Source organism: Lissotriton helveticus, chromosome 2_1 (assembly GCF_964261635.1).
Source record: "Lissotriton helveticus chromosome 2_1, aLisHel1.1, whole genome shotgun sequence".
Taxonomy (NCBI): Eukaryota; Metazoa; Chordata; class Amphibia; order Caudata; family Salamandridae; genus Lissotriton; species Lissotriton helveticus.
In genome coordinates, this window is record NC_136059.1 from 58555949 (window position 1) to 58844306 (window position 288358).

General features: G+C 44.9%; 1 protein-coding gene across 1 annotated transcript; it reads left to right on the top strand.

The window, feature by feature from the left end:
• Positions 1-8285: 8285 nt before the first annotated feature.
• LOC144817706 (uncharacterized) lies at positions 8286-229485 on the top strand. The gene is made up of 7 exons (XM_078674467.1): positions 8286-8390; positions 30565-30805; positions 106490-106812; positions 129778-135206; positions 162514-162730; positions 195737-195897; positions 225585-229485. The coding sequence occupies exons 1-6, from the start codon at positions 8301-8303 to the stop codon at positions 195866-195868; spliced, it is 6432 nt and encodes a 2143-aa protein (XP_078530593.1). The 5' UTR covers positions 8286-8300; the 3' UTR covers positions 195869-195897; positions 225585-229485.
• Positions 229486-288358: the final 58873 nt, after the last annotated feature.

The following is a 288358-nucleotide window of genomic DNA, read 5'->3' on the forward strand; positions in this document are numbered from 1 at the left end:
AGCGCGAAAGAGGCATGCCCGCAATGCGCATCCGCTGCGCGGAGTTAAGGGCCTCTAAATTTATATTGTCTCAGCCGAGAGAACTGCACCACTAGTCAGCCGACCAGCGTGCCTGGCTCCCCCCAAGATGGCCGCTCCCAAAACGCTCAAACTACACGTCCCACAATCCCATGCGGCACCTAATCGGCCGTGAGGACGGGTAACAGCGAGTAAGTCTCCTGCGCGGCACAACCACCCTGAGCAGTGGGGCAGAAAAATAGGACTGCGCAAGGCTGAGGAAAGCAAAGAGCAAGATGTTACCCGGCATCCGCCTAAGGTAACGAAAATGGAAAGTAGAGAGGGTAAGTACACAGTTAAAAGTCTAACAGTGCAAACAGTGCAATTTTAAAATTAAGCGCTAGCAGTCAGCGCAAAACACAATCAGTTTTAAAAATGAGGCCAGTAAGCAGCAGTGTAGGTACCTACTCGCCCGCACCCAGCATCCGCCTCAGGCTTAGCGGGGGAGGGTCAAAAGGTCACTTTCTGTGATGTTCCGTGGCGCAGAAGCCTGCGTGATATTTATCAGGCAGCACTAAGCCACTTTTTTGGGCGTACTGCTGCCTGATAAATATCAGTCCCTTTAACTCAGTGTTCTGCGTGAAAGGGGCGTGCAATGGGTGTTGCTTGGGGCGTTCTACTGCAACATCCAAGGCCTTTCGACAATACCCCAGATTTACAAGAAATCGTAAATCTGAGGCAGTGCCAAAAGCTTACGCTTCCCTAGGGAGGCGTAAGGGAGGCGCAACGGGGAGAAATTTCTTTATTTCTCCTCATTGTTCCTTTTTCTAAGTGTGCGGCATTCTGCTGCACACATAGAAAGAGGAAAAGCCTCTTGTGATTATTTTTGTACAGAGAGGTTTCCCTTCCTGTACAAAAATGATCATCCCCGCAACGCAGGCACCCTTGCACCATTGTGCAAAGTTGCCTGCGTTGGCACACGGCAGCCCACTGTGCGCCGGCGCAGGGAAAAAGGACAGGAATGCGCCGTATCTTATAGAAATGGCGATTTCCTGCCCTTTTCTTGGGAAGCACCGCTTACAGCGGATATATCGCATCGCGCTGACAGTGCATCACTGCTGTTACATCGTGCACGACATCACATCGCATGCCATCAGGACGCATGCAAGTACATCGCATTTCCTTGTACATCTTTAACCATTACATCGGAATTTCGCTTATTGAAACACTAACAGATACGAGCAGAATAGATACCGGCATACTTTATGTTTATTTAAGAAGACACTTTGGTGCTCTTCTTAAATAAAGCGGCTTGTTAAATAAAGCGGCTTGTTAAATAAAGCGGCTTGTTTATTTAAGAAGAGACATTTCTTTACCGGGCATATTTCTTTGTTGAAGACACTTTTGCGAGCAGAATCGCATTTTCTTTATTGAAACTATAACAGATATGAAAATGCATATGCAAGCGGAATTGTGCGTGTCTTTATTAAAGTAAATTGATTTGGAAAACAAAGAAATGCAACGCAATTGAGGTCATTTATTTCAAGATACTAACATCTGATTCAAGCCGGCTCGTACAATACGTCAATAAATAAAAAAAGATATGTGGTCTGACGGATAGCTTGTTCAGAAAATGGCAATTAAGTTTTTCAGTACATTGAACATACATTGCAATATTAAAGCAGCGCATATGCAATGTATGTTCAATGTACTGAAAAACTTAATTGCCATTTTCTGAACACAATTCAGCTCGTACATCATTTTAGGAACACAATTCTGGTCGTATATCATTTTGGTACGAGTGGAGGCTCGAACCTTGTCTGCCAGCACCAAAGTCTGGCAACCTATCCGTCAGACCACATATTGGCATACTGCAGCTGAATGTAATTACATTAATTAAACTGCTAAAGGGAAGTCTTAACTATATTAAAAATTATGTTCTTCTATTATGTTTTTTTTATTAAAAGTTTGCCACTGTGGAGAAAAAACAAAAAAAAACACTTAACATCAATTAACTTTGAAATGTGGTTTCAAAGGAATGGCAACCGTTGAAAGCATTAGGGAGATTCGATTATGTTTGGTGATATAATATGTGATACCAGGATTTTTCAAGCTACCTTAGGGAGTTGAGACACGAGGATGTTGCCTACATTCACGTCTTATGTGGTAACCTCGCCATCCAGAGCTGTTTCCCAGAACCAGAGATCATACAGTTTCTGGTTATCTTTCTCTTCTTGTCATTCTCAGACCCTTTGTGTAGCCCTTAAATGATTGCTGATGTTTCCAGTTGCACCAAATGTTACACCCTTCATAGTGTACCCCATCTTCACCTCCTCCTACCTTGCCCTGTCTTCCACCATTTCCCTCTTCCATGCCCTGTCCCTTTTGGCAAAGTTTTACATGTGCTCATTTTTTTCCCTGTTTAGGCAACGGAGTCTGATCACTTTACAGTATAGATATATATATAACCCAAAACTAATAGGTACGTGTATTATAGGTGCTCATAATTGTGGCAAAATGTGGAGCTCAGAATAAGGCCATGATCGTGAGCCAATCAATATTCACTGCATTTTTGTAAAATGCCTAAGTATTCAATATCTCACAAAAAAGAGTCGCGCCTGTGTTCCATTTTGATGCTGACATTGAAGTTGTTGTTCCTCTGTCCCTAACGAACCCCAAATTAGCTGGCAAACTTATTTGATATGAGGGGATGTAGCACACCTTGACCCAAACCGCAGCTTTAAAAAATGAGCAGGAATGTGCGTGATAAATACACTTCCCATCAAATTTTGTTTTAAAAAACAAGTATATTAAAAAAAATAAGTATAAAATCTTGGTATGAGTGGAGGATTGCAGGCGCGAACCATGTCTGTCAGCACCAAAGTCAGTCTATGTTTCAGTTAGACCACATGTTGTTGCAGTGACTGACGTTGATGTTTTGCTTATTGAAATAAACATACTTCCAAATATGCGCCGCTTTGCTTGTTTGTGTTTATGCTTCCCGTTTTTAATGTGCTCGCTTTATGCTGCTTTGTTTTTTGTAAGTAAGTTTATGTCACTGTGCGCATATTGCTTAAATAAACATTCTTCTTTAAAATAACCATTGTTCTTTATATGTTCTTGATAGCCTCATATGCCCTTTATGCAGCTTTGTTCACACCTTGACCCAAACCGCAGCTTCAAAAAATAAGCAGGAATGTGCGTGATAACAAAAAAGAGTCGCGCCTGTGTTCCATTTTGATGCTGACATTGAAGTTGTTGTTCCTCTGTCCCTAACGAACCCCAAATTAGCTGGCAAACTTAATTTACCGCATTACTTCTTCATGTCGACTGCTTCTATAGATAGAGTTCAAATGTTCTTTTTTGAGTAAACACAAAGAAATCTACCCCAAACTCCTCCGCGTTCTGTCCCATAGTCTCCTATACAATTGGCAGGCAGGTCAGGCTTGAAGAATTGCAGTTCAGCTGTCGGAATTGAAGACAGGGGGATTGCAGCATAATTTAATGTCAGGGAAGTTACAGCGAGACCAGGGTATTTGAAGCCGGTTTCATTTGCCATGAGAGAATTTACAGGTTACATTACAGAGAGTGTTATCGCTATTGTAATTTTAGAAGTACTTTTCAGAGCCTCGTTTTCCATCAACATTTGTCCAAACATTTCAAAGTAGATTCTGAGATCGCGTTGTCATGTCGCGCGATGTTATGTCGCCGATGTGACACGCGATCCTGTTCCACGGCCGCATTTGCGGCGCAACGTCGTGCGATGACAAAATCGCCGATGTAAGGGCCATTGCGATGTATTGTCCGCGATGCGAACGCCCGCGAGGACGTTGCACGCGACGGATCGTCATACAACCCCTTTTCTTTTGCCGTAGGGGAGTGCGCTTCTAGACGGTAAAACCTCATACATTACATACCTCAGTACATTGTTTCAAATTTTTCAAAGAAAAAAGTGCAAAATTGTGCTGCATTTTGACTAGTTTCTAGGTTGCCTGCAAGGAAATCCACAAACCCAAGGCAAAGCGTTAAGCTCAGATTGCACTGTGTATGAAAACAGGTAAAAGTCATAGAGATACAAGAAGACCTTTCACAGTATGACCTCATTATTACACGGCTATTTCATGTCAATGCGCAAGGCAACAAGGATCACAGGCTAGGCATGTTAGTAATCTGTAGTAACTCATGACATACACCAGCAGCATATTGCTTTTTAGAAGAACAGCAATCCGTATCATGAGGAGCAGAGGCAGAGGACATGGCTCTCCTTGCCAAAGGTAGACTAGGCCCGCAAGAACATCAACAGGAGAAGCAGGCTGTTGCGTGGAGACCGCACCAGGGGATGTTCGACCATACAGGAGTGAGCGATGTTCTGTGAACAGGAGAACATTGGAATCAAATTCCTTGGAAAGCAGACAAGAGACCAGGAGAACTCTGACATGGCTCAACTCCACAGACGGATGTGGTGGCCCTTGAGAGCCAGCCTATCTTGCTGCCTGAGATCTAGGGGACCATTTGGGATCTCCCACATTCAAACTCACAAGAAAACTCAAGATGACATGGCTTAATTGTACAAGGAGTGCATCAGACATACTATATTTGACATGTTTGGCATGTTCAAAGAGCCACATGAAAAGTGGACCCTACCCCCAACACTCAAGAGGATGTAATTATGACTTTTAATGTTTAAAATCTGGCTACAATAGTGATCGATGAGGCACCTATAAACATTTTCCATCGAAAGGTTTGATACCAAGATTCCGGCACAGGTAATTGCAAAAAAGTTGAAGCCACCGATGCAGGGGTTCTGTCTCCCTTATCAGGCTCACTTGATACCTGGTATGGCCACATCCTATAATACCTGTACACCCTTGACTCCGGTGCTTCTATTAGAGACCAGATTGCAGGTGGTTTGCTGTTTCTTGATGCAGAAAAGGCCCTTGAGGTGCTCCTTGGAGATGCTTTGTAACTGGGTTTCGAACACTATGTGCCTCAGCTCTTGCTCTCGTGAATTCCCAATCGGTCACTTCGGTGAGTATCAATTAACTGCTCCTTGACCTTATCACAATATATTTGGAAACTAGGCAGGGGTGTCCACTCCCCCCACTCTTCCTCACCATCGTGCTGGACTCACTCGGCCGTGCTCTGCGTGAATTCCGTAGTCATTGGACCTGGAGCTCCCATGTGGCTGACAAGCTCTGTTCAGTGTCTGAGATAACTATGAGACAGATATGGATAAGCTTGACGCTCATTAGGGTTTTTTTTAATTGAAGCCCACAACAGAGTTAATGCTGCTCACTTGGTCAGGCACACAATTAGTTCCTTGGAACGCACTGACTCACCCTCATCATATAGCTGTATGGCTCTTGCAGGTTTACAAATACAGCGCTATATTCCATCCATGACCGTTCATTCACAATGGCACCTCCAAGTCCTTGAGATCCATGTCACACGTGGAATCCCCCAGGGTTCCATCCTGTATCTTCAACTCCTACAAGGATCCCCTTGCCTCACTGGTACAGCAAACACAAGGAGAGGATGGACGGAGTGCTGAACCTTTCCAGACACTCACCCCCAGTCACAGATCTGGGTTGAATCCATCATCATTCAGGTGGCAAAGTGAGCTAATAAATGTAAATAAGGCGAATGACTTAAAAACACCAAAGCATAGCAAAACATGATGTTCTAGTGGCATTACCTCCTTGTAAATATGCCTGAGGCCTTTTCCAGCTATGTGCACAATGTCTAGATTAGCATCACAGTATCCAGGACGGATCACTGAAAGAATATCGACTACCAAAATATCGACTACCCAAAATATCGAGGAAAAAATATCTACAGCAAAAATATCGAGTTTGTATGTACAAACAGGTAAGTACAAAAATATCGAGTACAAAATATCGTTTACAAAAATATAGTTGTAAAAAATATCGTATTTACTAAAAACAGTGTTAAATTAAATTAATATTAATAATTAATTACTAAAATATACCTAAAATTACTTAAATTAACTTATAATAATTAAATAATTAATGAAAGTTAAATAAATATTTTTTTATTTCATATTTATTAAACATATATATATAGTAATAAAATATAATAAAATAATACCCAAAAACTGAAAACTGACCCTGAACCCTAAAAATACCCCTTTACCCAAAAACTGAAAACTGACTCTGAACCCTAAAAATACCCCTTTACCCAAAAACTGAAAACTGACCCTGAACCCTAAAAATACCCCTTTACCCAAAAACTGAAAACTGACCCTGAACCCTAAAAATACCCCTTTACCCAAAAACTGAAAACTGACCCTGAACCCTAAAAATACCCCTTTACCCAAAAACTGAAAACTGACCCTGAACCCCAAAAATACCCCTTTACCCAAAAACCCAAAACTGACCCTGAACCCTAAAAATACCCCTTTACCCAAAAACCCAAAACTGACCCTGAACCCTAAAAATAAAAACAATTTATTTTACTATCTATAGTATATACTTACATATTTTCACTTTCTATATTATTTACAGTCGATATTACTGCACTTACCTTAAAAACGATATTTTGGCTGTCGATATTCTGTCCAGTCGATATTTTGTCCAAACGATATTTTTTCCTCGATATTCTGTCCAAACGATATTTTGGAGTCGATATTATGTCTGTGCACCATCCAGGACTGGACCAAAACACTGCATCGTGATGTAGTGACAGTACTCTTCTGCTCCTTATACCCAGATATGCCTCCGATCAATCATCTACAGAATACTTACATTTGACTCAGTGCAGCTTCTGCTGCATTTTGTGTAACCTTTCTCTATACAAATACCACCTACATACAAGCTCGCAACATACCATTCACCTCTAGATCTTCTAGTTCATAGTTGAGAGGCACCTGCTCTCCAGAAGGGTGTGACAAGCAGTCCTAGCTAGCAGGATGGGTAGATGTCCATGGCCAATGCACATGGTGGACTCCGCCGATCTTACCTGATACAAAATGGTCGAAAGGAGGAGCTTAGAGATTTACACCTGCCGGCGCCACACACCTGGCAGTCAGTCCTACCAAACCACTCTCCTGTAGGGTGAAGAAAGAAGAAGTCCTACTGTGATCTGGGTTACAATGTTTGGGAAATGTTCTCTGTTACACATTGATCCCTAGCTTTATCCCTCCCTTGAGAAGATCAGGGATCTGGAGTCCTGGACCATGCTCACTCATCTGTTTATGTTCCTGATTCGGCTGCTCCATGTCTGCATTGTACAACGGGAACACAAACTACTCATGCTTGAACTCTCTAGACATGCGCCAACTGATGGCTTGATGTTATCACCTGCCTCGGAGAGTAGAGAGTCGGGAGATGAAGGGAGACGAGTGCCCCAGTTACTTACCGGTAATCTACACCATTCCAAGCCCTTGTCTGCCTTGCCACAGAAACTACTTTAGTCTTCCTACAGAAACTCCCAAGTTAGAAGTTAGCACACTAGCCTCCCATCCCTCCAATATGGTCGACTCCTTCTCCCTCATACATTCCATAAAAAAAGAAGCCCAGTCAAAGCCCCTCCTGTTTCCAAAAGCCACCAATCAAAAAATGAAGCCAGTCACAACAGGGCACGGAGGGATGGAAAACTATACTGTGGAGAGGAAGACCTGGGCTCGGAGTAATGAAGAGTGCAGTAAGTAATGTCAGGAAGACGATCACTGATGAGCAAAGATGGTCCTGCTGGCATCACACAACACACGTCTCAATGAACATTTCACATACATTACTTCACTTTCACTTACTTCCATCACCTCCACTGTAGCCTAGTCAAGATATGTAAGACAGAATTTTTGTTGACTCTCTGGGGAATCCGTCATCAATCGTGCTGGCTGAATGTGCTTGGAATGTTTCCAGATAACAAGAGCCATGATACCCCTAGCAGTGACCCTGCATTCTCCTATCTCTGTGATTGCCTCATCCTCCTCAAGCAATCACTTTGTTTGTCCATCATCGCTTGTTGTCCAGTGAAATGCCATGTTCATTTTCTTTTTTTTGTCCTGGTTGTAAATGCAGCTTTGATGCTTGAAATGTTTAAATATATATAATTAGAGATTCGTTCCACTTTTCAACTCATTATTCTTGTAGCACCTTAACTGCTACCCTGTTATCCCCTCATGTTTTTGCCTGTCATTTCACTTCCTTCTCAAATCCATTGCCTCTCCCGCCATCTCTGAGTCTTTCCTTCTGTTTGTTGTCTTGTTCCTGCAGGCACCTCACATCTTTAGGACTCCCTTGATCCTTGGAGCATTGCAGGCGTGAAATCGCTCTTCCACCATGGGGAACTACTGCGTGACTGTGACTAATGAGACTCCCTACACCTTCAGCTTCGGCTTTGGCTATTGGTTCAGGGAATGGGCTATTCAGGTGAGTTTGGCCCCTAATGGACTAACACGTTTTCCTGTAGGCACAGAATGGGTAAACCCTTTGATGCGTCAGACCCCATATCCCTGGCATATGATAGCGCTTTCTAAAATACACAGGACATAACATATCCTAGAGGCTCACAGTTGTGGCCTTGGCAGAAATCCTCATCCATTAGCATGATAGGGCTTATGCGTTCACTCTCTGCTCCTTCCTACAAATGTCTTTTCCTGCAGACTTCATCTCCTCTTACTTTTCTGAAGGACTGGAATGGCTGTGCAAATTTTCTTTTTAGCCATGGAGTAATTTGGATATCCCAAGTCTGTATCTCTTGTCTTAAATAAAAGTTGGTCCCTTTAATTTACAAAACAAGGTTCTTTCTCTCAAAGTCTATGTAGTTTTTTGTGCATGACTTAGCATTACAAGATTGCTTACCATCCTTGCACTTTTTTTTATTTTACAGAGTTTTACATAGCGCGAACTTGACCCGAATCGGGTATCAGAGCACTTTATATAGCACCAGTTGCGTTACATGAGGACACATTTATTTTTGTTAGGCATGGGGAGATTAAGTGATTTGCCCAGATTCACAGGATGTTCAGGGTCATTGCCGAGACTCAAACCCAGATCTCCAGTATCAAGGTCCACCGCCCTAGCCGTTAGGCCAACTCCTCTCCCCAGAACCTTACTCTTATCTCCTCTTACTTTTTTGAACGAATGGAGTACTTTGGAGGTCCCAAGTCTGTATCTCTGTGTAGTTTGTAGACATTGAACACTAATGTCAGGTTTTAATATACTCTACATGCGCCACGTTGTAAGTACCCCGCACCATGGCGCTGGCTTTGCGCCGCCGCTGCGTCACAAAAGTGACGCAATGGCGGCGTTAAATAGGTGCAGGGGGCTTGTAAATCTGCCCCAGAATCCTTGTTTTGTGGGGAAAGGCAGACAAAATGTTGAATAATCCATCCAAACCGGCTGGACCCAGGCCATGTCGGTGATTAATGAGGCTAAAGGGCAATGGCCTTCAGACTCAGATGTTCCCTCCTCTTATCCTACCGATGTCTTCATCAATCCCCCAGCTAATGACAAAGAAGCTCGGCTGAGGTTGTCGCTGCTTCCTGATGGCCAATGCTTTTCAAGGCAATATTGATATCATGGTAAGCAGTGTGGCGTGATTCATTTATGAAACCTTGGAGTGTCAACCACATAAGGAAGCCACCTTCATTGACTGAGACTTCCCTTCAAAGGGTAAAGTCTCACTCCTGAAGTTTAGTGCAAAGTAAAATGTCAAATACAGAGCTAATAAATAACATACAATAAATCACATTTGTATTCTGTACTAATATTTTCATGAAGTATAGAACTTTTATTGGATTTAAGGTCAATAGTGTAGTGAAAACAGTTGTGGTGCAATTAATCAACCAATCCATGATCTCAGAGGCACTGACTTCCTCTAGTAGAAGGGACTCCTCTGCCAGGCTCATATTATAAAAGGGACACGTGTGCATTCAGTGGCTTGTGCGGTTTAGGTAGCCAAGTCTGATTTGCACGTTTTATAACGTTCAACTGCCCTCCAGCCATGACTTTATGCCTATGTGTCACAACACCATCTTAACAAATAGTGCCGTTCTGAGCAGGACCCGGGGAGTGGGTCGTTTATTGCAAGCGGCTAAAAGCTTAGGGGAAGGGACGAATGCTTGTAATGTGTCGAATCGCTGGCAAACACCTGGGGGAGCCTTCAAACCCACTATTCTTTTTCCCAGCATGTCACTTACCAGATTACCCATCAATGCAATACCCTATGTGCAATGAGCATGCCCAGACCTGGGTCACCTGCTCACTATGCCATAGGACTCCGGCTACACCTGACTGAAGAGACACAAACAGTCTGAAGCCGGTCTTGAGCTCCTTGGGTTTCCCTCTGAGGGAACCTGACCCGGCTGTTCCAACTGCACCGTTCCTATTAAAGCAGAATCAAGACTGATTTCATGTGGCTGATTACTGTTCGTGGGGGTCGGTGGGCAAAAGAAAGATGGAGTTCAATGCGGCCCTGAGTAATTACCAGTGGCTGCGATGAATCCACCCATCAACATTAGTGCGACGCCCAATGTGAGAATCGTGGGACTGGTGCTTACTGGGCACAGGACTCAAACAACAACAGCCTATAGAGACACACAGCAGCATCAACACAGTCATTGCTCAGCACGGGGGCACAGTGGCAACAACACAGTCATTGCTCAGCACGGGGGCATAGTGGCAACAACACAGTAATTGCTCAGCACAGGGGGACAGTGGCAACAACACAGTCATTTTTCAGCACAGGGGGCGCAGCGGCAATTACACAGTCATTGTTCAGCACGGACCGCACAGCGGCATCAACACAGTCCTTGCTCAGCATGGGGGCACAACGGCATCAACACAGTCATTGCTCAGCACGGGAGCACAGCGGCATCAACACAGTCATTGCTCAGCACTGGGGCACAGCGGCATCAACACGGTCATTGCTCAGCACGGGGGCACAGTGGCATCAACACAGTCATTGTTTGGCTCGGGGGCACAGCGGCATCAACACAGGCATTGCTCAGCACAGGGGCATAGCAGCATCAACACAGTCAGTGCTCAGCACGGGGCACAGCAGTATCAATACAGTAATTGCTCAGCACGTGGGCACAGTGGCATCAACACAGTCATTGCTTAGCACATGGGCACAGTGGCATCAACACAGTCATTGCTCAGCATGTGGGCAAAGTGGCATTAACATAGTCATTGCTCAGCACGGGGGCACAGCAGCATCAACACAGTCATTGCTCAGCAAAGGGGCACAGCTGCATCAACACAGTCATTGCTCAGCAAAGGGGCACAGCTGCATCAACACAGACATTGCCCAGCATGGACGGCACATCGGCATCAACACAGTCCTTGCTCAGCATGGGGGCACAGCGCCATCAACTCAGTCATTGCTCAGTACGGGGGCACAGCGGCATCAACATAGTCATTGCTCAGCACGGGGGCACTGCAGCATCAACACAGTCCTTGCTCAGTAAGGGGGCACAGCGGCATCAACACAGACATTGCTCAGCAAGTGGGCACAGCGGCATCAACACAGTCGTTGCACAGCATGGGGGCACAGCAGTATCAACACAGTCATTGCTCAGCACGGAGACACAGCGGCATCAACACAGTCAATGCTCAGCACTGGGGCACAGCAGCATTGATCTGTTCATGGGAAAGCGTCTTATCCACATTGGAGCAGCCTGGAAGTAGATATTTGTTGGATGTCCCTGTAGTACTTACCTGGGAATGGGGAACCCGCGAATATATACAAGCTTATAAAGCTAATATACCACTAAATCCTAGAGAACCTACGGAATTCCATCTTACATCCTATAATCTCACCTTATAGCCCCACAACAATCTGGCTCGGACTAATCTACTCTCTCTCGTGTCGGAGAGCAGCTCCAGCATATAACGCCCTATCCTGAGTGATCTCTAATGTTCCCACTTGTAGTCCCACGACAATCCGGCAAGGACTACTCTACCCCCTCGCTCCTCGGGGAGCAGCTCCAATATACATAACGCTCTATCTTGACCGATCTCACTGTCCTATTAATACCTCCTGCTCTTTATTGGGAATTTCCTAAGTACCTAACATCTACTGGGAGTATCTATCTTGCATATGAATTATTATCCCTTATGTAATGGATAGGAGATCCGATCCTCTCACACAAGAACTGCCAAAACACCACATTTAAGAATTATTGCCTAATATAATTCACACTCTCCCTGTCATCAGTTACCTTCTCAGAAGGGAACGTCCCATCCTTCTGTTCGTCAGCATCTGGCTAAAAAGAAAGGTTAACTCTATCATGGAAACAATACTCAGATGTATTTATTAAGAACTGGGGTCCCTTTATTAGAATAAACATGAACATTGCATTAGAAAGTCATACTAACACCTAGCAATCTAAACATAGCCTGAAAAGTAAAGGAAAGAGTTAATAGATTTGCGCACTATAATAGCAGGACAGACGTCACCTTATAATTACGTAGTCCGGTTCGGGCAGTCGTCTGGGTCCCTCTCTCATCTGTGCCTCGGCTCATCTCAAGCTCTGCTCTGCACCCACGGATACACGTCTGCACCGCTATGCTCAATCAATCAATCAATCAATCAGGTCATTTGTAGAGCGCACTACTCACCCGTAGGGTCTCAAGGCGCTGGGAGGGGGGGGGTGCCGCTACTGCTCGAACAGCCAGGTCTTGAGCTTCTTCCTGAAGGAGAGGTGGTCTTGGGTCAGGCGCAGATTGGTCGGAAGTGAGTTCCAGGTCTTGGCGGCCAGGTAGGAGAAGGATCTTCCTCCTGTTGTCGCTCTTCGGATGCGGGGGACGGCGGCGAGGGCGTGGTTGGTTGATCTGAGGAGGCGCTTGGGAGTGTAGAAGTTGATCCGGTTGTTGAGGTAGCTCGGGCCTTGGTCGTGTAGGGCTTTGTGCGCGTGGGTGAGGAGCCGGAAGGTGATTCTCTTGTTGACCGGGAGCCAGTGCAGATCTCTCAGGTGTCCGGAGATGTGGCTGCGTCGGGGGATGTCGAGGATGAGTCTCGCCGAGGCGTTCTGGATCCGCTGGAGTCTCTTCTGGAGTTTGGCAGTGGTTCCGGCGTAGAGGGAGTTTGGCAGTGGTTCCGGCGTAGAGGGCGTTCACCTCCGTCACCCCTCCAAAGCACTGGAACACCTTCTCTGGTTTTTGTCTCTGCCACTCAGCTCCACACCTTCCAATCTGCACTGACTTCTTCTCTCCCACGAACTGTCTTCACTTCCATGCTTCAATCCAATAATATAGTTTCCCCTGCTCTGAGAACCATCCGTTCAACTAACTTCTTCACTCTGACTGTTCCAATTCTGGCAACAAACTAACTCCAACTGACTTCAGTCTCTCCAAAGGATTATCTGCTCTTTCTCTCCAAGGATCATCTGCATCTGCTCTCCCAAGGATCATCTGTCTTCTCCAAGAGTCATCTGTCTGCTGCAACAACAACAACTACAACTGCAACAACTGCAACAACTGACTTCTCTCCCTCTGCATTTCGATAATATAGAGAGCCCTTTGTTCGTGGAAATTTCCAGACAGTAACCTGCCGCCCACCAGACTTCTGCACCAGGCCCCGGGCTCCCGACGCTCCCACAGTGGCCAGCTGTTGTTGCGTCTTAAACCCGAGCTCTATTTACATTCCTCCGATAAGGGCCAGCTCTGACCACAGTCACTACCACTCAGAAAATAGAACAAAATATCCGGTCACTACACTCCCTGGCGGTGTACATGACACAAGCTCAGAAATTAATGAATGGTGGCCACAGAGGATGAAGAGTGACTTCATCAAACAGCAGTATTGTACCTACCGGCACTAAGAAGACTGAGCGTGGCCAGGCTGATTACCCCCGGGCCTGGATTACATGGTCCCCGTTCTCCCACAGGTTTAGCAGGGGGAGAACGGGATGAGCACAGATGCTGACGGGATGAGTTCTTCATTGTCAGGCCCGGGGCATCTGTAATTCTTTGATATTGCACGGGTCCTTGGTCTCAGGTCATTATATGATCCATCTCTGCTTCTCATCTTGGAGCTTTGTTACCAATGAAAGTCAGGTTCTCAGCATCTCAGCAAATGAGTCAGTCCACCTTTTACCTCATGTTGCAGCAACAGCAGGTCTGAGCCTCATTCCTGGATGTGCCACTTGCTCAGTTCTTCTACTTTGCTGAGAGAACCAAACTTTTTGAAGTCAAAGGGTGAACTTACCTGGCTCACATGGTTAGCCAGCTGTAGAGCAGTGGCAGCTGGTGGCAAGCCAACAGACCACTCAGATTTCAAGTTACACCAACAGTTAGGTGGGCTCGAACCAATGCCAAGAAAATCTTGCAGGTGCAGTTGAGTCCTATGGACCCAGGATTCCAGAATATGCACATTCTCTCCAGCACCCATGACTTCAATGGGTTTGTGTATCTGACCCGTTCCTTCAGGCACCTCAGGGCTGCTCGGGGTCAGTTGTAGGTGAGTGCTGGGCAGCACAACTCCTTTGGGGATCTGTTCATCTTTAATGGGTTTCTTCTCCCAGGCGAGAGGCTAATATTCTGGGACTGGCTTGATTCAGGAACGAGAACACTAAGATATATGTGCTGTTTGGGTGTGAATTCAGCAGCAGACACACTGTACCTGTCTTACAATGTTCTATGCAGAGATGTGGGATTCAGAAAAGAGCAGAGCAGAGTGTAGGAAAGTGGAGTATGATGCAGTGAGGCTGGCTGGTCTTCGCTATGTCATACCCTCACAATATCTCCAAAATAGGTCCTTTGGATTCACCCTAATACATTTTTAGTTCAGTCCTGGTAGAGTGGCACAGAGGAGTCAGGCTTTACTAGAGGAACATTTGTTAAGCATTTCAGAGTATAAATATGCACGATAAGTAATTGGCACGGCTCAAAAGAAATCTGACACCGATTTATACAAATACAGCAGCATTTTATATAAATGTCAACACCAAAACAAAGACAATCAGATGATTATTACAGGAGTTATGGATTTTAGACAAAAAAAAAATCAGTGCAATTCAATACTTTAGAATTTTAACACTGCAATAAATGGTAAAAAGCACCAGTGACAATTGGCCACTTGCACGTCAAGTTGCACGGAACCCACTGAGTGGTACTGTGATGCAGGTCCCAGGACCAGTGCAGAACAGTCAGTTGAATTTTACCTGGCTCTTAGGGGCCGGGTGCAGAGTTACTCAGGCAGTCTTTGGTGCTGAAGAATGAGCCGTGAGGGAGCTAGTTTTACCGCTCAAACAGTGCTGGTGAGGAAACGGATGCAAAAAGTCAACAATGGGACCCACTGAAGTGGTTGGTTGAAGGTGCTGCAGTGTTCCCCCACATTGCAGCATGGAGTGAAGGTAGTGGTAGCTGGACTGGCCACCGACTAGCCTTGGCAGTGGTAAGATTAGTATGAAGATATTTTGATCTCCAGAGGTCCGTGAGAAAAAGGTAGCCACAAGGAAACTTGCTGGAGGTCAGGGCTAAGTTTCTCACAATTAACTTGACTAATTTTGGGCGATCCCTCATGGCTAGCGAGTGCTTTTACCTGTGGGCTGCAGGGGACTAGTACCACTAGCCCATGCGAGTCTGGAATCGCCTTTGGCTCTCAAAAGGGACCCTCTGTCTGGGGAATCTGTCTTTGGTCCAGGAAGAGTCGCTAGTGAAGCAGTTGCAGGGGGGGTTGCCATAGGGGCAGAGTATTGCACCTTTGTTTTGTGCAGGTTCTGGAATCTCGTCCTTTGCTGCAAGTCAAATGAGATATGTAGTTCTAGTGCCAGGGGTCTAATCAAAACCTAGATTTAGGGGTGTTAGAGGTTTAGGTGCAATTAACCAATGGGCTACTAGCCTCAGCGGTTAATCACCCGTAAGGTGACCACATCCAGGGATGAGTGCCACCTTTGCTATCCGGAAACCTCTATTCTGCCACTTTTAAAAATGGCAGACATTTTCTTTGGCTCTACAGTCCAGGTAGCCAACCCACAGGGGAGTGGGAAGCCTACTAGGGGTGTATACCTCCTGATGACCTACATTCTTCCCACCTGCCTGGGGTATGGGTACGGCTGTGTCCTTCTCTGGGAGTCAACCTGGATGCATATCAGAGGGGGTGAAAGCTTTGAAGCTCACCACCTTGACGTGCCACTTCATTAGCCATCCAATCATGGAGGGAGGTGTTGCCTTTTCCCCCTCCAGGCCTTTGTTTCTGACTCCTGGGTGTGTTCACGATTTTTAGCAGAGGGTTAGATTCCTGTCTTGGCGGCAGCAGCTGCAAGCTGTCAGCCAGGACAGATGATCCATTTGGGCAACCAGGTGGGCAACCTGTTAGGTAGCCACCTGGGCAAATGTCACATCAAATCTGACATTGGAATCATGTTAGGTTGGAGGAGAGAAGTTGTTAGATACCAAGCATGACATATTTCAGTGGGATCACAATGGAGATGGCATCCTCAGGGGTGCCAGGTACCAGCCCATGTTGTCTAAAAGCTCCCTGATCATTTATGGTAACCCTTTATGGAAAGAGGCTACTATAGGGTCATATGAGGGTCATATAAGCTTGCACTTATATTTCCACACCTTTAGTATAATGTAGCCGGCTTCTTGGGCTAAGGAGGTCTACCTTAGGGGTGAATGGCATATATTAAAAATATTGCTTTGATCTTGCCACACATGGTTAGGGCAAAGTCGAGTTTGAGCAGTTTACTCACTAACTCACTCACTAACAACACCGCTAGGTGGTAGGTGTTTGGGGCTAACCTTGCACCCATGTACAGAAATATAGTAGAACACTTGTATTTTTCACGCTCAATTATTGCTAGATTATTTTATGCCTAGTGAATGTGCGGACATTTCCATTTAAGGGAACACTACTACCTATATATTTACTCGCTCAAGCAGTCTGCAGTCTACCTGGGTCACTCAGGGTGGTGCAATCAGGGCTTCAGCCTCTGGTGACTCCCACGTCCTTGCTACCACTTACCAGGGACATACAAGTGGGTTAAAGGTATGCCAGTTGGGATTACCAATTCACATGTATTCGTTTTAAAGAGAGAGCACTGGTACAGGGGCCTGGTTAGCAGGTACAAGTGCACATTTAGAGTACCATCAGGACTGGGGCAAAAAGTATGGGGGTGACCATACAAAAAAAGGGCACTTTCTACACAGAGGCCATGCAGGGAACAGGAGACAACTAACCTATATCTGTGCCCATGGACCATTCTACAAACCTTGGCCAACCTTCATACAGGTGGAGCGCAGTAAAGGAGTGCACCATTCATCGTGAACTCGGCTTGCGGGTAATAAGAGGTGTCAATGCACGGCCCTGGAGACAATAGTCAACCATTTAAGAGGCATACCACTTTAAATGGACCACTTCAGCTCAAGGTTTGCTGGGTAGCAACAGCAAACTCTATTTGATGAACTGTCAAGGGACTATTGACACAGGCCACATGTGCATTACGAAACAGCAGGCATGTCTGAATGATGAAATGAGGAGAACAGCACAGAACACTGTGTCAGTCCCTTTCAACACTCCGAAAGGAGTAACTCTTATCAGGTCAGTTTGGACAGAGCACAGTAGATGGGATCTAAAACATGTGAGAGGCCATAATTGAATGGAAGATGCACATTCCAATTGTGACGCATGGAAACACATTTTTGCATTTTTTCATTGCGCTGGGAATTTATAAAATAATTTTGTCAAAGTATTGAACAGACAAATTACTGACCTCACTATATCCTAGTATATCTTATGTCTGAAAAGGATAAACATAAGCAGCTGAGTGATCTTGCAGTGGCATCTGATGCCGGAGAGGTGGAGAGGTGTGGTGCAGCAGCCAGCTGACTTCGGAGCACAGGGTTCTGGTTCGATCCCCGGCTCCGACTGCGATTCGCAGTTGCAGATTCGCAAAATGGGATGTTTGTAATAATTTGCAAAATATTAGCAATTTCTCAAATGTCTCTAAAAAAATCGCAGAGTATTTAGCGATTTCTTAAATTGCGAAATTCGCAATTTAAGAAATCGCAAAAGCGGGAATCTGCAAAGCAGGTGCAGGTTGATGACATCACAACCAGGAAGAGGGAGTGATCACCTGCACCTGCTTGCCTGAGCCACCCCCAGTGGCAGTTAGGAGAGTGTTTGGAGGCTGCACTGAACAGTTAGCTCTGCAATGGAGTCCCAGAGGCCACAGGAGGGCATGGAAACTGAAAAAAGGAAAAGAAAGCATAAGTTTTCTGAAAAGGAGCAGGAGGTTTTAATTGAGGTGATGGTTTGCAGCCATGAACTGCTTTATGGGAAGAAAGCATTGAAGGTTCCAGAGTCCAGGAAGGGGAAGATCCGGCTTGAAATTCAACAGAAGGTGAATGCTGTTGGAGTCACCAGACGTACCATAGAGGAATTAAGAAAAAGATGGTACGATTTGCGCCAGAGATCTAAAGAGAGGGGGGCTGCCAGGTTGAAGGAGGCACAGAAGACTGGTGGTAGTACTTCCACTGCTGAGCAACCAACACCACAGGCGGAACTCGTGGAGGCCACTCTCCTGCCTGAAAGTGTTAGTGGAGTGGCTGATATTGACAGCTCCGACCCTACTTCCAGTGCTCAAGGTACGATGCATGGCAAAAAGATAAAATCAGCTAGGTGTTGCATGCACATAGTGTAGATAGAGGGACATTGGGTTAAGAAGTCTGCATCCAGGTACACTCCTTTAGATACACATACAAATGCATTACGGGAGTTGTAGTCTTATGAAGGATACTTTGTATTTGATAGCAATGACACACATGCTTACATTGTGGTTTTGATTGTAGGCAAAATGAGAGTGGTTGGATTGATAGCACTTCAAAATAGAAAACGTTATTTGTTCCCAGATGCAGAACAAAACACAAACTCATATGTCCCACTCTACATCCACAGAACAATCAAGAGCACCAGGGGACATCGCTGAGGGAGAGGACTCCCGAATCCATGTTGAATCTGAAAATGTAGGGGAAAGCAGTGAGGAACGTGGCTCCACACCAATAGTGCTTAGGAAGCGTCGACATGTACCCCCTCTGCCTCATTTGGAGGATGACATGGACTTTCATAGTGATGCAAGAGACAGTAGCCAAGACACTGTGGAACCTGGTGAGAGCCTGGGCCAACAGCAACTGCAGGCAAGAACACGCACATATGGAGCACAAAGGTCCTTATTCAGGAGTAGTAGTGTTAATCTAGAGACACCCACTGTATTCGCAGGACTGGAGCAGGACATGCTTGAGGTGCAGCGCCTGCAACATAAGGCACTGCGGTCAATAAATAGGCAGCTGACCAAATTAAACAGAAATCAGCAAAACATGGGTGAGGGCATGATGGCGATGGTAGGTGCAATAGACAAATTATGCACTACACTGGAGTGCTCAGAGACTGCATGAAACAGGGCTGCACAACGTGCACATGTTATGTTATCTTAACTTATACTGCGCTCAGCTGCCCCAGCAAAGGGGCGTCCCGGTGCAATGCAAGGCACCCAAAACTCAACACTGTTAAAAAGCTGGAGAAATGGGTCAAAGAAAGGATCAAGTAAAAAGAACTAGACAAATAGAATAATCTTGATAGCCCGTCTAAACACCAAGAGATCTTCAAGGGACCGAATCTGAGGGGGGAGAGCATTCCAGAGCTTCGCTGCTAACACCCGGAAAGAGCGACCGCCGACTCTGCTCAGTCTGAAACGCGGAACCGCTGCCAGGTGTTGGCCCAGAGATCTAAGGGTTCGTGAGGGTACATATGGCCTCACCAAATTCTCCAATATTTGGGGAGATGAGCCCTTGAGGATTTTAAACGCAAGGCATAACACCTTGAATTTGATCCTCTGGTTCACCGGAAGCCAGTGGAGAGAGCGCAACGCATTAGAGACCGAACAGTACCTTGGCAAACCAATCACCACTCTGGCTGCAGCGTTTTGAACTCGCTGCAGCCTGGTGAGTTCCGACTGATTAATCCCCACCAAAAGCGAGCTAGCATAATCCAGCCGGGACAGCACTGACGCTTGGACCACTAGCTGCCTAGTGGGGGCGTCTAAAAATGTCATAATAGGTATTAAACCTCTCATGATACCGTAACAGGTAGCCGCCACCTTCCTAGTATGGCAAATTTAACTGAGAGTCGGATACAGCCAAACCCCAAGATTTTTTATCTCCATGCTGGAGAAGGGGTCACACCCAGTTCAGGAGGCCACCACTTGTCCCCCCATAACTCCGCCTGCTTGCCGACCACCATGACCTCGGTCTTTTTAGCGTTTAACTGGAGACAGTTGGACGTCATCCAGTTGGCCACTGCCAGAAGTCCGTCACGGAACCTGGGATCCTCCATATCAGGGTCTCCACTCAACGAGACCGCCAGTTGCGTGTCGTCTGCGTATGAGACCATCGTCAGGCCCCATTCCTTGACGACCGCTGCCAGCGGCCTCACGTAGAGGTTGAATAGAGTGGGGCTTAGCGAAGAACCCTGCGGGACACCCAGTTCCAATGGATAAGATTTAGACTGGCAGGGCGGAATCGCGACATTGAAGGACCGATCGGCAAGAAATGAACGAAACCAACATAGGGCAGAACCCACGACACCTATTTCTTCCAGGCGCTGGAGCAAAATCCTGTGCGAGATCGTGTCGAACGCGGCACTTAGATCTAATAATAATAGTGCCGCCGTCCGACCCTCATCAAGCACAGAGCGCAGATGTTCCACCATGGCAAGTAGGGCCGTCTCCGTGCTGTGGCCCGCACGGAACCCGTTCTGGGTAGGGTCAAGGATGTTGGCCCTAGTAAGATGGTCAGAAAGAATTCCGTTCACATGGGCCTCAGTTATTTTCGCAGCCCAAGGTAGGAGGGAAACAGGGCGGTAGTTCTCAGGTTTAAGGGGGTCTAAGGTCGTCTTCTTCAGGATCGGTGTGACTAAGGCCTGTTTCCACCTAGTCGGAACTACACCTGAAGATAGAGACAGGTTGATCAAAGAAAGCACAGGGGCATGGCATAACTGGGACATACTCCTGAGCTGAACCGGTTTCATCGGATCTGCGGGAGAACCCGATTTGATTTTAATGCTCAAGGAGTTGAAGGTCTCAGTCGATAAAGAGGGCAGAGTAGTGAGAAACTCACCTCCATCCAGACTACAACTGACCGGCTCCAAGATGTCAGTGCCCTTCGGTAAAGTTCGATAGATGGCTTGAACTTTCTCGAGGAAAAAAGAAGCCAAGTCCTCGCAGTGAGAATCCGAACAGATTTCCTCCACCGTTGCTCGTTTGGCCATCAGGTCCTTTAGCACCTTGAAGATGAGTTTCGATGGATTAGAACTGTTCTGGAATTCTTGGGCATAAAAGGTAGCACGTGTCCTGCACACTGCCCTATGGTATATTTTAGTTTTGGCGAGGTAGCATGCCTTTTTCCTCGGATCATACGATTTTCGCCACTCCCTCTCAGCCTGTCTACAGGCTTTTTTAAGACGCGCTAGAGAACTGTCATACCAGGGGCTGGGCTCTTTTGTGCGACACCTAGACCAAACCATGGGGATCAGTGAGTCAAGAGCATGGGTAATCCACTCACAGAAGCGATCATAACCTCGCTCCACCTCTGTTAAGGGACCCAATGGAGTCTCTTCCAGAAGGTGGTAGAGATCCTCCAATCTCAGTTTGTTCCAGTGTCGCCTAAGCACAGTTCTTTCCTGCGGTTTAAAAGGAGACTCATGAATGGGACAAAGCATCTTCACCAACATATGGTCTGTTCAGGCGATCTGAATTGGGCATAGAGCTTTAACCCCCTCTAAGTTGGTAAAAAAAGGGTCAAGGATATGCCCTCCCGTATGAGTGGACGAAGTGACCAATTGGTTAAGTTGCAGGGCCTCTAAGTCGGCCAAGATGCTACTAATAGAAGGGACAGTCGAACAGTCAAAATGGAGATTTAGATCCCCGATAATATTAAAGTTAGAGCATCCTAATGCCATAGTGCTAATTAAATCAGGGAGAGCAGCCCTGAAAGCAGAGTCACAGCCCGGAGGACGATAGATCAAGATACCAGACAAGGTGAAGTGATTACTAATCGAAGCTTTAAAAAGAGCGCTCTCACAGCCCGGTATTTTTAAAACTTTCCATTCACACGGATAGCACGACTTGATGGCCAGCGCAATCCCTCCCCCTCTAGTAGCACGTTTCAACGTGTAGATGGAATAATCCGGGGGAAAGGCCACATTCAGGATAGAAGTGTCCGTATCCTGCAGCCAAGTTTCTGTCAAAAAGAACAGATCAGGGGACTTGTCCTTGATAAGCTCATATATCTCCTGATGATGTTTAACCAATGATCTCACATTTAGGTTCCAAATAGTGAGTTCCCGCAATCCTATCGAGCTCTTGTGAGAACGAAGCGTCTCCGCCGCTCGGATAGGGACAGGAGAATCCAAGGACCAGTCACCACACGTGCAGCGGTACGGACCACATAAAGGGCCAACAGGGGTATGATCACAATTAGTAACCCGACTCCTAATGGCCAGCAGTTCCTCTCTTCGATATATAAAAGTAGGCAACATGATCCGAGGGAATAAACCTAAGGGTTCTGCCACGCCCCGCGCCTCCTTAGCGCTGACGGGCGCAGACGGGCAGGACTCTGGCATGACTCAGGCGCAGGGAAGGCGCGCCCGCTGTGCGTCACCGCTGCGCTCAGAGTAGTGCGCATTAAGTAGGCGTATCACGCTTCGCCAGAGCACTAGACCGCTCGAAGATGGCCCCCAAGATTGACCCCTTCGCTCCCTTCACTCCCAAGATGGCGAGCGAGATTAAAGCTCCCCAGAACCGGACCCGCTCAAACGGCGGTGATTTACACCAATATTATTGTGCAAGTAAATGGGCGGGGGGCGCGTGAGCACACAGTTAAAACCAGGGAGAATGAAACTAAAATTAATCAAGATAAGAAAACGGGAGATTAAAAAGCAGGACGCTCGTGCAACAGTGCTGGTAAATGCTGGTAAACTACCTTGTCAGGGCAGAACCCTCAACAGCAGACGCCTTAAGGCGTATCATGCTTCGCCAGAGCGCTAGACCGCTCTAAGATGGCCCCCAAGATTGACCCCTTCGCTCCCTCTGCTCCCAAGATGGCGAGCGAGATTAAAGCTCCACAGAACCGGACCCGCTCAAACGGCGGTGATTTACACCAATATTATTGTGCAAGTAAATGGGCGGGGGGGGGCGTGAGCACACAGTTAAAACCAGGGAGAATGAAACTAAAATTAATCAAGATAAGAAAACTGGAGATTAAAAAGCATTAAAAACATGTACATATGCATAGCTACACGAAGGCTGTTACCACCTCTGCACAGTAACATCAAACTTCACAAGGCACAGCATCACCACCATGCAGATGGAAATGAGTTCCTGCAGTCAAAATATAGCTTGAGGCCTAGCGCAAGTCACAAATGCTATGGAACTAATGCAAACAGCCAACTCTGGTGCCAGCACCCTAATGGTGTCGGGAGAAAGTGAGGAGCAGTAACACTCCTACTCCTACATCGCAAGCCACTCAACGCAGAAGTGGCAGACATGGTGCTGCTAGTACCCATGGAATGGAGAGCACACAATCAGAACACCGCCCTGCACCTAATCGCCACCATAGGAAGTGCGGTACTTCAGTACACTACTTTTTCAACTGTTGATGCAACAAAACAATTATTTGTAAATTACTTTACTGAACAGTGCCATGACTGCGTTGTAATATGTTATGGGTTGTAAAGCAAATAAGGTGTGTGAAGTGTGAATAAACACAGCACCTGTGACACATATATTTTGTGAGACTACATTATTTTGTTACCTAAAAGTAATTTTGTGTGATCTCAGACCGTCTCTGTTGCCAGCCGCTGCTCCTACTCCTGCTGCTGCCCTGCCAGGGGGAGGTGTGCAATCATCATCTGATGTGTGTGAGTTGGTCACTTCAATTTCAGTGCATTTCCTCATTGTCATGTTGTGTAGCATTGCGCAGCTTGTTACAACCTTACAACATGTTTCAGGACTATACTGCAATGACCCTCTACTTTTATGTATGCACCTGAAATGGCTTTTTAAAAATGTCAAATGTGCGTTCTATGATGCTGCACGTTGACCGGTGTGCCCTGTTGTATCTTCTCTCACTTGCATTTGATGGATTTAAATATGGCGTTAAGATGAAGTTGCGCACTGCGTAGGCACTGTCACCTGCTTGGAAGGAAAGTAAGAGTAAGTGTATGTTCCACTAACAAATTACTAATGTATGGAATCAATCAATCAATCAAGAACATTTATAGAGCGCGCTACTCACCCACGAGGGTCTCAAGGTGCTGGGAGGGGGGTCGCTACTGCTCGAAGAGCCAGATCTTGTGGTGCTTCCTGAAGGAGAGATGGTTCTGGGTCAATCGTAGGTGGGTGGGGAGGGTGTTCCATGTCTTGACTGCCAGGTAGGTGAAGGATCTTCCTCCGGTGGTGGTTCTGCGGATTCGTGGAACGTTGGCGAGGGCGTGGCTGGCGGATCGGAGCTGGCGGGTAGGTGTTTAGAACGTGAGGCGGTTGTTGAGGTATTCGGGAACCGTGTCGTAGAGAGCCTTGTGTGCGTGGGTGAGGAGCCGGAACGTGATCCTCTTGCTGACGGGTAGGCAGTGCAGGTCTCTCAGGTGGGCGGAGATGTGGCTGTGTCGGGGGATGTCCAGGATGAGTCGTGCGGATGCGTTCTGTATGCGTTGAAGTCGTTTCTATAGTTTGGCCGTGGTCCCAGCGTAGAGGGTGTTCCCGTAGTCAAGTCGGCTGGTGAGGAGGGCCTGGGTGACCGTCTTTCTGGTTTCAGTGGGGATCCAATGGAAGATCTTTCGGAGCATTCGGAGGGTGTTGAAGCAGGAAGAGGTAACGGCATTGACTTGCCTGGTCATCATGAGGGAGGAGTCGAGGATAAATCCCAGGTTGCGTGTATGGTCCGTGGGCTTGGGGGGGGTGCTCAGAGCTGGGGGCCACCAGGAGTCGTCCCAGGCGGAGATGGATGGGCCGAGGATGAGGACTTCCATCTTGTCTGAGTTCAGTTTCAGACGGCTGAGTTTCATCAATTCTGCGACGTCTTTCATGCCTTCCTGAAAGCTGTCTTTGGCGGTGGCGGGGTCGTTGGTTAGGGAGAGGATCAGTTGGGTGTCGTCGGCGTAGGAGATGATGTTGAGGTTGTGCTTGCGTGCGATGGCTGCGAGGGGGCTCATGTAGACATTGAAGAGGGTGGGGCTGAGTGAGGAGCCTTGGTGTACGCCGCAGATGATCTTGGTGGCTGCTGCGTGAAAGGGCAGGAGACGGAATCTTTGGGTTCTGTCAGAGAGGAAGGAGGTGATCCATTCCAGTGCCTTTCCTTGGATTCCGGCGTGGTGGAGGCGGGTTGTCAGGGTGCGGTGGCAGACCGCATCGAAAGCAACCGATAGGTCGAGGAGGATGAGAGCGGCAGTTTTCCCGTTGTCCAGCAGGGTCCTGATGTCGTCGGTGGCTGCGATGAGGGCAGTCTCGGTGCTGTGGTTCGCTCGGAATCCGGACTGCGATGCGTCGAGGGAGCCGTTCGTCTCGAGGAAAGTGGTCAGCTGCTTGTTGACGGTTTTCTCGATGACTTTTGCGGGGAAGGGGAGGAGCGAGATGGGGCAGAGGTTCTTGAAGTCTGTGGGGTCTGCGGTGAGTTTCTTCAGGAGAGCGCTGATCTCTGCGTGCTTCCAGCTCTCCGGGAAGGTGGCGGATGCAAAGGAGTTGTTAATGATGTCCCGGAGTTGGGGTGCGATGATGGAGTCCACTTTGTTGAAGATGTGGTATGGGCAGGGGTCGGCTGGGGTGCCTGAGTGGATGGTGTTCATCGTGTGGGTGGTATCTTCCCTGCTGATGGGGGTCCAGGTGCAGAAGGTGGTGGTGGGGGGCGCTGGTTTGGTGGTAGGGTCTGTGGTCTGAGCGCCGAAGCTGTTGTGTATATCGGCGATCTTGCGGTGGAAGAACGTGGCGAGGGAGTTGCAGAGGTCTTGTGATGGCGTGATGTCGTTGTTGCTGGTGTTGGGGTTGGAGAGCTCGTTCACGATGCTGAAGAGTTACTTTCTGTTGTGGGCGTTGTTGTCCAGCCGTTCTCTGAAAGATGATATTTTGGTGGTGCGGATTAGCTGGTGGTGTTTGCAGATGGCGTACTTGAGGGATGTCATATTTTCCGCTGATTGGTCGTGGCGCGAGGTTTTCTCGAGGGCATGGCAGGATTTCTTGCAGTCTTTGAGATGGTTGGTGAACCATGGGGCTTTCTTGCTGTCCGGGTTGCTGGGGGGGTTCTTCAGTGGAGCAAGGGCATCGGCGCAGTCAGTGATCCACTGTGTGAGGTTGCGGGCTGCTTCGTTGGGGTCCGAAGTGATGGTGGGTGGGTTTTGTCTCAGGGAGGTGGTGAGCTGGTCACTGGTGATCTTGCTCCCGCATCTTCGGGGAGCTTGTTGCGGGCGGTAGGGGGTCGTTGTTTTCCTGAAGTTGAAATGGACGCAGCTGTGTTCGGTCCAGTGTAGTTCGGTGGCGTGGTTGAAGGAGATGTGGTTGCTGGAGGATAATATGGGGTCGAGCGTGTGGCCGGCGCGGTGGGTGGGGGTGTTGACCAGTTGTTTGAGTCCGAGGTTGGCGAGGTTGTCTAGCACGGAGGTGGTGTTGTTGTCCTTGTTGTTCTCCAGGTGGAAGTTGAGGTCTCCTAGGAGGATGTAGTCGGAGGAGGCGAGGGCGAGCGGGCTGATGAAGTCTGCGATGGCTTCGCTGAAGTGTGTGCGTATTCCCGGGGGTCTGTAGATGAGGGTACCTCAGAGGGTGTTCTTGGGGTCGGTGTGTATCTGGAAGTGAAGGTGTTCGGCGGCGGTGAGGGAGTCTTCGGTGTTGGTCGTGATGCAGACGGTGTTTCTGTGGACAATGGCGATGCCACCTCCGGCTTGGTTGATGCGGCCCCTCCGGATGATCTTTTAACCATCCGGGATGGCAATGGCGATGTCGGGGGCTGAGGAGCCGTTGATCCAGGTTTCCGTGAGGAAGGCGACGTCCTGCGCTGTGGTGTCTAGGAGGTCACAGTGTTCGACGGCGTGTTTGTGGACGGAGCGGGCGTTGAGCAGGATGCACTCGAGGTGGTTATTGTTGGCGCCGGTTCTGGCGGGCGCGGTGCGGGACCGAGGGCAGGTGACCTTGCATTCGCAGCAGGTGAATGCTCCTTGGGTGCGTTTCGGGGTGGCACGATAGCAGGCGGGTTGTCGGCCGGTGTTGAGTGCACCATCGGCGCCCCCGCTGTGCTCACACGCGGTCTCCGCTATAAATGGCGAAGTGGGAGGGAGGAGCAGCTGGGAGGCGCGAGCGGGGCGGCGAATGGGGAGCGGGATCAGGTACCGAGGAAAAGGGGGTGGGGCCGCAGGGGAGCAGTGGGAAAGGCAGTCACGGGGGGCACAGAGCGGGAAAAAAACAATCACGGGGGACCCAGAGCGGGAAAAACAGTCACGGGGGACCCAGAGCGGGACAGCAACATGGGGAGAGCGGCGAGGGGGCAAGCCTCGGGAGCAGAGCTCAGACAAGAAAAACAGAACAGAGCCAGCAATGGCAGAGGCAGAAGGCGGGCACCGAGCTGGGAGACGCTCAGTAGATCAGGGCAGCAGGAGTGGCGGCAGAACTCTCTGCAGCAGCGAGCACACGGGGGCCGTTCGGTGAGTGGAGCGACCGGGCCTGAGACAGGGTCAAGGGGCGGATGGATGGATGTGGATGTGTGATATGTATCCCTCTCCAAATTGTCCAGCACTCAGACATCCATGTATTCCACTATGTCGGAAAATGAAGGAGTCATGTGTGCTGCCTGGGTATTTGGCCACAATATCATTGATTATGTATTTGGCAATGCACACTATCTGGATGTTCAGGGAATGGTAGTTTTTCCAATTTCTGAAGACATATTCTGTAGCTGTTGGTGGTGTGATGGCAATATGGGTCCCATCAATGCAGCCAATCACATGGGGCAAACGTGCAATTTGGTAAAAATCAAGTTTAGTTTCTTGTAATGCCTGTTGGGTGCTTGGAAAGTAAATGTGATGTCCTAGCCTGTTCAGCATTGCATCCAAAAAGGCATTAAAAAGCGTGAAAAGCACTCTGGGACACCCCACCAACCTCTGCTATGATTCCTTGAAAAGACCCTGAGGCCAGAAGGTGCAGTGAGCACAATACCTGCACATGGGTCGGAATTGCTTGTGTCCTGCCTGTTGGGTGCTCCAAAATAGGTTTCAGCTCATCTATGATGTCCAAGATGCTGTGTGGGTACAGCCTGTACTTATCATAGACGTCCTCTTCAGTTTGCTGGAACAGCGTGATGCGCAGCCTGAATATTTGCTCCTGTCTCTGTCCCCTCTGTGCAAGGGCACGGATACGCAGCCTCCTGGCTATCAGGTATAGTCCTGCCATTTTGGATGTTTCTGTTGCATTGTGGGTTACTTTTTATAACTTTAACCTGGTTACCACCTGCATGCCCTTGGTGGTAATTGCGATTTCTTAATTTGCGATTTTCACGATTTCGCAATTTGCTAATTTTTCATACATGTCATTCGCGATTTTTTAATTTGCGATTTCTGGTTTGCGATTTTCGCAAATTTAAAACATGGCAAAATAAGAAATCGCAATTAAATTTGCAGAAATTATGTTCTTGCAACGTAAGGAATCGCAATTTTTGCGAATCCTTATTTTGCGATGCAATTTCTTTCATACATACTTTTGACTATTTGTTAGTCGCAAACGCTGTTTGTTTGCGATTTGCAGAGTTTGAGACTAAAAAATTGGTTGATACATCTGCCCCTTAGAGTCTGAGGATTTCCTAATTTGGCCGCCGTCCCAGTGCAGACAAACCTTGACACCTGTGGTGGTGGATGACCATCAACACCACCTCATGGAAGCTGCTGCCACGAGCTCTCTCCTTGCGAGGTCTGGACTCCACCAAGCTCAGACAGAAATGCTGGCGAATGTTCTCGAATATTTTCTTCATCAGATGATAGAGACTCTCCTCGAGAGGTGTGTGCGGGCAGGAGACTTGTCCTTGGAGCAGATAGCACCATTGTGCTCTTCATATAAAATTTCTGATCAGCTCAAGTTTTCATCAAATCTGGCCACTGCATCAGGCCTCCTGACAGATGCACACTTGTTTTCATTGTTGGTCTGCAGCTAATGACTTGACTGCTCTGGAGGGTAAGGGTTCACCCAAAATAGAACTCCTTTTAACAGGAAAGTCTACAGTCCTGTTTCCACTTCCCTGCCAGTCCCACTGCATTGCTCTCTCTTCTTCCCCATCCCTGCAGCAAAGTCTGTAGGTCAGGTGCTGTGCATCTGTTTGTGAATTTATAAACACCTCATCAAAGCAAAAATGATCATTTGTTTTCATCCCTTATTGATCCTGGATCTACTTGCCCACTGGAATACTATCATTTCCCCTCATAGATTATCAGAGTTGTGGCACTTCTGATCTGCTCTGAGTGTCATGGTGTAGCATTGTATATTCCTGTCAGTTATTGGGGACAGCCAGAGAGAGGAATGGTGCACAGAGCTGTCATAAATGACGTGGACTTCATAAGATGCTCTTCTGAAGTTATCAAGTGGGTGTCTTTTTCATATTCCCTTGTGTGGTTTCCCTGAGCAATCTGAAAATGAGTGTAACAGAGCCCTTCATATATCTATCCTATGTCTGAAGGCGCACACCACCCAGAAGTCACCCAGACCCTCCGCCTGCTTAAAGCCACTCCATGAAGATCAGGCAGGAAGGGTTCCCCCGTTGACACTGCGATGTACAACGGGTGAGGGATCACTGCCAGTCTGCTGCTGCCACAATCCCTCTCAACCTCTGGTGTCATGTTATGTTTTCCACCTTTTTATAAGTCTCACTTACACCCGCTCAGATGGAATCAAGACTGAGCAGCCAATGGTGGGGCCGCGGAGCCCCTAATGTATCTCAAGCCAGGGTTTAAAGGTATTACAGAAGAGCAGATGGCTCACTGTGCCCCAAAGGGAAGATGGTTCTAGGAGGCTGTTGCTTGGTATCCCAAAGCTTGGTAACCTTAATGGATACAGTGGTAGTGGGTCAGTAGCAATAAGGTCTGAGAAAAAGAGTCCAAAAGCCGGGTATAAAGGACTTCACTTAGGATAGCTCAGTAACCTGCAGGACACTGAACACAAACATGGGTCAATTCATGGATGACTAGATGCATGAGTGCATGGATGAATGAGCGATTGTATGGATGGATAGATGAGTGACTGCAGGGATGAGTGAGTGCATGGATGCTAAGTGAGTGATTGATGGATGGGTAGATGAGTGACTGCAGGGATGAGTGAGTGCATGGATGCTGAGTGAGTGATTGTATGGATGGATAGATGTGTGACTGCATAGGTAAACGTGTTCGGGCACTCTCAGTTCTAAGCCACACCTACTGGAATTGTCTATATTTGTTGTGAGTGGAAGGAAATAATTAGTTTGCTCCTAAGTCAGGTGTATCTGTTGCCTGCCAGTTCTATATATTTTAGTCTCAGTAATCCTTTTTGTCAGCAGGATGTCCCTCAGTGTTGTCAGACTCATCTTTTCTTTTCTCCATTAGGGTGAACATATCCTTGGACCAGGTGAGAGCGCATCAAAGAAACAGCAAGGATTACCTAGTCATATATATGTTAAATATGGATCCCACAATGGGGCTACTTGCTATCAGGCTCCAGACTTAAACACCATATACGACGGGTTGAAAATCCAGACATTCACCATCCGGGTCATCAACTGGGATCAGTCGCAGATACAGCTGTTGTCTAATCATGAAACGAAATTTCCAGTCTGTCCGAACTATGGTGAGATTATTGCGTCAGTGGTTGGGCACACACATTTGAAATGGAATTCAGTGTTAACAAGATCTTCATATTATCCAGAATCTGTGTGTTTGATTAAAGTGCAAACCATTGTTGAGGTCAGGGTCACAGGGTGGCCCACACCCATGCCTGGTCCTTCATCATGTGTTTCATAAAACATGTCTCTGTAGCAGGGATTTGCTGCTGGTGTCTGACACATCCATGAAGCCCCCAATTCATCCTTCTCCTCTTCATGCACAGAGGACACCCTTGCTCCACTCAGCCCATGACCGCTGGGAGTTGTACCCAACTCTTCAAACTCTCAGGTAGTGTTCATCTGCGCTGGGAGACCCTCTGGAGCTGGTAGCTTCAGGTGCCCTCGGGTGACTCTTTGAGATTTCTTCATGGCTGCACCCTCCACTCCCCACCCCTACCATGGGCAGTCGCTGGTGGCCACAAGGAGCCTTGGACACGTGAAGAGGCAAAGAGGTCACCCCACAAACCTCACTCATTGAACAAGATTTGGCAGGCAGCATATATACTGTTACAAGTGGGTCAAAACTCTAAAATTTTGAGGGATCCTTAGATAGGGACTCCCTTCTAGAATAATTCAGCACACCTTGAATGCAAACCCAAGGTAGCCTCCCATCATCTCTACGCATAGGTGTGTCCAGCAGAGCCTTCATTGCATAGCCCTGGCGTCCCTTATCTGCCCCACCCATCACCATGGGCACCGTGATGGTATTGGTGATTGTAAGAAGCTGCGTAATGAGTTGAGTGGGTGGGTTCAACCTCACCACCTCATGATATAACCACTACCCTAGCGAGGGAGAACCTCAAACTTCACTGAATTACCATGAGCCCAGACCCCTTGTAGCCATGGCACAGAGCAGACAGGCTTAACTTACAGGCAATGTGTAAAGTACTTAGGTTGTACGACATTACCAGGCGCGGTTTTACCTTGTACGCCTTTACCACACATATTCAACCACGCATACCATTACAACTCTTGTACATCCTTTAACACTAAAGCACACCACGCACACTTTCACCACACGCACCCTTTCTGTATCTTGTTATAGAATGTAAAGTAAACTTACTTACCTGTATGTAGCATTCTCTTTTCCGATCATCTGCGCTGCTTCAAAGTGCCCTAGTCTCTGTAAAAAGAGACGTTCAAGCCCCTACTTCCTCATATTTTTATTAAAAGTTAAAAAGGACTATAGAAGTGAGACAGAAGAAGGAAGAGTCAAGACATTTCTGCTCCTGGAGTTTATTTAAACTGCAAGTGTAATTACATTTTTTCCTGATGACACTTTTTTATTTGTCATTACTGCATATTATATCTTTTCATATATGATGTGCACTGGGGAACATGAGACTGTAAAATGAGACCGTTTTTTACACATATTTTGCAAATCAAAAAAGGACAAGAAAATATCAGAACAATACATACAAAAAGGGGGTCTGAGGGAATATTAACGACCAAAGTGCTACAGCCCTCTATTTCACTCCTACCAACAACAAGGTAGCATTTGGTCACTATCTCCAGAGAGATCAAATTAAATAAATAACCTCCCACAGACAGCCCAGAAGGACGTCTGGAGTACCGACGGGCAGATCGGGGCTCCTTGCAACCTGCGCTGATGCCGGGTGAGGTGGGGCGCTACTCTCCTAAATAATAGGAGAGCTTAAGGTGATATTGTTTACACTTTTTATAGTATTCTTACTACAAGCAGTAGAATCAATAGGTCCTGATGAAGCAGTAGGTGACCCCTGGGCCCAAGGTAAGACCACAACAACTGTTAAGGTAGGTATTTGTTAATTCTACCTTTTTCCACTGTTTTTAATGTTGGGAAAGGAAGGTCCCGATTAAACTATTTTCCTTCCTCTACCCTATTTTAATGTCACCATCACCGTTTAGAATTAATTTGTTTAATTTAATATTTTTGCACTGCTTGTGAGCAACCCCTGATACCTACTCAGTGACAAAGCCAATCGTTTGGATATAAAAGCACACTTGTGCGTGATCGCACACTGGGCCACTTCCAGTGTGCATTACGATGTCTGTCCCAAATGATGAAGGGCGGTACAGGTCGGTTGCCTGATGGGAACACTATCAGTGGTCTGAAAGTGCCCAGTGAACGAATCTTGTAGGTAACCCATTCACACCTTTATTTATTTAATTTGATCTCTCTGGAGATAGTGACCAAATGCTACCTTGTTGTTGGTACAAGAAAATATCAGGACATTTTTGCAAATTTCAGCCAGATTAACCTAAAATCACACCAAAACATACCCAAAGTAAGCCAAGCACTATATGGACAAAACAAACACGTGCCCTGAGCCCTAAAACACAGGAACCTTAGCCCACATCAAGTCTAACCCTTAAAAACCTTCCACACAAGGTGAAAAACAGCCACTTGCTGATCAATTGAGTGATAAAGTCTTGCGTTCTTAAGTCTTGCATTGTAGCAGTCTTTTTGTATTAAAAAATTGTGGTAAATGTAATCCAAATAAAAAACTTCGGAGTAAAGGCTGTTTCCCAAATATTTATGCAATACTCAAACACAACAAAAATCCTAAACTGAATTTAAAATAAGAGTCCATTTTAATAAATAAAATGAATTTGGGGACATGGGACCAACACAGCAACAATTTTATAAGTAGAACAGGAGTTATGAATTTTTAAATTTTAAGGTTCAAAATGGCGCCAAAAAGCATAAAGTGCAAAATACTGTCATCTGGTTGTGCTTAACTGAGATATGGGTACATTTTAAGGCCGACCACGGTGGAGCGCAGATCAGTGTCAGGGACCAAGTACATTCCAGTGGAAAGTTTTACCTTCAGGCTCAGGCTCTCAAATTGAAGTCAAAACTCTTCAGCAGTGCAAGGCAGCAGGCTATGGGCAAAGAATTCTCCTCTTCTGTCAGAGTGATCTCTCCTCAGCATTTACTAATTGTGTATGGTCCAATGTATCTGGGGTTAAACACGCTGTGCTTTTTAAATTGTATATTCATAGTAGTTAACCATACTGTGTCCCCCTTTTTTTACAACGGCCAAGGTCATCTGTGTTTATCCGCAGGGGCCTTGTACTTGCTTTTTGTGGTCTTCAGGTACTCTTGTGTTCTCACCAGGGTTTTCTGAATATGGGCCACCCTCTTTGTGACTTCTGGTAACTTGGAGCTTTCTGTTGGATGGATAAAGGGAAGAAATTGTGGATGGTGTTCACAGGTACAGTAAAACAGGGAGGTATTCGTGTAACTATGTGTGGCGTTGTTATAGGCAATTTCAGCTAGAAAAAGATAAACCACCCACTCCTCCTTGCTGTTATCAACATAGCAACACAAATACTGCTAAAGCGTCTGGTTGAGACGCTCTGTCTGCCCATCCGTTTGTGGGTGGAAACTTGTAGACAAGGCTGTATTTATATGTAGAGATGAACACCACACTCTCCAGAACTGGACCACAAACTGAGAATCCCTGTCTGATAGAATGGTACTTGGTAAACCATGCAAGTAAACTGCATGTCTCATTAGTAAATGAGATAACTGGCCCACTGAAGGAACCTTCTTATATGCCACAAAGTGTTCCTCTTCGTTAAATATTTGACTGCTACCAGAATCACAGTACATCCTTTATCCGTCGATAGACTAACAACAAATTCTTATGAGAAGTTCTCCCAAGGCCTATTCGGAGTAGGGAGAGGCTGCAATAAACCCTGTCGGAGTAGGTGGTCAGACTTAATTTTTGCACATATTTCACATGTTATTATCCAGTCTTTAATATCCACCTGGAGAGACAGCCACCAGAAGTGTCTGATTATGCGATCCACAGTTTTTCCTACCGCATGTCCTGTACTAGGTGATTCATGACACCAACAAAATATTTGTTTCCTCAGTTTCTCTGTAGGTACTAAAAGACGGTTTCTGTTCAGTGGGAAACCATTCTTTATATGCCATTCTGTATGGCTCTTCAGCCAGGTTCTCCATGACAAAGTGTTAACTCCCCTGAGTACTTTCCTGAAGAACGTATCGGGTTGTATAACACACAGGACCTCTGCGGGGTCAATGATTGATCCTTCCAGGGTAATGTCCGTGTCTGTAGAAGACGAATGCCTAGTGAGGGCATCTGCTTTTCTATTTTCAGAGCTAGGCCCGTATGTGATAATGAAATGGTATTCTGAGAAGAACAACATATATCAAAGTTGATGAGTGGTTAAGTGCCTAGCAGCTGTCATGAATTGTAGGTTCCAGTGGTCGGTATATAATGTAACCTCATGCTTGGCTCCCATTAGAAAGTGTCTCCACTCCATGAAGGCATACTTGATGGCTAATAGTTCAGTTTCCGCTATGTTCTAATATCTTTCTGCTTCATTCTGTTTTATCGAGATGTAGGCCACTGGAAGGAGTTGGCCTGTGGATGAGTGTCTTTGAGATAACACGGCTCCCAGCGCAACGTCAGAGGCATCAGCCTCCACATCGTATGGTTTCTATGGATCAGGGTGCACCAGGATAGGGGCTGTTACAAAGGCTGTTTTCAGTGCAAGGAATGCGTTGTGGGCCTCTTTACTCCACTCAAACTTCTGTGCTTTTCGTAGCAGTTGTGTAATGGGTGCGACCAGTTTGGACAACTGATTGATGAATCGACAATAGAAGTTTGCGAAACTGATGACGCACTGAACATCCTGAATGTTATGGTAAGGGGGCAAGTCCTTCACATCTGTGATCTTTCTTTCGGCCATTTCCTGTCCAGGGGGAGTGAACATGACCCCCAGGAATTCCACTGTACAAACATGGAATTGGCATTTGCTTAGTTTGCAGAACAAGTGCTGTTTCTACAGGATCTGTAGTACGGACTCCACATGTTGAATGTGTGCATTCTCATTTTCTGAATATATAAGAATATCATCGATATACACTACAACGTATTGTTCCAGAATCTCACGTAGGACTTTTTTCAAGAAGTATTGGAATGTTGCTGGTGTGTTCCATAACCGGAACGGCATCACTAGATAGTCAAACAATCCATAACGGGGCCTAAATGCCATTTTCCACTCATCGCCACTCCTTATGCGAACCATATAATAGGCGCACTTGAGGTCCTACGTGGTATATATCTCAGCCTTTTTTTCTTGTTCTAGTAATACAGGGATAAGCTGTAAGGGGTATTGGTTCTACACCGTGATAGCGTTCAACGCTCTGAAGTCAATACAGAATCTGAGCTCATCGTTAGCCTTTGGAATAAAAAAAAGCGGAGAAGCCGCAGGAGATTTAGAAGGACAGAGAAATCCTAGCTCCTAGAATTTGTCCAGATATGCTCTCAGGTGGATATTCTCGGGCTCCATAAAGGCGTAAACTCTCCCACTAGGTACTACTGCCCCAGGAACTAGGTCAATTTGACAGTCGTACTGTCTATGGGGTGATAGTTCTTCCACCTGGACAACACTAAACACGTCTACATTTTCCTGTTAGACTGTGGGTAAATAGATGTCTTTTTCAGCTGCGGTGGGTATACACATCCCGAAGGTCAGTACCTTAGCAGGTCCGTCAAGTACATCTAGGTAATGCTCCAAACAGTAGGGAGAATACATGTGGACTGTACTGGTCATCAAAATTGATTTCAGTACTGTGTTTACGTAAATTTGGCAAACCAAGTATGATCCCATATTGCAGAGCTTGTATGATGGTAAACATTATATGCTCTCAATGGGAAGCCCTGTATTGCACCTCTATCTCTTCCGAGTTATAGCCTATAGGTCCTGTGTCTAATTTCCTACCGTCTACAGCTTAGGCCTCTTCTGGCTTATCCTTTGGCACTAGGCATATGCCTATATGTTTTGCTTATCCTATATCCATGAACATGCCCGTGGCTCCTGATTTTTTCATGGCTGAGGCTTGTGTCCCCTCTGATTGTACGAGCATCAGTAAGTCAATAAACAAATGTTCCTGTGTAGATGGGTCGCTGTTGCATAAGGAAGGGAGATATGCTTGATTCCAAGAAACACCTTCTTTATTCCTTGAATCAGCTAGTTTTCCTGAGCCATGTTCATGGCAGCAGTTACCATTCGACTGCTACGAAACTGGTTAGTCTAGGGTTTCACTGGGCGTTCCTTGACAAAATGAATTTTCTTGCCATAATATAAGCAAAGCCCTTGTTTATGCTGCTCGCATAGTTCCAATAACCATTGGTTCAGATCCTGGAGCGCTGTGTAACTCGGCGGTTCTCTGACGTTCCAAAAAACGCATACTTCTCTCCCTCCTTTTGTGAACTCCTTTTCACTCATTGAGTCTATGATCTAGATGCAGTACAAGGCTCATCAAATCTTCACAGGTAGCTGGTTTTGGGTCGATCTGAGCGATAACATCCTTAAGCTCTTTCCACATCCCTTGATGGAAGAGGGCCACTTGTTTAGCCTTGTGACACTTTGTTTCCGCCACTAATCTCCTAAATGTGTTCAGATATACCAACAGGACCCTATTACCCTCCCTCAGCTCTAATAAATCCCTAACAACTGTACAGGATTCCACTTGTATATCAAATACCTTCAAGAATTCAGTTCTAAATGCCTCCCAATCATGTAGGAGGGGATCGTCACTATTAACCAAAGGCACTGCCCATTGTGCAACATCTCCGGCTAGATACGAGACAAGAAAGACTACTCTGGCCTGGTTAGTGGGGAAGGACTTTTGCTTACATGAAAAGTGGAACATGACCTGCGTTAAGAACACTTGTACTTTACCTGATTCCCAATGCAACCGCTCTAGGGTGGCTTAGGGAATGGAAACTGGCATTTCCACTACTATATTGGTAGGTAATGCAACCAGGACACCTATGTTAAACGGGTTTCTTTGCATACCTGGCTTTTAAATCTGCCGCTTCCTGGCGTGATGTAGCTGACTCAGCCTGTAGATTGGCAAGGACAGTTAGAACATCTTCAAGAGTAGCCATTCCTACACAACCCGACCGGGAGGACGATCATTTGTGGGTCGGAAATTCTGTCAGAGTGATCTGTTCTCAGGATCGGTTTGTTGCTAAGAGTGGTCCACCTCTTGATATACCCAAGCCTTAATAGGCATAATGGCAAAGGTCAGTGGATAGATCAAACAAGAGTAGGAAAGGATGGGAACAACAGGGAGGGAGACCTGAAACGACAAGGGCAATAATAAACAACTCCTTAGTCATCTCTAAATCATGCATCCATAAACAGACAATGGGTTGGTTGTGTGACCTCTTATACCTGTAACAAAAAAAGAAGTACACCTGTAGATTGAGAGGCTTCAGTAAAGAGAGTGACCTCGATGTGGGAATACCAATTTCTTTGTTATGGTTGCAATGTGGGAAACATAGAAGAAACCATTCATAGGACATACAACACACTCTACTAAAGAAACATGCTTGAGGGAATACACAATCTCAGGCATATACTTGAGTATCTCTTGATATTAACCTACCCTTTCTAGACTCCACTAGGCTTCACAGGGATAGAGCGTGGTCCTATACCACTCCTTATTATCCCTGTTAAATAGAACCAGAAGAACAAACAGTACATAACTCTTTACTCCTGAATCACGTGCAAGTATATAATACAGTTTCTGGAGTTCCAATCCCCTTGAATGGTTAAACCACCATTACATCCAAAAGAAAACAAGATGTATAACAAGTATTGTGAAGATTAGGGGAGAAACCCCAGCTTCCATATAGTTGATGATGACTCATTGTACCACTACTCAAGGCGTTATTGGGGTCACTAGAAAGGAATCATATACAAGGCGTGACAAGAGCAATGTCAATGCCGATTGGATTGCTGGCTGAGCACAATGTTAAACTGAGCCTGGCTGGTAAAATAGAACCAAAGCGAGCCTCCCTCCATAAGAGCGAAACGCTTACCAATGGAGGACAAGAAGATATCCAGTCACAAGGGAAAACAATATGGGTAGAGTGAGTCGGTGCATCGCACCCTTACCAGACCTCTCCGGAACTCAGGACGCCCACTCCTTTAGGGGTGGTGCTCACAGCATCACCCATAACCCAAAGCCTCATTGGAACAGTAGTTTTTGGTTTACCTCCTGGATCATGAGCACTTTGTTATGAACAGTGGGACAAAATACAGTACATGTATTAGGCACTTGGCCACATCAGCACGCTCAAAGCATTGCACACATCACATTTTTATTGAATAGCCATTGGAAGAGGTCTCAGTGATGCTATTGGCTTTAGGCAGGAAAGCTGTGAGTGGTAGAAATTCTAATTTTAAGGCTCAGAGAAAGTTATTCGCAATCACATTTGCTGCTGCAAATAATAATGTCAGGGGAAACCTGAATCTTTTGCGCAGCCACCATGCACCTTCATCAGATTGGTTTTGCAGGTTGTTCCTAATCATCATCTGTTCTCATAGCAGAAGTTGGCAAAAAGTTTCTAAGTCCCAGGTTTCATGGTTTCTTAGGAGAACTACACTTTGGAAACAGCCAAGGTCCAAGACCTTGGGAAGAGCATTTGGGGATCAAGACACCAGAAGAGGGTAGAAGCAGTATTCAGGGATTTCCAGTTGCAACAGATCAGTTGTGAATGGAGAAAAAGGTCTCTTGCATCTTGTTGTGTCCCTGTGGTCCAAACAGGAGGCCAGCCGCAGGACTCCTGGAGTCGACTCCTGGGTACAAGAGGGAGAGCAGATTGAGTCTTCAATGCTCGTCTCAAGTCACAGACAGCAGGTCGGTCCTGTCCTATTCTGTTCTTCTACAGTTCAAGGAGTTCAACCGCCCTACCTTGAGGGTGAGTCATACGTCTTAAAAAGGGAAGTTTTGGCTTTGCAAAAGGTATATTTTGTCTAGTTAAAATAACAGCTTTTGACTGCCTTAAAGGCTGCAATCGCAATCTTTAAACACGTTTAAAAGGGCTACTTTAGGGCATGACACAAAGATTGCTGTAGGCCCAATCGTAGCATTTCATTTACAAGCCCTGCGTACCCATAGTACCATATGCTATGGACTTTCAAGTAAATTAAATGTACCAATAAGTTGTAAGCCAATTTCAACGTGTTTAAAAGAGAGCATACATGTACTTTACATATTGCCCTCTAAAGGATTTCCCCCTGCTTGACGAGGGACTACTAAACACTCTAATGTTGAGAGTATCATCTGGCTCTCCGACTAATTCAGCCCCGCCGTGCCATTTTATGTTAGTCTCTGATGTAATCCAGCCAGTGATCCTGAATGTGTGAAACGCCCCCATCACTGCAGGAAAGGTGCCGCTGTCATGGAAATGTGCCCAAGTCAGAGCTTTATTGAAGAAACCCAGTTTGGATCTTTCCATCATGGCCAACTATCGTCCGATCTCCCTCCTTCCATGGTTGGGCAATCTGCTTCAGAAGCATATCAATACCATCCTGGTTCACCATCTGGAGTCTAACAATCTACTCCATGACTCTCAAGCAGGTTTCCGCCCGAAGCTCGGGACGCAAGCAGCCCTCTTGGCTGTGACAGAGAGCGCTCGGAGGTATCTGGATCAAGGCGGCACTGCAGCAGTCATTTTGCTGGATCTCAGTGCCGCCTTTGACACGGTAAACCACAACATCCTGCTCTCCCGTCTAAAAAATCTTGGAGTGAGAGGACTGGCTTTCACCTGGCTGCAATCCTTTCTGGAAGACCGGTTCTATCAGGTCTCGGAGGGTGCTACTCAATCCAAACCTTGACCCCTTAGCTGCGGGGTCCCTCAGGGATCCTCCCTAAGTCCCACCCTTTTTAATATTGATATGGCGCCTTTGGCTGGGATAGTGCGCCCCTTCTGCATTGAAATTGTCACCTATGCAGATGATACCCAACTGGTGGTTGCCTTCAACCACCCTGAGGGAGCATCTAGCACCCTGGGCAGCTGCCTAGGAGCAGTAGCCGACTGGATGGCGCTCTCCCACCTAAAACTAAATGGGGACAAGACAGAACTGAAGTTCCTGGGTAAGTCCCCATCACCCAGAGCAGCTATAGACTGTCCGACATGATTGGGCACCATGCCGGAACCTAAAGATCAGATTAAGAGTCTCGGAGTGTGGCTGGATAGCACTCTCTGCTTCAAACATCAAGCTATCAAGCTCTCCGCCACCTGTTTCGGCCTGATGAGGCTGTTGAGAAAAATTCTGCCCCTTCTCCCTTTTCAGGCCTGTAGGATTATGGTGCAGGCTCTGATCTTGTCCCGTCTAGACTACGGGAACGCCCTGTACCTGGGTGCTCCGATGACCACCATCAAAAAGCTACAGGTGACCCAGAACTGCGCGGCACGCTTACTTTTGAAGCTGCCTCGGAGACACTCAGGGTCAGCTGCTTTGAAAAATCTCCATTGGCTGCCTATCCAGGCCAGGATTCGATTTAAGGCGATGTGAATAGCCCACAAAGCTGTGTGGCACGCTGGCCCGGCTATGATTTGTTCTTTCGTGACCCCCTACTACCCTCCCAGAAATCTGCATTCTAGCACATCTTTTCTTGCAGTCTAACGGAAAATGCAAAAGAGCTAGATGGGGAGGTCAGTCCTTCTCCTGGAATGCTGCCTCCTTTGGGAACTCCTTGCCTCTCACCATGCGCAGCGAATCTGATCTACAAAAGTTTTGCAAACTTTTGAAACTTTTCTTTTCCACTAATTTGCACAGCCTGATCGCTGTCCTTGCCCTCCCCTCCTAAGCGCTACGAGGCCTCAGGGTAGAAGTGCGCTTTATAAAACAGAATTTCATTTCATTCATTTAATTTCCTTTCTTGTAGCAACAATTTGGTGTCTTCTGTCAGTGTCCTGGGTCACATGACGGTAAGTAGCTTAGCTGTAGGTCTTTGTGTATTCCTCCCAGGCAGTGAGACAAAAAAGGGACTAATTGTTGGCAGCATGGGTGTTTCTTTATAAAACCAGATGTGGGGTAGCTTAGCAAATTCCGCACTTTAAATGATGTCTCCATGTATAAATGGTGGGCCCTTTGAACATCGTTATTACACTCCTGTACCTGTGGAAGTCTTCAGAAGGATTGCCTTTAACCTCAGAGGACTGACCAGCTGCTACCAAGGGCTGCCTTGCTGCTTGTAGAAAATGTAAGGCATATCCTTGAACCCAGGGCTATCGAAGTGACTCCAGGGGCTCGTTGACTGTCCCCCTGTGTGAACCACAGGGACTTAACAAGCCTGCACCTGACCTCTGATGGAGTGTGTCCTAGCTTGCCAAGGGATAACCACCAGGTCCTGGATCCTTGGAAGGGATGTTAGAGGTGCTGACCCTGCCTCACCTTAAAACTTGGGACTGCGGAAAAATGTAACAAAAATTGACAGAAGAACCGACAGACTGGGACATACCTGCCAGATGATCCGGCGAAGGTGCATCAGCCGTCGGCCTAATTTTGTGTTAGCTTCAGTTCTGTTCTTCGGCACTGCAGCAAATACTGTTCAGCAAGACCTTCAAGCAACTGTATCGGCCTCTTTGAGCTCTCTTTAGCTACAGCTTGCAGCGTCGTCCCGTGGAGGTTTTTGACTTCCAAAGAGATGTGTAAAACCGACAGTAAAAATCTTTATTGAGCTCGACGGCAACAGGCTCCCAATCAACAATGACAACCTCTTCGGTCAGAAATCCAGCTTCTCCAAATCTGAGCTTTGTCCCTCCATTGTCGAAGGCTTCACAGAGACTTCATACAGCACCCCCTGGTGACATCCTCTTATGCAGCCTACTGCCCTGCCCCGCTGGACTCTACCTTCATCTTGACCTTTCTTCAAGAAGTTAATTGAAGCTGAGACTAGGCCCAAACCACTCCTTGTATCCAACCTGTGTTACATTATGGTCTGCCTTAACTGTTTAACCATATTGTAGTAATGGGCTTATTTCCTTATCCATGGGCCTGACATACAGAGTGTTCATTTGAGTAGCACTGTGGTGATGGAACCTGGTGTTCTCAGATTATTGATGAGTTAGTTCAGTTGTACCTTGCGCTGCCTTCTGGGTGGTGGGACCTTTTGTACTTGGAATAAACTTATGACTTCCTCTACTCTGGGTCTTCCTTTTATTCATGCAACTTTACACTGGCGACCAGCCAAGGAGACTAACCCCAGTGCACCTACATGGATTTGAACATTTAACTACGTTTTAGAAGAAGAAGTGTACGGTCCCAACATCTATCTCTATCAAGGAACAGGATCTCGCCAGGAGAGGCACTTCCATCAAAGCCGTTCCCAAGTGCCACATGAGTTAATATTTAAACCCCACTAACTTCATTCTAGTTGTGGATTGGGAGCATTCGGCGTGCTTTCTCAACCTGTGTCATTCTTGTTTGGGTTGGGAAGTTTTGGTTAAAGCTCATCCTCATACTCTAAAAGGGAATCCCTGTCTTTTTGTGCTTTGGGAGAATTCGCCGCACGTCTCACCCTTGAGCCTTTCGGGTTGGGAGGTTTCAGTGCAGTCTCACTCACATCTTAGAGTGCTAAGTTTTGCTTCTCCTTGTTTTCCACGTTGAGGATTGTTACTTTGTCGAACTGCTACCGGTCTGAGCTAGGTTCTGTGTGACCTTTTTGTATATTGGTGCATTGCTAACTTTAGGTGAAAACTGACTTTTAATTTTCCTGGGAACTTTGACGCGCTCAATGAGTCATCCCTCTTTCAAGGATCAACAACACGAGGGGCCAGCGGCTTCTTGTGTTATTCAAATAGTATCAGATCAAAGCTTCCCTCGCACCAAGGGACTGACAGTGCCTGCCTTTGTTTCCTCTGCATCGCACGCACCAAGAATAACACAGAGTTTGGTTGTCTTTGTTGTCTTTTAACTCACCCCAACGTTGCTGATATTCTCTTCCTAAGGAATTTCTAGCTTCCCGGAGCGCGGTTAACTTTGCACGTTGCTCCTTTTTAGATGTAGCCTGATCCAGTGCATGCGCTTTCTGGCGAGACTTTTAGTAAGGGCATCAGAAAATGCTACCAATGTGGCCTAGAGCTTGCGGTTACGCATGAGGGCTCAGGCTTACGAGCAGAGGCGCCATCTGGCTTTCCTCTCTCGTCATGGGTCATCAGCTTTCAAGATACAATAGCTTTCTTTCATATTCCTGAAGTCTAAAGCTTCCTTGTCATTTGCGTTACTAAGCAATCCTGGGCGGAGCCAACTGTTAAATTAAATGAATCAGGTTATTTGTATTTACAAGCAGCTCTTGAGAAACGCGGCAAAACTTTCAAACAACTCAGTTTCTCAGGAGATGCTTGTAATCAGCTTTCAAGATAGGAGAGCTTTCTTTCACATTCCTGAAATCGATAGCTTCCTTTTCATTTGCCTATATCTCCCTAACTCTCTTCTAACCCTCTACCTCTACTCTACCTCACTTCTACCCCTCTACCTCTACTCTACCTCTCTCCTATCCCTCTTCATATTTTCTACCCCTCTACCTCTCTTCTACTATTCTACCCCACTACCTCTCTTCTTCTCTTCTACCCCTCTACCTCTCTTCTTCTCTTCTACCCCTCTACACTTCTACCCCTCTACTACCCCTCTACCCCTATTCTACCCCTCTACCCCTCTATCCCCTATTACCCCTCTTCCACTCTTCTACCCCTCTACTACTCCTCTACCCCTCTTCTACCCTTACACACCTCTATACCCCTACCCCGCAACACCTTTTCTTCTCCTCTACCCTACTACCCCTCTACTACCCCTCTACCCCTCTATTACCCCTCTACTTCTCTACTACCCCTCTACGTCTCTTATACCCCTCTACCTCTCTTCTACCCCCCTACCTCTACTTTACCTCTCTTCTATCCCTCTACCTCTCTTCTACTCTTTAACCCTTCTACCTCTCTTCTACCCCTCTTACCCTCTTCTACCCCTCTACCCCTCTTCTATCCCTCTACCCCTCTTCTACCCCTCTTCTACCCTCTACCCTTATTCTACCCCTGTACCCCTCTTCTACCCCTCTACCTCTCTTCTACCCCTCTTACCCTCTTCTACCCCTCTATCCCTCTTCTATCCCTCTACCCCTCTTCTACCCCTCTTCTACCCTCTACCCTTCTTCTACCCCTGTACTCCTCTACTACCCCTCTACCCCACTTATAACCCTCTACCCCTCTCATACCCCTCTTCTAACTCTCTACCCCTCTACTACCCCTCTTCTACCCCTCTACACCACTATTACCCCTCTACTCCTCTTCTACCACTCTATCCCTCTACATCTCTACCTCTCTTCTACCCCGCTACCCTACTCCGCCTCTACCCATCTACTACCCCTCTATTACCCCTCTACCCCTCTTCCACCCTTCTGCCCCTCTACTCCTCTTCTACCTCTCTACCCCTCTTCTACCACTCTACTATCTCTCTACCCCTGTACCCCTCTACTACCACCACTACTACCCCCTGCCCTTCTACTACCCCTCTACCCATCTACTACCCCTCTAACCCTCGTTTACCCCTCTACCCCTCTTCTACCCTTCTACACCACTACCTCTCTTCTATCCCTCTTTACCCTTCTACAAATCTACCCCTCTTCTACACCTCTAACCCTCTTCTACCCCTCTACCCTTTTTCTACCACTCTACCCCTCTGTTATCCCACTACCCCTCTACAACTCTTCTACCCCTCTACCCCTCTTCTACTCCTCTACTACACTTCTTCCTCTCTTCTACCCCTTTCTACCCCCTTCTACCCCTCTTCTACTTTAGTGTAGTTCCTATATTCCCAAAAGGCTCTGTGCATTGGAATAATATATCCTATAGATTAGACATAGGACTGAGGTCGACTAGGTCGCTATCGAATAGAAACTTTCTCGTATTCACTAGAAGGGATTCGTTTCTGACAACCGCATAAACATGACAGCTGTGTTTCCCAACACTAAGAAATGTATCTCTAGAGTCGCGGAAACAATAGATAAGTATTTCACTCATTCACTCGTGCATGCTTAGTTTCTACAGAGGTGCAGAGAAATAGAGAGACAAGCGTTTTCAAGAAAAGGTTTTAATGACCAGTCTTCTTTCTCTTGCAAGTAAAGTGAACTGCTACAATCGTAATGCAGACTGCAAAGTATAACACGTACAGCGAGAACAATATTATAAAATAATACTGTAAGACATTGTATGGTTTCTAAAACATACATAAATAACAATGGCTAAAAAGTACTCAACTGGTGCTTATAAAATACGCCTACCCCAATGTACCTAACCTAAGTCTAGTACGCAGGAAGGAGTAAGTGTGGTGTAGCTTAGATTTTATTTTTCTTTGCCAAGAATCTATCCAGCACGATGGTGGCCCAGGACCAAGAATCAGGAATAACCACAAGTTGGGCAGCCCTAAAAACCGCTAACATCTCTTGTCTGAACAATAGTGAGAAGGTCTTATAAAACTGGAGATGGATAAGGTCAGGGCCAGCAGCCTTACCGTTGGAAAGAGATTTATTAGCGGTTTCTACCTCATCCCAGCTGATGGGTGCTGAAAGGACTTCATTCTGTTCCATTGTTACCCGCAAGGTATTTAAGGGGTGAAAGAAGTAATCTAGACCAACTTGGTTTTGAACCATGCTAGGGTCTTCTGAATATTATTTTAGTATAAAAGCTCACAAAGGTATCAAGGACCCCCGCCGGGGTCTCTTGCAAACGGTCTGTAATTCCGACAATTCGGTTGGCCATGGCCCTCTGGTGTAGTATTTTTGCAAGTACCTTGCCTGAGTTTTCCCAGAACTCATACATTAGCATACGAGATTGAACATATTTGGCTGCTAAGTCTTGATACAAAGGTTCTAACAGATTAGACTTTGCTATGGTGACCGCCTTCTGACTATTTGATACATCATGGCCCAGGCGATATTGTTACACAATTCTAAAAAGGGCAAAGATGAGCTAAATCCTGCCTCATATCAGCTGATTGCACTTATTAACACAGACAGTAAGATCTATTCTAGAATTCTTGCTTTTAGACTAGCTCAAGGTATAGTCCCCTGGGTCTCAATCCGGCAGCATGGTTTTATTCCCAGAGGGGACACAACAGATCACATTCGGCGCGTCATTGCCCTTCTTGATTGGGCTCAGGCTACGAGCTCTCCCCTTGGGGTGATCCTGTTGGACGCCGAGAAGGCGTTCGACAGGGTCTCCTGGGCTGGGCCGTTTCTAATTTGTTATATTATTATTGGGCCACCCTCATTCAGCACTTTGGCCTTCCCCTTCTTGGGGATAATGTTGAGATTCCAATCTGTATGTCCCCATCCATTTATGAAATAGCACTTGGGGTTGCTGCTAAGGGGGGTATTAACACGTGTACTGGAACCCAGTTATTTAAAAAAAACAAAATTTAAGATTTTTGGGCCTTATTTCTGTATGGCAGAAAATTCGCTCTCGTCTGGCTATTCCAAAACTTAATTATTATACCCCATTAGATGCCTCTGCCTTGCTTCCTCCAATATTTTATGATGGTTTGATGATGAAATGGAGGTTTTTAGGGCTGAAGGGAATTGGTGATTTAGTCCACTCCGATCATTTGGCCCCTTTCTCTTTTTTGAAAGAGAAATTTCATTTACAATCTAACTATTTTTTAAAATATTTACAGATTAGAAGTTTTTTCGACAAGAACCTCTCCAGGAACCCCAATCTTTATCTTAAGATCAATGTAATTGAACTGATTCGAAAGGAGCCTAGAATTAGCTCTCTGTACCAAAGTCTTTTGTCTGAACTTCCGGATGACCTATATGCTCAGAATGCAAAGTGGGCTGCTAAATTTGGTGTTCCAATACTAGACCTGGAATTTCCGCTTGAAATAGCTAGATCCGTTCTTGTCTCTGGCTCACTCTGCACTCAAAGCTATATGGCCATGTTCAACCTGTATCATACCCCTGCAAAGATAGCGAGTTAGGGACCTCCAGATCAACTAGCGGGGGCTCTTGTCCTAGTTGTAAAATGGGCTCCGCTGATGCCATACATATGCTCTACTCATGTCCTAAATTAAGTCCCTTTTTAAACGAAGTGGAAGTTTTTCTCAATCAATCACTTCTAATACCGGTTAAGATCTCAGCGAAATTAATAATAATTGGATACGAATAGTCAACTGGCTCTCAAAGAACACACCATCTATCAGCGTTTTTGTTCATTGCAATGGCTATGATCAGACTGTGTATCACATCGCAATGGCTAAATCCTGAAACTCCTACCTTCATCCATTGGAAAGCTAGGATGCTTGCATGGTACAAATTAGAGTCATTGGTGCTGTTGTTGAGGGGGAGGAGAAGGCGTTTATTGGCATCCAAGAACTGGGCTCCTCTTGCAGATTGTATCTCTCAGTAACTGTGTCATTCTATATTTAACTGTGTTGTGTACCCATTTGGTTATGTATATACATGTTTCTTCTCTATCAACATGTGCTCCTAAACTATGTACTTTGTTTTATTGTCTCCTGATGCCCTGTTTTTCTTTATGAAAATTTAAATAAATTTAAAAAAAAGAATCTATCCAAGGTTTCTCTAAGTTCTAATCAGCTCCATTCCTTTAGTCTAGAATGAAGGAGGTCTGGTATATCAGTCTCGGGACTCGATTTCCCAACACCCCGCAGGGGGAGCTTGGTAACACTGGAGCTGGATTCTCGCCAGGAGAAATGCAGCCTTTCATTAAGTGCGTCAGCTGCAGGGTCGGCTTCCTTCGGCACTTGCTGTAGCGAGCTGTGTCGGGCAAGTTGATAGTCGAACTGCTCCGAACCATCGTGTCTTGCTAGACCAAGTGAAGGCATATTTATACCTTGAAGGAGTCTAGTTTGACGTAAAGTCGGGTATAATAACCTCTGGAAAGAACCCCGAGGGAATAGTAGTTCTTTGTAAAGTATATGAGTTCTTGGACAAATCAATATTCAAACAAGGGAAGGTCCCTGACTGCTTAAGCCAATTTTCCTAGAAATTGTTGTGTCGTTTTGGTACGGGTGGAAGTAGCCATGCCTGTATTTGGTCTACATGGGCTGTGTCTAAATAAGGGAATGATTTCTATGCATATATTAGGGCAATGTGAATTGTACCTATATAAAGGGATGAATCGGGGAAATTCACTCGGATCCTAAAACACCATACAACACCCACTCCACTTTAATATGTACGATATTACTAAGTTCCAAACACATAAAACATATCTAAAACATGATATGTTAAACCCCCCATCCTAAATACAAAAAAAATGCATTTGAAAAGAACATTTGTACTGTATGCATTTTCAAAACGTTGTCCAAATGAATCATGAAAATACAGTTATGAAATGGCTCTTAATTACAGAAGAAAATGGTTGAGACCATTCCTTGACATAATATATAAATCGTTTGGTTATGGACAAGGACAAGGTCAAATATTGTCCCTTGGAAGTATTAAACTAATTCTTGTTCTCTAGGAATAGTTCTACTTTAAGCAGATTACTTTGTGCCCAAAAAAAAAAAAAGGTTGCATTTTGGAAAAAAATCAAATCATAGAAAAATACAGTTCCTAAGTTAGGAGTTTGTTTTGGAAAGTGAAGGTCGAATTCAGAGTCTTACAGTACACCGTGTGCTAACTTCAAAAGTCTGTGTCATTGTTTGGAGAAAACATCAAATCCTCTAAGCTGGTAAAGAATTTTTCTACTACTGTAGGTGAAAGTTGGACAACCTCGTTAAGCAGATCAATCGCACATAGATGAGAAGCATCTCCGTCAGCGTCAGCCGCATTAGCAATATTTGAAGTAGATGGTACCTGTGTGTCTGTTGCTCCACATATCTCACCGTCTGCAGTTTGCGTCTGTAGGATCTCAATGAATGCCGTCATCAGGATTGGTAGCCGCTCGGGACAAGACAGTGCATGAGCCGTTACCAGTCAAAGCAAAGCATCAACATCCATTGGCAGGACTGATGGGAGTGTCAGACTGATGACTAGCACGCATTCTTCTCTACATACCAGACATTGTAGAACAGGTAAGATGCAATCTTGCCAGATTGGTCGAAATGATAGAAACCAAGTGGTATTTAGATCTGTAAATGTAATGTAAATGTACAGGAATTTATATAGCGCAAATCACCGAGCGGTTTCTAAGCGCTTGCTTAGGGAACCCGTCCTGGTATTCCCCTGTGAGATAACCCCGGCAGGGTATCCGCAAGGTGAAAGCCAGGCATCCCGCCGCGAGGGGCCGTTGTGGAGATTAAGCAAGCTATTGCCCAGAGTCGCAGAGTGTGAACCCATGAATCGAGTAGTGGAGTCCATGGACATTTTAGGACTCAAGACCCCGCCGAGCCGGGAATTGAACCCTGGTCCCGGGCTGACCTCTGCTTCCAGGTCTGCCTCCTCTAACCAGTGAGCCACACTTCTCCACCTCTCTTACACGAGTCAAGCCCAGAATTTGGATCATGAGCTCACAACACTTCTTTGCCAGCAGGGTGTTCTCCAAGGTGATCTCGGTGTCGATGGTGACTTGACTTGCCATATCAGAGCAGAATGAGTAAAAATAGTATTCCTGCTATGAGACCCAAAACGAGAGGCAAGCCGCCAAACACAGAGTGCACGACGTTTGGAAATATGCCTAGGACTGCTTCAAAGGGTGCTAACAGTCCAGAAAAAATTGTCTTAAATACATGTACAATACCACTCGTATCAGACATGTTTAAGATATGGCCTAACATTTCTGGGAAATGTATTGGGCCGTTTGTATATAAAAGCGCATGTATCTCTGCAGAAGTCCTTTCAACTTGCAGATCATACGTCTCTTTGGCCGAGGTCAGTGGCACAGTTTTTTGTAAAAGAGTGGCTTTCAGTCTGCTTAAAGTATAAATTCAAAGAGAAGAGAAGTTCAGTGAAGGACATAATGGCCACTCCCCATCTGTATTCGTTTTAGGAAACAATACTTGCATACAGCAAGTGACCCTGGCTGGCTGACACAGTTACAAGATAGGGGGTTCTTGGCAACATGCCACAACAGCTGTGATCATTCAACATAATGTAACTCCCATTTGAAAGCTGCCTAAGAATTGGATCTATCACTGCAGCTGGAGAACCTTGCAGGTGGCAGGATAAGTTGTTCGAGGAACCATCGCAGGCCCCATGTAAGTTAATATCCTAAAATAAGAGTGAACCACTTAGTGTGTTTTCACAAATCGTACCACTAAGAAACACTACTTTTCCCCCACTCCAATATTTGTGTGTATACAGTAAATCCCAGGATGTCTTGATGTATTCTCTACCCAACCTTTCATATACGCCCGCTGGTATATGTTTTAAACAATACTGAAAATGGAAAATCATCACAGGCAGAGTGATTGTACCATGTATTATCCATTCTGTCGCTGGCTTCTCAGAAACAGTTAATGGTAATCTTTCCAGTTTTTCAATGCTCAGCACTGTATAGCCTGCCCCTCTCTGTGCCAAAGTGATTTGTTTATCTGTAAGATTAAACTCAGAAAACAATGATGTGGTGTTGATTAGATGCCATGGCACATATCCAGAATGAAGTTTTTGCAACGTCCAGCCCAAAAGCACTATAGAACGCAATTGTGACTGACCATGCTGTAACATGACCAAGTCCTGCTCCATTATGTCTATGGCAGAGGATACTATGCTGTCCAAAAAATATATTCTGGATGAGAGAGTCGTTAACCCATTGCAAACTACATAGAGAGATTTCTCTAAATTAATATGATCAATTTCTCGTATCTGTTCTGCAGCCTCTGCTTGCGTTGTTTTCCATGCTTCATTATACGTGGGATAAATACCAGCATATATAAAACGTTTATGACGCGGTTTAGCAGGTCCTTGTAAGAAGTCCCTTAAATCAACGACATCTTTAAGTAAAGATAAGTATTGTTTTACTTCCTTTAGTGTAGATTTTTGTAGCAACTCAAGGCACCGTTTTCCTACACTGTATGATGTTACTATACTTGGATGTTGTCTCTGGACATATCTTGGATCTGGCCTAGTGTATGTGAACCCTTGTGTCTTATTCAGGAATCTATCTTGACATTTTTTTGTGCCTGTGGGCCTGATTAACCATTTTTTCCAATCAGGATCTGTTCTGTTGTTAAGTAAAATATTTTTACGTCGACCACCCCCTCTGAAGTGTTACTGCTTTCAGGTGTAGGTACTGACTGTTTGTTAAATCTTTTATCTTAGCTAATCCAAGACAAGATGTCAGTTGAACAGTGTCATTCAAAAACATTATTTGTTCTGGGATAATGCAGGCTCTAAATAAAGCTTCTAAGCCCTGCACCGGCCAGTCTTTTGTGCTCCAGACAGTTTTTGTCTCAATGGTGTCTTTCCAAAAGTCAAAACCTAATGTATACAGCTGAGCATAAAAGGCCTCACAATAAATTTTCTTTTTATTGGTCAACATACTTTTCATTCTTCTCCTATTAATATTTTTTAAATTAAAATGATTCTGGATTTGAAACATTAAAACCTGAATAGTATGGAAATTTGTCTTAAAATGTTTTAGAGCTACCTTTTGGTGGCGTTGGACAATGTTCCTATTGGTTATAAGTAAAAACATTTCTACGGTTTGCAGATCTATGCAAGAAATGATGACCATAGTGATTATAACAGTACATTTGTTCATAATCTGATGAACCTTCCAAGTATTCATGATTTGCAAATTTTTCAGACATTTCTAAGTCTGACATCATAATATTAACAGTCTCAAAGTCCCAATATTCATAAAATGTGCTGGGTGAAACAAAATCACTCAAGGAAACCTTGAATTGGTGTAGAATCTTCAACAGCTCAGTCGGACCAAGAATGTCATATTCAGTTCTGTCCCAAGCTATATCACCTGGTATAGGAATGGCTGTGATGTTTACTGCTGACAAATCTCTTTGTTGACGATGGGATGATTTATGCGGCTTGAGTATTAAGTTGATGTTCTTTCTTACAGTGTCCTTTGTACTATATTTCCAACTGATCAGCATTCCCAAGGTAAATACCATAGTCAACCATAGTAGAATAAAAAGTACACCTAAGACAATCCATACTTCAACCCATGGTGAAACCAGATATGTCTTTTCCAGTTGTTGAAAGAGATCTGTTATTTGTTTTTTGAAAGTTTTTATACCTGGTGGCATTTTAGGTTCACTCGGATCCTTGGAAAACGTATCAAAGTTAATGAAGTAGCCAGAGATTGCTTCCGGATTCGAAGAAATTGCTGGAATCACTTGATCACTTGCCATATTAGTATACTCGGATGCTATATCATTTTAGACAGGTGTTTCTTGATGAACTGTTATTTGGGTCTCAAGAGGCACAAGTACCATGACTTTGTTACATAATCCTTTGTTCTGTGCTGCAGAGTCTTCAAATGTTATCAGTCTCTCAGTCTGAACCTCTTGGATTGTAGCCAGATTCGGATGCCTGCTACATCTTTGGAGTCCGCTCTGCCTACTACTTATGATCAGCCACATGATGTGATTTTACCAGGTCGATGGATACGAACCTGTTCTCCTTTCTTCTAGCAAGGGGCTGTTCTTGATCCGTGGATTGCTAAAACAGGTACTGGCTGTCTGTATAAAGGCCCAAATTCCTTCTTGTCATTGATCTTTTCTCTGACTAGTTCTCCAATCTTTGGAATCCAGGCAGGCCTTGCTGGGACGGGTGGTTTTTCTTCAGTGGTTGTTGGCTTCAGGAATACGTTGCTATTTCTTTTTCTTGTTTCATTTAAGTCCTGCAAAACAGCCAAACGGTCTTTGATATAAAAAGGTTTTTGTTCTATTACTTAAGTGTGACGATCAAGGTCCTGGACAATCATTCTAGTTCCGAAAAGGATTTCATATGGAGTGATTCTCCCTAGAGAACTTCTTGGCAGAGTGTGAAGACTACATTAGATGTTTGACCCACCCGTCACCCGAGCCTGGTACCCTAGCTGTTTTAGATTGCTTTGTGTCCCGTTTTTTTTTATCCACAACCGAATTTCCCTCAGGATGGAATGGACTAGAATACCGCAATGCAACGCCCATGTTGGCCTTTGCCTCTTTGTAAGCTCGAGAGCTAAACACAGGACCCTGGCCAGAATGTAGCGTGCCGACAGCATATGTGCCGATAAAGACTTGCAAATCGTTCGGGCGTCAGCCGAGCGCTGTGGCCACATCCAAATGAATCTCGAGCATGAATCCACTGCGACCATAATATATTTATAGTTACCATCACTATGTAAAGGACCGCAGTGATCCAGGTAAACGCAAGCTAATGTTTTATCTGAAATTAACAGGGGCGTCTGCGCCAGGCGTTTCACTGTAGAGACTTTCATCTTTTGGCAGATTTCACATTCCAAAACATAGTTTCTGGTCTGTTTCCTCATATGCGGCAACCAGTATCGCTGCTTTAATAATGATACTGTAGCAGAAACACCTGCTTTTGCAGAGGCGAGCCCTTCATGTGCTGCTAAGATTAGTCCTACTCTATGTTCCATGTTTGAAATTACTCTATCCCCCACTTCAGGGATTCAAGCAGACTGAACATCATTTGCATCAGTTATATACGAGTATTTGAGGGGAAAGCCTTTTGGTAATGTTTTACCACTGTCTTTGTTTGAAGCATTGACAGCTTGCATTATTTCGGTGTCTATTTTCGTTTTTGAACGAGTGATTGCAGCTACGGAAGCCGTTTGCATAGCTGCCTTCGCGGCTTCATCAGCCAATGAATTCCCTGCAACGTGCACGCCATCATGTTGATGACACAGTGTATGGAACACGTGAGCTTTTTGTAGTTCTTGTCGTAACTGAACTACTTGTTCCCATAGCAACTTATGGTTGATTGTGCCACCTTTCGCAACTTTGAAACCGTTTTCAATCCAGTTCTGCAAGTATTCATTATAAGATTGAACGCAATAATAGGAATCGTACACTGCAAGTGTGGTGAATTCGCGATCCGTATCATTGAGCACTATCTTGAATGCCTGTAGTTCAGCTCCCTGAGCTGTACTATTTCCTAGAGATTGAGTTTGACTGACCATTGGTCGGAATTTGCCATCTCGCCAGCGACCTTTAACGATCGCGCACGAAGCACTATAATCTTGTTTACCCCCAATTGTGGGTTGTGCAGATCCGTCAGTATAAATTATACATCCATACTGTTTAAGAGGCAGAATTTCAGTTGGCAGAGGACATTCTTGTTCGTATTGTAGAAATTCTTGTGTTTTCAAATACGGGTCAAAAAAGTAGTCAACATCTGTTGCAGCAAGAGAATTAACCCATTGTTTAATCTTGGATGTAAAGCCTTTGCATTTGGAATGCTCGCTTTTGTCACTGCTTCTAAAGCAGGTACAGGATTAACAACCATTATGCGTTTTCCCTGTGCGAGGGCTCTCTCTTTTGCTACTGCAGTTTGAACCGCTGTCAGAATTTTTTCTGTAGAAGTGAATTTCATTTCTGCTTGTGTGTACAAGTGTGATGTATAAGCAATTGGTACTTTTTCCCCTTCATTAAAAGTTAAGTACGTGAATCCACATCTTCCTGAAATGATTTGGATTACTAAGTTGCGTATATTTAAGCGTGTTTGTAAATGTGTGGTTACTAACATGTCTGTTTGCACTGAACGCAACATTTCTGTGTGTTTTTGAGTCCAGTTTATTCGTTTGAAATCTGGTAAATTTGAATTATTTGTAGAGAGGTCTAACCCTTTCTGCGTAATTTAGAATGTGATTTCTTCTGAAATTTAGGAAACCTAGAATTGACTGTTTTTCAGCTTTTTTGGAGGTTGGAGCAACGCACATTTCTATAGAAAGTTTGCTGCCAGGCTTTTGCCTTCACTTGATAATTCATATCCTAGAAACAGGACTTTGAGGTGGGCAATTCGTGATTTTTTAAAATTGAATTTGTACCCCTCAGAGGCGAAGCCCAATATTATGGTGTTCACCCTGTTCAAGTGCCTATCCAAGTCATCGTCTGTTAGATAGATGTCATCGAAATATGATAATGCTTCATCATCATACGTTTGTAGTAACTCTGGCTGAAAATAACCCTGGACTATTCTTGAATCTCTGGGGGAGACAACAGAATTGTTGCTGTGTCCCCATACTTGAGAATGCGGTCAAATACCTGCTTTCCGGTGCAATATTTTGACAGAAGAAACCATTAGAAATATCTAATGTAGGTTTATATTTTTTACGCACAATGTTATTTATTAGTGCTGCACGGTGTACATATTGTACTGCAAAAGTTTTGCAATAGGAGTTTAAATGTCTGTAATCCAAAAACTAGACAATATGCATTGTCTGCTTTGGATACTTGAAACAAAGGATTGTTCATTGACGAGGTGCATGTTTCAATGACCCCTTCATATTCAAGTTGATCTAAGATCTCCCTGACTTGTTTCTCAGCTTCTTGCTTAACAGGATACTGCCTTTGTGCAGTTGGTTGAGTTTTTAACTGGATTTTATATTGAGGAGAATCCTCATCCCATCCCACAGGATTTTCATATAATGCAGGTGCCTGGGCGCCTGCCCATTTTCTGACATATGTGTATTTTTTATGAATTGGAATATGGTTGGAGAAGGCTGGCATAAAGATGTCTTCGCCATGAGGGCACTCCCTGACAAATTCAGGTGGCCAGTCTTGTTCAGCTAGAAGAACGTCATAACCCATAGAGAGCTTCTCCCAAAAGAGTGCTCTTATTTTCCTAGTTATATACCTCTGCATCCGGAGCGTTACTTCATATAATTTGTGTGGCAGACTAACCCTGGTATCAGCAGTTTTAACTTGGATGTACTCATTCGAGTCCACTGTCTCCAGATGATCCTGCAGTATCTTGCGAGCTACGGTGACTTCTGCTGCGCTGTCCAACATTGCCTGGGCCCACTCCCCGTTCTTGAGTTGTGTCCTCAAGATCCTCGGCATGTCTGATTTTTAACCCTGCTACCTTCTTTTTGGTGACTTGGGTTTTCCTATTTTTGGGAACGTGCTGATCGTCTTTGGACTTCACCCGTTCTTCCTTGTCTTCTGATCGTCCTCTTCGTTCCGATTTCTGTGATGAAGTCTGAAAGGTAGGAGAGGAACGTGTATCAGTATCTTGATATCTATCAGGTTTTCTCAAATTATCCCAATTCCTGAGGTTATACCTCCTATCAGAGGGCTCCTTTTGAGGATTCCTACCTCAGGATTGCGAATGCTTCTCTTTAGAAGTTTATTTAGTGCTCTCCCACTTCTTTTTAGGAACAGTGAGAGTGTTTTTAATAAAGATCTTTTCAGGACTTTCAGTCAGCTGGGGTTTCACTGGTTTACCACCCAAACTGTCTCTACCTAGTTCTTTATAGTTTTTTTCTAATATTCTGGCTAGTTCTTGAGGTTGCTCAGTTATATCAAATGCTCTTAACTTTTGGCAGATCGCCACAGATGCTGCTTCACCTTTAATATTAGCTAATAATATTGTTGAGACCTGTTTGAAATCTTTCAATAATTTCATACCTAGATTTAAAGCAGGTTCTGCCCCGTATTCTATTTGAATCTGTTTCAGGAAGTCTGGTATTACCGACATAGACGGAACACCATGTGTTTTTGTGTAAATTGAAGCAAAGACTGTACCCCAAGTGTCGCAGTCCTCCAGGTGTGGCTTGATCCCCATTGGTAAAAAGATTGTTAAAATTCTGTGTTTCTCATGAGGGGTAGTATCAGAAAATACTCCCTCCGTTTGAGTAATTTTTTGAGCTATCCAGAATGGAATTTGTTCCCTTTTTGCTGGTAATTTACCAATGACTGATTGTATAGTCTGTGGTGTAATTTTATTTGTGTTCCCCTGGTAAGGGGTGTGTTGTGGAATCCTTATAGGAGGTTGGACTTTTAGAGTCTGCATGACATATTGAACCAATTGTCTATGTATTTTGAATAGTTGTTTTAGTTGAACTGATAGTTCCGCACCTGTCATGTCTTCAATGTCAGGATGTGGTGTATAGCTGGCTAAAACCGGCCACGTTGCTCCTGGTCTACCTAGTGGACCGAGCCTGGTAGGGTGTTAGTGGAATTTTAATATCTTCGAAAGGAACGTATTCCGTTGGATGTTCCCCTACTTTGTAGAAGTGAAACATGTGTTACTGAATTTGCTTCAGGGAAGATAATCTGACGATATTTGTGTGCCTAAATAACAACAATTTCTCTACCACCTCTTGATGATATGCCATTTGTTATAAGTTTTATATTGATGGCTTTCCTTAAATTTCCTGGGATGATTATAGCATCCGGGTCATCTTGTACGGTACGGTATTATTGCCTGTAGCTCCTCCATTCTCGGTGCTGTTGCCGTTATTCAACATTGTTTAATGAAAGTTGCAGAGCAAGTTTCAAGGAAAAAAATATAAGCTGCACAATATTTTGGAACACTGTACCCTTCAACATTGAACAAACAAAAAACTAACACATAGGATTTTCGTCCTACTTAGTTATGGTGGATATTTTATCCTTTGACCCACTCCAGATGTCTATTGAAGTATTTTACGGGAAAAAGGGGTCTCTGAGAAAAGCACGACTGAGTTACTTTAGTTTCTAGCATTAATTTAGTGCCTTACCAAACGTTGGGCGCCATGTAGTGTGGTTCCTATATTCCCAATAGGCTCTGTGCACTGGAATAATATATGCTATAGATTAGACGTAGGACTGAGGTCGACTAGGTCTCTATCGAATATATTAAACTTAATAGTGAATGCCAGCTAGCTCCGAGGTCACTAGAAACTTTCTCAAATTCACAAGGGGTTAGTTTCTGCCAATCGCATAAATGTTACAACTTTGTTCCCAAGAATAAGAAATGTATCTCTAGAGTCGCAGAAACAATAGATAAGTATTTCACTCAGTCACTCGTGCATGCTTCGTTTCTACAGAGGTGCAGAGAAATAGAGAGACGGGCGTTTTCAATAAAAGGTTTTATTGAACAGTCTTCTTTCTCATGCAAGTAAAGTGAACTGCTACAATCATAATGCAGACTGCAAAGTATAATGCGAATGGCCAGAACAATATTATAAAATAATAATGTAAGAGAATTGTATGGTTTATAAACCATATATAAATACATACATAAATAACAAAGGCTAAAAAGTACTCAAATGGTGCTTCTAAAATACGCCTACTTCAATGCACCTAACCTAAGTCTAGTACGCGGGAAGGAGTAAGTGTGGTGTAGCATAGGTTTAGTTTTCCTGGGCCAAGGATCTATCCAAGGATTCTCTAGGTTCTAATCAGCTCCATACCTTTAGTTTAGAATGAAGAAGGTCTGGTATTCCTTTTAAAAAAAAAAAATGTTATGTCCTCATCTCACCTTTAAGCACATTGCAGAGTTTTACAGCCGTTGTTATGGACCTGGGCGCCCTCCAGCTAACTGCACTTGCTTAGGTCGCCTACCAACTCATTGCACTGGAGTTAAGGTGTAATCATAGGACCGGGTACCTTTCTGCATAGATGTCAAAGCAGTCTTAAATCTTGGCCCATATTGGTAAGGGGTTGCCAGAGGCTAGTTAAGGTGTTGGAAGGGTCAACAAAGTCAAGGCGCTCCATCGCAAATGCTGATTTAAGCCAGTCTTCCGTTCTTGGGGGGCTTGGGTATTTCCGTTTCATACATATTTCTCTGCGCGCCAGCAGAATAAGGCAGAGCAATAATCCTCTATTGGTCGCTCCGAGGTCCATTGTTGAGGAGCCATCGTTAGCAAAAAAAAACTAAAGACTCATTAACCATGATGTTCATATCAAAAATCCTGCACAAATAGCCCCCAATCCCTTTCCAGAACGGACCAAGTACTGGCACTCAAATTAAATATGAATGTCATTAGCTTTAGGGGTAACTCATTTGTGGCACTTCGGCTCGGGATTGGGGCAAATTTTGCTATTTTAGCTGGGGTATAATAAATACGGTTAGTCACAAAAAGTGGTTCTTCTTTAAACTAGCTGATTTTGTGAATTTATAAAGACGTTTTAAGAAAGGTTCTAAAAAGTTCCCTATAGCAGATTCAGAGAGGGATTGATTCCAAGCAGAAGCCTGTGTAGGAAAATCCTGATCGTCCGCTTCAACCAGCTTTCTGTACCAAATCGAAACTTCTTTCTTCAGCTGTAGAGCCGATGTAAATAGAAAGTCTGTGTCCCAGTCTCCCCTTATGCCCCCGCTATCCGACTCAAACCATGATTTCAGTTGTAGAAACTTAAATTTAAATATTCCAGGGCTTATCCTGGCTCTCAATATTTCCCATGAGTGGATACCTTTCACATCCCCCAAAATGACCAACTAGAGACTCCAGCTCTCTTAATGGGGGTAGCCAGCCCGTCTTTAAGTCCCCGGAGAGTCCCAGACAGGGGCATGGTCAGAATAATAACCTATCCTACACCTCGTCCTTACTTTAAACCAGATTCCTAATGGTATTTTTTAAGGACCTAAAGAGCGCACTCTTTGAAAAATGTTGGTGACCCAAACTTAAAAAGAAACCCCTCTGTGCTACCGCCATTTTTGTTCTTTGCCAGTTCACTAAGCAGTAACCCCCAAGCTGAAGCCACAGGGTTTGTCAAAAGCATCCGGGTAGCTTTAAATTGAAATGCTACCAGATACCAACTGATATCTGGGAATGCTAATCCACCTTTTACTAACCTCAGACTCAGTTTCCTCTATGATAGTCTCACTCCCTTATCCCCCCATACAAAGCTCCCGATCTTACTTTGGATTTTTGAAATGCCCTGTTGGGGAAACATCAGGGGCACAGCATTGAAGATATAGGTCAACTTAGGGAGAATAGTCATTTTTACTAAGTCTACCTTCCCATATATGGTTAAGGGGAGATTCTTCCACCTTGCGAAAAGACGATCTAGTTCTTTAGTGACTTTATTCAGATATAGAAGGGGAATCTTCTTAAGCTCTTTAACTATGGTAATGCAGAGATTTTTAGACCCTGTGCTGATCTGCCCCCTCCACTGCCCAATATTCCAGCACATAACCTCCGTCTTAGGCGAGTTGGCCAGATACCTGGAAATTGAGCCAAATTCCTGCAGGAGGATCTCGACCTGTGGCATTGTTACATCTGAATTACTAGTATAGAGGATGATATCGTTGGCATATAGTGCTATTTTCGATGAATAATACAGCAGAGATTTAAAATGAGGGATTAGTTCATCTAACCTTATAGTCTAGGCCAACGGCTCTATATAGAGGTCAAACAACAGGGGGGATATAGGGCACCCCTGCCTAGTTCCCCTCTGAATTTCAAAACTAGAAGTAAGCGACAGGAAACAACCTTTACAACGCAACTTTTATAACGCACTACCATTACAACGAAACTTTTACAAAGCAACATCCATTACAACGCACACCATTACAACGCAACCATTACAACGCATGACACTACAACGCATACCACTACAACGCATGGCATTACAACGCAGTCATTACAACGTATACCATTACAACGCATACCATCACAACGCATAGTACCCTTACACTATCCAACACTTATCCTACTGTTGCACTCCCTGGAGTTAGAATAGTACATTTTACCCCTACACTATCCAACACTTACCCTACTGTTGCACCCCCTGGATTTAGAATAGTAATTGTTACCCCTACACTATCCAACACTTACCCTACTGTTGCACCCCCTGGAATTAGAATAGTAACTTTTACCCCTATACTATACAACACTTACCCTACTGTTGCACCCACTGGAGTTAGAATAGTAATTTTTACCCCTACACTATCCAACACTTACCCTACTGTTGCACCCCCTGGAGTTAGAATATTAATTTTTACCCCTACACTATTCAACACTTACCCTACTGTTGCACCCCCTGGAGTTAGAATAGTAATTTTTACCTCTACACTATCCAACACTTACCCTAATGTTGCACCCCCCTGGAGTTAGAATAGTAATTTTTACCCCTACACTATCCAATACTTACCATACATGCAATGTAATGGTATGCGTTGTAATGGAATGTGTTGTAAAGGTAGTATGCATTGCACTGGAATGCGTTGTAAAGGTAGTTTTAAAAAATTCGTTGTAATGGCATGCGTTGTAATGGAATGCTTTGTAATGGGTGTTGCGTTGTAAAAAATGCGCTGTAAAGGTATGCGTTGTAAAAGTATGCGTTGTAACGTCATACATCTGTAAGCGACCGATTAATCCGAATTTTTGCTGAAGCTCCCTGGTAGCATTGTCTTAGGGTATGAATAAACACAGGGCCAAAGCCCATAACTTCTAATACCTACCAGAGATAGGTTCAGCAGACTCTGTCGAACGCCTTGGCGGCATCTAAAGCGATTACCACCAAGAGTTCTGATCTTACTGTGGCCAGGAATATAATACCAATGAGTATGAGTAGCTGCGTCTGTTCCTGGATATAACATCCAATAATGAACCCCTTTTGATCAGGATTGACCAAACCAAGGCCCAGTCTAGCCAGTCTCCCTGCTAATATGCCCATAAAGATTTTATAGTCGGCATTTAGCAGGGAGATCCGACGATAGGAGTCTGCTCTCAGGGGGTCTTTTCCAGGTTTGGGTATTAACACAATGGTTGCTTCCCTTCATGAACTAGGGATTTGCCCTGTTTCATTATAGATTGACTCAAATAGAGTCCCCAATACTGGAGTTACCTCAATCGACAGAAGTTTATACACCTCGTTTGGGAGAGCATCCAAACCGGATGCTTATTTGAGTTTGTATCTCCTCCGACAAGGTGAGTCTAGAAGGTCTTTAACAGCCTGTGTTAGGGAAGATAGTGATTTAGTGCTCAGCCATACCCGTATTTGATGTTTTGAAGGGCTCAAGTTCTCCTTGTAGAGATCAGTGAAAAGGGAGAGGAGGCAGTCCTGTATGTCCTCTATATCGGTGGATTTATCTCCACTGTTATTTATTACTAACTCGCTGATGTTGTTTTGTGAGCGGTCAGTTCTAGCTTTCCAATCTCGCAGGGCACAAGCCTTCTCGCCGTACTCATAGTTCTCGAAATTCTTATTTAGCCATTGAGACTTACATTTCTCGTCTAGCTTCCCTCTAAATTCTTGCCTAGCTAGCTCTAGATCCTCCTGTACTTTACCCAACCTTTCAGGTGGCCCTCCTATATATAAAAGAAATTCTGCTTCTAACTTCTTAACTTTCTCCTTGCTAAATTTTAACTCCCGGCCTTCGACGCGATTTTTAGAGCATATAAGGCCATAGAGCCGAGCCCTAAGATTGGCCTTAAAAGCTTCCCAGACGATCTCCATAGTTGTTGAGACAATATTGATATAAAAAAACTTCAAAGAAGATGCCTTGATACCCTGTATGATATCTGGGTCGTTCAACTTTCCCCTATTGAGTATCCATCTAGTTTGAGTGGAATTAATTAGTTTTTTATATGAAAACAAGACAGGGGCGTGGTCAGAAAGATGGCTAGGAAGAATAGAAATGGCAGACGTTTTAACCAGGAGATCCCTACTCACTAACATATAATCTATCCTGAAAAGATGGTGGTATCTTTTACTGTAAAACGTAAACCCAGCTACAGCTCCATCTTGCCCCTCCAAGCATCTACCAGCTCTAAATCATGTACCAGGCAGGTTCTTCATTACACGCCGAATGCGAGGAGCCCCTATATAGTGTCCTTGATTTGACCTATCCTTAAGGGGGTCAAGGAGGACATTGAAGTCCCCTCCCACTATCATTGGAGGGTTCTCCAAAATAAGCTTTGAATAAAGTTTGGATATATATGACGAATCCCCCCTAAGATTTGTGCCTCCTTCACCCCCATCCCGTGGAACACAAGAATCAAGAGGGGGTCAAGTAGGGTGTGGGAGTCCTGCGAGTCCTGGACTTCTAAGGCCTTGAATCTGTTAGACAATACAACCTCTGAGTGGGGTAAGGATTCAAGCGAAGTCAAAGGTGGACTTATGTTAGGTTGTTTAGGCCCCCTCTGCTTGCTCTGCTTGCATTGCTGGAATGGAGTCAAAAGAAGAGGGGGTTCACAGTCGCCATCTGGCGTCTTAGACTTAGATTTAATCTTAGATTTAGATATCCCTCCTTCAACCTCTTTTTGAGTGTTTGTTTCAGCCGCATCAATCAGGCTTGCTGTGGAGGACATGACTCTTTGGTAGGTTTTTAAAGAGGGAGTTATTTTAGGTTTTAAGACAATTCTCTTCTTCCCCCTTCCTTTCCCTCTATTCTTTGGGGGCTCTTTTACTTTTATCTCCACTTCCCCGGTCGTGACGCTATGCTTCCTTTGTTTACCCTTGATGTTGGTCTCCAAAATGGGGGGGGGACTTTTTTGGAGTTACTAGGGGTAGAATAATATCGGAGTTCTGTACTGAATGAGCTGTTCTTCCCGTAAGGGTGTAGAAACATGGTTTGGGAGGAGAGAAAGACACCCTTTTGCTTCCTCAGCCCCCCTTTTCTCTTCAAGATCCCTTACTCCTACTTCCATACAACAGGGTGAAAAAATACCAGGCTCCTAACACTCATATACAGAGAGGCTCGCTCCTCTAGGGCTCCCGCCGATGGAAAAGCCAACAACTGAGACTCCCACTTGCTCAGAAATGGACACACTGACCTTGGGTGTCTGTTGCCTCCTTACCAAGTTTCCCTGCAACTCGTTATTCAGCTCGTTATTCAGCTCCTTGTTCAGCTTCAGGAGCCTTGCCCCTGAAACAGACTTAGCATACGCGGCTCCTGTGCTGCCTGTTCCCGCAGTGAGTCGAAACCAGAAGCAGGCGGTGACCCGGCGTCTCGTGAGCCGCCCACCTCCAATCGGCTCGCTCGAGTGATAGCAGCTCCTTGCCAGCACGGTAACTGTCGCGTCCCCGTCAGCTATCTCCCACAAAGTCTGGCATAGTCCTCCAAATTAGATAAGGGAACGAAACAGTGAATTTCAAGGGGAGACGAACAATCACCATGTTGGGCCTCGGATCGCCATTCTATTGACACAGAGGTGAGGCGTGACCGCGGCCATTTAGCTGGCGGTCGCCATGTTCCTCCAAAATCTCGGAGGTCTGGTATTTCAGTCTCGGGACTCGATTTCCCAACACCCCTCAAGGGGAGCGTGGAAACACTAGAGCTGGATTCTCGCCGAGAAAAATGCAGCCTCTCGATCAGTGCGTCAGCAGGAGGGTCGGCTTCCTTCAGCACTTGCTGTAGTGAGATTTGTCGAACTGCTCTGAACCATCGTGTTTTGCTAGACCAAGTGAAGGTATATTTATTCCTTGAAGGTGTCTAGTCTGACTTGAAGTCGGGCATAATAACGTCAGGAAAGAACAAGGGAATAGTAGTTCTTTTTAAAGTACATAAGTTCTTGGACGAATCAATATTCAAGCAAGGGATGGTCCCTGACTTCTTAAGCCAATTTTCCAAGAAATCATTTTGACGTTTTGGTATTTGGGTAGCATGGCCTATGTCTAAATAAGGGAATGATTTCTATGCCTATATTAGGGCAATGTGAATTGTACCTATATAAGGGCAGGAAGCAGGAAAATTCACTAGGATCCTAAAACGCCATACAACACTACCCCTTCTACCCCTCTACCCCTCCTCTACTCCTCTACTCCTCTTCTATCCCTCTTCTACCCCTTCTACCCCTCTTCTACCCCTCTAACACTCGTCTACTTCTCTACCCCTCTACTACCCTTCTTCGATCCCTCTTCTACCCCTCTACCCCTCTACTACCCTCTACCCTTCTACTACCCCTGTACCCTTCTACTACCCCTCTACCCCTCTTCTACCCCTCTAATACCCCTCTACTACCCTTCTACCCCTCTACTCCTCTTCTACCCCCTTCTCCCCCCTCTACCACCTCCTACTCCTCTTCTACCATCTACCCCACTACTACCCCTCTACCCCTCTTCTACCCCTCTACCTATCTACACCTCTACCCCCTTCTGCCCCACTACTACCCCTCTACCCTACTACCCCTCCACTACCCCTCTTCTACCCCTCATCTACCCCTCTTTCCCTCTACTACCACTGAACCCCTCTATAACCCCTCTACCCCTCTACTACTGCTCTACTAGCCCTCTACCCCTCTGCTACCCCTCTACCCCTCTACTTGCCCTCTACCCCTCTTCTACCCCTCTACCCTACTACCTCTCTGCTAGCCCTCTACGCCTCTTCTACCATCTACCCCTCTACACCTCTTCTACCCCTCTACCCCTCTGCTAGTCATCTACCCCGCTTCTATTCTTTTACCCCTCTAACTCTTTCCCACCCCTCTTCTACCCCTTTACCCCTCTACCACCCCTAAGCCCCTCTACTCGCCTTATACCCCTCTACTACTGCTCTAGTACCCATCTAACCTTCTACTACCCCTCTACCCTTCTACTACCCCTCTTCTACTCCTCTACCCCTCGTCTATCCCTTTACCCCTTTTACCCCTCTACCCCATCCCTCTTCTACCTTTCTACCCCTCTACCTCTCTTCAACCTCTATTCTTCCCCTCTACCCATCTTCTACCCCTTTACCCCTCTAAACATCTACTACCCCTCTACCCCTCTTCTCTATACCTCTTCTACCCCTCTACTACCCCTCTACCCCTCTACTACCTCTTTACCCCTCTTATACCCCACTATCCCTCTTTTACCCCCTTCTAGCCCCCTTCTTCCCTTCTTCTACCCCTCTTCTATCCCTCTTTCCCTCTTCTACCCCTCTACCCCTTTTCTACCCCTCTTCTACCCACTGTAAGTAGCAAAGACACTACCACAGCATCACTCAGCATCACCACAGCATCACTCTGCACCCCCACAGCATCACTCAGCGCCACCACAGCAATACTCAGCACTACCACAGCATCACTCAACACCACCACAGCAATACTCAGCACTACCACAGCATCACTCAACACCACAACAGCATCAGTCAGCACCACCACAGCATCAATCAGCACCACCACAGCATCTCTCAAGGCCAACACAACATCACTCAGAACCACCACAGCATCACTCAGCACCACCACAGCATCAGTGAGTACCACCACAACATCACTCAGCACCACAACCGCATCACTCAACAACATCACACCCTCGCAAGACCTCTGCGACTCACTCGCCTCGTTCTTGCACTGCATGATCGCCGACATACACAACAGCTTTGACGCTCAGACCACGGACCCAACCACCGAACTAACGCCCCCCACCACCACCCTCTGCACCAGGACCCCGGTCAGCACTGAAGACCCCAACCACCTGATGAACATCATCCACTCTGGCTCCCCTACCGACCCTTGCCCACACCACATCTTCAACAAAGCCGACACCATCATCGCACCCCAACTCCGGAACATCATCAACAGCTCCTTTGCATCCGCCACCTTCCCGGAGAGTTGGAAACATGCCGAACTTAGCGCCCTCCTGAAGAAACCCACCGCGGACCCCACGGACCTCAAGAACTTCTGCCCCATCTCACGCCTCCCCTTTCCAGCCAAAGTCATCGAGAAGACCGTCAACAGACAACTCTCCGCCTTCCTCGAGACCAACGGATCCCTCAACCCCTCACAGTCTGGGATCTGAGCAAACCACAGCACCGAGACAGCCCTCATCGCAGCCACCGACGACATCAGGTCCTTGCTCGACAACGGAGAAACTGCTGCCCTCATCCTCCTTCGACACTGTATGCCACCGCACCCTGATACAGCGCCTCAGCAACACTGTAATCCAAGGAGCGGCCCTGGAGTGGATCATCTCGTTCCTCGACGGAAGAACCCAGAGAGTCCGCCTCCCCCCGTTCCGATCCTTGGCCACTGAAGTCATCTGCGGCGTTCCGCAAGGATCCTCACACAGCCCCACCCTCTTCAACGTCCACATGAGCCCTCTTGCAGCCATCGCACGCCAACACAACCTCAACATCATCTCCTACGCCGACGACACCCAGCTGATCCTCTCCCTCACCAACGACCCCGCCACCGCCAAAGCCAACCTCCAGGAAGGAATGCAAGATGTCCCGGAATGGATGAAGCTCAGCCGTCTGAAACTGAACTCAGACAAGACAGAAGTCCTCATCCTCGGACCATCTCCATCCGCCTGAGACGACACCTGGTGGCCCCCTGCCCTGGGGACCGCACCGAAGCCAACGGACCACGCACGCAACCTGGGCTTCATCCTGGACTCTTCCCTCACGATGTCCAAGCAAGTCAACGCCGTCTCGTCATCCTGCTTCAACACCCTGCGCATGCTCCGAAAGATCTTTCGGTGGATCCCCACCGAAACCAGGAAGACGGTCATCCAGGCCCTCGTCACCAGCCGTCTGGACTACGGGAACACCGTCTACGCTGGAACCACAGCCAAACTGCAGAAAAGACTCCAGCGCATTCAGAACGCCTCAGCACGACTCATCCTGGACATCCCTCACCACAGCCACATCTCGGCCCACCAGAAAGACCTGCACTGGCTCCCCGTCAACAAGAGGATCACGTTCAGACTCCTCACCCACGCACACAAGGCTCTCCACGACAAGGGCCTGAAGTACCTCAACAGCTGACTCACATTCTACACACCCACCCGCCAGCTCCGTTCCGCCAGCCTCGCCCTCACCTCTGTCCCACGAATTCGCAAATCCACCATCGGAGGAAGATCCTTCTCCTACCTGCCAGCCAAGACATGGAACTCACTCCCCACTCACCTACGGCTGACCCTGGACCATCTCTCCTTCAGGAAACAACTCAAGACCTGGCTGTTCGAGCAGTAGCGACCCCCCCCCCCTCAGCGACTTGAGACCCTAACGGGTGAGTAGTGCGCTATACAAATTCTATTGATTGATTGATTGACTCAGAGCCACCACAGCATCACTCAGGGCCAGAACAGCATCACTCAGGGCCACCACAGAATCACTCAGGGCCAGCACAGCATCACTCAGGGCATGCACAGCATCACTCAACGCCACCACAGCATCACTCAGCGCCACCACAACATCACTCAGGGCCACAACAGCATCACTGAGCGCCACCACAGCATCACTCAGCAACACCACAGTATCATTCAGCACCACCAAAGCATCACTCACGGCCAACACGCATTCACTCAGTACCACCACACATCACTCAGCACCACCACAGCATCACTCAGGGCCACAACAATATCACTCAGCGCCACCAAAGCATCACTCAGCACCAGCACAGCATCACTCAGCACCAGCACAACATCACTCAACACCACATCAGTATCACTCAGCATTGCCTTTACAATAGTACACCACCACATCATCATCACTCGGCAAAACCTAAGTATCATTCAGCATAACCTCAGCATCGTCTCAGCACCAGTCATCGCCACCAAAGCATCACTCAGCACCACCACAGCATCACTCAGCACCACCACAACATCACTCAACACCACATCAGTATCACTCAGCATTGCCTTTACAATAGTACACCACTACAGCATCATCACTCGGCAAAACCTAAGTATCATTCAGCATAACCTCGACGTCGTCTCAGCACCAGTCATCACCACCACCACCACCACTACCACCTCAACATCACTCAACACCACCTCAGCCTGCTCTCGGAATCTGGCATCTGTTGATTCTCCCCTAGCGTCTGGCCCCTTCTAGTGTTATAATACAGGTACTAGTTCCCAACCTTCAACCTCCAATTGTTTATGCCCCCTCAAAAAAAGAAATGCAACAAACTACCATTGGAATAGGCAAAAACAAGTTGTCGGCATTGCAAGAACAAAAGAAAAATGAGGATTTTTTTTATTGTGCATATATTTTTTTTATATGGTTGTTCTGTTGGACATAATGCCTTCCTGGTCACATATAAGGTAACAAAAATGCTTCTGGTACTTTTTTATTAGAACTTTTCAGCATGCTGCACAGCAGCCACACTTCTCTACAGCACAGCTTAAACACATTGGCAAAGTTAATAGCTCTGACTTAACACTTATAAGGCCCCCAAAGGCAAGACCTATTGGCAATGGGTGTTTATTCTCTGAATGGGATATCACTCCGCTAAGCTATGCATAGCGCGTTGTGTACGTAGCCTTGAGGCCATTTTGGTACAACCGTATCACTGCTGTGTGTCTCCAGCTTTACTGCCAAGTGCGCAGTTGACAGCGTTTAACGGATTTCTTTGCTCCCTCAGCTTGCAATGTGAACAGGTGTCTTCTTGGCTACAATATTACTGTCAAGTACACCTACACTGATGATGAACTAATTTGCAAGTTACTCCTTATTGGTTATTAACTTGGTGGCATTCAACTCGTATTTCTTCCTTCAGTATATACTGAATTTCACATAAGTTATCTTTGGGATTTTGAAATAGGAAAGCAACTTTAAACGTGATATTATATAGTATATTTTGATGCTCACATTTGATTGGGATTTAGCACAATCTAACCTGTTATCTTCACCTCTTCTAACTCTTACAAGAATTTGAACAAGGATTCTATATCTAAACATATACACTACATGGTGTTAACCACTTTGTTACAGGACTTTTGATGTACCTTACTCTTTTGACATATTATTGCTGTTTGCCTTAGAATTGTGTGTATTATCATGCAAATTGTTACAACCCCACCGTTCTTGCTGACATCCCCTGGTGACACGCCTATTAGGTGGCAAAAATGGAAAAAAGTGCTTGAAAGGAATGCTAAGGTGCGTAGGGCCAATCTTAGTGCAGAAAGAGGAACTGCCCGGCTCCTACATTGTCTTGGCTCAGACGGACAAGAGGTATTTGATCACTTACCTGAAATAGATGACCCAAATTTTAATGAGTATGAAATACGCATCCTTACACTAGATAGGCATTACTTACTCAAAGTAACCACTATCTTGGAACGCTATCATTTTGGTCGCAGAACGCAAAATGGTGGTGAATCTGTGGAGAACTATAATACATCTTTAAGGAAGTTAGGATCATCGTGCAAGTTTGGAGCATTATTGGAGGAAAGGATAAGGGACCAGTTCATGTTGGGTTGTAATGTTGAGAAGGTCAGAGATGATACTTGGCAGAAAGATGATCCCTCTTTAGATGAAGTTATCACCATTGCTAAACAAATAGAACATTCATAAAAGTGCGTAGACATCATCAACATGCGCAAAACTAAGGGTAACATTGTTCATTTGGTGAAAGCAACTTCCAAGGAGAAATATGTGAAGAAGGGGTATAGTATTAAAGCTGAAATGAAAGGTTCTAGCAATTTCCATCCCAAGTGTTACAGGTGTGGAAATGTAGGTAATTTTGCTAATGACAAGAAGTGTTCAGTATTCAAATCTACTGGTTTGAATTGTAAAAAGGTCGGACTCTTTACTGCTGTTTGCAGGGCTAAGGAAAACAAAGGGAAGGTTAATGCCATTTCACATGATAGTAATCGCGATAGCGATAGTGATACCTGCTCCTTGTGTGACTGTGGTCAAATTATATCTCAGGTAATGGACAATAATAAGAAAGAGCCCGCAGATGAGGTGTTTGCGGAAGGTAAAGCTGCAGCAAAAGTACTTTTCGAATCAGGAGCTAAAATCGCCATTGTCTCCAAACAGTTTTACATGTACAATTTGAAAGATAGAGTTAAAATGTTGAAAGCTGACATCCAACCCAGTGCCTGCGATGGAAAACCCATAAAGGTAATGGGATATTTTCATGCTTTTATAGAATAGAAAGGAAGGTACCTTTCAGGTATAATTTATATATCACATAAAGGTGATAGCATCCAAACCTGGTTTCACCAGAGAGATTTAGGAGTGATATTAGACCCAAATCATGAACCTCCCATCATTTTAAAATAAAATGTCTGTGTGAGTGAAGCCACCATACAAGATAATAGCGATGATTACCCAACAACTTTAAAGAGGGAATTTACCAGTGTGTTTAGGAACGAGTTGGGTTGTTTGCGTGATAATGTATATAAGATATGACTTGTTTCTGGAGTGGTGTCTGTAGCAGGCAAAGTGCACGGTGTGACCCTTGTGGAGAGGGACAAGATGAAATCACAATTAGATAAACTCAAGGCTGAAGGGATAATTGAGGAGCTGGAAAGGGAGTGGGACCCAACTGTTGGCCCCATTGGTAGCCGCCCACAAGGCTGATGAGAGTCTCTGCTTACACATTGACTTGAGGGAGCTCAATAAACAGGTCATTGGGGATAAATATCCACTTCCCAAAATTTCAGACATGCTTATGCTCTTGCAAGGAGCTAGAGTCTTTTCCAGCATGGATCTAAAATCCACGTATCACCAAATAAATGTGGATGAAGAGTCCAAAGATTAGACCGCCTTCATAATGCCATTTGCGACCTTCAGTTTCATAAGGCTTCTCTCTGGATTGGTGTTGGCTGCCTCAGTATTCCAAAGGGCCTTGGAAAAAGTTTTGAAAGGACAGCTAGGAGTCAAAATCTATCAAGACGACGTCCTGATTTATGGCAGAGATGAGCAGGAACACAACTTAAGAATTAGACAAGTTCCACAGAGGTTTAATCACCATAATCCTACTTTTAGGTTAGATAAGTGTAAGTTTAGGGAACCCTCAATCGATTACTTTGGTCACACCATATCTGGTCAAGGCGTCGAACCCAAGAGTGAATTGGTTGATGCTATTCAAAACCTAGCTTCTCCCCCAAACAAGAAGGAACTCATGAAGTTTCTCAGCATGGCTGAGTACTGCAGCAAATTTGTGAAAGGCTTTGCTGAGAAGTGTGTCAACATACAGAGACTCTTGTGCAAAGGTGTGGATTTTGTCTGGTCTGATAAGTGTGAGTCTGAATTTAAAGGAGTCAAAGAAATACTTAAAAAGACCCCCAGTTCGAGGAGTTTTGACCCCTGCATAAAATCAGTCCTAATCACAGATGCCACCATGCAGGGGGTGGGGCTGTTCTGCAGCAAAAAGATGGTGACTCTGAAAATGTCATTCTATTCCTCTCACGTAGTCTTAGAGGGGCTGAAACATGCTATTCGGAAATAGAAAGGAAGGCTCTTGCAGTACACTGGGCTGTAAAGAAACGTAAAAATATCCTGCGGGTTATGGAGTTTGTTGTATGCTGTTCGAGGGAGATTTATTACGGGGCAAAAAGACAATGGGCTGAGCGCAGAACTCTGAGAGCCTGCAGGGAATGCATGAGGGAGTGATTTAGGGACAATATGGGCACCTTAATTTGGGCCAGGGGGGACCAGGAACGCTTGCTCTAAAAATAGAGAAAACAGATATGTAAGCCATGGAAACTGAGGCTGAAAGTTAAACAGTTTTATTAAAAAGATGCAACCTCAAGAAACTACCATATAAAGGCAGAAAAATCACAAAGTTCTGAATCCAGTGCTCCGCCTTCTCAGATAGCCACATGATTGCATTTACTGAAATTGCATTCACCAAATAGTTGCGAGGGCGAGAGAGTATAAACCTTAAAGACACATTTATAATTTGAGGTACAATACATTAAAAAAGCAAAGCACATTTTATCTGGGAATACTCACATCTGCTATAAGTGAGAAATCCTGCAATTACAATTTGTACTCTTTAAATGCAAAAAGGAAAAAGCAGGGTTAAAAGAGAACATAGCAAATGCAACATTTCATATGGCAGAATATAAAATAGAGCGACACATTTAAAGTGCATGTAGCAAGGGCTCTCAAATAGCCCTTGGGAAAAACTCACTGCCAGTCACTTATGTACAGACGAGGAGTATTTCAAAGATGTCTTTGTGGACATCCCTTTTATATTCTTCAAGGCAGAGAGAAGTCTATGGTAACGTCATCTCATGCCACCCCATGCCACTTCTCCTACCTGCGTCACTTACGGCCAGGTCCGCACTTTTCCCTCCATACATTCAAGTCTAGCCCTTCCTGTAACTGTGGCACGTAAGCTAGGCTAAATGGCAGGCCTCTTAGACTGGGCGTCTGACATAAATTTGCATCAGACAGCAGAAAAATGTGTCATTGTGTAAAGGAATTTTATTTATATGTATATACCAAACTGTACGTCCTGTTGCCACATCCATCACTTCAGCTTGACGAGGCGGTGGTGGGCAGGTTCCCCTTTTCTCATGCACAGACCCAAGATGTGGTCCACTGTATGTCGAAAGAACAGGGGGGATTCTGAACTTTAACGTTCGTGAACTTAGCACATGAGTAGGGTGGGGGCTGGAGTAAGAGGCCTCACAAAGAATGGAGCTGAATAAAATCTTGATCAGACTTGCCTACAGCTTGCTAAATAGAAAAATGGCAGTACTCTGGCCAATCTAACAAATGCCTACATTTTGAACAGAAGGGCCTACACAGGGGTTCATGCTGGCTGAGTGATAACAATGTCTCAGGATAATATGTGGCAAATCGGTCTCTCTCTCGTTTCCCCCTTTTTGTTCATTATTGAACACCATTTGAACCGCATATTTAATTGGCGCCGGGGGGGAGTGGCCATGGTGAGTTATGAAGAAGCGGCTTATCAGTGCTTGAGTTCAGGGCAGTTCCTAAGTCTTCATGTGGTGCCCCTGATAGGTTACACATTGTCTCATAGGGATGTACCAAGTAGGTATGGGCGAAATTTGCGAATTCGCATTCCGCGAATTCGCGCGAAAACGCAATCTGCAAAATCCACTAATTTTTGCGAATTTGCATTTTTTTGTTTTTTGCACGTTCACCACTGCCACTCTCTGGTTAACCACTGTCACCCTCTGGTTCAGCACTGCCACCCTCTGGTTCACCACTGTCACCCTCTGGTTCAGCACTGTCACCCTCTGGTTCACCCTCTGGTTCACCACTGCCATTCTCTGGTTCACCACTGCCACCCTCTGGTTCACCCATGCCACCCTCTGGTTCCCCACTGCCACCCTCTGGTTCACCCCTGCCACCCTCTGGTTCACCCCTGCCACCCTCTGGTTCACCACTGCCACCCTCTGGTTCATCACAGCACCCTCTGGTTCACCCCTGCCACCCTCTGGTTCAGCACTGTCACCCTCTGGTTCACCACTGCCACCCTCTGGTTCACAACTGCCATCCTCTGGTTCATCACATCACCTCTGGTTCACCACTGCCACACTCTGGTCAACCACTGTCACCCTCTTGTTCAGCACTTCCATCCTCTGGTTCACCACTGCCACTCTCTGGTTCACCACTGCCACCCTCTGGTTCACCCATGCCACCCTCTGGTTCACCCCTGCCACCATTTGGTTCATCACTGCCACCCTCTGGTTCGCCCCTGCCACCCTCTGGTTCACCCTGCCACCCTCTGTTTCAGCACTGCCACCCTCTGGTTCAGCACTGTCAACCTCTGATTCACCCCTGCCACCCTCTGGTTCACCCCTGCCACCCTCTGGTTCAGCACTGCCACCCTTTGGTTCAGCATTGTCACCCTCTGGTTTACCCCTGCCAACCTCTGGTTCATCACTGTCACCCTCTGGTTCATCACTGCCACCCTCTGGTTCACCACTGCCACCCTCTACCGAGACCTTTTGTGACGCAGCGGCAGCACAAAAGATGCGCCATGGTGCTGGGTATTAACAACGTGACATATCTCTCTGTGAAATGCGTCACGTTGTAAAGCCCTGCGCCATCAGGAGGCGTTCCGACTCAGCCTCCTAAAAGTGGCTGAGTGAAATCTACAAGATTTCACTCAGTCACTTTTAGGCCAATGCTGCGTCAAAACCCTTCGCCTGCTTGAAGCAGGCGCAAGGCTTGATGCAGCATTGGGGAGATAGGGCACCCCCAGAGCATTGCTGGAGCTGCGTCTCAAGCGCGACGCAGCTCCAGCAATGCGCTGCTTTTACGGCACAGATGCGTGACGCATCTGTGCCGATTTTGCCACATGGTGTGCCGCATTATAAATGCGGCGCACCATGGGTGGCGGAGCTGCGGCGCACAATAACTGGCGCATCCCTGGGGATGCGCCAGTTATTGTAAATCTGCCCTTATACATTTAGCCAACGAGGGAGCACTTACTGATTAGACAGTAGAAAGTACTCCAGTTGAGTAGAGGTATTGCATAAAAAGGTGGCATCTTCGTGGACAAACATGCAGGGCGGGATTCATTCTGCTCCCTGTTAGACTCGTTTTTTTGTGCCCTTCTGCCCTCTGTTATTCCCTTGTTTTTGTACCCTTCTGCCCTCTGTTAGACTATTTGTTTGTGCCCTTCTGCCCTCTGTTAGACTCGTTTTTGTGCCTTTCTGCCCCGTTAGACTCGTTTTTTGTGCCCTTCTGCCCTCTGTTAGACTCGTTTTTCCCTTGTTTTTCTGCCCTTCTGTCCTCTGTTAGACTGCTTTTTGTGCCTTTCTGTCCTCTGCATCACCACATCATCACTCAGCGCTACCCCAGCATCACTCAGCTCCACCACATTATCACTCAGCACCACCACATTAACACTCAGCATCACCAGAGCACCACTCAGCACCACCACAGTATCACTCAGCACCACCACAGCATCACTCAGCACCACCACAGCACCACTGAGCACCACCACAGCATCACTCAGCACCACAACATCATCACTCAGCACCACCACAGCATCACTCAGCACCGCAACTGCACCACTCAGCACCACCACAGCACCACTCAGCACCACCACAGCACCACTCAGTGCCACCACAGCACCACTCAGCGCCACCACAGCATCACTCAACGCCACCAGAGCATCAGTCAGCGCCACCACATTATCACTCAGCACCACCACAGCACCACTCAGCACCACCACAGCATCACTCAGCACTACCACAGCATCACTCAGCACCACCGCAGCACCAATCAGCACCACCACAGCACCACTCAGTGCCACCACAGCATCACTCAGCACCACAACAGCATCACTCAGCACCAACACATTATCACTCAGCACCACCACAGCACCGCTCAGCACCACCACAGCATCACTCAACACCACCACAGTACCACTCAGCACCACCCCAGCATCACTCAGCACCACCACAGCACCACTCAGCACCACCCCAGCATCAATTTGCGCAACCATTCAACAACGACTGGTTCAAATATGTTCTCTCAATGTTTCAAACTTTATTACAAATGTCACAAAAATATGTTAATATTTCACTTCTGTTCTTGGATTTTCGTCACAATAAAATACACTGAACATAATCTTCACAAATGTTATTTACAAACGTTTAAGCTATTGCCATTATAAATTAAAATCACTTTTATTTAAGTATTAATTATTAAACAATTAAAAGCCATTGTAATTTGTAATATCAATACAGATAAGTCACGTAAATACAAAACATGCGAGACCTATTGCATTGCAAATGCTTGTTTGTACTTTGTCATCTACGAGATCTTTGCAATGTTTCAAAAAAGAGAAAGAGAGAGAGATAGAGAGAGAGAGGGAGCGAGAGAGAGAGTGAAAGAAAGAAAGAAAGAACAAAAGAAAGAAAGAAACAAGAAAGAAAAGAGAGAGAGAAAGAAAGAAAGAGAGAGACAGACAGAGAAAGAAAGAGCAAGAAAGTGAAAGTGAAAGGGAGAGTGGGAAAGAGAGGGAGAGAAAGAGAAAGAGAGAGTAAGAGAGAGAGGCGAGAGAAAGAAAGAAAGAAAGAAAGAAAGAAAGAAAGAAAGAAAGAAAGAAAGAAAGAAAGAAAGAAAGAAACAAGGAGAGAGAGAATGAGAGAGAAAGAAAGAGAGACAGCGAAAGAGCAAGAAAGTGAAAGAGAGAGAGAAAGAGAGAGAGAGCCATGGAAAGAGAGAGAGAAAGAGAAAAAGACACACAGAGAGGGAGAGAGAGAGAGAGAGGATGAGAGAGAGAAAGAGAAAGAGAGAGAGAAAGAGGGAGAGTGAGAGAGACAGAAAGAGAGAGAAAGAGAGGATGTGAGAGAGAGAAAGGGAGAGAAAGAGAGGGAGGGAGAAGAGGAGAGAGGGAGAAAGAAAGAGAGAATGAGAGAGGAAGAAAGAAAGAGACAGAGAAAGAGCAAGAAAGTAAAAGAGAGAGAGAAAGAGAGAGAGAGACATGGAAAGAGAGACAGAAAGAGAGAAAGACACACAGAGAGGGAGAGAGAGAGAGGATGAGAGATAGAAAGAGAAAGAGAGAGAGAAAGAAAGAGAGAGAAAGAAAGAGAGTGAAAGAGAGAGCGAGAAAGAGAGGATGTGAGAGAGAGAAAGAAAGAGAGGGAGATAGAGAGAAAGAGAGAGAGAACGACGGAGAAAGAAAGGGATAAGCAGAGAAAGAGGAAGAACTTGAAAGAGAGAGAGAAAGAGATAAATAGAGCAAGAAAGGAGATGAAGAGTGAGATAGATAGAGAGAAAGAGAGAGAAAGAGAGGGAGAGAGAGAACGAGAGAAAGAAAGAGAGGCCGGATCTCTGAGGGCCAGATTCCTGAGTTGCCCCTACAGAACATACAGCTTTTTATTTTTAGCAAAATGCATATGAAAATTGTGCTGTAAAGGTCTCTTTTAGTTTAACCCCTCCTGACAACTCAAAATGGGTGTATTTGCCATCCTCTCCCTTCTTCCTGTTTTTTATATCTGTAAGTGCTTTCTGATGAGGTTTAATTCCTGGGACAGGTGCCTTGTTGCCTACTTGTAACTATTCTATGACCCTGCTTCAAGGGTCAGAACAGGGTCAGAGAATAGTTGCAAGTAGGCAACGAGGCGCCAGGAAGCACTTAGCAGCAGGTGCACAAGTTGAAGTTAATTTCTTTCTAACCCTTTTGTAAAAGGTTACAAAGAAATTAGGTTCAATTTTTGCACCTGCTGCTGTAACCCTTGCTTGGCTGAAAATTCGGCCCCGCTGATTCGCGGATTTTACCGCGATTTCACAAGATTCGCGGATCGCGAAATTGCAAAAAATCCGCAAATTCACCCGCGAAACGGATTTTACGCCCACCCTTAGTACCAAGTCTATCCCCAAGGGAAGCGGGGGTCACTATGCCCCTGGGCTTTGTAGTGACTATCAAGAGGAACCTGTAATGTGCGAGAGTCAGGGATGGTGAGATCTGCTATGTTTAACATTGCTAATTCTTCCCCATCCCCGTGTCCTGTGCGTATTCCTGTGTATACTCCTGAGTCTGCATAATTCATCCCAACTACCTTAGAGCTCAAATTTTTCACACAGTGTAGTGTTAACTGTGTCCCGAAACTTAACAGCAACAACACACAAAAGATAGGCATTATACATTTTAGTACCGCAGACAGCCATGAAGGCATCCAGTCCAAGTTGAACCAATTAGGTAAGACGTCTGCTTCTGCACCTCCCTCCTCATGCATCTGTCTCCCCAGATTGTCCAAGTCCTCAATGGCCTTTGTAAGTGTTCCATTGTCCGGATCATTGGCCAAAATGAAAGTACAGCAGGACCTCCCCACTTTGGCTCATACACCAGCATTCATCGCAGTTAGCTGATCCAGAACATAGCGGTGTTCTAGGACCATGAGTAGCAAACGTTGTAGTTCTTCTTTCACGGCGTTGAATCCATCACGGGTGTTGTTGACAAGCTGCATCAGCTCATATCTTGTGACTTGAAGCCAGTGGGCATTGTCTTTGGTCTGGAACGGGAAATAACACCCCCGAAGAAAAGTTCAGCATCATTGAAAAGGCGAAATTCTTGTGGAATCTCCTCAAATGGGCAATCTGAGAAATAATTCATGACTTCACTTTTTCGAGGTTCGAGCAGGGTGACATCATCTGTCATTGGGTGAGTATGGATGTGGGAAATGTTTGCTGCTTGAGCAACCAGATGCAATTCATGCATCGTCACCATCATGCAAAGTCCATTCCAGTGGGGGGGCAGCTGCACAGCTGCAGGTAGATATGTTCTCCACAGGCCCAATAGATGTCCATGAGGCTGGAGGTGCCGTACTGAAGGTCCGAATTAAAAACTGTGTTGCTGCAATTATTGTTCCGACTCACAGGAACTGTTCCATTACCTAGGAAGTAAAGGAGATAGACTTTAGCTTGTATGCTCTTTTTGGTTTGTATGCTGTACCCTCATTGAAGGTATATCTTCTAGTTTCCTTTGCCCATATCTCAGCACACTCCCTCCCAATATCCTAAATTGTGTGCTCTTGTCCTACAATGGGGCTACCTAAGGAGGCTGCCTTACATATCAAGTCATGTGGGCCATTCCACTTGCTGTTGAAATAAATATTGGCCTTCAGGCGCAGAATTGGCACCCACTGACAAGGACATGTGTCATGGGTATGGTTGACTCGTTGATGTTTGGGTGAGTGGCATTTCGATGGGGGCGTTGGGAAGGTGAAGTACCCTAGTATCTTAAAGTGATATTCCCAAACCTGCATTATGTTGGCAGGCACTTTCATATCACGGTAAACCTCCATTCTCCTTCCAAACTCCACTGGATCAGTGACGACTGTAAATGTAATATACTTGTCATCCCATTCTGTAAAGTTTACATATGCATCATTTATCATTTATTTCTGCTGACTAGAGCTGTATCTGACCATGTATGCAGCAAAGAAACAGATGTAGGAGACATTTGGCGGTGGGCCTTCTTTGGGAAAGATCAATTTATCTGCGCCTACAGCGTGAGGAATGTGTGAACATAGAAAGCAGGACTCATTTGTGACCTTTATTCCAACCTCCCTCATGTCTCTGTACCACATATTGTCTAATAGAGCGTTGTGAACCCCAGCTCTGATTTACCGACCCCCCAGAGACTAATGCCAATTTTGCCACCCAACTAGTCGACATCCTGGCACCCTATATACTAGCCTGTAAAAATGTTCTACTGTTAGGCGATTTGAACCATCACATGGAAATAAACGAAGACCCCTACACCATTGAACTAATGAATAGCATTGAGTCCCTAGACCTAAGACTACTTGAAACTGACCCTACTCATAAAGCGGGTCATACGTTGGATATTGTATGTACCAACTTCCAGGATACACATATTATTGAACTAATTCCTGTTTTATGGTCAGACCATGTAATAATCAAATTCACCATTAAAACAAACGAGTTCCTACAGGTTCTCTCTAAAGGAAAAAAGCTGAGCCGCCCATGGAAAAAGATTAACTTAGAAATGTTTGCTAAAACTTTTGCCCCCCCCCCGAGAGTAACTGAGGACATAGAGCTAGATAGATTGGTCCTAGACTTTGATTCCGCAATCAGTAAGACTCTGGATTCTATAGCTCCTAAACGCCTAATATACTGCCCGAAACGGAAATCGCCCTGGTTCACTGATGAATTGAAAACTATTAAACAACACACCAGGAATGCTGAACGAAAATGGCGCAAATCAAAAAACATTGATGATAAATCACACTTTAAAATGGCCCACAAAGAATATATGAACAAAATTGCCAACGCTAAGAAAACCTACCTTGGGGATAAAATTAAAGCAGCTGGTAATTCACAGAAGGAACTTTATGCAATTGTAAAAGACTTCTCAAACCCTATGGCCTGCCAAAAAGTCATTCAGGAATCCCAGGACTGGGCCGATGAACTAGCTATTTATTTCAAAGACAAAATTGATACAATTCATGAATCATTTCCCACAGAAACAGGCACAACAAGTGAGCCATGTCATGCTGACCCCTCCACCATAAACCCCATACAGCAAAATTTTGCTGACTTTGGAACAATTACTGAGGACGAGGTAGCCAATATATTAAAAAAGGCCAAATCAGGTTCCCCCAAAGACCCAGCGTCCGCCCCGATTTTAGCTAAACTAGCACCTGCCCTGGCTTCCACATTGAGCTCTATATTCAATATATCCCTAACTCGTGCCCTGTTCCCTACCCCCTGGAAAAAAGCCATTGTGAGGCCAATCCTCAAGAAAAATAACGCAGACCCCAAGCAAATGACGAACTATCGCCTCATATCTTTACTACCACTCTTTGGTAAATCAATGGAATCTATCATCAATGCAAAACTGGTAAAATTCCTTGAAAGACACCTCACAGTCAGGATTCAGAGCCTCCCATAGCACTGAGACTACATTGATAGAGGTGGTTGACAATATCCGGTTGGCACTGGACTCCAAACAGTCGGCCATTCTCATCCTGCTAGACCTTTCGGCAGCCTTCGACACCATATCCCACAGAGTCCTATTAAAACGACTGGCTGGGATGGGTGTCGAAGGCCAAGCCTTAGGCTGGATCCAAAGCTATCTCACAGGCCGTAGCTCTAGGGTCAAATCAGGACCTTTCTCTTCAGGAGCTATTGATAACGACAAGGGAGTGCCCCAGGGCTCAATTTTAAGCCCTACCTTATTCAACGTCTACGTATCACCACTGGCCAAAATAATTAGGGACTTCGGCTTCGACACATTGTCGTACGCCGACGATACCCAAATTCTTATAACCCTTGGCTCTGATCCAGCAGAGACTAAAGTGAGATTCAGGAATTGTATGTTAGAAATAAAGAGGTGGATGACCAATAATTTCCTAATGCTCAATGCAGGCAAATCCGAAATAATGTTTTTCGGTGCGGTCAAATCCATCTGGTCCCAAGAGTGGTGGCCTCCGGAACTTGGATCCTGCCCATCCCCAAAAGACACTGTTCGGAACCTGGGCTTCATCTTTGATGACAAACTGTCCATGGTTCCCCATACGAATAAATTAGTACATACCTGCATAGGTCTCATGAGGAACCTAAGGAAAATATTCAAATGGCTGCCCTTGCTCTATCGCAAACCATTGATTCAAGGCTTAATTACCAGCCACCTTGACTATGGCAACACACTCCTTGCTGATGCAAACGAGGGCACACTAAGTAAATTGCAGACGCTCCAAAATACAGCAGCCAGACTGACTCTCGACCAACCCCCACACACCCCTTGTGCCCCTTGCCTGAAGAAACTGCACTGGCTTCCAGTCAGTGAGCGCATAAGGTTCAAGATCTGTTGCCTAGTGCATAAATCATTAAATGGACAAGGCCCGAAATATTTAAAAAACAAACTTCAGGAATACTGCCCGGAAAGAACATTATGATTTTCAAACAAATACCTCCTGAAGATACCAAGAGTCCGTACTGTCAGAAATGGAGACAGGAGTTTCTCGAAGGTGGGCCCCTTGGCATGGAACTCCCTGCCTACGGCTTTAAGATCCAATCAGAATCACAAAATCTTTCGAAAAGAACTCAAAACACTACTATTTAAGGAAACAGAATAACAACTCCTCTCTCTCGCATCTCCCATATCCTCTACCAGCGCTGTGAGACCTAATGGTGAAATGTACGCTTTATAGAAATAAATACATACATTATCCTTTGCTGTCTTACTAGGGCGCTGGAAGTGGAAATCAGGCATAGAGTGCTGGTCGAAGTTGTAAACAACTGTGTTTTGGAGATTACTGACCCAGTCTGAAATGTGCGCAGCCTGTTCTTTCTTACGTTCGGTACGCAATGTATATCTGACTGGTACTTTCTTGTGACCCATTTTATATCCGACACTTCCTTTATTTTGGCGGGAACGGGGTTTCTGGCACAGGGGGATTCAAGTAAGCATGGGCGTAAAATCCGTTCCGTTCGTGGAATTTGGGGATTTTCTGCAATTTTGCAGTCCGCGAATCTCGCGAAATTGCAGAAAAATCTGCAAAATCGTATACAGGACGGATTTTCAAAAACTGAAGTACATGTAGCACTTACAGGGTTACAGCAGGTGCTCAAGTTGAAGCTAATTTCTTTGTAACCATTTACAAAATGGTTACAAAGAAATTAACTTCAACTTGGGCACCTCCTGTAACCCTGTAAATGCTTCCTGAGCGGCGCCTCCAGAGTTGTTGCCTACTTGCAACTATTCTCTAACCCTGCTCTGACCCTTGAAGCAGGGTCAGATAATAGTTATAAGTATGGCACAATGCTCCAGGCTGTCACAAAAATTAAACCACAACAGGAAGCACTTACAGATAAGGAAGCAGGTGCCAGACTTGAAGCTCAAATTCAGTAACACATTAACCAGCCCCCGGTTGAGGCTGGGTAGGTGTGCTTTCTTCCCATAATCTACAGTGGTGAACCAGAGGATGCTGTGATGAACCAGAAGGTGCAGTTGTGAATCAGAGGGTGCTGTGATGAACCAGAGGGTGGCAGTGATGACCCAGAGGGTGTCAGTGGTGAACTAGAGGGTGGCAGTGATGAACCAGAGGGTGGCAGTGGTGAACCTGAGGGTGTCAGTGGTGAACCTGAGGGTGACAGTGGTGATCCAGAGGGTGCTGTGATGAACCTGAGGGTGGCAGTGATGAACCAGAGGGTGGAAGTGATGAACCAGATGGTGGCAGGGTTGAACCAGAGGGTGGCAGGGGTGAACCAGAGGGTGCTGTGATGAACCATAGGGTGGCAAAGGTGAATCAGAGGGTGGCAGTGGTGATCCAGAGGGTGGCAGTGATGAACCAGAGGGTGGCAGTGATGACCCAGAGGGTGGCAGTGGTGAACCAGAGGGTGGCAGTGATGAACCAGAGGGTGGCAGTGATGAACCAGAGGGTGACAGTGGTGAACCAGAGGGTGACAGTGGTGAACCAAAGGGTGCTGTGATAAACCAGATGGTGGCAGGGCTGAACCAGAGGGTATCAGTGGTAAACCAGAGGGTGGCAGTGATGAACCAGAGGGTAGCAATGATGAACTAGAGTGTGGCAGTGATGAACTAGAGGGTGGCAGTGGTGAACCAGAGGGTGACAGTGGTGAACCAAAGGGTGCTGTGATAAACCAGATGGTGGCAGGGGTGAACCAGAGGGTAGCAGTGGTAAACTAGAGGGTGGCAGTGGTGAACCAGAGGGTAGCAATGATGAACTAGAGTGTGGCAGTGATGAACTAGAGGGTGGCAGTGGTGAACCAGAAGGTGGCAGTGGTGAACCAGAGGGTAAAACCAAAGGAAATGATGGACGGAGCGTTGACAATACAAGCACTCACCCCCAGTAAACTGATCTGGGTTTAATCCATCACCATTCTTTAGCCCACTCTGCCTCCCCAGCTCAGACATGGCCATATGCAAATCAGTCTGACCCTGTGCCTCATGGGAACAGTCCAGCCCGAACCACCAAGCCATGCCTTCCCTGGACCGGAAACAAGCCTTCCTGGACCGGTTTCTGGCATTGCAGCAATCTTCAGCCGGGCTAACTTGAATCCAGTGGCAAAGTGAGCAAGGGACTCACGTCTGAGCATACCCTGCCAACTTATGGCGAACAAAGCAAAACCAAAGGAAATGATGGACGGAGCGTTGACAATACAAGCACTCACTCCCAGTTAACTGATCTGTGTTTAATCCATCACCATTCTTTAGCCCACTCAGCCACCCCAGTTCAGACATGGCCATATGCAAATCAGTCTGACCCTGTGCCAGTAAATCTCTTGGGACGTGATCTCATGGCCAAATTAAATATGAGAATATATTTCAGTGAGAATGGCATAATGGCTTTCTCCATTCCTGATACACCACCGACCAGAATGATGGCTGTCAAACAAAAATTCCTCAAGATATACAGTATTTTCCGATCATAGGCCTGAAGAATGCTCTCTTTAGTGTCCCATTGCATGGTGACAGTCAGTTTTTATTTGCATTCTCATTCAGAAATAGACAGTTCACATATCAAAGATTACCTCGAGGCTACTGTGAGTCCCCCAGTGTGTTCAACAGAGTTGTCAAAGATGATTTGTCAAAATTTCCAATGTGACAGCACTCTGCTACAATATGTCAATGATATACTCGTCTGTAGCACCACAGAGCAAGAGTGCCGGCAGGATACAATTGCTCTACTTACAACACTAGCACAGAGAGGTTACAAGGTAGACAAAAAAACTGCAATACTGTTAGGAAGAAGTACCTAGGTCAGATGAGCTCAACATCAGGGAAAAGAGTTACACCAGGAAGAGTAGAGGTAATCAGGAACACTACAGTCTACTTTGTTGATGGTTCCTCTACCATCAATCAAGAGACAGGGATAAGATTCACAGGAGCTGCAGTGTTCAGAGCACAGCAGAATGACTCCTCAGACTCTCTAGACATTGTACAGCAGATAGCTTTACCATCCCATTACACAGCACAAGCAGCAGAGTTAGTAGCACTGACTGCAGCCCTCAAACATGGAGCTGATGATAGAATTACTGTATACTCTGCATATGTTACCACAATAACACATTCCAGAATCTTGAGATAGAAAAGGCATGGATTTCTCAAAACAGATGGCACACCTGTGATGCACACACAGTTACTTGAAGAACTAATAGATTCAGTCACATTGCCAACAGAAGTAGCTGTAGTAAAATGTGCTGCACACACAAATGGCCAAGATTTTGTTTCCAGAGGAAATGCCATGGCAGATTGGGCTGCAAAAGGAGCAGCTAGAGGGCCCGACCTGTACCATCTCTATACTCAGCCAGTTTTCAAATGTCATTTTTGCCATAGTTTCCACAATGTTAGGAGTCAAACATAAGTTGACTTCAGCCTAAAACCCACAAAGCAATGGTATTTGTGTGCGCCTCAGTGGCCTGCTCAAAGCCAAGATAAGTAAGATAAGTGCCACAATTGGGAAGAAATGGCTCCATTACCTTCCCATTGCTCTGTTTACACTCAGAAACACTCCCAGTTCGGATCATCACCACACACCTCACCAGCTTGTCACTGCTGAATACATTTACCTCCTATTTCTATTGGTACTGGCTCGGTGAAAGGGACCCTTGTTATTGCCCCAGAGAAACCCAGTGTGTTTGTGCTCTAATTGGAGATGGGAAGTGCCCCCTCCTTGATACAGGAGAATGTAGCACCTGTGTCAATCAAGAAACTATACGTGTTGTTGGTAATTGTGTCAAGCACAACTGGGTCCTCTCTAATATTTGTGAGACACGACAACTTGGGACACACTAGCGTTGTCTGTGGGCTGTCCTAACTTGAATACCCACCAGCCTGGTACTGATGGATGGTGCCCTGTGAAAACAAATTGATGGGGGGCAGTACTGTAGCTCCCTGTGGTACAAGGGCTTGCGTCTGGGGCACCATTTGGTACACAGGCATTTGTTGCTGAGGTAGCTGTGGTTGTACGTGTTGTGCTGTTACCTGTGTGTTACCTCCCAGTACATTCAAGGCACTTTGTGGAAAATTGGTGACAGCAGTCATTTGACTCACTGGTGTAGCTACCATAACTGCGTCAAGAACCTCTCTTTCCTTCAGTTTTTGCTATACTAATTTAGCAGCTGCGTTTTTAATTTTACGTTTTTAATTGCTAATTGCCTTGTTTGTGACATTAGAGATCCGATGTCTGGGACATCGGGATACTTCCGGCTCAGTTCATTCCATAGCGCTGATCTTATTTTATTGAAAGGATTACCATCTAATTTTGTATTAGTGGTAGAAAGTCTTGCATCAATGTGTGTAAACATATCCTCTGCATCCTACCCAATCATGGAGGTGAGCAGACTTTTCACATCCCCAATAGCCAATGACACACCTGCAGTGTGCTTTTCAAAGGCCTATATCCACTTTCCTGCACCGTCTGTGAGGGGTGGGAGTTCATTTTTCAGATTATCTTTGTCCATTAGGCACCAAGAGACAGAAATGGGGGGGGGTCATTGACACTTTAGGGGCAGCTGGTGTGTTACCCCTGTAGGTCTTGTGTGACCGTACCTGCGTGCATATTTCTGACAGACCCTTAGGCCTTGGCGCATGTACTCGTAGTCCAAATCATCGTCTCCTGTCACCTGCAAGATACATTCTTCAGCAGTGGCCATTTTTTCTTGCTCGAAAGATCCTTCTCGGGGCCAGACATTCATTTGAGGTGTATTAGCTTCTATCCAGCCTGCCCAGTTAACTGAGAATGGATTGATATAGTAGTCAGACCCTTCTCCAAGTATTACTATCTCAGCTGGTGTCACACCGTTGGTCAATGGCGGTCTTGGCCTGTTAAGGGCCTTGCGGTGTAGCGCTCTAGATCTGGTCGTGTGCAGGCGTGCTGTACCTGATACATCATATTCCTGTGGGATGTCCTCAGGTCGCCCATGGTTACCTAACACTGCAAGGCTCCTTATCTCTGTTCTTCTTTGCCTTCTCCACCTGTTTTCTGCGCTTTCAAGCCTGTTTGACAGATCTAAATTGTCTAGGTCTAGCTGTGGCGTTGCTGGCCTTCGTGGTGTAACTACTGGAGGCGATGCCTGGAGTACGAACGTAGGTGGTGGTGTCACCTTGGGGTTATAGTAATGACTGTTGGAGGAGCTTGGGGTACACTTAAGTTGGCTGTAAGAGAAGCTGCTTTGTTGCTCTGTGGTGGAGCTACACTTTGGACTTTCTGGTGTAAGTCTATCCGTGGCTCTTGCTGTGGCATGATGGTTTTGACCCCACCACTATGTGACCCTGCTAGGCTTGCAGCACCCGCTAATTCATTGAGTGCTGGTTGTTGCTTCTCACTAAATTGGGCCAAGCCACCCGTCAGTTCAGTGATTCTATCCTCTACCGTGCTTACTTAAAGTGACAGTCGCTCGATGGTTGCTGTATCACCAGTGGGGCTTCTTGAGTGCTGTTCATGTGACATGTCCCCTGTTTCTCTACCCGTTCTTTGGCATAGGTCGTGTTCTGTCCTCCACCTGCCACTATCTTCCTCAGTGACTACCTCAGAGGAATACTGTTTGCTTTCCCTGTTTTCTTTATTGAACTGTAGCAGGTGTTCTTCCTTTCTCTTGGGACCAGTGTTAAGGGGGTGCACCCATTATAGTGTGTCTGTGTATTGTAATGCTGCTGGCTAGGGGATCGGAATGGGCCATAATGTCTAGTTCTTGTTTTTGTCCCTGAGGTATTGCTATCCTTAGTGAAGGGTGTGGGGGCTGGGTGGTTAGGTCTGGGAAGTTGCATGTGGGAGCTGTGCTGTGAACCGCCAGAGGCCCCATCGCTCTCTTGCTCCTCTTCCTGCTGGTGGGCTGTAGAGTTGGATGCAAGTGTCATTTTTATTGTAAATAGCGCGTCAATCTGATCTGGCATTCCTGATGCTGAGCCCTGCATCACTGGGGTTTGGGAGCTTAGGGATAGCTGGCCCTGTGTACTCTCTGGTCTGCTGTCCCATGAGTCATCTGAGAGGTCTGGGGCAGAGATATCATCATGGCCTATGGCTGCTTGGTCATTTGATAAGGGTCCTAGGTCAGTTTTGATAATCAGTTCTGGATACATGCCACCTACGTCACAGGCTGGTGTGTCACTGTCCTTGAAAACACTCCTCATAGCCAGGGTGTCTTTATGTTTTTTGAGTTTGCTACCAGAGTATATTCCCTCCAGGAATGTCCTAGTGTGATCTAGCATAGCTCTATTGAATGTACCTTCTCTGGGCCAGGGGTGTAGCATATTTTGTGTGAGTTTGTGCAGCTCTTTACAATGTTTCATGATACGCTTTTCCTGAGCTGTGAAGTTTTTTATCAAGTGTTGCAGAGGAGTTGTCATTATTCTTCAGGATCGTGTGTAGGCAGGAGTGAGGCTGTAACTCCACTAGGTGTTATTGTCAGCCTAACCTGCTGCAAGTTTGTTGTGTCAATTCCCAGGGCTGAGATTAGTGTCAAGATGATTGTACAAGTTAGGGGTGAGACCTGAACAGAAGATGGTGTTGTATCTTCAGAAAGGGCAATAACCCAGCCGTTTTCTATGTGTACCATGATATGTAGTCTTGGGTATTGTGTTTGCTGTCTGCTCATCTCCTAGAGCTATCTTTGAGGTGGGCAATTGGTGGCAGTTAATTTGACAGCACTATTCTCCTTTTAACTGGCGGTTTTGCAAATATGCCCACAATAATGGTTAGTGCATTGTGGAAGGTTGTCTTTGTAACCGCTCTAGGAGGGCTGCTGCTGCAGCTGCTCATGCAGTAGCTGGGCGTGATGCTCACAAACCAGGGGTCAGTTGGGGTCGTGGAGTGCCTGCAGAAATACTGACTAAACTTCCCACTGACTGTATTGATTCGGTGGAGGACTCTTCAGTAGTATATGATGTTGATGGGGACACCAGTGGTAGTTGCAATGGTATATCTTGAGGGTCCCCCACAGAGGGGGAGCTCTGTGAATACTGTTGCCCCTCAAGTGTAGGGTGTGAGCTCGGGGTAGCGGGTCTACAGGCTGGCGCTTGGATGCACAGTTGCACAAGATGCAGTATAGATACTCTTACCTCAGTGCCCTGTGTGAGTGGGACTCCCAGTAGGTTCCACGCTTTAGATATCAAGGCACTTTGGTGTTTGTCAAATTTTGTTAGAGTTTGTGTGCTAGGATTATGTACTGCTATTATTCTTTTGTGTAGTATGTGCATAACTACCTCAACTGATTGCTGCTCACTATAGCTCATCTGTATCTCCTAGTGAAGTATATATATATATATATATATATATATATATATATATGCAACAAAATCCTGCTAATCCAGCTCTCGACGCTGCACATAAACCACAGGTACAGACCTCTCAGACGCCAGAAGTTAGTTGAATAGAGTGTTCTTTATTTTCTCCTCTTCACCAGCATGACGCGTTTCGGCTGTATTGCTACAGCCTTGATCACATATCAGCGAAATACCAATGGGAGTGCTTATATACTGTGTTTAAATTACGATTGACATTGATCACATGATTAACTGACATAGAAAAAATATATACCTGTGTGTGTAAATAACACTATTTACAAAAACGTCTTAAAGGGGAGTCAGTCGATAGTACACTAATCTTCATAATGATGATAAATGAACTACATTTGAATTTCCATTTACATATAGCGACTGCAACAATAAAAATCGTTAAAGTGCAAGTACTCATGATCATAACCATAATGGTCAAAAGTATTAGTTCTGATATTGCAGTAAAATCAGTACTACAAAACAGATATGCCCATCAAAACGTCCTTTCTGACAATTATGTCAAATAAAACCAACAATCACGTAAGCTTGATGTCAAACAAAGTGCAAGTGCTTAAAACTGATTATAAAGTGCATTGTGATGGTGCATGAATTGTGTCTTCATCCTAATCAAACAAATTCCACCAATCATCAAAATTGATCGAAATATTAAAAACATATATTAATGTATATACACAGAAATAAACACAAAAGCACACCAACTGATTGCGAAAACCTTACTTAAGCCATAGTGACTAGTAATACCTTTGATCTATTTAAAGATATCTTCATTACTACCCGGTTTTTTAGAGAACCGACAATGGCTATATACAAACGATAATCGTAGAGCTTCACAAATATACAAATTCATATATACAAAATATTACAGGAAAAACTGGACCACTCAAATCAGGGATCAGTAAGTCTATTTCTATCTCTCATGCTCCAAGTGTGGAACTAACATCATCGGAATAACCTGAGTTCAGAAAGACTAAAGTAGGTGCTGGACAATCTATAATGGGAAATTACACAATATGGCTAAGAAAGCTCATATGATCATCCCTAGAGAAAAACCTGAAGATCTTCACCCCTATTCAATCCATTAGGGATTCTGGTATCTAGAAGCAATATATACTTGCTTTCTAGTTGCCTTAAAAGTTTTTCCCGGTGCCCTCCCCGTATGTTCCTGGGCACCGCATCAATAATGAAGTATTTCAGGTGATTCAGATTTTTTCCATGCACCAATTCAAAATGGCGGGCAACCGGATATGCAGCATCCGAGTTAACAATGGCTCTCAGATGTTGCAATATTCGATTGAAAGCTTGTAATTTGGTGCTACCCACGTATTTTAACCCGCAGGAGCATTCTAACACATATACCGCAAAATCTGTGCGGCATGTGTATAATTCCCTTATAGGTGTGGGTGTAGGGTTGAATGCTGAACAAAATTCTGAGGTATTAACCCCGAACTTACATGCCCTGCACGAGAAGCACTTGTGGAAGCCATTTTTATTGGTGACCCTTACTTTGCTGTTAGTTACTTCTGGACTAGTTCTAACCAGAGAGTCCCTCATAGAGGGCGCCCTCCTAAAAACAATGGAAGGTTCAACAGGAAGCATCGGTGCTAGACTAATGTCTGTTTATAGTATGGGCCAGTGTTTCTTTAAAATGCCCCTTATTTTACGTTCTTCTGTATTGTAAGTGGTCGGCTGATGGACCTTTCCTCCCTGACCACTGTGTCCATACCCCCTGTGTCACTATTCTCAGCTAGATTAACAAAGTAATCTTCTCTGTTTTTGCTATTGGCCTTCTCTTTGGCTGCTAAAAGATCTTTGGCTAAGTAACCACGTTTCAAAAATCTTTTGATGGCCTCACTTTGACAGATTTCTAAGTCTATCTCAGACCTGCAAATTCTACGCATCCGTATAAATTCCCCGTAGGGGATACTCTTTATAAGATATATATATGTATATATATTGTCCTTATATGTCAGTACTCAAGAAGGTAGGGCAGTCCAGTACAAGCTCGTCCCCTAATGCGTCTTTAATGACTAAATAAAATGCCTTTTAATCTCTTGTTTATCTGGGCCGTTATAAACACCTTCTGGAGAGGTCACGGAATTGTAGGGCACTATGGTGTTCGCTCAAGCAAGCAACGAGGACCTTGCTTCGCAAAGGGTTGCAGGGCCAAGAGGTGGTCACTACAGTGGGTATCTCTAATCCTGGTGTTAGCATAAAAACCTGCACATGTATGGTGTGTGCAGTCTTATATGTTCTGTAACCATGTATTCTATTCATTTGTTGGAAAAACGCTGTTTAAAAGAAAAACATTTTCTGCCGACCTGAGTAACACCCAGTTATTTTGAATGGCCCAGTGAATGTTCTCTGGCTTTTTCCTAGCAAAGTCTGCCGTGCTAATGAGGGGGGGCAATCCTGAATGACAAATATACACCCAGGAAAGTAGCAGCATTAAAATAGTATACCTGTGACTATTGTGGCGCTCAAGATGCTTTCGCTTACAGAATCTCAGCAGTTAATCAGTGGCAGATCAATACACATGGGGGTACATACATGCATTTGAAACCTCCCTAGTTATTGGATCTCACTAATAAACCAGTCTTCTGCATTTGGCAGTGGCCTTCAATATTGTTCACAAAATATTTTTCAGCAGCATCCTACCTAGCGGGCCCTTACCCTTGAATGATAGGATTGGTATGGGGCCAGTCACAAAAATATTCTTTTGCAATCAATATACATGTGATTATAATCAAACAAAGAATCAACAAAAAAATAATCAATGTGCACCTAAATATTATGGTCTCGCTAAAGTCAGCCTCTGTACCAGCCAGTGACTTCCAATACAATGACCATGAAAAAACAATAATCACTTGAATTGTCTACACAGGAGCTATCCGAGATTCCGTCAGCTACACGGTTCCTAGTAATCAGCCTCTTCTCTATTGAATACTGAAATAGAAGTTTTCTCTACCGACAAACTGACGACAAACTGAAGTCAAAATCCTAACTTAAGTCTGTCTAAGTCTGTCTTAAGTCTGTCGTAAGTCTGTCGTAAGTTTGTCTTAAGTCTGTCTTAAGTTTGTCTTAAGTCTGTCTTAAGTCTGTCTTAAATCTGTCTTAAGTCTGTCTTAAGTCTGTCTTAAGTTTGCCTTAAGACAAACTTAAGACAAAGTCCTAACTTCTGTGAATACCAAAAGTAGTAAGTTTAGGATTTTGTCTAAAGTAGGTTCTGTGACTCGGGCCCTTTGCCAATATTCTAAGTGGCAGCTTAATCACTGCAGAGTCTGTCCCCAGCTGTTGACTGGCAGTTCTCTCCATGCACACTTTGACTGCATAAATTACTGTTTCAATTGCATCAGGGACTCTTAATTCCTACAAACCTTCAGCATAGCCTCAGGAGTCTCATCTTAATTGGAAGGGCAGTAGTCAAATCTCTAAAAACGGACAGCCCATGAGGCTCGGTGAATCAAGTGATGGTCTACCACAGTCCAGGTAAGCTGTGCCCTTCACCAAAGCAGGATCAGTGCTGAACAAATGGGCAAAATACTGATAAAAATGGTAAGAAGCAGGACCTGGCTTGAACCCTCGATGTCACCTTTCTAATATTGGGTTTTCAAGTGACGTTAACAATACAATGGAAGCCCTGATTTTGGGACAGGGGAACTTGGCGGCTACTAGCTAGACGCTAATGACCGTGGGCGCCATTACGAGGGAAGTGATGGTGGGAGAGCTGCAGATCCGCGGCCATATGAAAGCCGAAATCAGAGCTTAAAGCAGGCGGAAAAGGAGCTTGCACATACGTAGCTCCTAGCACCTGGGATGATCCCGGAACGTGGTGTTTCTCAGCTTGGAGGAGACATGAGGTGGATGCAGGGGTCCCCAGGGACGCGCTGGAGCGAAGCAGCAGGAAATCTTCAGCGAGTTTGGCAAGCCGGGATCAGAGCTGGAGGCAGAGGGAGAGTCAGAATAAGTCAAGCTTACCTGCAGTATGTCGAGGAGGTGGGAGGCGAGGAGAGGGGCCTGAACAGAGAGGCAAAACAATGGAAGCAGCTGAAGGGTGGAGAGCTGAGCAGGAGTGGGGGCTGCATCTGCATATGGAGACAGGAAATAACAAGGAAGGTGAGGCTCCCTCCAGGTACACGCTGAGGACCAGGAACATGAAAGGTACGGCAAATCTCCTTCCTATTTCCCCTGACGCATTGCCAGAATTTCCTAAAGGAGTTAAAACTATCATTAAGGTAAAGCGGGAGGGAGTTCTCAGGGTACTGGGCTAGGAAAGTCTCCAGTTGGGAAATCTAACAAGGGGAAAGGCAGAACACAATTTGGTGCTTTGCCCTCTAGAGTTAAAATTTCTCCCTCACCTAAATCCTTTTTCCGTGTGCTTACAAGTAAGCAAATGGTGCAGGGAGTTCAAGCCCCAGCTCAGAAGAGCGTACCTTAGAGCGCACCTCAGAAACGCCTGGGAATAGGGCTGGGGCTAATGCATCAGATACTACCATCAATGCGGACAAGAGTGCAAATAGTACTGGTGTCTTGGTGGAATTGAGCACGTCAAGGGATGAGACTGGGGCACCCCAGGGAGACAGACAGAGCAATAGGTTTGCTGTGCTGGAATCACCTGAAGACCAATCAATCAATCAATCAATCAAGAGTTTGTTAAAGCGCGACTACTCACCCGTAAGGGTCTCAAGGCGCTAGGGGTGGGGGGGGATTTGGGGGGGTGCAGGTTCCATTCCATCAAGGAGGGGGTCTGTCGAAGAGCCAGGTTTTGAGGTTTCTTGCGAAGATGGGGAGCGATGTTGTCTGTCTGAGGTGGAGCGGAAGGGCGTTCCATGCCTTGGCCGCGAGGAAGGAGAAGGAGCGGCCTCCCGATCTGGTCTTTCTGGTGCGGGGGACCACAGCGTAGGAAAGCTGGGCTGATCGTAGGGTCCTTTGGGGTGCGTGGAATTTGAGTCGGCTGTTCAGGTATGCTGGTCCGGTGCCGTGGAGGGCCTTGTGTGCGTGGGTGAGCATCTTAAAGGTGATTCTCGCCTCGACGGGGAGCCAGTGGAGTGTGCGCAGGTGCTGGGAGATGTGGCAGTGTTTTGGCAGGTTGAGGACCAGTCTTGCGGCGGCGTTCTGGATGTTCTGTAGCTTGCGGATGAGGTTTTTGTTTATTCCGGCGTAGAGTGCGTTGCCGTAGTCGAGTCTGCTGGTGACCAGGGCGTGAGTGACTGTCTTTCGGTGTTCGAGGGGGATCCATTTGAAGGTCTTACGAAGGAGGCGGAGGGTGTGGAAGCAGGAAGATGAGACAGAGTTGATCTGGCGGTCCATTTTGAGCTCGGAGTCCAGGATGATTCCCAGGTTGCGTGCGTGGTCTGTGGGGGTTGGCGGGTTTCCGAGGGCGGTGGGCCACCAGGTGTCACTCCAGGCGTCGGGGTTTGGGCCCATGATGAGTACTTCTGTTTTGTTGGTGTTTAGTTGTAGGCAGCTGTTTTTCATCCATTTGGCGACGGCTTCCATGCCTTCTCGAAAGTTGCGTCTGGCGGTGTTGGGCTCGTTGGATAGGGAGAGGATGAGCTGAGTGTCGTCTGCATATGACACGATGTTGAGTCCGTAGGTTCTGACGATGGGGGCAAGTGGAGCCATGTAGACGTTGAAGAGCGTCGGGCTGAGGGAGGAGCCCTGGGGGACTCCGCAGGTGATAGGTGTGGGGTCCGAGAGGAAAGGGGGGAGTCTGATCCGCTGCGTCCTGCTGGAGAGGAAGGAGCAGATCCAGTCGAGGGCCTTGTCCTGGATTCCTGCATCGTAGAGTCTCCGTATTAGGGTGCGGTGGGAGACTGTGTCGAACGCCGCTGATAGGTCGAGGAGGATGAGGGCTACTGTTTCTCCTTTGTCCAGTAAGGTGCGGATGTCGTCTGTTGCGGCGAGGAGGGCGGTTTCTGTACTGTGGTTTTTTCTGAAGCCAGATTGGGAGGAGTCGAGGATGTTGTGTTCTTCAATGAATGTGGCGAGTTGGCTGTTGATGGCTTTCTCGATGACTTTCGCTGGGAACGGGAGCAGGGAGATGGGTCTGTAGTTTTTTAGGTCGGTGGGGTCCGCTGAGGGTTTCTTTAGGAGGGGGTTGACCTCGGCGTGTTTCCAGTCGTCGGGGAATGAGGCGGTCGCCAGGGAGCGGTTGATGGTTTGGCGGAGCATGGGTGCGATGGTGTTGGCGGCTCTGTTGAAGATGTGGTGGGGGCAGGGGTCCGTGGGGGCCCCTGAGTGGATTGACTTCATTGTCTTCAGTGTGTCTTCGGTGGTGAGGGCTGTCCAGTCATCAATCGCTGGTTTCCGGGTGTCGGGGGTGGTTGGTGAGGGTTCAGTGTGTTGGTTGTCTTCGTCGAAGTTGTCGTAGATGCTCTTGATTTTGTGGTGGAAAAAGATGCTGAGTTTGTCGCAGAGGTCTTGTGAGGGAGGGATGTCGGTAGACTCGCTGGTGGGTTGGGCGAACTCCTTGATGATGCTGAAGAGTTCCTTACTGTTGTGTGCGTGGGTGGAGATTCTGTCTTCAATCGCTTTTTTCCTCGTTTCTCTGATGAGTTGATGGTGGGCGTTGGTGGCGGCTCTGAAGTTGTTGTGGGCTTCTGTGGATTTGGTGTTTCTCCAGGCCTTTTCGAGGCGCCGGCATGTGCGCCTGGACTCTCGAAGTTCGGTGGTAAACCATCTGGCTTTCTTGGCACGGGTATTGTTGTTTTTCTTGAGTGGGGCTATGGTGTTGGTGCTGTCCGAGATCCATCTATGCAGGGTTCGGGCTGCGGTGTTGGGGTCGTCGTTTTCCGCGATGGTTGGGGTGGAGTTGTTGAGTGAGGAGGTGAGCTGGTCATCGGTGATCTTGGTCCAGTTTCTTTGTGGAAGCAGGTGCTGGTGTCTGTGGATGGTGGGTGTTCTGAAGGTGAAGTAGACGCAATGATGGTCGGTCCATGGGAGTTCGGTGGTGTGGCTGAAGGTGATGGAGTTTCCTGTAGTGAAGAGGGGGTCGAGGGTGTGTCCTGCTGAGTGCGTGGGCTCGGTCACGATCTGGCGGAGTCCAATGTTGTGGAGGTTGTCCAGGAGGGATGTGGTGTTGGGGTCCAGTTGATTGTCGAGGTGGAAGTTGAGGTCTCCCAGCAGGGTGTAGTTGGTGGATGCGATGGCCTGCGGGGAGATAATGTCCGTGATGGAGTTGGCGAAGGGTCTGCGGGGTCCAGGGGGTCGGTAGATGAGGGTTCCTCGGAGGGCTGCGGTGGGGCTGGCCAGTATCTTGAAGTGAAGGTGTTCCATCAGTTCTGTGGACTCGTCAGGGAGTGTGCTCAGGCGGAGGCTGGATTTGTGGACGATGGCGATTCCTCCTCCTGGGTGGATGGGGCGGTCCTTCCTGGAGATCTTGTATCCTTGGGGGATGGCGATGGCGATGTCCGGTCCCGAGGTGGTGTTGGTCCAGGTTTCGGTGAAGAATGCTACGTCTGGGGTTGTGCTGTCGAGGAGGTCCCAGATTTCTGTGGCGTGTTTGTGGAGGGATCGGACATTGAGGAGGATGCATTGCAGGGTCTTCGGTTCGGTTGTGTTCTTGTGGGCGGGTTGTGCTGGATCCGTGTTCTTGGCGGTGCTGCAGGTGTGCCGGCAGCGGTGACAGCTGAAGGGTCCATGGGTGTCGGCTGGTGATGCTAGCTTGCAGTTGTTGTTGCAGCCTGGGTTGAGTGCGTGGAGTGCTGCTGGGTCGTAGCGTTGGCGGGGCGGAGGTCCAGGGTTCCTGGTGCTGGTCGCGGACGGGTCGCAGACGGGCGCAGACGTGCTTGCCTTTGACGCGCCTTCGGCGCACCAGCGGCGCGCCCGCAGCAGTGGCCGCCATTAAGTAGGAGTCGGGGAGGGCTGGACAGCTGGGAGGCGGGAGCGGGGAGGGGAGCTGGATTGGGCCGGTCGTGCTGGGGGGGGGAGGGGCCGCGGGGGCAGCAGCGGCGGGGAAAGGTAAAGGGAGGAAAGAAGGGATAAAGAAAAAAGGGAAAATAAGCAGAAATAAGGCACAGAAGAGCAGAGATGCAGAAAAGAGCAGAAAGGTGAAAGATAGGAAGGGTAAAAAAACGAGTGAAAACGAGTGAAGGAGCAGAGGGAGAGAAAGGGAAAATGGGCAGAAATAAGGCACAAAAGAGCAGAGGTGCAGAAAGGTGAAAGATAGAAAGGGGAAAAAAACGAGTGAAAGGGAAATGGGCAAAAATAAGGCGCAAAAGAGCAGAGGGGCAGAAAGGTGAAAGATAGAAAGTGGAGAAAAACGAGTGAAGGAGCAGAAAGAAAGAAAGGAGACAGAGGTCCACTGGACCACCAGGGATGCGGTGCAGGGAAACCTGCGGGTGGAGGAGGGCCTCGATCACCAACACTCAAGAGTGCAGGGGCAGGGGCACCTCACTTAATGGTGGAGCTGCGAGGGTGGGAGAGCAATTTCACTGACAAGGAAGTTCTACTTCAAGTAGTAAATGGGGATAGACAAAGTAGCACAGATATGGGAACGCTTAAAGCAAGCAAAGATGCAGAAACCTCACTGGCAAGAATATTATTGGATCTAAAGAGAGATATACAAAAAGTGTCGAGGTCTCAGAGGCAAATCAACTAGGCATACAAGCTTCAAGTTCTGAGCTAACGCAGAAGCTGGCTGAAGTAACCCTGTGAACTAAGAGTTTAGAGGAAGAAGTAGGCACAGTAAAACATGATGTCGACAAGAACGTATCTGAGATTTCCAAACTTGGAAGGCAAAATCAAGCCCTAAGAGAAGATCTGAAGAGAGTGGAGAACCATTCTCAAAGAATTATTCTAAGGTTTCTGAATATTCCTGAAATCGAGGAAGGGTCAGATACGAAGGCCTTCATAATCTCGCTCTCAAGGAAAACAATTCCGAAAGATAAGAAGGAGATCAATCTCGAGCATGAAATTCAGTGGGCGCATAGAGAGCCATTCCGGCGCAATTTGCAAAGAACCAAACCTAGGAAGATCTTGGTTTACTTCCTGTCCTATACTATCAAGGAAGAGATACTCAGTAGAGCGCTAAAAAATCGTCCCTATTCGATAAATGGATATTCCCTGCTTGTTGTATCTCATTTGTGTAAGGCTACAGAACAGAGGCAGTGGGAGTTAGGAGACAAGATGGAGGAGCTCCGGAAGATGGGAACAAAAGTTCAGCTCTATAGTCCTAATTTTACAACCTGCTAAGGTCCCGGCAAAGGCGGAATGGTACCGGCCGATATCCCTGCTAAATGCAGATTATAAGATCTTTGTCTGCATTTTAGCCGGGAGGTTGTCAGAGTTGTATCTCAGCTGATACATGAAGACAAAAAGGGCTTTATCCCTGGGAGACAAATGCATGAATTGACCCAGCAATTAAAAGGGTGTATTGATATAGCTACAGCGAGGTCAGCCCCTTTGGCGGTGGTCACATTGGACACTGCCAAGCCGCTTGACCGAGTCTGCTGGGGGTATTTATCGGCCGTACTGGAGATTATGGGGTTCGGGCCCTCTTTCTATCTACATTACGACCAGGATCTTCCTCAATGGAGCTCTTACTAAGGGTTTTATGATATTTGAGGGACAAGACAGGTCTGCCCCATTTCTCCCTTGTTGTTTAATATATGTATTGAGCCATTCGCCCAGACGCTCCGTCAAAATGACCACGTCAAGGCTTTCTGTGTGGGAGCATTTGGTAAGAAAATCGCTTTATATGCGGACAACCTAATTGTCTATACAGCAGACCCTGTTACCACAATCCTAAGAGTAGAACGATTAGCAGAAGAATATGCGACCTTTTCAGGATACCTAGTAAATAAGGAAAAAAATTGAATTATGTGTTGGAATATTCCAGATTGGAGGGCGAGTGTCCAGAGAGAGATTAGGTATTTGGGAATAAGTATTGTCAACACATTGCAGGATATACCGCAACATAATCTAGAGAGGGTTGCTAAGGATATTGAGAAAGCACTAAATAGGTGGAAGAACCTCCCATTAACTCTATATGGAAGGGTTATTGTGTTATTGCCAAAGCTTACATTTCTTTTTAAGAGTATTTATTTTATTTTATTTTATTTTGAAGGTTTTGTAGAGCGAGGACAAGATCCTTGCGGATATCAGAGTGCTTTCCAGTATTCAGAATTGCATAATACATAGGTTTAAGAATGACTAATTAAAACAGATAATAAGAATTGCGCAAGGGATAATAATAAGGGGCAGAATACAATACGTGGTGACAAGAAACATGGGATAACATTAAAATCAGAGATCAAGAACAGTAGTAGAAAACTTAACATGAATGTCTTGAATTCTTAAGTTCCATGGCAGGATATCGCTCCTTGGGAGAGTGGAAGGACCTCCCCAAATGGGCGGAATTATTCTTCAGATAGGTTTAGTGTCTAGTCAAGTACATTTTGCCATGAGGATCGCTTTTACATCCTTTTTTAAGGAGACGGTGGAAGAGTTCAATCTGGTTTCTGGGGGAAGAGAGTTCCAAATCCTAGGTGCCATTCCTGAAAAGGTTTGTTTACATGTTTTCTTTTTGTTGAGTCTTTGAGGTTTTAGAAGTAGGTTGTCGGCCCCCCTAGAGGACATAGACCCGGTGGAGATTGTCGGTTTCTGAGCAAGGTAGATAGGAGCCTTGTGGTGTAAGGCCTTGTGTGTCATGCATGCTATTTTTAGATGAATTCTAGCTTCAAGCGGGAGCCAATTCAAGGATTTAAGATCGGGGAAGATGTGAGAGCTTCTTCTCGAGCCCATCATGAGTCTTGCTGCTGTGTTTATTGAGGCACTCAGAGGGGCTGTGATGACTTTTTGGGAGGCCGCAAAGCGAGACACTACCATAACCCCCTCGAGGGATAACTAGCGCTTGAACAGCTGTCTTGAAGTCATTGGCTGGCAGGAAGGGCTTTAGCTTCCTCAAAATGTTGATCGGGAAGGTTTCTCCCTTTGTGGCGTTGATAATGTGTTTCTGCATAGAGAGATTACTGTCTAGGATTATCCAAAAGGATTTTGCGGAGTCAACGATAGTAGGTTGAACGTTAAATGCGGTGATTTGTTGGATTAGGTCTTGCATAGCAGGGTTATTAGCAGGTGGAGCAATAAGGAGGAATTCGGTCTTTCAAGTGTTCAATTTGAGGTGATTTTGTGCCAACCAGTTTTGGGTATTCTTGAGTGTGGTATTAAGCCGTTTAATGTCTTCTAAGGTATTGATCTTAAGATAAAGTTGTGTATCGTCGGCGTACATATGATATTGCACATTAGACTCCTGTAGCATTACAGTGAGTGGCTTCATAAAGAGGTTAAAAAGTGTCTGTGATAGAGAAGATCCTTGTGGGATGCCCAGCCTTACTGGGGCTGGCTTGGAAAGGTTGTTGTTGATCTTGAATTGTTGTGTGCGGTTATGTAAAAAAGAGGAAAACCAATTTAATACTACTCCAGACAGGCCATCCTACAGTTGAGAAGATCAATCAGATTCTCGTGTTTGACTGTATCGAAAGCTGAGGATACGTCTAGAAGAATGAGAAGGCAAGATCCATTCTGGTCAAGGATTTGTAGTGCATCATCGATGATGCGCGTCATGGCTGATTCCGTGCTGTGACCTGCTCTGAAGCCTGATTGATGAATGTTAAGAAGGTAAAAATGAGCAATATGCTTAGTCAATTGTTGGTGTACGCATTTTTCAAGTAATTTGGCTAAGGTGGGGATATTGGAAATAGGACGGTAGTTGTTAAGATCAGTGGGGTCGGCAGTGGGTTTCTGTAGGGTGGGTGAAACATGTCCGACTTTGAGGGCGTTTGGGATGCATCCTTGATGCAGTGAAGTATTAATGATTTTGGTCCATAACGGGAGAATCCACGGTGTTAGGTCTTTGACAGCGTTAGCGGGAAGTGGATCGATGAGGTGGTTGGAAGGTTTCAGGACATTGAGAATCTTTCCTATGGCCTCTTCAGTGTAGGTGTGAAAGGAGGACCATGTTGCTTCATTTTTCAGATCATACTTTGAGGGGATTTCGAGTGGAGAAGCAGGAATAGATGGGGGTTATGCATAGGTGGTAGCGAGCACAGTAAACAATCATTTAGGAGATCAGTCTCGATGTTGATCGTCTTCTGAGTAAAGAAGGCAGATAATTGTTCACAATTGGGTTGCGGGTGGTCTGAATTATGTAGCCGTAGAGGTGCATCCTTAGATTGAGATTTGATTAGTTCAAAAAGCTTTTTAGGGCGATTTTTAGCTTGGTCTAGTTGTTGGCTAAAGATGTCGGCTTTGGTGCGCTTTTTGTAATAAGCTTTTCTTTTTTTCCTTAGTAATTTAAGGTGAAAAGAGGACGGGACTGATCTCCAGTTACGTTCAAGGGCTCTGAGAGATCGTCTGTCTTCATTGAGTAGGCCATTATACCACGGTCTTGAATCTTTAGTGGAAATTCTCTTAAGTTGAAGGGGGGCCACCTCGTTCATAATAGAGGTCATAGAATTGAGGTAGTGGTTGGTGAGGTCATTGACTTCTGAGATGCCATCAGGTGGCAATATCAGGTTGCAGACTGCTACGGGTAGTGAGTTTGGGTTGAGGCGTTTCAGGTCTCTTTTCCATAACTTTGGTTTTGTGACTTGAACTGAGTTAAATTTGACTGTTTCTTTGATGAAGAAGGTGATAATATGATGGTCGGACCAGTCACAGGGTTGTATCGATTCCAGCTGAATGACGTTACTTTTGGAGATAATTAGATCCAAGGTTGATCCTTTCTTATGTGTGGGGCTATTGCAGGTTGGGGTAAGGGCAAGGGTATCTAGGAAGCTTATGAGGCAGTTGACCACTGAGTCTTTGTTGTCATTCCAGTGGAAATCAAAATCTCCAAGGTATATTTGGGTGTTTTGCCGTCCATTGTTGGTTGAGATCAGGTCCATGAGCTGTTCGGAGAATATAAGGTTGTCGCCTGATGGATGGTAGACGATATGAAGTGAACACTCTGTTATGCCATTGCTACTAACGTTTAGGCAGAGATATTTGCATGTGAGGAAGATTGGGGAAATGGCTCTAGTAATAGTGATGCTACTCCTATGTATACATGCTATGCCTCCCCCTACCTTACCGAGTCTGTCTAATCGGATAATGTCATAGTTCGGGGGAACTTTAATGTCCATCAGTGGGGTGGAGGATTCTTTTAACCACATTTCGGTTAATATTAGAACGTCTAGTTCCTTTGAAATGATGAGGTCGGCTATGTCTGCAGCATGTCTAGCAGCAGATCTGCAATTTAGGAGAGTGCATTTAAGCTGGGGAGTGATGAGGGAGAGGGAAGAGTCTTGGGTGAGTGGGATGCTTTTAAGATTGCTGTCGATGACCCCTCTGTTGTTGTGTCTGGGGGCTCTGAGTGGGTTGGGGGGGAATAGTAGAGATGGTTGACTGAGTGGAGGTAATGCATTTCATGCGAGAAGGTTCGTATGAGTGAAGGAGAGATAATAGATCACTTTCAGAAAATGGGTTGATGCTTCGCTTAGGGCTGGAGAGTGTATTGTGGAGAGGGATTAAGTTCCAAATGGGAGGCGCAAATATAGAGGTGCGCGTTGTGTGTTGTGAACGTTCGCTTAAGTTAAAGGCTCTTGAGGAGATTTTGAGCTCAGTTAGTCTCGAAATCAGAGTTTTGAAAGATTGGAGTTCATTTTTGATAAGGAGAAGAGCTGACATTATTTCCTCCAGCCTATGGTCGGCTTCCGTTGTGAGAGGGGTTGGAGGCAGTGTTCTACATGAGGGTGGTTGAAAAGGTGAAGGCGTGGGTAGTGCTAGAGGGACTGTAGTGCGAGAGGGAGTAGGAGGGGTTGGAATCTGAGTTCTGCATGTGGGTGGATGGGAAGGTGAAGGTGAAGGTGTGGGTAGTGGATGTAGTGTGGGAGAGGTAGGGGAAAATGGGGACAGGGAGAGTTTGGATGGTCTAGCATTATCAGTGGGGTAGTGACGTGTCGAGATATGAGTTAAATCTAGACCTCAGATGGGGTGGGTGAAGTGGGGTGGGTAGGTGTGAGGAGTAACACTCTGGGGCAGTGGTGCTGGGATCAATGAGAGATCGGAGGATGTAGAAGGTGAAATTGAGGGGGAGGGTGGTTGTAATGAGGGGAGAGTAGTAGAGGGAGGTGAGCATTCGGAGGGTGAAGAGTGAAACCAGTCATGTGTGAGGTGGGATGGGTGAGTGAGAGGGGTCACACTCAGTGACCGTGGTGCTGGGATCAATGAGAGATTGGAGGGTGTAGAAGGCGGAATTGAGGGGGAGGGTGGTTATAATGCAGGCAGAGTAGTAGAGGGAGGGGAGCATTCGGAGGGTGATGAATGAACCAAGTCGTCATGTGGATGAGAGAGATGCGGTAGTGTATGCAGTTGTTGAATAGCTGCTAAGGGGTGCTTGGTTGATAAGGTTAGCACTATCGGGTGCTGAGACCCGCGAAGTATTCGTGTTAGGGTGTAGGGGAGCTAAGCATTTGTGGTATAGAGCATTGTTAGTTGGCGGGTTAGATGCTGTAGTATCGGTGTTGGAGAGACAAAAGTGTTGGGTTGATGAGGTGTTGTGAGGGGGGATGTTGGGGAGAGTAATCTTGCTGTAAGGAGAGTAGGACTCCACCGCTTGAGGGGGGAAGTGATGGTGACAATAACCTTCCCGAGAGGCCTGATAGATAAAATACAGGGCAAATTGGGCATTTTTGTGTGGGCAGATAGGGGAGCACATATGTCCTGGAAGAAACTGCAATGCAAATTGGCAGATGGATGGTTAGCATTACCAGACCGAAGGTAATATTGCATGGCTTTCCATTTTAAGAACTGTAGAGTGCTATTATGTACACCGGGGCACAGGGTGTGGGGTGGCTTGCTAGAGGAGATGGTTAAAGAGTGGGGCGCGAAAGGGTGTTTGTTGAAATTCGGGGCAAAGAATTTTTCTTATTTAAACGTTCACAACACAATGGTGTATCCACTCACTCTTACTGTACAGTGTTATCTTGAGAAAGGTGGTTCATGACATGACACAAATTTAAGCTTTAGTGGGAATAGGACTGGTTAAAACTACGGGTCCGGTCCTGACAACATTGTCACGATCCCTAATGTCACCTCTTCCATGGTTAGAAGACAAAACCCAACAATTATTCTACTCAAAATGCCTACCACCACAACCAACACACAGACTGTGCTGGGCTTTGCATAAATCATGCAGCAATCTGAGACCCTTAAAAGTCGTCCCCAAAAGACTAATCTTGTGCAAAATGGATTACTTCCTCAATTCAAGTACCAGGAACCTGGTTCCCGCACACTGTGTGACCACCCTAGGCCAAGTGAAGGGCATACCTATCGCAGTGACCCTCGCATGAGACCAGCTGTGATTCCATCTAAGGGATCGCTGAGAGCCAGGGTGTCGTTGAAATGTACTCAACCTATGTCGGAGTTTGAAAGGTATTCGCCATCAGATCTCAGGAGACCTTCGGAGACTTAGGACAGGTGGAAGAGAGGACTTGGGCAAAAAGTTTAAAATTGAGACTTTGGAGGAAGCAAATTCTCATTCATGTCAAAGGGCCACAAAATCTCAAGAATACTCCAGTCAATGGCAATGGAACCACGACCCCAATTATACATACAACATGACAAGCAAACCACATCAGCCTCTGGAGCGTCTTCCACTGGTTAATAAGACAATTGATGCCATGCAGGAAGTCTAAAAAAATCTTCACACCATCTCTTCTACCTTCCTGAAGTGAGAACAGCGGGCATCAGCTTAGGCTGTGGAGTGGAGAAGGATACTGGATTTCTTTGATAACAAGAATTCCACTTGGACCAAAATCCATGTAATCACTTTTTGTTTCACCAAAGCCACTTATTTCTTCCATGGGGCTAGAAGACATTATCAAACAAATAAAACTTCCACTAAAGCATCTGAACCCAAGCTTGACAGCCAAAATGAGCCCACAAGATCTTACAATATCTTCCTTAACCACTGGCACCAGTACGTCATCAGATAGAAGAGGGTGCTAGGGAAAATGGTCTGGGAGCCGAACCTGAAGCATGTTCATCACCCTCGAGCCACACAGGTCACCATCAAGATGGCTGCAGGAGCTTAGAACTTTGTACTACTACACTAAATCTAGAGAGGAAAGAAAAATATCCACCAGGAAGACAACCAAGGTTTTCCACCAGGTGTAGCTTGAAGTATTTGAGAAAGTTGCAATAATTGAAAGAGTTTGTGAAAATCCAAAGCCAGCACAGGGAACCGATCTCTTTACTTCCAGCTGCCACAAACTAGGAGGTGCTTACCACCAACCTGCAGACAAGAGAAATGAAAGATACTGCATCACGGGGCAAGATGTACAAATGGCGCACACCTCAGCGTGAAGCCAGATATGATCTGGGGTGTATCTATGAGCAGTCTACAAGCATGCACCATTTCTTCTAGAACATTCTCCCTCTAAAAAGGAGCATAATAGAAGCATAATAACTTGTCCATAATTTACTTAGTACATGATCCAGGTAGGAAAGCTTGTCTTGGCCTTCAGTATATGTGCTGTGTTTTGCTACACTCAGCATAAAAACATAAAACTCTGCCAAGCGTTAGAATATTCTCATCTATTTACCAGATATTGTAATGCCACCAGATCCTGCTATCTGTACTTATAATGTTTGTCATTCAATTTTCAGGAAAGTTAGCAGCAGATGAGCTAAAGAGAGAACAAGAGGAAGCAAAGAGGAAGCAGCTGCAAGAGGAGGCAGAGAGGAAGCAGCGGGAAGAAGCAAAACGAAAAAAGATGGAGGAAGAGAAGCGACAACAGGAACGTCAGGAGAGGTTGAGACAGATTGAGCAAGAAATGGAGAGAGAAAGTCAAAGCATTGATGAAAGACTGAAGAAAACAAAAGAGAAATTGAGAAACATGAGCCTCCAGCGAGGACAAACCAACGAAGAACGCTTGCTCGTCATGGATTTTAGTACGGATGCTGATTCTGAACTGGTTGAGATCAATGAGGTGCAGTAGACCAAACCGGTCATCTAACATTTTTTAAGTGGAGTCAAAAAATGTGGGGAGCTTTGTTTGAGGATGTGGGGTCATGAGGGGCACAAAGTGTGGAAGTGACAGAGTAGAGCCTGGAAGTGATAAACTTGATGTAACAAGAGAGAGAAGTGAGGGCACCTCGTGTAGGTTCATGGCTGTGTGAGAAATGTCCATGCCAATCAAACAAGCAGTGGTAGAACCAAGGGAAGGTGTTCAAACAGTGGGAAATGGAGACATGGGGTCACCAGTAAGAAACCTATGATTGTTTGTGAGTGATGGTGAAGGGTCTTAATAAGAGGAGAACAAACATTGTGAAAATGTGAATGGGTTGCGAAGAACAAGGCAGCAATGGAAGCACAAAAGGAGACACAACCGTGAGGGAGACACGGCAAGAGAAAAAGAAAACTATCGTCACACTAGTCACCTTCACAGACCCCCTGGAAGCAGTCATAGGTGAGATGGTGCCGATGCTATGACTGTCAACAGCTCCTAATCTATACTCTTCTGCCTCCCTAATACGACCATTATTGGACTGCCCGTCATCAAGATATGGAAGGCTCGGCCCTGCGTTTTCTATCCTTCTGCTTGTAAATGTCCATCCTCCATTTCACGCCTTAAGGCCCAGCAGGCGCTCACATGTGATAAAGGTTTTTATGGATCAAAACTTATCTCTTGGCCTTTCCCTGTGGCTGGTCTTCAGTCTACTCACAAGCTTGTCTCCTCCTCCGTGGCCCAAGTGGCAAACACCCCGAACTCACTCACCTGGTTTCAATTTGTGAGCCAACAAGTACAAGGGCTTCATAATAATACATGTCTGGCATTGATCGGATTACCCCATAACAACCTGAAAACAGGGTCCGTCCAATATCCCTTTTGTCAATCATTCAGTAATATATTAGCCCTCTGCCGTGTAGTGAATATTGCGTGACTCCGATCTTTCTGGGGTTGTGATTAACTTCACAAGATTACCTGTTAAAAACATCTAAAAACCTTTCTGGTGATGTAGGTTACTTTTTAGATTGAGCATGGGCCGGGCAAGCGCTGCTCTGCAAGGCATGCTGTACTGAGGTATGGCATAGAGGCTCCGCCCAATTCCCGCCCATCTTTTCCATTGGCTCCTGTTACTGTCCTTGCAAAATCATTACCTTTCTTTTGTGAATATACTTAGTATTTCCTATTTGGGACCGCCTTGACTTCATTTGTAACCTCCCATAACGACTGGACTTTTTACTTGTGTTGTTACACGATCTACATTATGTAGTCAGTGGGCACTATTGTATGATCTTCCCCTATTTCACCCACGACATCTCAGCATGCTGCACGCTTTTGTATTATTACTAATGTATGAACCACTCTGGACAGACCACCACTGCATCAATTTCTCCTTCCCAAAACCCACTGCACACAAGCGCACACCCCGCCTCCCATGTAGAAACTGGAACAAAGTCTCTGAAGAACACCTCACCTCAGCCCTTAGCTGCACTCCTCCCCCTACCATGACAGACGCCAGCACAGCAGCAAGCAACCTCCACCAATGGGTCACCAGCTGTGCCAACACTCTCGCCCCTCTCCAGAACACCACAAGACGACACAACACGAAAGCCACCTGGTTCACCACAGACCTCCAAGAATCCAAGCGCTCTTGCAGGCAATTGGAGAAAAATTTGAGAAACAGCAAACCCCCGGAAGCACGCTTCGCCTACAAAACCGCCATCACAACACACCACCAACTCATCAAATCAACAAAGAAAAGCGTAATCCAAGGCACAATCCTCACCAACGCCCACAACTCCAAGGAACTATCATACAGGAATTTGCCAAACCCAACAGCGAAATAACTGACGTCCTTCCCTCCCAAGACCTCTGCAACAAACTCCGCCCCTTCATCCACCTCAAGCTCAAGACTCTCTACAACCATTTTTACGACCAATACCACGAAAATGCCTTAACACCCCCACCAGCGACGCCATCCAACAGAACCTCCTAAAGTGGACCCCTCTCACCAAAGAAGACATCACAAAGACAATGAAAAGCATCTACTCCGGATCACCTACTGACACCTGTGCACCATACATCTTCCACAGGGCCTTCACTACCATCTCACATGAACTACGCTGAACTATCAACTGCTTCCGCAAGACCGCTACATTCCCCGATGACTGGAAACGCGCCGGAGTCAAACCCCTCCTTAAGATGCATTATGCAGTCCCGACAGATCTCAAAAACTTCAGGCCTATCTCACTACTCCCTTTCGCCACCAAAGTCATCAAGAAAACCATCAACACCCAGCAAGCACAATTCATAGAATCCAACAACATCCTAGACACCTCTTAATCCAGATTCAGCAGCAATCACAGGACTGAGACCACCCTTATAGCCTTCACCTTGACATCTACACCCTCCTCAACCAAGGCCACACAGCAGCCCTCATCCTACTAGACCTTTCAGCAGCCTTGAACACCATCTCTCACTGCACACTAGCCACCAGACTCCATGATGTCAGCATCCAGGGAACAGCATTTGACTGGATTCAATCTTTTCTCACAGGCATAATACACAGAATAAGATCTCTCTGAATGAACAGAGATCAGATGTGGAGTACCCTGAGGATCTTCTCCAAGCCCAGGCTCTTTAACATCTATATGGCCGCCCTCGCAACCATCATCAGAAAACACGGACTCAACATAGTCTCATACGCAGATGACACCCAGCTCGTCCTCTCCTGCCTTAAGGAACCTGACATCACAAGGCACAGTTTCCAAGAAGGGATGAAAGACATTGTAACCTGGATGAGTAACAGCTGCGTGAAGCTCAATTCGGAGCTCCACTTCTCACATGGGACAACACCTAGTGGCCCCCACCCTTGGAAACCCACCCACCCCAACAGACCATGCATGCAACCTTGGCATCATACTCAACTCTTCATTCACCATGAACCATCAGATCAATGCCATGTCCTCCACTTGCTTCAACACCCACCGCATACTTTGCAAGACCTTCAAATGGATTTCCCAATACCAGGAAGACCGTCACGCACACACTCATCACCAGCAGACTGGACTACGGAAATGCCCTGTATGCGGGAATTAACAAAAAACTCTTCTACAAACTCCAGACCGTCCAGAACACCACATCCAGCCCCAACCTCAACATCCCATAACAAGACCACACCACCCAACACCTCTGTGATCTACACTGGCTTCCCGCCAAAAGAAGAATAACCTTCACGCTGCTCACATACACCTATAAAGCCCTCCACAACATCGGGCCCCAATACCTCAACAAACGGTTCTCCTTCCATGCCCACAAGAGGCACATCTGCTCTACCAGCCTCACCGTAGCCAATGTCCCCCCGCATCCAGAGGGCCACAACAGGAAGCAGCTACTTCTCTTACCTCACGGCCAAGACCTTGAACGAACTGCCCCACCAAATCCGATGAAGCCCAACACTGCACCATTTCATAAAGGACCTCAAGGCCTGTCTCTTTGAATGACCTACGGAGCTGCCCGCACCCCCCAGCGCCTAAAAACCCTCATTGGTGAGTACTGTAATATGCTATAAAACGCCTGATTGATTGATTGATTGAGATGTCCCTCCCACACTTACCCCCAGCGCCTATAAACCCTCCTTGGTGAGTACTGTAATATGCCTAAGAACCCCTGATTGATTGATTGATTGAGCTGTTCCTCCCACACTTACCCCCAGCGCCTATAAACCCTCATTGGTGAATACTGTAATATGCTATAAAACCCCTGATTGATTGATTGATTGAGATGTCCCTCCCCACACTTCCTTCCACCCTGAATGAACTGAGCAGCCATTGCTCAACTTGAAGTCCAAATATAACCACGTACTATTGATTTTTTAACACAACAAATTAAATGTAATTATATCAATATAATCATAGAAGCCACAATGAGAGATACACAGGAAATAGAAGTACTCAAAGACAGAGCCTAAGTAATCAATGATGTTTCAGGAACTTAATACAAATATATACCATTACATCACATGCGTTTACAATGACTTGCTCTAGATGGCGCGCTGGGTTTAGGAATAGTATACTTTACTATTCCAACTCCAGTGTGTGCATCAGTAGGGAAGGTGTTGTAATAGTAAATTACACTATTCGTTAGTTTAGAGCACCATCTAGAGCAAGTCGTTGTAACAACACTGTACCATTACAACGCAAGTTGTTACAACGATTTGCTCAAGATGGCGCGCTGGACTTAGGAATAGTATACTTTACTATTCCAACTCCAGTGTGTGCAACTGTAGGGAAGGTGTTTGAATAGTAAATTGTACTATTCCTCAGTTTAGAGCGTTGTAAAGGTAACGCAATCTAATGACCACGTTGTTAAGGTTGTTTCCCACTTAAAACACATTAAATATCCAAATGAAAAATATAGCCAGAATGCACAATAAACTGTACCAAACTGAAAAATATGAGTCCTGAATATCAACATCAGAAATAAATATTAAATAAAATCCAAACCTAATGAATAATTTCTTACATTTGCAGTTAAATAACATTTTTTAATCCCAGCCACCAAAGGATTGTTTTTCTCCTTAACAGTATTACATTTATTGAGTATCGATGTTTCAATGCAATGTGTGGTTTAGCTGGCAGTGAGACTTTCTTCAGCAACATTTTGTGTTAACACTTAACTTTACCAATGTGTGCCTGGATTTTCTAAATTGAATAATATCAAGCAAAGTTTTATGTTTACCAAAGCGCTTTATCAAACAAGCCATAGTCGATCTCTGATCTCCTTCCGCCAGTTTAATACACAACATTATTGGATTTAGGCCTTGCATGAGCATCAGTGAGCTGCTGGAGACCTCACGATAGAGGTAGATGTGGGCAGCATTGGCGTTGACTACCAACGGCGTGTTCATCCAGTGTTTGAAGATCTCATGATCAAGGTGGAAAGGCAGATGTGGCAGGATTGGCGCCACACAAAAGGCTCGAAGAAGATACACTGACAAAATATCCACACTCAGAATATCCCCATGCCAAAATATTGTGAACAAAATATTGATGTAAAAATATCAACATCCTATATTTATGATGGTAAGTACAAAAATATTGAGCCCTGACTGGGGACTTAGAGCGGAAACTGGTGGAAGCCCAACATAAAAAAAGGGATCCAGCATAGACCCATCCACTTTAGAGCCACATGCACCGAAGTACCTAACTCTATGTACACGTGCCCTCAGGAACGCACTCAAGATAAAAAAGAAAGGTGGCACACCGTCAGCTGCAATTTTTATAGCCCCTCTGAGGTCAGCACACAGGAAGAATGCCTGGGGTACAAGAAAAAGCTCACGGAGAAATGGCCCAAAGTGTTCTCCTTGCTAAAGGAAGAGAACAACTCTAAATTATGAAGTTACATCAATCGGCTAAACTCCCAAAGCCCGACAAGAGGGAATAACATTGCAGGTAATGAGTGGGAAGCGTATGTAAAAGAATTGTATAGGAGAGATTCAGTAGCCGCTGTAGCCATCACTAATAAGAAAACCTTGGGCGAAGCCAAAGTTATGGATCCGCACTTCAAGTGAAGCAGGTCCAGAAACAACCCAATGCTCCCGCCTTACCGAAGGGAAGATATCACGCCATGCAGCCCAGGGTATGGATCTCCACTTCAAATGAAGAAGGTCCAGAGACAACCTAATGCACCCGCCTCACCAAAGTGGAGATAACGAGGATGATCAGGCCAATGAGAAACAACGGCGTGCCATTACCTGTATTTACAGCAGCACACGCCCCAATATTGACTCCACTTTATAACTCCACTTACACAACAGCAACAATACCACAGTCGTGGAAAGGATCTGTTTTATTTCCCATCAACAAGAAAGGTGATCACTCAAGCCCTGCTAACTACAGGCTAGTAATCCTGCTGGACATAGAAGCCAAGGCCGACCCACTAAGAAGGGCTTGGAAGAATGGGCAAACAAAAACAGAATACTCCCATTCCACCAGACAGGATTCAGGACAAACAACTGGATAACATCATGACGTGGCCTACATCTCGAAACAATAGGTCAAAGACAAGCGTGTACCTCTGTTTTGCTGCTTCATAGATTACATCACTGTCTTTTATAGAGTAGATTGTGGTAGACACTGAGGAAAACTGGCAGCCTTGGGATTCCCCTGAAGCTCCCAAAAGCATTTCTATCTCTCTATCACGGGACATAGGGCAAAGTGAAAATAAACCCCACAGATGACAAATCAAGAGTCAAAACCAACAACGGGCTCAAGCAGGGCTGTGTCCTGGTGCCCCTATCTTTTAACCTTGACACCGCGGACTTGGTTTATGCCCTGAAAGGAGCCAGTTTACTGCCCCAGAGACAGAGGTGAGGCTTGCAACCATCCAGTATGCTGGTGACACAATAGTAATCGATCACACCAGGGTGGGCCTTCAGAGAGCCTTAAAGGAGCTCATAGACTACAACAAGGAAAACAGTCTGTTAGTCAAAGTGAGCAAGACAAAGGTAATAGCATTCAGCAAATACCCTCACTTAAAGCAAGCTTTTGGCAACTAGGATACCATCAAATAGGGACAACAACAGCCTATAATTATCTTTGGCTTTGGCTAACTGAGAAGGCCACCAAGAAGGCCACCCCAGCGACACTTATAAAATATTTAAATGGTAAAACCAACTGTGCAATCCTCTCTCTGAGAAGATTAAGCTAATGTCTGTGAAGCCCAACAGCAAAGCCAATGCTGGCTGTCCTCCAGGCAAAATGAATACCAGCCATCAACTACAGACGCCTGGTCTTTACAGGAGCTGGCAGCCTGGAAAAAAGCCTGGGTAAATGCTGTGAGGTGGTAGGTCCAAACCATTTCGCACAAAAAGGATCAGGCCCTACTCCGCTACAATACCAACACAACGGCGCTGAATGCTTCTTACGTCCTGGGGAAAGCCCAACAGTACCTACGAGAAGCACTTTCAGCCCAGGCTCTAAGCTCATTGCTCTCAAGATCTCGGACTTCAACGTAATATCGACCGAAAGGATGCAGCAGCCTCTTGTCTGTTATGTAACTACCAAAAGAATTCCTGGCTTCATCTATTATGCCGCTGCCCCCAAATTGGCCAGCGAACGTCATTGGTTACTCTGCCCCATTTTCAGGGTTAAGGGCACAAGCTCCTGCAAGAAGGCATCAGACTGGTGATTCTTCTAAACAAACACCTGCTCTCTTCCAGGAATCCCAAAATTCACACACTGAATCAGACAGGCACTCAATACCCAGGCACAGCTCTCAGAACCTAGGGCAGGCAATAAACTCAATCAACATAATTGCCTGGGCCATCTGCAGCCCAAGCTTGAACCACACAGATGGATATCAGCAACAAAGAGCCTCTTCCAAGGGCCACAGTTTGGGCCCAGCAGTGGAGAAACCCACAACCCCAGAACTGCACCCTTAGGGCCATCACAAGAGGCAGTTGTGATACCACAACAGTATCTCTGCATGAGGAAGGAGCATCTCACCTTTGACCTCTACATGGGACCATCTAGCAGCCTGACCAAAGAGCACGATCGGGGGCTGAGCCCCATACAATAAAAAGACACCAGACTATTTTTTCTCAGGAGTCCTGCGCTAAACCAAAGGCACTTTCAGGTCTTAGGGGCACATGCATCATTCATAGGTTTTGCGATTCTTAATTTGCGAAAATTACCTAATCGCAAATTAAGAATTGCAAAATGCTATGCATAATTTTTTTCGCTATTTATTTGTGATTCGGTAAAAATCGCAATTTTTACCGAATCTCAAATAAATAGCAAATTCCTAAGTGCATTTTCGCAATTCCCATTGATTCCTATGGGCCGAAAGGCCCATAGGAGTCAATGGGAAGGCATTTACGAATTCGCAATTTGTTGATGCATTCCAAGGGTGCAGGGGGGGTCCAAAGGACCCCCCCTTGCACCACTGAAATGTATTTGGAAGTGCATGTTTCAAACACACATGTCCTAAGGACATGTGTGTCTGTAACATGACAGTGTAAAATATGCATTTTTTTGCATTTTGAAAGATTTTCGCAAATTAACACGAGGGTCAACCTCGTGTTAATTTGCACTTCCAAATTCAAAATTCGCATTTTTTTTTAAATTGATGCATTGCATTTAAGGAATCGCACAAATGCGATTCCTTAAATGCATTCGCATTTTTAAGAAATGCAAAAAAATGCGAATTTTGAAAAGGTGTTTGATGCATCCCAAAAACGTATTTAGGAAGTGCAAACGGCCGAATTTACCGATTCGCACCCTTTGCACTTCCTAAATAGGTTGATGCATGTGCCCCATAGATTTTTAAATGAGTCTAAGAAAATATTTTGTGCAATACAAAAAAAATAACCCCTCGCACGAGGGTAAGGAGCTCACAGCCTTTTTTTTTGTTCAAATATCTTTATTGCATATTGAAAGAGAAAAACAATTGTAATTAATTAACAGTACACCAGTACAAAGGGAGTTATAAATATATTAGCTCAGACAAGTTTTAAGAATTGACTGATTTCATAAGAAAATTCAGTTGACTGGGATAAAAAATGGTGGTAAACATATCATTATTTAAAAATGGTAAGTAAATAGATATATTTTTTTATTTTTTTTTGTGTCCCCATAACCACCATATAGACAAAAAGTGCCAAAAGGAACTTATGGAAAGACAGCTGTCTCAGTTTATTAGAAAAACTGGTAAGGGCGCGAGTTTCCTGGGGGCCATTTTACCCTCAGCTGTCGTCCGGATTCCAAGTGGGCACCAAGTCAAGCCTTGGGGTGATTTTCGCAGCCAGATGTGACCGGGCATGAAACGGCTAGCGGCTGTACCTTAGGTACCTAATAAGTAAGTACCATAGGAGATCAATCATAGGACCCGCGAAAAAAAAACAAAAAAAAAAAAAACCCGGATGAGTCAGTGGAGCCAAGACAGAAGATACCAAAACATCCTCTTGCCATAATTGCCAGATCTAGCTAGATCCATGCGAAGGTCTGCAAGAGTGAGGATTGCCAATCCCTACAGGTGGGTGGTAGAGGGTCTTTCCATTTTCTGCATATCTCCCTTATTGCAAGCAACATAGCATAGAATACTAGACACCTGGCTGGATATTGTAGACCTTCTAATACCCCAAATATCACTAAAGGCAGATCCATAATAACCGAACTGCCCAGTGACTCTGTAAGGTACTTTCTGATGTCCTCCCAGTGTTTAGTTAATAGTGGACATTCAAAAAACATGTGTGTGTGCGGGGCAGCGGTCAAACCACATCTAGCACAAGACACTAGCTCACCTCCAACAAACTTAGATAACCTAAGAGGGGAATAGTATGCCCTGTGGAGGGTAAAGATGTGGTTTCTACGCAGCCAGGATGGTTTAACAATCTTCCACAAGAGTTCGAAAGAAGTTTTCCAGAGGTTTTGTAGATTTTGCTCCAATACCACAGCTCCCCATGTTGACTCTGGTAGAGTAAAGTCTCCATCCGATTCCTCTAGAATGAAGTTATACCATTTAGATACTTCTTTTTTTGCTTGCTCACAGACTGCTAATTCGGAGACAAATTGACTGTGGCCTCCAAGTTTAGGTTGATTCCTATTAACGAAAGAATTTTTGTAAGCCACAGTCCAACCATGAATCTGAAGATACTTGAATCTTGAGAGATTGGGGCCAACCTTAGCCTGCAAGTGTTCCCATGACAGAAGGTCCCCCTCAAAAAAAAGGTCTCCCCAAACATCCAGACCTGCCTGTCTGAGAGGGATAGCCAAAGTATCCTCAAGCCAAGTAGGGGCTTCAGGAAGCCCCCACAACGGTGTTTTTCACAAAGATAGTTTAATTTTATAGATTTCGTGATATAAGTAAATAGATATTGTGGCATATAGAAATATGACGCAAGTAAAACAACTGTATACAAGATAAAAAACATATACTAGTTGTATTGTTTAATAAATAAAACAATCAGCCGAGGTAAAAGTGAAAAAGAAGAGAGTATTGAGAAAAAGACAGTAAAAAGAAAAGAAAGGAAACAAAGAGGTGTGAGGGGACATCTGCTCCAATGGAAGAAAATTACTTTAAAAAAGCATCGAAAGGATACTGAGCGATCAATCCTTGGGAAAAACAATTTCATATAATTATCCAGAGACAGCCAGAGACAGCCAAACATTACTGGAGATGTAAGGTGAATAATGTTTTTTCTCAACAAAAGTATGAGCTCCACGTAGATATGAGACCCATGCCCACCAGGTAGGGTGAGTGAAAAGATTTCCATTCTCTAAGAATAATTTTAACAGCTATGGATAAAAGTAAATCTAATAGCTCTAGATCCGTATTATCAAGGGGTAAAGGAATAACTGCAGTTCATGGTCCTAATAAAATCTTAGGTAAAGAAAGTTCTATAAGAGTATTACAAATGTATGATACTTTTTATGTATTGAGCCCCAAAAGGAATTTAATAACGAATGTTGGATAGGTGTCTGGTACAGGATTACAATGCCAACATAAATCACTATTTTAAAGTTTCCATTCATGTAAACGAGCAGGGGTCCAATGTAGAACATTTAATGTGAAGAATTTAGATTGGATCAGCGAGGGAGCTATTTTTTGCGTAGGGTTAATTTCCCAATCAGATACCAAGTATCTTGTGAAATATGTTTAAAAATTAGACCATTTATCATAAGTAATCGTAGACTGTGGAGGGAGTGGAGCAGATAAGAATGTATAGATTTTAGACGCAGTGTGACCTGAACGTAACCACATAGAAAGGAGTGAAACAATACCAGAATCCGTAGGCAGGGGTATTTTAGCAATTTTAAACTTTAGATTTAAGAAAGAATAAAAGTCCATATTACAAAGATGATATTTCTTGGCTAAAAAAAATAAGGGAAGCGGATCATGATTAGAATCATACAGATCCTTCACCAGTCTAATACCTTTGGTCGCCCACAATGAGGCTATTCTAGGATTAATGTTGCATGAGGGTAAGAAACTCATTGACCTTTAACAAGTTTTATGGTAATGCTTCCGCAACACAAAAACTAAGGCTGTGCTTTAACTGTGGAGTAACTTTTGAAACCCATTTTTTATACCGGTGATTCGTTCTTCTTAATAGTAAATTAAATTATTGCGTAGTACTACCATTACAGTCCACAAGATGGAAACACACTTCAAGTTTGCTGTGACGCTTTCCAACTACAGAGTGCGCTATGCATTAATTCTGTAGTTTCACGAAATACAAAAAATTAAAACAACATTATTGAATGCACGGCCAGCTGAGGGTCAGCATGGTATGCAAAGAAGGGTGGGGTTTGTGTGCTGTCCAGCACATGGTATCTGACATTGTCAGCAGTACTGGTGACTAAAAGTATAAAATTGCATTATTTTGATATTTTAGCATAATTTATTAAAGTGAGCGCGCATGCCGGTAGACTCCGCTCCGCAGTTTTCTTTACTAAACTTCGCACTCTAAGCCGATGGCTGAGCGGAGTTCACCGCTCACGGTTAACAAAAACAACCCCCCACTTGACGGACAACTAAACAAAAGGGGTGATGGTATGCAGGCTTTTAAGTAATTAAGCGGCTGGAGGGTTCGCGGTAAGGGAGGCAGGTTGGAGGGTGCCAATTTTAAGTTAATTTTACTGGAAAGATTTTAAATAGTTGAACAGATATTAAACTTGTTTTTTGTTTGCTGCATCTGTCTGAAAAGCCGTGTTTCACCCTGAGAAGGTTCTCCTGGGGATCAGGAGCCGAGGCATGGGCGGATTTTGTGTCAACAATAAATTGACTTGTACTGGTGCACATGTGATCCCCATTCAGTCCAGGTGGGAGGTGCAACTGCTCTTTCTGTAGCACCAACAGTTAGTGAAAGATCAGCGGTTAGCTGGTTGTCATCATATAAAAATGGATTCTCGACAGGTGGCTCCCCACTGCTCAGAGATGAGTGGTGCGCAGGTCTACACAAGACCGCAGTCCTGCTAGTGCTGCTTAGCCACCAATGTGCCTGTTAATTGTAAAAAAGAATCAAGGTAGATGCCTTTGAAGGAATGTGTTCCTGTGCACCCGAAAAAGAAAGCACAGGTTTCAGCAGTTACAGCTAATGATGCAAATGGTTTACATGCAAGTCAACTATACTCTCCGGTGGTCTGCGATTTCCCAAAGGTGACAGATGTTTCTTTCATTTTAAACTGATGAATGACTATGCTTGTTTAAAATGGTTTGATGCAGAAGACCCTGATATACAATGATATATGAGTCCATGTTCCAGAAAGAGTCAGGCCCCTCTGATATTGGTGGTTATTACAGTGCCCTATTAGTGATAAACTGCAAAGCGTGACAAAGAACTGGCCTTGCAGCTGTGTGGCAGCAAGAGGTTTAACGCTGTAGTCTGATGTAGCTGGAGAGCGAGATGAGAAGACTGCTGCATACATTCACATGCCTCTCCAAAAACAACACATATGAATGTTTCCTCTTTCCAAATCTTAGGAAGCCATCATTGTATGTCACAGTCCCAGTTTGTACTCACAGCTCTGTGCACTAGATTGTTACCTTACTGCAATCAAGTTTGCACATGAAGATCAGAGGTTGACCCCATTGTGGTACCACATATCCAAGAGTGGTATTGGCTATTAGAGAGATAGACATATAAAAAAAAGCTTTTAAATGATATGATTGGTATGCTGCTTTAAACATTTCTTTAAGTGATATCATCCTATATTGTTCACTTTTTCACAGTTTCGCTTCTCACATATGTCTGATGCTGTGCCAGTCATTCTTATGTGACTGATATAAATAAAATAACAAAGGCTTACTTTCCAAACTTCCGGGAGTCTGCTATCAACCTGTACCATAAATCCTCTCTTATAGAATATGGGTGCATTGGGATTGTATATTTTTAATCATTCTAAAACACTCTATCGTAACCTCAGTGCTACACGCTTGAAAACGTCAGGACACAGAGTGATAGCAAATCCTACTGAATACCAAACTCATGATATGTTTCTTGCTGTTTACCAGAGAAAGTTCTGTTTGCTGCCTTATTAGCACCAGCTTATCATGTGAAAGATATGTATTTGTTGCTGTTGTGTACATCTGCCATTCATGTGGTAATAATAGCTTCTACCGCATACCTATCTAACACCTCAGAAGGAACATCTCCCCCTCAGGGGTAGCTCGAACGAGTGCCTATTCTTGTGAAAGGTAAAAAAAAAGTTACTTACCTGTACACTGTGGTTCTACAGTGTTGATATATTTCATAGATGCACATGTTTGAATCTTCCCCCTCCTCATGGTGGGAGTCCTATGGTAACAGAAATATAAAAGCAATGCTAATAAATAGGCCTTAGAAAACCTATTGGAAACAATAGAAATTGTTAACCTATTGACCTCGTTTTAAAGCCTACAAACTTTAGCCAATCAGAGAAGAGACCCAGAAACACTCTTTCCCTTCACAGCTTCCATACCTCAGATTTCTAGCACAAGTTAAACACTTAGATGATATGAGGCAAAATAGTAATGAACCTGAACAGGGAAGTGGGAGAGTCACATGTGAATCTAGGAAAGATATTAATACTGGACAGCCACAGTGTACAGGTAAGTAACGTATCTTTTTCTCCAGTATTATATCTTTCATAGAGTCACATGCTTGAATCAGAGTAGCAAGCACTTTAAAACGTGCTAAGGAGGTGGGTTAGGCAAACCTTCCCACCAAGAGACCCATTACAATATTAAATATGATATACTGCCGAAATAATAATTTACGTAAGTACCAATATACCGTAAATGCATAAAGGCTACGCTTAAATATAACATTTGAATATCTAGTGCACTCCTGTTCATATATCGTGCAGTAGGCATTTGTATAAAGTAACAGAAAGAGGGAAAACAATATGAAAAATACACCTTGTTATAAAAGACTTAAACTAGCATGCCTTATGAAAACAGGAGTCGTAACAATGCTTGTCCAATTGCCTCATCAGCTTGTTGCCACAAGTCCAGGCAGTAGTATTTCGTGAAAGTATGGGCATTAACCCACGTGGCTGCCCTTCAGGGATGCCGTCTGCTTTTTCATGGCAGGATCCAATGACTGCAGCAGTTACTCCCTTGAAAGGGATTTGTTTAAATCAAAGCCTGGTAGTTGAGGAGTACTTTATAGATTATTTATAATAGAGCAGCTCCACCGGGAGCAGCCTGCCTGCTGCTCAGCCCATCTCCAACTCTCCCACCTCTGAGGCACCCAAGAATTCCATGCAGCACATTCATACTGGATGAGCAGCTCGGAACAAAGTAACAGGGGAGATGCATAAATACATAAACAAGATATAACAGGCTTGTCCTTTTCTGGGTGAGGCATAGGGGACCAAGATTTTATCAAATTTGCTGAACAAGCAGAATAATGTCCAAAGAATGAAAAGCTTTCCTGCAGGCAAAGACAGATTAAGGAAAAACCTTGGCAAGACAATAGGCTGATTGATATGTAAAGTAGTTGGCGCCTATGGAATAAACTTGGGGATAGTTCTCAGAATTACTCTGTTGTCCCGAAATAGAAGAGATGGTTCTCGAATCGTTCAGGCCTGAATTTTGCTTATTCTCCTTGTGGAGACACTAGCCAAGAAAAAAGCAACGTTCCAGGAAATATTTTTTGAGTTAGGCTTTTGAATCAGCTCAAAAGAAGAATTCATAAATTCCGACAAGGGTGAACAAGCATAAAGGCCAGAAAAAGCCCTTTCATAAGCTCTTTAGTGAGGCTGTATTCCTTTTTGTTTTCTATATCTGGATATTGTCGTCAAGTGACCTTTGACCGAAGCATGAGACAAACCTGACTATGCTAGATTCAGCAAGTAAGGAAGAACCGGTTCTGGTGTTGAAGAGATGGTATGCGCCAAGTGAGAAGTGCACACAAGATAAAAGCATTTTCACTTTGAGGTTATGTTATGTAATGATGTCTTGTAAAGCGCATGAATCACCCCAGCAATGGGGCGTCCCGGCGCTGGAGACCGCTGGGGAACCTGTCCTGGCTTTCCCTGTGAGATGATCCCTGCTGGGTATCTCCAAGGTGAAACCAGGCATCCCCGGTGTATGTGGGGGGCCGTTGTGGAGATGAGGCAAGCTAATGCCCAGAGTTGCCGAGTGTGATCCCTGGTTAGAGTAGGCACCGAAGCGAGAATTATCGAGTCGGCTGACCCTGGTCCACGACCCTGCCGCGTCGGGAATTGAACCCTGGTCCCGGGCTGTCCTCTGCTTCCGGGTCTGCCGCCTCTAACCAGTGAGCCACACCACTCCACATAACACGTAACATTTATTTGAAGATTCCGCTTGAGCTTGTTGTAGAATCATTCTGCAATCTTCAAACAGATTAAATGACTTGAGCTCAGGGTCCTGAGGAGCCAGGCAGTCAGAGTTAGAGATCAGATCTGCTGATGCAGTACTTGACCCTTTCTCCATGAAATGAGATCCTCCGCTGGCAGGAAGGTGAGAGGAGAGCTGTCTGATAGGCGAAGAAGCTCGGTGTACTAGTGCTGTCTTTGCCAAGCCAGAGCTACTAGAATTAAACAGCACGGTTCTAGCTTCATCTTCCTGCTGATCCTGGGGAGGAAAGGAAAGGCCGGGAAGGCATATAAGTACATCACCATCCATGCCATGCTGAAAGCAGTTCCTGTGGATCCTGGTTGAGGATATCTGCTGGCAAACAGGTTGCATTTTTTGAGCCAGGTAGCAAACAGATCTAAGTTGGGTGTTCACTATCTCCAGAACACTTTAGGCTGATGTTCTTGCTGATCACCCATTCCCAGATCTGCTGTACTTGAGTTGAGAAAATCTTTGAGTTCATGCCCCCTTGCTTAAACCGGTAGAACATGGTTTTGGTGATGGTTGTTAGAACGGACACACAGGAATTGCATAACCTGGAAACAAAATCCTGAAGGCTCAGGAAGACCGCTTTCAGCTCCAAGAGATTGATATGGGAGGCAGCTTCCTGCACAGTCCACTTGCCGTGGATCTCAAGAGCTTGCAGATGAGCTCCCCATCCCTCGAGAGAAGCATCTGTTGTCATCAATAAGTGAAGCCTTACCGGGATGAATAAGAGGCTCTGGGAAATATTTTGTATGCCCATCCACCAGGACATTGCCGACTTCAACTGAGGACTTATTGAGATGGAATCCTTGAAAGACCCTCGACTTTGCACCCACTACATGTCCAGCTCTTCCAGGGGACACATTCATAAACAGCAGTTTGCTGTTAACGGGATGCAGCATGACATCATCCCTAACATTGATTTGTACTTCTGTACTGAAGTGGGCTTTCTTTTTGGCAGTAGTTTTTTTGCTGTCTTGAGCATTTTGTTTCTCTCTGAAGTGGGAAATGCCTTTGGACTCCAATGTGTCTATGGCCAGTCCTGGAAAGACTGCTGTTGTTGAAGAAGTTAGCAAGGACTTCTATTTTTTCTGCTGGAGGCCTACGAACTAGAACAGTTTTAGACAGGAACAAGTCGAGTTTGCAGCTGAGAGAAAAGTGGATCCTTTTATGAACCACTCGTCGTGTTCTTCTCAGAAAGGCCACCTCTGGAGCATGTATTTTGTGAAGACTCTAGAGTTGGAACAAAGGCCAAAGGGAAGCACCTTTAATTAATAATTGCACTCTGCATCTAAAAGCAAAGGAATTGTCAACATGGTCATGTAGAGCAGGCATTTTCTACACCAGCGTTTACAGCGTCGCCTGCCTCCTGTGACTTCTGCTACCTCTCCGCTCATTAATCTAGTGCATGGTTTACAGTTTCAACTGTCAACTGCTTTCAATGCATAGTCACATACGGCACCTATTTTCCAATTTGGAGTCACTGCTATTTCTTCCACATTGGTTCGATGATACGCACATCTTTGCTTATTGTTGTTGTGACACGTTCATCCAGTTCTAGCTACAGAGTTCTAACTATTCGATCAGTTGTTTCAGATTCATAGTCCATCTAGTGTATCACACGGTGACACACACACAGCCCTGTGTACTTTCTTTTGAGTCAGTGATACACACACTCTGGCTCCTCCGAAGCACTTTTCTGTCAACTGTGTGTCGCTCAGTGATGCACATATCTGATTATATATATTTATTTTATTTTCACTTTACAGCATCTACCTTGATTGTGAAGCAGCAGTGTGACTTGGTGATGCTCACACCTAATCATTTATATTTCAGTTTCTTCTATTTACTGCATCATCTTTTGCTTCATGTAGCAAGTCATTAGGAGAAACACCATGTATGTTTGCTTTATTTGTTTATGCACATCTCAGTTGTTTTTTCAATCCAACTTTATTGAGCATCCGTTTAAGTGACCAGTTCCTGATGTGCACTATGCAAGCTGTAAATCCTCCACCTACCAAATGTATCCCCAGAGGACAGCGATGACCAAGTCTAATGATACTGAGGCACAAATTCTTTAAGAGAAAGCAAAGTGAAGTAGAAGATGCTGACAATTTTACAGATCAACTGATACGGGATGAGTTTGTTTGACATTGTAAGGACAAGAACATTAGACAAAAACGTTTAAGCCTAGGGAATCCTACATCGGACGAAACAGTTCAGAGAGCTAAAAAAATAGATATTTCAATGTTCTCCTTGAAAGAGTTGGATGACAAGAATGTGGAATGTGTCAATGCTGTTGCTACAGCAAAGCCACACGTAAAGTCATGGTGCTAAGGCACTAATGTTGCTCCCAAGTCTGTGATATCTGAAATTCAGAATTTTAAAGCTCCTAACATGTGTTTAAGGTGCAGAAATTCTCCTAATTTAAAAAACGCCAGGTGACCAGGTATTAATGTAAAATTATTTTGAAAAAAACCCAGCCCTTTTGCCAAAGTATGTCTGAAAAAAGAAGGGTTACAGGAAGCCTGTAGAGTGTGCTATAGAATCAGATGCATAGTCTGAAACTGAGGGGATTTCTTTCATTTGGAAAGAGCACAAATCTGGCGTGGGAGAAGAAGTTGAGAAATGTGCTCCCATTCAAATACTAGTTGAAGGGGATCCTTTGTATTGTAGAGACCCTATTGTAGATATTGAAGTAGGAGGCAAAATACTTAAGTTGCTAGTCGACTCTGGTGCCCGTATAAATCTGATTACACAATAGTTGTTCGAACAGATCTAGAAGTATACTCTGCAGTTGACTCCCACTGACCGTTCCCCTGTTTACTGTGAGGGGCAGAAGATCGATCCACTTGGGTTTTTAGAACAAGACATGATATTTAAGGGAAGAAAAATCTAGGTAAAATTTATGTTGCAGTAAAAGGTTTAAACATCCTTGGTTGGATCCATCAGGGATTGTTCAGAATGATTTTAAGGTCGGGAAAATCTGAACAAGTGTTGGTTGGGTGGAGCAATGATGATGCTGGACAAGAATGGAAGTGCAAATTTCCAACGGAATTTGGAGACACCCTGGGAAAGAATAAAGGTTTCAACACACAAGATGATTGTCAAGAAATGTGTTGTACCAATCATACACAAACTTAGGGGTGGGTCTTATAGTGCTACAAGCAATTTATATAAGGAGGTAAAGTAACTGTGTGCCAAGGTAATAATTGAACCTAAAGAGACTTCTTTGTGCATGTCTCTGTGAGTTGTTGCTCGAAAGAGGGGTGGACAAATCAGGGTATGTGTCAATTTGAGGTCACCCAATAGAGATATTTATGTAGTTTCACAACCCCTTCACAAGATAAATGATTTGTTTGCCTCTACCAAAAAAGCAAATTATTTTTCCAAACTTGACTTAGCTAGTGCCCCTATCATCAGGTCGCTCCATCCTGATTCTCGCCATCATGCTGCCTTCATAACTTCGTTAGGAACCTTTCAATGTCGCTGAATGTCATTTGGATAAGAGTCAATGCTCTCTGTATTTTAGAGGGTCATAAGCAACATTCTCAAGGAGTTAGATGGTGTTCTTGTGTTTCAAGACAACATTCTTATCTTTGCTGAAGATGCCATCTCTCACATTCGCATTCTTCACAGAATATTGGCTTTTTTCCTAGAAACAGGGGGTGGTTCTGAAAGCAAAGAATCATGAGGTTTTCTTTTTTTGAAACAGTGGAATATTTGGGACATTTGGCCTTCCAAGAAGGTGTTAGTCTCAAACCTGGTCTGGTCGAAGTCATTAATAATAAAAATGCTTTATTCGATCACTTTGTATCAGAAAAGCAACATACAACAAACATACAAAATCGTTTAAAAATCGTGGGGGTTCACATCGAGTTAAGACATGATTAAACTGGATTTTCAAGTTGCTAAATTTTTTAAAAAGTTATATAATAAAAGAAAATACTAGTAAGGAAAAAGGGGCCCTAAGTAATGGTTTTTCCTTTTGTTAAAAATAGAAAACAAGAATGTGTAAAAGGTTAAAGGAACAGTAATATATAAGATGTAAATATGTATAAGCTATTGATGGACTCTCACAAACAAGGGGGATGTACCTTGAAGTTGGAGACACTCATTGTTTTTTTTTTCCTAAAACGTGTACATTCCACGAAGGTTTCAGGATTTGTGGGCTAATCAAAATATTATGATAGATCTGAAATGAGGGAAGGGCTGCCATTTTCGGCTTGTGGTAGTCCTTCAAAGCTTTTTGCCTAATATTGCTGGCGCGGCTCGAAAACTAGGCTACCCCGCAATCAACAAGCGTGCTTGAATCAGTTTTAAGAATATGCAGGGTGACCTTGTGGTCACGTGTGCCCATGAATTTAGAAATTGTTTTTTTCCAGTTTGACCTAGAGGTGGAATAAGCCAGGCAAGCAAATAGAACATGGGACACACTTTCCGACGGGGCTCTACAACAAGGACAAGCCTTGATTCGATGTTTGTAAGTGCTTCATTTAGATGTTGTTACATGTACTGGGAGTGTACCTAGCCTAAATTGAGTGTATAGAAGCCTATCGCGTGGAACCTGGATAATCTCTAGGGCTCTGCACTGTTTATGACTGAAGAACTCATCTGTCAATCGCCCCAGATTTGTTTTGCTTAGTTCATTGGAATCAACCTAGTTCCAATAGATATGATTCAGCTCCAGTGTGTTTGAGGGGGCTCGTGTTTCCCATGAGCCCATAAGACCTAGCTTAGTCAGTGTCTTTCTAAGTTGGATATCCACTTGACCCAGTGCCCCACATCTAGATTGGTTACCTCAATCAGGGCAGCAGCATAATTTGCAAGCTTAGGGATGTGCATTAAGCGAGCCCAACAGAACAGTGGGCGCCACTTAGCAATATCCCTGAGCGTCCGTCAAACATTAGGGGAAGTAGAGGAGTATTGCGAGGAAGTATTACCAAGTACCTCAGGAACTTGTGCTCAGATATGGAGATATTCTCAAAGTCTTCAAAGCCTCAAAGCTCAGCACTGAGGAGGGCGGAGCTGACTGCTTTGGCATCGTAAATTGCGAGGGCTGGTGTGACCGGCCTACTATACAAGGACGGGTGTTCTTTACTTAAAGCCCCGACTACACGCTAATGGCTTATGAGCATCTTTGCTAAGTGGGGCTTCCAATGCATTATGTCAGAAAGCCTTATACCCAAATAATCAAACATATTTACTCTCTCCAATAAGGTGTCATTTAGTATTGTTATTTTTAAAAGACTTATGAGGGTTAAAAGCCATACATTTTGTTTTAGTGGTGTTTATAACTAAACCCCAAGAATTAAAAAAAAATGATTGATATCTGTTTAGCAATTTTCGTAAGCTATGTGGAGTTTTTGACACCAACAAGGTGTCATCAGCGAACAAGGGCGTTGGGACTTTGTCACCCGCCAGAATTGGCGCATCGGCCGGGACCTCCTGAAGAAATCTCACCACCCCGTTAACATATAAAGAGGGTGGGGACTAGGACGCAGGCCTGCCGGAAGCCATTACTAATGCCCCAGTACCCACTGACAAGAATTGTGTTAAATCTTTCTTGGGCCTTGCAAATACTACTCCAGATTAATTTCTGACTTTGCCACCAGAGTTCACCATATTAGCAATCTTCTCAAGAAGGGAATGAAATTCCATTGGTGCAGAGACTATATGAGTGCATCTGACTGTGTGAAGACTTTTTGGAGCATTGCAAAGCCCTCAAACCCTTTGATGCTGATCAATCATGTTGTGTCACAGTGGATGTCACAGTGGATGCTAGTCAGGTAGGACGGGGGGCCCCTTTGACACACACTGTTGACAATGTTGAAAACACATTGGTTTTGCCTCCAGAGTGTTGAGAGCAGCTGAGTTTCAATACTCTATGATTGAAATTGAGTTTTTTTGTCGTGTTGTTGGGCACTATAAAAATTCAATCCTTTTGTTTGGGGTAAGCGTTTCCTATTAAAAACCGGCCATAAGTCAGGTGTGCTTTTCCTGATTATTCTGTCATACAAGATGTGTGTGTTCGTGTGAGAAAGGGTTGGCCCAGAGAAAAGGTGTTATCTCATATTTTGCAACCCTCCTGCAAAGTTGAAAGTAAAATTTGGTACTTTGTCTTTTGTTTTGGGAAGAAGGGAAGACGTGTAGTATTGAATCTTTTATAAGTAAAGTCAGGACTCATTCCTTTTGTGTGTGTGTTCTAATGTAGAATTGCATGTTCAGGTGGAATGTTACTGGTTTCCTAGTTATGTTGGAGTGCACTAGGCGCCTCTGTTTTGTGGGCTCCACAACAATGTAGTCAATGAATAAACCATCTGTACTGAAAACATCAGTCTATGGCGTATTTACTGCACAGTTAGTAGTGTGGTGTCATCAGAAGATCTAGTGAAGCTCACGTTTTCTGAGCCACTGGCTCCTTTAGGGTGTCACATGAACTGAAAGAGGAGCAGATGAAGATCTTCTGAGAAAGGGAGATGGTTTAGCCTTTTCACTCAACCTATCAGCACTTAGTTTCCTGGAATGGGATTTCACCCCCTTTGGATCTTTGGCATATGAGGCAGAATCCTAATCTTTGCTCGTTTTAGAGGATATACGTCCTCTTTCATCGCTCTCAGAGTAAGAATGTAACTGCCTTCTTTTCTCTGGATTCATAGAAGTAATCTGGCCCCCAGTCTTTGAGAGTTTTCAAAGAAAGAGTACGGCAGTACTTTCATTCCTGTGACCTGTATTGAGTGTGCGGGCAGTATAAGAACCTGCTATGTGAATATTCTGAATATTGCCAGAATTTCCCACAGGACTGGCAAGGCCTTAAAGCCTTCTTCTGGTCTCAGGCATTCTCCCAAACTTAGAGAAACAGTCTCTCACACTGTAGATCAGAAGTAGCTAGAGGTTCGAAAAGTCACCAAATATCTGACAGGTGAAAAGCTCAAAGCTCAGACACTCTAACTGTCACTCAATGTGGAGTAGGACTCAGAGGTATGGTGGCACTGCAGAGGAAGAGTGTCTCTGATCTCTGCTCTGATTGGCTAAAGTTTGGATTCTTTAAAACAAGTTCAATAGGTTAACAAGTATTATAGTTTTAATGGGTTTTCTAAGGCCTATCTACCCACAATGCTTTTATACTGCTATTGCTGGAGGACTCCCACCATAACAACAGGGAATATTCAAGCATGTGAATCTATGAAAGATATAAAACTGGGGAACTTGATGGTTTCAATTTGACTTTATCTCAAAGTCATATAATTGGCAAATTCAGAGGGATGGGGGATGTATAAAACCACATGCTATCACTGAATGTGTTTTATAACAAAGTGTACCATTGGTGAAAGCACATTACACCTTCCAGTAACACCGAATTATCACACACTAACAAAATCGGCACACACTCTTAGTAAATAAAGCATGTCTTTTAGACCATAGTAATATTTTATAGAGAGTACAATTTAATATTTAGGACAGGACAGAGCTCATGCCAGACTTACAAGGCTGATAACAAGGCAATCAAGCAGTCCTACTGTTTCGGTGAAAATAGAGACCTGGTTTATGCTATAAACTGATGAGGTAAATAAAATATGTTTATTTTTATTACAGGAAAAGAATGTTGAGGAGAAGTTTAAACAGCTCCTGCTTGACATCAACATCAAAGAAGAGAAGGGTATGGAATCCCAGGACATCGGTGACCGGATGAGAACACTACAGCAGTACCTTGTAGCCCAGTTCCTAATGAAGAAAGACATACCCATCTGGTGTCACAGAGGTTTGGACAACGCCTTTTATGATGAGAATATTTCACTCACTGAGCAGTTTAGTCTCCTTAAAGCAACAATCGAGGTCACACTGAAAGAAGAGGGGATAACACAGTCCTCAAAGGAGACAAAAGACTTATCCAGCTTTCGTCTTCATATCATAGAGGAACTGTACAACACAAACAAGACCTTAGCTGGGAAACTATCCAGAGCTGTCTTTTCTGAGCTTTCCAGCACCAGCCAAGACTTTCTTGGACACATATTATTCAGTGGAACCTGGACCCCAATCCAGGCAGTTCAATTCACTCTGAAGGTGGAGGAGAGCAGCGTTCCACAAGAGAAGGTGGAGGCCATCCTACAATGTGTGCAGACATACCAGATTGAAATAAACACGACCATTGCATCTTTGAAGGAGCAGGATCCTGTGCTGCTTCTGCAGCAACATGTAAAGAATGAGAAGGACAAGGATTTAAAAACAATGCTAGAGGAAATGAGGAAAAACAATTATCCTGAAAAGGTTCTTTCTATCCTCGACCAAGTGCTCAGTGAAGTTGGAGCTCGGCTTCCAGCATATCAAACCCTAGATCTGGATGAAGCAATGAAGAAAGAAGGTATAGCCATGACCAGATCAATAGACTTTGAAAATCCTGATATTGAGAAACTGGTAAAAATTTCGATTGGTTTGTGTGTGTCTGTTCAGGACACCACGACGATTGTAACGCAGTCAGGAGAGAAGATTGAGGGCTATTTTCCACGCATGACTCAGCTCGCATCTCTGTTGACTCTTCTCATTTCTAAAGACCCTGCACGCAATGGTTGTCTTTTGGAGATCTTTACTGGAGAGGGTAAATCTTCCATCGTGGCCATGCTCGCCCTTATTCATGCCATCCGTGGGAAGAAGGTTGATGTGATCACAAGTTCACCAGTACTTGCCCGTCGTGATCAAGAGGAATGGATCAAACTCTACAAGATGTTCGATGTGTCTTGTAGCGTTGTGCCACCACCAGGCTTAGATGAATGTACTGACTCAAGAGAAATTGACAAGGCAATTAAAAAGGCGTATGCAGCTGATATTGTGTACGGCACTGTTGGGAACTTTGCTGCTGACATTCTAAAACAAGAGTTTGAAAAACGCAAAACCAGAGGAGATCGGACTTTTGACATATCCATTGTGGATGAAGTGGACTATATGACCTTAGACAGCGGAGTCCAAGTCACATACCTTTCACATGCAGCAACAGGAATGCGGCACTTAGAACAACTGCTGGCAGCCATCTGGGCCAAGATATGTACTTGCCAACGCATCCAGGAGGCCAAAACTGGTGACACTCTTTGGGCAACAGGTACACAATACTTTCACAAAGTTGCTGCAGCAGCTGTCATGGGGCCAAACACATCAGAGCATTTCTCCTCCCTCGACATTCTAATGCCAGGACTGCAGCTGGGTTTCTTTACTGAAGAGGATGTGAAGAAGCTTCAATCCACCCTAGTGGAGTCTGATCAGCCAATCACTCAAGCTCCACAAGACTCTGCGATCAAAGAACTCATGGATAAACTTGCACCTGCTCAGCAGCGAGATCTATTGTCTATTTTTCAGAAAGTTCTTGAAGATGCTGTTGTTTTTGAATATTATGAGGTAAAGGATGGTAAAGCATCTGAATTTGCAACCAGTACTACAACAGAAATTAAATGCACATCTGATCATGACAAAATTTGCATTCTTCTCCTGGAACATGGCTGTGCCTGTGTGGTGATGAGCGAGAAGGACCTAATAGAAGGAGCGGTCACTGTACTGGAATCACGAATCAGGTACTCAGATACCTATCAGCCACCAGATAAACAAGAGAATAAGGACGAGAACTTTATTCTCCTGCCAGCCTACCTGAAGGAATATACACAGAACAGGACAAAGGTCTTTGTGGAAAATGCTATGAAGGCAATCGTGATGGAGAAGGATCGAGAGTACATGATAGAATCAGCCACAGACATGAATCAAGTGAAGTCCACCTCACCCATCCACGAATACCACTCCATCATCCCAGTGGACTTCAAAGCCACCGGTGTGCTTGAGAAGAACAAGCGCTGGGGTGACGGCTTACAGCAGTTCCTGGAGATGAAGCACCAGCTGGCGATCTCACCACTGTCCAATGTCACCAACTTCATGTCAAATTTCCATTTCCTTCAACGATACACTAAAGGTACAGGCATGTTCGGGGTCTCCGGAACCCTAGGGGATGAACCAGAGGTTGAATATCTTAAAAAACACTACAAAGTATCCTGCTATGTTATGCCTACTCACCGCCATACTAAGAGGACTGAGCTACCAACTCTCCAGGTCGTTGGTGGCCGTGAAGCCTGGATCAAAAGTATCTGTGAACATGTGAAGGAGCGCACAAGTCCAATCCAGTGGGGCAAGGGCCAAGCCGCATTAGTTGTCTGTGAAGATGTGAAAACAGCTGAAAAGCTTCAAAAAGAGTTAATAGAATTAAAAGCTGTTTCCAAGCCAGATAAAGTAACTTTGTACATCAGAAGTGATAAAGACAATATTGAAACACGAATTTTTGATGCAGGAGATGTTATCATTGCCACAAACCTCGGTGGAAGAGGCACAGATGTTAAAATCACTAAAGATGTGAATAAATGTGGAGGACTCTTTGTGATTCTCACACATTTTCCCACAAACATGAGGGTAGAAAAGCAGATATTTGGCAGAACCTCTCGCAAAGGAAGCCCTGGCATGGTCCAGATGATATTAAACTATGATGACCTGTCACCATCCTATCAGGACCAACCCATCGAGGTGATGAGACAACTCAGAGCAGACTACCAGCAAACACACATCACCGAGATGGAGGCTGAGGAGCTCTTTGAAGTACAGATGCGAGAAGAACTCTTTCAGACGTTTTGTGAACATCTCAATGTTTTTCAGGGAAAGTACAATAAGGCAGAACAACGTGATATCTATAAGACTTCTAATTCATCGAGTGACAGTGGCTCCTTTGATTACTCTCAGACAAAGCTAGACTACCGCCCGGCTCTCAATGCGTTAAAGGAGAGCTGGGCTCTTTGGCTCACACTACATGAGAAGGACATAGATGAACACAAAGACCTCAAAGAGCTAAAAAGAGACCTTGGCCAAGTGATTCAGAAGAGAATAGAAAGCCTCCTGCGAGGAGAATCAGATAACTTCTACGACTTCATCAAACAGGCTATGGATCGCATGTACCTCCACACTCAGAACAAAGCATCGGATTATGGGGCGCTATCATTCTGGCAGAAAGCAGAGAAGACTGATCGGGTGTACCGTGCTGTGTCCCTCTACAATCAGGCCTACATTACAATCAATCTGAGATGGGCAGGCTACATGCAGAGGGCAATGGATCTCTTGAAAGAATCTAAGCAGCTGATTGAAATCTATGTATCTGAGGTGTCAAACACCACTGTTGCCTGCCAGATGTCTTGCTTAGCCAAGTTTGAACCTCACAACAGAGACGATCCCAACTTTACTAAACAAATGCAGACGCGCAAGAGTCTATTCAAGTCCTGGATCGACTACATCGATAAATCAATTGCAAAGCTAACTGAGAATAAAAGCAACGCTGTCACCAAGGACCAGGCTGTCTTCTCATTGGCAACTGATCACAGTCCTATAACAACCGATGAACTGAATGTGCTGTATGACTATGGCCTGTCCTTTGTGTTTGAAGTTGAGTGTAAGCCAGAATTCTGCATTGATGCTCTGATTTGCTTTATAGTTGGAGCTCTGCAGGTACTCGCTGGGGTTCTTGTGTGTGTTTTCACCTGTGGGACGGCTAATCAGTTCGGAATGGGTCTGATTTCTGAGGGTGTGTCGGACATGATATCAGGGATCGAAGGGATGATAAAAGGTACATTTGATTGGGCAGAATGGGCAATATCCAAGGCCATTAGTATTGGGCTATCACTCTTAACTGCAGGGTTTAGCATCATTAAAAAGGCAGCACAGGCTGTAATGAAAGTGACAAAAGGTCTACTCAGTGGAGCAAAAACATTTGCATCTCTTGCCGATGACATCATTCGTTCAGGAAAAGCGCTAGTTTCTTCCGTTAAAACATCTGTAACATCAGCCACCTCTGCCATTTCCAAAAATAGTCTATCCAAATCCATTAAAACACTCGCCTCGAGTTCTGTCATGAAGAACAACTTTGTGCAGGCAGTGAAGTACACTGGTCAAGAAATGGCCAAACAAGGAGTTATGCTAGCATTAGATTATGGCATGGATGCAGCCCTCGAAGGGGTCTTCAAGGAAATATTTGATAAAACCTTTAAAGGCATGATAGCAAAATCCATCAAACAGAATCAAGCTTTGAAACAAACACTTATAAAGTTTACAGTGGTCAATGGGGTGCCGGAGAGTGCCCTAAGAACAGAACAAGCATTGTCTTTTCAGATTCGAGACACCCATGAACAGATGATGAATAGTGCAATGGAAGATATTTGCCAGTCTGCTGTCGATGACATCTCTGAGGATTACAGCACCATGGAAACATTATTTTCTTATCTCGACTCCATGAAAGATGGCATTCTGGAAATCATGGACGAGGCAAAGGTGAAAGGACTCATCCAGAAAGGATTCAAACTGAGTGTTGAAGTCGGAAAAAAAACTATGGAGTTTGTGCAAATGATAAGTTCTGCCCCAACTCAAGACATGATTGAAAATAGAGTCATTCCTTTCATAGTCCAAGAATGCGATGAGCTAGAATCTGATGCCGACTATAAGGATGATGAACGCCGCAACTTCCCAGCTGTAGAGAAAATGAAAGATCAACTATTGGATATGATATCCCAAAAGATCAATGATAACTTTGTCGATTTGCTTTCAAGCCGCCTAAACGGGTTTTTGAGTAAACCTTTGCTTGCAGCAGTGACTAAGCAAGCAGGTAAAACTGTCGAAAAAATTCTTGGAAGGGAAAAGACTGAGAGATTCTTCATTGAACAAGAACACAAAGGCGATATGAAAAAGACACCAGTTGAGGGAGCAAAAAATAAATTAACAGAAGTTCAGCAGAAAGAATTAAATAATTATGTGAAGAAAATGCAGGATACAAGCTGCCCGGCGACCGAGCTGGACCTGAACGTCCTCACCAAGAGTGACCTGCTGAAGGGGAAAGGCATCAAGGTCATCATGGTGGACGAGAATCAGAAGAAGATCTCCACGGAGGTCTACCCAGGCAAAGACACCACAGCCGGCATCATCACCCTGCAGCTGCAGAAAATAAAGGAGAAAGCTGAAGGGTAAGATTGCAATTGATGATTACTAACAGAACAACTCATAGATATAACTGCTGATTATTATTTAAATATTGTATGTTTGCTTAAATGCACACTCCAGCATCAGTGGCAGCACTGACCAACAAAAGCATGTCGGACGGGAAGAAGATAGGCAGTCTCGAGGAATCACTGATAACCTGCACTGATAGTCTGACCTAATGGCCTTCACTGCTAACCTGTGCTGACGGCCTTTACTGATACAAAAAATCAAATGGGGAGGGATCACTTGTCCTGCATGAACCAGGGTATGCAGGAGATCGTACAACGGTGTCTCCTAATAGGAATTTTATTAAGTCTCCTTGAATGCTAGTGCGTCCTGAAAACCTAATCTTTTCAATAGAGCGCACGCCACTTGAGCATTCCCCTAATGGGATCCACCCGAACCCAGACTTAATAAAATTCCTACTACTGGGTATCCGGGGGATTTTTAATTGTTCTACACTCTCTCCACATCACTGGGTCACTACTGTTTTTACCAAGGGTAAGATCCTCCTGGTGGAGGCTGCATACCGAAACTAACCCTATGATTATGCACACACGTGTTCGAAGAGCGGAGAACCAAGATATACCGCTTACCACACTATCCAACACGTGCATGAGGGTTTTTTATTGGAGACACCGTTGTACGATCTCCTGCATACCCTGGTTCATGCAGGACAAGTGATCCCTCCCCATTTGATTTTTTGCATTAACCTAAGGAAATTGAGGGATCAGCGTTTTCCTTCTCCCCCTTCCATTTGATTAGTATATGGCCTTTACTGATAACCTGCACTGACAGCTTTCACTGCTAACCTGCACTGATGGCCTTCACTGCTAACCTGCACTGAGAGCCTTCATTGCTAACCTGCACTGATAGTCTGACCTAATGGCCTTCACTGCTAACCTGCGCTGACGGCCTTTACTGATAACCTGCACTGACAGCTTTCACTGCTAACCTGCACTGATGGCCTTCACTGCTAACCTGCACTGAGAGCCTTCACTGCTAACCTGCACTGATAGTCTGACCTAATGGCCTTCACTGCTAACATGCACTGACAGCCTTCACTGCTAACCTGCACTGACGGCCTTCACTGCTAACCTGCACTGATAGTCTGACCTAATGGCCTTCACTGCTAACCTGCACTGACAGCCTTCACTGCTAACCTGCAATGACAGCCTTCACTGCTAACCTGCACTGACAGCCTTCACTGCTAACCTGCACTGAAGGCCTTCACTGCTAACCTGCACTAATTGCCTTCACTGCTAACCTGCACTGACGGCCTTCTCTGCTAACCTGCACTGATAATCTGACCTAATGGCCTGCACTGCAAACCTGCAGTGATAGGATGCACTGATAGCCTTCAGTACTAACCCGCACTGATGGCCTTCACTGCTAACCTACACTGGTCTCTGCACTGATGGCATTCAGTACTAACCCGCACTGATTGTTTCCACTGATGGCCTTCACTGCTTACCTGCACTGACGGCCTTCACTGCTAACCTGCACTGATGGCCTTCACTGCTACCCTGCACTGGCAGCCTTCACTGCTAACCTGCGCTGACGGCCTTCACTGCTAACCTGCACTGACAGGCTTCACTGCTAACCTGCACTGACGGCCTTCACTGCTACCCTGCACTGACAGCCTTCACTGCTAACCTGCACTAATTGCCTTCACTGCTAACCCGCACTGATGGCCTTCACTGCTAACCTACACTGGTATCTGCACTGATGGACTTCACTGCTAACCTGCACTGATAGCCTTCAGTACTAACCCGCTTTGATGGCCTTCACTGCTAACCTACACTGGTCTCTGCACTGATGGACTTCACTGCTAACCTTGTCTGATGGCCTTCAGTACTAACCTGCACTGATTGTCTCCACTGATGGCCTTCACTGCAAACCTGGAATGATAACTACTAAACTGCACTGATAGCCTACACTAATGTCCTTCACTGCTAAACTGTACTGGTGGCCTTCAGTACAAACCTCCTCCTACTCTGCTCTGATAGCATTAACTACTAAACAACAATGATAGACTGCACTAAAGGCATTCATTGCTAACCTGCACTGGTGGCCTTCAATGCTGCAGTGTAGTTCCTATATTCCCAATAGGCTCTGCGCATTGGAATAATATAAACAGCAGTGTAGACGTAGGACTGAGGTCGACTAGGTCTCTACTGACTATATTAGACTTAATTAGTTTTGCCAGTTAGCTCAGAGGTCACTAGAAGCTTTCTCGAATGTTCAGGAAAGAGTTAACTTTCCGGATTTAGACGAGAAGGGATTAGCTTCTGACAACCGCATAAACATGACAACTTTGCTCCCTCAAAATAACAGTGTATCTCTAGAGTTGTGTGAAAACAATAGACAGCTATTTTACTCAGTCAATCGTGCATACTTAGTTTCACCAGAGTGCAGAGAAATAGAGACGGGCATTTTCAATTAAAGGTGTTATTTATTGAGCAGTCTTCTTTCTCATGCAAGAGAAATGAAATGCCACAATTGGAATACTTAACATGAATTAAAGGGCGTACAGTAAAAGTAGTATTATGAAATAATACTGTAAAAGCATTGATATGGTTTTTTAGCCATATGATACTTTAAAATGGATAAAATATATACATACATAAAAACATTGACTAACGTACTCAACTGGTGCTTCTAAATACACCTACCCTGGTGTACCGACCTAAGCCTAATACGTGAGAAGGAGTAAGTAAGTTGCAGTTTAAGTTAAGTTGATTTTGCCAAGAATCTGAATCAAGAATTCTCTTTAAGGGTTTAGTCAGTTCCGTACCTTGGTAATAGAATGTGGGAGGTCTTTTATCTCTCTCTTCAGGACTCGATCTCCCAGCAACCCGCAAGGGTGGCTGGAAACACCGGAGCTGGATTTTCTCGGCTGGAGAAAAAGACAGCGTCTTTCTCAGTGCGTCAAAAGGGAGGGGCGGCTTCCGTGGGCTCTCGCATCAGCTGGGCTCTCACGCAAGTAGATAGCCGCTCTGCTCCAAACCACCGTGTGTTTGCTTAAGGCAGCGTTGGTATATTTATACCTGAAAGGTGCCGGGTTTGACGTAAGGTTGGACATAAGACGTCACTAAGAACTAACAGTTCTTTCTGGACTCCAGAAGTTCTTGTTCAAATCAAAACAAAAGCAGGGGGATTTCCCGGGCTGCTGGAGGCTTGGTTTGTTTAAAGAACGCGTTGTACTTTCTAGGAGTCTTGGGGAGTAGCCTTGCCGTATTTGGACTGCATGGGCTATTACTAAATATGACTATGATTCTTATGCCTTTATAAGGATATTGTTTGTTATAGCCATATAAGGGCATAAATCGGGAATATCGAATTAGGGTCCTAGATAGAAATACAACACTGCTAAACTGCACTGATTGTCTCCACTGATGGCCTTCACTGCTAACCTGCACTGATTGTCTGCACTAATGTCCTACACTGCTAAACGTTACTGATTGTGTGCGCTGACAGCCTTCACTGCTAACCTGCACTGATTGTCTTCACTGATGGCCTTCACTGCTAACCTGGAATGATAACTACTAAACTGCACTGATAGCCTACACTAATGTCTTTCACTGCTAAACTGTACTGATTGTGTGCGCTGACAGCCTTCACTGCTAACCTGCACTGATGGACTTCACTGCTAACCTTCACTGCTGGCCTTTACTGCTAAACTGCACCAATGGTATACACTGATGACCTTCACCACTAACCTGCACTGATACTGTACACTGATGGACTTCACTGCTAACCTTCACTGCTGGCCTTTACTGCTAAACTGCACCAATAGTATAAACTGATGGCCTTCCCTGCTAAACTGCACTGATACTATACACTGATGACCTTCACTGCTAACCTGCACTGATAGTCTGCACTGATTACATTCACTGATGATCTGCACAGATAGTCTGTGTGAGAAGTTGGCCTGGTATATGATGCTCACTAGTGCTAGTGATCACCTTGTACCATGCCAAGCAACTCTTATGGTGGAGGTTGTGAAGTCAACCTTATAGACAAGCTATCCTAGGGGTAGCATGGACTAATCAGTCTTAGGCTAAACTCTGTAAAGGCATGTGAAGCAAGCTGTTTTACCATACACAATCCCCTTGAATACCAAATGAAAGGACACCACACAGATATATATTGAAAATATATATAGATATATTTCTACAAATATCCCCTATACTCTTTATGAGCACAGAAGCAAATGCGTTAAAACAAAACACAGTTTAAATATACAAAAGTTGCACGAATATGGATGAGTCCTAGGGGCCACCTAAACCATATACTAAAATAGTGGTATAAGAACCACTATGGGGAAAGTGAAGAGGCCTAGGGCCTGGGGAATCGCTGGAGCTGTTCGGGACTAGCAGTGATGAAGTCGGGAAAGGCCCGCGGGACTCGGGTGCAGTGCGGCAAGCGCACGCATGCACCAATGTAATGTCAAAGGTGCGTAAAAGTTACAAAGTTAGTGTTTAACCCCTTCCATGCTCATGACGGAACGGTTCCGTCATGAGCGCCGGTTGAGCTGTGCTCATGACGGAACCGTTCCGTCATGGTTCCATAAGCCCAATGGAACGTTCAGCACAGCGCAGGAATCTGCACCGCGCTAAAGCGGTTAAGGAACCTTCCGCTGGACCTACAAAGATAAAACTTTAGACACAGGCACTAGAGGTGTATACCAGTGTGGGAACACCGGCGTTGCTGAGTTACCTCACCCACAGGAAGCGGGTGCACAGGTGCAAAGTTGTGTCGGGTTTCATCACGCAGGTCGATGGTGCTTGGAGGTGAAGATGCTGCAGGCGGGTCGTCGTGAAGAGTTCCGGTGGATCCAAGAGTGGATCTGAAGAGGTGAAGACCTGAAAGCAGAGGGGACAATGTTCAAAGTCACTAGCCAGTGACTACCGTGGAACCAGGAAGGAACCAGGCAATGTCGGGTGCAAACAGGTGATGAGGTGAAGATTGTCTCTGCAGCCACGTGGACACGAAGAGGTCAAGGACGTCCAGGAGTCGATCACGAGCTGTCCCAGGAAGGCTCTCGCTGATGGCGGTGTCAGCAACTTTATTGGAGTGAACAGGCCTTGGCTAAAGCAGCCACGCAGAAATCAATTCAAGCTTCTCACTGGGACCAGCAAGGTCAGAGCGGGTGTTCCTTTTCAGGGGAGCAAGGGCCATTCTGGAGTAACCAGACCAGCAGTGTAAGTCGTAGTTTTCGTCGCCAAGATGGCCGCTAGCCACGTGGCAAGTGGCCGGGATGGCGCATCGAGTGGCAAAGTGCAAAAGGGCCCCACGCAGATTGTGGAGATGCTGGGGTGCTGATCTTTGGTGCAAATGCGGCTCAGTGTTGGGGCCTCTCAAACCTCAAAGCACAGCATCAAGGGTGCTTCGGGTGCTGCGCAGTCAGCTTCTCGGGGGTCTTTCAAGAGGTCTGGTCCCACGTCTCTCGGTGCCTCCACGGGTCCCTTCTTTGCAGGGGCTGTGGATCGGGCTGTGAGATGTCTGGGAGTCTGAGTCTTGTCAGGCTCTGGGCTCGGGCTCCGGCGGGAGGCGGCGGCAAAGCAGACGTCGAGTTGCTGGTTGGTGCCTGTATTCACAGGGTGGTCACTCCTTGGCCACAAGGGAGATTCTCTTCAGTCTTCTGTGCAGCAGAATGTCGAAGTCCAGTTTTCTTCTTATTTCAAGTCGAGTTCAGGATGATCTGAAGTCTCAGGACACAGCTCCTACTCTTATTCCAAATCTAGGGGCCGGATCACCTGCTAGGTCCCTCCTCTGGGTGGGACCAGGAAGGGGGGCGGTTACACCCCCTTTCCTTTGTCCAGCTTCGCGCCAGGACTGGGGCTGGAAAGCCCCAGCACCGGTTTGAACTGGCAAATGCACGGGGACACCTTGTGTGCCCCAGGCATGTCTGATTCTATTCAGCCCTGTCCTACCCAATACACAAAATCCTGTCTGGGGTGGTGCTAGCACCTCCCAAGGCAGGAAACCCTTTGTCCAAGCTGCCCTCGCTGGAAGGACTCCCAGCAGCAGGAGGTCAGACGTGTGTCTGTGGTGGCAGTATCCATTTTGTGATGCTGAGGCTCTGTTTAATTTTAACCGGGGTTCAGGCTAGGTACATGTCGTGTCCCTCTAGAAGGGTGGAATGCTACCCCCGTCGCCAGAACTGGTGAGGGGGTAGTATTCCAATTCGTATGACACCTTACTCGACATGTTTTGATAAAGCCAAACCAAAGATAGCATTTAACCGCGAGGATTATAATGCACTTAAGAGTATATGGTATGGCAGTATCATGAAACAGCCAAAGGACATGGTTCCGAAAGCTGCAGACAGGCTCAGCTCATGCCAGAGCACCATCTCACATATTTCCAAGCACTCTGCCTCCAGGATTGATGAGGCCTTCCATAGGAGTGGCTGATAGGAACATATGTGTCCATTTTAGGTTAGGTATAGGCATACTACACCTAAGTAAGGGGTGGCTACACCGACTTACCCCAGCTGAGTGATCAGCCAGTTGTGTCAAATATGGAGGCCAGGCCAGGGGTGGCACAATATGTGCTGCAGCCCCTGGTAGGCCTTGGAAGCACCTATGCCCTGGGTGCCTGGGTACACTGTTACAGGGGCCAATAAGGTGAACCAGTTTCAATTTCGTAATGCACCTAAAGTGCATTGGCAATAATTTAGAGAGAGAACAGCAGGCTGGGGGGCTGATTTGCAGGCCCACAGCCACATTAAGTCATAAACCAGTGAAGCAAAAAGCACAAATTTGGGGTGACCATAGGATAGCAGACCCTACTCTCCTACACAACCCCCCAAACGCAGGGACATTAGACTAACCTTGACCAGTTGTGTCTTCATGTTCTAAGTGGAAGTACCAGGAGAGACCATCTGCATTACCATTCCCTGTGGGTGCTCCACTGTAAAGGCCATCCCCTGTAGGGAAATGGACCACCTGAGCAGTTTGGGGTTTTCACCCTTCATCTGATTAAGCCATAAGAGGGGCTTATGGTCGGTCTGAATCTTGAAGTGAGTGCCCAACAAGTATGGTCTCAACTTCTTCAGGGCCCACACCACAGCAAAGGCCTCCCACTCAATGGCTGACCAACGTTTCTCTCTGGGGGTCAGCCTTCTGCTAATGAAAGCAATGGGCTGGTTTTTACCATCTACATTAAGTTGTGAAAGCACAGCTCCCACTCCCAACTCAGAAGCATCTATTTGGACAATAAACTCTCTTGAGTAGTCAGGACTCTTCAGGAAAGGTGCAGAGCACATGGCCTTCTTCAGGTCATCAAATGCCTTTTGACAGTATACTGTCCACTGAACCTTTTTGGGCATCTTCTTAGATGTCAGATCATTAAGAGGGGTCACAATGGACCCATAGTTCTTAACAAACTTCCTGTAGTACCCAGTCAGGCCCAAGACAGCTCTGACCTGAGTCTGGGTAGTTGGAGGGGACCAGTCCCTGATGGTCTGGATCTTACTCTCCAGTGGTTGAACTTGGCCTCCACCTACAAGGTGGCCCAGGTATACAACCTTACTCTGCCCTATCTGGCACTTGGTTGCCTTGATAGTGAGGCCTGCCTTTTGCAGAGCCTCTAGCACTTCCTTCAGGTGGACCAGGTGATCCTCCCAGGTGGAGCTAAAGACAGCAATATCATCCAGATATGCTGCGCAAAAGTCATCCAACCCAGTAAGGACTTGATTCACCAACCTTTGGAAGGTGGAAGGTGCATTTTTCAAACCAAAGGGCATCATCACAAATTGGTAATGCCCACTGGGGGTAGAAAATGCTGTCTTGGCTTTAGACTCCTCAGCTAACCTGATTTGCCAGTAGCCAGCTGTCAAGTCAAATGTGCTCAAATTCTTGGCAGAAGCCAATTTGTCTATGAGCTCATCTGCCCTTGGAATAGGGTGTGCATCTGTCCTGGTGACAGCATTGAGTCCTCTGTAATCCACACAGAACCTCATCTCTCTCTTTCCATCTTTGGTGTGAGGTTTGGGGACCAGAACCACTGGGCTAGCCCAGGGGCTCTCTGAAGGCTCAATGACACCTAATTCCAGCATCTTTTGCACCTCAGCCTTGATACAATCTCTGACATGGTCAGTTTGCCTGTAAATTGTGTTCTTTACAGGAAGACTGTCACCAGTGTCCACCACATGGGTACACCAGTTAGTCTGACTGGGTGTCAGGGAGAACATGTGTCGAATGACTGCAAAACCTGTCTACAGTCATGTTGCTGATGTTCAGTGAGGCTGCCATCTAAGGCCACACCATCAACTGAGCCATCCTCAGGGTTCTGAGTCAGCAGGTCTGGGAGAGGGTTACTCTCTTCCTCCTGCCCCTCATCTGTAGCCATGAGCAAGCCCATGTCTGCCCTGTCAACATATGCTTTCAGCCTGTTAACATGGAGCACCCTGTGGGGGCTCCTGGGAGTTCCTAGGTCCACCAAGTAGGTAACCTCTCCCTTCTTTTCAATGATAGTATGGGGTCCAGACCATTTGTCTTGGAGGGCTGCTGGGGCCACTGGCTCCAACACCCATACTTTCTGTCCAGGCTGGTACTCAGTCAAAACAGCCTTTTGGTCATGCCAGGCTTTCTGTAATTCCTGGCTAGCCTCAAGGTTTTTGGATGCCTTCTCCATATACTCAGCCATCCTGGAGCGGATACCAAGTACATAGTCCACTATGTCTTGCTTGGGCTTTTTGAGAGGTAACTCCCATCCTTCCCTCACCAGACATAGGGGTCCTCTTACAGGGTGCCTAAACAACAATTCAAAGGGGCTGAAGCCAACCCCCTTTTGTGGGACCTCTCTATAAGCATACAGAAGGCAGGGCAGAAGGATATCCCATCTTCGCCTGAGCTTTTCAGGTAATCCTTTGATCGTGCCCTTCAGGGTCTTGTTGAACCTTTCAACAAGCCCATTGCACTGTGGATGATAGGGAGTGGTGAACTTGTGGTTGACACCACATTCCTTCCACATAGCTGTTAAGTATCCTGATATGAAGTTGGCACCTCTATCAGATGCTACCTCCTTAGGAAACCCCACTCTGGAGAAAACTCCAAGTAAGGCCCTGGCCACAACAGGAGCTGTTGTGGTCCTAAGTGGAATTGCCTCTGGGTACCTGGTGGCATGGTCCACCACCACCAGTATGAATCTGTGCCCAGATGCTGTAGGGGGATCCATTGGACCAACAATGTCAATCCCCACTCTTTCAAAGGGCACCCCCACCACAGGTAGTGCTATTAGGGGGTCTTTGTGGTACCACCTGCTTTGCCACTTGCTTGGCAGGTTACACCGGAGCGACAAAACTCCTTTGTATCTTCTGACATGTGAGGCCAGTGAAAGTGACAGACAAGTCTGTCCCAAGTTTTGTTCTGGCCTAGGTGTCCTGCTAAGGGAATATCGTGTGCCAAGGTAAGAAGGAAGCCCCTAAATTGCAGAGGTATGACTAACCTCCTGGTTGTACCAGGCTTGGGGTCTCTACCCTCTGAATAAAGGAGCCCATCATCCCAAAAAACTGTATGGGTACCTTGAGCATTCCCAGCAGCCTCAGCAGCAGCCTGCTGTCTGAGGGGTTCAAGAGAAGGACAGGATAACTGAGCCTGCCCCAAGTCTGCCCTAGAAGGTCCCCCTGTCCCCAGAAACTCAACCTGATCAGGTTCAAGCTCTATAGGGACAGTTACTTCAGGGGTCTCAAGATCATCTTCCTGTGAAGGCTGATCCTCACTTGTAGGCATTTGGGAAGGCACAGCCTTTACCCTCCTGTTCCTTGTCTTGGAAGGTACTTGGTCCATTGTTCCAGGATCCAAGACCTGAGGTTCAGAGAGGCACTTTTTGCCCTGTGACCTGGTCACAGCAAGGACATGTGATGATATCCCTAACATCTTTGCATGAGTCCTGTACTCAACTTTTGACCTTAGAGAGCTCTCCAGGTCATTGCCCAACAAACATTCAACTGGGAGATCAGCACTAACCACAACTCTTTTTAGGCCAGTTACCCCTCCCCAGGAAAAGTTAACAATTGCCACACTATGTGTAGTAGTGACATTGCTGGCATTGGTCACCAGGTAATTATCACCTGATATGTACTGTCCAGGTTCCACAAAGCTAGGCGTCACCATAGTGACACTGGCACATGTGTCCCTGTATGCTTGAGCCACTTTTTCATTAATTATAGGTGTCTGTCTGTACTTGCCCAGATTATTGGGACTGACAGTAGGGGAAAAATCAATTTCCCCATCACAAATCAGAACAGCCTGTGTAGGGGTTCTGACTAGGCCAGAATCTCCCTGAGTTCCCAAGGTGATACCCACTATCCCCTTAGTCTGTGGACCAACACTGCCAACTGTACTAGTGGGTGCAGGTGCCTTAGGGGCTGCAGTGTTGGGGGCTCCACCCTTTTTACAATCACTTGTCCAGTGAGTGGTGTTTTTACAAACACTACACCAGGGTTTTCTTTGACCTTCTTTCTTCTTCTTCTTTGAAGTTTGGGACCCACCCTCAGTATTAGTTTGGGACCCTGTTGAAGACTTCTGGTCTTTAGCTTTCTGCTCCCCACCCTTCTGGTCTGTTTTCTTTTGGTCACCACCTTGGTTCTGGTTCTGGTTCTTTTGCTTAACTCTGGTTCTGACCCATTTGTCTGCCCTCTTTCCCAATTCTTGGGGAGAGGTTAGATCTGAGTCAACCAAATGTTGATGCAACTGCTGGTTCTGACAGTTATTTAAAATCTGTTCTCTCATAAGCAAATTGTACAATCCTTCATAGTCTGTAACCTTACTTCCTAGCAACCAGCCCTCCAGAGCCTTAGTAGCACATTCAACAAATTCAGACCAGTCCTGAGTCTGTGTCTTCTGGGTATCTCTGAACATTAACCTGTACTGTTCAGTGGTTAAGCCTAACCCATCAATAAGAGCATTCTTCAGGACCAGGTAGTTTCTAGAATCCCCAATACTAACTGTGAGGAGTCTGTCTCGGCCTCTACCTTCAAAGGAGAGCCACAAGATTGCTGCCCACTGATCCTGAGGGACCTGCTGTACTTTGCAGGCTCTCTCAAGTGCAGTCATCCATTTTTGGATATCATCCCCAACTTTGTAGGGGGGCACATTCTTACTCAGGTTTCTATTGTCATAGGACCTGTCTTTATCCTTAGGGATAGTGCTGCCACCAGTGGATTTTAATCCACTCTCTCTAGGCTGCTTGCTCTAGCAAGTTTCTCTTTGGCCAGGGCAACTTCTAATTCTTGCTTCTGGATCCTAAGTTCAGCCTCTCTCATTTTGGCCTCATGTTCCCTTCTCTGAGGGCTAGTCAACTCCCTTCTGGAGTGACCATGAGAACCTCTAGAAGCTTGGGAGTTATTGGATTCACCTGAGTGATTCCTCCTCCTCCTGGGCTCCTGGTTAAGTCCATTTGTGGGTCTGAATGGGTTGGACCCACCTTCAGTCCCAAATAAGCTTAAGTTAGCCTGGTTAAGCCTGCTGACTAACACATGGATATTTCTCTCATCATCAGACCCACTTTCTTCCTCATCTTCCTCTTCTTCCTCATCCTCAGGCTGAGTATCTCCAGTGTTCTGGTCTTCCTCATCTATCTGGATGACAGGGGCAGGGGCATCAGTGTTTTCTTCTTCAGAAGGAGAGCCTCCATCTCCAGTCCCTGGGGGGCCTGGTTTAGAGGTCTTTAGAGCTTCAGACTAGTCTAAAAGCTCTCTGAGGTGACCTGCTGTTGGGGTAGGACCCGTTTTGATTCCTCTTAAGGAACACAGCTGCCTCAGCTCTTTAAAAGTAAAGATAGCAAATTTGGATGGTGCCCTTGGAGGGTCACTCTCAACAGAGATAGGTCCAGTGGATCCCTCTGCTCCAGACATTGCTCTAGTGTGGTGGATATGTTGCAATCTACCTACACTTGTGTTTTCCTACAAAACCTATCTAGTAGTTGTAGTCAGGGTGTGCTACTCCCTATCCTCTACAACAACGAAGTTCAGTAGAACTTAAGTATACTAGTCTTGTTTTAGTGTACCTATCAGGTACCTGTATGATCTTTCAAATGATACTCTCAAAGATTGTAATGGTAAAACAACAGCAAGCTCAAATCCCAATCCGCTGCTCACCAATGTGAGACGTTGGCCTGGTATATGATGCTCACTAGTTCTAGTGATCACCTTGTACCATGCCAAGCAACCCTTATGGTGGAGGTTGTAAAGTCAACCTTATAGACAAGCTATCCTATGGGTAGCATGGACTAATCAGTCTTAGGCTAAACTCTGTAAAGGCATGTGAAGCAAGCTGTTTTACCATACACAATCCCCTTGAATACCAAATGAAAGGACACCACACAGATATATATTGAAAATATATATAGATTTATTTCTACAAATATCCCCTATACTCTTTATGAGCACAGAAGCAAATGCGTTAAAACAAAACACAGTTTAAATATACAAAAGTTGCACGAATATGGATGAGCCCTAGGGGCCACCTAAACCATATACTAACATAGTGGTATAAGAACCACTATGGGGAAAGTGAAGAGGCCTAGGGCCTGGGGAATCGCTGGAGCTGTTCGAGACTAGCAGTGATGAAGTCGGGAAAGGCCCGCGGGACTCGGGTGCAGTGCGGCAAGCGCACGCATGCACCAATGCAATGTCAATGGTGCGTAAAAGTTACAAAGTTAGTGTTTAAGGAACCTTCCGCTGGACCTACAAAGATAAAACTTTAGACACAGGCACTAGAGGTGTATACCAGTGTGGGAACACCGGCGTTGCTGAGTTACCTCACCCACAGGAAACCGGTGCACAGGTGCGAAGTTGTGTCGGGTTTCGTCACGCAGGTCGATGGTGCTTGGAGTTGAAGATGCTGCAGGCGGGTCGTCGTGAAGAGTTCCGGTGGATCCAAGGGTGGATCTGAAGAGGTGAAGACCTGAAAGCAGAGGGGACAATGTTCAAAGTCACTAGCCAGTGACTACCGTGGAACCAGGAAGGAACCAGGCAATGTCGGGTGCAAACAGGCGATGAGGTGAAGATTGTCTCTGCAGCCACGTGGACACGAAGAGGTTAAGGATGTCCAGGAGTCGATCACGAGCTGTCCCACAAAGGCTCTCGCTGATGACGGTGTCGGCAACTTGATTGGAGCGAACAGGCCTTGGCTAAAGCAAGCCATGCAGGAATCAATTCAAGCTTCTCACTCAGACCAGCAAGGTCAGAGCGGGTGCTCCTTTTCAGGGGAGCAAGGGCCAGTCGAGAGCAAACAGACCAGCAGTGTAAGTCGTAGTTTTCGTCGCCAAGATGGCCGCTAGCCACGTGGCAATTGGCCGGGATGGCGAGTCAAGTGGCAAAGTGCAAAAGGGCCCCACGCAGATCGTGGAGATGTTGGGGGGCTGATCTTCGGTGCAAATGCTGCTCTATATTGGGGCTTCTTAAACCCCAAAGTACAGCATCGAGGGTGCCTCTGGTACTGCACAGTCAGCTTCTTGGGGGTCTTTCAAGAGGTCCGGTCCCACGTCTCTCGGGGCCTCCACGGGTCCTTTCTTTGCAGGGACTGTGGATCAGGCTGTGAGATGTCTGGGAGTCTGGGTCTTGTCAGGCTCTGGGCTCGGGCTCCGGCGGGAGGTGGCGGCAAAGCAGACGTCGAGTTGCTGGTTGGTGCCTGTATTCACAGGGTGGTCACTCCTTGGCCACAAGGGAGATTCTCTTCAGTCTTCTATGCAGCAGAATGTCGAAGTCCAGTTTTCTTCTTATTTCAAGTCTTCAGGATGATCTGAAGTCTCAGGACACAGCTCCTACTCTTATTCCAAATCTAGGGGCCGGATCACCTGCTAGGTCCCTCCTCTGGGTGGGACCAGGAAGGGGGGCGGTTACACCCCCTTTCCTTCATCCAGCTTCGCGCCAGGACTGGGACTGGAAAGCCCCAGCACCGGTTTGAACTGGCAAATGCACGGGGACACCTTGTGTGCCCCAGGCATGTCTGATTCTATTCAGCCCTGTCCTACCCAATACACAAAATCCAGTCTGGGGTGGTGCTAGCACCTCCCAAGGTAGGAAACCCTTTGTCCAAGCTGCCCTCGCTGGAAGGACTCCCAGCAGCAGGAGGTCAGACTTGTGTCTGTGGTGGCAGTATCCATTTTGTGATGCTGAGGCTCTGTTTAATTTTACCCGGGGTTCAGGCTAGGTACATGTCGTGTCCCTCTAGAAGGGTGGAATGCTACCCCCGTCGCCAGAACTGGCGAGGGGGTAGTATTCCAATTCGTATGACACCTTACTCGACATGTTTTGATAAAGCCAAACCAAAGATAGCATTTAACCGCGAGGTTCATAATGCACTTAAGAGTATATGGTATGACAGTATCATGAAACAGCTAAAGGACATAGTTCCGAAAGATGCAGACAGGCTCAGCTCATGCCAGAGCACCATCTCACATATTTCCAAGCACTCTTCCTCCAGGATTGATGAGGCCTTCCATAGGAGTGGCTGATAGGAACATATGTGTCCATTTTAGGTTAGGTATAGGCATACTACACCTAAGTAAGGGGTGGTTACACCGACTTACCCCAGCTGAGTGATCAGCCAGTTGTGTCAAATATGGAGGCCAGGCCAGGGGTGTCACAATACGTGCTGCAGACCCTGGTAGGCCTTGGAAGCAACTATGCCCTGGGTACCTGGGTACACTGTTACAGGGGCCAATAAGGTGAACCAGTTCCAATTTCGTAATGCACCTAAAGTGCATTGGCAATAATTTAGAGAGAGAACAGCAGGCTGGGGGTCTTATTAGCAGGCCCACAGCCACATTAAGTCATAAACCAGTGAAGCAAAAAGCAAAAATTTGGGGTGACCATAGGATAGCAGACCCTACTCTCCTACAGTCTGCACTGATGACCTTCAGTACTAACCTCCTCCTACTCTGCACCGATAACATTGACTGCTAAACTACACTGATAGACTGCACTTAAGGCATTCATTGCTAACCTGCACTGATACTGTATGAAGAAACCTGCACTGATACTGTATAAAGACGGCCTTCACTGCTAACCTGCACTGATATCTGCACTGATAGCATTGACGGCTAAACAACACTGATAACCTGCACTAAAAGCATTAATTGCTAACCTACACTGATACTGTACATTGACGGCCATCACTGCTAAACTGCACTGATTATCTCCACTGATGGCCTTCACTGCTAACCTGCACTGATAGTCTCCACTGATGGCCTTCACTGCTAACCTGCACTGATAGTCTCCACTGATGGCCTTCACTGCTAACCTGCACTGATAGTCTCCACTGAAGGCCTTCACTGCTAACCTGCACTGATAGTCTCCACTGATGGCCTTCGCTGCTAACCTGCACTGATAGTCTCCACTGATGGCCTTCACTGCTAACCTGCACTGATAGTCTGCACTGATTGCCTTCACTGCTAAACTGCACTGATAGTCTGCACTGATAGTCTGCACTGATGGCCTTCACTGATGGTCTTCACTGATAGTCTGCACTGATGGCCTGCATCACCAACCTGCTGTAAGATACTGGCTCTATATACACTGCACCAAAGTGAGGTACAGTGGTTATAGAGTCCCCAGTCCCCAGAGGTTTAGCAGAGGCTAAAGTTAGATATAACCTTACTCTCTAAAGTGATAGCTTGGTCGAGCAGTAAGGCAGTATCAGAGGACAGTGATAAGCATTTGATGTACATACTCAGTCAGCAAATAAATTCACACACTCAAGAACTGAACTCTAGGCCAATTCAAGGTTCTGGGGTTACACTCAGGGGTCCCCAGGGTCAGTGATGCACTGAGATTGCACCCTCAGCGGCACTAGGGAGACCGGGTGCAGTGTTGAGGCCCAATGCTATCCTATTGAGGAAAGGGGGCCTCTGGTTGGTGGGTGCTGGCTAGCAGGACACACAGCTGTGGGAGCAATGCTCCTAGATTTTAGGTCAGGGCAAAGGGGGAAACAAGTAGGCACAAAAAGTGCAACGTCAGCGGCACTGGAGCAGCCGAGTGCAGAGTGCTGTTTCAATGTTGGGTGCACTGTGGTTTTCTATGGAGACCCTTCAGTTGGAAGAAACGCTGCAGGCTCAGGGACGAAGACCTTCTGGGTGCCACCACCACTTTGAGGGGTAAGGTGGGATGCACCGGTTGGTTAGGCATTGTGTGTTTGGGCACAGAAGGTCGGGAGGCATCGGATGCAAGGGTGCCTTTTCGAGTCGGATTTTATTCCCCGCTCTGGGTGTCCTCTGGTTTGAGGCTGCAGGCATTAACTGGAGGCTTGAGGCAGGTCAGGGATTGCCGGATCTCGGGTCAGGATCGCCGGGAAGACCTCCTCATGGTGTTGGTTCATTGGAGCTCGGGCTGGGGTTGGCGGGTGAAGATTGTGCTGGATTTGCGGTTTCTGGCTGGCACCAGAAGCTGCATTTTAAACACGTCTGGTCTTCTCGTGAGATAGAGTCCTTGAAGTGAAGGCAGGCTGGTCCTCCGAGTTTTGTGAGGTTGCTGGCTGCAGGACACACCGGGATTTCGCAAAAGCAGGTTCAAGGGGAGACAGGCCTGTAGGGCTGGGGCCAAGTCAGTGGGTGTTGTCCTCTTGTTAGCTCTGCACGGCTCTTCAGTCCTTCTTCCTATTTTTATTTTCTTGTCGTTTCTAATCTGAGGAAGCAAGGTTCAGGCTGTCCCCTAAATACTAGATGTAGGGGTGTTACAGGTAGGTAAGGGCAGGGACCAATGGGTCCTTTCCCTGGGATGGGTACACCCCTTACTCTGCCACTCTCCTGTGTGAGGGGGGCAGGAGCCTGTCCCTGGTTGGCTGGGTCCTCCATCTTCAATATGGCGGGGACTCGAGGTTGTGCTTCACCTCATCTCCCCACCTGAGGGGTGGAGTTAGAAGAGGTGGGCACACCTCCCTTCCTCACTTGTTTTTCCTGCGGTTCCCCTGCCCAAAGTGGGGGGTAGAACCAGTGTGGACCAGTTGCTGAAAGCAGAAAATGGTCTGGAGAGGCTCACAAAGGTGGTATGCCTTTGAAGCTTCTCCTTCGGGAAGCCTTGGCACCTCGTCCCAGGATGTGCATTGTTTTAAGCCCCTGAGAGCAGCAGGCTCTTGACCCAGGGGTCCAGAAACATGTCTGGAGGTGGCAGCCTAAGCAGCCACTCAATCAGGTCACTGGATCTGATCACTATTTCAGGGGGCATCTCTAAGATGCCCTCTGTTGTGCATGTTACATTAAATCCTACACTGGCATCAGTGTGGGTTTACTGTGCTGAGAAGTTGTATACCAAACTACCCAGTCTTCAGTGCAGCCATTATGGTGTTGTGGAGTTCGTAATAACAAACTCCCAGCACCATATACTCTTAATGGCAGCACTGCATTTACAGTGCCCAGGGATGGACTTGGGCACTGTAGGGGTACAGAGCTCATACCCTTGTACCCTCACCACTGGCATAGAGCACCCAGCTAGAGGGGTGACTGATGTATGACAGGGCAGTGGTTTGTGGGCATCGCATACAGAGATGTGTGCCATGTCGACTCTTCACTTTGTTCTGCACCAAGCCACGCATCCTGCAAAGGCAGTGGGTGAGTGTCAGGGTACAGGACCTCTAAAGGTGGCACAACAAGTGCTTCAACCCTTAGAGGCCTTCTTTGGTCACAGTGCCCTGGGTCCCTATGGTACCATTTACCAGGGGCTGACATGTGGCCAGAGATGCCAATTGGGTTTATTTTGGGGAAAGAATACAGGCCCTGGGAATCTGAATGGCAGGGATCCAGGGCACACCAAGGAAAAGTGCATCAGTAGCCAGGCAAAAAGTGTGGGGTTACTGCAGCAGAAACTTACTTTCCTACACCTGCACTGGCAGCCTGCACTGATTGCCTTCACTGCTAACCTCAATTGATACTCTGCATTTATAACCTGCACTGATTTTCTTCACTGATGGCCTACACAGCTAACCTGCACTGATAGTCTGCACTGAATAGCTTCACTGCTAACCCACACTAAGGCCGATAATGGTGACCTCCACGGATACTCTGCACTGTTGGCCTGCACAGCTAACCTGCACTGAAAGTATACACTGAGTGCCTTCACTGCTAGCCTGCAGTGATAACATGCACTGATAGCCTTAAGTACTAACCTGCACCGATGGCCTGAACTGATGGTCGGAACTGATGGCCTGAACTGCTAACCTGCACTGATAGTCTGCACTGATGGCCTGAACTGCTAACCTGCACTGATCGTCTGCACTGATGGCCTGAACTGTTAACCTGTACTGATCGTCTGCACTGATGGCCTGAACTGCTAACCTGCAATGATGGCTTTCACTGTTAACCTAAACTTATGGACATCACTGCTAACTTGCACTGATGGATGTCACTGCTAACCTGCACTTATGGACTTCACTGCTAACCTGCACTGATAGTCTGCACTGGTGGCCTTCAGTGGTAACTTGCACTGATACTCTGCACAGCTAACCTGCACAGACAGCCTGCACTGATTGTTTTCACTGCTAACCTACATTGCACTGATGACGGTAACTGCTACCCTGCACAGAATTTAAGTACTCACATAGTCAGTCCCCCAGATTAATTCTGTTCCGGCCTCCTCGGGTGAAAAACGTGCCTGCAAGTGAAGTAGACCCTTTTACGAGTGTTGGGTCTTTAAGCACTGAAGGGCCTGTTAGTGACGAGGTCTTGGGTAGATGGCTTGTCTCGACGAGACCAGTATGCACACCACTCTTGTCAGTCATCCCCAGGAACCCGTGAACATTTTCAGGACTAGTCTGTGCTCTGCTTTCATGGTTCCCAGCTTCCAGTTTTGACACTTTAGTCTCCAAACCTATTGCAAAGCCTAAGAGGGTACCAAATGTGACTTTTTCTTGATTTATTAGAAAACTGAGGTCCTCCAAGAGTTCAGGCACCGACTGCACTTGGGACAAGAAGCCCTCGCTGTATTGTGCCCTGAAAAAGATGTTTACCCTGAAAGTTTTATCAACCCTGTTAGAACTGGGGGCCTCTAGTTGGCAATGGTATACACCTCTGTCCTAATAGGGAACCTTGCTTATACATCAATAGATAACCCCTGCTCACCCACTTGGTAGCTTGGGAAGAGCAGACAGGCTTTTCTCAGAGGCAGTGTGTTAAGCATTTGTGAATATACACAGTAATACAGTGAAAACACTACAGATGGACACCACACACGTTTTATAAAAATAAGTATTAATTATATAGACTTAATACAAGACCACAAATGACAAAAATCCACAATACTGTACTTAAGAGCGACTTAAAGATGGTAGAAGTTGATTAGTTCAAGTTGGTGATAAATGTGACACAGTTCTCACAAAAGTACCTGGATGTGTGACACAACATAAACAAAAGGCTCGCAGTGTTGGAGATCCTTCGGTTCCGAGCTTCGGGGGAGATGATGCGTCGTGCCTCAATGCTTGCGCAGAGTAGGGGATGCGTTGTGATCCTTACCAGAGCGCAGATGATGCGTAGATTCTCGGTCTGCGGCCTAGTTGTGATGCGCAAGATGGCGCCTCGATGTGTTGCGACAATCCAGGTGCAATGCGATACGAAGGCGCCCTTGATGAGATGATGCGGCGATGATGCCTACACGCCCTGGCAACCTTGTGATGTCTCTGTACTTTGGAACTGCGACAGGCCCTGCAACACGCTTCTCCAGTGATGACACAGCGACCCTCGCGATGGCATCAGGCTACTCCGGTGATGCAACAGCAGACAGCTGCAGCGAAGGCAGGCTTCTGGGGAGATGCGGTGGTGGCACGCTTCTCTTTGATTTGACGACTACAGCTGTGGCGGCGACACGCTAATTCTTATTGCGTCGTGCTTCCACCTCCTAGCGACCCGCAGGATCTGCTGACAGAATTCCAAGCAAATAAATTTAGAGGGGAGCTGGTGTTGAAGTCTTTTGTCCCTAAGACTTCAGCAGGAGGCAAGCACAAGTTCAAGCCCATGGAGAAATATTCTGTAAGATGATGAAAGTTTTCTGAAAGTTCCTTCTCCTTTCCTTGGTAATAAAGAAACCACTGCAGGCCAACCCAGCAAACACCACACTGGCACAGAGGCAGTCCAAACTCCTGCAGCTTCCTTGGTTCTTCTCCTTGGCAACAGGTTTGTCTTGTTCTCAGAAGTGATCTAAAGTTCTTGGGTGTGGCTCACAATATTTATATTACTTTTCTCTTTGTTCTCTGAAGGCAGAGGGGCCTTTGCCCAGTCCAAACCAGTTCTGGAGTACTCTGTTGACATGACTCCTTCTTTCCTTTCACAGTGCAGGGCAGAAACATCAGACACCCCACAGGAGGTGGAGTCAGCATTGTGGAGGGAAAGCATAGCCCTGGAACACTTTATTGACATGATTCCTTCTCTTCTTTCACAGTGCAGGGCAGAGACATCAGCCACACTCCAGGGAGTGGAACCAGCATTGTGGAGGGAAGGCACAGCCCTGTTCAGGTCCCATGTGCAACAATTCCCTCCCATCTAGATGCAGATCTCCCTATTTACCACTGGGCTGACTCATTTTGTCTCCTGGAATCCCCAAGGCCTGTCATTCAAACTCCAGACAAGGAATACACAACCTAGCAGAGTCAGGCTTGATTAGTTAGACAAGAAAAGACCTACTTTCTAAAAGTGGTATTTTCAAACACAGAATATTAAAACCAACTTCACTATAATATGTATTATATCATTCTGAGTTCAGGCATACTAAACTTGATTTTTTACCATGTTCTGTGAGTCAGATAGTATTATAAGATGTAACAATCTAATTGCCCATTCTGGCCTATGGAGAACAGGTAGGCTTGCAATAGTGAAAAACGAAAATGGCTGTAATTCACAATTAGGACATGCCACACACACCAAGGCAAGTCCTACCTTATACTTGCAATGCACACTGTCCTTGGGCCTACCATGGGTGTGTCTGATATGAAGAAAAGGGAAGGTTTGGGAACTGGCAAGTGGGTGCACTTACCAGGTCAACATGGCAGTACTAGACTGCACATAGGCTCTGCAATGGCAGGCCTGAGACACCCATTACAAGCTGCTTCTGTAGGTGGACAACCAGTGCTGCAAGCCCACTAGCAGCATTTGATTTACAAGCCCTGGGCACACATGGTGCACTGTACTAGGGTCTGATTAGTAAATCAAATAACCCAATCATGGAGTCACTAATCAATATATCAATTTAACATAGGGAACATTTGCGCTGTGGCACTGAATAGCAGTGGCACAGTGCCCAAAGCATTTAACCAGCAAAACATATAAAAAACAGAGGAGGTAATCAGACAAAATCGAAGGGAGACTCACGCGAATAATGCCAGGTCTAACAAACCCCATTGCCAGTAACATCAGCTTTGATAAACACCCGGGATGGAATGTAGCCCAAATGGGAGCAGCTTGAACTACCAAACCTGCTCATTTGACATGAACAGGAAGAACCGCCACTGAGGAGCGAAAATAGGGACCGGGCACATCCATACTATTCAGTGATTTGTTATCAAACAGTCACTCAGAGGCAGATTCCCTTCATCTTGAAACATCCATAACTCAGCCATCCAATGTACTCCATCAAGATTATGATGGGCCTTGTGAGGAACTGAGTTCATGGTTGACTGGGGTGTAAGCCTTGGTCAAGCAGCAACCACAATCCTTGTCAGGGTGAGGCACAAGCCAACCCTATATTATCATGTGCTCAGCCCCTGGTAGCTTGGCACAGAGCAGTCAGGCCTAACTGAGAGGCAATGTGCAAAGGATTCGTGCATCGCTTCACCTGGCGGGTATTGTGCGAGCTTAGCATTGGAAGTCACTGCGGGGGTTGATGCTGGAGTGTGAACACTTAATCTGATGCAATTAGCACTGAATCGCAGAGTGAGCGGTGAAGTCACAGTGCTAACGGGTCTGTTCACAGGTGTGAAGATAGCCCAAAGGCTTGAATTCAGCCTCCAGTAAACACACCAAGGCTCCCGGAACTAAGGAGCAACACTTGGGGTTCAGGAACTGTCTGCAGTTGGGTACATGGGCAGGTGCAGGATGTTGGGGAACACTTATGTCCCTGAGGCTCACAACAGGAGGCCAGTAAACTAGCTGTTGCACTCACTCTGGTGTCCTGGTTTCAAGATGAGTTTCTACGTTCAGTTATTCCTCCACAGTAAAGAGGGTAGCACGTCAGCACAAAAGGACAACAGTTCCTTCATAGTAGCAGTCCAACAGAATGGTGGTCCTTTCTGCAGACAACAATTATTCTTCATAGCAGTGTTTCCATACATCCAGAAGATGACTAAAGAGTTGGTGTCTGAGGTCCAGTATTTACACACAGTTGTGACTTTGAAGTTGGCAGAAGCTTCACATAATGTTCAAATGTACACATGTACATTCGTGTAAGGTCATCCCTTGTGAGATATTTCTCTGGCGCATGAGTTCTTAAGCTGCCTGCTCAAGTACATGCGTGTAAGGTCGTCCCTTGTGAGCTGTTTCTCTGGTGCATAAGTTGTTACGCTGACTGCTCATGTACATTTGTGAAAGGTCGTCCCTTGTGAGGTGTTTCTATGGTTCATGAGTTCTTATGCTGAGTGCACATGTACATTTGTGAAGGCTGTCCCTTGTGAGATGTTTCTCTGGTGTTTGAGTTCTTACACTGACTGCACATGTACATTCGTGTAAGGTCATCCCTTGTGAGATGTTTCTCTGGTGCATGAGATCTTATGCTGACTGCACATGTACATGCGTGTAAGGTCGTCCCTTGTGAGATGTTTCTCTGGTGTTTGAGTTCTTACACTGACTGCTTATGTACATTCGTGTAAGGTCGTCCCTTATGAGATGTTTTTCTGGTGTTTGAGTTCTTATGCTGACTGCACATGTACATTCGTTTAAGGTCGTCCCTTGTGAGATGTTTCTCTGGTGCATGAGATCTTATGCTGACTGCTCATGTACATTCGTGTAAGGTTGTCTGGTGTTTGAGTTCTTACGCTGATTCCTCATGTACATTCATGTAAGGTCGTCCCTTGTGAGATGTTTCTCTAATGTTTGAGTTCTTACGCTGGCTGCTCATGTACATTCGTGTAAGGTAGTCCCTTGTGAGATGTTTCTCTGGTGTTTGCGTTTTTTTGCTGACTTCACATGTACATTCATGTAAGGTCTTCCCTTGTGAGCTGTTTCTCTGGTGCATGAGTTGTTATGCTGACTGCTCATGTACATTTGTGTAAGGTCGTCCCTTGTGAGATGTTTCTCTGGTGCATGAGTTCTTATGCTGACTGCACATGTACATTCCTGTAAGGTTGTCCCTTGTGAGATGTTTCTCTGGTGTTTGAGTTCTTATGCTGGCTGGTCATGTACATTCGTGTAAGGTCGTCCCTTGTGAGATGTTTCTCTGGTGTTTGAGTTCTTACGCTGACTGCTTATGTACATTCGTGTAAGGCCGTCCCTTGTGAGATGTTTCTCTGGTGTTTGAGTTCTTATGCTGACTGCATCTGTACATTCGTGTAAGGTCGTTCCTATAGTGAGATGTTTCTCTGGTGCATGAGATCTTATGCTGACTGCACAGGTACATTCATGTAGAGTCGTCCCTTGTGAGATGTTTTTCTGGTGTTTGAGTTCTTATGCTGACTGCACATGTACATTCAAGTAGGGTCGTCCCTTGTGAGATGTTTCTCTGGTGTTTGAGTTCTTATGCTGACTGCACATGTACATTCGTGTAACGTCGTCCCTTGCGAGATGTTTCTCTGATGTTTGAGTTCTTACGCTGGCTGCTCATGTACATTCGTGTAAGATCGTCCCTTGTGAGATGTTTCTCTGGTGTTTGAGTTCTTATGCTGACTGCACATGTACATTCGTGTAAGGTTGTCCCTTGTGAGATTTTTCTCTGGTGCATGATATCTTATGCTGATTGCACATGTACATTCGTGTAAGGTCGTCCCTTGTGAGATGTTTCTCTGGTGCACGAGTTCTTATGCTGACTGCACATGTACATTCGTGTAAGGTCGTCCCTTGTGAGATGTTTCTCTGGTGCATGAGATCTTATGCTGACTGCACATGTACATTCAGGTAAGGTCCTCCCTTGTGATATGGTTTTCTGATGTTTGAGTTCTTACGCTGGCTGCTCATGTACATTCATGTAAGGTCGTCCCTTGTGAGAGGTTCCTATGGTGCACGAGTTCTTATGCTGACTGCTCATGTACATTCGTGTAAGGTCGTCCCTTGTGAGGTGTTTCTCCAGTGTTTGAGTTCCTACGCTGGCTGCACATGTACATTCATGTAAGGTCATCTCTTGTGAGATGTTTCTCTGATGTTTGGTTTCTAACGCTGGCTGCTTATGTACATTTGTGTAAGGTCGTCCCTTGTGAGATGTTTCTCTGTTGTTTGAGTTCTTACGCTGGCTGCACATGTACATTCGTGTAAGGTCGTCCCTTGTGAGATGTTTCTCTGGTGTTTGAGTTCTTACGCTGACTGCTCATGTACATTCCTGTAAGGTCGTCCCTTGTGAGATGTTTCTCTGGTGCATGAGTTCTTATGCTGACTGCAAATGTACATTCATGTAAGGTCGTCCCTTGTGAGATGTTTCTCTGGTGTTTGAGTTCTTACGCTGACTACTCACGTACATTCCTGTAAGGTCGTCCCTTGTGAGATGTTTCTCTGGTGTTTGAGTTCTGACGCTGACTGCTCATGTAAATTCATGTAAGGTCGTCCCTTGTGAGATGTTTCTCTGGTGCATGAGTTCTTACGCTGACTGCTCATGTACATTCGTGTAAGGTCGCCCCTTGTGAGATGTTTCTCTGGTGTTTGAGTTCTTACGCTGACTGCTCATGTACATTCGTTTAAGGTCATCCCTTGTGAGATGTTTCTCTGGTGTTTGAGTTCTTACGCTGACTGCTCATGTACATTCATGTAAGGCCGTCCCTTGTGAGATGTTTCTCTGGTGTTTGAGTTCCTATGCTGGCTGCACATGTACATTCATGTAAGGTCGTCCCTTGTGAGATGTTTCTATGGTGCACGAGTTCTTACGCTGGATGCTCATGTACATTTGTGTAAGGTCATCCCTTGTGAGATGTTTCCCTGGTGTTTGAGTTCTTATGCTGACTGCACATGTACGATCCTGTAAGGTCATCCCTTGCGAGAGGTTTCTCTGGTGTTTGAGTTCTTACGCTGGCTGCTCATGTACATTTGTGTAAGGTCGTCCCTAGTGACATGTTTCTCTGGTGCATGAGATCTTATGCTGACTGCTCATGTACATTCGTGTAAGGTCGTCCGAAATTTGCGTTCTTACGCTGATTCCTCATGTACATTCATGTAAGGTCGTCCCTTGTGAGATGTTTCTCTGGTGTTTGAGTACTTACGCTGGCTGCTCATGTACATTCGTGTAAGATCGTCCCTTGTGAGATGTTTCTCTGGTGTTTGAGTTCTTATGCTGACTGCACATGTACATTCGTGTAAGGTTGTCCCTTGTGAGATTTTTCTCTGGTGCATGATATCTTATGCTGATTGCACATGTACATTCGTGTAAGGTCGTCCCTTGTGAGATGTTTCTCTGGTGCACGAGTTCTTATGCTGACTGCACATGTACATTCATGTAAGGTCGTCCCTTGTGAGATGTTTCTCTGGTGCATGAGATCTTATGCTGACTGCACATGTACATTCAGGTAAGGTCCTCCCTTGTGATATGTTTTTCTGATGTTTGAGTTCTTACGCTGGCTGCTCATGTACATTCATGTAAGGTCGTCCCTTGTGAGAGGTTCCTATGGTGCACGAGTTCTTATGCTGACTGCTCATGTACATTCGTGTAAGGTCGTCCCTTGTGAGGTGTTTCTCCAGTGTTTGAGTTCCTACGCTGGCTGCACATGTACATTCATGTAAGGTCATCTCTTGTGAGATGTTTCTCTGATGTTTGATTTCTAACGCTGGCTGCTCATGTACATTTGTGTAAGGTCGTCCCTTGTGAGATGTTTCTCTGTTGTTTGAGTTCTTACGCTGGCTGCACATGTACATTCGTGTAAGGTCGTCCCTTGTGAGATGTTTCTCTGGTGTTTGAGTTCTTACGCTGACTGCTCATGTACATTCATGTAAGGTCGTCCCTTGTGAGATGTTTCTCTGGTGCATGAGTTCTTATGCTGACTGCAAATGTACATTCATGTGAGGTCGTCCCTTGTGAGATGTTTCTCTGGTGTTTTTTGTTCTTACGCTGACTACTCACGTACATTCCTGTAAGGTCGTCCCTTGTGAGATGTTTCTCTGGTGTTTGAGTTCTGACGCTGACTGCTCATGTACATTCATGTAAGGTCGTCCCTTGTGAGATGTTTCTCTGGTGCATGAGTTCTTACGCTGACTGCTCATGTACATTCGCGTAAGGTCGCCCCTTGTGAGATGTTTCTCTGGTGTTTGAGTTCTTACGCTGACTGCTCATGTACATTCGTTTAAGGTCATCCCTTGTGAGATGTTTCTCTGGTGTTTGAGTTCTTACGCTGACTGCTCATGTACATTCGTGTAAGGCCGTCCCTTGTGAGATGTTTCTCTGGTGTTTGAGTTCCTATGCTGGCTGCACATGTACATTCATGTAAGGTCGTCCCTTGTGAGATGTTTCTATGGTGCACGAGTTCTTACGCTGGATGCTCATGTACATTTGTGTAAGGTCATCCCTTGTGAGATGTTTCCCTGGTGTTTGAGTTCTTATGCTGACTGCACATGTACGATCCTGTAAGGTCATCCCTTGCGAGATGTTTCTCTGGTGTTTGAGTTCTTACGCTGGCTGCTCATGTACATTTGTGTAAGGTCATCCCTTGTGAGATGTTTCTCTTGTGTTTGAGTTCTTACGCCGATTCCTCATGTACATTTGTGTAAGGTCGTCCCTAGTGACATGTTTCTCTGGTGCATGAGATCTTATGCTGACTGCTCATGTACATTCGTGTAAGGTCGTCCGGAGTTTGAGTTCTTACGCTGATTCCTCATGTACATTCATGTAAGGTCGTCCCTTGTGAGATGTTTCTCTGGTGTTTGAGTACTTACGCTGGCTGCTCATGTACATTCATGTAAGGTCGTCCCTTGTGAGATGTTTCTCTGGTGTTTGAGTACTTACACTGGTTGCTCATGTACATTCGTGTAAGGTCGTCCGGAGTTTGAGTTCTTACGCTGATTCCTCATGTACATTCATGTAAGGTCGTCCCTTGTCAGATGTTTCTCTGGTGTTTGAGTTCCTACACTGGCTGCTTATGTATATTCATGTACGTTCACCCATGCTGTGCATACATTTGTTTCAAACACAGTAGGTTTGGTGCAGAAATGGTCTCATGAATGTATCTTTTCCAGGGATTCAAACAAGACCAACACACTCATCAATCGTGTCACAGAAAAGGAAAGTCTATACAAGGGGCAGTTCAACTTGGTAGCGCCTGATGGTTCTGTGATCCCAACCAACTCTGGAGACAACTCACTGTACCATGCTCTGGCAATGACCAAAGGGATCCAGCTGAACCAGGATATCTCAAAGGAGGCGGCGGATTTCAAGCAGAAGGTGTATAAGGAGGTAAGTTAACAGTAAATATAGTTAAAAGGAGATATGACACTTTACAGGCTGCGTTGACATTTTTTGGGCCCCATGGCACAAGTGAATGCAGAGTACAACATTTTGCATCTATCGGGTCACTCCTTCTGGTGTCATTGTGCGAGTGACTCTTCTTTCATGATGCTTCTCCATTCTAAACAATGCTCCCGTCCGAGTAGCAGTCTGCGAGGTTGCTGCGGAAGGAATGCCCCTTGCCCCACTTCCCCAAGTTAATTCCTACAGCTATCATGTTATTCATTTTAATCTGCATGTGTGCGTGTAATTTGGGTGCCACACTCAGAGCCACATCTTTTCTAATCACACCTGGCTCACTCCTTCGGATCTACGTGTGTGAGTGTGCCTTGGAAGCACCATTCAGAGCCTCATCTCTTCTACTCCCTCCTGGCTCACTCCTGATCTAAGTGTGTGAGTGAGCTTTGGCAGCCTCACTCAGATCCACACCTCTTGTACATATACCTAGGTACCTTTCTAGAACAACTTTGCACACCAGTCCAACCCCTGAGAACTCATTGCTATCCCACGCACAACCAGAGAGAAACCCACCTTACAGAAAGGACAACTCTCACCAGAAACGAGACAGCAACAATCATGTAGACCATCTATTCAGGGGGCCAAAAGGACCCTTGGCCCCATCTCATCTACAACCTGGGAACCTCCAGCATGTCCCCCACTTTCCCGGATAAATGGAAACTTGCAGAAATCACTGCCCTAATCCAGAAGCCGACCCAAACCCACTGAGCAACTTCTGACCCATCCCCCTGCTCCCCCATCCAGCCAAAGTAATAGAAAACACTATCAACAAGCAATGAGCAACCCACTTTGACCTTCACAATCACCTAGACAACACTCAATCAGGAATCAGGATACAGAAAGAACCACACAACTGAAACCACACTCCTCGCAGCCATGCCGACATTAGAATCATCCTGGATCTAGCACAAAGAGCGGTTCTCATCCTGGACCTCTTTGCGGCCTTCAACACTGTCTCTCATAACACCCTCATCAGAAGACTCCAGGAGATTGGCATATACAGATCAGCTTTTAAATGGATCTGTTCCTTCCTCATTGGAAGAACCCAGAGGGTCAGGGCTACCACCCTTCACTTCAAAGACCAAAAGCCTTGGTATGCAAAGTCCCACAGGGATCATCCATCACCCTTTTCAATATATACATAACACCACTTGCCAACATCATCTGATCACAAGACAACACCATCATCTCCAACACCGATGACATTCAACTCATGCTGTCCCTGATGGACAAGACAATCACCACCAGAGTCAACTTGACCAACTGCATGATCATGGTAGCTGATTGAATGCAGACCAACTGCCTATAGCTCAACTTCGAGAAGACGAAATACTGGTCTGTGGCAACAAGACCTCCCCATGGGACTCCACCTGGTGGTTGTAAGAGCTAGGACTAACACTTGCACACCAAGCAAGAAATCTAGGGATCATGCTAGGCAACAAGCTCAACATGACGGCTCAAGTCAATGCAATGTGCACCTCCTACTTCTACATCCTGTGCATGCTCTAAAAGATCTTCAAATGGTTGCCTCAGTATACCAGATGGACCCTCACAAAAGCACTTGTCACCAACAGGCTGGACTTCAGCAACACTCTTTACTCCAGAAACTCCAAACAATGCCTACAAAGGCTCTGGATCATTCAGAACACCACTGAAAGACTCATACTGAACCTCCTATGCTCCTTATTTATTTTAATTATAAAGTTGTATATAGCTGAAACAAGATCCAGAAGGATATCAGAGTGCTTTACAAAAAGGATGGAAGGAGGGCAATACATACAATATCGACATTAAGTAGTAATAAAAGCAATAATAATCACATAATTACTAAGTATGGGCGAGATTTGCAAATTCGCGGTCCGCGAATTCGTGCGAAACTGCAAAAAAAGTCCGCGAATTCGCGAATTTTCCCGCGAACTCGCGGATTTTTGTGCCATTTGCACAAATATGTGACCACGTGTGCCTGTAACTTTGCCAGCACGCCAAAAGGCGCCGAGGACCCTTGAGTGAGCTGGCCATTATAGTGGGGACGGGCGGGAAGACGTTTCATACCTCTAGTGTGTGGTGGATGGGGCCAAAAAGGCGGGGCTTCTCTGCGAGTTCACATGCATCTTGTTTAAAAAGGGTCAGAGAACGAGCAGAGCAGCAGATGAGGAGAAAGCAGCCTCCTGGTCACAGGAGCTACACGGGGATGGCGCTCGGGAAACTCATGGATGCAAAAATACGTTTGGCACAGTACCCCAGAATCCTTCAGATATCCAAGATAGCTCTGCTGCGCGTGTTGGTACAAAGCTATTCTGATCCTGCTCAGTGGGTTCAGGCGCATGCAGCTGCTGCTGCTGGACAATGTCCCATCTCATACTAAACTGCCCCATACAGGCATATGCTGGTGCTGGGTAGCAGGGCACAGTGGCATGCGGGTGCTCCACGCCTGGTACATGCTCATACCGGTGCCTGGGGGGACACATGTTTATTGGTGCTGTGTAGCAAGTTATGTTTTCACAAAGACAAGGGAACCCGAAAGGTATGCCATAGGGACCTTGGGCAGTATCAATTTACAAAAAACAGTGGTCCCTACATGTGGACAAGATAACATACAAAAAACAATAATCATACACCTGATAAGTAGTATGTCTTTTGTCCAGCCGGACAAGAAAAATATTTTAAATGTTCTGGTTGATAAAGTGAATTTTAAGAACCAAAAAAGAAAACAAGTGGGCACAGCCGTGACCCACAACAATCAAGACAAAACAACAAAGAAATGGCCAAAAGGGCAAAGCGAAAATCTGTCTGTATACTTGTGGTCAGTGCTACAGACTCAATCTCCTAAACATAACCATACCATTGCATCAAATAATATAGCATTATCATATTGCATATGGGGTTTTTTATTTGACGACGTTTCGATGCCTTTTTACATTTGTGACATCATCATCAGGACAAGAATTATCAACATTATTGTTTTGTACAACAGTTATTAACACAATGCCTATTATCGCATTACTTTACATGAAGGAAATGGGAGGCAAGGGGGAAGGAAAAACAGGAAATATATATCAGTTTAGGCATGTTGGAGACAGTTTTTAAAAAAAACGAGTGACTTGAGAATTGCGGCCAGTGAAGAGGTGAAGATTGTGACCTAGGAGGTGTTCAGGCATGCGTGTGGTTGGACGGAGCGGGTAATCGGCGAGTAAAGGGGATAGTGATATAAACACGAGTTCAAGGTCTCTATTGAGATCAATGGGATGTGAGGTAGAAATAATTTAATCAATATTGTCTTTCTGGCTAAGCGGTCATTCTGGTGATAGAATGGAAATAAGTCTAAGGCAATTGCATGGCTGGGTCGTGAATGACGTGAAGAAATAATGTGACTAGGTCTCTGGATGTGACAATAATCGCGGGCGGTGGCAGGAGAAAGAAGCGAGTAACCTACATGTTGGTTTCCTCGTAGGTTCAGGAATACTGATGAGTAAACGCTGATAGATGTGCTTTCTGAGGAAAAAAAGGCGTGGGGTTAGTGATTCCGGTCGTCTGTCTTAGGCGGAGTGCCGGAGTGAGGGGGTAGGACATATTTACCTTTCACATCAAGTCCAGGGCTTCCATCAGGTTTGTATGGATTTGCCAGGAAAGGAGCGTGATGGCTCAATCTAAACAAATGGAGCGGGGTAGGAAAGTTAATTACCTGCGATGCAGTGTATCAGATTGCTCCTTGCTTAATTACCAAATGGAGAGAGTCACTTACATGTGATGGCCGGAGCGCTATGGCGAATACGGCAGTCCGATGGGATTGATCTTCCGGTCAGCCAGAGGAACAGGCTTTTCAAGCCACATGGTCCGTGGAAACCGATGAGGGACTTACTTCGACTTGGTATCTGGTGGAGAATGTGCAGCAGTCAGGCGGCTATTTTGGAGTGGTGAAAAGATCATTGTGATTGTGTGAGACTAATAGTGCAGCATGCACTAAGGGCAACAGGTGACTTTCTAAAAACGGTTTTCATTAACATAATGACATATAACAAAGATTACAATAAGGAGGTCCAGTCTTCAAGGCGGTTGAGGCCTTTTCTGATACTGTCAGTTTTTAAAATCCAATGCAGTTCCTCTTTATTTAGCAATTAGGAAAGGTCCGCTCCTCTGGGAGGTGGTTTGATGATAGAAACAACTGTCCAAAGTAATTCTTCCTCGCAGTGGCCTTTTTCATAGAAATGTTCCACAAGTGGTGCATTGGCTGTGTTACACCAGATCCTGCTTCGATGTTGGCCGATTCTTAGTTTTACTTTTTGACTCGTCTGCCCTATATAGATAAGCATGCAGGGACAGAGAATTGCATATACCAAATTCGCAGAGTTACAGTTGGAAAAGTATCTGGGGTCAAATTTAATAGTGCCATATTCAAAAGACTTTCCTTCAATAGTAGAGTCACAATAAATGCAATTCCCACATTTTGAATGGCCTGTTAACGGTGGGAGACCCCATGCATCATTTATAGTAGTTTTTAGGGGTTGTATAGGCCGAGATGCTCTTACCAAGTGGTCTTTAATGTTCTTGGCCCGTTTAAAAGCAAACATTGGACGTTCTATTGTCAATTGCCCTGCGTTAAGAACTGGCCAATGTTTGAGCACACTCTTTCTGATTGCATTGGAAGCTGGGGAAAATGTGGTGACACATATGAGTTTATTTTGATCTTTTTTCTCCTTTGGTTCCAAAAGGGTTTCCCTTGGGCAATACCAGGCCCTTTTCAGAGAGTGGCGCACTAACTTGCGAGGGTAGCCTCTATCTAGCTCTCGGGTGATGGCTAGTGTACTCTAAGAGAGTGTTGCGTTCAGTGGGTTTTCGGTGTAGGGTGGTGGTGAGCCGACCTTCAGTGTGTCTTATTTCTAGGTCTAAGAATGGGATAGAATCCTTACTAGTCGATAAGGTATATTTGAGGCCTCCACTATTGTTGTTAAGCCAGTGTTGGAAAGATGTGGGGTTATCAAGTGATTCAGTCCATAGTAAAAAAAATCGTCAATGTAGCGTTTCCACCTTGTGATGCCATTGTGGAAAGGATTGGACGCATTCAGAATGTTGTTGGTCTCCAAGTAGTCCATGTACAGAATAGCCAGGTAGAGGGCAAAAATTGCTCCCATGGAGGTACCCCTAACCTGGCCATAAAACTGTCCTTCGACAAGGAAAAAGTTCTTCGTCAGGCAAATTTCCAGTAACTGGAGGATAAAGTTAGATGGGACATTATGTGGGTGTGTCCATGTCTCTAACACCCCTTCAATCACACGAAGGGATTCATATTGGGGGATGTTAGTATATAGTGATTCCACATCCAGCGTGCACATGGTGCTGGATGTGGGATCAAAGTTATAGTCTTCGATCATGTTAATCATAGCCATACTGTCTTTGATATAGCATGTGGTATCCAGTAAAATAAATTTTCTTGTCCGGCTGGACAAAAGACATACTACTTATCAGGTGTATGATTATTTTTTTTTGTTTGTTATCTTGTCCACATGTAGGGACCACTGTTTTTTGTAAAGTGTAGCTAGTTATGACTTTACATTTTGACTCCACCATACGGTGGTATCACCTACACGGATCAGGAGCATCCAGGCACCAGACTTCATGGTGCAAGAGCATAATGGTGCTGTGCGGTACAGGTATATATGTTCTGGGGGTAGGGGGACACTTAGCACAATGTGTGCTCACACCCAGAGGGCTCCCAGGCAATTGAGCACAAATGATTTTCACACTGAGAGGGCTCCGGGGCAGTTCAGCAGCACGGGGGTTCACACCCACTGGGCCCCGGGGAAGTTCAGTAGTGCGTGGGCTCACAACCCCTGGGCAGCTCAGCAGCATGGGGGCTCACACCCACAGGGCTCCAGGGCAGTTTAGCAGCGCCACCCTCTGGTTCATCACTGCCACCCTCTGGTTCATCACTGCCACCCTCTGGTTCACCACTGCCACCCTCTGGTTCATCACTGTCACCCTCTGGTTCATCACTACCACCCTCTGGTTCATCACAGCACCCTCTGGTTCACCACTGCCACCATCTGGTTCACCACTGCCACCCTCTGGTTCATCACAGTCACCCTCTGGTTAATCACTGCCACCCTCTGGTTCATCACAGTCACCCTCTGGTTCATCACTGTCACCCTCTGGTTCATCCCTGCCACCCTCTGATTCATCACAGCTCCCTCTAGTTCACCACTTCCACCATCTGGTTCATCACAGCACCCTCTGGTTCACCCCTGCCACCCTCTGGTACATCACTGCCACCCTCTGGTTCACCACTGCCACCCTCTGGTTCACCACTGTCACCCTCTGGATCACCACTGCCACCCTCTGGTTCATCACTGCCAGCCTCTAGTTCATCACTGCCACCCTCTGGTTCACCACTGTCACCCTCTGGATCATCACTGTCACCCTCTGGATCATCACTGCCACCCTCTGGTTCACCACTGCCACCCTCTGGTTCATCACTGCCACCCTCTGGTTCATCACAGCACCCTCCGGTTCACCCCTGCCACCCTCTGGTTCATCACTGCCACCCTCTGGTTCATCACTGCCCCCTCTGGTTCACCACTGCCACCCTCTGGTTCACCACTGCCACCCTATGGTTCATCACAGCACCCTCTGGTTCACCACTGCCACCCTCTGGTTCACCACTGCCACTCTCTGGTTCACCCCTGCCACCATCTGGTTCATCACAGCACCCTCTGGTTCACCACTGTCACCCTCTGGGTCACCACTGTCACCCTCTGGTTCACCACTCACACCCTCTGGTTCATCACTGCCACCCTCTGGTTCATAACAGCACTCTCTGGTTCATCAGTGCCACCCTCTGGTACATCACTGCCACCCTTTGGTTCACCACTGCCACACTCTGATTCAACACTGCCACCCTCTGGTTCATCACAGCACCCTCTGGTTCACCACTGCCACCCTCTGGTTCACCCCTGTCACCATCTGGTTCATCACTGCCACCCTCTAATTCATCACTGCCACCCTCTGGTTTACCACTGACACCCTCTGGTTCACCCCTGCCACCCTCTGGTTCATCACTGCCACCCTCTGGTTCATCACGGCCACCCTCTGGTTCACCAATGCCACCCTCTGGATCATCACTGTCATCCTCTAGTTCATCACTGCCAACCTCTGGTTCACCACTGCCACCCTCTGGTTCACCCCTGCCACCATCTGGTTCATCACAGCATCCTCTGGGTCATCATTGCCACCCTCTGGTTCATCACAGCACCCTCTGGTTCATCACTGCCACCCTCTGGTTCATCACAGCCACCCTCTGGTTCACCACTGCCACCCTCTGGTTCACCACTGCCAACCCCTGGTTCATCACAGCACCCTCTGGTTCACCACTGCCACCTTCTGGTTCACCCCTGCCACCATTCGGTTCACCCCTGCCACCCTCTTGTTCACCACTGCCACCCTCTTGTTCATCACAGCACCCTCTGGTTCACCACTGCCACCCTCTGGTTCACCCCTGCCACCATCTTGTTCATCACAGCACCCTCTGGCTTACCACTATCACCCATTGGTTCACCACTGCCACCCTCTGGTTCATCACTGCCACCCTCTGGTTCATCAATGCCACCCTCTGGTTCATAACTGCCACCCTCTGGTTCACCACTGCCAACCTCTGGTTCATCACTGCCACCCTCTGGTTCACCACTGCCACCCTCTGGTTCATCACTGTTACCCTCTGGTTCATCACAGCACCCTCTTGTTCACCACTGCCACCCTCTGGTTCATCACTGCCCCCCTCTGATTCACCACTGCTACCCTCTGGTTCACCACTGCCACCCTATGGTTCATCACAGCACACTCTGGTTCACCACTGCCACGCTCTGATTCACCCTTGCCACCATCTGGTTCATCACAGAACCCTCTGGTTCACCACTGTCACCCTCTGGTTCACCACTCACACCCTCTGGTTCATCACTGCCACCCTCTGGTTCATAACAGCACCCTCTGGTTAATCAGTGCCACCCTCTGGTACATCACTGCCACCCTTTGGTTCACCACTGCCACACTCTGGTTCATCACTGTCACCCTCTGGTTCATCACTACCACCCTCTGGTTCATCACAGCACACTCTGGTTCACCACTGCCACCCCCTGGTTCACCACTGCCACCCTCTGGTTCATCACAGTCACAATCTGGTTCATCACTGCCACCCTCTGGTTTATCACAGTCACCCTCTGGTTCATCACTGTCACCCTCTGGTTCATCACTGCCACCCTCTGATTCATCACAGCTCCCTCTAGTTCACCACTGCCACCCTTTGGTACATCACTGCCACCATCTGGTTCATCACAGCACCCTCTGGTTCACCCCTGCCACCCTCTGGTACATCACTGCCACCCTCTGGTTCACCACTGCCACCCTCTGGTTCACCACTGTCACCCTCTGGATCACCACTGCCACCCTCTGGTTCATCACTGCCAGCCTCTAGTTCATCACTGCCACCCTCTGGTTCACCACTGTCACCCTCTGGATCATCACTGTCACCCTCTGGATCATCAATGCCACCCTCTGGTTCACCACTGCCACCCTCTGGTTCATCACTGCCACCCTCTGGTTCATCACAGCACCCTCTGGTTCACCCCTGCCCCCTCTGGTTCACCACTGCCACCCTCTGGTTCACCACTGCCACCCTATGGTTCATCACAGCACCCTCTGGTTCACCACTGCCACCCTCTGGTTCACCACTGCCACTCTCTGGTTCACCCCTGCCACCATCTGGTTCATCACAGCACCCTCTGGTTCACCACTGTCACCCTCTGGGTCACCACTGTCACCCTCTGGGTCACCACTCACACCCTCTGGTTCATCACTGCCACCCTCTGGTTCATAACAGCACCCTCTGGTTCATCAGTGCCACCCTGTGGTACATCACTGACACCCTTTGGTTCACCACTGCCACACTCTGATTCAACACTGCCACCCTCTGGTTCATCACAGCACCCTCTGGTTCACCACTGCCACCCTCTGGTTCACCCCTGCCACCCTCTGGTTCACCCCTGTCACCATCTGGTTCATCACAGCACCCTCTGGTTTACCACTGTCACCCTCTGGTTCACCACTTTCACCCTCTGGTTCATCACTGTGACCCTCTAATTCATCACTGCCACCCTCTGGTTTACCACTGCCACCCTCTGGTTCACCCCTGCCACCCTCTGGTTCATCACTGCCACCCTCTGGTTCATCACGGCCACCCTCTGGTTCACCAATGCCACCCTCTGGATCATCACTGTCATCCTCTAGTTCATCACTGCCAACCTCTGGTTCACCACTGCCACCCTCTGGTTCACCCCTGCCACCATCTGGTTCATCACAGCATTCTCTGGTTCATCATTGCCACCCTCTGGTTCATCACAGCACCCTCTGGTTCATCACTGCCACCCCCTGGTTCATCACAGCCACCCTCTGGTTCACCACTGCCACCCTCTGGTTCACCACTGCCAACCCCTGGTTCATCACAGCACCTTCTGGTTCACCACTGCCACCATCTGGTTCACCCCTGCCACCATTCGTTTCACCACTGCCATCCTCTTGTTCACCACTGCCACCATCTTGTTCATCACAGCACCCTCTGGTTCACCACTGCCACCCTCTGGTTCACCCCTGCCACCATCTTGTTCATCACAGCACCCTCTGGCTTACCACTATCACCCATTGGTTCACCACTGCCACCCTCTGGTTCATCACTGCCACCCTCTGGTTCATCACTGCCACCCTCTGGTTCATCAATGCCACCCTCTGGTTCATAACTGCCACCCTCTGGTTCACCACGGCCAACCTCTGGTTCATCACTGCCACCCTCTTGTTCACCACTGCCACCCTCTGGTTCATCACTGTTACCCTCTGGTTCATCACAGCACCCTCTGGTTCACCACTGCCACCATCGGGTTCACCCCTGCCACCATCTTGTTCATCACAGCACCCTCTGGCTTACCACTATCACCCATTGGTTCACCACTGCCACCCTCTGGTTCATCACTGCCACCCTCTGGTTCATCACTGCACCCCTCTGGTTCATCACTGCCACCCTCTGGTTCATAACTGCCACCCTCTGGTTCACAACTGCCGACCTCTGGTTCATCACTGCCACCCTCTGGTTCATCACTGCCACCCTCTGGTTCATCACTGTTGCCCTCTGGTTCATCACAGCACCCTCTGGTTCACCACTGCCACCCTCTGGTTCACCACTGCCACCCTCTGGTTCACCACTGCCACCCTCTGGTTCAACACTGCCACCCTCTGGATCACAACTGCCACCCTCTGGTTCATCACTGTCACGCTCTGGTTCACCACTGCTACACTCTGGTTCACCACTGCCACCCTCTGGTTCATCACAGCACCCTCTGGTTCACACCTGCACCTTCTGGTTCATCACAGCACCCTCTGGTTCACCACTGTAGATTATGGGGAGAAATCACACCTGCCCAGCCTCAATCGGGGGCTGGTTAATGTGTTACTGAATTTGAGCTTCAAGTCTGGCCCCCTCTGGTTCACCACTGCCACCCTCTGGTTCATCAATTCCAAGCTCTGGTTCATCACAGCTCCCTCTAGTTCACCACTGCCACCCTCTGGTTCATCACTTCCACCCTCTAGTTTATCACAGCACCCTCTGGTTCACCACTGCCACCCTCTGTTTCATCACTGCCACCCTCTAGTTCATCACTGCCGCCCTCTGGTTCAACATTGCTACCCTCTGGATCACCACTGCCACCCTCTGGTTCATCACTGTCACCCTCTGGTTCACCACTGCTACACTCTGGTTCACCACTGTCACGCTCTGGTTCATCACAGCACCCTCTGGTTCACAACTGCACCTTCTGGTTCATCACAGCACCCTCTGGTTCACCACTGTAGATTATGGGGAGAAAGCACACCTGCCCAGCCTCATCGGGGGCTGGTTAATGTGTTACTGAATTTGAGCTTCAAGTCTGGCACCCTCTGGTTCACCACTGCCACCCTCTGGTTCATCAATTCCACCCTCTGGTTCATCACAGCACCCGCTGGTTCACCACTGCCACCCTCTGGTTCACTACTGCCACCCTCTGGTTCACCCTTGCCACCATCTGGTTCATCACAGCACCCTCTGGTTCACCACTGTCACCCTCTGGTTCACCACTGTCACCCTCTGGTTCACCACTCACACCCTCTGGTTCATCACTGCCACCCTCTGGTTCATAACAGCACCCTCTGGTTAATCAGTGCCACCCTCTGGTACATCACTGCCACCCTTTGGTTCACCACTGCCACACTCTGATTCAACACTGCCACCCTCTGGTTCATGACAGCACCCTCTGGTTCACCACTGCCACCCTCTGGTTCACCCCTGCCACCCTCTGGTTCACCCCTGTCACCATCTGGTTCATCACAGCACCCTCTGGTTTACCACTGTCACCCTCTGGTTCACCACTGTCACCCCCTGGTTCATCACTGCCACACTCTGGTTCATCACTGCCACCCTCTGGTTTACCACTGACACCCTCTGGTTCACCCCTGCCACCCTCTGGTTCATCACTGCCACCCTCTGGTTCACCAATGCCACCCTCTGGATCATCACTGTCATCCTCTAGTTCATCACTGCCAACCTCTGGTTCACCACTGCCACCCTCTGGTTCACCCCTGCCACCATCTGGTTCATCACAGCATCCTCTGGTTCATCATTGCCACCCTCTGGTTCATCACAGCACCCTCTGGTTCATCACTGCCACCCTCTTGTTCATCACAGCCACCCTCTGGTTCACCACTGCCACCATCTGGTTCACCCCTGCCACCATTCGGTTCACCACTGCCACCCTCTTGTTCACCACTGCCACCCTCTGGTTCATCACAGCACCCTCTGGTTCACCACTGCCACCCTCTTGTTCACCCCTGCCACCATCTTGTTCATCACAGCACCCTCTGGCTTACCACTATCACCCATTGGTTCACCACTACCATCCTCTGGTTCATCACTGCCACCCTCTGGTTCATCACTGCCACCCTCTGGTTCATCACTGCCACCCTCTGGTTCATAACTGCCACCCTCTGGTTCACAACTGCCAACCTCTGGTTCATCACTGCCACCCTCTGGTTCACCACTGCCACCCTCTGGTTCATCACTGTTGCCCTCTGGTTCATCACAGCACCCTCTGGTTCACCACTACCACCCTCTGGTTCACCACTGCCACCCTCTGGTTCACCACTGCCACCCTCTGGTTCAACACTGCCACCCTCTGGATCACCACTGCCACCCTCTGGTTCATCACTGTCACTCTCTGGTTCACCACTGCTACACTCTGGTTCACCACTGCCACCCTCTGGTTCATCACAGCACCCTCTGGTTCACAACTGCACCTTCTGGTTCATCACAGCACCCTCTGGTTCACCACTGTAGATTATGGGGAGAAATCACACCTGCCCAGCCTCAATCGGGGGCTGGTTAATGTGTTACTGAATTTGAGCTTCAAGTCTGGCCCCCTCTGGTTCACCACTGCCACCCTCTGGTTCATCAATTCCAAGCTCTGGTTCATCACAGCTCCCTCTAGTTCACCACTGCCACCCTCTGGTTCATCACTACCACCCTCTAGTTTATCACAGCACCCTCTGGTTCACCACTGCCACCCTCTGTTTCATCACTGCCACCCTCTAGTTCATCACTGCCACCCTCTGGTTCAACATTGCCACCCTCTGGATCACCACGGCTACCCTCTGGTTCATCACTGTCACCCTCTGGTTCACCACTGCTACACTCTGGTTCACCACTGTCACGCTCTGGTTCATCACAGCACCCTCTGGTTCAGGACTGCACCTTCTGGTTCATCACAGCACCCTCTGGTTCACCACTGTAGATTATGGGGAGAAAGCACACCTGCCCAGCCTCAATCGGGGGCTGGTTAATGTGTTACTGAATTTGAGCTTCAAGTCTGGCACCCTCTGGTTCACCACTGCCACCCTCTGGTTCATCAATTCCACCCTCTGGTTCATCACAGCTCCCTCTGGTTCACCACTGCCACCCTCTGGTTCATCACTGCCACCCTCTAGTTAATCACAGCACCCTCTGGTTCACCACTGCCTCCCTCTAGTTCACCACTGCCACCCTCTGGTTTATCACTGCCACCCTCTAGTTTATCACAGCACCCTCTGGTTCACCACTGCCACCCTATGTTTCATCACTGCCACCCTCTTGTTCATCACTGCCACCCTCTGGTTCAACATTGCCACCCTCTGGATCATCACTGTCACCCTCTGGTTCATCACTAACAACCTCTGGTTCACCACTGCCACCCTCTGGTTCACCCCTGCCACCATCTGGTTCATAAATATAATTATAAACTTTAAGGTACGCTCTTCCATGTGTGCGACAGTAATGTAATCTAAATGTTGTTCTTCGTATTAATGGATACATTCCGCCATCCTATTATAATTATCCTCTATATATACGTATTTACTAGGTTGCCTGCCCGTTTCCCTGTCCTGAAGAAGACCCCACGGCAAGGGCTCAACTAACCCTGCGCTATTCAGAGGGTCGAAACGTCGACAACGTCCTTATAGTCAACTCCTTACCTACATTTTGACATTAATTGCATTATTGGAGTATGACATTTTTGTATATATCGGCACAGTGAATCATCCTATGTGTAATGAAATGAAAACACAACTGTAATTTTTTGATATTTCCTGTTTTTATTGTCACAATTCCTCCATCACACCATCCTCACAAATTCACCTCCTCCCTTCCCCTTTTGGGCACCGTTCAACCTACTTTATGCATTGAAAATGTTAATATATTGGATATATTGCTCCTCATTTTGAATTAAAACAATGTTGGATTCATTTATTGTTGTCTAATCTTCCTTAAAGTTTATAATTATATTTGTTCTCACACTGAGACCCCTTCCTTTCAGTACTTCCAATACCCAGGTCTCAGTGACTTGTTTTGGGTTAACCCTGTTCCCTTACCTTACCATCTGGTTCATAACAGCACCCTCTGGTTCATCACTGCCACCCTCTGGTTCATCACATCACCCTCTGGTTCATCACTGCCACCCTCTGGTTCATCACTGCCACCCTCTGGTTCAGCACTGCCACCCTCTGGTTCACCACTGCCACCATCTGGTTCATCACAGCACCCTCTGGTTCACCACTGCCACCATCTGGTTCATCACAGCACCCTCTGGTTTACCACTGTCACCCTCTGGTTCACCACTGCCACCCTCTGGTTCATCACTGCCGCCCTCTGGTTCATCACTGCCACCCTCTGGTTCACCACTGCCACCCTCTGGTTCACTCCTGCCACCCTCTGGTTCATCACTGCCACCCTCAGGTTCATCACTGCCACCCTCTGGTTCATCACTGCCACCCTCTGCTTCACCACTGCCACCAACTAGTTTATCACAGCACCCTCTGGTTTACCACTGTCACCCTCTGGTTCACCACTGCCACCCTCTGGTTCATCACTGCCACCCTCTGGTTCATCACTGCCACCATCTGATTCACCACTGTCACCCTCTGGTTCACTCCTGCCACCCTCTGGTTCATCACTGCCACCCTCTGGTTCATCACTGCCACCCTCTGGTTCATCACTGCCCCCTCTGGTTCACCACTGCCACCCTCTGGTTCTGCCACCCTCTTGTTCATCACTGCCACCCTCTGGCTCAACACTGTTACCCTCTGGTTCATCACTGGCACCCTCTGGTACATCACAGCACCCTCTGGTTCACCACTGCCACCCTCTGGTTTACCACTGCCACCCTCTGGTTCACCACTGCCACCCTCTGGTTCACCACTGCCACCCTCTGGTTCATCACAGCACCCTCTGGTTCACAACTGCACCTTCTGGTTCATCACAGCACCCTCTGGTTCACCACTGTAGAATATGAGGAGAAAGCACACCTGCCCAGCCTCAACTGGGGGCTGGTTAATGTGTTACTGAATTTGAGCTTCAAGTCCGGCACCTGCTTCCTTATCTGTAAGTGCTTCCTGTTGTGGTTTAATTTTTGTGACAGCCTGGAGCATTGTGCCATACTTGTTACTATTCTCTAACTCTGCTTCGAGGGTCAGAGCAGGGTCAGAGAATAGTTGCAAGTAGGCAACAACTCTGGAGGCGCCGTTCAGGAAGCCCATACAGGGTCACAGCAGGTGCCCAAGTTGAAGTTAATTTCTTTTGAACCATTTTGTAAATGGTTACAAAGAAATTAGCTACAACTTGGGCAACTGCTGTAATACTGATACTTCAGTTTTTGAAAATCTGTCCCGAACGCGATTTCGCGGATTTTTCTGCAATTTTGCGAGATTCGCGGTCCGCGAAATTGCAGAAAATCCGCAAATTCCGTGAACAGAACGGATTTTACGCCCATGCTCAATAATTACAAGACACCGGGGTCAAAGGGGAGTGATACAATAAGCAGGTACATAGTGGACTAAACGGGGGGCACACTATGAGATAAAGATGAGCAACATCCAATGATGGTCCAGTGGCTGGAGGATCAATGACCTTGAGCAGGTCAACCTAGCCCAATTAAGGTAGGAATTTGTTCATCAGCAATCTTTTGACTTCCAGTTTGAAAGCAATCATTGAGGAGATTCTGCTTATTTCCGGTGGAAGAGTCTTCCATATATTTGGGGCTGTAACGTAGTAGGCTCACTGTCAAGTTCTCTTTTCCTAAAGATTTGTGGTTTCAGGAGGAAAGTGTTAGCGCTTCTTGAGGCTCTACCCCGCAGGATAATTCAAGTTTTTGAGCTAGGTACCAGGCAGTTTTCAAGTGGAGGACTGTGTGCACCAGAACAGCAATCTTTAACTGGATTTGAGTTTCTTAGAGCAACCATTTAAGAGATTTTAGGACAAGTACACATTTCATTTGGTACCTGTAACTAGTCTGGCGGCCGCGTTCAGAGATGCCCTTAGTGGAGCCAAGGCATATTTGGGATGACCACGAGCGTAGCGATGGCATAGCCTAATCTCGGTAAGATGAGCTCTTGAACCACTTGCTTGAAATCAGTTTGTGGAAGGAATGGTTTGATATTTCTACGTGTTCTCATTAAGTGATTTTTTCCTCTACACACATTGCTGATATGAATATTCGAATTCAGGTGCTTGTCCAGGGTAATTCCGAGAGATTTGGGTGAGTCTATAATGAGGGGGCTACAGTTGGTGATTCAACCACAGGTCTAGCTTGGGGATGTGGTTCGGAGGAGAGATGAGAAGGAATTCAGTTTTAGAGGTGTTGAGCAGGAGATGCTTCTCAATTAGCCAATTTTGAGTAGACAATAGCGTAGAGTTGAGTGAGATGATGTTATCCAGGGAGAATATTTTCAAATAGAGTTGCACATCATCCTCATACATATGGAAGAAAATTTTCGTGGATTTTAGTGAGTTAGCTAATAGTTCCAGGAAGACGTTGAAGAGTATAGGAGATAGGGAGGACCCTTGGAGAACAACAATGAGAACTGGGGAGGGCTGGGAGAGAGAGTGGTTTGCCTTAACTCTTTGCGATCTGTGGTGGAGTGAGGACGAGAACTATTGTAATACCCGACGAGAGAAACCCATCCTGTTCTTCAGAATGGACAGGAGATTAACGTGATTGACTGTGTCAAATGCAGAGTTAAGGTCAAGGAGGAATAGGAGGCAGGATTCATTTTGGTCAAGCATTTTTAAAATGTCATCCATAACGTGAGTGAGAGCCGATTTGGTACTGTGCCCCTTCCGAAAGCCAGTTTGGTGCTGGTCCAGGAGTTGGAAATTCTCAATGTGAGCACAAAGTTGGAATTGTATGCATTTTTTCAGGAGTTTGGCTAGGGTGGGGCTGTTGGAGATAGGGTGGAAGTTATTAAGGTCAGCTCTATCTGTGTTAGTTTTTTTTAGTATCAGTGATTCCTGAGCTGATTTTAGACAATCTGGGATTATGGGTGAGGCATTTACAATCCTTGCTCAGGTGGGGATGAGGACTTTCTTGATTTATTTGAAGATGGCCGGGGGTCAGGGGGTCACTGAAATGGTTAGAAGGGTTGATATTCTGAAGAATCTTGTTGATGTATTTTTCTCTGAAAGGGGAAAAGGTGCCCCAAGATGCATTGTTCTTGGTGATCAGGCTGATAGGCTTGCGGTTCTCTAACAGGTCAAGGTGTGGTGCAGGCCTAAAGGATGGCAGAAATGCCTTCTTGGAGGCAAGTTCAATGTTGATGAGTCTTGATTTCTCAAAGAAGAAAGCAGCCAGTTTGTCACATGAGGATGGCTGCCTCCAGAAACCGAGTTGTTTGGAGCTACTACTGATTGCTGTTTAACCAATTCGAAAAGTTTCTTGAGGCGGTTTGCAGCTTGATCAAGTTGGTGTCTGAAGTAATTTGCCTTAGCGCTCTTGATTTGTTTTTTGTAGATGCTCCTAACATCTCTGGGGAGTTTTAGTTGGTCCAAGGAGGGTTTGGATCTCCAGGAACGTTCAGCTGCCCTAAGGTTGCGGCGTTCCATGTTTAAATTGTCGTTTTGGTTATTTTTGTCGAGGCATTTTTTTGTTGGAGTGGTGCAATGTCATCCATGATGTTGGAGATTGTCGAGTTGTATGAGTCGGTAAGTAACTGAACCTCAACCAGGTCAGCTTGGGAGGAGAGGGCAGATTTAAAGTGGGCTGCTAGTTTATCTGCATTTATTGATCTGAGGTACCTTTTCCAGATCTTTGATTTCTTTTGTTGAGCCTTCCTCACAAACACCTCCAAAAAGAGGATGCAGTGGTGATCGGACCAATCGCAAGAGGTAATGGTGTCCAATGTGATTGTCTCACCTTTCGAGATGATAAGGTCTAGAATTTCCCCTTTATTATGAGTTGATTGGTCACAGTGCGGAATCAATTATTGGTCATTTAAGAATGATTTGAGGCAAGTTACAGTGTGGTCATTGGGGTTAGACCAGTGAAGGTTGAAGTCACACAGGAAGATTTGGGACACTGACAATTCGACATTGCCAGAGATGATTTCCATTAGTTGATCAATGAAGGGGAGATTGTCTCCCGGGGGCTGATAAAAAATGTGAAGCTTACCCACTGTCAAGTTATTACTTGAGATACTGAGACCAAAGTATTTGCGGGAGGAAGGCGGAGAGGACTCCACGATCGAGATTGAGAGTCTGTTCCAATGAATGCAGGCTAGGCCACCACTCAGCTTCCGAGCTCTGTCTAGCCTAATAATGTTGTGTGTAGGAGCCAAAAGGAGGTCTGGGATAGGAGTCAAGGCGGGATGAAGCTACATTTCAGTGAGGATGATAATGACTAAATCAGTGTGATGGATGAGGTCGAAGATATTGGAGGCATGATACTGGCAGACCTGTAATTGAGTAGCAACCATTTAAGTTGTATCGGATTAAGTGGGGAAGGAGTCTGTTTGAGGTTCACTATTGTGAGGTTGTCTTTATTGATAACTTTAAGGTTGTGCTGGGGTTCTCTGCTTGGGTTAGAGTAGATGGTTTGTATTTGTACCAGAGGAATCAGGTTGGAGTTGGGCCTAGGAGAGTAAGAGTTGTGAAGGCCATAGAGATCATTGGACACCAGGTAGGACTTAGATATTCTAGTTTGGGAAGGGTCGTTAGGAAGGGGTATTTTTTTCAAGATGGAGGGAGCGAAGTGCTACCCCATGCTATCACTAACCCTGGGGAAGGCTCTGGGCAAATTCGCAGAGGTGAGTACGGAGTGGATCAAGGGGAAAAGAACATTAGAAAGGGCTTTCAAGTCATTTCGTTCGGTAGTGAGGAGGTGCAACTGGAGGAATATATCGTCAAGGCACTCCACCAAGTCTGAGTGTTGGGAGAGGGGTAAAGGGTGTGCTGGGAAGGCAGGCGGAGTAGGGGGGCTTCACTGTAGGCTCTTAGGGTCCGGGATGATGATGTATAGTTCCTGGGGAGGGAGTTGATCATTTGGGACTAGCGCAGCTTCATGGTCTTTGTGTATCGAAGTTGGTACATTAGCGAGGAAGGTATGAACATTGAGCTGGGGGTCAGGTACGGTCCAAACTGGAGAGAATGCTTTTGACCGATCATGGTCGGTGGAGTACATTGGCCTGGTAGGTGGTGTGGAGAAGGGGATGAGGGCAGAGGGATCTATCAATGAAGGCAATGAGAGTAGGTCGCAAGGGGCTCTCTCCGATCGAGGAACGATAGAGTCTAACTAGCGAGCTATACAGCAAAAAAGAAAAAAAAAATCTCTCTCCATCTGAGTTAGAGGTATAGGGGGTTGGGACCCGTCTGCAGGGGACAGAGTTGCTCTTTGATCATCTAAAGGCAAAGAGTGATTTAGATAAAGTGAGGGCCTCCCAGAAGTGGTAGGGGGAGGACTGGTCATGTCCGAGTAATGGTAGGGTTAGTGTGGGTGTCACTGGATTTTGCCAAAGCCGCGTTTTTGATTAACAGGAAGATATTGGCTATCTTAATTAGGTTAAGATTGGAAGCTTGGATTAGGATGATGCCACTGTTGTAGCGGGAGATAGTGCCACTTGCTTTGAGAGTGGCTGAAGGCGCAGTTGTTAATTTGAGACCATGTGTGTTTTCCTGTTAGCTGATATTCGGAGCATAGAGTAAAAGGCTTTTCGTCAACATGCTCTTTTCCTGGTGTAGAAAATAAGGTCATTAACTCTACTTCTATTGTTAGCACAAGAGTAGTTGTCAGAGATTAAAGTTTTGGGCTTAGACCTAAATATGTGATGCTTGTGTTTTTTGGCGGCATATTTAGATAGGTTAGATGGGTAGTTGATAATGAATGCATTGGATCCTGAGAGATCAGGACTTAGCTCCATTTTGAGTAGAGAGTCCTGGTAGAGGGAGTGACCCTTGACTGGGTTGAGGTAGGTGAGAGCCTGTTTTTGCATTCACAAGTTGGAGGCTAGATTATCCAATGGGGGACCTAGGGGTAGGCGGAGTCAGTTTGCAGCACTCTGATGGCTAGACTAATCAGAAACTGGTAGAGTATAGAAAAGTCCTCAGCTTGGTGTAAAGGAGTAGTGGTTGCCTTTGATTTCAGTATTACAGCCTTAACAGGCTGCGATAATGCTTACTGAGATGAAGGAAGGTCTGAAAACCAGGCGCCATTTTAGGGACAGGCATTGATAACATGAAAATCACTGTGGTGAAGACCACAGCCTTACAATGAAGTGCTCCTGTAAGTCAATAGGTTTCTCAACGGCAATAAATAGAGACAATCAAGAAGCTGGTTTGAAACTCAATATACAACTCAATAAGGATGCTAGGATCTGAAATCGGGCGCCATCTTAGGATCAGGCTCAGCAGACATGATCGTCATTGTGCAAGAGTGATCGGTCGTGCAAAAAAAAATCCACTTATAAGTAGTATTAGGCACCGCCCCAGAAGGATTAGTGCGAGTAATAGGGTTTCAGCATGCGGCCCGCAAGGGAAGGTGAAAAATGCTCACAGTACTTCGCGAGCGGACGCCATCTTAGGGTCAGGCCGCTTAAGAACTAACGAGAGCAGGAAACAACAGTCCATAAAGCAGGGTTGCAGCCGAAATAATGTACCTTTGTGAAGAAAAGTGAGGTCAAGTTGCCTGTCAATAGCTGGTACATGGAAAGGCACTCTTTTTCATTACTGCTTCCACGGTACCGCCATTTCTTGAAGATGTTATTCCGGTAGGGTTACGGGCAGCAATTGTGCTTTTCTAGTGGAACAGATTGTGCGCTGAAGGCATTGCATTCACTTCACCTGCATGTTAAGGGAGACACTTATTTGCTTTCCTTCTCCCAGGGGTGTAACACAGGTTCCTGCAGCCCCTGCGGTGCAGGGCCCCCTATCCCTTGAAGGGGGGGTCCACTCATCCAAGTGGGATATGGGAGACTCGTACATGCTGCTGGGCTGGGGGCATCATGTTTTGTTCTTCCACTGCTCCCTTGTTCACGATAATGTAACTGCAGAGCACACATTGGGAGGGTTAATGTTGTTCTTATTCTCAGCCAATCATTTCTGCTGCGGAAGCAGTTAGCATCTCACCCTATTAACCACAATCTTATGGATGATGCAGCCGATTCACAGCCTTTCTAAAAGTGTCATAAAATGTATAAAAACTTCTTTCAAACTCATTTCTTCTGATACCCATTAGAACTCTTTCCCTTGCTTAAATTCACATTCAAGTTCAGTATTCTTTTTTTTTTTTACTTTCCCGGTTTGCAAAGAAAAATCAAAAACAAAAACTTTACCTTGACTGTGATTTCAAGTCAGGAAAAGAGTTGCAGTGAATATGGGTTAGAAAGAAATAGAATCCAGCAGACGGTGGAAACAACCCTCCTGCAGCCGGCATTAAACTGCCAACTACACAACAGGGTAAGCACATGCACCTTTACTGTTCTTATAAAGAGCAAACCAGGCGCTACAGATGCAGCACTTTAAACTGAATTGTGAAAAAAGATTGTTCGAGTCTGGTCTCCATTCTTCACTCGCATGTTCTCTCTGCTGCTTCTTTACCATAAATCTCACTACCTCCTCGTCTGCATATATCCATCCCATTACTTACTTCGACATTGATCAGACAGTGCCTTCCACAGTACCCTTCTCAAGCGTGGTTTTTCATTCTATTTATTTAAGTGACCCGCCTCTTTACTATGTAACAAGAAGCCAGTCTTCCTTCTTACTGTTTGTCTAAGGTTTGTTCGCATCCGGGTGCATGCTTTCCTCTGGAAGTACATTGCAGAGGTCATGCTATTCTTACAGTTGTATGCATCAGCAGCGTGAAGTACTGGGTTTTTCAGAACCCAGCGGTGCCAGGGACACACCCTATGACTTCGAGTCATTCCTGTTTCAGACTAAAGAAACACAGAGTCTTCTAGGTGAAGTCAAAGATCGTATTTATTGGCTGCAGCCGTAACAGGTATCCTAGAAGTACAACACGGTGTATATTCTCAGGAGACTGCTCGGACTTACAAAGCTAGCCTTCTCTTTTTATACAAAATATTACGCTTTAGGCAAACATTCCTTGTTTTTACAGTTGACCATTCACATATTTTCACTACAAAGAAAAAGCAGAGTCATGATGACAAGCCCATATTTCAGTTTGTCCAGCCCACAATCAATTATCTGGCAAGGCCCAGTATTTCCATCAGATATCGACGAACCCCCAATAAAAACGGGCACCTCCTCCTCGTAATGCAAGTCATAAAGGAAGAAACAGAGGCAGGTGTGTGTAAGATTAGGAAGGGTTTGTGTGTGATGAAAGGTTTATGGCATGTTGTGCCTTGATACTATCTCGTTCGGCCACTGGGAGAGGAACTGACCGAACAGGTTTGGCCTTGGGCAGTGGAGTCAGCTTGCCCAGGTCGTGTAGAAGTCAGCAAAGGTGTACGTGTCCCTCAGACTCGTTTTGGCCTTAGTCACCGGCCTATGTGAGGGCAATCACAAAATGGCTGCCGTTCACAAAATGGAACCCAAGGGTTCAGGACGAAAACTACGTTTTCAGGGTGAAATCGTCACTCGAATATGACGAGAATGCTTGTGCATAGTATACTAGCCATTCTCCGTCTGCTGATATCAAAATCGTCATGATACCACAATGTTTATAACACAGGTCCAGAATTTTAAGTACTACAGACCCTCCTTTTGCCCTTACATAGGCAATAACCTATACTCACGCTAATCTGAGTCCAGGTCTATATTCATAAAGTCATTGAGATGTTGCTGTAGCATCATCCTATTACTTAGCTCATCCCTCAATACAGGTTTCCTTACACATGATGTAGCAGAGAGGCCACATATAGCAGGAGCACACTGTGCGCACAGACAGAACAGGAAAAGAATGGCTAAGATCATCCCAATGACCATCAGAATCTTCCATCCCCAGGCGGATAACAGTTCCCAGAACCACCCCGTCAACGACCAATCTCCTTAATCCACATGAATAGATTCAGAGATCTTATGTAGTTTGGAGATGGCCTGGTACACTGTTGAAGCGTTATCTGGAATGAAAACACAGCAACTCGATTGGATCACTCTACATACCCCACCCCGGTCTGCAAGAATGACATCTAATGCAACTCTGTTCTGAAGAGTCATAAGACGATCCGACTGGAGCTCAGCAGTCAAGTTACTAAGGGCACCGGAAGTTTCAACTACGGTGGATTCAACCACTCTCGTCAATTGCCTTATGTTCCTGCTGTTAACCATGGGTCCCCAAAACGGCAGAAAACCCTTCACGAAGTCTCCAAATTCTTGTCCTGCAGTGTCTTCCTTACTGAAGACACCTCTAACTATCCTTGTCTTATGGTAATCTGCCGCAGCTGTGTAAGTGGGAGGCAACAGGAACGAAACAAAACATGTTCCCGAGAAATCAGGGGGCAACCATGTATAGGCTCTATCATGACAGATGAAATAAGTACCCTTAGCTGCTAGGAACCAAGGGGAAGTCTGGGACGCAAAAACATATGTTTCAGTGCAGACGCTCTTCCCTAACTGAGCTCTGGGATTCTTGCCAGTACCTTGCAGACATAGGTGACCCTGATGGGGTACAATCCAAATCTGGGAGGATCTCTCAGCTTGCTGTTTCTCACTCAGAGTAACTCCATATCCGGTCACGTTCCATCCAATATATACTAGTGTCTCATCTCTCGGGATAGTCTCATAGGAAATATCTTCCCTAATCATATCTACTATACCCTTAACTAGAGCACTATTCTTAGGATTATCTTTCACAGAACATAGGGGGTAGACTTCATGTGCGTAGATGAACATTGTTCTGTATGCCCACACAGAACCATTATGGCTGAAAGGCAGGACCAGATAAGGGATACCTTTATCCGTTGTGTGAGGCATAAGACCGCACACCCAGCAGTTAGTCGTGTTCATTACTAGTTGGTGTTGGTGCAAAAGCTGAACGAAGGAGTTATTAATAAACTCTAATCTCCTAGCGGATTCATGTTCAGGAAGAGGTTGAAAAGAATGTGAGGAAACAGTAGAAGGAGGAGGTATGGGCGATGTAGTGGGTGCAATGTCACTCGAAAAGAGAATAAAATATATCCTATTAAAAACATCATTACACTGAACAACATAAAAATGCACAATATCAAAAAGCGTTTCTTGTTCATCATTCTACATATTCTGGCTTTAAAGTTCATTGTTTTGGCAGGTCTCTCCATCTCGAAAAACTCCATCCTCTCTAAATGCTGCTCGCGATGGTAGGGTGTTCTATGCTAAGGAATGCTTCTGTCAGTCCAGGGCAACTCCCTTAGACCAACCAGAACTGTCGACCTAACGTCTTCAGCTGCACCCCAAAGACTTGGGCAACCGGATGGTGGTTCGAAAAACAAAAATAAAAAAGTTTCTCAGATGAGAGAGCTGCACTTTCAAAACTTGGCAAAAGAAAAGGAAAATGTTATTAGTCCATAGTTCTCGGTCTCAGATTATAGCGTTTCTTCCCAGGTACTGTCTGGTCCTGAAACAGGAGTTCAGGCTCTGTAGTGTCCAATCGAATTGACGGCGGCACAACTTCTTGCAAGAGATTGTCACTTTCTTTTTCAGAAATTGTTCCTTTTATACGTGCATCACTGAAAGGCAGAAAACGAGGCACGGTCTCTGTCTCTGAGTCTGCGACACCCTCCTGGACCCACTGGTCGTACGGCAGAGGCAAAGGGACCCTCTTGCAATGAGCCCCATGGATCCAGTGCTTCTTTCCTTCAACCCAAACGGCTGATCTCGTTGAGAGAAGAACTAGATGGGGCCGGTCCACCGGGGCTGGTCATTCTTTGTCCGTTGAAAATTCTTGACCAGCACCCAGGATCCAGGATCGATCAGATGTCCTGGAGCTTCAGAGACCTGTGGCAGAGTATCGTGAACCTGTTGGTGTAAAACACGCAATTTAGCCGTCAATTCATACAAGTAATCAAGCAGTACAGGGTGTTCGATCTCACTGAATTTTGTCGGACTTGGCACTCCCCATATGTTGGCCGCGCGGCCGAACACAATCTCGTACTCGCGAAAGCACAGTCATTCTTGTTGATAAGAGTGCTAAAGGCAGAGCGTCAGGCCATTTAAGACCAGAGCTCGCTTGAATTTTGGCCAGTTTTAGTTTTAGCGTGCCATTATAGCATTCTACTAGTCCAGCTGATTGGGGGTGATTTGCAGCGTGGAATTTTTGCTGGATACCTAGCCCTTTGCATACTTTCTTGATCACTCGACCCACAAATTCACTTCCATTGTCACTCCAGACCATTCTCGGCATTCCAAATCTAGTGAAAAACTCTTTCACAAGGGCTTTAGCTGTGGATAAGGCAGTGTTGTCTTTCAGGGGATATGCTTCGACCCATCTCGAAAAGGCACAAACAACGAGTACGTATTTCAGATTGTTGCACCTTTCCATGTGGATGAAATCTAGCTGCAAAACCTCGAAAGGATACGTTGGAGGCGCAAAATGACCAGCTGGAGTTGGGGTTCCCCTTCCAGGATTGTATTTCAGACACACCATGCAATTTTTGACCACATTCTCTGCACACTTAGGAATTCCAGCGTTTTGCCATACTGGAGCCAACAACTTATAAATCCCTTTCACACTGATATGAGCCATTCCATGGGCCATTGTAACCACTGCAAGCACATACGCATCGGGTAACAACCATCTCTGATGTTCTGACAATTCAACCCAACAACCATTTGCATCCATTTTACCCGTACTCTCTCTCCACACACTCAACTCTTTCTCTGTAGCTTCAGCTTGAATAGACTTCACACTCTCTATCGTGTCTTCACACATTCCAACGTCACCAACCCATCTTACAGGGCCTGCAACATACATTCGACTCATCACATTCCTTGCTGTTTCTTTTGCGATTTCATCAGCAAATGCATTTCCACGACCAACATCATCAGTCACCTTCTTGTGTGCACTGCATTTTACAATCGCAATTTGCAAGGGCAAAGTAAGTGACTCGAGAAGCTCATTCACCAACTGACCATGCTGTATCTTGGCTCCATGCGAAGTCAGGAACCCACGTTCTTTCCACAATCGTCCAAAACTGTGAGCCACACCAAATGCATACTGGCTGTCGGTATATATGGTCACTTTCATTCCTTTCGACAACACACATGCTCTCGTAAGTGCAATCAACTCTGCTGCTTGAGCTGAATTATGTGGGATACGTGCAGCTTCAACAATCGTATGCAAAGTCGTGACAGCTAATGCTGCAGTCGTATCACCATTCGGAAGCTTGAAGCATGAACCATCCACCCACAAGGAACCATCACACTTCACAAGAGGAGTGTCCTGAAGATCTACTCTCCCTTTCGTTTCTTCTTCTGTCCTGAGAAAACAATCATGTTGTTCAGAAGCATCTGTCTCTGCTAAAATTGGCAACAACGTAACTGGATTCAGCGTGTTGCATCTTTTTATGTGTACATGACTCGCAAACAGTGTCAACTCATTACCTGACAATCGAGCACTAGTTAAGTGCTGTGTCTTGGTCTTGTTTAACAACGTGTCCACTGCATGTGGAACCATCACAATCAATGTATTATTCATCACTAAACCAGCAGATTGTCGAATAGAAACAGCTGCTGCCGCTGTGGCTCTTAAGCAACTCGGCAATGCTTTAGCTACCAGGTCCAAAATCGACGAAAAATACACGCATGGACGCTGCCTGTTCCCGAACAACTGTGTCAACACTGACAATGCACAACCTTCTTTCTCATGGACATACAATGTAAAGGGCTTACTGTAGTCGGGGTACCCAACACAGGAGCCAAACATAATGCATTGCACAATTCAGAAAAACTTTTCTGACACTCTTCAGACCATGGAAGGGGATTCGGTGTATCTTTACTAGTTAATGCCACCAAAGGTTGGGCCAATAAAGAAAAATTCGGTATCCATTGTCTGCAATATGATGTAATGCCCAAGAAAGCACGCACTTCTCTCTGTGTTCTTGGCACACTCAATTTCGCAATTGCCTGAATTCTTTCTGGGGTCAGTTTCCTTCCCTCCTTCGATAAGAGATGACCTAAGTAGGTCACTTCTTGTCGACAATATTGCAATTTGGAAAGGGATACTTTGTGGTGCAACTCAGACAAATGACGTAACAATGACAACGTTTCTTCTTTACAGATTTCCTCAGTATCTGCAGCAACAAGCAGATCATCAACGTACTGAATAAGGGTAGCACCATCAGGTAAAACAATCGTATCAAGCTGTGTTTTTAAAGCCTGACTATATATCGATGGACTTTCACAGTAGCCCTGGGAGCGCGTTTGAAGCGGAAGCTTCGGCCTCCTAAACTGAAGCCAAAAATATCCCTACTCTCTTCGGCAATCGGGATGCTGAAGAAAGCATTCTTCAAGTCAATCACGGAGAACAAAGTGGCGGAAGCTGGAATCATAGTTAATAGGCAGTGATATCAGGAACAACTGGAAATTGTGGCACAACGATTTTGTTGACCTCTCTAAGATCAATCACAAACCTGTAAACAGGTGGCTGAGAAGGATCAGTACGCTTCAAAACAGGCAAAACAGGACTATTGCAAACGTTACCTCTTGTCTCTTCAATTACATCTTTTTCAATCAAATCGTAAATGATCGCTAGCAATGCTTTTTCACCTTCACTAGAGATCTTGTATTGGGGAATGCATGGCATTTTAACAGTGGCTTTCAATGTCACAACATATGGCGGTATTTCCAAATGACCCACATCATTGGGACCAGTAGCCCAAAGAATATCAGGAAGAAACGACAATTCTGTCGGAAGTTTATCCTTCGACAAATACATTGTAGAAACCACTTTCTTACCCAGTGTGAGTTGTACTCCCGAAGGAGAACAGTACAAAGTCGCATACAATCTTTTCACAGATCCAATCCTAACAAGTTTTCACCACAACCTGTTGTTAGAATAAGGGGTGCTTCGAATTCACAAGGTCCAACAGAAAGGGACATAGGACTAGAAATCGGGTTTCTAACCGGGGCGCCAGAAAAACCTACTGAAACATTCATTTCGCCAGACAAAGGTGCGCCAGGGAGTTTAGAGTGCATAATAGAACTCTTTGTAGCACCAGTATCCAACAGAAAAAGCTCTGACACACCTGATGTAATCACCTCAACGTAAGGTCCACTCTGATCTACTGGATCTGAAACAACTCCCTCTCTTTGTCTGTGGCTGTCCTAGCAATCATTACCTTCCATATTCTCATCTTCTGCATAGTAGTCATCAGCATAGTACTGAGCTGTCCTACCAGATGCGTTATTCTGCTGATCAAAACTATTCATTGAATTTTGAGGTGGAAAGGAATGCGCGTTCTGGGGGAAATTTCCACGTCCTCTACCTCTAGGAGCTCGTTGAACACCTCGACCTCTTGCACCAGGAGCACCATTCATACGCTGTAACAAAATAGGACAACTATACTTGAAGTGACCCTCTTCTTTACAATATGAACATTGATTGGGTACTACAGGAACACGCTGTTGAGGATACTCAAATTTTTGCGAATTCCTCTGAAACTGTTGAGGTTGCTGATAGTTACTCTGACCACCACGTGGCGGATACGCCTGCTGTAAAAGAACCTTCATTTTTAACTCTTTAGTTTTCTTGTCTGCTCTATCCTTCTCATCTTTATCTCGATTTTCATAGTACTGTGCAGTAGCCAATATCGGTGCTGAAGAGGAAACGGCCCAGGAACTTTCTGAATCTTTTAATTTCTTACACAACTCGGGAAGCAAATTGTGCACGAACTTGTCAACGAACAACAGTTGCCCACCTTCTGTACTCATATCTTGACCACTGTGGTCGATAAACGGTTCTTGAAACCTGGTGAAGAAATCAGACACTGTTTCATCTTTCTTCTGCTTACACGCAGACAATTTATCCCAATTCACACGCATCGCAGGCATTAAAGTTTTCATGTAATTAATGATCCTACCAGGAAGGTCTGCTACTAAAGGCTCGGGTTTAGCACCACCAACTTGTCGGCCATCTGCAGCACTAATATTAGCCCATGAGTCACCTAACTCTTGATCATGATCCGCATGACGAATCTTTCCCCATAAAGGCTGTGGAACAACATTTCCAAACAACATGTCTACATCAGCTAAATTCATAATGCATAAGCCTGCAGTCTGTGACAATTCCTTGTAATACCCTGCAGGATTTTTACGGGGATCAAGCAATGTCTGCTTAAGGGCCAAAACTTCAGCTCGCTTCCAAGGAACATGTACCCACACACGCTGAAAGTGTGCTGGAATAGCTCGGGGGTTGTTATTCAGACCAGCCGCTACTTCTTCCTTCCATACTGGAGGTAGTTCTCTCATGGGATATTGTCTCGCCTTCCTCTTAACAGAAAAATCAGGCTCAAACAACTGTTGAGAAATAGTTCCACTCCTAAATGATAACAATGTCGCAACTGCTTTCTTAACGTCGGCACCCACAATCGTGCCCTTTGCAAACTTGAACCGGACATGACACAACTCAGGCGGATTGTATTCCAAATCATTTTCCTCCAATTCTTCGCAAAGAAAAACACACATTTTCTCAAAAACGTATCTCTGTTTTGGTGCTTCCCACTGATGGAAGACATCCATAACAGACTCTAGCTCATATCTCGTCGGGTCGGTAACCCATTTATGTGCCAAATAATCCAATGTTTCCTGCTCTCTAGAGTCAGGCAATTGACTGTCAATTGACTTTGCGTGCTGAGACAGGGGTCATACTTGATGCCCCAAATAGAGGATATAGGAGACTAGCGACAGTGTCAGTCATTCTCTGTCGAACAGAAGGAGAAGTCGACGAGAGAACGGGAGGAAAAACAGGGTGAGGCAAGGCAGGCGCAGATGCAGAAGCAGATGCGGTATCAGGAGGAATACCAGAAAAGGTAGTCGATGTAGTAGGCAAGATCGTAGGAAGTATAGATAGAGCAGGTAGCAAAGTCGCCGGCCCTTGAGGAGGCTGCGCCATAGGAGTAGGAGCCAACTGAAGTGGAGCTGGCGGCTGTGGAAGAACTTGAGGTGCAACAATTGGAGGTTGCACGACTAAAGGTTGCGGAGGTGCTGTAGCACTCTGCGCATAAGGGGGTGGCAAACTCAATAAGTGTGACATTAGGGGGTCTTTTTCAAGTTCTTTTGCTGCATCTTGCTGAAGAGGCGGCAAAACTGGATAACATTTATCAATCCCCATTTTACGTTGCCTGTGCAACTTCTCACTTGCCTGTTCTTCTTCATTATCTTTAAACTGAGTAGCAGCTTGCATTATCGGGATACCCCTTTCTCTCTTATTTCTCTTTGCTAATTTAATTTCTTTCTGTTTGGCTTCCTTACGCCATAAGGAGAAAGAGTCAAACATCGCCGGCCGGGATTTCTTTTTAAAGAGTCTAACCTCCAGATTATCTAAGATTTCCGTGTCAAAGCTACCATATTGGGGCCATTTTAAAACACCATCCTTTCTGGTGTACCGGATCCATACTTCATTATATGTGATGGGGCCTACGCCATGTTTCACATAAAGTTCATAAGTTGGAGTTCCAATCGGAGGAACCGGACACGAGTCCTCCAATCGGGAATCCCTATTACAACCAAGACAAAACAAATTTCCAAGTCTGCTAAGACCAGGCATCTTCGCTCACTAGTCGAGCTTCAAACTTCAAAGGATTATCGAATACGATAGTCTTGTGAATACACGAGTCCCTCGGCTTTGGTACTTGCAAGTTCCAAATCAAAGACTCCAAGGGATTCCCAAAACTAAGGACTGGGAGACTCTCCACTTATACTTAACTGAGGTATCAATGACGTCACCAGAAGACTCGTCTATCGTTTCGCTCTACCAATCATCAAGGGTCCAAAACAGGGCGATAGTCAGGGCAGCAGTCCTTCGTAGCCGTTGGGAAGCGGGGAACCTTGCAGCAAAGACTTTCGGACCACGTCGACATGCAGGGATCGATGAAGTGGCGGCCTTCCTCCAGAATTTTCACACGAAGCTCCTCACGAACCTCTGGCTTGGACCGGTACCGCTGATATCGCCCCACATTGGGCGCCAACTGAAGTACTGGGTTTTTCAGAACCCAGCGGTGCCAGGGACACACCCTATGACTTCGAGTCCTTCCTGTTTCAGACTACAGAAACACAGAGTCTTCTAGGTGAAGTCAAAGATCGTATTTATTGGCTGCAGCCGTAACAGGTATCCTAGAAGTACAACACGGTGTATATTCTCAGGAGACTGCTCGAACTTACAAAGCCAGCCTTCTCTTTTTATACAAAATATTACGCTTTAGGCAAACATTCCTTGTTTTTACAGTTGACCATTCACATATTTTCACTACAAAGAAAAAGCAGAGTCATGATGACAAGCCCATATTTCAGTTTGTCCAGCCCACAATCAATTATCCGGCAAGGCCAAGTATTTCCATCAGATATCGACGAAACCCCAATAAAAACGGGCACCTCCTCCTCGTAAAGCAAGTCATGAAGGAAGAAACAGAGGCAGGTGTGTGTAAGATTAGGAAGGGTTTGTGTGTGATGAAAGGTTTATGGCATGTTGTGCCTTGATACTATCTCGTTCGGCCACTGGGAGAGGAACTGACCGAACAGGCTTGGCCTTGGGCAGTGGAGTCAGATTGCCCAGGTCGTGTAGAAGTCAGCAAAGGTGTACGTGTCCTTCAGACTTGTTTTGGCCTTAGTCACCGGCCTATGTGAGGGCAATCACAAAATGGCTGCCGTTCACAGGGTGAAATCGTCACTCGAATATGACGAGAATGCTTGTGCATAGTATACTAGCCATTCTCGGTCTGCTGATATCAAAATCGTCATGATACGACGATGTTTATAACACAGGTCCAGAATTTTATGTACTACAAGCGGGCTAGCAGCGTCACGGCATTGGATTCATTTTGAATTTGGCATAGGTAGAAGTGTTACTCAGCAAATGCGTGGTAAAGGCATGGGTGGTAATTCTCTGAGTGGTAATAACATCCATCCATTGGAGGGGTGTTGTCCCGCACGAGGTAGAAGTGGTACTCAGCAAATGCGTGGTAAAGGCATGCGTGGTATTTCCCTGCTTAGTAATAACATACATCCATCAGAGGGCTGTTGGCCCGCACTACGGAGCAGCGGGCTAGCAAAATCACAGTGTCAGACTTGTTAGATTGGTTTTCAGCGCAGCAATAGTATTTTTAATAAAGTAGAATTGTTGCTCAGCAAGTTTTATAGGAGTATTTGAAATCATCTGTTTTCTTTATTTTATTCTGGAGCTAAAGAAACTGGCATTACTTTTATCCAAATGATTTCGGTACAACAAGTATGTTTATTCCTTGCTCAATGATTAGATGGGAGTTTGTTGCAACAAGTACATGTTTAAAAACTAGTCTGGCAGGTATGGTTTTGGAAGATTGGGTGACATGGTATACAGTAATACCTGATGCGGGTGAATATTGTTTTTTTTTTTTGGTGCTCCCCCACTAGCCCACGTTGTTCTCACTAGACCTTATGTGAGTTGCGGTGCTGTCAAGGGTAGGGAGATTCACCCTTCCCCCTATACAACCTGTGATCCATTTTCCATTTTCATCTGAGCTTTTCTGGGAGTGCCATGATCCTACCCTTGAGAATCTTGTTGAAACTTTCAACAACCCCATTGCACTATGGATGGTAGGATGTGGTAAACTTGTAGTTTACTCCGCAATCTTTCCACATGGCAGTAATGTAACTAGACTTTAAGGTTGTACCTCTGTCTGTTAAGACCTCCTTAGGGAACCCCACTATGGCAAAGACTCCTAGCAGGGTCCTGGCCGCTATAGGAGCTGTAGTGGTCTTAAGGGAAATAGCCTCTGGAAACCCAGTGGCATGATCTAATTAGGTACTCCGACTTTAAATCTAAGACAGACATTATACTCATGTCTGCAACCTGCCCCTATCAGTGGAGTGATTACATTGAGTATTTTTGTTGGTGTCCAGTATTAGACACCGTTTGACTCTTGTGTATGTTTTGTTCCAACTCCTGACAGGTCTCCGAGCACCAGGACAAATATGAGACACTTGTGAAGAGGCAGCTGGACTTTGAGAAGGTGTACACCACCCCCGGAAAGTACACAATCCAGGCAGCAGGGACCTCAGTACCAACCCCGGCTAAAAAATAGTCTTCACACAGAACAGACATGGACTTCAGGTGGGTGATATGAAACAAGAACATCATGTGGCAGCATTGACACCCACTTACCTTTGGTACAGTTTTGCCCTACAGACCTCCAGGGAGGTGATTGTTTTCTGGCCCGTGATCATCCAACAACTTTTATTACAGATTTTTTATCACAGAACCTTTGAAAATGAGCTCACAAATAAATATACTTTTGTCTTTAAATGCACTATTTGAAGACCGATGTTAGTGGTTCACTGTGCTCTGAAATCCTCAGGTTGGCACACTTTCAACCAAAACTGTTTCATTCTCAAGCAAAAACCTCCACCTTGGTTCCATTAGCATTGCTCAGAGGGTGACATGGGTGACACAGACTGGCACAGATGATGTATAGACACTGGCATGGGTGACACTGACTGGCACATATGATGTAAAGACACTGGTATGGGTGACACAGACTGGCACAGATGATGTATAGGCACTGGTATGGGTGACACAGACTGGCACATGATGTACAGACACTGGCATAGGTGATTCAAATAATTTTTAGACACGGCCTCGGGTGACGCAGACTGGCAGAGATGATGTATAGACACTGGTATGGGTGACACAGCCTGGCACAAATGATGTATAGATACTGCATGGGTGACAAAAATAATATATAGACACTGGCATGGGAGACACAGACGGCTCAGATTATGTATAGACACTGGCATAGATGACACAGACTGCAAAAGATGATGTATAGACACTGGCTTGGGAGACACAGACTGCTACAGATGATGTATAGAGACTGGTATGGGTGACACAGACTGGCACAGATGATGTTTAAGTGAGCATAGTGCGTGCTACAACCTTGAGTTTTATTGGAAAATTATTTATGCTGTAGATTTTTTATATGTGCTCCTGTGGCAACGTGCCGGTCAAGGACGTTCAATTAAATGTAAGAGGCTGCACATCACTATGTAGATGTGTCCCCCTGGGCCCCATTTGTGTCCTCTGTTCTGAGGTTTCTATCCAATTTTAGAAAGGTTTTTATCCAATTCTTCTTAAGGAAAAATCAAAAGACGTGCTTCTGCTTAAGAAAGTTGTATTCACTTTTCTTTAAAGATTTCATCACTCTTATTTTCTTAGATGTCTCATTTGTAGTTCATTCCAAAGCATTTCGGGTTATAAACCCTTCATCGGGGACAAATCTGTAATAGCAACAATTCTGTGAGGAAACAATTCCATATGTTATGGATCGGTTAGCAGTGGTGTAGCATATTGACATGCATAGTTGTTGCGGTTATTGTCAGGGGGCGGGATCATGTCATTAGGATGGTGGTTTAATACGTGGTTTAAAGGTGGTGCCCTGTAATCCTCAACGCGACAATGTGAGTTTTTGGGTGTGAAATGGGAGACTTTTTTCCATGATTCGAGAAACACAATTAAAGTGAACGCTGCGGTAACGCAGTGATGCTGCCAAAATTAAAAGACACTTACGAGACACTGGGGGCTGCATTTTAGCAAATGTCACATTTCTGTAAAGATAAGACAACTAAGAGTCATGCTCTACATGGTGAACCGTTATAGCCGTTAAATTTGCTGTTAGTATCACTTACATGTTCGCGTCGGTTATGGATTATTCATTGTTCATGAGGCGAGTGAATTTGCGAATTTTTCTTTCGTTGACGTCCTGACAGTGCATTTTCAGCTGCTCATGGGTATCTTCTAAAACATTTGTCCAATCATCGGATGACATTGAATTGGTGAGTTCGTTGGTGACCGTGACTATTTCTTTAGATAATTCATCAAGGATGTCAGAGAGTTCTTCAATTATTAACAATATTAAGTTTAGCGTGCATTTATTAAGAATCGCATACCAGCTGTCTTTACATTTTTGGGCGTTCTTGCATAATGATAGTTTTAGGGGTATTCGAAGTCCCCTTGGTATTCTTTGTGCTCGATGGTATTTAATCAATGTACTGGCATGAAGGCGTTGGTTGATTTCGTGTCATTAAGCATCCACGCAAAGGATACCAAATCAGATTACATGTAACAGCAACATGAAAAATACTACCAATGTAATATATCTATTGAAATGCCCGTGCGGACATGTTTACATTGGAAAAACTTAACGTAAGATCAAAACCAGGATTATTGATCATAAATCTAATATCCGGACCAATAATATCAAAGCCACAGTCGGCATCCACTTTCAAGAACACCATCATAACATTAGCCAACTCAAATTCCTAATCTTAGAAACTGTCCAAAAAATGGAAGGACGAGATAACAACAAATATCTCCTCCAAAGAGAGAATTATTGGATAAGACGAATGGACTCCCTTTAGCCATAAGCAATGAATGACCGTATGGAATATCAATGTTATTTATAAAACGCTAGCTTACCCGTCGCGCGTTGCTGCGATCTCAGAAGAAATGAAATTCAAGGAAACTCGTTATGATAACATTACATTTACATTGTGTCATTGTTATTGAAACTTATTCATTTTCTTTTTGAAAACATATTTAAGTGTGGCTTGAGCAGTGCGTCCTCGATTGGCTTCCAATCTTGATTCTTGTTGCTATCCTGTTTCATTCGAGCGGGCTTGAGCATTGGGTAATTGATTGTTTTCCAATCTTGATTCTCGTCGCTTGTTCATTTGAGATGAACGGGCTTGAGCATTGCGTACTCGATCGGCTTCCGATCTTGATTCTCGTTGCTCGTTCATTTGAGAACTACGGGCTTGAGCAGTTTTTATTCGAACAGCTTCTAATCTTGCTTCACGTTGCTCGTCTGTTTCTGAAGCTCGTAATGCCTTTTTCTTTCGTGCTTCTGATGTAGATTGACCAATCGATTTCCGTTTGGGGGTCATAACTGTCGATGATGCTCTCAAATTCGCTGTCTGTTTCAGTATTCTATTGATTATAAGGGCCCTGGGGGGCCGATTTAAAAATAATTTTTTTTGACAGATACCTTCGCGGGAGTGTACTCAACAACTTGCCAAAGTTTCATGGCGATCGGATGAATGGTGTAGTAATGCATAAAGGACAAACAGACAGACAGATATACTTTCATTTTTATATATGTAGATTTGGTTTCTGTTGAACTTTAAGTGTTCACTTCCTGATAACCATAGTTCAAGCCTCATATATATTGAGCTTGTAAATATAATAAGAATGTTATGCAATTGTTTCACTTCTTATATAAACAGCTTTGACATGCGTGATACTGCACGTTTTATTAATATTTTTATTTTGCACCTTTATTTTGCACCTTTATTTTTTCCATTCACGACTATTCCCAACATGGCCGCCGCTTAGCCTACCACTGCAATATAGCTCTAGCGTTCCATACGCATGCTTTAACAATGCATGCAGTCCGTCTTCACTTCCGCCCCTAACTACTTCGCTCACAGCATGAACATGGAATAATCCACATCCGACGCAAATATGTAAGTGATACTAACAGCATATTTAACCGCTATAACAGTTCACCATGTAGAGCACGACTCTTAGTTGTCTTATCTGTACAGAAATGCGACGTTTGCTAAAGTGCGACCCCCAGTGTCTCATAAGTGTCTCATAAGTGTCTTTTAGTTTTGGCAGCAACACTACGTTTCCGCAGCGTTCAATTTAATAGTGCGCTCACAGGTCGCAGGCTCTGCCGTGAGAGGAACAGCTTTTCACTACTTACCGGCATTCCATACTGTCATCAGCTCTGAGGGAAACGGCTTGGAATCCATTTTACTGAGCCCTCCAGGTCACGTTGTGAGGGGAACAGCACTACAAGAACTACAAGCCCCAGCAGGCTTTGCCAGACGCCTGCTGTGGGCGTCATCGCGGCTCCATGAGGTGAATTAAATCGCAAGCGGCTCTCCCACAGTGCGGGATGCGCACAGGCATGCCTGTGCAAAGCCCGGGCCAAGGGCGGGCCCATCTGCGCCAGTAAGAGGCCAGAGGAGGCAGGGCTGGGCCAATCCCCTAACATCAAATATGGGTAAGCGCAAACATCCCTGTAGTCTGGACCAGGTGGGGTTAAACCCTAAAATGCTAGAAAGTCAAAATATATAATTTCTTACTTGACTCTCTGTTGTGAATGAAATCAGTCAACGAACATTGTGCGATGCGGTGGAGGATATATTTAGCTCCCGCCTGGAGCCTATTCTCACTGGCATTGCCAAAGATATAATTGACACTTTGAACACGTGTGTCGCGGGTATTTTAAATAAATATGAACTAATTGATTCCTACATCAGGGACCTTAGTACCTTGCACAGCTCAGTTGATCCTATTGTATTATCTGATGCCTGCCTGGAGAGTGTGCCCCAAGTGGGAGATCCTCACTTTGTTAGTCAACCCTTATTACAGGTGCAGGCTAAGCTAAAAACTAGTCATCTGGATAGTTCTGCGCCTGCGAAGAGGTCTCGGCTAGAGGGAGGATTAACCCCTGTGTTTGTCCAGAACCCTTTAAATCCTTTACCCAATGGTATGACTGATGATTTTGATGGGCCCTTTGTTAGACAGGGGAGTTGCCCATGCCCTAATTTGTGTAGACTCAATCTACCCCCCGAAGCTACCCCTTTGGTGGCTGTTCTTGTAGTAGTCCCCCCCTCTTGATGCTCAGGGCAGTGAATCCACTCAGGCACTATTACAGAAAACTAAAAGCTGGTGCGATCAATATGGCTGTGGTAATGCCAAGATCGCATCTAATATAATAATGGCTAGACGGGTGGGATGGATTGGGAATTGCCCTAAACAAATTGATGGTGATTGCATCATTGTCAACTTTAATAAATGCGATATAGCTGACAGGCTTTTTTGGGATGCCTCTGAGTTAGTGAAGGGAAGCATTAGGGCCCTGCCCTTGGGATTTTTCTACTCCCCTGTAAGACGATTAACCATGAATGCTAATACTGGTACTTGGATAGATCGGAAGAGGTCTTATCAGACTCCTTGCCATATCCGAAATAGGATGTCTGATCCCTGTCTAGAATGGCCTCTTTGGCGTGTAGAAACTGACCCTCAATCACAAGCTCCAAGGCCAGGCAACAGAAGTGGAGATTTAGTTTTAACAAATAGATTCCTCTCTCTGTCTCACCTTGACATGAATGACTGACTAGAAGTCCCACTGGCTTGTTCTCCTGGCCCATGCTTGAATGAACAGGCTTTATGTGAGAAGTTGGCCTGGTATATGCTGCTCATTAGTTCTAGTGATCACTTTGTACCATGCCTAGCAACCCTTATGATGATTGGTTGTAAGTCAACCTTATAGACCAGCTATCCTAGTGGTAGCATGGGCAAAGCAGTCTTAGGCTAAACTCTGTAAAGGCATGTGAAGCAAGCTGTTTTACCATACACAATCCCCTTGAATACCAAATGAATGGACACCACACAGATATATATTGAAAATATATATATTTATTTACTACAAAATATCCCCTATACTCTTTATGAGCACTGAAGCAAATGCGTTAAAGCAAAACACAGTTTAAATATACAAAAGTTGCACAATTTGGATGAGCCCTAGGGGCCACCTAAACCATATACTAAAATAGTGGTATAAGAACCACTATGGGGAAAGTAAAGAGGCCTAGGGCCTGGGGAATCGCTGGAGCTGTTCGGGACTAACAGTGATGAAGTCGGGAAAGGCCCGCGGGACTCGGGTGCAGCGCTTAAAGCGCACGCATGCACCAATGCAATGTCAATGGTGCGTAAAAGTTACAAAGTTAGTGTTTAAGGAACCTTCGATGGACCTAGAAGGACACAACTTTAGACCTAGGCACTAGAGGTGTGTACCAGTGTGGGAACACCGGCGTTGCTGAGTTACCTCACCCACAGGAAGCGGGTGCACAGGTGCGAAGTAGTGTCGGGTTTCGTCACGCAGGTCGATAGTGCCTGGAGATGAAGATGCTGCAGGCGGGTCATCGAGGAGAGTTCTGGTGGATCCAAGGGTGTATCTGAAGAGGTGAAGACCTGAAAGCAGAGGGGACAATGTTCAAAGTCACTAGCCAGTGACTACCGTGGAACCAGGATGGAACCAGGCAATGTCGGGTGCAAACAGGTGAAGAAGTGAAGATTGTCTCTGCAGCCAATTGGACACGAAGAGGTCGAGGACATCCAGGCATTGGTCACGAGCTGTCCCACGAAGGATCTAGCTGATGGCGGTGTCTGCTTCTTGATCAGAGCAAACAGGCCTTGGCTAATGCAAGCCACGTAGGAATCGATGCAAGCTTCTCACTCGGACCAGCAAGGTCAGAGCGGGTGCTCCTTTTCAGGGGAGTGAGGGCCAGTCTGGAGCAACCAGACCAGCGGTGTTGTTTATTGTTTTCAAGATGGCCGCTAGCCACGTGGCAAGTGGCCGGGATGGCGTGTCGAGTGGCAAAGTGCAAAAGGGGGCAGATCTTCAGTGCAAATGCTGCTCGATGTCGGGGCTTCTCAAACCCCAAAGCACAGCGTCAAGGGCGCCTCGGGTGCTGCGCAGTCAGCTTCTCGGGGGTCTTTCAAGGGGTCCAGTCCCACGTCTCTCGGTGCCTCCACGGGTCTCTTCTTTTCAGGGACTGTGGATCGGGCTCTGAGACGTCTTGGAATCTAGGTCTTGTTGGGCTCTGGGCTCGGGCTCTGGCGGGAGGCGGCGGCAAAGCAGACGTTGAGTTGCTGGTTGGTGCCTGTATTCACAGGGTGGTCACTCCTTGGCCACAAGGAAGATTCTCTTCAGTCTTCTGTGCAGAAGAATGTCGAAGTCCAGTTTTCTTCTTAGTTTCAAGTCGAGTTCAGGATGATCTGAAGTCTTGGGACACAGCTCCTACTCTTATTCCAAATCTAGGGGCCGGATTACCTGCTAGGTCCCTCCTCTGGGTGGGACCAGGAAGAGGGGTGGTTACACCCCCTTTCCTTTGTCCAGCTTCGCGCCAAGACTGGGGCTGGAGAGCCCCAGCACCGGTTTGGACTGGCCTATGCACGGGGACACCTTGTGTGCCCCAGGCATGTCTGATTCTATTCAGCCCTGTCCTACCAAATACACAAAATCCTGTCTGGGGTGGTGCTAGCTCCTCCCAAGGCAGGAAACCCTTTTTCCAAGCCTCTCTCGCTGGAAGGACTCCCAGCAGCAGGAGGTCAGACTTGTGTCTGTGGTGGCAGCATCCATTTTGTGATGCTAAGGCTCACGTTTAACTTTAACCGGGGTTCAGATTAGGTACATGTTGTGTCCCTCTAGAAGGGTGGAATGCTACCCCCATCACCAGAATTGGCGAGGGGGTGGTATACCAATTCGTATGACACCTTACTCGACATGTTTTGATAAAGCCAAACCAAAGATAGCATTTAACCGCGAGGTTCATAATGTCCGTAAGAGTATATGGTATAGCAGTATCATGGAACAGCTAAAGGACTTGGTTCCGAAAGCTGCAGACAGGCTCAGCTCATGCCAGAGCACCACCTCACATATTTGCAAGCACTCTGCCTCCAGGATTGATGAGGCCTTCCATAGGAGTGGCTGATAGGAACATATGTGTCCATTTTAGGTTAGATATAGGCATACTATACCTAAGTAAGGGGAGATTACACCGACTTACCCCAGCTGAGTGATCAGCCAGTTGTGTCAAATATGGAGGCAAGGCCAGGGGTGGCACGATACATGCTGCAGCCCCTGGTAGGCCTTGGAAGCACCTATGCCCTGGGTACCTGGGGTACACTGTTACAGGGGCCTATAAGGTGAACCAATTCCAATTGTGTATGTACCTAAGGTACATGGAGTCCATTTTAAGGAGAAAGCAATTAGCCTGGGGCCCTGAATAGCAGGATCCCAGGCCAACTAAAGTAAAAAAAACAGCTAAACACCAGGCAAAAAGTTTGGGGGTAACCATAGTCAGATATCCACCTTCCTACACAACCCCCCCCCAAACGAAAGGAGATAAGGCTATCCTTGACCAGGTAAGCCTATATTGCCTAAGTGGCCATATAAGGAAGTACCAGCTCTGGCTTGGTTACCCCCTGTCTCATGGTCCACTAAGCAATCCCTCACCCTAAGGGTATCTGAGGGTCTCCACCATAGGGAATCCCTACCTGTGGTGTGTCTTGGCAAAGTTAAAGGCTGATGTTGAGATGGAGTACTGAAGTGAGATTACTCTGTAGGACTCAGCTTCCTCCGATCACTAGCGAACCATGTAGGCCTTTCTTTCTTTGACTGAGTTGCACTGTGCTCTCAGGGTCAACCTCTGGCTACCTAAAGCTGGAGGCTGGGTCCCCTTGGTTGGCTTACTGGAGGGACAGTTCAGGTTTGGGCCCTTGGGGTTCCAGGTTTGGCTGTGCCCAACAGAATCCATCTGTGGGAGGTCCCTAACTAATTTTAAGGGGGATCCCTCAGGAGTTTTTAAAGTTCTCACCTGGCTAGGGCTGCTAGCTTCGGTGCCCCTAATCTGTTGATGTGGGTGCTCTATTTGACAGGGGGCCAATTGGGACTCACTGTCCTTGTTGTCCTCTGCAGCCCTGGGCTGACTAAGGCAAGGTAGAGAGGGGCAGGATACCTGCTCCAGACTGGGTCCCACCTGAGAAGGGCCCACTGACATCAGAGGCTCTGTCAGGCTAGGCCTGACCACCTCTGGGGCAGTTCCTTCATCAGGGGCAAGATCAGTTCCCTGAGGAGGCTGATCCTTTCCTAAAGTCTGGTGGGAGGGAGATTTCTCTTCCTCCTCAATGCTCTCTGTTTGTGTGGAGTGATCCATTTTTTCAGGCTTCACAACACATGTATCAGTTTGAGTTTGGGCTGTGGCCATCACAGCCCCACCAACCTTTTCAGGAGGAGACTCAGTTTGGGTATGGGCTGTTACCATCACAGCCCTGCTAATCTTTTCAGGAGGGAAGTTAGCTAAAGATGGGGCTGAGGTTTGCTCAGCCCTACCAACCTTTTCAGGAAGGACATCTTGGATTGGGGCTGTAGCCATCACAGCCCCACTAACCTTTCCATGGAGATTTACCATTCTAGAATGGGTTTGTTGCTCAACCTCAGCCCAGGCTGAGATTTCCAAATCATTACCAAGGAAGCAATCTACAGGCAAGTTTGCTGACATTGCCACTCTCTTTGGGCCAGTGACACCTCCCCAGCTAAGATTGACTACTGCCATGGGATGTTTGGTTTCTATTCCATCAATGTTTGTCACCTGATATCTGGCATCAGGTAAAAGTTGCCTTGAGGGGACTAGACATTCAGCCACCATGGTGATGCTAGCCCCTGTGTCTCTAAAGGCCTCAACTTTCAAGCCATTGATGAGGGGCTCCTGTCTGTACTTGCTCAAAGTGTTTGGGCAAGCAGTGAAGTTGGCAAACCCCATGCCATTTTCATAGACAAGAGTATCTGAGGTAGGGGACCTGGTTAGGCCAGAATCCACATGTGTTCCAAAAGTAAATCCACCCAAATTCTTGGGTGTGCTCCCACCACCTGGGGGACCACTGCTAACAGTGACAGGAGGTGTTGGAGCCTTACCTGGAGGTATATTTTCCTTATTACCATTCTTTGGACAACAGCTGTCTGTTTTCCAATGACCAACCTGTTTACATCCTTGGCAGTAAGGCTTTTTCTGTGTAGAGGAAGTGTCTTGGGACCCACCCCCATCCTTGGAGTTTTGGGGCCCTGGGGAAGTTTTCTCTTTAGTTTTATCCCCACCTTTCTCTTGAGGCTTGGTAGTCTCTTTCTTTTGGTCACCACCCTGGTTCTTAGGCCTGATCCTGGTTCTGACCCATTTGTCTGCCCTCTTACCCAATTCTTGTGGAGAGGTCAGATCGGACTCCCAGCAGCAGGAGGTCAGACTTGTGTCTGTGGTGGCAGCATCCATTTTGTGATGCTAAGGCTCATGTTTAACTTTAACCGGGGTTCAGGTTAGGTACATGTCGTGTCCCTCTAATAGGGTGGAATGCTACCCCCGTCACCAGAACTGGCGAGGCGGTAGTATTCCAATTCGTATGACACCTTACTCGACATGTTTTGATAAAGCCAAACCAAAGATAGCATTTAACCGCGAGGTTCATAATGCACTTAAGAGTATATGGTAAGGCAGTATCATGGAACAGCTAAAGGACTTGTTTACGAAAGCTGCAGACAGGCTCAGCTCATGCCAGAGCACCACCTCACATATTTCCAAGCACTCTGCCTCCAGGATTGATGAGGCCTTCCATAGGAGTGGCTGATAGGAACATATGTGTCCATTTTAGGTTAGATATAGGCATACTATACCTAAGTAAGGCGTGATTACACCGACTTACCCCAGCTGAGTGATCAGCCAGTTGTGTCAAATATGGAGGCCAGGCCAGGGGTGGCATAATACATGCTGCAGCCCCTGGTAGGCCTTGGAAACACCTATGCCCTGGGTACCTGGGGTACACTGTTACAGGGGCCAATAAGATGAACTAGTTCCAATTGTGTATGTACCTAAGGTACATGGAGTCCATTTTAAGGAGAGAGCAATTAGCCTGGGGCCCTGAATAGCAGGATCCCAGGCCAACTAAAGTCAAAAACCAGGTAAACACTAGGCAAAAAGTTTGGGGGTAACCATAGTCAGATATCCACCTTCATACACTTTAGAAGCTGAATTTGTCCAAAACAGTAACATTGTTAGCTGGAATATTGCTGGTATTAGATCTTAAAGGGCCGACACATGATGGTTGTCATTCGTAAAACAATATTATGTAATTGCCTTACAGGAAATGTGGGATAGGATAAATATTTTCTGGCTGGATGGTTTTGAATGTTATTGTTTACCTGCACGCCCAGCCATGGCTGGTAGAGCCAAGGGGGCTTAGGGCTTCTCTTTTCACTACAGGTAAAAGGAACATCAAGGATGTTGGAGTCGGGACCTCACAATTGTTTAATAGCAGAATTATCCACCCCCAATTACCCTAAAAATGTATTTGTGAATTTTTATATTACTGGGGAATGTGATGTGGTGAATCAACATTTATTACATTTGGAAAGTTTTTTAGAAGATTATAGATCAAAGCAATTCATTTTGTTTGATATTATTGTTATGGGCGATTTTAATATTCAATTGTGTGATATGGATTGCTGTACAAATGACCATCTGGGACCAGCTCACACAGTTGGAGGCTTTGGAGGATCTCTTGGCCGGAGCTAACCTGTTTGAACCTGGATTTAATGCACGAACTGACAGAGTCTCTACGTTTAAAGCTAAGGATAGGGACACTATTATTGACTATATTTTTTTGTCAACTTTGTTACTAGCTAAGGTAGTGTCTTCTGATGCTAGTCTGTCCCCCTTTAGTGATGATCATAATCCTGTTATCTCAGTGGTTGATGTCTGTTAAAGCTAAATTAAGACGTCAGGTAGGTGAAAGGTGGTTTGACAGTATCTGCTCACGGGCCCATCGAAATCTACTCAAGCTTTGAAAAATACTCCAAGAGATAGGGAACGCTTACTAACCCTGAGTAAATCGTATACATTGGTGATTCACTCACGTAAACAGGAGATTAAAGAAGAAGTTTGGAATGTACTTTTTTCAGTAGAGGTTTTAAAGGATAGTGCAAGATTCAGGGCATTGTCCCACACCTTTTTTTCCAGTGTAGAGAATGATCCCATGGAGAGCAATATTACTGAGGTGCTGTGGCTCACGCATTTTGAGGCAATTTATGTGCACAATGTGGATGGGAATCCCACTCTGAGTTTAGCAACTTGCCGGGCCTCGCCCCCACTGATATTTGAGGAGGTGGAAGTAGAAAAGGCAATCATAGAGACTTCTAATAATAAAGCACTTGGCCCTGATTGTGTCCCGGCAGATCTGTAGAAATGTGATCCCAAATTTTGGGCAAGGATATTAACTAATGTCTATAATGCCTCGGGTACTCAGGGGTTTCCTGCATCATAGGCCCGATCAACAATCATCCCAGTTTTTAATGAGGGCCAGAGAGGTGATCCTCGGTGTTATAGACCTATATCCCTAATTGATTCTGCCGTTAAAATATTGGGTAAAGCTGTTTTTGCCAAAATCACAGACTGGGTAATTGACAACAAGGTCCTCTCTAACCTTTGTGGTTTACCGATGACCTTAAAACCATCAAATTATCGGTACGCCGTGCTGAGAGGGCCTGGAGGAGAAACTATTGTTCCATCCTAAGAGCTGACTTCACTACTCTATTAGCCCAATATAAGAATGCTATCTTGGCCGCTAAAACAGCCTATTTCTCCTCCAAGATCCTCACAGCCGAGAACCAATCAAAGGAAATCTTCTCGATTGTTCAGAACCTAGCCTTTTCAGATCACACCTCCCTCAAGCCCTCCCCCTCCCAGGCCCTCTGTCACTCTTTGAATAGTTTTTTCATTGATAAAATCGCCGCTATCAAAGCCAACATCCCTTCACCTTCCCCGTTTTTTGTTGACCCTCAGTGCCCTCCTCCGCAAGGACAACTAAATTTTCTCCCCCTCCTGACCAAGGAATCCTTTACATCATTAATTCCCCTCGTAAAATCTGGCTCTCCCCTTGATACCTGTCCCGCTCACATACTTCGTCACATTTACACCTCTTGCCCCGATCCTCCCCTTCACTTTCTCAACAGCTCCCTTTCTCATGGGGTTGTCCCCAACCCTTTGAAGTCAGCTATTATTTTACCTATTTTAAAGAAGCCTGGCGCGGACCCTTTGATCCCAGCCAACTATCGCCCCATTTCTCTCCTACCATTTTTGGCCAAGGTGCTCGAGCGCCATGTCACCAGGTCTCTGAGCACCTTTGTGGAAGAGAATGGGGTATTGGCTTCCCGTCAGGCTGGCTTTCGCCCCGCACACTCTACGGAGTCCGTAGTCCTTTCGGTCCTTGACAACCTCAGGGAGGGGAGGGATGCCAATCAATCCCAGGCATTGGTCCTCCTTGATCTCTCTGCCGCCTTTGACACGGTGGATCATACCATCTTACTTTCCCGTGTCGCGGCGGCGGGGATCGGGGGCACGGCCCTGGTATGGTTATCCTCCTTCCTGAGGGACCGCACCCAGGCAGTTCGCCTGGGTGACTTCTCTGCGGACTTCCGGAAGGTCCAGTGCGGGGTCCCCCAAGGTTCCTCCCTCTCACTTCTTCTGTTCAATCTTTACATTTCTCCCCTCATTTTTTCTTTAGAACAAATGGAGGTCTCCGTATATAACTATGCGGATGACCTCCAACTTGTTTTCAACCTATCTTCTTCTCCTGCCTCTAGTTCTAATTTCCAGTCTATTATGATTTTTATCCGGGACTGGATGGATTTCAACCACCTGAAACTCAACCCCGATAAGACCGAGTTGGTGTTGACGGGTGGTTGCTCCAGTCCCTGGTCTTCACTTTTTTGGCCCCCTTCCCTTGGTCTCCCTCCGGTCCCCTCTACCTCTGTCAAGACCCTAGGTATTAAACTCAACTCTAACCTTACCCTTCACTCCCAGGTTAGTTCTGTGGTTTCTTCTTCCTTTCTTTCTCTCCGTACCATCCGCAAGGTCTCTCGATTTTTCACCTTTGAGGCCTTGAAGCTGATCGTCCTTGCGATGGTCATCTCCCGCCTGGATTATGGCAACGCCCTATATGCAGGCATACCTGCATATAGTCTCAGGCGGTTGCAGATGATTCAAAACCAGGCGGCTCGGTTGGTCTTTAACCTTCCCAAATTCTCACATGTCACTCCCCTCCTGAAAACCTTACATTGGCTCCCGGTCCGGGAACGTGTCCAATTCAAGCTTGCGACTATCACCTACCAGGCTCGACTGGGCACGACCCCTGTTTTCATTTCCTCGGAGATTATCCCTTACTTTCCAGCCAGGGAGCTTCGATCTTCTTCCCAATTTTTGTTGACAGTCCCCCGGTTTCGCCGGAAAAAGTGGGGGGGTTCAAAATTTGCGACCCTTGCCCCAGCTCTCTGGAATTCATTACCCTTAGAGCTCAGATCCCTAACTCCATATTCCCAGTTTCGAAAGAAACTTAAAACCTATTTTTTCAGCAAAATCTTTATTTAGTCCCCGGTCACTTGTCCTCCTCTCTTTGTCCCTTGTGGAGATCTGCCAGTTACAGCGCCATGAAACCCCTGGTGAAAGAGCGCTATATAAAACTTTTAAAACTCAAACTCCAATATGGATTTAGACAGGGAAGAAGTACTTTGGATCAGAGTCTTAATCTACATCTCATAAAAAGCAAATATACGGTAGCTAAAGAAGGTTAATTATATATGGGTTTTTTGGACTTCTCTTCCCCGTTTGACCTGGTTAACAGGTCAAAGCTGTGGAATATTTTGATAGATATGGGCATTGATCCTGCTCTAGTTCATTTTTTGGCTGATCTGCATCGGGATCTTTCTGCAACAGTCAGGGTTACAAAAATGTAAGGACCACTGGTATGTGATTCTTAATAAATGCACGCTAGACTTAATATTGTTATTAATTGAAGAACTCTCTAATATCCTTGATGAATTATTTAAAGAAATAGTCACGGTTACCAACAAACTCACCAATTCAATGTCATCCAATGATTTGACAAAAGTTTTAGAAGATATCAATGAGCAGCTGACAAGGCACTCACAGGGGGTTAACAAAAGAAAAATTTACAAATTCCAATGCGATACAGTAGATTACAAGCTCAGCAAAGTATATAGTTGGGCTGAAGAGTATGCCAGTAGAAGACAGAATAAACCATATACACAAGACACCGATACATCATCATCTGGTAGCCATATGTCTAAAAAACCAAGATTTCAAAGAACCAAGGTAACTCACGGACCTAAATGGCCACAATCCTCAAGGCAACAAACAATACATACAGAACACTCAAGCTCATCTACAGTCGAATCAATACCCAAAAAGAATTCAGCATACATTCAGCTTAGCTCTTATCTTCAAACCAATCATTTACTCAATCAAACACAATATGGTTCCAGAGCCGAACACAACAGGATACTGGCTCTTGTTAAATCTATAAAAGAAGTAAGGGAGTCATTGGACGGTGGAGGGAAGGCTGTATTGATCCTGTTAGACCTATCGGCGGCCTTCGACACGGTCCATCACATGGTTTTGATGGATCGATAGTCGGAGGTCGGAGTACAAGGTATGGTGTGGAAACTGCTACATTCTTTTTTCACCGATAGATCTCAGACCGTTGACCTGGATAATAACAAGTCCCATCCGTTCTGTCCTAATAAAATACTACGATTTTCAGCTAACCTTGTACGCCGATGACACCCAAATAGTGTTATCATTTAATGACAGCAAGGAAAAAGAAAGGGAAGTGCGTTTTCATGATTGTATGAAGGAGATAGGTGGGTGGATGGCATCAAACTGTTTAAAACTAAATTCCACCAAAACCGAGATCATTGTTTTCGGAAACAACCCCATGTTGTGACACCTGACTGGTGGCCAGCAGATTTGGGCAACTGCCCGTACCGACACTGAAAGCTAAGAATTTGGGGGAACATTTGACAGTAGATTGACATTTAGCGATCACATCAGTGCCGTGGTCTCTGCTTGTTTCCTGATATTACGAATTTTAAGGAAAATTAGACCTTACCTATCAGAATCAAATTTCAGGACAGTGGTTACGTTACTCGTTATGTTAAGACTGGGCTACTGCAATGGTATCTATCTGAATGCCGCAAAACAACTTATTAATAGGCTTCAGATAGCGCAAAATGCAGCAGCCAGGCTGCTGTCACCTACTCCCAAATTTGTTTCAGTGAAAAAATAGCGAACCAGGCTACATTGGCTTCCGGTGAAGCAAAGAGTTTGCTTTAAGGCCGTATGCACAGCTTTTAAGGTATAGGCCCTGACCACTTGAAAAATAGGTTCAAGTGGTATGCTCATGTTAGGACCCTTGGATCTACTGAAGCAAAAACGGTCCTAACCCCCACTGTTAAAAAGACCAGTTGGGGAGGCAGAAGTTTTATTGTATGTACATCGAAGACTTGGAATGATCTGCCATTCCATCTGAGGAATGCCTCAGACTTCCTTCTTTTCAGGAAGGGACTGAAGACTTGGTTGTTTACCCAATGACCCTCTCCCAACTACGGCTAGGCAATATATAGCACCAGGACACCCCAGGGTAACCGATGCGCGTAACAAATTCAATTCAATTAACATACTCAAAAAACTGGCAAACAATTCCAACATTATCTGCATGAAGGCAGACAAAGGAGGAGCTATTGGACCTCAAGAACTCAGAGGGATATCCTTACTTCCATATCTGGTAAAAGTCATGGAAAAAGCAGTTAACAGTCAACTCGCCTCCTTCATAGAAGAAAACAACACCCTCGATCCCTCCTGATCTGGCTTCAGGAAGAATCACAGCACCGAGACACCCATTCTCACCACGACGGACAGCATCCACTAACTCCTCGACAGAGGAGAGACTGTGCCACCCATCCTCTTGGACCTCTTTGCCACTTTTGACATAGTCTCACACTGCACCCTAGCCAGCAGACTCCACGACACAGGAATCTAGAACAAGGCACTGGACTGGATCCGCTCATTCCTCTCCAGAAGAACGCAGAGTATCAGACTCCCTACTTTCCTCTCTAAACCCACAGCGACCACCTGTGGATTCCCCCAATGATCCTCCATAAGCCCCATCCTGTTCAACATCTACATGGCCCCACTTGCGTCCATCGTCAGATCACACAGACTCAACATCGTATCGTACGCAGACGACTCCCAGCTCATCCTCTCCGTATCCAACGAACTCAACATCTCCAAACATACCTTCCAAGAAGGAAAGGAAGCAGTCCCCAGGTAGATGAAGAACAGCTGCCTACAACTCAACATGGACAAAACAGAAGTACTTATCATGGGCCCCCTCCCTGATAACTAGAACAACACCTGGTGGCCCGCTGCCCTCAGGAACCCTCCCTCTGCCACAGACCACGCACGCAACCTCGGAATCATCCTGGACTCCGGACTTAAAATGGACCGCCACATCATTGCTGTAACCTCCTCCTGCTACCACACCCTCGGCCTACGCTGGAAGAGTTTCAATTGCATTCCCCTCGAACACAGGAAAACCGCCACCCACGCCCTCATCATTAGAACACTAAACTGCGACAAAGCACTCTACGACAGGAACAACAAGAACTTCACCCACAAACTCCAGCATGTCCAGAACAACGCCGCTAACAACCTACTGTGTCACTGCCACATCAGCCAACACCTACGGTCACTACACTGGCTCCAGGTTGAGTAGTGAATCACCTTCAAACTTCTCGCCCACGCCCACAAGGCTCTCCAAAACAACAGACCCGCCTACATGAACCACCACCTCTCATTACACACACACCAAAGATCCCTCTGCTTGGCCCTGCTCTCTCTTGCAACAATAGAACAAATCAAGAAATGCAGAACAGGAGAATACTTCTTCTCCCTCTTCACAGCCAAGGCATGGAACACCCTCCCTCTCCACCTCCAACAGACACCTACACTCTCCAAGTTCATGAAGGACCTCAAGAATTGGGTCTTCAGAGAAACACCAAGATCAACCAGGAGCTGTGTGCCTCCCACCATCAGCACCTTGAGACCCTTTCGGGTGAGTAGTTGCATTTTATAAAAACTCCTGTTTGATTGATTGATCAACTTGTCCATGATCACTTTATTAGCTACTGCACAAACAAGTCAATCCATCAGAAACTACTGTCTCTTAACAATCCAACACTGGATTATACAATGTAAATTGCAAAAAACATAGAGACATCACATTTTTCTGTCAAAGAGCTTGAAGAGAAGAAAATTGAGGTGGCGGGGAATGATCGCATGAGAATTAAAATGCAGTGAAAGAATATTTGTCTTGTAGGAATATTTCAAGATCTGCTAAGTGCTTCTTTAAGCAGTCTGATGTTTGTTTTAGATGTGGAAATATCCCACATTTTATGTCTGGTAAACAGTGCCGATCTACAAGTGTTGTTTGTAGAAAATGTAACAAAGTGGGGCATTTTGTAAAAGTGGGACAAAGTGAACTGGATCTGTCTGCCAAAGGGAGCAATAATATAGCCAACTTAGGTGAGGACAACTGTGATGAACAATTAGAAAAATTACAAGAAGATCTACAGGACATGGTTTTGGTGATTGGACACAATGTATGCACTGGTGCTCCAGTTGATTGTGTGGACCGATCTGCTGATGTGATTGTTGGTGACAGGACAGTTAGGCTGTTAGTTGACTCAGGTGCCAGAATATCAATGATAACCCAGGAAATGTACAATTCATTTTGGCCAGGTATAGGTTTCGAACTTCCTGACCGGGCACAATTCTCTTACAAAGGGAGGCATAATGATTTATCTGGATATTTTGAAGATTATTTGACTTTCAAGAGTAGGCAAGTTTATGGGAAACTCTATATGGCAGTCAAGGGGTTGTGTATCTTCTACCAATGCCTATTTGAAATAGTGTTGAGGCCTGGAACTAAAGATCAGCTGTCTATGGTTGGGAAAAGTCTTGTTACAAATGTTACTTCCAAGGGCACTGAAGTATTTTTGGATAAATTGGGAACCATAAAGGAGTTTCAACACAAAATAAAGTTTGAAGAAGGGTCTATTAAGATAAAGCACACATTGCAGAGTGTCCACTTTTCTATAAAAGAAGACCTAGAGAATGAGCTTTTAATGCTGTGTGATAGTGGAATTATCAAACCCAATGAAATATTGTTGTGGTTATCACACCTTGTAGTTGGCAGGAAGAAAAATGGTGAATTGAGGGACTGCGTGGGATTGCAAAGTCTCAACACGTCCATTTGGAATAATTCCCACACTCGCCGGAAAATCATCTGATCTTTTGGCCTCAGTGGTGGGTGTGAGTTGGTGTTCCGAGCTTGATTTAGCATCCGTCTACCATCAGGTGGTTTTAGAACATAAGTTTAGGCACTTCAAGACTTTTGTGTCACCTCTAGGTACTTTACAGTACTGGAGGATACCGTATGGATTAGCCTCTGCGGCATCTGTGTTCCAAGGGATTATGTACCAGTTACTCAAGGATGTACAAGGGATGGTCACTTTTTAGAATGACCTGTTGACTTTTGCAGCAACAAAGGAGGAACTTGAGGCTATTCTAGTTCAGTTGTTTTCTATCCTTCAAGAACAAGGGTTGTGTTGAAAATAGAGAAATGTGAGATTAGGAAGACAAGTGTTGAATATCTTGGGCACATTATTCCAGGGGATGGTATTGAAGCAAGACCAGGCTTAGTAAGTGTCAGTATTGATGCACAAGCACAAGCCAAATAAAACTGGTCTAAAGTCATTTTTGGGCATGTACAAATTCTGTTCTGGTTTAATCCCTGATTATGTTTAGAAAAATAAGAAGATCCCCTTGCTTCCCAAAGGAATAGGGTAAATTACAAAAATATTATAAGAGTTTTATCCTTTGGGGAAAGTATACCTGTATCTGTTATATATTTATATATCTTCCACTCATTCTATATCACTCACACCATCTACATTCTTTGGAAGTGAGACCATATATTTCTAACAGATATTCCTGAACTAACACTTGTGTAAAACTCAAAGTTGATTTATTATTAAAACACTTAAAGTTACACAATTAAAAATAGAAGACAATTATTACAGCATATACTTCATATTATGCATAGAATTGTAAACAGGACATGTAAACAAATCCTATTAGTATTATTTAAAATCACACTCTATAAGAAAGACAGAAGGAGAGAGTAGAAATCACAAGACAAAAAATACTATTTCATAAGTAGTGTACACATTCGTAAGAAAAAGATTTATGGGCTAGAACCTGGTATTATTTGATTCATAAAATACTTGTTGGTCTAGCCACTTGACAAATTGTGTACACTTCAACTGGGATTCAACGCGTTTCGATGGACTCTTATATCACCAGCTTTTTCAAGACAACAAAGATTTAATGTACTCTCGAAACCAATACAAATGAAAGTATGATGGATTAAAAAAAAGCCAGTTGGTTAAAACACAGATGGTGTGAGTGATATAGAATGAGTGGAAGAAATGTGAATATATAACAGAATCAGTAACCACAGCACCGAGACCGCTACTGACGACATCAGCATGCTACTCGACCAGGAAAACACCACAGCCCTCATCCTGCTAGACCTCTCTGCAGCCTTCAACATCGTCTCACATCACACTTTCTCAGCCAGACTGCACAACGTGGGAATTCAAGGATTCGCCCTCGACTGGATCCAATCCTTTCTCTCCGGCAGAAACCAGAGGATCTGACTCCCTCCCTTCCTCTCCAAACCCACAGAAACCAACTGTGGAGTGCCCCAGGGATCTTCACTCAGTCCCACACTCTTCAACATCTACATGGCCCCCCTCTCCACCATCGTCAGAAAGCATGGGCTCAGCATCATATCCTACACTGAAGACTCCCAGCTCATCCTCTCACTCACAAAGAATCCAGAAGACACAAGACTATGTTTCCAGGAAGGCATAAAGAATGTGGCAGCCTAGATGAAGGTCAGTTGCCTGCAGCTAGACTCAGAGAAGACTGAGGTTCCCATCCTCGGTCCCTGCACCTCCGCATGGGACAACACCTCTAGATCAATACAGTCGCCTCCACTAGTTTCAACTGCCTATGCATCCTCCGTAAGACTTTCAAGTGGATCCCCTCTGACTGTCACCCATGCTCTCATTATCAGCAGACTGGACTATAGCTGCACCCTCTATGCCGGAATCAACAAAACTCTCCTGCACAGACTCCAGACCATCCAGAACGCCACAGCCAGACTCATCTTTGGCACACTGCACCATGAGCACCTGACCCAACACCTATGAGGCCTCCACTGGCTCCCCATCGAGAAGAGGGTCACCTTCAAACTCCTCATCTACGTAACAAATCCCTCCACAACATCGGACCCAAATAACTCAATGAGAGAGTATCTTTCCACGCACCCAATCGGTACCTCCGCTCTGCTGACCTCACCCTGGTAGAGGTCCCCCGCATCCGCAGAACCAGTACCGGTAGGAGAGCTTTCTCCTACATCGCAGTCAAAATGTGGAACAAGCTCCCTATGAACATCAGACGCTCCCCGACCCCGCACACGTTCAGGAAGGCCCTCAAGTCCTGGCTCTTTGACTGATGCGGAGCCGCACACCCCCAGCGCCTTGACACCCTCACGGTGAGTTGCGCACTTTATAAACCCATGATTGATTGATTGAGTGAGGGTGGAAAGTTAATATTATATATTAATTACAATTTGTTTGAATTATTTATTGATATTAAATAATTTTGGCGTAATTTTATTCTGTAATGTGTTGTGGGTTTATAGGGGAATAGGGTGGGAAGTAATTTAATTCAAATTAATTCATTAAAAAATAAATGAATTAATAGTTTTTGTATTAGATAATGTATATTGTTAATTGTGTTAATTAATAAATGTTTAGTTATACATTGTTTAATAATAATTAATACATTTTTGGTAATTATGTTAATTGTGTTAAACAACTTATTAGTTAGTTATTAATGTGAGAATTAATTATTAATACGATTTGTTTTGTATGTTAATTGTGTACTTTTTTAGAAGTGGGTTGAGGGAAGTAATTTAATTTTTATTACAATTTTAAATATTATTTATATAATATTTATTTAAAGTTATTTTATAGTGTTAATTGTGTGAATTAATTTATATTTGATGGTTATTCATTTTATTGTTAATTGTTACTAGTTAATAAAATAATTGATACATAATTATGTTAATTTATTAATATTTTACATTATTAGTGGTGACGTTTATTGGGGAATATGGAACAAGGTAAATTATATTTTTAAATTAATTAATTGTAAATTAATGTTAATTATATTGCAGGAGTGGGAATACTAAATTAATTCCCCATGCTATCCAACACTTTCCCTACTGTTATACTTGGTGAAGTGCAAATAGTAGATTATTTCCACCCGCTATCCAACACTTTCCCTACTCTTACACTTGGTGGAGTGGGAATAGTAAATTATTCCCACCCGCTATCCAACACTTTCCCTACTGTTGCACTCGCTGGAGTGGAAATAGTAATTTTTACCCACCTGCTATGCCACACTTTCCCTACTGTTACACTTGTTGGAGTGGGAGTAGTAATGTAATCCCCTACACAATGCAATGATTTCTCTACTGTTATAATTAATGTAGTGTGAAATATTATTAAAAAAATATTGTTTATATGTAAAATTTATTTTTATATTTATATTACAGGTTTATTTAGATATATATGAAATTATAATTTGAATTATGATTTAACAATATATAATTACATTTAATAATTATTTATTAATATTATAAAGTTAATATATATAGTAAAACAAGAATTATGCAAGTTTCAAATTTTTTACATTACATTTATTGTTAATTAATGTTAAAGTTTTTTTAATAATTCTAACAAAGGGGTCGATTAGGATGGCAGGCGGACTCCAGTCCGCCCACCACCCTAGTGGTGCTTGGACCGGCTGCCAATGGTGCAGCGGTACCGCATCGCCAATTAGGATGTGACCGCCACCCTGGCGGTCACATCTAGCTTATATTGCATTGTGGTAGGTTGTGCTATAAGCAGAACCCGCCACAATGCAATATATGCATGTTGTGCATTGGCATGCACAACATGACAAGTGCCTGCCACCTTGTGTATGCCAATATTGGGGGTACCATGGGTACCCCCAAGTGCACTCCCTAGATCCCCCCACCACCCTGGGGGCCCGCAATGGCCCCCAAAGGAAACACTGCATGCCTTTCTATGGCGGAGTCTCCAGCATGGAAAGGCATTACACCGCCACAATCGTGATATGAATGGGGGTGCCTACAAGGCACCGCCACCATATTGCAGGTCTTTTCCACCCAGTAGGCAATCGTGATGAATGCCTACTGGCGGAAAAGCGCCCGTCGGTCTTTCCGTCCGCCGCGGTACACCCCGCCATGATAATGTGGCGAGGGTAAAAGGCCGTCCGGTGGGGTGTTTTGGCGGGCGGATCGCTACCGCCGGTAGGGTGGTGGTGATCCGCCCTCCATCCTAATAGACCCCTATGTTTTCTTTAATTATATTAATAATTTAATTAATTTCGTATTCATTTTAAGACATTAAAAAAAACTATATTTTTATACAACTATATTTTTAACAATGATATTTTGGTATTGATAATTTGGCACTTACAAGTATGGAGATAGGAAGTCGATATTTTGTCCATCGATATTTTGACCAAGATATTCTGGTACCTCCATATTTTGACTGACGATATTATGTCAGTGATCCGTTTGAAATATCACACATTTAAGGTACAAAAAAGCAAAAAAACGTTTGAGCAAATTTTTTGGTTGGGTTTGCTTCCACTGATGACAGTACGAATAAGGGGGATGAAGAATTGAATGAAAATTGCTTGATTGCTGCAATGGATCTGGAAGAGCTCTGTGAAGTGGTTGAGGAGGAGTGGAAAGCAGAAATGGGTTGAATAAAGTTACAAAACTGGTTATATGAGTTATGTGAGTACAGGTTGGCCCACAGAGAAATCCCTAGAGAATCCGTGTCAATCTTATTGGAAAATTCATAGCGAGCTCACCATTGAAGATGGTTATTCAATGAGGGATGACAAGTTAGTACCACCGGAGGGTGTCAGGTGTAATATGATTTTGAAGGCCCACAAAGGACGTGTGGGAAAGACTTTCACAAAGGCAGGATTAGACTGACTTTGTGGTGGCCATTCATGGACAGAGAGGTCGATTTTGTTGTGGGGGGAATGTGTTTTGTGTGCTAGTGCTGAAAAAGACAAAGTAGTGAAGAAGCCTCCTTTGCAGCCAACTTAGTGTCTTTCTAGAGCTTGGGAGAAGGTTGGCATAGATTTCTGCTGTCCTATCTAATTGCTTGCCTTATCAACTACACTATGCATTGATTTTGGTTGACCTCTACACAAAATTGCCAAAGGAGAAGTTTGTGACAGAAGCCAAGGCTAAAGCTGTTATAGAATTCCTAAAGGAGATTTTTCTTGGGGAGGGTTTTCCCAAATTCATGATATCAGACAATGGGGTCCAATTTGTGAATGGAGAAGTGGATGACTTACTTAAAGCGAGTGATGTTAAGCATCTTAGAACTTATCTTTATCATCGCCAAACTAATGGTCACGTGAGCGAATGAATACATTGTTGTTGTGCAGTGTGTCCAATGAGCTATTGCTAATAAGTGTGTGGTTTTGAATATGGATCACTTGAAGCTATGGTTCTATTGCACACGTCCACATTCTACTACGCAGGTCTCCCCGTTTGAGCTTTTGGAAGGGAGGAAGCCCGCCACCAAAGTCTTTCCCAAAGGGATAAGCAGTTGGGTCAAAATTGGTGTTTGAGTGGATGAACATGATCCTAGGGTATTGAGAAACGTTGCTGATAATAAACTTAAGCAAAATAAATAGTTGGATGAAATCACCATGTGAGCAAGGTGAAAGTTGGAGATATAGTTTGTATCGAAAAGGGAATCCATGTCAAAACAAGTGGTAAGAAGTTTTGTGATCCGTTTGCTGCTGATAAAGTGTGTGGAAAAGCAGTCAGAGTCAACAGTTCCAAGTGACGGATCTTAAGAAGGGTTGTTAAGCGTGGAAGTAGGGTTGACCAAGAGGGAGGTGTGGTTCCCAAGCGGAGTGCTTAATCAGTATTGTCAGATGAAGTTTCTAAATCTGAGAGCGGTTCTGTTCCAGAAACAAGTGTTAGTTTAAAAGTCCACAGGAGCAGCAATTCTAGGTGTCTGCCTCCTAGGTTTAGGAAGTAACCTATGCTTTTTCTTTTCACTCCATGTTGTTTTACAAGGGGCCTTGTTTCTCTAGATCGGTAAAATGTTCACAATTTTAATATTGACTGTTTTGTTAATTCCAGAGAAAAATAATGATCAATTGGATTATTTGATTTTTTGTTGTTGGTTTTTGCCTTGTTTTTGTTATGTTAGTTTTTGTAAAGAAAGAATGTAATGTATTAAAATGAAGCATTGTCATTGGGTCAAGGAAAAAGTAATGTAATGGTTAGTTATGCAGTGTGGGCAGAATGTTGGCCACATTTGATTGTTGTATGAAGACCAACACGTTCTTTGTCAGCTGTTTGGAGCTGTCAGCCTAACAGAACGTGTTTTTTGGTAGGTCCTTAAGACGTATTAAACTTACCATTTTACCATGAATCCTCTGCTCTTTCAAACCTCCTTTTGGTCAACCAACTCAGAAACCACAGTAGCTGAGAAAGCTCAGTGGAAGCTCAGTGGAAGCCCAGTGAAAGATCAGTGGAAGCTCAGTGGAAGCCCAGTGGAAGCTCAGTGGAAGCCCAGTGAAATCTCAGTGGAAGCTCAGTGGAAGCCCAGTGGAAGCTCAGTGGAAGCCCAGTAGAATCCCAGGGAAAGCTCAGCGGAAGCTCAGTGGAAGCCCAGTAGAAGCCCAGGGAAAGCTCAGTGGAAGCTCAGTGGAAGCTCAGTGGAAGCCCAGTGAAAGCTCAGTGGAAGCCCAGTGGAAGCCCAGTGAAAGCTCAGTGAAAGCTCAGTTGAAGCTCAGTGGAAGCTCAGTGGAAGTTAGTGAAAGCCAAGTGAAAGCCCAGAGAAAGGAAGCCTGAGCCTTTTGCTTCCACAGGGTCTGAATGACGACAAGGGAGAGCTGAGGATGCAAAGCGTTCAGTCTCCACCTCTGTTTTTCTTCAAGTGATTCTTTTTCCATACAGACACAAGCAAACCGTGGCCCTCTCTGACAAGTGAGTAAAAAAATCGTAACAGTATGGGCAGCAAATGCTATGTGTCTGCTCATTTATTTGCAGGAAGAAGTTGTTCATAGTGTGTCCAAAGCAGTTTAATCCAAAAGAGTAATTTTTTATGAACCCTATGATTCAGTAGTATATGTATAAACTGTGCCAGTAGGAGACATTGTACGGCTCACCCGCAGCAGTGTTAGGGGAGATGGGGCAGTGTCAACCAGATTTCTTGCCGCTGCCTTCTCACCACAGCTAACAAAGGCAGGTCAGCATTTCACCCTCGCAGTCGCAGTCCATCCTACTTCCCAGTCAAAAAGAGGTGCGCAGAGCGGACGTGCGCAGCGGACCCCCAGGCATTGTACAATCGAGCACAAAAACGGACACATCAGCCTTGCTGTACCAGCGTGCCTTTTTAAACTAAAACTTGTATTTGCTTCTAAACTATTGCCACACTCACTTGAGTATTTTGATTCACTTGTATGTGCTCCCCTGGTCTGCCGCGGCTTGTGCCGTTTGTGTGGAGGGGTAGGCACCATCTTAGCACACTTCTTGCCGCTGCCTTCCCACCACAGCTGACAAAGGCAGGTCAGCATTCCACCCTCGCTGTCGTGGTCCCGCCCACTTCCCAGTCAAAAGGAGTTATGCCGAGCGGACACGCACAGCGACGTGCCGAAGGCACGCCAAAGGCAAGCCCGTTCTGCACCAGACCGACGCCAGACGCCAGACGCCAGACACTCTGCCCTTTTTGTCCTCTATGTCCCCTCATACTTCTCACTCCCTGCTCTAGGTATGGCAATCTTTAAATATACTAGTCAAGAACTACGACTTTTGATTGAAGCGTCTCCCTGTGCCCAGTAGAGCTGTCAAATTAAACTCTCTCGGATCCGCAATACCATACCTGACTCCCACCCACCCAATAGACACTCTATAACCACTAAAGCTCTCAATAAAAACAACACTAACCTGAGTATTAGCCCCCCCATCGAGGCCTCCCCACCAAATCTATTTATACTGCAATACGCGCTCCTTACCCAAGCATGCATTGGACATCTGGGCCCTACTGGACTCGGAAAAACCCGAAGACCTGGCTACAAGATTCCTCTTTACCCGACATAACAACAGCCCTCCCTCCCGGCTATCATTTAATTAAACAGGACAGGAAAGATAGAAAATGTGGAGGACTAGCCATTGCCTTCAATAGCAAAACGAAAACTCACATAATCGAATCCCACAAGTCAGATTGGGGCGAACTATGCGTTTTTACCAGAGCTCTCAGATAAAGAGTCACGGAAAGGAGCCCTCCTTTACTGTCCTCCTGGCACAAAAACCCAATTTATCAGCAAACTGTCTGAAATAATCGCTCCTCACATCCTAGCCACCAATAACTTCTTTCTACTAGGAGATTTCAATTACCAGGCGGAGCTTGTATCAGACCCTCATACCATAGATCTCATCACCAACCTAAGTTCTCAGGGGCTGGAGCAATTGGTCATTGCCCCCACTCATTCAGCAGGACCCTCTCTTGATCTCCTATTTTCCAGTCTTATGGTCAGATCATTATGTAAGTTTCTGATCTACGGGTCACAGACCAACTCTCCCCCTGCGCTTAAATTTAAACAATGCTGACCATGGTGAAACATTCTAATAGAGCCTTTCTCTACCCATTTCTCCATTATCCTCATTGTCGGAAACCACCCACAATGACAAAGCCACTAAAGACTTGGAAACCGAAATCAGCAACACCCTGGACATCATCGCCCCAACAAAAACTACCAAGAGTCCTGCCAAACTTTCACCCTCGTTCCCCCTGACTTAAAGATCGATAAACTTATTACCCGGAAGGCAGAACACAAATGGTGACATTCTCAAAATAAACTAGACAAACAACACTACAAAAAACTGCACAAAAACTACATAGGTCATATAGACTTAGCCAAAAATGTTTACCTTGTAAGCAGAATAGATCAAGCTTCCAATTCACAGAAGGAACTTTATAAAATAGTCAAAGAATTTACCAGTCCCGCAGGATGTCAAACTCCTCTCAAGGCCTCCCAAGAATGGGTTGACGACCTATCATCCTATTTTAAAGAGAAAATAGATATAATTTATAGTCAAATCCCCTCAACCACCACTCCCCTATCAGAGAATAACATATCTCTCCCGCTGTCCACCTCCTCTCTCATGCAATTTTGCACAATAACTGAGGAAGAGGGAGTTCTAGCCTTGAACAAGATAAAATTAGGATCCCCCGACGACCCAGCATCTGCCTAGATTAGTTCTAAAATTGCTCCAGTCCTTGTCTTACACCTCACGGACATCTTCAACGTCTCTCCCAAACAATTCACGGTTCCTAAACACTGGAAGGAAACCACTATCTGACCAATTCTAAAAAAATCCACGGCCAACCCAACAAAACTCACAAACTATCACCCCATCTCCCTTTTACCCTTGTTTGGAAAAACAATGGAATCATTGATTAATCTCCAGCTCTATCAATACTTGGAACAAAATAAACTACTGGATCCATCCCAGTCTGGCTTCCGGGCATGCCATAACACCGAGACTGCCCTCCTCGAAATCGTGGACAATATCAGGCTCTCCCTTGATGCCAAGCAGTCCGCGATCCTGATCCTGCTCGATCTTTCTGCGGCCTTCGACACCACCTCCCACAGTAAGTTGTTATTACGCTTGTCGGAGAGTGGTGTCGGAGGCCCAGCATTAGGCTGGATCAGGAGCTACCTGACTGATAGGTCCTCCAAGGTCCAAATAGGCCCTTTTGTGTCCAAAAAACAGAACATCGACAAAGGAGTTGCGCAGGGCTCCATATTGAGCCCAACACTCTTTAATCATTACGTGTATCCACTAGCAAAAATCATCCATGACTACGGGTTCGACACAGTGTCATACGCTGATGACACGCAACTCCTAATAACACTAGGGCAGACCCCAGTGACACAAAAGTCAGATTTACCCACTGTATGGCTTCGGTCAGTGACTGGATGGCAAAGAACCAGCTGCTACTGAATGCCAGGAAAACGGAAATCCTCCTCTTCGGTAACACGCAGAAAATATGGATCAATGACTGGTGGCCAGCAGTCCTAAGCCCTTGCCCCCCCCCTCCCCCTAAAAGTACAGCACATAATCTAGGTTTCATCATTAATGACAAACTTTCTATGGCTGAGCACATTAACACCACAGTTCGCACCAGTTTTGGCACTCTGAGAACCCTTACATTTTTTTACGTGGATTCCTCTTTACTCTCGGATGCCCCTTGTCCAAGGCCTCATAATTACTTGTTTAGACTACGGCAATGCGCTACTTGCAGGCATCAACGAGGAAGACTTGTCTAAACTCCATGTGCTGCAAAGCACAGCGGCCGGAGTGGTCCTTTATCTCCCACCTCACGATCTCACTGAGCTCCTTCTCTAAGGGCGCTACATTGGCTTCCCGTGAAAAAGTGGATTATTTTCAAAACCTGCTGCGTGATTCATAAATCCCTCAACAGCAATGAACCCAGGTACTTAGCCAATACATTGATAAGGTATGAACCACTCAGACTCCTCTGCTCCTCGAGCAAACTTCTCTTAGCCCTACCTAAAGTGCGCGCATTCATATCTGGAGGCAGAGCGTTCTTCAAACTCGGTCCAGAAGCCTGGAACTCCCTTCCCTTTCATCCCAGCGCTGAACTTAACCACAAACGTTTTCGCAAACTATTGAAAACATGGCTCTTCCGGCTCGAATGAGTTATCTGCTACAGTCTTCCTGTACCCCGCTGGTGCTACGAGACCTACGGGTGATACATGCGCCTAACAAATACCAAATACATACATACATAAAGTGAGGTGCATGAAAAGACACTTGTTTATTTTCAGTGCCCGCCGGGCCCCTGCGTGATGTCTGACTGTTTCTTCTATTCTGCTCCTGTGCATGTTTGTTTATTTTGGGAGTCTGCCTCGGGCCCCTGCATTATGTCTGCCTGGGCCCCTGCATGATGCCTGTTCATTGTATTTCTGCTTCTGTGTATAATCTCCCTCCTCTCTATTATCTCATCCTCCTGTTTTTATCTCTCTTTACAGACATCGAGCCATGCTGAGTAATCCACTGATGATGAAAGCCAGGAGCACCTGCGCAGTAACAATAAATAGAGGATTTCCAAGTCAGCGCCTTCAGTGCCCTTTAGGAGCACTGATGTGTTTATCGTGACTCCGCATTTCATGATTGCCTTGCGGGTTCTATCAGTTGACTTGTTATTTCAGCTCTGCATTTCATGATTATTTTATTTTATTATAAATGTCTTGCTCGCTGCTTCTTGTTGGGATTGTTATAAAATGTGGCACAGCTCTGGGAGACTCTTATAATTCTGCAGAACATTGACACCTGTTCTTCATAACTAACAGATTATTGTAGGAACATTCAGGGAAATGACTTAAAGGACACCCACTACCTGCCCATGGTGCAGTCACTACTTTTAGAAAAATAAGTTGCCTCAGTAGGAGAGAACCGACCCCTGAACCAGGTGTGCGACAACCCCCAGCCCGGGGCCCACACTAGGACTTCATTCCCTTGTGTTTCTACAATTTTTTGGTTTGTTCCTTCTCCTATCCATGATAGAAAACTAGTTTAATTCTACTTTTAGGAGAAGTAAATCCTTCACCCCCCTCAGAGCGATAAAGTTTATAAATACACAAAGACTTGTGCCTTTTCAGGGTTTTTATATAGCGCAAACTTGACTCAAAGATATCAGTGCACTTTACATGAGCACCAGTTAGTTACAGACGGACGGACACATTCTTTAGGTCGAGGATCAGCGATGATCTGTTGTATCTCTCTGTGCAGCTTTGACAAATCCACCCATTGCTATTGGCTGTTAGCTGCAGCATTCAGAAATGCTGGTTTGTTATTGATGCTTCTCTGTTAAAGTCCCTCCTCTGCGTGTTTAGCTCTCTTTCTAGCGATTTCGCTCAGAGAGCATTTTGGTCGGCCAACTCGCTATTGCAGGTCAGACTTTTTTTGTGAGGTTATATATGGCGCAAACCGGACTCAATGGTCACCAGTTAAGGACACATTCATTATTAAATAGGCACGGGGAGATTAAGCGATTTGCCATGGTGCACGGTCCAACCACAGCTCTGCAGTGCCGTGCTGCTTGCACCCACGGCTGGTTTATTGACTCAGATGGTCCGGGTTCTTTTTTGGGACTGCTACAGTTTTTAGGTCTCGCCTATGCAGTGCATGCGCTGTCTCGTCGAGAGATGCTGTATACCGTATAGCGGGAAAGCTCTGCCCACTTTCTGCCTATCTTTTTGGTTGCCGAAATGCTAACTGCTGCATTCTGATTGGTTTTCAGGAACTTAATCCCGCCTCCCGACGGCCATGTTGTCACTTTTCTCCTTTCAAGGCTATCAGCCCCTTAACTTCCAAAACAGTTTTGTTCCGATATCTCTCCCCGTTCCCTCCTCTAGTCTGTGACATCTTGGACCACCACCACTCACCCCACCCCCTCCCGTACGTGCCTTCTTTTATGTACACACTTCTGTCGAAAATGCAATAGGTCTTGGATAAATACGAGTCCTATTGCATTTTCAATTCTTTTTGTTTTGTGAATGGTGGATGAATTTTCACTCTTGGTCTCGCATGTGCGCGATGCCTTACATCGAGACAAAACAGTGGCGTTTTTCCAATTCTTGGCTGCCCCCAGGCATCTACGAGCGCCTGTTGCTGTCAGAGAGTGGCCGCGAGGGAGCACGCACGTTGAAAGAGAGCAGTAGGCGCCCTGGGGCTGATCCTCCTGAGACCAGGAGGCTCCAGCCACCAGGCGCTGCACCGCCTCTCAGCCCGGGCCCTGTACCCAGCCTGTGCCCATGGTATTCAGCCGGAGCTGCGTGGTCTGGCGGGTACAACAGCATAAATGGAAGTTTGCTCTGATTTCGGGTAACAAACTTTTAATATCCCCCTTGTCCGTGCACTTATGACCGCGAAGGGTCGAGGCCCAGCCAGACACCCAGGCCAGCTTTGTGTGCCCGTCGTAGCACTGGCATTGTTGTCAGAGGAGGGGGGTCGGGGGACGAGTGGAAGGGCATTACCACCGCTGTTAGTTGCAGCCTTCCGTCAAAGCTCTGCCAGTTAAATAATGTATCCACGCCTCTCCCATCCCCGGGTCTGCGTGTCACCCCAGCCCTGCACCTGCATGCATTATTTAGTGCTGCACCTAGAGCCCAACCTATAAACCAGGGCGCTTTTTGCTGGTGCAGTGGGAGCTCTGCATGAGAAGTACTTTGAAGCCTCTCATATTGCCCCCGTTACTTTGAGGCCTCTCATATTGCCTCCGTTACATTAGGGCCTCTCATATTGCCCCCGTTACTTTGAGGCCTCTCATATTGCCCCCGTTACTTTAAGGCCTCTCATATTGCCCCCATTACTTTGAGGCCTCTCACTGCCCCCTTCCTTTCAGCCCCCTCACAGCCCCCGTTCCTTTGGGCCCCCACACTGCCCCCCTTCCTTTGGGTCCCCTCACTGCTCCCCTTCCTTTGGGTCCCTGCCGATATATGTTGACTGTGAAATAATGCAAGCATTTGCTTTCAAACCTCACCAGTTGCTTAGCAAACTGGCACTAAACCCTAATACAAGCCTCTGGCTGCATAGTATGGGGCAGTGACCCCTCAAATGTCAGGGGCAGTGACCCTCAAACATCAGGGTCAGTAACCCCTCAAAGATCAGGGTCAGTGACCCTCAAACATCCGGTGCAGTGACCCCTCAAACATCAGGTGCAGTGACCCCTCAAACATCAGAGGCAGTGACCCCTCAAACTTCAGGGCCAGTGACCCCTCAAACATCAGGGGCAGAGACCCCTCAAACGTCATTGGCATGGTGCCCCTGCAACTGCTGCACTATTCGCAGTTACGCCCCTCGCCCACAAACAAAACCATTGAAAATACTGGATCTTCGTTGTCCCTGCCAACCCCTGTCTTCTTCCGTTCCCTCCCTCACATCAGCCCGGCAGTGCTAGCGTTGCACAGGAGTCTGGGACTTCGGCATCTAATCATAGATTCTCCCAAAAACGGAAATAGGGCCTATTTTCTTTGGATGTTTTTTTTTCTTCCAAGAAGCCATTTGTTATTCGGAATAGATAAGTCCACTAACATATAAGGTCCCAAAGGCGAGAGTTAAGCATTGCAAATGCTTGTTTACCTGGGTTGTGGCCTGTTTTTCGTGACTAGAAGTTGCTGTTGGTGATTCTCTTGTGTTTTTGGGGCAGGTTGGACTGTGTTTCGGTCCCTGTCTGAGGCCAGGAGGTGGAGCCCCCCCGCCCGACCAGTGGACAGTTCAGGGTCCCTGCGGAGCAGCACACACCTTCATTCCTTCCCTTGAAAATAAGCCTTTCCCATGCCTAGCCTTTGCCTGACCCCTGATATGGTGCCCGGTGCCTCCCTTGGAGAGGTGAGGGCTTTGTTTGTTTCTTGGCCATTGTTGGGGGGTGCCCCCTGCATTCCCATGAGCAGAGACATACAGCCCCTCTTCTTGCGGAACGGCGAGGGGCTCCCGATTAGGGGCAGGTGGCAGCTTAGAGGGGTGTTCATAACATGCGTGTTTTCTGCAATAACTGGGGGGAGGGTCTTACCAGGTTGCTGGTTGGGATCACAGGGGCAGAGGGTGTGAGTGGATTCCTGCTGTACTAGGGTCATGGGACCCTCGATCCAAGAAAGAGTGGAAGGAAGGGGGGATGTGTGATTGCGACTGCACAGGCTGCTGCTGATCCCCCGTGCGCACCAGGCTGAGGCTGGCACACCAGGCTGCGTCCCCCATGCGTGCCAGGCTGAGGCTGGCACACCAGGCTGCATCTCCCATGCGCACCAGGCTGAGGCTGGCACACCAGGCTGCGTCCCCCATGTGCACCGGGCTGAGGCTGGCACACCAGGCCGCGTCCCCCCGTGCGCACCCGGCTGAGGCTGGCACACCAGGCTGCATCCCCTGTGCGCACCCCGCTGAGGCTGGCACACAAGGCTGCGTCCCCCGTGCGCTCCAGGCTGAGGCTGGCATACCAGGCTGCGTTCCCCCGTGCGCTCCCGGCTGAGGCTGGCACACCAGGCTGCATCCCCCGTACGCATCGGGCTAGGGCTGGCACACCAGGCTGCGTCCCCCGTGAGCACCCGGCTGAGGCTGACACACCAGGCTGTGTCCCTCGTGTGCACCCGGCTGAATTTGGTACACCAGACTGCATCCCTCATGAGCACCCGGCTGAAACTGGCACACCAGGGTGCCTCCCCGTGATCACCCGGCTGAGGGTGGCACATCAGGCTGCGTCCCCCGTGCGCACTGGGCTAGGGCTGCACACCAGGCTGTGTCCCCCGTGTGCACCCGGCTGAGGCTGGCACACCAGACTGTGTCCCCCATGAGCACCCGGCTGAGTCTGGCACACCAGGCTGCATCCCCCGTGCGCACCTGGATAGGGCTGGCACACCAGGCTGTGTCCCCCGTGTGCACCCGGCTGAGGCTGGCACACCAGACTGTGTCCCCCATGAGCACCAGGCTGAGGCTGGCACACCAGGGTGCGTCCCCTGTGCTCACTCGGCTGAGGATGGCACACCAGGCTGCTTCCCCCGTGCGCACCTGGCTGAGGCTAGCACACCAGGCTGCGTCCCCTGTGCGCAACCGACTAAGGCTGGCACAGCAGGCTACGTTCCCCCGTGCGCACTGGGCTGAGGCTGGTACACCAGGCTGCGTCCCCCCGTGCGCACCGGGCTGAGGCTGGCACACCAGGCTGCGTCCCCCATGCATACCCGGCTGAGGCTGGCACACCCAGGTGTGCCCAGAGCGCTAAAGCACGCAAAGTTGGCGCAATCAATAAATGTGCTGCGTCGCCCCGTGAGAGCTCCAGCTTTCGGGACAGAGGAGCACAGCCCCTGGGGGCATCATTATCAGTCTGCATTGTAGCTTCACCAGACCCGGGGCTCCTCTGCAATGCCCTGAAGCTCTTCATGTGCAGAGCCTACCAGGGCCCTGTATACACCGTCCCCTCAGGCGCGAAGTGATGACACAGCCAGGATTGCCAAAGTAAACACTTTAAGTACCTGCTGCGGTGCAGTCTCTCCCGTGGTGGCCACATTTGTTTTTGGCTTCTTTTATGCAATGTCTCTAGTCAGTGATGTCATTTGCTGCCCTCCTACCCCATCCTGTGCATGGTAAGCCTCCTAGAATGATGCTCAGTTTTTTCTTCACTTCACTGCTTGAAATGGAAAAACAGAAGTGCAGATACTCTCTATCAGACTGAGAGTATCCGCTTGTTTCTGAGCATTACAAGTACCCTACAATTAAAAGTACTAAGTCTTTCTTGAGAAGTGCAGGTACTCTCCCTGTCAGCACAGCTCCCTGTCAGCACTCAGTACCAGCCCATTTAAAGCACTGCTTCACTCGTACGAGTGAGGACTGTGCTTGCTTGCAGAGTGTCTGGGGTAGGTGCTCTGTAGGTGGCACTGTGTGGAGGACAGTATCCCGTGTTTGCAGTTGGCAGATTCCATCTCAATTGTGCTTGGATCTATGTTGGCCAGCATCTGTTTATGTCTGTATTTGCGCAGTGTTTGTCTGTGCTGGGTTTTCACCAAAGTCAGGGATTGTGCACAATTAAGGTGTTCTTCCAGTGAGATGTACATTCTAGACTTTGTTCGGTCAAAGGTGTGTCTCCCAGTACATTGGGTGGTGTTCCTCTTCTGTGTGCAGCCTCTGAAAAGATTTGTGAAAGCGTGTGTGCAGGGCTCTCCAACAGAGGAGTGAAAGTAGTGAAATCAGTAGGCCACTGCCCAATTCTCTGTTGCTTTAAACCGGGGCCTATCACAAGCAAGCATTTGCAATGCAATAGGTCTCGCATTTACGCAAGTTTAGGCTATTGGCATTGTAAATGACAATGCGATTTATTAATGTTTCAAAAACCAAAACATAAATAAAAGGCATTGTCATTTACAATCCCAATAGCTCAAACTTGCATAAACACAAGACCTGTTGCATTGCAAATGCTTGTTTTTGTTCGGCACGGGGAGATGGAGTGATTTGCCCAGAATCACAGGATTTTGAGCATCTCTTCTGAGACTTGAACACGGTTCCCCAGCTTCGAGGTCGACCAGCCTAGCCGTTAGTCCTCTTCCTCTCGCAACACAGGCACATTTTCTGTGCTGACAGCTCCTTGTGAGTTCATTGCAGTCGGGTCAGCACCAGGAATTTCTGACCCCAACAGAATTAAAAGACCAGGAAGAACCCCTCAAATCTGTTTACTTTTACCTAGAGATTTCAGCTGATGAAAATGAAGCGGTGCTTGGGATGGGACCTGGATTCACCCCGGTAATCCCTCATTTCTCTGGGGATTCTCAGTGTTCAACTTGGACCACCACTTAAATCGACATTCTCCAGATCTAATAGGACCCCTGGAACCAATAACCTTGGGGCGGGCTGAATTATTACCCACATCTGGGGCATAGGTGCCAGCTGAGTGTGGAAATAATTTTGTTAATCAAGATCTAAGAGACAACATTTTACTTATGTAAAAAATAAAAATCAACAAAATATAGTTAACTATTCAATAAGGCTGTCCCTACACCACTGCTCAAATCAAAGGGTTACCATTGTGTGTCTGCTGCTAAACTGGCCCTGCCTGTTGAGAAAGGGTTTACGGATAAGCGTTTCTGGGGGGGGGGGGGTCCAGACCATTCATGGATTAGGTTTGATCAGGACAGGATTTTGCTACTGATGTTGGTCAAGTCGTAAGGCGCCTCCATCTTGAATGAAACTGTAGACACAGTGGCGTTCATTCTTGCGACAACCTCAAGTCCCTCCACATCAGCGTCACCAGGAGCTGGAGATGAACCTCCTGTGGCATTTTTCACACCTCAAAGTTCCTTCCTTGTTGCCTGCAGCAGCCTCCTCCGCGGTCCCACCTCAACGCTTTCTTCCCAGAGTCCTTTGTGTCACTGCTGACAATGGTGTCCAGGGCCTTCCTGGACAAAGATCAATCTGGTTGGTGTATATTGATTCCATAGCACCCAGAAGCCAATGATTGATTCATTCTTTGAGATGACTTTTCCCATATTCAGAGTTCCATGCTCGCTTGCTGCCAGAAAACAATGACATCTTGCTTAGTAATAATAAATATTCATGTTTATCAATACATCGGAATGTGCTCTCTTTTGTGTGTCAGTCATTTTTTTCAAGTGTAAGTAAATATTTATTGTACAAGTTAATAAAAACCTTTACAAAAAGGAGATTGATCAAGTCAAAACAAATTCATAAAAAGAGTACACTAAAAGTTCATCTTTTTTGCAATCAATCAAGATAGAAAGAGATATGGGAGGAATTGGCCTGGCCCAGTTTTTCCTTTTCAGCTTGGATGAGCCTTCCTCCAACAGAATGTCTATATCAACAAGTGTGCTTTAATTAATCCTTAGTCCAAAAGTTGAGATATAAAAACCTAGATTAAAAAATGTAAGAATTGCATTTATATTTAAAAATCACAGAATTAATAGTTGCATTTATCAGGATTGTTACAGTTTTTATGTTATAGATACTGCTGGTCCTTCTTGACCTTGGGCTTTTCCAAAGCCCTGTAGTTTTCAAGGCGATGGAGGAGAGCTTTATTATGTCAGGAGTTTCCCCAGTTTAAAAAAGAAGCGGCCAATCTCAGGACCAGGCAGCATAAGCCCCTAATTTACTGCTGTTTTATGGTGTGCCAGGTCTCTTCATTTTCTCCTCTGCCGTCACCATAAATTGTACAAACCAGCATGCCAGCTGTATGTCTCCTCCACCAAACCTGCTTGCCTGCAGGTTCCTATCCTCTTGGTGTTAAAGATAGATTTCAGGAACAAGCGTCGTTCTAGGTCCAGACCATGGCAAATGCATAGTAGATGCATGATGCTCTCTTCAGCTTCCACACAGAGGCGGCACTCAATTGTTCTTGCAGTTCGCTTCCATGGTGGTAAAATCGGGAGGACAGGAAGAATTCCCAATCGAAACCGGAGGTCTTTCTCTATTAGTCTCCGGCTGAAGCCCGCACGCAGGTAGTCTTGAGGGCCAGGTGTTGTATAGCTCTGCAGCACGCACCAACCAAGGGACCTTCTCCTGAGCATTTCTTTGTCTTCAAGTACTGATAGCTTTTTCACTGTCTTATGTAACAAAGACTTAAAGCTGTTCTGCGTTCCCTTAGTTGCCCAGAGCTCCTTCAAGCCTAGGCGGTACATGGATGCGGTCATGTATCCTTTGAGGTGCAAGCTCTGCTTGAGTTTATCTCTTTCCATAGGTGGGAATTCAAAGAGCAGTTATCAGAGCTTCTAATCCTAAACCAGCATTTCACATAAGCAGCGTTGCGAGCTATTTTTTGTGACTGTAGGTCAAGCTCCAGCCTCATTTGCACAGGAGAGGCATAATTTGGTAGGCTAAATATTTTTCCTGCTGCTCTTAGCACAGTTTGTTCCGAAGTCTCTTCATCTTTTCCCCTGAGGCATTCGCTTCCATATGTAATAGCTGGAATAAACTTCGCTTGTAGTACTTGTAGTAGGGGGTAAAGCTTGGCCCGGCAGTTTTATGTTTCAGAGATGTTAGAGCTACCGTTTCAAGTCTGTAAGTGGCTTGTAAAGTGTGACATTAGCTACGATGCAACGAAGCCCGGCATTGGACAGCTAGGTTTAAAAGTTTAGAAGGAGAGGCAGGGGAAAAGGGAAGCAAGGACATTTTGTTTTCAGCACCCCTGGTGAAATGCTCTCGACATTGGTGGGCTCTCTCGTCATTTCCCACATTTCATGTTACATTTGATGCTCGAATAACAATACAAATACATCAGAGTAGCATCTCGATAAGTGAGGCACAGCTCTTCAGGAGTTTCATTTGTTAGAGTTATGCACATTTCACACTGGCCAAGCTTTCAGTTCTGTGCTGCCTAGAATGAGGTGCGGTCGGTGAGACACACAGTGCAGCTGTTGAGGTTCCTCTCAGACAGACAGCCTTTCATCTCTTCTTGTTTGCAGACATTTGCAATGAGCACAAAATGCATCTCTGTGGGAGTCAGTCTGAAGTATGCTTCGGACGCCTAGGATTGGATGCAGTCATTGAGGATCTTTAGGATTGGATGGAGTCAATGCGGATGCTCGGATTAGATGGAGTCAATGCGTTCATCTGTACAGATGAAAAAGACACAAAAATGTGTTATTGATTTGGTTTTTAAAAGTGTTTTTTCATTACCCTGCAAGGGAAAATATTTAGAAATTTCTTCCTTTCTGGAATTCTTTTTGATAACAAGGTTTACATTTCTTAGGCGATGCTATGTTTACATGGCAATGTATTTTAACTAATAAAGTTATTATTGGTGATAATTTAATTTTTGATTAATTTTACCTTTGATGGGTTTTCCTTGTGAATGGACAGCACCTTCTGAAGGTGATGGAACAATTTTCAGATTTGTTTACGGATGCATTCCTTCAGATGGGTGGAGTACTATGAGTTGATCAGTGGAGAAATGTTAGGAATACATGGATGTATAATATTTTTTCATTTTTTTCCCTATGGAACTCTGGTTTGCATAACACCAATAAAAGAGATAATGTATTTGCTCTGGTTAGATTTTACTTGCTACATTTACTGAGGCATATGCTTTTATTTTGTTTAGGCAGATTTTGATAGGAGCAATTTCATATCCCATTCACATATCGCTGCAGATTTTGATACTTTATGGAATAAAAATGTTTCTAATACAATTTTTATTTGTTGAGTTCTTTCATTAGTCTTAAAGAGTTTAGAATGTTTGATTTCTGTTCTATTAATGTTTTGGAAAATGTTATTTCTATGGTAGAAATTCAAAGTTTTCTTAAAAAAGGGTATGGTGAGTTACTATTTATTGTTCGTACTTTCTTTTTAGGTCTCGCCTACACAGCGTGCATGCGCTTCGGAAGTTCTTTTTCGAAGCACATACTTGTGCTTGTGGCGGCATACACTTTGCGGGAGCACACAGGGGCGTGCCACAAGAACGAGTATGTGCTTTGAGAAAGAGCATACTGAGCATGCACGCATACACGAAGACACGCATGCACCACTCCCGGGCCAGCAAACACATGCGCGCCCCTCTCTCCTCGACCACTTACTGGCTGTGCCCTCTTTGTCTTCTTTTTGCCTCTACATTAACACGCCAGTCCCATCCCCCACTCCCTGCCTCTCCCCACAGGCATTCAAGTAATCCTTGCTCCTCTAGTCTTCTGTGTTGCAGTCATGGCGGCTGCACGTCTTGCTGCGTGCCAGTTGTCCAAAAATATACCTTGATGTTAATAAACCATTTCATTCCATTTATATTTTGAAAACCAAGTGCGGCTCGGATTACATTATGATGTGGAAAAACAGGTATGGGAAACACGCTTTTCCGTAGCTTTCAGTAATTGCCTGTTCTTTTCATGTTTTATGTACAGCTTTTTAAAACTTTTTTTAAAATCTTTTTTACTGGCACTCCAAAGGTATCAGAGCGCTGGCTCAAAACCGATTCCCTCGCATCAAAGATGCTCACTCTGGCCATTACATGTGAGTAACAAGGACCCCCGTAACCTAATACAGTTCTTTGGGACAGGGCAAAAACACAGCTGAAGGTATCATTCCCAAGCAACTTAAAATTCACATATTTATAATTGTAATACAAAAAAATGAATGAGTTCGAAAAGATCAAATATAACAATCTTTAATCAAGAAAACAAAATACATTAGCATTCTAATGAAAACACATTTCTAATGGCATTATTATTTCATTTGATTAGAAATAATCTTCAAAAAACAAATGTAATAATAGTAAGTGGCACAGACAAAATCTTCGATGCGCCTTTCGACACAGAAAGTGTCTTTGTCAGGAGTAGCCACCCATAAACCTAAGATTTATTTAAAACACAATTTAAAACTCAAATTCGAACTCATTCTTTTAATTTTGTTACAATGTTTACATCCTATTTACATTTTAATCACAGTGGCTATGTTACTGTCTGTCAGAAATAACAATTTTACAAATGGATAAGTATAATAATGGCAACTGATTGAATACAAAATAAACAAGTCATAGCTCATGAGGATAGTGCATAGATAGCAATGTGGAGAGATGAAGGTGCGACAGGAAAGACCAAGATCCCTTTACCTGACTCCTATTAGTCGAATAAGTTGTTTCTATCTTTATAGTCACCCGTGATTTAAATAAAATGAGGACATGTTTTTTTAAATACAGTATGTGGGTATTCTTGCAGTGGAGGACCCCTAGATTTGATAAGGATCCTAAAAGTAGGTCACCCTTACCGTTTTTAATTTTCGAAAAAAAGCTTTACTTATTAAGGAATACTTAATAAGAAAATAGTTACTTTTTGATATGCTATGTCATACTTAGATTCTTCAAAGTGCGACCTCCTTATCAAGTCCAGGGGTCCTCCACTGCAAGAATACCCACATACTAGTAAAGACCACCGCAATGGAGCGCACACCGCTAGCCCTTCCTCCGGATCGCCCCTCGGGATTCTGGTACTTTTAGTTCAGTAGTGGATCACCCAGGTGGGTGCAAGTCGGTACTTGTTGGACTGATGAATCTCTAGACCCGATACATGTCCCGGGTTTTTGGGTATCGCCCGAGACATGGCTCGGGTTTCGGGATAACTTCCCTCATCAGTAGAGAAAAGGGTTTAGGGGTGGAGGAGAAGGCCGCCAAACAACAGTCAATGGCCTCGATGCCAGGACCGGCACGCAGGGCAGCATCCAGGAGCCCGTCGGCTCAAAGCTCAAGGGAGCCAATTAGTAAAGACCACCGCAATGGAGCGCACACCGCTAGCCCCTCCTCCGGATCGCCCCTCGGGATTCTGGTACTTTTAGTTCAGTAGCGGATCACCCAGGTGGGTGCAAGTCGGTACTTGTTGGACTGATGAATCTCTAGATCCGATACATGTCCCGGGTTTTTGGGTATTGCCCGAGACATGGCTCGGGTTTCGGGATAACTTCCCTCATCAGTAGAGAAAATGGTTTAGGGGTGGAGGAGAAGGCCGCCAAACAACAGTCAATGGCCTCGATGCCCGAACCGGCATGCAGGGCAGCATCCAGGAGCCCGTCGGCTCAAAGCTCAAGGGAGCCAATTAGTAAAGACCACCGCAATGGAGCGCACACCGCTAGCCCCTCCTCCGGATCGCCCCTCGGGATTCTGGTACTTTTTTTTCAGTAGTGGATCACCCAGGTGGGTGCAAGTCGGTACTTGTTGGACTGATGAATCTCTAGACCCGATACATGTCCCGGGTTTTTGGGTATCGCCCGAGACATGGCTCGGGTTTCGGGATAACTTACCTCATCAGTAGAGAAAATGGTTTAGGGGTGGAGGAGAAGGCCGCCAAACAACAGTCAATGGCCTCGATGCCCGAACCGGCACGCAGGGCAGCATCCAGGAGCCCGTCGGCTCAAAGCTCAAGGGAGCCAATTAGTAAAGACCACCGCAATGGAGCGCACACCGCTAGCCCCTCCTCCGGATCGCCCCTCGGGATTCTGGTACTTTTAGTTCAGTAGTGGATCACCCAGGTGGGTGCAAGTCGGTACTTGTTGGACTGATGAATCTCTAGACCCGATACATGTCCCGGGTTTTTGGGTATCGCCCGAGACATGGCTCGTGTTTCGGGATAACTTCCCTCATCAGTAGAGAAAATGGTTTAGGGGTGGAGGAGAAGGCCGCCAAACAACAGTCAATGGCCTCGATGCCCGAACCGGCACACAGGGCAGCATCCAGGAGCCCGTTGACTCAAAGCTCAAGGGAGCCAATTAGTAAAGACCACCGCAATGGAGCGCACACCGCTAGCCCCTCCTCCGGATCGCCCCTCGGGATTCTGGTACTTTTAGTTCAGTAGTGGATCACCCAGGTGGGTGCAAGTCGGTACTTGTTGGACTGATGAATCTCTAGACCCGATACATGTCCCGGGTTTTTGGGTATCGCCCGAGACATGGCTCGGGTTTCGGGATAACTTCCCTCATCAGTAGAGAAAATGGTTTAGGGGTGGAGGAGAAGGCCGCCAAACAACAGTCAATGGCCTCGATGCCCGAACCGGCACGCAGGGCAGCATCCAGGAGCCCGTCGGCTCAAAGCTCAAGGGAGCCAATTAGTAAAGACCACCGCAATGGAGCGCACACCGCTAGCCCCTCCTCTGGATCGCCCCTCGGGATTCTGGTACTTTTAGTTCAGTAGTGGATCACCCAGGTGGGTGCAAGTCGGTACTTGTTGGACTGATGAATCTCTAGACCCGATACATGTCCCGGGTTTTTGGGTATCGCTCGAGACATGGCTCGGGTTTCGGGATAACTTCCCTCATCAGTAGAGAAAATGATTTAGGGGTGGAGGAGAAGGCCGCCAAACAACAGTCAATGGCCTCGATGCCCGAACCGGCACGCAGGGCAGCATCCAGGAGCCCGTCGGCTACAAGCTCAAGGGAGCCAATTAGTAAAGACCACCGCAATGGAGCGCACACCGCTAGCTCCTCCTCCGGATCGCCCCTCGGGATTCTGGTACTTTTAGTTCAGTAGTGGATCACCCAGGTGGGTGCAAGTCGGTACTTGTTGGACTGATGAATCTCTAGACCCGATACATGTCCCGGGTTTTTGGGTATCGCCCGAGACATGGCTCGGGTTTCGGGATAACTTCCCTCATCAGTAGAGAAAATGGTTTAGGGGTGGAGGAGAAGGCCGCCAAACAACAGTCAATGGCCTCGATGCCCGAACCGGCACGTAGGGCAGCATCCAGGAGCCCGTCGGCTCAAAGCTCAAGGGAGCCAATTAGTAAAGACCACCGCAATGGAGCGCACACCGCTAGCCCCTCCTCCGGATCGCCCCTCGGGATTCTGGTACTTTTAGTTCAGTAGTGGATCACCCAGGTGGGTGCAAGTCAGTACTTGTTGGACTGATGAATCTCTAGACCCGATACATGTCCCGGGTTTTTGGGTATCGCCCGAGACATGGCTCGGGTTTCGGGATAACTTCCCTCATCAGTAGAGAAAATGGTTTAGGGGTGGAGGAGAAGGCCGCCAAACAACAGTCAATGGCCTCGATGCCCGAACCGGCACGCAGGGCAGCATCCAGGAGCCCGTCGGCTCAAAGCTCAAGGGAGCCAATTAGTAAAGACCACCGCAATGGAGCGCACACCGCTAGCCCCTCCTCCGGATCGCCCCTCGGGATTCTGGTACTTTTAGTTCAGTAGTGGATCACCCAGGTGGGTGCAAGTCGGTACTTGTTGGACTGATGAATCTCTAGACCCGATACATGTCCCGGGTTTTTGGGTATCGTCCGAGACATGGCTCGGGGTTCGGGATAACTTCCCTCATCAGTAGAGAAAATGGTTTAGGGGTGAAGGAGAAGGCCTCCAAACAACAGTCAATGGCCTCGATGCCCGAACCGGCACGCAGGGCAGCATCCAGGAGCCCGTCGGCTCAAAGCTCAAGGGAGCCAATTAGTAAAGACCACCGCAATGGAGCGCACACCGCTAGCCCCTCCTCCGGATCGCCCCTCGGGATTCTGGTACTTTTAGTTCAGTAGTGGATCACCCAGGTGGGTGCAAGTCGGTACTTGTTGGACTGATGAATCTCTAGACCCGATACATGTCCCGGGTTTTTGGGTATCGCCCGAGACATGGCTCGGGTTTCGGGATAACTTCCCTCATCAGTAGAGAAAATGGTTTAGGGGTGGAGGAGAAGGCCGCCAAACAACAGTCAATGGCCTCGATGCCCGAACCGGCACGCAGGGCAGCATCCAGGAGCCCGTCGGCTCAAAGCTCAAGGGAGCCAATTAGTAAAGACCATCGCAATGGAGCGCTCACCGCTAGCCCCTCCTCCGGATCGCCCCTCGGGATTCTGGTACTTTTGGTTCAGTAGTGGATCACCCAGGTGGGTGCAAGTCATTACTTGTTGGACTGATAAATCTCTAGACCCGATTCATGTCCCGGGTTTTTGGGTATCGCCCGAGACATGGCTCGGGTTTCGGGATAACTTCCCTCATCAGTAGAGAAAATGGTTTAGGGGTGGAGGAGAAGGCCGCCAAACAACAGTCAATGTCCTCGATGCCCAAACCGGCACGCAGGGCAGCATCCAGGAGCCCGTCGGCTCAAAGCTCAAGGGAGCCAATTAGTAAAGACCACCGCAATGGAGCACACACCGCTAGCCCCTCCTCCGGATCGCCCCTCGGGATTCTGGTACTTTTAGTTCAGTAGTGGATCACCCAGGTGGGTGCAAGTCGGTACTTGTTGGACTGATGAATCTCTAGACCCGATACATGTCCCGGGTTTTTGGGTATCGCCCGAGACATGGCTCGGGTTTCGGGATAACTTCCCTCATCAGTAGAGAAAATGGTTTAGGGGTGGAGGAGAAGGCCGCCAAACTACAGTCAATGGCCTCGATGCCCGAACCGGCACGCAGGGCAGCATCCAGGAGCCCGTCGGCTCAAAGCTCAAGGGAGCCAATTAGTAAAGACCACCGCAATGGAGCGCACACCGCTAGCCCCTCCTCCGGATCGCCCCTCGGGATTCTGGTACTTTTAGTTCAGTAGTGGATCACCCAGGAGGATGCAAGTAGGTACTTGTTGGACTGATGAATCTCTAGACCCGATACATGTCCCGGGTTTTTGGGTATCGCCCGAGACATGGCTCGGGTTTCGGGATAACTTCCCTCATGAGTAGAGAAAATGGTTTAGGGGTGGAGGAGAAGGCCGCCAAACAACAGTCAATGGCCTCGATGCCCGAACCGGCACGCAGGGCAGCATCCAGGAGCCCGTCGGCTCAAAGCTCAAGGGAGCCAATTAGTAAAGACCACCGCAATAGAGCGCACACCGCTAGCCCCTCCTCCGGATCGCCCCTCGGGATTCTGGTACTTTTAGTTCAGTAGTGGATCACCCAGGTGGGTGCAAGTCGGTACTTGTTGGACTGATGAATCTCTAGACCCGATACATGTCCCAGGTTTTTGGGTATCGCCCGAGACATGGCTCGGGTTTCGGGATAACTTCCCTCATCAGTAGAGAAAATAGTTAGGGGTGGAAGAGAAGGCCGCCAAACAACCGTCAATGGCCTCGATGCCCGAACCGGCACGCAGGTGCGTCGTCCAGGAGCCCTTCGGCTCAAAGCTCAAGGGAGCCAATTTGTATAGGCAATCGCAATGGAGCGCACACCGCTAGCCCCTCCTCCGGATCGCCGCTCGGGAATCTGGTACATGGAGTTCTTGAGTGGTTCACCCATGTGGATGCAAGTAGGTACTTGTAAAACTGATGATCTCTAGACCCGATACATGTCCCGGGTTTTTGGATATCGCCCGAGACATGGCTCGGGTTTCGGGATAACTTCCCCCATCAGTAGAGAAAATAGTTAGGGGTGGAAGAGAAGACCGCCAAACAACCGTCAATGGCCTCGATGCCCGATCCGGCAGATATATTCCTGCTTTTCACAATGCTATAGCTAAAACATTTTTTAAGTGGGAAACACCCTGCTATAAAATCCTGCAATAACATTCAATTCCAAATTACTAGCAAACGTGTGGCTGTTGACAACTTTTAAAGATGTGCCCACAAAACTGCACACACAAAAATATTTGCTTGGAAGTAACGACAATCTACTGCTGGGGTTTTCAGTAAGTAAATGCCACCAGTGACATTTCTGCTTTAGTGACACCTCTGGATACTGAGATGTTTTTTTTCTCTCTCCTACTAATTCTAGCTTCCCTCGCGGCAATTTCATTTAGTGTTGGCATGTAGAGCCAGTACGTTGGATGTTGCAACAATAGCTGTACTAAATACAAATAAAAGAGTTGTGTGTTTGCTGGTGACTTGTGACTGCATGTTTTAATTTTTTTAACTTTTGTACTCCTTACTTCATTCACACTGCCCGTTCTAACTTCCAGTCCTCATTATAATTATTTGCCCCTTTTTAACACTTCACTTGTGAGAAAGTAAACTGAACTGCAGCTCAGCAGAAGGGTTTATCTACTTTCTTATGTGCTTACTTAATTTTTAGGTCTCACCTAAGCCATAGTGTAAGCGATGCATTGGCAAGATATTTAGTAGAGGCATTAAAAAATGCTCCCAACGGCTTTTCCAGGCGAATTGCCTACAGTACATGTGTTTTGGGCATGTGCACATCGCACACCATTTGGCAGCCTGTGAGCCTCTCTCCACACTCATGCTGGTTTGCTTGCAGCCAGCATCAGACTTCAAACACTTCAAAGGAATCTGCTCCCCCGCAGTTTCTGACTTTGCTCACTGAAGGCTGTCATGCCCAAGATCACACCGACTGTCAGTTGCTGCATCAGTGTCTTTCACTTTCACAGCTGGCAGCTTTGATGTTGTTTTTACCACATGCCAGAGCCTGTAATATACAGCAGCAGCTGGCAGGCACCGTATGGGGCAGAACGGCACACACAATTAAACTTTGTTTATTCACAAACCATTTGCCATCCGCTGCAGTTGACCCGAACGTTATATACTTTTAGCTAGAATATGCCAACCAGTTTTACAATATCGTGTTTTTTCTTCATTACAGCGCGAGGGAAACGCTTTAACTTTTGCCAATGCTTTCACTATCTAAAACTACAAAGAATAAAATAAATAACGTGCTCTTGTGCCTCTCCTTCCTTGCACGCAGCAGTGTTCTCTTTGCTTTCAGTTGCTCTCTGTCCTTTCACTGCCTCCCCTCCCCCTTGCTAGTCAAGGCTAGCACTTATTTCCTTCTCTACCCCCATAAGCACACACCTCTCACTCTTGTTACGACCCCCTTCCACACACCTACACCACTCAGTGCCACATAATTATATGCTACATAATTACAATGCGTTCAACGCAACATACACTCCAAATACCACTCAGTGCCACATAATTACACGCCACATAATTACACTGCACTCAATGCAACATACACTCCAAATACCACTCAGTGGCACATAGTTAAAAGACACATAATTACACAGCACTAAATGCAACATACACTCCAAATACCACTCAGTGCCACATATTTACACGCCACATAATTACACTGTACTCAATGCAACATACACTCCAAATACCACTCAGTGCCACATAATTACATGAAACATAATTACACTCCACTCAATGCAAAATACACTCCAAATACCGGTCAGTGCTACATAATTACACACCACATAATTATACTTCACTCAACGCAACATACACTCCAAATACCACTCAGTGCCACATAATTACACGCTACATAATTACACTGCGCTCAATGCAACATACACTCCAAATACCACTCAGTGCCTCAAAATTACACACCACATAATTACACTACACTCAATGCAAAATACACTCCAAATAACACTCAGTGACAAATAATTATACGCCACATAATTAAACTGCGCTCAATGCAACATACACTCTAAATACCACTCAGTGCCACATAATTACACACCACATAATTACACTGCATTCCATGCAAAATACACTCCAAATACCACTCAGTGCCACATAATTATATGCCACATAATGACACTGCACTCAACGCAGCATACACTCCAAATACCACTCAGTGCTACATAATTACAGGCCACATAATTACACTCTACTGAATGCAACACACAATCCACACAATGCCACTCAGTGTCACATAGTTAAAAGCAACATAATCACACTGCAATAAATGCAACATACACTGAAAATACCACTCAGTACCACAAAGTTACACGCCACATAATTACACTGCACACAACGCAACATACATTCCGAATACCACTCAGTGCCACATAATTATACGCCACATAATTAGTCTGCATTCAATGCAACATATACTCCAAATACCACTCAGTGCCACATAATTACACGCCACATAATTACACTGCACTCAATGCAACATACACTCCAAATACCACTCAGTGCCACATAATTAAAAGCCAGATAATTACACTGCACTGAATGCAACATACACTGAAAATACCAATCAGTGCCACATAGTTAAAAGCCACATAATTACACTGCACTTAATGCAACATACACTGAAAATACCACTCAGTGCCACAAAGTTACACGCCACATAATTACAATGCACTCAATGCAACCTACACTCCAAATACCAATCAGTGCCACATAATTACACGCCACATAATTATACTGCACTCAACGCAACATACACTCCAAATACCACTCAGTGCCACATAATTACACACCACATAATTACACTGCGCTCAATGCAACATACACTCCAAATACCACTCAGTGCCACAAAATTACACACCACATATTTACACTACACTCAATGCAAAATACACTCCAAATATCACTCAGTGACACATAATTATACGCCACATAATTAAACTGCGCTCAATGCAACATACACTCTAAATACCACTCAGTGCCACATAATTACACACCACATAATTACACTGCATTCCATGCAAAATACACTCCAAATACCACTCAGTGCCACATAATTATATGCCACATAATGACACTGCACTCAACGCAGCATACACTCCAAATACCACTCAGTGCTACATAATTACAGGCCACATAATTACACTCTACTGAATGCAACACACACTCCACACAATGCCACTCAATGCCACATAGTTAAAAGCAACATAATCACACTGCAATAAATGCAACATACACTGGAAATACCACTCAGTACCACAAAGTTACACGCCACATAATTACACTGCACACAACGCAACATACATTCCGAATACCACTCAGTGCCACGTAATTATACGCCACATAATTAGTCTGCACTCAATGCAACATATACTCCAAATACCACTCAGTGCCACATAATTACACACCACATAATTACACTGCACTCAATGCAACATACACTCCAAATACCACTCAGTGCCACATAGTTAAAAGCCAGATAATTACACTGCACTGAATGCAACATACACTGAAAATACCAATCAGTGCCACATATTTAAAAGCCACATAATTACACTGCACTTAATGAAACATATACTGAAAATACCACTCAGTGCCACAAAGTTACACGTCACATAATTACAATGCACTCAATGCAACCTACACTCCAAATACCAATCAGTGCCACATAATTACACGCCACATAATTATACTGCACTCAACGCAACATACACTCCAAATACCACTCAGTGCCACATAATTACATGCCACATAATTACACTGCGCTCAATGCAACATACACTCCAAATACCACTCAGTGCCACAAAATTACAGACCACATATTTACACTACACTCAATGCAAAATACACTCCAAATACCACTCAGTGCCACATAATTATACGCTACATAATTAGACTGCACTCAATGCAACATACACTGCAAATACCACTCAGTGCCACATAAGTACTCGCCACATGATTACACTTCACTCAATGCAACATACACTCTAAATACCACTCAGTGCCACATAATTACACTGCACTCAATGCAACATACACTCCAAATACCACTCAGTGCCACATAATTACATGAAACATAATTACACTGCACTCAATGCAAAATACACTCCAAATACCACTCAGTGCTACATAATTACACACCACATAATTATACTGCACTCAACGCAACATACATTCCAAATACCACTCAGTGCCTCAAAATTACACACCACATAATTACACTACACTTAATGCAACATACACTCCAAATACCACTCAGTGCCACATAGTTAAAAGCCACATAATTACACTGCACTTAATGAAACATATACTGAAAATACCACTCAGTGCCACAAAGTTACACGCCACATAAATACAATGCACTCAATGCAACCTACACTCCAAATACCAATAAGTGCCACATAATTACACGCCACATAATTATACTGCACTCAACGCAACATACACTCCAAATACCACTCAGTGCCACATAATTACACGCCACATAATTACACTGCGCTCAATGCAACATACACTCCAAATACCACTCAGTGCCACAAAATTACAGACCACATATTTACACTACACTCAATGCAAAATACACTCCAAATACCACTCAGTGCCACATAATTATACGCTACATAATTAGACTGCACTCAATGCAACATATACTTCAAATACCACTCAGTGCCACATAAGTACTCGCCACATGATTACACTTCACTCAATGCAACATACACTCTAAATACCACTCAGTGCCACATAATTACACTGCACTCAATGCAACATACACTCCAAATACCACTCAGTGCCACGTAATTACATGAAACATAATTACACTGCACTCAATGCAAAATACACTCCAAATACCACTCAGTGCTACATAATTACACACCACATAATTATACTGCACTCAACGCAACATACACTCCAAATACCACTCAGTGCCACATAATTACACGCCACATAATTACACTGCGCTCAATGCAACATACACTCCAAATACCACTCAGTGCCTCAAAATTACACACCACATAATTACACTACACCTAATGCAACATACACTCCAAATACCACTCAGTGCCACATAATTATACGCCACATAATTAGCCTGCACTCAATGCAACATATACTCCAAATACCACTCAGTGCCACATAATTACACGCCACATAATTACACTGCACTCAATGCAACATACACTCCAAATACCACTCAGTGCCACATAGTTAAAAGCCACATAATTACACTGCACTCAATGCAACATACACTGAAAATACCAATCAGTGCCACATAGTTAAAAGAGACATAATTACACTGCACTCAATGCAACATACACTGAAAATACCACTCAGTGCCACAAAGTTACACGCCACATAATTACAATGCACTCAATGCAACCTACACTCCAAATACCAATCAGTGCCACATAATTACACGCCACATAATTATACTGCACTCAACGCAACATACACTCCAAATACCACTCAGTGCCACATAATTACACGCCACATAATTACGCTGCGCTCAAAGCAACATACACTCCAAATACCACTCAGTGCCACAAAATTACACACCACATATTTACACTACTCTCAATGCAAAATACACTCCAAATACCACTCAGTGCCACATAATTATACGCAACATAATAAGACTGCACTCAATGCAACATATACTTCAAATACCACTCAGTGCCACATAAGTACTCACCACATGATTACACTTCACTCAATGCAACATACACTCTAAATACCACTCAGTGCCACATAATTACATCTCACATAATTACCCTGCACTCAATGCAACATACACTCCAAATATCACTCAGTGCCACATAGTTAAAAGCAACATAATTACACTGCACTAAATGCAACATACACTCCAAATACCACTCAATGCCACATATTTACACACCACATAATTACACTGTACTAAATGCAACATACACTCCAAATACCACTCAGTGCCACATAATTACATGAAACATAATTACTCTGCACTCAATGCAAAATACACTCCAAATACCACTCAGTGCTACATAATTACACACCACATAATTATACTGCACTCAACGCAACATACACTCCAAATACCACTCAGTGCCACATAATTACACGCCACATAATTACACTGCGCTCAATCCAACATTCACTCCAAATACCACTCAGTGCCTCAAAATTACACACCACATAATTACACTACACTTAATGCAACATACACTCCAACTACCAATCAGTGCCACATAATGACACGCCACATATTTATACTGCACTCAACACACGATACACTCCAAATACCACTCAGTGCCACATAAATACACGCCACATAATTACACTGCGCTCAATGCAACATACACTCCAAATACCACTCAGTGCCACAAAATTACACACCACATAATTACACTACACGCAATGCAACATACAATCCAAATACCACTCAGTGCCACATAATTACACGCCACATAATTACACTGCGCTCAATGCAAAATACACTCCAAATACCACTCAGTGCCACATAGTTATACGCCACATAATTAAACTGCGCTCAATGCAACATACACTTCAAATACCACTCAGTGTCTCATAATTACACACCACATAATTACACTGCATTCCATGCAAAATACACTCCAAATACCACTCAGTGCCACATAATTATATGCCACATAATGACACTGCACTCAACGCAGCATACACTCCAAATATCACTCAGTGCCACAAAATTACACACCACATAATTACACTACACGCAATGCAACATACAATCCAAATACCACTCAGTGCCACATAATTACACGCCACATAATTACACTGCGCTCAATGCAAAATACACTCCAAATACCACTCAGTGCCACATAGTTATACGCCACATAATTAAACTGCGCTCAATGCAACATACACTTCAAATACCACTCAGTGCCACATAATTACACACCACATAATTACACTGCATTCCATGCAAAATACACTCCAAATACCACTCAGTGCCACATAATTATATGCCACATAATGACACTGCACTCAACGCAGCATACACTCCAAATATCACTCAGTGCTACATGATTACACGCCACATAGTTACACTTTACTGAATGCAACACACACTCCACACAATACCACTCAGTGCCACATAGTTAAAAGCAACATAATTACACTGCACTCAATGCAACATACACTGAAAATACCACTCAGTGCCACAAAGTTACACGCCACATAATTACAATGCACTCAATGCAACCTACAGTCCAAATACCAATCAGTGCCACATAATTACACGCCACATAATTATACTGCACTCAATGCAACATACACTCCAAATACCACTCAGTGCCACATAATTACACGCCACATAATTACACTGCGCTCAATGCAACATACACTCCAAATACCACTCAGTGCCACAAAATTACACACCACATATTTACACTACACTCAATGCAAAATACACTCCAAATACCACCCAGTGCCACATAATTATACGCCACATAATTAGACTGCACTCAATGTAACATATACTTCAAATACTACTCAGTGCCACATAAGTACTCGCCACATGATTACACTTCACTCAATAAAACATACACTCTAAATACCACTCAGTGCCACATAATTACACGCCACATAATTACACTGCACTCAATGCAACATCCACTCCAAATATCACTCAGTGCCACATAGTTAAAAGCCACATAATTACACTGCACTAAATGCAACATACACTCCAAATACCACTCAATGCCACATATTTACACGCCACATAATTACACTGTACTCAATGCAACATACACTCCAAATACCACTCAGTGCCACATAATTACATGAAACATAATTACACTGCACTCAATGCAAAATACACTCCAAATACCACTCAGTGCTACATAATAACACACCACATAATTATACTGCACTCAACGCAACATACATTCCAAATACCACTCAGTGCCACATAATTACACGCCACATAATTACACTGCGCTCAATGCAACATACACTCCAAATACCACTCAGTGCCTCAAAATTACACACCACATAATTACACTACACTTAATGCAACATACACTCTAAATACCACTCAGTGCCACATAATTACACGCCACATAATTACACTGCACTCAATGCAACATACACACCAAATATCACTCAGTGCCACATAGTTAAAAGCCACATAATTACACTGAACTAAATGCAACATACCCTCCAAATACCACTCAATGCCACATATTTACACGCCACATAATTACACTGTACTCAATGCAACATACACTCCAAATACCACTCAGTGCCACATAATTACATGAAACATAATTACACTGCACTCAATGCAAAATACACTCCAAATACCACTCAGTGCTACATAATTACACACCACATAATTATACTGCACTCAACGCAACATACACTCCAAATACCACTCAGTGCCACATAATTACACGCCACATAATTACACTGCGCTCAATGCAACATACACTCCAAATACCACTCAGTGCCTCAAAATTACACACCACATAATTACAATACACGCAATGCAACATACAATCCAAATACCACTCAGTGCCACATTATTAAACGCCACATAATTACACTGCGCTCAATGCAAAATACACTCCAAATACCACTCAGTACCACATAGTTCTACGCCACATAATTAAACTGCGCTCAATGCAACATACTCTTTAAATACCACTTAGTGCCACATAATTACACACCACATAATTACACTGCATTCCATGCAAAATACACTCCAAATACCACTCAGTGCCACATAATTATATGCCACATAATGACACTGCACTCAACGCAGCATACACTCCAAATACCACTCAGTGCTACATAATTACATGCCACATAATTACACTTTACTGAATGCAACACACACTCCACACAATACCACTCAGTGCCACATAGTTAAAAGCAACCTAATTTCACTGCACTCAATGCAACATACACTGAAAATACCACTCAGTGCCACAAAGTTACACGCCACATAATTACAAACACACCGCCACTCCTCTCACGCTCTGGATCAGCTCCAGCGAGGAAGGGATTTAACGGACACGGACCAAGTAAAAGTGCTCCAAATTTTTTAATTGAGGTGCAGGTTCAGTCCCATGACGTTTCGGCTCGCAAGATCCTTGTTCACATGACAATGTTGTAATGAGGAATACACCATTATATACTGCCAGTTATTGGATGATAGTCGTCACATGAGAGGGTAGTGTTAAGACATAGTAGACATAAAAGATATACTGGCAGGTCATATTTGGTCAAATGCAGACATGTCTTACTGAAATCTCGGTAAAATACCAAAACATTGCCAAAATCAAAATCAAGTTTTTCCATGGAACAGATAAAATCTAAAAACACATATTAAATCATCAAAATTACTGTAGTAGGACCAATGTTGTCTGATCTCGGTAAAATACCAAAATCATATTACAATATTCACTGCACGCTGTTGTTCAGTAAAGGGCAAATGCATATTAATTCTCAAAGTGCAACGACTAGATTAGTGCAACATTTGATGTGCAACAAATCGCAATAGTGCAAAAATGGCAAGGTATACAAAATGTGCAAAATACCGCAAATTAGTGCAAAAGTTGCTGCTGTCAACAGAAGGGTGACAATATAATCTAAAGGTCACTCCGGTTGTAATACTGTATATACCATGTATAATAACAAACACAATCAACTAGACAACTACCTATACTATGAAATATGGTAAAAACAATTATAGTATCAAATATCTGGTCCTATATAATAACATTGATGTTAAAATAGCAGTAAAGAATTATCCGTCCACAAGTCCTTTCTTACTAATGTCACTATGTTAAAATCAATAATCACCGTGATTGAAGTGCATTGTAGGCTGGATTTATAAGACTGTCAGGGAATAAGGACTCATCAAGTCATCTTAAATCCAGTCTTACCCATCTAATGTTAAAATCTTTCATAATCAAATTAGCAGCAGCAACAGATTCATGTTAGATACAAAATCAAGACATTACAGATTACATATTGTATTCACTTCACCCAGCCGGGGAGATTCTGTAAAGCTACAAGTTTATCATCACTGACCCATCAATAATGTACTCATGTATTGGTCGTTAGGGTAAGCATGTATAGAGGTCTTCTGTCACATTTATTCCCCCAGGACTCTTGGTGTTAAGCAAAAGGATACATTTTGTCTCAAGTCTCCTCAACTTACTCTCTCTGTCCCCACCCCTCCTTCTGGCTAGTACTGAATTAATCACCCAGTATTTCAGCAAGGTGTTGTTACTCTGGTGGGCCTCCCTGAAATGTCGAGCCACTGGGTATGTGTTATCACCGTTAGTGATTGCACGTAAGTGCTGTAAGATGCGCTTATGTACAGCATGTTTCGTACTACCTACATATTTCAGTAGACAGGGGCATTGTAGAACATATACCGCAAATTCGGTCTTACAGGTCAAAACCTGTGTGATGGTATGAGGATGGTCAGTGAAACCGTCCATGAAGGTTTTTGTATTTTCCCCATGGATGCATGCCTTACAGGTCTTACAGCGATAAAATCCTTTATTTTGTTGCCACCAAGACGTTTTATTGAAGGGTTCTGGACTGGTATCAACTATTTTGTCACGTAGTGAAGGAGCCTTACTGAAAGTGAGGGAGACTTTCTTGGGTAGGGAAGAACCAATTATGGAGTCCCGGGTCACTAGAGGCCAGGGTCTGTTCATGATTTTATATATTTCATGGTGTTGCCTACTGAAACCCGTTACATAATTACACTGCACACAACGCAACATACATTCCACATACCACTCAGTGCCACATAATTATACGCCACATAATTAGTCTGCACTCAATGCAACATATACTCCAAATACCACTCAGTGCCACATAATTACACGCCACATAATTACACTGCACTCAATGCAACATACACTTCAAATACCACTCAGTGCCACATAGTTAAAAGCCACATAATTACACTGCACTCAATGCAACATACACTGAAAATACCACTCAGTCCCTCAAAGTTACACGCCACATAATTACAATGCACTCGATGCAACCTACACTCCAAATACCAATCAGTGCCACATAATTAAACGCCACATAATTATACTGCATTCAACGCAACATACACTCCAAATACCACTCAGTGTCACATAATTACACGCCACATAATTACACTGCGTTCAATGCAACATACACTCCAAATACCACTCAGTGCCACAAAATTACACACCACATATTTACACTACACTCAATGCAAACTACACTCCAAATACCACTCAGTGCCACATAATTATACGCCACATAATTAGACTGCACTCAATGCAACATATACTCCAAATACCACTCAGTGCCACATGAGTACACGCCACATAATTACACTGCGCTCAATGCAACATACACTCCAAATACCACTCAGTGCCTCAAAATTACACACCACATAATTACACTACACTCAATGCAACATACACTCCAAATACCACTCAGTGCCTCAAAATTACACACCACATAATTACACTACACTTAATGCAACATACACTCCAAATACCAATCAGTGCCACATAATTACATGCCACATGAATATACTGCACTCAACACAACATACACTCCAAATACCACTCAGTGCCACAAAGCTACACGCCACATAATTACAATGCACTCGATGCAACCTACACTCCAAATACCAATCAGTGCCACATAATTAAACGCCACATAATTATACTGCATTCAACGCAACATACACTCCAAATACCACTCAGTGTCACATAATTACACGCCACATAATTACACTGCGTTCAATGCAACATACACTCCAAATACCACTCAGTGCCACAAAAGTACACACCACATATTTACACTACACTCAATGCAAACTACACTCCAAATACCACTCAGTGCCACATAATTATACGCCACATAATTAGACTGCACTCAATGCAACATATACTCCAAATACCACTCAGTGCCACATAAGTACACGCCACATAATTACACTGCGCTCAATGCAACATACACTCCAAATACCACTCAGTGCCTCAAAATTACACACCACATAATTACACTACACTCAATGCAACATACACTCCAAATACCACTCAGTGCCTCAAAATTACACACCACATAATTACACTACACTTAATGCAACATACACTCCAAATACCAATCAGTGCCACATAATTACATGCCACATGATTATACTGCACTCAACACAACATACACTCCAAATACCACTCAGTGCCACAAAGTTACATGCCACATATTTACACTGCACTCAATGCAACCGACACTCAACATACCAATCAGTGCCACATAAATACATGCCACATAATTATACTGCACTCAACGCAACATACACTCCAAATACCACTCAGTGCCACATAATTACACGCCACATATTTACACTGCGCTCAATGCAACATACACTCCAAATACCACTCAGTGCCACCTAATTACACACCACATAATTACACTACACTCAATGCAACATACACTCCAAATACCACTCAGTGCCACATAATTACACGCCACATAATTTCACTGCGCTCAATGCAACATACACTCCAAATACCACTCAGTGCCACATAATTACACACCACATCATTTCACTACACTCAATGCGACATACACTCCAAATACCACTCAGTGCCACATAATGATATGCCAGATAATTACACTGCACTCAATGCAACATTCACTCCAAATACCACTCAGTGCCACATAATTACACGCCATATAATTACACTGCACTCAATGCAACATACACTCCAAATACCACTGTGTGCCACATAATTACATGACAAATAATTACACTGCTTTAAATGCAACATACACTACACATACCACTCAGTGCCACATAGTTACTTTCCACATAATTACGCTTCACACAATGAAACATACACTCCAAATACCACTCAGTACCACATAATTATTCGCTACATAGTTACACTGCACTCAATGCAACATACACTCCAAATACCACTAAGTGCCGCAAAATTACACACCAAATATTTACACTACACTCAATGCAACATATACTCCAAATACCACTCAGTGCCACATAGTTAGGCTCCACATAATTACACTGCACTCGATGCAACATACACTCCAAATACCACTCAGTGCCACATAATTATACGCCACATAATTACACTGCACTCAATGCAACATACACTCCAAATACCACTCAGTGCCACATAATTACACGCCACATAATTACACTGCACTCAATGCAACATACACTGAAAATACCACTCAGTGCCACAAAGTTACATGCTACATAATTACTCTGCACTCAATGCAACATACACTCCAAATACCAATCGGTGCCACATAATTAGACGCCACATAATTATACTGCACTCAACGCAACATATACTCGAAATACCACTCAGTGCCACAAAGTTACACGCCACATAATTACACTGCACTCAATGCAACCTACACTCCAAATACCAATCAGTGCCACATAATTACACGCCACATATTTATACTGCACTCAACGCAACATACACTCTAAATACCACTCAGTGCCACATAATTACATGCCACATAATTACACTGCGCTCAATGCAACATACACTCCAAATACTACTCAGTGCCTCAAAATTACACACCACATATTTACACTGCACTCAATGCAACATACACTCCAAATACCACTCAGTGCCACATAGTTAAAAGCCACATATTTACACTGCACTCAATGCAACATACACTGAAAATACTACTCAGTGCCACAAAGTTACACGCCACATAATTACACTGCACTCAATGCAACCTACACTCCAAAAACCAATCAGTGCCACATAATTACACACCACATAATTATACTGCACTCAACGCAACATATACTCGAAATACCACTCAGTGCCACAAAGCTATACGCCACATAATTGCACTTCTCTCAATGCAACCTACACTCTAAATACCAATCAGTGCCACATAATTACACGCCACATATTTATACTGCACTCAACGCAACATACACTCTAAATACCACTCAGTGCCACATAATTACACACCACATAATTACACTGCGCTCAATGCAACATACACTCCAAATACCACTCAGTGCCTCAAAATTACACACCACATATTTACACTGCACTCAACGCAACATACACTCCAAATACCACTCAGTGTCACATAATTACACGCCACATAATTACACTGTGTTCAATGCAACATACACTCCAAATACCACTCAGTGCCTCAAAATTACACACCACATAATTACACTACACTCAATGCAAAATACACTCCAAATACCACTCAGTTCCATATAATTATATGCCACATAATGACACTGCACTCAACGCAGCATACACTCCAAATACCACTCAGTGCCACATAATTACACATCACATAATTACACTGCGCTCAATGCAACAAACACCCCAAATACCACTCAGTGCCTCAAAATTACACACCACATAATTACACTACACTCAATGCAAAATACACTCCAAATACCACTCAGTGCCACATAATTATACACCACATAATTAAACTGCACTCAATGCAACATACACTGAAAATACCACTCAGTGCCACATAGTTAAAAGCCACATAATTACACTGCACTCAATGCAACATACACTGAAAATACCACTCAGTGCCACATAGTTACACGCCACATAATTACACTGCTCTCAATGCAACATATACTCGAAATACCACTCAGTGCCACAAAGTTACACGCCACATAATTACACTGCTCTCAATGCAACCTACACTCCAAATACCAATCAGTGCCACATAATTACACACCACATATTTACACTGCACTCAACGCAACATACACTCCAAATACCACTCAGTGTCACATAATTACACGCCACATAATTACACTGTGTTCAATGCAACATACACTCCAAATACCACTCCGTGCCATAAAATTACACACCACATATTTACACTACACTCAATGCAACATACACTCCAAATACCACTCAGTGCCACATAATTATACGCCACATAATTAGACTGCACTCAATGCAACATATACTCCAAATACCACTCAGTGCCACATAAGTACACACCACATAATTACACTGCCCTCAATGCAACATACACTCCAAATACCACTCAGTGCCTCAAAATTACACACCACATAATTACACTACCCTCAATGCAACATACACTCCAAATACCACTCAGTGCCTCAAAATTACACACCACATAATTACACTACCCTCAATGCAACATACACTCCAAATACCACTCAGTGCCTCAAAATTACACACCACATAATTACACTACACTTAATGCAACATACACTCCAAATACCAATCAGTGCCACATAATTACACGCCACATAATTATACTGCACTCAACACAACATACACTCCAAATACCACTCAGTGCCACAAAGTTACACACCACATAATTACACTGCACTCAATGCAACCTACACTCCAAATACCACTCAGTGCCACATAATGACATGCCACATAATTACACTGTGCTCAATGCAACATACACCCCAAATACCAATCAGTGCCTCAAAATTACATACCACATAATTACACTACACTCAATGCAAAATACACTCCAAATACCACTCAGTTCCATATAATTATATGCCACATAATGACACTGCACTCAACGCAGCATATACTCCAAATATCACTCAGTGCCACATAATTACACATCACATAATTACACTGCGCTCAATGCAACATACACCCCAAATACCACTCAGTGCCTCAAAATTATACACCACATAATTACACTACACTCAATGCAAAATACACTCCAAATACCACTCAGTGCCACATAATTATACACCACATAATTAAACTGCACTCAATGCAACATACACTGAAAATACCACTCAGTGCCACATAGTTAAAAGCCACATAATTACACTGCACTCAATGCAACATACACTGAAAATACCACTCAGTGCCACATAGTTACACGCCACATAATTAGACTGCACTCAATGCAACATATACTCCAAATACCACTAAGTGCCACATAGTTAGGCTCCACATAATTACACTGCACTCAATGCAACATACACTCCAAATGCCACTCAGTGCCACATAATTATACGCCACATAATTACACTGCACTCAATGCAACATACACTCCAAATACCACTCAGTGCCACATAATTACACGCCACATAATTACACTGCACTCAATGCAAAATACACTGAAAATACCCCTCAGTGCGACAAAGTTACATGCTACATAATTACTCTGCACTCAATGCAACATACACTCCAAATACCAATCGGTGCTACATAATTAGACGCCACATAATTATACTGCACTGAACGCAACATATACTCAAAATACCACTCAGTGCCACAAAGTTACACGCCACATAATTACACTGCACTCAATGCAACCTACACTCCAAATACCAATCAGTGCCACATAATTACATGCCACATATTTATACTGCACTCAACGCAACATACACTCTAAATACCACTCAGTGCCACATAATTACATGCCACATAATTACAGTGCGCTCAATGCAACATACACTTCAAATACCACTCAGTGCCTCAAAATTACACACCACATATTTACACTGCACTCAATGCAACATACACTCCAAATACCACTCAGTGCCACATAGCTAAAAGCCACGTATTTACACTGCACTCAATGCAACATACACTGAAAATACTACTCAGTGCCACAAAGTTACACGCCACATAATTACACTGCACTCAATGCAACCTACATTCCAAATACCAATCAGTGCCACATAATTACACATCACATAATTACACTGCGCTCAATGCAACATACACCCCAAATACCACTCAGTGCCTCAAAATTATACACCACATAATTACACTACACTCAATGCAAAATACACTCCAAATACCACTCAGTGCCACATAATTATACACCACATAATTAAACTGCACTCAATGCAACATACACTGAAAATACCACTCAGTGCCACATAGTTAAAAGCCACATATTTACACTGCACTCAATGCAACATACACTGAAAATACCACTCAGTGCCACATAGTTACACGCCACATAATTAGACTGCACTCAATGCAACATATACTCCAAATACCACTAAGTGCCACATAGTTAGGTTCCACATAATTACACTGCACTCAATGCAACATACACTCCAAATGCCACTCAGTGCCACATAATTATACGCCACATAATTACACTGCACTCAATGCAACATACACTCCAAATACCACTCAGTGCCACATAATTACACGCCACATAATTACACTGCACTCAATGCAACCTACATTCCAAATACCAATCAGTGCCACATAATTACACACCACATAATTATACTGCACTCAACGCAACATATACTCGAAATACCACTCAGTGCCACAAAGTTATACGCCACATAATTACACTGCTCTCAATGCAACCTACACTCCAAATACCAATTAGTGCCACATAATTACATGCCACATATTTATACTGCACTCAACGCAACATACACTCTAAATACCACTCAGTGCCACATAATGACACGCCACATAATTACACTGCGCTCAATGCAACATACACTCCAAATACCACTCAGTACCTCAAAATTACACACCACATATTTACACTGCACTCAACGCAACATACACTCCAAATACCACTCAGTGTCACATACTTACATGCCACATAATTACACTGTGTTCAATGCAACATACACTCCAAATACCACTCAGTGCCACATAAGTACACACCACATAATTACACTGCCCTCAATGCAACATACACTCCAAATACCACTCAGTGCCTCAAAATTACACACCACATAATTACACTACCCTCAATGCAACATACACTCCGAATACCACTCAGTGCCTCAAAATTACACGCCACATAATTACACTGCACTCAATGCAACCTACACTCCAAATACCACTCAGTGCCACATAATTACACATCACATAATTACACTGCGCTCAATGCAACATACACCCCAAATACCACTCAGTGCCTCAAAATTACACACCACATAATTACACTACACTCAATGCAAAATACACTCCAAATACCACTCAGTGCCACATAATTATACACCACATAATTAAACTGCACTCAATGCAACATACACTGAAAATACCACTCAGTGCCACATAGTTAAAAGCCACATAATTACACTGCACTCAATGCAACATACACTGAAAATACCACTCAGTGCCACATAGTTACACGCCACATAATTACACTGCGCTCAATGCAACATACACTCCAAATACCACTCAGTGCCACATAATTATACGCCACATAATTACACTGCACTTAATGCAACATATACTCAAAATACCACTCAGTGCAACAAAATTACACACCACATAATTACACTACACTCAATGCAACATGCACTCTAAATACCACTCAGTGCCATATAATTACACGCCACATAATTACACTGCACTCAATGCAACATACACTCCAAATACCACTCAGTGCCACATACATACACGACAAATAATTACACTGCTTTCCATGCAACATACACTACAAATACCACTCAGTGCCACATAGTTACTTGCCACATAATTACACTTCACACAATGCAACATACACTCCAAATAACACTCAGTGCCACATAATTATACGCCACATATTTGGACTGCACTCAATGCAACATACACTCCAAATACGACTCAGTGCCACATCATTACATGCTATATAATTACAATGCAACATACACTCCAAAGAATACCACTCAGTGCCACATAATTACACGCCACATAATTACACTGAACCTAATGCAACATCCACTCCAAATACCACTAAGTGTCACATAATTACATGCAACATAATTACATCGCGCTCAACACAACATTCACTCCAAATACTACTCAGTGCCACATAATTACATGCCAAATAATTACACTACGCTCAATGCAACACACACTCCAAATACCACTCAGTGCCACATAGTTAGGCTCCACATAATTACACTGCACTCGATGCAACATACACTCCAAATACCACTCAGTGCCACATAATTATACATCACATAATTACACTGCACTCAATGCAACATACACTCCAAATACCACTCAGTGCCACATAATTACACGCCACATAATTACACTGCACTCTATGCAACACACCCTGAAAATACCGCTCAGTGCCACAAAGTCACATGCCACATAATTACTCTGCACTCAATGCAACATACACTCCAAAGACCAATCAGTGCCACATAATTACACACCACATAATTAAACTGCACTCAACGCAACATATACTCGAAATACCACTCAGTGCCACAAAATTACACGCCACATAATTACACTGCTCTCAATGCAACCTACACTCCAAATACCAATCAGTGCCACATAATTACACGCCACATAATTATACTGTACTCAATGCAGCATATACTCCAAATACCACTCAGTGCCTCATAATTACTCGCCACATGATTACACTGCACTCAATGCAACATACACTGAAAATACCAGTCAGTGCCACATAGTTACACGCCACATAATTACTCTACACTTAATGCAACATACACTCCAAATACCAATCAGTGCCACATAATTACACGCCACATAATTATACTGCACTCAACACAACATACACTCCAAATACCACTTAGAGCCACAAAGTTACACGCCACATAATTACACTGCACTCAATGCAACCTACACTCCAAATACCACTCAGTGCCACATAATTACATGCCCCATAATTACACTGTGCTCAATGCAACATACACCCCAAATACCAATCAGTGCCTCAAAATTACACACCACATAATTACACTACACTCAATGCAAAATACACTCCAAATACCACTCAGTTCCATATAATTATATGCCACATAATGACACTGCACTCAATGCAGCATACACTCCAAATACCACTCAGTGCCACATAATTACACATCACATAATTACACTGCGCTCAATGCAACATACACCCCAAATACCACTCAGTGCCTCAAAATTACACACCACATAATTACACTACACTCAATGCAAAATACACTCCAAATACCACTCAGTGCCACATAATTATACACCACATAATTAAACTGCACTCAATGCAACATACACTGAAAATACCACTCAGTGCCACATAGTTAAAAGCCACATAATTACACTGCACTCAATGCAACATACACTGAAAATACCACTCAGTGCCACATAGTTACACGCCACATAATTACACTGCGCTCAATGCAACATACACTACAAATACCACTCAGTGCAACAAAATTACACACCACATAATTACACTACACTCAATGCAATATACACTCCAAATACCACTCAGTGCCACATAATTATACGCCACATAATTACACTGCACTTAATGCAACATATACTCAAAATACCACTCAGTGCAACAAAATTACACACCACATAATTACACTACACTCAATGCAACATGCACTCTAAATACCACTCAGTGCCACATAATTACACGCCACATAATTACACTGCACTCAATGCAACATACACTCCAAATACCACTCAGTGCCACATACATACACGACAAATAATTACACTGCTTTCCATGCAACATACACTACAAATACCACTCAGTGCCACATAGTTACTTGCCACATAATTACACTTCACACAATGCAACATACACTCCAAATAACACTCAGTGCCACATAATTATACGCCACATATTTGGACTGCACTCAATGCAACATACACTCCAAATACGACTCAGTGCCACATCATTACATGCTATATAATTACAATGCAACATACACTCCAAAGAATACCACTCAGTGCCACATAATTACACGCCACATAATTACACTGAACCTAATGCAACATCCACTCCAAATACCACTCAGTGTCACATAATTACATGCAACATAATTACATCGCGCTCAACACAACATTCACTCCAAATACTACTCAGTGCCACATAATTACATGCCAAATAATTACACTACGCTCAATGCAACACACACTCCAAATACCACTCAGTGCCACATAATTCCACACCAAATAATTATTCTTCTTTCCATGCAACATACACTCCAAATACCACTCAGTGCCACATAGTTAGGCTCCACATAATTACACTGCACTCGATGCAACATACACTCCAAATACCACTCAGTGCCACATAATTATACATCACATAATTACACTGCACTCAATGCAACATACACTCCAAATACCACTCAGTGCCACATAATTACACGCCACATAATTACACTGCACTCTATGCAACACACCCTGAAAATACCACTCAGTGCCACAAAGTCACATGCCACATAATTACTCTGCACTCAATGCAACATACACTCCAAAGACCAATCAGTGCCACATAATTACACACCACATAATTATACTGCACTCAACGCAACATATACTCGAAATACCACTCAGTGCCACAAAATTACACGCCACATAATTACACTGCTCTCAATGCAACCTACACTCCAAATACCAATCAGTGCCACATAATTACACGCCACATAATTATACTGTACTCAATGCAACATATACTCCAAATACCACTCAGTGCCACATAATTACTCGCCACATGATTACACTGCACTCAATGCAACATACACTGAAAATACCAGTCAGTGCCACATAGTTACACGCCACATAATTACTCTGCACTCAATGTATCATACACTCCAAATAACAATCAGTGCCACATAATTACACGCCACATAATTATACTACACTCAATGCAACATACACTCCAAATACCACTCAGTGCCACATAATTACACGCCACATAATTTCACTGCGCTCAATGCAACATACACTCCAAATACCACTCAGTGCCACATAATTACACACCACATCATTTCACTACACTCAATGCGACATACACTCCAAATACCACTCAGTGCCACATAATGATATGCCAGATAATTACACTGCACTCAATGCAACATTCACTCCAAATACCACTCAGTGCCACATAATTACATGCCACATAATTATACTGCACTCAATGCAACATATACTCCAAATACCACTCAGTGCCACATAATTACTCGCCACATGATTACACTGCACTCAATGCAACATATTCCGGAAATACCACTCAGTGCCACACGATTACACGCCACATACTTACACTGCGCTCAATGCAACATACACTCCAAATACCACTCAGTGCCACCTAATTACACACCACATAATTACACTACACTCAATGCAACATACACTCCAAATACCACTCAGTGCCACATAATTACACGCCACATAATTTCACTGCGCTCAATGCAACATACACTCCAAATACCACTCAGTGCCACATAATTACACACCACATCATTTCACTACACTCAATGCGACATACACTCCAAATACCACTCAGTGCCACATAATGATATGCCAGAAAATTACACTGCACTCAATGCAACATTCACTCCAAATACCACTCAGTGCCACATAATTACACGCCATATAATTACACTGCACTCAATGCAACATACACTCCAAATACCACTGTGTGCCACATAATTACATGACAAATAATTACACTGCTTTCCATGCAACATACACTACACATACCACTCAGTGCCACATAGTTACTTTCCACATAATTACGCTTCACACAATGCAACATACACTCCAAATACCACTCAGTGCCACATAATTATTCGCTACATATTTACACTGCACTCAATGCAACATACACTCCAAATACCACTAAGTGCCACAAAATTACACACCACATAATTACACTACACTCAATGCAACATATACTCCAAATACCACTCAGTGCCACATAGTTAGGCTCCACATAATTACACTGCACTCAATGCAACATACACTCCAAATACCACTCAGTGCCACATAATTATACGCCACATAATTACACTGCACTCAATGCAACATACACTCCAAATAACACTCAGTGCCACATAATTACACGCCACATAATTACACTGCACTCAATGCAACATACACTGAAAATACCACTCAGTGCCACAAAGTTACATGCTACATAATTACTCTGCACTCAATGCAACATACACTCCAAATACCAATTGGTGCCACATAATTAGACGCCGCATAATTATACTGCACTCAATGCAACATATACTCGAAATACCACTCAGTGCCACAAAGTTACATGCCACATAATTACACTGCGCTCAATGCAACATACACTCCAAATACCACTCATTGCCTCAAAATTACACACCACATATTTACACTGCACTCAATGCAACATACACTCCAAATACCACTCAGTGCCACATAGTTAAAAGCCACATATTTACACTGCACTCAATGCAGCATACACTGAAAATACTACTCAGTGCCACAAAGTTACACGCCACATAATTACACTGCACTCAATGCAACCTACACTCCAAAAACCACTCAGTGCCTCAAAATTACACACCACATATTTACACTACACTCAAAGCAACATACACTCCAAATACCACTCAGTGTCACATAATTACACGCCACATAATTACACTGTGTTTAATGCAACATACACTCCAAATACCTCTCAGTGCCACAAAAAAACACACCACATATTTACACTACACTCAATGCAATATGCACTCCAAATACCACTCAGTGCCACATAATTATACGCCACATAATTAGACTGCACTCAATGCAACATATACTCCAAATACCACTCAGTGCCACATAAGTACACACCACATAATTACACTACACTCAATGCAACATACACTCCAAATACCACTCAGTGCCTCAAAATTACACACCACATAATTACACTACACTCAATGCAACATACACTCCAAATACCACTCAGTGCCTCAAAATTACACACCATATAATTACACTGCTCTCAATGCAACATACACTCCAAATACCACTGTGTGCCACATAATTACATGACAAATAATTACACTGCTTTCCATGCAACATACACTACACATACCACTCAGTGCCACATAGTTACTTTCCACATAATTACGCTTCACTCAATGCAACATACACTCCAAATACCACTCAGTGCCACATAGCTAAAAGCCACATATTTACACTGCACTCAATGCAACATACACTGAAAATACTACTCAGTGCCACAAAGTTACACGCCACATAATTACACTGCACTCAATGCAACCTACATTCCAAATACCAATCAGTGCCACATAATTACACACCACATAATTATACTGCACTCAACGCAACATATACTCGAAATACCACTCAGTGCCACAAAGTTATACGCCACATAATTACACTGCTCTCAATGCAACCTACACTCCAAATACCAATTAGTGCCACATAATTACATGCCACATATGTATACTGCACTCAACACAACATACACTCTAAATACCACTCAGTGCCACATAATTACACGCCACATAATTACACTGCGCTCAATGCAACATACACTCCAAATACCACTCAGTACCTCAAAATTACACACCACATATTTACACTGCACTCAACGCAACATACACTCCAAATACCACTCAGTGTCACATACTTACACGCCACATAATTACACTGTGTTCAATGCAACATACACTCCAAATACCACTCAGTGCCACATAAGTACACACCACATAATTACACTGCCCTCAATGCAACATACACTCCAAATACCACTCAGTGCCTCAAAATTACACACCACATAATTACACTGCACTCAATGCAACCTACACTCCAAATACCACTCAGTGCCACATAATTACATGCCACATAATTACACTGTGCTCAATGCAACATACACCCCAAATACCAATCAGTGCCTCAAAATTACACACCACATAATTACACTACACTCAATGCAAAATACACTCCAAATACCACTCAGTTCCATATAATTATATGCCACATAATGACACTGCACTCAATGCAGCATACACTCCAAATACCACTCAGTGCCACATAATTACACATCACATAATTACACTGCGCTCAATGCAACATACACCCCAAATACCACTCAGTGCCTCAAAATTACACACCACATAATTACACTACACTCAATGCAAAATACACTCCAAATACCACTCAGTGCCACATAATTATACACCACATAATTAAACTGCACTCAATGCAACATACACTGAAAATACCACTCAGTGCCACATAGTTAAAAGCCACATAATTACACTGCACTCAATGCAACATACACTGAAAATACCACTCAGTGCCACATAGTTACACGCCACATAATTACACTGCGCTCAATGCAACATACACTACAAATACCACTCAGTGCAACAAAATTACACACCACATAATTACACTACACTCAATGCAATATACACTCCAAATACCACTCAGTGCCACATAATTATACGCCACATAATTACACTGCACTTAATGCAACATATACTCAAAATACCACTCAGTGCAACAAAATTACACACCACATAATTACACTACACTCAATGCAACATACACTCTAAATACCACTCAGTGCCACATAGTTAAAAGCCACATAATTACACTGCACTCTATGCAACATACACTCCAAATACCACTCAGTGCCAAATAGTTAAAAGCCACATAAATACACTGCACACAATGCAACATACACTCCAAATACCACTCAGTGCCACATAGTTACATGCCACATAATTACTCTGCACTCAATGCAACATACACTCCAAATAACAATCAGTGCCACATATTTACACCCCACATAATTATACTGCACTCAACGCAACATATGCTCGAAATACCACTCGGTGCCATATAATTACACGCCACATAATTTCACTGCGCTCAATGCAACATACACTCCAAATACCACTCAGTGCCACATCATTATTTACCACATAATTACACTGCACTCAATGCAACATACACTCCAAAAACCTCTCAGTGCCACATAATTACACGCCACATAATTACACTGCACTCGATGCAACATACACTCCAAATACCACTCAGTGCCACATACATACACGACAAATAATTACACTGCTTTCCATGCAACATACACTACAAATACCACTCAGTGCCACATAGTTACTTGCCACATAATTACACTTCACACAATGCAACATACACTCCAAATAACACTCAGTGCCACATAATTATACGCCACATATTTGGACTGCACTCAATGCAACATACACTCCAAATACGACTCAGTGCCACATCATTACATGCTATATAAGTACAATGCAACATACACTCCAAAGAATACCACTCAGTGCCACATAATTACACGCCATATAATTGCACTGAACCTAATGCAACATCCACTCCAAATACCACTCAGTGTCACATAATTACATGCAACATAATTACATCGCGCTCAACACAACATTCACTCCAAATACTACTCAGTGCCACATAATTACATGCCAAATAATTACACTACGCTCAATGCAACACACACTCCAAATACCACTCAGTGCCACATAATTCCACACCAAATAATTATTCTTCTTTCCATGCAACATACACTCCAAATACCACTCAGTGCCACATAGTTAGGCTCCACATAATTACACTGCACTCGATGCAACATACACTCCAAATACCACTCAGTGCCACATAATTATACATCACATAATTACACTGCACTCAATGCAACATACACTCCAAATACCACTCAGTGCCACATAATTACACGCCACATAATTACACTGCACTCTATGCAACACACCCTGAAAATACCACTCAGTGCCACAAAGTCACATGCCACATAATTACTCTGCACTCAATGCAACATACACTCCAAAGACCAATCAGTGCCACATAATTACACACCACATAATTATACTGCACTCAACGCAACATATGCTCGAAATACCACTCAGTGCCACAAAATTACACGCCACATAATTACACTGCTCTCAATGCAACCTACACTCCAAATACCAATCAGTGCCACATAATTACACGCCACATAATTATACTGTACTCAATGCAACATATACTCCAAATACCACTCAGTGCCACATAATTACTCGCCACATGATTACACTGCACTCAATGCAACATACACTGAAAATACCAGTCAGTGCCACATAGTTACACGCCACATAATTACTCTGCACTCAATGTATCATACACTCCAAATAACAATCAGTGCCACATAATTACACGCCACATAATTATACTACACTCAATGCAACATACACTCCAAATACCACTCAGTGCCACATAATTACACGCCACATAATTTCACTGCGCTCAGTGCAACATACACTCCAAATACCACTCAGTGCCACATAATTACACACCACATCATTTCACTACACTCAATGCGACATACACTCCAAATACCACTCAGTGCCACATAATGATATGCCAGATAATTACACTGCACTCAATGCAACATTCACTCCAAATACCACTCAGTGCCACATAATTACATGCCACATAATTATACTGCACTCAATGCAACATATACTCCAAATACCACTCAGTGCCACATAATTACTCGCCACATGATTACACTGCACTCAATGCAACATATTCCGGAAATACCACTCAGTGCCACATGATTACACGCCACATACTTACACTGCGCTCAATGCAACATACACTCCAAATACCACTCAGTGCCACCTAATTACACACCACATAATTACACTACACTCAATGCAACATACACTCCAAATACCACTCAGTGCCACATAATTACACGCCACATAATTTCACTGCGCTCAATGCAACATACACTCCAAATACCACTCAGTGCACATAATTACACACCACATCATTTGACTACACTCAATGCGACATACACTCCAAATACCACTCAGTGCCACATAATGATATGCCAGAAAATTACACTGCACTCAATGCAACATTCACTCCAAATACCACTCAGTGCCACATAATTACACGCCATATAATAACACTGCACTCAATGCAACATACACTCCAAATACCACTGTGTGCCACATAATTACATGACAAATAATTACACTGCTTTCCATGCAACATACACTACACATACCACTCAGTGCCACATAGTTACTTTCCACATAATTACGCTTCACACAATGCAACATACACTCCAAATACCACTCAGTGCCACATAATTATTCGCTACATATTTACACTGCACTCAATGCAACATACACTCCAAATACCACTAAGTGCCACAAAATTACACACCACATAATTACACTACACTCAATGCAACATATACTCCAAATACCACTCAGTGCCACATAGTTAGGCTCCACATAATTACACTGCACTCAATGCAACATACACTCCAAATACCACTCAGTGCCACATAATTATACGCCACATAATTACACTGCACTCAATGCAACATACACTCCAAATAACACTCAGTGCCACATAATTACACGCCACATAATTACACTGCACTCAATGCAACATACACTGAAAATACCACTCAGTGCCACAAAGTTACCTGCTACATAATTACTCTGCACTCAATGCAACATACACTCCAAATACCAATCGGTGCCACATAATTAGACGCCGCATAATTATACTGCACTCAACGCAACATATACTCGAAATACCACTCAGTGCCACAAAGTTACACGCCACATAATTACACTGCGCTCAATGCAACATACACTCCAAATACCACTCAGTGCCTCAAAATTACACACCACATATTTACACTGCACTCAATGCAACATACACTCCAAATACCACTCAGTGCCACATAGTTAAAAGCCACATATTTACACTGCACTCAATGCAGCATACACTGAAAATACTACTCAGTGCCACAAAGTTACACACCACATAATTACACTGCACTCAATGCAACCTACACTCCAAAAACCACTCAGTGCCTCAAAATTACACACCACATATTTACACTACACTCAACGCAACATACACTCCAAATACCACTCAGTGTCACATAATTACACGCCACATAATTACACTGTGTTTAATGCAACATACACTCCAAATACCACTCAGTGCCACAAAATTACACACCACATATTTACACTACACTCAATGCAAAATGCACTCCAAATACCACTCAGTGCCACATAATTATACGCCACATAATTAGACTGCACTCAATGCAACATATACTCCAAATACCACTCAGTGCCACATAAGTACACACCACATAATTACACTGCACTCAATGCAACATACACTCCAAATACCACTCAGTGCCTCAAAATTACACACCACATAAGTACACTACACTCAATGCAACATACACTCCAAATACCACTCAGTGCCTCAAAATTACACACCATATAATTACACTGCTCTCAATGCAACATACACTCCAAATACCACTGTGTGCCACATAATTACATGACAAATAATTACACTGCTTTCCATGCAACATACACTACACATACCACTCAGTGCCACATAGTTACTTTCCACATAATTACGCTTCACACAATGCAACATACACTCCAAATACCACTCAGTGCCACATAATTACACGCCATATAATTACACTGCTCTCAATGCAAAATACACTCCAAATACCACTGTGTGCCACATAATTACATGACAAATAATTACACTGCTTTCCATGCAACATACACTACACATACCACTCAGTGCCACATAGTTACTTTCCACATAATTACGCTTCACACAATGCAACATACACTCCAAATACCACTCAGTGCCACATAATTATTCGCTACATATTTACACTGCACTCAATGCATTATACACTCCAAATACCACTAAGTGCCACAAAATTACACACCACATAATTACACTACACTCAATGCAACATATACTCCAAATACCACTCAGTGCCACATAGTTAGGCTCCACATAATTACACTACACTCAATGCAACATACACTCCAAATACCACTCAGTGCCTCAAAATTACACACCACATAATTACACTACACTTAATGCAACATACACTCCAAAGACCAATCAGTGCCACATAATTACACGCCACATAATTATACTGCACTCAACACAACATACACTCCAAATACCACTCAGTGCCACAAAGTTACACGCCACATAATTACACTGCACTCAATGCAACCTACACTCCAAATACCACTCAGTGCCACATAAGTACATGCCACATAATTACACTGTGCTCAATGCAACATACACCCGAAATACCAATCAGTGCCTCAAAATTACACACCACATAATTACACTACACTCAATGCAAAATACACTCCAAATACCACTCAGTTTCATATAATTATATGCCACATAATGACACTGCACTCAACGCAGCATACACTCCAAATACCACTCAGTGCCACATAATTACACATCACATAATTACACTGCGCTCAATGCAACATACACCCCAAATACCACTCAGTGCCTCAAAATTACACACCACATAAGTACACTACACTCAATGCAAAATACACTCCAAATACCACTCAGTGCCACATAATTATACACCACATAATTACACTGCACTCAATGCAACATACACTGAAAATACCACTCAGTGCCACATAGTTACACGCCACATAATTACACTGCGCTCAATGCAACATACACTACAAATACCACTCAGTGCAACAAAATTACACACCACATAATTACACTACACTCAATGCAATATACACTCCAAATACCACTCAGTGCCACATAATTATACGCCACATAATTAGACTGCACTCAATGCAACATATACTCAAAATACCACTCAGTGCAACAAAATTACACACCACATAATTACACTACACTCAATGCAACATGCACTCTAAATACCACTCAGTGCCACATAGTTAAAAGCCACATAATTACACTGCACTCAATGCAACATACACTCCAAATACCACTCAGTGCCAAATAGTTAAAAGCCACATAAATACACAGCACACAATGCAACATACACTCCAAATACCACTCAGTGCCACATAGTTACATGCCACATAATTACTCTGCACTCAATGCAACATACACTCCAAATAACAATCAGTGCCACATATTTACACCCCACATAATTATACTGCACTCAATGCAACATATGCTCGAAATACCACTCGGTGCCATATAATTACACGCCACATAATTTCACTGCGCTCAATGCAACATACACTCCAAATACCACTCAGTGCCACATCATTATTTACCACATAATTACACTGCACTCAATGCAACATACACTCCAAAAACCACTCAGTGCCACATAAATACACGACAAATAATTACACTGCTTTCCATGCAACATACACTACAAATACCACTCAGTGCCACATAGTTACTTGCCACATAATTACACTTCACACAATGCAACATACACTCCAAATAACACTCAGTGCCACATAATTATACGCCACATATTTGGACTGCACTCAATGCAACATACACTCCAAATACCACTCAGTGCCACATCATTACATGCTATATAATTACAATGCAACATACACTATAAAGAATACCACTCAGTGCCACATAATTACACGCCACATAATTACACTGAACCTAATGCAACATCCACTCCAAATACCACTCAGTGTGACATAATTACATGCAACATAATTACATCGCGCTCAACACAACATTCACTCCAAATACCACTCAGTGCCACATAATTACATGCCAAATAATTACACTACGCTCAATGCAACACACACTCCAAATACCACTCAGTGCCACATAATTCCACACCAAATAATTATTCTGCTTTCCATGCAACATACACTCCAAATATCACTCAGTGCCACATAGTTAGGCTCCACATAATTACACTGCACTCGATGCAACATACACTCCAAATACCACTCAGTGCCACATAATTATACATTACATAATTACACTGCACTCAATGCAACATACACTCCAAATACCACTCAGTGCCACATAATTACACGCCACATAATTACACTGCACTCTATGCAACACACACTGAAAATACCACTCAGTGCCACAAAGTCACATGCCACATAATTACTCTGCACTCAATGCAACATACACTCCAAAGACCAATCAGTGCCACATAATTACACACCACATAATTATACTGCACTCAACGCAACATATACTCGAAATACCACTCAGTGCCACAAAGTTACACGCCACATAATTACACTGCTCTCAATGCAACATACACTCCAAATACAAATCAGTGCCACATAATTACACGCCACATATTTATACTGCACTCAACGCAACATACACTCTAAATACCACTCAGTGCCACATAATTGCACGCCACATAATTATACTGCACTCAATGCAACATACACTCCAAATACCACTCAGTGCCACATAGTTAAAAGCCACATAATTACACTGCACTTAATGAAACATATACTGAAAATACCACTCAGTGCCACAAAGTTACACGCCACATAAATACAATGCACTCAATGCAACCTACACTCCAAATACCAATAAGTGCCACATAATTACACGCCACATAATTATACTGCACTCAACGCAACATACACTCCAAATACCACTCAGTGCCACATAATTACACGCCACATAATTACACTGCGCTCAATGCAACATACACTCCAAATACCACTCAGTGCCACAAAATTACAGACCACATATTTACACTACACTCAATGCAAAATACACTCCAAATACCACTCAGTGCCACATAATTATACGCTACATAATTAGACTGCACTCAATGCAACATATACTTCAAATACCACTCAGTGCCACATAAGTACTCGCCACATGATTACACTTCACTCAATGCAACATACACTCTAAATACCACTCAGTGCCACATAATTACACTGCACTCAATGCAACATACACTCCAAATACCACTCAGTGCCACGTAATTACATGAAACATAATTACACTGCACTCAATGCAAAATACACTCCAAATACCACTCAGTGCTACATAATTACACACCACATAATTATACTGCACTCAACGCAACATACACTCCAAATACCACTCAGTGCCACATAATTACACGCCACATAATTACACTGCGCTCAATGCAACATACACTCCAAATACCACTCAGTGCCTCAAAATTACACACCACATAATTACACTACACCTAATGCAACATACACTCCAAATACCACTCAGTGCCACATAATTATACGCCACATAATTAGCCTGCACTCAATGCAACATATACTCCAAATACCACTCAGTGCCACATAATTACACGCCACATAATTACACTGCACTCAATGCAACATACACTCCAAATACCACTCAGTGCCACATAGTTAAAAGCCACATAATTACACTGCACTCAATGCAACATACACTGAAAATACCAATCAGTGCCACATAGTTAAAAGAGACATAATTACACTGCACTCAATGCAACATACACTGAAAATACCACTCAGTGCCACAAAGTTACACGCCACATAATTACAATGCACTCAATGCAACCTACACTCCAAATACCAATCAGTGCCACATAATTACACGCCACATAATTATACTGCACTCAACGCAACATACACTCCAAATACCACTCAGTGCCACATAATTACACGCCACATAATTACGCTGCGCTCAAAGCAACATACACTCCAAATACCACTCAGTGCCACAAAATTACACACCACATATTTACACTACTCTCAATGCAAAATACACTCCAAATACCACTCAGTGCCACATAATTATACGCAACATAATAAGACTGCACTCAATGCAACATATACTTCAAATACCACTCAGTGCCACATAAGTACTCACCACATGATTACACTTCACTCAATGCAACATACACTCTAAATACCACTCAGTGCCACATAATTACATCTCACATAATTACCCTGCACTCAATGCAACATACACTCCAAATATCACTCAGTGCCACATAGTTAAAAGCAACATAATTACACTGCACTAAATGCAACATACACTCCAAATACCACTCAATGCCACATATTTACACACCACATAATTACACTGTACTAAATGCAACATACACTCCAAATACCACTCAGTGCCACATAATTACATGAAACATAATTACTCTGCACTCAATGCAAAATACACTCCAAATACCACTCAGTGCTACATAATTACACACCACATAATTATACTGCACTCAACGCAACATACACTCCAAATACCACTCAGTGCCACATAATTACACGCCACATAATTACACTGCGCTCAATCCAACATTCACTCCAAATACCACTCAGTGCCTCAAAATTACACACCACATAATTACACTACACTTAATGCAACATACACTCCAACTACCAATCAGTGCCACATAATGACACGCCACATATTTATACTGCACTCAACACACGATACACTCCAAATACCACTCAGTGCCACATAAATACACGCCACATAATTACACTGCGCTCAATGCAACATACACTCCAAATACCACTCAGTGCCACAAAATTACACACCACATAATTACACTACACGCAATGCAACATACAATCCAAATACCACTCAGTGCCACATAATTACACGCCACATAATTACACTGCGCTCAATGCAAAATACACTCCAAATACCACTCAGTGCCACATAGTTATACGCCACATAATTAAACTGCGCTCAATGCAACATACACTTCAAATACCACTCAGTGTCTCATAATTACACACCACATAATTACACTGCATTCCATGCAAAATACACTCCAAATACCACTCAGTGCCACATAATTATATGCCACATAATGACACTGCACTCAACGCAGCATACACTCCAAATATCACTCAGTGCCACAAAATTACACACCACATAATTACACTACACGCAATGCAACATACAATCCAAATACCACTCAGTGCCACATAATTACACGCCACATAATTACACTGCGCTCAATGCAAAATACACTCCAAATACCACTCAGTGCCACATAGTTATACGCCACATAATTAAACTGCGCTCAATGCAACATACACTTCAAATACCACTCAGTGCCACATAATTACACACCACATAATTACACTGCATTCCATGCAAAATACACTCCAAATACCACTCAGTGCCACATAATTATATGCCACATAATGACACTGCACTCAACGCAGCATACACTCCAAATATCACTCAGTGCTACATGATTACACGCCACATAGTTACACTTTACTGAATGCAACACACACTCCACACAATACCACTCAGTGCCACATAGTTAAAAGCAACATAATTACACTGCACTCAATGCAACATACACTGAAAATACCACTCAGTGCCACAAAGTTACACGCCACATAATTACAATGCACTCAATGCAACCTACAGTCCAAATACCAATCAGTGCCACATAATTACACGCCACATAATTATACTGCACTCAATGCAACATACACTCCAAATACCACTCAGTGCCACATAATTACACGCCACATAATTACACTGCGCTCAATGCAACATACACTCCAAATACCACTCAGTGCCACAAAATTACACACCACATATTTACACTACACTCAATGCAAAATACACTCCAAATACCACCCAGTGCCACATAATTATACGCCACATAATTAGACTGCACTCAATGTAACATATACTTCAAATACTACTCAGTGCCACATAAGTACTCGCCACATGATTACACTTCACTCAATAAAACATACACTCTAAATACCACTCAGTGCCACATAATTACACGCCACATAATTACACTGCACTCAATGCAACATCCACTCCAAATATCACTCAGTGCCACATAGTTAAAAGCCACATAATTACACTGCACTAAATGCAACATACACTCCAAATACCACTCAATGCCACATATTTACACGCCACATAATTACACTGTACTCAATGCAACATACACTCCAAATACCACTCAGTGCCACATAATTACATGAAACATAATTACACTGCACTCAATGCAAAATACACTCCAAATACCACTCAGTGCTACATAATAACACACCACATAATTATACTGCACTCAACGCAACATACATTCCAAATACCACTCAGTGCCACATAATTACACGCCACATAATTACACTGCGCTCAATGCAACATACACTCCAAATACCACTCAGTGCCTCAAAATTACACACCACATAATTACACTACACTTAATGCAACATACACTCTAAATACCACTCAGTGCCACATAATTACACGCCACATAATTACACTGCACTCAATGCAACATACACACCAAATATCACTCAGTGCCACATAGTTAAAAGCCACATAATTACACTGAACTAAATGCAACATACCCTCCAAATACCACTCAATGCCACATATTTACACGCCACATAATTACACTGTACTCAATGCAACATACACTCCAAATACCACTCAGTGCCACATAATTACATGAAACATAATTACACTGCACTCAATGCAAAATACACTCCAAATACCACTCAGTGCTACATAATTACACACCACATAATTATACTGCACTCAACGCAACATACACTCCAAATACCACTCAGTGCCACATAATTACACGCCACATAATTACACTGCGCTCAATGCAACATACACTCCAAATACCACTCAGTGCCTCAAAATTACACACCACATAATTACAATACACGCAATGCAACATACAATCCAAATACCACTCAGTGCCACATTATTAAACGCCACATAATTACACTGCGCTCAATGCAAAATACACTCCAAATACCACTCAGTACCACATAGTTCTACGCCACATAATTAAACTGCGCTCAATGCAACATACTCTTTAAATACCACTTAGTGCCACATAATTACACACCACATAATTACACTGCATTCCATGCAAAATACACTCCAAATACCACTCAGTGCCACATAATTATATGCCACATAATGACACTGCACTCAACGCAGCATACACTCCAAATACCACTCAGTGCTACATAATTACATGCCACATAATTACACTTTACTGAATGCAACACACACTCCACACAATACCACTCAGTGCCACATAGTTAAAAGCAACCTAATTTCACTGCACTCAATGCAACATACACTGAAAATACCACTCAGTGCCACAAAGTTACACGCCACATAATTACAAACACACCGCCACTCCTCTCACGCTCTGGATCAGCTCCAGCGAGGAAGGGATTTAACGGACACGGACCAAGTAAAAGTGCTCCAAATTTTTTAATTGAGGTGCAGGTTCAGTCCCATGACGTTTCGGCTCGCAAGATCCTTGTTCACATGACAATGTTGTAATGAGGAATACACCATTATATACTGCCAGTTATTGGATGATAGTCGTCACATGAGAGGGTAGTGTTAAGACATAGTAGACATAAAAGATATACTGGCAGGTCATATTTGGTCAAATGCAGACATGTCTTACTGAAATCTCGGTAAAATACCAAAACATTGCCAAAATCAAAATCAAGTTTTTCCATGGAACAGATAAAATCTAAAAACACATATTAAATCATCAAAATTACTGTAGTAGGACCAATGTTGTCTGATCTCGGTAAAATACCAAAATCATATTACAATATTCACTGCACGCTGTTGTTCAGTAAAGGGCAAATGCATATTAATTCTCAAAGTGCAACGACTAGATTAGTGCAACATTTGATGTGCAACAAATCGCAATAGTGCAAAAATGGCAAGGTATACAAAATGTGCAAAATACCGCAAATTAGTGCAAAAGTTGCTGCTGTCAACAGAAGGGTGACAATATAATCTAAAGGTCACTCCGGTTGTAATACTGTATATACCATGTATAATAACAAACACAATCAACTAGACAACTACCTATACTATGAAATATGGTAAAAACAATTATAGTATCAAATATCTGGTCCTATATAATAACATTGATGTTAAAATAGCAGTAAAGAATTATCCGTCCACAAGTCCTTTCTTACTAATGTCACTATGTTAAAATCAATAATCACCGTGATTGAAGTGCATTGTAGGCTGGATTTATAAGACTGTCAGGGAATAAGGACTCATCAAGTCATCTTAAATCCAGTCTTACCCATCTAATGTTAAAATCTTTCATAATCAAATTAGCAGCAGCAACAGATTCATGTTAGATACAAAATCAAGACATTACAGATTACATATTGTATTCACTTCACCCAGCCGGGGAGATTCTGTAAAGCTACAAGTTTATCATCACTGACCCATCAATAATGTACTCATGTATTGGTCGTTAGGGTAAGCATGTATAGAGGTCTTCTGTCACATTTATTCCCCCAGGACTCTTGGTGTTAAGCAAAAGGATACATTTTGTCTCAAGTCTCCTCAACTTACTCTCTCTGTCCCCACCCCTCCTTCTGGCTAGTACTGAATTAATCACCCAGTATTTCAGCAAGGTGTTGTTACTCTGGTGGGCCTCCCTGAAATGTCGAGCCACTGGGTATGTGTTATCACCGTTAGTGATTGCACGTAAGTGCTGTAAGATGCGCTTATGTACAGCATGTTTCGTACTACCTACATATTTCAGTAGACAGGGGCATTGTAGAACATATACCGCAAATTCGGTCTTACAGGTCAAAACCTGTGTGATGGTATGAGGATGGTCAGTGAAACCGTCCATGAAGGTTTTTGTATTTTCCCCATGGATGCATGCCTTACAGGTCTTACAGCGATAAAATCCTTTATTTTGTTGCCACCAAGACGTTTTATTGAAGGGTTCTGGACTGGTATCAACTATTTTGTCACGTAGTGAAGGAGCCTTACTGAAAGTGAGGGAGACTTTCTTGGGTAGGGAAGAACCAATTATGGAGTCCCGGGTCACTAGAGGCCAGGGTCTGTTCATGATTTTATATATTTCATGGTGTTGCCTACTGAAACCCGTTACATAATTACACTGCACACAACGCAACATACATTCCACATACCACTCAGTGCCACATAATTATACGCCACATAATTAGTCTGCACTCAATGCAACATATACTCCAAATACCACTCAGTGCCACATAATTACACGCCACATAATTACACTGCACTCAATGCAACATACACTTCAAATACCACTCAGTGCCACATAGTTAAAAGCCACATAATTACACTGCACTCAATGCAACATACACTGAAAATACCACTCAGTCCCTCAAAGTTACACGCCACATAATTACAATGCACTCGATGCAACCTACACTCCAAATACCAATCAGTGCCACATAATTAAACGCCACATAATTATACTGCATTCAACGCAACATACACTCCAAATACCACTCAGTGTCACATAATTACACGCCACATAATTACACTGCGTTCAATGCAACATACACTCCAAATACCACTCAGTGCCACAAAATTACACACCACATATTTACACTACACTCAATGCAAACTACACTCCAAATACCACTCAGTGCCACATAATTATACGCCACATAATTAGACTGCACTCAATGCAACATATACTCCAAATACCACTCAGTGCCACATGAGTACACGCCACATAATTACACTGCGCTCAATGCAACATACACTCCAAATACCACTCAGTGCCTCAAAATTACACACCACATAATTACACTACACTCAATGCAACATACACTCCAAATACCACTCAGTGCCTCAAAATTACACACCACATAATTACACTACACTTAATGCAACATACACTCCAAATACCAATCAGTGCCACATAATTACATGCCACATGAATATACTGCACTCAACACAACATACACTCCAAATACCACTCAGTGCCACAAAGCTACACGCCACATAATTACAATGCACTCGATGCAACCTACACTCCAAATACCAATCAGTGCCACATAATTAAACGCCACATAATTATACTGCATTCAACGCAACATACACTCCAAATACCACTCAGTGTCACATAATTACACGCCACATAATTACACTGCGTTCAATGCAACATACACTCCAAATACCACTCAGTGCCACAAAAGTACACACCACATATTTACACTACACTCAATGCAAACTACACTCCAAATACCACTCAGTGCCACATAATTATACGCCACATAATTAGACTGCACTCAATGCAACATATACTCCAAATACCACTCAGTGCCACATAAGTACACGCCACATAATTACACTGCGCTCAATGCAACATACACTCCAAATACCACTCAGTGCCTCAAAATTACACACCACATAATTACACTACACTCAATGCAACATACACTCCAAATACCACTCAGTGCCTCAAAATTACACACCACATAATTACACTACACTTAATGCAACATACACTCCAAATACCAATCAGTGCCACATAATTACATGCCACATGATTATACTGCACTCAACACAACATACACTCCAAATACCACTCAGTGCCACAAAGTTACATGCCACATATTTACACTGCACTCAATGCAACCGACACTCAACATACCAATCAGTGCCACATAAATACATGCCACATAATTATACTGCACTCAACGCAACATACACTCCAAATACCACTCAGTGCCACATAATTACACGCCACATATTTACACTGCGCTCAATGCAACATACACTCCAAATACCACTCAGTGCCACCTAATTACACACCACATAATTACACTACACTCAATGCAACATACACTCCAAATACCACTCAGTGCCACATAATTACACGCCACATAATTTCACTGCGCTCAATGCAACATACACTCCAAATACCACTCAGTGCCACATAATTACACACCACATCATTTCACTACACTCAATGCGACATACACTCCAAATACCACTCAGTGCCACATAATGATATGCCAGATAATTACACTGCACTCAATGCAACATTCACTCCAAATACCACTCAGTGCCACATAATTACACGCCATATAATTACACTGCACTCAATGCAACATACACTCCAAATACCACTGTGTGCCACATAATTACATGACAAATAATTACACTGCTTTAAATGCAACATACACTACACATACCACTCAGTGCCACATAGTTACTTTCCACATAATTACGCTTCACACAATGAAACATACACTCCAAATACCACTCAGTACCACATAATTATTCGCTACATAGTTACACTGCACTCAATGCAACATACACTCCAAATACCACTAAGTGCCGCAAAATTACACACCAAATATTTACACTACACTCAATGCAACATATACTCCAAATACCACTCAGTGCCACATAGTTAGGCTCCACATAATTACACTGCACTCGATGCAACATACACTCCAAATACCACTCAGTGCCACATAATTATACGCCACATAATTACACTGCACTCAATGCAACATACACTCCAAATACCACTCAGTGCCACATAATTACACGCCACATAATTACACTGCACTCAATGCAACATACACTGAAAATACCACTCAGTGCCACAAAGTTACATGCTACATAATTACTCTGCACTCAATGCAACATACACTCCAAATACCAATCGGTGCCACATAATTAGACGCCACATAATTATACTGCACTCAACGCAACATATACTCGAAATACCACTCAGTGCCACAAAGTTACACGCCACATAATTACACTGCACTCAATGCAACCTACACTCCAAATACCAATCAGTGCCACATAATTACACGCCACATATTTATACTGCACTCAACGCAACATACACTCTAAATACCACTCAGTGCCACATAATTACATGCCACATAATTACACTGCGCTCAATGCAACATACACTCCAAATACTACTCAGTGCCTCAAAATTACACACCACATATTTACACTGCACTCAATGCAACATACACTCCAAATACCACTCAGTGCCACATAGTTAAAAGCCACATATTTACACTGCACTCAATGCAACATACACTGAAAATACTACTCAGTGCCACAAAGTTACACGCCACATAATTACACTGCACTCAATGCAACCTACACTCCAAAAACCAATCAGTGCCACATAATTACACACCACATAATTATACTGCACTCAACGCAACATATACTCGAAATACCACTCAGTGCCACAAAGCTATACGCCACATAATTGCACTTCTCTCAATGCAACCTACACTCTAAATACCAATCAGTGCCACATAATTACACGCCACATATTTATACTGCACTCAACGCAACATACACTCTAAATACCACTCAGTGCCACATAATTACACACCACATAATTACACTGCGCTCAATGCAACATACACTCCAAATACCACTCAGTGCCTCAAAATTACACACCACATATTTACACTGCACTCAACGCAACATACACTCCAAATACCACTCAGTGTCACATAATTACACGCCACATAATTACACTGTGTTCAATGCAACATACACTCCAAATACCACTCAGTGCCTCAAAATTACACACCACATAATTACACTACACTCAATGCAAAATACACTCCAAATACCACTCAGTTCCATATAATTATATGCCACATAATGACACTGCACTCAACGCAGCATACACTCCAAATACCACTCAGTGCCACATAATTACACATCACATAATTACACTGCGCTCAATGCAACAAACACCCCAAATACCACTCAGTGCCTCAAAATTACACACCACATAATTACACTACACTCAATGCAAAATACACTCCAAATACCACTCAGTGCCACATAATTATACACCACATAATTAAACTGCACTCAATGCAACATACACTGAAAATACCACTCAGTGCCACATAGTTAAAAGCCACATAATTACACTGCACTCAATGCAACATACACTGAAAATACCACTCAGTGCCACATAGTTACACGCCACATAATTACACTGCTCTCAATGCAACATATACTCGAAATACCACTCAGTGCCACAAAGTTACACGCCACATAATTACACTGCTCTCAATGCAACCTACACTCCAAATACCAATCAGTGCCACATAATTACACACCACATATTTACACTGCACTCAACGCAACATACACTCCAAATACCACTCAGTGTCACATAATTACACGCCACATAATTACACTGTGTTCAATGCAACATACACTCCAAATACCACTCCGTGCCATAAAATTACACACCACATATTTACACTACACTCAATGCAACATACACTCCAAATACCACTCAGTGCCACATAATTATACGCCACATAATTAGACTGCACTCAATGCAACATATACTCCAAATACCACTCAGTGCCACATAAGTACACACCACATAATTACACTGCCCTCAATGCAACATACACTCCAAATACCACTCAGTGCCTCAAAATTACACACCACATAATTACACTACCCTCAATGCAACATACACTCCAAATACCACTCAGTGCCTCAAAATTACACACCACATAATTACACTACCCTCAATGCAACATACACTCCAAATACCACTCAGTGCCTCAAAATTACACACCACATAATTACACTACACTTAATGCAACATACACTCCAAATACCAATCAGTGCCACATAATTACACGCCACATAATTATACTGCACTCAACACAACATACACTCCAAATACCACTCAGTGCCACAAAGTTACACACCACATAATTACACTGCACTCAATGCAACCTACACTCCAAATACCACTCAGTGCCACATAATGACATGCCACATAATTACACTGTGCTCAATGCAACATACACCCCAAATACCAATCAGTGCCTCAAAATTACATACCACATAATTACACTACACTCAATGCAAAATACACTCCAAATACCACTCAGTTCCATATAATTATATGCCACATAATGACACTGCACTCAACGCAGCATATACTCCAAATATCACTCAGTGCCACATAATTACACATCACATAATTACACTGCGCTCAATGCAACATACACCCCAAATACCACTCAGTGCCTCAAAATTATACACCACATAATTACACTACACTCAATGCAAAATACACTCCAAATACCACTCAGTGCCACATAATTATACACCACATAATTAAACTGCACTCAATGCAACATACACTGAAAATACCACTCAGTGCCACATAGTTAAAAGCCACATAATTACACTGCACTCAATGCAACATACACTGAAAATACCACTCAGTGCCACATAGTTACACGCCACATAATTAGACTGCACTCAATGCAACATATACTCCAAATACCACTAAGTGCCACATAGTTAGGCTCCACATAATTACACTGCACTCAATGCAACATACACTCCAAATGCCACTCAGTGCCACATAATTATACGCCACATAATTACACTGCACTCAATGCAACATACACTCCAAATACCACTCAGTGCCACATAATTACACGCCACATAATTACACTGCACTCAATGCAAAATACACTGAAAATACCCCTCAGTGCGACAAAGTTACATGCTACATAATTACTCTGCACTCAATGCAACATACACTCCAAATACCAATCGGTGCTACATAATTAGACGCCACATAATTATACTGCACTGAACGCAACATATACTCAAAATACCACTCAGTGCCACAAAGTTACACGCCACATAATTACACTGCACTCAATGCAACCTACACTCCAAATACCAATCAGTGCCACATAATTACATGCCACATATTTATACTGCACTCAACGCAACATACACTCTAAATACCACTCAGTGCCACATAATTACATGCCACATAATTACAGTGCGCTCAATGCAACATACACTTCAAATACCACTCAGTGCCTCAAAATTACACACCACATATTTACACTGCACTCAATGCAACATACACTCCAAATACCACTCAGTGCCACATAGCTAAAAGCCACGTATTTACACTGCACTCAATGCAACATACACTGAAAATACTACTCAGTGCCACAAAGTTACACGCCACATAATTACACTGCACTCAATGCAACCTACATTCCAAATACCAATCAGTGCCACATAATTACACATCACATAATTACACTGCGCTCAATGCAACATACACCCCAAATACCACTCAGTGCCTCAAAATTATACACCACATAATTACACTACACTCAATGCAAAATACACTCCAAATACCACTCAGTGCCACATAATTATACACCACATAATTAAACTGCACTCAATGCAACATACACTGAAAATACCACTCAGTGCCACATAGTTAAAAGCCACATATTTACACTGCACTCAATGCAACATACACTGAAAATACCACTCAGTGCCACATAGTTACACGCCACATAATTAGACTGCACTCAATGCAACATATACTCCAAATACCACTAAGTGCCACATAGTTAGGTTCCACATAATTACACTGCACTCAATGCAACATACACTCCAAATGCCACTCAGTGCCACATAATTATACGCCACATAATTACACTGCACTCAATGCAACATACACTCCAAATACCACTCAGTGCCACATAATTACACGCCACATAATTACACTGCACTCAATGCAACCTACATTCCAAATACCAATCAGTGCCACATAATTACACACCACATAATTATACTGCACTCAACGCAACATATACTCGAAATACCACTCAGTGCCACAAAGTTATACGCCACATAATTACACTGCTCTCAATGCAACCTACACTCCAAATACCAATTAGTGCCACATAATTACATGCCACATATTTATACTGCACTCAACGCAACATACACTCTAAATACCACTCAGTGCCACATAATGACACGCCACATAATTACACTGCGCTCAATGCAACATACACTCCAAATACCACTCAGTACCTCAAAATTACACACCACATATTTACACTGCACTCAACGCAACATACACTCCAAATACCACTCAGTGTCACATACTTACATGCCACATAATTACACTGTGTTCAATGCAACATACACTCCAAATACCACTCAGTGCCACATAAGTACACACCACATAATTACACTGCCCTCAATGCAACATACACTCCAAATACCACTCAGTGCCTCAAAATTACACACCACATAATTACACTACCCTCAATGCAACATACACTCCGAATACCACTCAGTGCCTCAAAATTACACGCCACATAATTACACTGCACTCAATGCAACCTACACTCCAAATACCACTCAGTGCCACATAATTACACATCACATAATTACACTGCGCTCAATGCAACATACACCCCAAATACCACTCAGTGCCTCAAAATTACACACCACATAATTACACTACACTCAATGCAAAATACACTCCAAATACCACTCAGTGCCACATAATTATACACCACATAATTAAACTGCACTCAATGCAACATACACTGAAAATACCACTCAGTGCCACATAGTTAAAAGCCACATAATTACACTGCACTCAATGCAACATACACTGAAAATACCACTCAGTGCCACATAGTTACACGCCACATAATTACACTGCGCTCAATGCAACATACACTCCAAATACCACTCAGTGCCACATAATTATACGCCACATAATTACACTGCACTTAATGCAACATATACTCAAAATACCACTCAGTGCAACAAAATTACACACCACATAATTACACTACACTCAATGCAACATGCACTCTAAATACCACTCAGTGCCATATAATTACACGCCACATAATTACACTGCACTCAATGCAACATACACTCCAAATACCACTCAGTGCCACATACATACACGACAAATAATTACACTGCTTTCCATGCAACATACACTACAAATACCACTCAGTGCCACATAGTTACTTGCCACATAATTACACTTCACACAATGCAACATACACTCCAAATAACACTCAGTGCCACATAATTATACGCCACATATTTGGACTGCACTCAATGCAACATACACTCCAAATACGACTCAGTGCCACATCATTACATGCTATATAATTACAATGCAACATACACTCCAAAGAATACCACTCAGTGCCACATAATTACACGCCACATAATTACACTGAACC

Bases quoted from the DNA above. Each gene is read 5' to 3' on its own strand.
- LOC144817706 (XM_078674467.1), top strand. From the start codon at position 8,301: ATGGGGAACTACTGCGTGACTGTGACTAATGAGACTCCCTACACCTTC. The intron at 8,391-30,564 runs GTGAGTTTGGCC...TTTCTCCATTAG, and splicing joins TCAGGGAATGGGCTATTCAG to GGTGAACATATCCTTGGACC. The intron at 162,731-195,736 runs GTAAGTTAACAG...AACTCCTGACAG, and splicing joins AGCAGAAGGTGTATAAGGAG to GTCTCCGAGCACCAGGACAA.